The 288,358-nt window shown below is 39.1% G+C and overlaps 10 protein-coding genes across 26 annotated transcripts; 8 read left to right on the plus strand and 2 right to left on the minus strand.

Annotated features, from left to right (window-relative positions):
• Positions 1 to 267: 267 nt before the first annotated feature.
• On the plus strand, positions 268 to 13,177 carry LOC130923466 (cell surface A33 antigen-like). Its single transcript, XM_057849205.1, has 7 exons — positions 268 to 452; positions 805 to 971; positions 8,208 to 8,424; positions 8,500 to 8,664; positions 8,752 to 8,868; positions 8,947 to 9,076; positions 10,442 to 13,177. Exons 1-7 carry the CDS (start codon positions 413 to 415, stop codon positions 11,001 to 11,003), a joined length of 1,398 nt encoding a protein of 465 aa, XP_057705188.1. The 5' UTR covers positions 268 to 412; the 3' UTR covers positions 11,004 to 13,177.
• A 286-nt stretch (positions 13,178 to 13,463) lies between these two features.
• LOC130923441 (immunoglobulin-like domain-containing receptor 2) lies at positions 13,464 to 43,347 on the plus strand. 5 transcript variants are annotated; one of them, XM_057849168.1, is made up of 10 exons: positions 13,464 to 13,674; positions 15,167 to 15,538; positions 21,727 to 21,846; positions 32,516 to 32,572; positions 36,522 to 36,668; positions 36,757 to 36,924; positions 37,121 to 37,249; positions 37,567 to 37,912; positions 40,672 to 41,386; positions 42,610 to 43,347. In XM_057849168.1, the coding sequence occupies exons 1-10, from the start codon at positions 13,560 to 13,562 to the stop codon at positions 42,643 to 42,645; spliced, it is 2,205 nt and encodes a 734-aa protein (XP_057705151.1). In that variant the 5' UTR covers positions 13,464 to 13,559; the 3' UTR covers positions 42,646 to 43,347. The 5 variants fall into 5 exon arrangements, with proteins under 5 accessions (XP_057705151.1, XP_057705160.1, XP_057705144.1 ...); XM_057849177.1 differs by lacking the exon at positions 42,610 to 43,347 and adding an exon at positions 41,931 to 42,559; XM_057849161.1 differs by having other exon boundaries at positions 13,465 to 13,674; positions 42,607 to 43,347.
• An 8,977-nt stretch (positions 43,348 to 52,324) lies between these two features.
• Positions 52,325 to 62,292, plus strand: LOC130919318 (immunoglobulin-like domain-containing receptor 1). Its single transcript, XM_057841912.1, has 9 exons — positions 52,325 to 52,570; positions 53,176 to 53,346; positions 53,423 to 53,572; positions 55,453 to 55,572; positions 55,645 to 55,791; positions 55,860 to 55,985; positions 59,621 to 59,802; positions 60,710 to 61,276; positions 61,404 to 62,292. Exons 1-9 carry the CDS (start codon positions 52,525 to 52,527, stop codon positions 61,440 to 61,442), a joined length of 1,548 nt encoding a protein of 515 aa, XP_057697895.1. The 5' UTR covers positions 52,325 to 52,524; the 3' UTR covers positions 61,443 to 62,292.
• A 672-nt stretch (positions 62,293 to 62,964) lies between these two features.
• Positions 62,965 to 85,912, plus strand: tmem39a (transmembrane protein 39A). 2 transcript variants are annotated; one of them, XM_057821091.1, is made up of 9 exons: positions 62,965 to 63,261; positions 66,460 to 66,652; positions 75,680 to 75,902; positions 75,982 to 76,065; positions 79,084 to 79,238; positions 79,311 to 79,668; positions 79,745 to 79,932; positions 80,005 to 80,125; positions 81,119 to 85,912. In XM_057821091.1, exons 2-9 carry the CDS (start codon positions 66,540 to 66,542, stop codon positions 81,353 to 81,355), a joined length of 1,479 nt encoding a protein of 492 aa, XP_057677074.1. In that variant the 5' UTR covers positions 62,965 to 63,261; positions 66,460 to 66,539; the 3' UTR covers positions 81,356 to 85,912. The 2 variants fall into 2 exon arrangements, with proteins under 2 accessions (XP_057677074.1, XP_057677152.1); XM_057821169.1 differs by having other exon boundaries at positions 62,965 to 63,249.
• On the minus strand, positions 82,816 to 153,004 carry LOC130906696 (serine protease 23-like). The gene is made up of 3 exons (XM_057821281.1): positions 151,692 to 153,004; positions 88,459 to 88,717; positions 82,816 to 85,417 (listed from the first exon to the last, which is right to left on the minus strand). The coding sequence occupies exons 2-3, from the start codon at positions 88,482 to 88,484 to the stop codon at positions 84,247 to 84,249; spliced, it is 1,197 nt and encodes a 398-aa protein (XP_057677264.1). The 5' UTR covers positions 88,485 to 88,717; positions 151,692 to 153,004; the 3' UTR covers positions 82,816 to 84,246.
• On the plus strand, positions 124,986 to 151,953 carry LOC130906259 (NACHT, LRR and PYD domains-containing protein 14-like). 5 transcript variants are annotated; one of them, XM_057820663.1, is made up of 13 exons: positions 124,986 to 125,193; positions 125,266 to 125,854; positions 133,373 to 133,675; positions 135,372 to 137,292; positions 139,971 to 140,141; positions 140,288 to 140,461; positions 140,597 to 140,770; positions 145,880 to 146,050; positions 146,197 to 146,370; positions 146,521 to 146,694; positions 148,060 to 148,230; positions 148,304 to 148,477; positions 148,549 to 151,953. In XM_057820663.1, exons 3-13 carry the CDS (start codon positions 133,420 to 133,422, stop codon positions 148,553 to 148,555), a joined length of 3,567 nt encoding a protein of 1,188 aa, XP_057676646.1. In that variant the 5' UTR covers positions 124,986 to 125,193; positions 125,266 to 125,854; positions 133,373 to 133,419; the 3' UTR covers positions 148,556 to 151,953. The 5 variants fall into 5 exon arrangements, with proteins under 5 accessions (XP_057676646.1, XP_057676564.1, XP_057676401.1 ...); XM_057820581.1 differs by having other exon boundaries at positions 124,986 to 125,854; XM_057820418.1 differs by lacking the exon at positions 125,266 to 125,854.
• A 2,037-nt stretch (positions 153,005 to 155,041) lies between the features above and the next one.
• Positions 155,042 to 174,069, plus strand: LOC130906466 (interleukin-1 receptor-like 1). 2 transcript variants are annotated; one of them, XM_057820882.1, is made up of 10 exons: positions 155,042 to 155,395; positions 157,852 to 158,107; positions 158,196 to 158,382; positions 158,467 to 158,614; positions 163,260 to 163,325; positions 163,456 to 163,579; positions 163,647 to 163,795; positions 166,290 to 166,433; positions 172,894 to 173,046; positions 173,126 to 174,069. In XM_057820882.1, exons 1-10 carry the CDS (start codon positions 155,347 to 155,349, stop codon positions 173,470 to 173,472), a joined length of 1,623 nt encoding a protein of 540 aa, XP_057676865.1. In that variant the 5' UTR covers positions 155,042 to 155,346; the 3' UTR covers positions 173,473 to 174,069. The 2 variants fall into 2 exon arrangements, with proteins under 2 accessions (XP_057676865.1, XP_057676952.1); XM_057820969.1 differs by lacking the exon at positions 163,260 to 163,325.
• Positions 174,070 to 180,760: 6,691 nt separating this feature from the next.
• On the plus strand, positions 180,761 to 198,803 carry LOC130917388 (interleukin-18 receptor accessory protein-like). Of its 3 annotated transcripts, none has more exons than XM_057838939.1 (12): positions 180,761 to 180,930; positions 181,023 to 181,206; positions 188,690 to 188,843; positions 188,913 to 189,081; positions 189,148 to 189,210; positions 191,981 to 192,110; positions 192,192 to 192,346; positions 196,041 to 196,178; positions 196,335 to 196,361; positions 196,437 to 196,550; positions 196,619 to 196,734; positions 196,816 to 198,803. In XM_057838939.1, exons 1-12 carry the CDS (start codon positions 180,828 to 180,830, stop codon positions 197,041 to 197,043), a joined length of 1,581 nt encoding a protein of 526 aa, XP_057694922.1. In that variant the 5' UTR covers positions 180,761 to 180,827; the 3' UTR covers positions 197,044 to 198,803. The 3 variants fall into 3 exon arrangements, with proteins under 3 accessions (XP_057694922.1, XP_057694753.1, XP_057694836.1); XM_057838770.1 differs by having other exon boundaries at positions 196,272 to 196,361; positions 196,816 to 198,802; XM_057838853.1 differs by having other exon boundaries at positions 188,693 to 188,843; positions 196,272 to 196,361; positions 196,816 to 198,802.
• A 2,687-nt stretch (positions 198,804 to 201,490) lies between these two features.
• On the minus strand, positions 201,491 to 214,199 carry LOC130925202 (PEST proteolytic signal-containing nuclear protein-like). Of its 3 annotated transcripts, none has more exons than XM_057851309.1 (5): positions 214,063 to 214,199; positions 213,413 to 213,590; positions 213,227 to 213,301; positions 205,350 to 205,405; positions 201,491 to 205,135 (listed from the first exon to the last, which is right to left on the minus strand). In XM_057851309.1, exons 1-5 carry the CDS (start codon positions 214,182 to 214,184, stop codon positions 205,024 to 205,026), a joined length of 543 nt encoding a protein of 180 aa, XP_057707292.1. In that variant the 5' UTR covers positions 214,185 to 214,199; the 3' UTR covers positions 201,491 to 205,023. The 3 variants fall into 3 exon arrangements, with proteins under 3 accessions (XP_057707292.1, XP_057707294.1, XP_057707293.1); XM_057851311.1 differs by having other exon boundaries at positions 213,413 to 213,639; positions 214,063 to 214,174; XM_057851310.1 differs by having other exon boundaries at positions 213,413 to 213,642; positions 214,063 to 214,123.
• A 670-nt stretch (positions 214,200 to 214,869) lies between these two features.
• Positions 214,870 to 226,883, plus strand: stk16 (serine/threonine kinase 16). 3 transcript variants are annotated; one of them, XR_009064897.1, is made up of 9 exons: positions 214,870 to 214,915; positions 215,524 to 215,643; positions 215,730 to 215,949; positions 216,041 to 216,174; positions 216,309 to 216,396; positions 218,943 to 219,071; positions 220,220 to 220,341; positions 220,458 to 220,725; positions 222,393 to 226,883. XR_009064897.1 is itself a non-coding variant. In XM_057851149.1 (8 exons), the coding sequence occupies exons 2-8, from the start codon at positions 215,558 to 215,560 to the stop codon at positions 220,594 to 220,596; spliced, it is 918 nt and encodes a 305-aa protein (XP_057707132.1). In that variant the 5' UTR covers positions 214,870 to 214,915; positions 215,524 to 215,557; the 3' UTR covers positions 220,597 to 226,883. The 3 variants fall into 3 exon arrangements, 2 of the variants coding, with proteins under 2 accessions (XP_057707132.1, XP_057707141.1); XM_057851149.1 differs by having other exon boundaries at positions 220,458 to 226,883; XM_057851158.1 differs by lacking the exon at positions 214,870 to 214,915 and adding an exon at positions 214,969 to 215,057 and having other exon boundaries at positions 220,458 to 226,883.
• Positions 226,884 to 288,358: the final 61,475 nt, after the last annotated feature.

Genomic DNA, 288,358 nt, shown 5'->3' on the forward strand with positions numbered 1-288,358 from the left:
CCTCTTGTGGTTGAAACATTTGTTTTAACGCACCACCCACTTGCCAGTTTACACATGCCCCACATTCTCAACATTACGATTACCTGAATTTGGTGAATGTTCATTTTTATCAAACATTTGACTTAAACATAATAACTCAAACTATCAAATATAAAGGGAACTTTGTTTCCAAGCCACAGCTCTCAACAATAAAGCCGTAAACAAGTCAAGACAGGTCTGGTGGGTGGGCCAAGAATGTTACCCATAGAGCGAGCGTGACTGTGATTGGCTCAAAAGAGCTGTCTGTTAATAGTGGAGCTCATGCTGAAGTGGCTCGGAGGTTGACAACGACAGGTTTCAACGCGGTTCTTGTGTTACCAATTATAACTAGTACAGAACACAGAAGGTCGCAGTTCAGTTCAAAATCCAGGCCATGGAGATGAGGATTTTCAGCTCCGTTCTTCTCTGTTTAAGTAAGTTATGGCAGAATGGCAGATGCTCTTTCTTTTTTTTTTTCTGGGGGCCACACCTGTTTGCGCTCTTTCTCAAAGGTATCGCTCATGTAATGTGTTTATTGTGTGGTTACTACACTAATCAAATTATCTGGATTTATACAACCTTATATTTTGTTTAAAGTTCAGATTCAATCTGTGTGATTGTCACTCTCAATTTGAAGTTTTAACACATATCTGACAATGAGATGGGGATACGCCCAACAGCTAGACAAAATCACCACCTAATAAGGAATTCACAATTTTGTAGCAGTGCTGTTCAATTCAGTCATTCAAATGACTGAATCTATCGACTCTGTTGGTATCATTGCAGTGATGGTGGGGGTTGGTGCCCTCCAAGTGAGCATTGACAAGGATCTGTACGAGTACGCCAGAGGTGACAACGTAACCTTGCCGTGCTCTTTTCAGTCCACGTTTACCAAGCCGCCACTTGTTGTCGTCACATGGTCTGTGGAAGGACTAGAAACTAACGCTGATGAGGTTTGGTTTTTGTCCAGCTAGATATTTGTTTCTGTTTGTCATAGCAACAAGAAGAGACCATTTCTATCTTTTTCTGCTTTTAACTGTCAGACCTAACTCCATTTTTGTATCCTTTCATTTTGTTCTAAAAACATTGCATGTCATTTTTATAATTTATATTAGTATATAAGTATTTTTACTTTATATATTGTTATTAGACATCAGTTCAAGTCATTCATGTAAAACATCCCGTCTTTATTCTGAACAAGGGCGTAGGTTTGCATAGGGACGGTAGGGACATAACACTACCAATTTTTAAGGATGCTCAAATTGTCCCTACCAACTTTTAAGCAACCTTATTTGCATTATATGAGTTCAGTGATATAGGTACTGTAAATTAGATTGTGTTCTCATTTGTTGTAAGGATAGAACAGACCTTACCATTAGTAAGTGAATCATTTTTTTCATTATGTTCAGACTTACATTTATCCCTTTTCATTTGTTGAATGCCCCCCCCCCCCCCCCCCACAGGAAGAGTAGCTTTGCTTCTAAATAATATTACTCAAGTAAAAGTAGTCATCAAAAAAAATATTCAAATACAAGTAAAAAAAAGTTGAAAATAATACTCAAGTAATGAGTAACATTGTTATTAACTGCTTACAATGTTTGTTTTTTAAATCATGGTATATATTTTTTCCTCAGCACATTTTGATTGATATGAACTGTTGTTATTATTACTATACTATATCATTATTATAACCCATTACATGACTATATTAGGTAGGGGTGTAACGGTACACAAAAATCTCGGCTCGGTACGTACCTCGGTTTTGAGGTCACGGTTCGTTTCATTTTCGGTACAGTAAGAAAACAAAATCAAAATGCAAAATATAAATGTGCTAGTTGTTTATTACACACCTTTGTGCTTTCAACAATAGGAACATTAGACTATACAAAGCTAGAAATCTGCTCATAAAGTAGCGGGTATTTAAAGATAATCCAACAACAATTTGTCTTTCAGACCCCGCGTATTGGTCAGCTTTCTTTCTGAAAGAAAGAAGAAAAAAGAAATCTGTGCTAAAGAGAAAAAGAATCCCAATGACACAGATTTTAACATGTATATTATGGGGAGAGATTTGTCTAAAAAATATTCTCACATATACATCCGCGATTCACACATATTTTTGATTGATGCACAAATATAGCCAAGATTTTCACATGTATTTTCGAGATCCACAAATATATTCGTGAGTTTCGCATGTGTTTTTGTAATCCACAAATATATCCGCGATTCTCACAAATACATTAGTCATTTTCACATGTGTTTTTCAGATCTACAAATACGTCCTCCTTGTTTTCCACATGTATTTTTCAAATCCACAAATACTTCTGCAAATTTCACATGTGTTTTTTAATGATGTGCGTGCAATTACCATAACTTGACATTTTTTAAGTATTCAATTTTGCTTGTGAATTGTTGGAGCTGTGTTTTTAACAGCGAACACGCGCATTTATTTTTGAGACAAACGTCACTCGATATTTGACCAAGATTTTCTCACACACAAGTCGACAATTTTCACGTGTCTCAAAACACCTCCGCTTCCACCCGATAGGTGGCAGTATTTAGCGCATAGACCATAAAGGTATGATTCCCAAACTTCAAGAACTATCAAGACGGTCCGTGTACCTTTTGGCCGTTTGTCAATTTGTTGGAGATATCATTTGGTCCAGGGCCAGCCCAGCCTATACGCAGACTATGCAGCCGCTATGGGCCCCTTGGCGTTATTTTGCTTTGGGCCCCCAAATGGCCTGGGCCGGCCCTGATTTGGTCTAAGGTATGGACTATCCCCAATATGTTTCCATTGACAAGTAAGGTCAAAGAAGTCGCTTTCAAAATTATCCATAGATACTGTCCTGCAAACCACTATATGAAAAAATTCAAGCGGGACATTGAGACAAACTGTTTTTTTTTTCTGTGGAAATCATACAGAGACAGTTCAGCACCTTTTTTGTACCTGCTCTTTTTCCGTTTGCATATGGGAAAATGTCATTTTTTGTTTCTATAAGAATCGCAAGAATTAGTGTTTTTATTATTAATCTTCTCATTTTGCTATCGAAATTCTACCTCCACAAATGTATATTAATTTTTTTATTATCTCGCTTTCATAACGAGAGTGTGTGCTACATAAATCTGTTTTTAAAAAAATCAAATAATTCCCTTTCATAATGAGAGTGTGTGCAACATAAATCTGTTTTTAAAAAAAATCAAATCTAAAAGTGGAAAAAACAATATTTGAAAAACTTTGTGAATAATTGATTACAGCATTATTCATTGTTTTGTTTTTTTTTTGTCTCTGATTTGTAATGTTTGAAATGTTTCTGCCCCCTGCCATATTTGTGTTTGTGTTGTTTTTGGTTTGTATTAAAGATGCACGATAATATCGGTTACCAATAATTATCGGCCGATAATGGCAATTATGACGACACACAGATAATCCAGATTTTTGAAAAATTCAACCGATAATGCAATCCGATAATTATATACTTGATTTAGCCTCCAAATGTGCGCAACCGAAGCAGTTTTGTCCACTTCTGAAAATTATACTATTATGACAATGCAGCGAACAGGAAGGGGTTATGAGGGAACAGAAGAAAAGAAACACAAGAAAGAAACGAAACACAAACAATAACAAGAAATACATTGAATGCCTACACTAACTATGCATATGTTGGTGCTATCGTGAGCTAGATGTATTTCCGGTTGACACCATGTGGGGGGCCTGTTGACCAGGGAAAGAAGGGGAGGGGTGGGGAAGTCTCAAAGCTAAGTGATTGGGAGGGGTAGGGTGTACTCAAATCAACTCTGTGATCTAGAACCCAGTAATCGTGTGAATCCCTTGTGAGTGTAAGGCCTTTGGCAACCGACCCTTGAAGTAAATATTGCCATTTGTTCTTATTAAGCCCATACATCTAAAAAAAATTGGTCATTCTTCACCTAAATCATGAAAAAATTGCTTTCAAATGGTTTGAACCATACCTATTCTTGAATTAAGAACATTTCTGACATGTTTTTTTTTTTTTTAGGATTAAGTCTAATAATTTATTGTTTAAAATAAGGCTGTTAAGATTATTTTCAGCTAGCTATTTTTCTTCAAGAAATCTGAGTGAAATACTCTTGAAGCGTTGGCAGATAATTTCACTTATTTCCAATGGCTTTACACTGAAAACAAGGGAATTTAACTAGTTTGAAGGAGGTGTGTTTTTGCAGTGTTGTAATGTTTTTTGTTAGGAATGGCTTACTTTTTAAGGCATTTTTGTGCAACTTAGGTATTTACTCTGTAAGTAATTGTTGCCAAAAGTTTACCATTACACAATGTCAGACAATCTGTCTTTATTTAGACTATTTGTTCACATTTGATGTTGAAAAAAGAGCAATAAATTATAGTTTTGCACAGTAATGTTTTCCCTTGTGCATACTTTAAAATTTTACATAAATCTTTGAATAGAATTATCGGCTTGACATTATCGGTTATCAGTTGGAACGAGGAGGAAATCATCGGTATCGGTTGAAAAATGTATTATCGTGCATCACTAGTTTGCATTGTTGATTCTTCATATTTCAGTTTTTTTTTTTTTTTTTGTTAATAAAAAAATATTGGATGTATTTTGTTTTTCGACTTCATTAAAAAAAAAAAAAAAAAAAAATGTTATTGGAAAGATGGATTAAGGCTCGTTTCCGTTATTGAATTAGCAGTTTTTAATTGGGAAACGGGAGATGATTCATTTCTCAATTTTTTTGTTAACACACATGAAAACAAAAAATGGAACTGGTCTTGTTTTCCAAAATTAGAAGGAAAAACGAATGGCCAACGGACCCAAGACACCTGTTTATCTGTTGCCCGGTGTAATGTCACCCACTTGGTGTCAGTATGTGATCTCTTTTGATGGGTTTGTGCACGCACAACATAAAAAAACACATGTAAAACTCATGGATATATTTGTGGAATACAAAAACACATTTGAAACTCACAAATATATTTGTGGCTCTCGAAAATACATGTGAAAATCTTGGATATATTTGTGCATCTACAAAAAATATTTCACAGATGTATTTGTGAGAATATTTTTGAAACAAATCTCTCCCCATAGTATTTTACAAATGAAATGCCTCAATGAATCTTTTTTTTTTTTTTCCTTATGAATGGTTTTCAAAAGCTTTATTGGTGGATTTTCTCAAGTTAAAGCGCCACACAGAAATTAATCAATTTAATTGTGTAAGCAGGATCTGTGTATTATTCTTATTATTTAATTACAGGTGTTTTAGCTCATTTCAATTTATTTATATGGGCTATTATTTATTTTATTATGTGTTTATATTTTACAAATGTGATGTAGTATTCATTTATATTGTATATTTTATGTTGTATAACTTTAGTTCCTATGTGAATATTAGTTCCTACTTGTTTTGTTGTGGTAGGAGGGTTTTGTATTGAACACGGGGCCGTGTTGGTTATTATTATAGCAGACAAGACGGCAGTAAATCAACAAAGACAAGTCAACTGTGCCCCGATCTACCACTCAAGAGATCTGATGGACTCAAAAAGTGGGTTACGATTGCATATTAGTTTGAAAATCGACCGGATCCACCGTATTTTTACACGAGTGACTTCCTGTCTGCCCGATCCTAGCTACCAGTAGTAGTATTGACGCAGGAGGGTCTCGTCTCGCCTCAAATAATAAACTCTGCCGTTCTTTTCGCGTGCGTCGTGTTGAGCCGCTTCTGGGATGCATCTAACACGCGGCCGCACTGCGACTGGTGTCCATTGGCTGATTGACTTTAACGCCCGCATTTCACTGCGTTCTCGCGGCAGCCACGTTGTCACGCCGTTGACGTTTCTGGGTAATTACTGTATACTGTCCTACCATGTTGGTCCTCATTATAATAGAGAAGACGGACTAAATATAATCTACACAAAGAAACCCACAATGAAGCCTTGAAAAGTAAGAGTTACATTACGTCAGAAACTCGTTCGGTACGCCTCCGTTCCGAACCGAGCACCACGTACCGAAACGGTTCAATACAAATACATGTACCGTTACACCCTTAATATTAGGCCAAAGTAATGACAAAGAATCCTCCAATTCAGACCAGAACAACAATATGAAACAAAGAGCGCGAGTGCCCTCTCGTGGACAAAAAAAACATTGTTTACTCTGATTGGTATAATGAAGTCATGTGGTTGTTTCGATGTCTCATTGGTGAAAGTGAGACTGCCACTGTTGGCATCTCTGGCAATAATAAAGTCAATATGTAGAATGAAGACGAAAAATGTAACCACTGTAGTGTAGGCCAAAGTAGTGGAATAAGACTAGCGTTTCTTCACAAACCTACTCAAGTAAAAGTAAAAAGTATTGTGTGGTAAAACTACTCTAAGAATTACATTTTTCTAGAAAAAGTTACTCAAGTAAATGTAACTGAGTGAATATAACGCGTTACTACCCACTCCTGGACTTGACTTAACCCACCTCTTCCACCCCCACGAAAAGGAGGGATATTAGAAGTGTTTTTTTCAGCCAGCAGCTAATGTAAAAATATGTCAATGTTGCGGAAGTGGGGGAAATACCACTAATTTTGCTAAAGAAAGTCAGACTAGCATAAGAGTTAGCATAAAGTTAAACTGTTTGGACATACTAACCTGCAGAACTACTGCAGTCAGGCCAGCCTCCACAAAGAAAAACAAAGTCAAGCTAGCCGTCCCTCATTTGGATCTTTGTTTTGCATCATGTGCATTACAGTAATGCAATGCAGTGACTTAAGAGTGCAAGTCCCTTTATTAAAAACAAACCAAAAAAAATGGAGAGCTATCCAAGATTGGGTCCACTTCAGGGGGACACTGACGTGAACATGAACAGACATGGGAAAAAAATCTGTGAAAGAAATCACACGTCAGAATTTCATGAGAGTACTTTGGTTTGGGGTAGTCTCGTGTGCCTCAGATGAAGATCGGTCCTTGGATATCTCAGATTATCACCTGAACAGTTATACATGGAAGTTACTATAAATCAATACATATTTATTTTGCATTATTCATTTAGCGTATCAATTCAAAGGTTCATATTCAAATGTTACACCGTCCCTACCAATGTTGAGACCAAACCTACACCCTTGATTCTGAAATACTACAAATTCCAGTAGAAAACTACAAAATTGTAAAAAGCTGTCACCTTTCAGTGTTGAATTTGATGTTTTAACCCCTTTCAGATCCGCATCACATCAGAACAAAGCGCATTTTTTTTTAGTTCGGGATATTTCATGCTTTTATTGATTACTTTTAATGTTAATGTGTTTTTGATGAGAACTGAGCACTTTACGTTATCCTTCTTGAAGTTGCAATTAGTCAGCCATTTTCAAAGAACCAAAAATAGCAAAGAGGGCGTGCCAAACCTCATGATTTGATTTCGATGGGTAAAGTTTCTTCCAACCAGCTCCTCAGAAGTAGCAATCGCAACTAAATTCACTGTATTTATTGGTTTAGAGACACAAACTCGTCATGTCCTTCAGCAGCATGCTCAGGTCTGAAGGGGTTAAATTGGTAATGTTGACATTATACACTAATAATGTTCAGATACAGTAGAAAATGACAAATTTCACATTTTAATATGCTAAATTTCACATTGTAAGGTAACAAGTTTTACATTTTAATGAGACAAATTTCACATTTTAACCCAACAAATTTCAAATTTTAACGTGACAAATTTCACGTTTTAATGCGACAATTTTAACATTTTAACAGTACAAATTTAATGTTTTAACATGACCAAGTTCACGTAACTTGACAAAATACTTGTTTCCAGGCGTCAAAACTTACACTTTTACGCATCAAAGTTCACATTTTAACATAATAAATTTCACTTTGGCAGTGGATTGGGTAAAAAAACGAAATTGTGATGGAGGTAAATACAATATGTACCTTTTTTAATTGCTGGCTTTATCTCGCTACACAATTGTCGAACTGTAGTGTAGTTGCATAGCTTGTAACTCGGTCAGTGAACACAACTCGTAGGAACTGCATTGTTTTGTTTTGCTAAAGTAAAACCGATCGCATTACGACATAAAACTAATCATGTTTAAACATGAAAATTTATCATGTGACCCCAACACATTCATTTCTAAAACGAAGCAAGGTGGACAGTAGACACATATGTCCAGCACGGAGCAGAGCGCTTTAACCATTCCAATGTTGTTCATTTGAACAGAAAGTCATCGCCACCTATTACTCGGCTGGCGCATTGTCAGACGTCAGAAAAGACTACAAAAACAAAGTGTCCATGGATGTGGACCTGGCAAGTGGAAAGGCAAACCTGAAAATTGCCTCTATCACACTCGCTGACAACAAAGAATTTGAGTGCCGTGTCCAAATTCCGGGTGACACTGAGGGAACGCTATACGACTCTGCCCGCTTGGTGGTTCTAGGTAACATTTCTCACTGGATTGAGCGTTAATTATGGTACATACTGAACATTGATTGCTGTCCTTGTGTTGTTTTAGTGGCTCCTTCTACACCCATTTGTCAAATCCAAGGGAAGGCCGAATATGGGCGGAACATCAACCTGACCTGTCACTCAGAGGAGGGCTCGCCACCTCCTCAGTATGAGTGGAAGAGTCTTAATACGCAAAGAATGCCCCACGTGAAAGATCCTAGGACCACTAGCAGTATGTTTAATATCAAATATAGATGCTTTTCAATTATAGATGCTGTAAATGTATCGCAGAAACTTAATTGTGATTTTTGTCTGTCAGAGGGCGGGATTCTGTCTCTATTCAATATCACTAAAGAGACATCAGGATATTACACCTGCACATCCAGTAACAAGATCCGATCTGCCAGCTGCAACATCACCCTCGCGGTCTTGCCACGTAGGAAATTTCAAATTTCTCCAAACCAATACTTTTTTTGTAATCAATCCATCACTCATTGGTCTCCTGTCTGTGTAGCTTCCATGAACATCGGCTCCACAGCAGGAATAATTGCGGGAGTGGTGGCGGCGTTGATCATACTCGTCGTCGTCATCTATTGTTGCTGTTGCCGCAAGAAGAAGGAGGAGGAGGAGGAATATGCAATGGGGTAAAGTTTTGTTCATGTACACACAGGATGAAACCCAAGGAACTAGAGCAGGGGTCCCCAAACTTTTTTGCACCACGGACCGGTGTGATTTGGGTCTTTTTTTCACGGACCAGTGTACTGTCAAATTTTTCACCCTTATAAAAGTTTGCTCCCGAAGCTTTTGTGGCGATGAAAAAAGCCCTCTTTTATATTCAGTTGGACTCTCAGTGTTATCCAACGGTTCTAAAAAACTATTTATATCATAAACATACATGTGCAACACGAAAATGGCGTAAATTAATGCTTAACGACACAGCGAAGTTGTTAAGTGAGAGAGCTGCGTGCAGTTGTTGTGTGCAGCTAACATGGCAAAAGTAAGTTAAAATTCCTTTCTTTAAAGAAAGTTTGTAGTGTGTACTTTGGAATCTCTGCATTCACGGTAATTTCTAACATTATGTGCATGCCAAATTTGTCAGAACACCGGCAATGTGCGGCAGAAAAATACAGTAAATATAAAATAATATTAGTTTTTAGCCCCGTCGTGTTAGGTGCAGGGAAAATACAACTCACCCGCTGAATCAGTGAACTTGTTTCGTTGAGACAAGATGGTCCCGAGATGGGAGCTTGAGAGAAGCCCGCTTCACAAAGATACGAGGTTGGAAATTGTAGCACAGTTTTTGGTGGTCTTCTAGCGATTTCAGGATATTCCGAAATGACTTTAATCCAGAACCTCGGTAGAGTTATTGTCTCAAATGTATATTTAAGGTTGCCGTCATTTGCGATCTCTACAAGCTCATGTTTCTGTTGCACAGACATGCTCGAATCACTCGGGTTTATTCACATACGGGTCACGAATCCACTCCTTTAGTGATTGGGAAGTAGCATAGATTTTGTTTTCTTTCGAGGTTGTAGGCTCATCTTCTGGCTCGTCAGGTGCCCTTTTCCCCGTAAAAAAAACTGTCCAAAGACATCTGTTTTTCAGTCATTCTAGTGTGGAGGCTAATTATTTCCGGTGACAAATGTGATGGGCGACGACCTACGTCATACGTTATTATTGAGGCCAACGGCACATAGATATACAAAACAAGATGTACTGCTAACACTCCAATCAATGCATTTCTATGACGACCTCCTATCGTGTAGTTGTATATCTAGAGTAGACAGGGATATTGGTGTGTTAAGCGGCACAGGCCAAATTCAATCGGCCAGAATGCAGTCGTTAATAAATTATTTATTATTTCTGCACGGCCCGGTACCAAATGCGGCACGGACCGGTACCGGTCCGTGGTCCGGTCGTTGGGGACCCCTGAACTAGAAGGTGCTTTCATATTTCTGTGTTAACTTTCACGTAGAGTGTAAAGCTGCATTGTTGCTTTCACATTTCAGAGTTCCCGATGAAAGGCCCGACAAAGTATTGGACAGTAATGGACCCGAGAGGTCAGCCGACAGATACATCGACGATGAGGACGAGTACAGAGTGAGGGCCCCTCTTCGAGACGGGGACGAAGAACGGCGCGACCAAAGCCCCCGCAGGGATCCTGACGGCCGCCGTAACGACTATGACGACCGCCGCAGCGACTACAACGACCGGCGCAGCGACTACGATGATCGCCGCAGTGACTACGACGACCGGCGCAGGGACTATGACGACCGCCGCAGTGACTATGACGACCGGCGCAGGGACTACGACGACCGGCGCAGGGACTACGATGACCGTCGTAGCGACTACGATGACCGGCGCAGTGACTATTCAGATGCACATGATAAAAACAGAGACCGCCATGAGCGCTACAACGATGACCGCCACAACCGTACCGATACCCGCGATAAGTACAGAGACCGCTACGATGAGGACAATGAGAGAAGCAGAGAGCGCTACCGTGATGACAATCGCTACGATGAACCTTACGATGCTCGGGAGAGGTCCCCCGACCGAAGAGACGACTGAGACCCCCAAATTATTGATCATCAACTAATTTTTTTTTATACCCCACCACAACCTTTTTTTTTTTTGCGCAGTTTTTTGCGCAGTAGGAACTGCGTACAAACGAGGTCAGGAGATGGCATCGTGGTGTGAAGGTGCTATAACACCTGCAATTTAGCAAAACTGTGCTAGTATCTCTGATTTTGATTTCTAAAAAACAAGCAAACAAACAAAAAATCGACAAAAAAGAGTCTAAAATTTTAAGACACTTGTCATGTAGGGCACTCTTATCCTGCTGCCATTGACAGTTCCTCAATGGGAAGTTCAGAATTTTTGACATTAGGCTTAATCTTCGAGTTAGCGGGTGTTTAATTAGTCGGTTGAGTTGATTTCAACAAATTCTGTGCAGTTAGTTTGTTATTCATTACTTTAAGACAGGGGTGTCCAAACTTTTTGCAAAGGGGGCCAGATTTGGTGTGGTAAAAATGTGGGGGGGCCGACTTTGGCTGACGTCCTTTACGTAGAACAATATTTTTAGGCAAATTTTAGCAAGCCATTTTGTGTGTCACATTTGCTTTATAATTTTTAAAAATAATTTCAACAATCTCGCAACTAGCCTGTGTGGCGTTCTCTTTTGACTCTCGGGCTCTTGCGAGCAAACTTCAAGTTGCTTAAATTTCTCGCTGTGTATCTTCCCTTTAATTTTGTCATACATGTCAGTGTGTCTTGTTTGGTACTATTGCCTCACATTGAACTCTTTAAAAACAGCGACTGTCTCTTTGCAAATGAGGCAGACACAGTTGTTGCATATTTTAGTGAAGAAATAGTCAAATTTCCACCTATCCTTGAAGTGTCGGCCAACGCAGTCAACTTTCTTTTTTTTTTGTGTTGATTATCGCCATTTTAGAAAATTGTAAGTAAAAGGTCACAAGGGGTTAATGTTGCTTAGAGTGCTGCTGCCTTTTAGTGGGTAAATGAGGAGCAGCATTTAGTGTGTAAGCTACTTAATACGCTGGTAGCAGTGCTTCTGACCAATTCATTAAGTCTGTGTGCGGGCCAGACGTTATTGAATTTATGACAGAGACTGGGGGCTGGATGAAATTTGATTACGGGCAGCATTTGGCCCCCGGGCCGGACTTTGGACATGTCTGCTTTAAGGGCTCCGGAGTGGCTAAGCTAATGGGAGTCAATGAGCCCGTCCTAGCATGCTAAAAAAACAACAACATAGGCACGCATGAAAATCACCAATGATGCATGCAATCAATAGTGTTGGCTATGTTTTTAGGATGAAGTTAATCAAACTTACCATTGCATGTCAATAACTGTAGTATGAACAGCAACATTTGTAATAGGTAACAGGCTGCAGAGCGGAATGATTGTTTTTCCACCAGTGTGTTTATGTCGTAAACAGTAGCAAGTATCCACAGTTTATAATGTTCCTCGTTCTTCATATGGAATTTGTGGAAACTCTCATTTGCCCGTTTCTTATGTCTGTCTAAATTTTGTAAATTTCTACTTTAAATTCTAAAAATGTCATCTTGATGTAAATTTTTTATTTTACGTCTTCAAACCCATCTTAATATAAGCAGCTACTCGTGTTTTCTACCTCCACGTGTTTAATATCCTGTCAATGGCTATATAGACATTTCTCTATTGTTCCTGCTTCCATTTTTAACTTTTTCTTTGAAATACTCGAGTCACTTCCAGATAGCTAGTATCAACTAGTAGCTAAAACACAAGAACAAAAGTTTTAAACAATTATGTAATGTATATTTTGTTTTTTGTTTTATTATAACTCTAGGTTGATGTTTTTGTTTGTTTGTTTGTTTTTTTAAGCAATGAATGCTTCTGTCACAAATCTGTCACGAGCGCAGGTTGTTTTATATGTATGTGAGTGTAATTTTATTGCTGTTCACTCAAGTTTGGTAAATGTCCTCCTGCACCGTAATTTTTGATGGGTTTATATTATATTGTACACTGTTTGTTGAGTTACAATTTACAATACGTTGTGTTGTTTATGTACTTTAAACTGTATATGTTACCTTCTGTTAGGGACCCCTGCTACTAGCCCAATATTTTTTGTTATCTGCTTTTAGGTAATCAAATGTCTAATCTCCACATGATGCCGTGATGTGTTGCAGTTTTGTAAAACTAGGTAAATGGCATTCCATCTTCAATTTTATGAAATAAAATTAGGATGAGATTTTTAAAACATGGTTCACTGGACTGTGTAGACAGTAGAGGGCGATGCTGCACCTTAGAGGAAAATAGTACAATTAAAGCAGTAAATTGGTAGTGGAATAACAAAATTAAGAGAATTGTATCATCCCAAAAATGTTTTAGATGTTACCTAATGGAATTATCGATTCCGCAACGGTGTCTGTTTACTATTAGTGACATAAAGCTTTAATTTTATCCTGAAAAGAAGTTGGTGACAGGAAGCATGTCCGTAGCGTTCTTATTGTGAAAATCCTTCGCGGAAAGAAATGTTTACATTGACGCTCTGACCCGTTACGTGCCTCAGTAAAATTCAGACCGCTACGTTCGAACATTGGACAGCAAATTAAAGTTAATTTCAGAATGAAACGAAAGAGAAGAGAGCGCAATGTCCACTTGGACGAACTAAAATTCATCTCTAGTGTCTGGAATATGATTTTCATACCGAAATGGTGGATTTCAGTGGCTTTTTTGGCAGGTAGGTGGACAAAAAAAAAGAGCAGGTTCATGTTCGTGTACCGTTAAGAGGGTTAATGCACTAACTCGTTTTAAAGATGAAATAATACAATCATTTCAGTCCAAATGCTTTTGATGATAAGTGCCATTGAAAAGTGTCATTTTTACTAGCGCTCAGTAATTTGAAAGTTAAGTAGAAGGTGTTGAAAGAAGTTTTTTATGTGCAACAAGTTCTGTAGTTGACTGTTAAAACCAAGTCATGAGTGAATAATCCGAGTTGGGGGGTTGTGGATTAAAAGAGGTTTGCTAGACAATAGCCAGGACCTCATTTTTTTTTTTTTTTTAAGACTTCTAATGAAAAATTTGGAAAGCATCTCTGCTGAAAAATCCATCATTTGCTGTTTTTGTACCAGCAAGATCAATACCAAAAGACAACAAATCCAGCTGGAGTTGATCAATTTAATAAAAAATTGATAAAACTCCTAATAGTATGAAAATGGAAACTCACAAATTTTGTCTACAAACTTGGAATTTGTAGTAAGTAGCTTTAGACATTCCTCCACTCCTCTGCATGATCAAAATAGTGAAAACTGCTAAAACTGAATGATTTTAAAATTTATACCTGTATCTTTACAGTCAATTATTCAAGGATTCGAGTCAAGACAGCAAACGCCACACCCTCTTCTAATATTCCAACAGGAACCCCCCTACTCCCTGTTCTGTTTATATGTTCTCTTCAGGGGGGGATTTTGTTCTAAAAAAGTAATAAAGCGTGGGTTGCCCGAGACTGTCCTTGATCCTAGGAGAATAAGTCCTCTGTCTTTGTTGCTGCACTTCCTAGAAGTCAAGAGAAAACATCAGCGGGATTTCTAACTTGAGCCTGTTTTGTCCCAAAATGTTTCTTCGGTGCTAAAATGTCACTGAAATGGTTTAAGAAAGCGGAAAATACAAGCCCGTTGTCAGGGATATTCTACTCCCATTTTTCACAGTACCACAATGTACCTTGAAAAGTAAAGTGTTGTAACTAGGTTGTTAGGCTCCAATGTACTTCTTTTGTATGCTTGACTTTTATAGTCTGGAATCTCTGGACGAAGTACAAACTGTTGCCTTGGAGTCCAATACAGTGGAACCTCTAATGGAGAACAACATGCATCAGTTTCTGAAATTCTTATGCATGAAAATAATCATAGTAAAGATAAACAAGCCTGTAGAAATTGGCTGAAAAAGCCACAAAGTCAGGAACGCTGAAATGAACCTGCTCAAGATGATATGAACGCAAGTCAGCGGAGACAGGAGAAGCAACTGCATGCACGCCCTCAAACACCTGATCCTTGGACCTCGTGTTTTCACAGATGTTAGCGGGTGTGGATGTGTGGGGGTGGTGTATATCTTCACAGGCTCCTGAACTCATCACGTGAAGCCAATGCCTGCAGCTTCACCGGCTCCAAAACAATAGCAGTGCTGATAAAACTGTTTCTAGAAAAATACTCAACCTTGCTTGTGTTCTTCCACAGGTCTCCTCCCGGAGCAGTGTTGTGGAGTTCATGTGTTAGTAAGAGATGAGAAGAAGTACGCCATGCTGTTTCAGTCGGTGGTGTTGCCCTGCAATTTCAACAGCGTGTCCACCCAAACACCCATAGTGCAGTGGGTCTACAAGTCGTATTGCCGGGACCGCACCCGGGATTCTTTTGGCTTCTCCGAAAGCCTGAGCGCTGGCTTGGGAGGAGCGGGGTTGTTGGGAGGAGGAGGTCACGAGAATGGGAAGAAAGCGAGTTACCTGGACTGCTCTGACAGCAGTCGTACGGTGCGCACAGTGGCCTCCGTTTCGGGATCTTCCATCACGCTGTCTGAGTACTACAAGAACAGAGATGTTTCCATCATCAACAGTAAGGACCCATTTTTTGAAGGAATCATACCAAATGTTAGGTACAAAATCATGTTTCAGTTCCCTTGATGGTGATATATATCAAATCCATTGTGACCGATAGAGCTGGCTGTAACTCTCCCATTCAAAATGTGTTAGACTTCTATCGCTTTCAATGGCACCGATTGTAAAAGTTGTCCTCAGAATTAAAATAGAATAGAATAAAATAGAAAGATTTAAAACTCAAAAGACTATTTTATATCTTTAAGACGAAAGTACAATAAGGCTAATGTAAAAACACAGGTTACAGTGTACACAGATTAGAAATAAAGAGAATAAGAGATATCCTGGGAATAACGTTGGTTGGAGGCTTTCACAGACACCGACTCTGCGCTCCCTGTGCGGGGGGAGGGGGTGGGTTCTGGCGCGATTTTATAACCCGGACATTACGTCTTTTTTGATCGGCATCGGCAACAAAATAAACCACAGATTTCCAAAGATGGACGATGGACCCTCTTCTTCGGCTTTACGATCCAGTAGCAATTTAATTTCGTTATTTTTTTTAAGTTTGATTTTACTATTTCCAGTTTGCCATGTTGATAATTTGCGATGTTTGTTTACTGCTTTTGGGCTTACTGCGAAGAAAGAGGAAATGACAATTGGCCCGCCTTGATATTTACGTCATGAGCCTTCGTGCTGTTACCCGTGAATTTAACCCCTGCCTTCACTCATGCCTCGTCCTGGGAAAGTCCTGGTCGTGATACTAAGACAAGACCTGTAAAATGTCCGCGTAATTTACGTGTCAGTCGACTCGGGGTGGGAACCTCTTGGTACCTCACGATACGATACGATTTGCAATACAAAGCTCACGATAACGATGATCTGACGATATGGCGATACAACGATTATCAATACGTTGGTCAGGAAATCAGTCTTGGATATTCTACAAACAACTAATAAACAGAAAAACAAGCTTCTGCTGTGAATTGGAATGAGTTTATCACTAGTTGACGTTCAATCCATTTGAACTGGGAGGGTGGCAGCGAATGAACGAATGTCCCTCCCACTTCAAACGGATTGAACGTCTATGGCCGGTAGTGGCAGCCAATGCCAGGCAATGAGGTAATTTTGGGCCATTTAAGGTCATTTACCTGTTCATTTTCAGTTACTTCCTGTTGATTTTGGGGTATTTTATGGGTCTCTTCCTGTTTATTTTGAGTTACAGAACAGGAAATGACCTGGGAATCACCCAAATGAATAGGCAGTGACTCAAACTCAACAGAAAATGATCTGTAAATGGCCTAAAACGAACAGCAAGTGACCTGTAAATGCCCTGAAAATCGGACAGAATGACTGTGAATGCACTGGTTTTGAATGAATGAACGTTCCCAGTCTAAATGGATTGGGCGTCGAGCTCCGACAATGTAGCCTCAGAGTTAACTGAGACACTATTATGGTGGAAGATTTAGGTAGCAACTTGTTTGTTCATTAAAATTTTTTTTTTTTTTTTAGACATTGACACCTTTTTAAAACGATATCTCGATTCTTGGCAGGAGCATATCGATAACCTTCTGGGATACAAAGTATCACGATATATCACGATTTCGATATTTTGTCACACCCCTACAGTCGACCCGGGAAATTGCTTTCACACATAAGGGCTACCCGTTTAAATCCTACGATTTAAACGGTGTTCTGCAGCAAGTGGTGATCTAGTTGTAATATAACTGCTATAATGTAACTGTGCAACTGTTGCATATGCAGTACCCAGATTAAGCAGTACCCGGAAAGAAACGGTCTCTTAATCTGTTTTGGCTGTTATGGCCCTGTAGCGCCTGCCAGAGGGCAACAGGTTGAAGAAGTAAAAGATGTTTTCTGTTTAGTCTTTTCTGATACTCTTTTAGGAGCAATACCTGACAAAATGGACATAATGACATCCTTAGATTATACATATCCTCTATTTAAATTTTGTTTTGTTAGAATTGATTACAGAAGTACAATTCTTGAATTAATGTTAAACTAAGTAATTGCTGCCGCGGGCTAGGTTGCTTCACGTGAATGAGCTGTGAGTAGGACTGGACGCTTGCAACATACGCTCTCCATGCCAAAATAGCTCATCTAAACATTCAGCTTTGGCAGTGTGATAGAGTCTATCCTTTGCAGGAACCAGCAAAAACCTGGAGAAGAGCTTTTCAGCATAAATTTGTTGTTGTAAATAAGATACATTTATTGCTAAACCAGAAGTCAACCTGCATTTATTTTCAGTTTCTGATTTGAAATAGCTCAGGTGTGATTGCATTTGACTGAAGATCTGATGGTCATTGGCTTCAGCAGTGTGAGAGATTTGATCCTTTTTTACGAACCAGAGAAAATTTTCCGAAGAACTTCTGAGCGTTTATTTGACATCCAACTTAAGATCCATTTAATAGATCCAGAGGTCCCTAGTTTGATCCTAGGTTTCGAGATTGTCTAGGAAGCTGTCTTTTCCAGAAAGTGAAAAGAACCATAATTTGGAAAACACTTTTTGAGCATTTATTCGATGTTGCACCAAAAATCAATTTACTAGTAAACCATAAGTCAGCCTGTAGTTTCTTGCCCTTTTATGAGATGAAATAGCTGAGCTAGGCGAGCGTTAGACAGACGATCCAAAGCTCCCGGGTTTCGGCATTACAGTTGAGTTGCTGCTTTGTTAGAACGGGCTGAATTTTGTAGAACTTTTGAGAAATTCATTTGAGATTGTAATTAAGGTCTATTTAGTAGTAAACCAGAAGTCAACTTCCAATTTCTTTATCTCCTTATGAGCCGAAATAACTCAGCTGGCGAGCGTTAGACTGAAGGTGTAAAGGTACCTCGTTTAATCCTGGGTTTTGGCATCGTCTGGGAAGGTGTCTTTTCCAGAACTCAACAAAAAATCTGCAACAACTGTTTTTGAGCATTTATTTGATGTTGCACGAATGAACCGTTTACGAAAGAACCATAAGTCCACCTGCGTTTTTTTTTTCTTTTGTTAGCTGAAATAACTGAGCTATAAGATTGTTACATTTACGGCTGTCCCAAACTACTAATTTTCTCCCGATTAGTCAGCCGACTATTTTTACGATTAGTCGACTAATCTATTAATTTAAAAAAAAAAATTTTTTTTTTGTTTTGTTTTCTAATTTAGCAATGAAATTTTTGTTGACGCCTATCAATTCACAAAAAACATATTGGAACACTTAAATTATTTATTAAAGTACAAATAAACACGTAAATAACAATAATAAATCACAAATAAACAATGAGTTGAAATGCTGATAGAATTAACTAGTGTAGCAAGATGGTCTCTTAAACTGATGGTTTACAACTTTTATTCCATCCTTGATGTAATCACACTGTAAAAGCTACGGTGCACACAAATAAAACAACACAATTAGAAATTAACGAAAACTTTTCACCTTTTTCCTTTTAAACCTTATTTATATATCAATGAATTGCCTATATGAATTGCCTTTACCTTAATTTATTACCTTATCATTGACAATCTCTCCCTTAAGTGCAATCACTGTATATACTGTATATATTTATGACCTTTTCACCTTATATAATTTTCTATACTATAAAATAAACCATAACATGAAATAAACCTTTCAGTTAGCATTAAGAACAATACTAATAGCGCTTACAGGCCCATTGTCAATGAAACATTATTATTTAGTAAGGCGACAGCACCCTCTGGTGTACAAAAAATGAAAAAACAAAAAAACAAAATTACAAACTGGGTTACGGCGCTTGAGGTGTTTATTCACGGCCGACGTTTAGCCAAGCCTGGCATTGAAGAGACAGGACGGAAGAGTGTACGCTCCTTTGTTTCTTTGAAATAATGTTTTGGACACTCCGGTGCGGTTTTTTGGCTTTGTGCCGCTTTCCCCGCTTGCATACAGAGCATCCGACATTCTGAACTTTCCGTGCATATATTTTTTTAACCCTTCATTAACCGTCGACGGGATGTTGTGCTCGTCGACGGATTTACGTCATCGATGACGTCGACTATGTCGACTAGTCAGGACAGCTCTAGTTACATTGAAGATCTAAAGGTTGCTCGTTCACTGCACTGGTAAACAACAACTCAACCTGCAGTCTACTGTCCTCCTTTTGAGCCGAAATAGCTCAGCTGGGAGAGCGTTAGACTGAAAAACAGAGTTGGTCCTTTGCAGGAACCAGCTAAATGCTGCAAAACAACCTTTGAGCATTTTTTTGACATCCTACTTCAGCTCCATTCATTAGTAAACAAGACAGTAACCCTGCAGTTTACTGTCCTCCTTCGGAACCGAAATAGCTCAGCTGAGAGAGCGTTAGACTAAAGATCAGAGTTGGTCGCTTGCAGAAACGAGCTAAATGTTGCAGAACAACCTTTGAGCATTTATTTAACATCCTACTTCAGCTCCATTAGTTAGTAGACAAGACATCAACCTGCAGTTTCTGTTTTCTAAACTGAAAATAGCTCAGCTGGGAGAACGTTAGACTGAAAATCTAAAGGTCCTTTGTTTGATATTGGGTTTTGGCATTGTCTAGGAAGGTGTCTTCTCCAGAACCCAGCAAAAAATTTGGAATAACCGTTTTGGACATTTATCCGATGTCGTACGAATGACCCATTTGCGAGAAAATCATAAGTCAAACTGCAGTTTTTTTCCTTTTGAGAGCTGAAATAACTGAGCTGTGACATCGTTAAATTGAAGATCTAAAGGTCGCTTGTTCGATCGCCAATTTAGGCATTACAGTAGAGTTGGTCATTTGCAGGAACTAGAAGGACTATTGAGAGTTAATTTGATATTTTACTTAAGGTCAATTTACTAGTAAACAAGATGTCAACCTGCTGTTTATTTTTCTCTTTACGAGCTGAAATAGGTTAGCTGTTGTTAGAGTGTTAGACTAAAGATGTAAAGGTCCTTGGTTTGATCCCAGGTTTCTGCATTGCAATAGAGTTGGTCTCTTGCAGAACCATCCGGATGTCTTCGAAGAACCTTTGAGCATTTATTCGACACTTTAGAGCCAATAATTAGTAAACAAGAAGTCAACCTGCAGTTTCTGTTTTATGAGCTAAAATAGCTAAGCTGGGAGAGCATTAGATTGTAGATCTAAAAGTCTGTGGTTTGATCCTGGGTTTTGGCTTTGTCTAGGAAGCTGTCTTCACCAGAAACAAACTAAAATCTGAAAAATCAATTCAACGTTGCGCTAAAGATCCATTTACTAGCAAGCCATAAGTCAACTTGCAATTTATTGCCCTTTTGTGATCTGAAATAACTGCGCTGGGAGATCTTTCCACTAAAAATCTAAAGGTCCCAGGTTTGATTCCGGGTTTAGGCATTAGAGTAGAGGTGGTCCTTTGCAGGAACCATCTGAATTTTATAGAAAAACCTTTAAGAATGAATTTGATATTGTTCTTAAGGTCAATCTACTGGTAAACAAGAAGTCAACCATTAGTTTATTTTTCGACTTACGAGCGGAAATAGCTCAGCTGGGAGAGCATTAGACCGGGTTTTGGCATTGTGACAGTCTAACCTCAGAAGGAACCAACCAACATCAGGAGAAGACCTTTTCAGAATGTATTTGATGTCGTACTAAAGATCCCTTTTTTGGTAAACAAGAAGATTTTTTTGTTCAATCCTTGAGCCAAAGTACCTTAGCTAGATGAGATGAGCTAATGTCCCTATTTCTATCCCGCAATTAGGCAGTGTGACACACTCTATCCTTTGCAGGAACCTACCAAAATCTGGAGAAGATTTTTTTTAGCACTTATTTGATATCTTGCTTAGAATTAATGTACCAGTAAACCAGAATTAAATCTTCTTGCTATGGGCCTTTCAAAGGAACTTTGAAAAACATTTGAAGTCTCAAAAGCGCACCTTTTACACAATTCACAACACATCCTTTGATTAGACGTAAAGATGGAAATTCATGTTGAAAGCGAGATTTAACCCACTAAGTAGCGCATATCTTAGCCATTCCGCCTGCTTCCTTGGCAAGCAGGAAGAGGAAATCAAGAATACAACCCATTTCCTGTCTTTTGTTTTTATGTCTGATCACCTACAATGGAGTCAGTTGCCATTGTAGGTGTATTGTCCTGTGTGGATTGTTCTTCAGCCAAAATACACTAGACGTTAAGCGGATTTATGGAATGATAATATGATGAAAATGATTCTTTGTTGAATTCCACGGTGTTGTGTTTTGCAGAGGCAGACCTGCGCATCGCAGAGGTCCAGTGGGGGGATAGTGGAGTGTACACATGCAAAGTGATAATAGCTGATGATGTGGTGGGACAGAATGAAGCCTCAGTGGAGCTCCTGGTGCTGGGTAAGGTGCTTATTGTTTCCTAGAAGTAGATTAAATTCATTAAGAAATCCAGCTGCCACACTGTAACGTTTTACAGCATCACAACAAAGATCTTCATTCGAAATCTCATCACACGCTAATTTACCTCCAGTTTAGGTGGAACTATTGACACGTATGCTCTAGTCTTTGTGAGAAAAAAATGCTGTTGCATAACTTGGCATTTGTAAGTGGAGCTATTCATCACCAATAGAACAATAGAACCTCGTTAATAAGATGATTTATAATGAGCAGTGGTATTTCCCTGGAATTCATGGCAACTCTTTTCACTCATTTTCTATTAGGAGCTTTCAAGTTTTCTTGGATTTGGAAAATTCTTTTCCCCCAGTAAAACAAATGAAAATAATTAATGTAAATGTAAATTAATGTAAATAACAATAACGATTATATGATATATTATACATTTTTAAAAGTTAATAATAATTAATTAATAATAATAACAGTTAATTAATAATAATAATAACAATACATTTTATTTCTAGAGCGCTTTTCAAACCACACAAAGATGCTTCACAAGAGACATGGAATCACAGTACGATAAAAAGGTATTCAAAGGATAAAAAATTAAAAGCACAATAAAAAAAAGTAAAGATATGACAGAGCTAGGGGTTATGGTGGGTAAGAAAGAGTGAACAGGTGTGTTTTCAGTCTGGATTTGAAAAGTGATAGGGTAGATATGCAGCGAAGATCAGGGGGTAGGTAGTTCCAGAGCTGGAGGGCACACTGACTAAAAGCTAAATAATACAAAATAAATCCATACAAATACAAATAAGTTGATGAAACTTTAAATAAAATATGAATAAATCACACATAAAAAAAATAAAAATTAAAAAAAAACAGTTTTCATGGAGTTTAACTGGGCAGAACTGCAGGACTTAAAAATGCAATTGGATGCAAACACTACATAACAAAGAAACAAGTCCCTGTTCAGTGAAGATAAAAATGTCTGCTAACTTTAACATGTCACAAAGAAGTGTTGAACTTCCCCCCCAGAATTACCAAACATACAAATGTCAAAAAACAATGATAATCAGAAAAAATAAATTCCCTCCTCTAATAGCAAGCAAATTATCTTAAAACCTGTGTTATCTCTAAATTCTCTTTTAATATTATGTCATTTCTGTACATTTGTTTAGTATGCATTAGTGCAATCTATTTCTATTGTGTGTAGTTTGTTGCACTTTACACTAGTGACAGTGCACTCAATTTACGAGCAAGTGTAAGTGTTACTATAGCAACAATTGAGGCTAGGCTTGGTCCGAACCTTTTGTCTGTCTGCCACTGCAGGACTTATGTGTTATGGATAAAAACGCAATTAGCAACTCACTGGTAGTGAAAACATTTGAACAAAATCATATGATATTTGGGGCTTGTGGAGCAGAATTGGGTAGAATAACAGAACAAGTAATGCAGATGACAAGATTTCTTTGACTTGACCTATTGTAAACCTGGATGTCGCAAAACCCACCAGCTAAAATGCATCTCCTTCCCCGAGTGTCGCGCATCGGGCATGTGAGGCACTTGTGTTTCCATAACAACTGTTGGGGCCTCTGAAAGCGTTAGAGCTTTCTTTGTTTTATGAGCAAATGGCTTCACTGGCAATAATATAGGGATTATTTCATGACACAGAGAGGGGTATGGCATAGAACAGTGGAATACAATAGATGGAGTGTGACACTTTGTCACCCAGCTCATTTCGTAGCGAGCCACAAGTGATGCAATTGAAAAAAAAAAAACCATGAGCTGACTCAGCAGAGTAAAGAATCTGGATGCTCATACCTTTGTGCTCCACAAGCATTAATGGAAATCAAATGTGTGAAAATGTCATGTAAACCAACATGTAAATCTAGTGGTGATTAAATCCACAAACCCTACATGAAAAGAGAATTCGGTAAAGTCTAAGGAGGATTAAAAAAAAAAAATGTAATATTATAATAATCAGGAATTCGTATGTCATAAAGTATGTTAATGTTTGCTTATTTATTTATGTATTTTTCAATTTACTTAAAGTTCTATTTATTTTTATTTGCATGTATTTATTTAAATATGTATTTATAAATAATAAAAAATAACATTGAAATACATAAAATAAAATTCCAATTAAATAGACATTTAAATAAATAACTTAATTCAAATAAATGTATAAACATTAAATTGTTATAAATACAAATTGAACTATGTACCGTATATAACTGAATGTTTAAATAAATTTTGATACAAACAGCGACACACTTATAATTAATAAGGTTTTTATTTTTTTATTTTATTTTAGCACTCCATAAATTTAAAGTAAAAGAAAATGAGGTAACCCCTCAGAGGGCTAGTTACTTTTTTTGGTAATTTAACTCTTTTTAATGGACAGCGGTCACTCAAGTAGACATCTATATAAGTTTAACATTATGTAACTTATTCACTGGCAGCTCAGGGGTCAAGAGTATGTGTTGTGATAGAATAGAATAGAATAGAATAGAATAGAATAGAATAGAATAGAATAGAATAGAATAGAATAGAATAGAATAGAATAGAATAGAATAGAAAATTGTCATTATACATAGTACAATGAGATCAAAAGTAGCAACTCCCTTTCAGTGCATCGCACAATGAATTAATGTCATATGTAAATAAATAAAATACAATAAAATTTATCTAAAAAATAATATAATAAAAATAAAATGAAACCACTACTGTACGAAGGAGGCAGATTGTTGATGTTGAAATAAATAAATAGATTGATAATCAGGGTTAATTACTAGCAGCAGACCATGATATTAGTAGTAGCAGCGACAATAATGCAACAAGGGCAGTGGTTCCATGTTATCATTAAGAGAATTGATGGCTCTGGGGAAGAAACTGTTCCTCAATCTGTTTCTTCTCGCTGGGATGCACCTGTAACGTCTACCGGACAGAAGCAGTTCAAATAGTTGAGACCCAGGATGATACTGTAAATGTCTCTGAGGATGCTGTGGGCTCCGCTGAGGCAGCGGGAGGAGTAGACTTCAGTCAAGGTGGGTAGAGGGCAGCCAACAATTCTCTGGGCTGCTTTGATTGTCCTCTGGAGTCTGTCTTTGTCCAAACCAGTGCAGCTGCCATACCAGGCAGTGGTGCAGTAGGTAAGCAGACTCTCGATGGTACCATGATAGAAGGAGAGCAGCAGCTTATTGTCTAGGGCATGCTTACTTAGGACCCTCAGGAAGTGAAGTCGTTGCTGGGCTTTCTTAATGGTTCAAGTGATGTTAACTGTCCAGGAGAGGTTATTGCGGATTTGAATGCCGAGGAACTTAAAGGTGTGGACTATCTCTATGCGCGCGCCATTGATGAAAAGCGAAGGACCTTCGGTACGTTTCCTCCTGAAGCCAACAGTAAGCTCCTTTGTCTTTTTGGTGTTCAGTGCCAAGTTGTTAAATGAACAGCAGGAAGTGTGTCTCAGGACCTCCTCCCGGTAACCAGCCTCTTCACCCCTGGAGATCAGTCCAATGACAGTGGTGTCGTCAGCAAACGTGACAATAACGTTGTTCCTGTGGATCGGACTGTTGTCGTAGGTATAAAGGCAGAATAGAACAGGGCTGAGCACGCAGCCTTGTGGTGTGCCGGTGCTCACTGTACGGTTGGAGTGGTGGGGGCCAAGTTGAACAATCTGGGGTCTGTTGGTCAAGAAATTCATAATCCAGGAGCAAGTGCGTGAAGGGAGGCCCAACGTAGTGAGTTTATTGATTTGAATGTCAGGGATAAATGGGTTAAATGCCAAACTATAATCCATAAAGAGCATCCTGGCATAGCTGTGTTGTTGATACAAGTGACTGAGCACAGCATGCAGAGCTATAGTGATTGCATCCTCCGTGGATCTGTTCAGCCGAAAAGCTAACTGGTGAGAGTCTGTGTTTGTGTGTGTGTGTGTGTGTGTGTGTTGGGGGGGGGGGGGGGGGGTAAATGTCCTTGATGTGCCGAAGGACCAGCCTTTCAAAACACTTTATAATTAACTGGGGTGAAGGCGACTGGGCGTTAATCATTGGGTCCGCATTTGGGAGTCTTCTTGGGAACTAGGGTGATAACTGTAGATTTGAGGCAGGGGGGACCACTGCCTGGGATAAGTACAGGTTTAAGATCTTCCAGAAGATGTGGGACAGCTGCTCTGCACAAGCTTGGAGCACTTTGGTGGTATCCAGTTTGAGCCAGCAACCTTCTGCGAGTTCAGTGCCTGGAGAAAATGCCTCACCTCTGTCTCCCTTTGGGTGAGTGGGGGACTGTAGGGTCCCGAAGGTGATGGGGACTGGACTGGGACAGATAAGTGTCGAATGGATGTATCAAAACGAGCAAAGAAGTAGTTCAGTGCCTCAGCTAGTGATTCACTCAGATCTCCTGGTGTAACCTCACCGCCCCTGAAGTTTGTAATGTTTTGTAAGCCCCTCCATCCACCCCGTGGTGTGTTCCTGCTGAAGTGGGACTCGATCCTCCTCTTGTCGTATGCCTTTGCCTTCCTGATTCCCTTACTGAGGTCGGCTTGGGCCGCGCTGTAGAGAGCACGGTCACCTGATCTGAAAACAGTCACGGGCAAAGAGGAGAGAACGAACCTGGCACCTCAACCAAGGTTACCTATTAGGGAAGACCCGTACGGATTTATCCACAGCAATGGTAGTTGGTAAAAGAGGGAGATTGATATTGACAACACCTATTGACGATTATAGAGGTCCAATCCATTAATTGTTAAAATGGATTGGAGGTCTATTGCCTTCAATGGCAGCCTAAGAGTTAAGGTATGTGAGGTCACAAAAGATTTATCAAAAGCTAAACTAAACAAGTAAAGAGCAAAATACACATTAGCACACTTATTTAAATTTATGTCTGTATTTGTATTATTATATTTATAAGCATATTTGAAATAATATCAAGTTGAGTCATCAGCCTCCTGGCAACAGAGTTAGGAGTTTTCTTGGAATTCGAGACTTTGTGAGGAAAGCATACTCAAGATAGCTTACAGTATATCTGGATACATCCCATCATTCTCAGTTATTTTTGTGTTTGTTTCCAACGCCAGCAAGGAGGTCTTGTCATCTCCATGAAAGATGCTGTCTGAGGTACAGTATGTCCCTCATTGTTAGCTGGGACCATGCTGAACACGCTGGTATTATGGCCTTTTACATGTTGTCAGATTTGTACCGGCTCCGAGCAAACACATTTCTATACAAACCTATTTGTTTGCTGACTGCCACTTATATTTGCAACTCTGCATGTAATAATACCCACCAAAACTGTCATAAATCCAGCAGTCGATCTGCTTTGATGACATTTCAATTTCATCCATTTTGAAATGAGAGTGGAATGCAGCATGCTGATTGTCTTTCACTACCTATCTGATACTTATATTCTTTACCTGTGTCTGCAAATGCCAGCTGCATTATTTACACCTGTAGAATCAGATGTGATCCAATACACCAGCTGTTTTTATTATTTTAACAGTCATTTATTTTCATGGACAGTACCAAAAACATTCTTTACATGCTGGGGTAAGACACTTTTAAAACGCACACTAGAGTAAAAATGTTTTTGCTCATATACTTTACTGATGTTCCTTCACACATTATACTGAATGTAATACTGTATTTTCTAGACTATAAGTTGCACTTTTTTCATATGTTGGCTGTTCCTGTGATTTATACTCAGTTGAAACTCATCACATTGGTATGTACGCTTTCACAAATTCTTAATTGAATAGAATAGACAGAACTTTATTTGGCATTGTAACAAGTACAATGAAATTTCAAAAGCCACGCACAGACAGTACACCAGGATGCGGTCTATGGTCAGAGTATCCGCAAGGTCTTAAAAAGTAAAACAAAACACGTAAACGTAACTGCAAAGCGGAACTACCTGTGCTACCCAGTCAGAATTATCGAACAGCACCAGCTATTGCTGCGCTGCAAAAACACACCTCCTTAAAACGAGTAAAATTCCCTTGTTTTCAGCGTAAATTTACTCGAAATAGGTGAAATTACCTTATCAGAAATTATCAGATTTTTTGATATAAGAAAAATAGCTAGCTGAAAATAAGGTCAAGACTTATTTTAAGCAATTTACTATATTTAATCTTTTAATAAAAGCTTTGAAATGTCAGAAATGTTCTCAATTGAAGAATAGATGTTGTTCAAAACATTATTTGAGCGCAAATTTCTCTTAATTTAGGTAAATAAAAGACTTTTAGATATATGGGCTTGATAAGAGAACATATAAAAATACTTAAGGCAAGTGGAATAATCTGACGCATTAATCTGTTAATTTGTCTTTAACACTTAAAAACAAGATGGAGAAAATGATTTGATTATATTTAAGAAAAATAATCTGATTAAGACATAGTAGATTTTAGAGGCGTGCGAAATTTCCGATTCTTAGATTATTCGCGATTCGGCCGTGGAAGATTCGAGAACGATTCACAAATATCCAAATTCCGATTATTGAATTATACCAGGTAAAGCGGAAATAAAACACAGTCAGCGCGGTCTTTGGGACGCAATGAGGAACGGACCGAAAGTAAATATCATGTTCAACGCATGCCGCTAGACAAAAAAAAAAAAAACAATCATACCTGACTGCGGCTGACAGCCGCTACAAACAACGCCCAATTGCTAGTTGCTACAAACATACGGCTACAGTAGATATCATATATATGTAGAACTAGATGCAAATTGACACGACGTCGGTGTTAGAACTTGTATTATTGAACAGAGATGCGAAATGACAGACTTTCCGGCGTAAGTAAACAGCCGACATCTTAAAGCAGTAGACCTCTCTAGAAGGCTTTGTTGTAGCAAACCTAATTAACTTTTTATCTAAAATACTCCTAACTCGGCAGAATCTTGTCTTGAATCTATCTTTAAATGATGAAATAGTTTTAACTTTGACAAAAGTAGACAGAAGGGAAATTATGGAATAACGGGAGCAATTTTAACAACTGTAACAGTTAGAGGTGTGCAAAATTTCCGATTCTTAGATTATTCGCGATTCGGCCGTGGAAGATTAGAGATCGATTCACAAACATCCAAATTCCGATTATTGAAATATGCCAAGTAAAGCGGAAGTACAACACACTCAGCGCGCTGCGCGGTCTTCGGAATGAGGAATGGAGCGAGAGTAGCTAAACATCATGCTTCTCATTACCCGGCCCCTCGGGTAATGCCAATGCTCAACTCACGGCTCTAGCTCAACTCATGCCACGAGATAAAAAAAACCACAACAACATACCTGACTGCTGCTGAAAAGCTGCTACAAAGTACATCCACATAATGTTACGGTAGATATCATTTATATAGGACTAGATGCATTATAGATTCGGTAGCCTTAGCAGCACATCTACAAAAAGCTAGATACGGGCGTTAGTAAACGGCCGCCATCTTAAAGCAGTACACTTCCCTGCAAGGCTGTTGTAGCGAACCTTCCAAGCAAACCTAATTAACTTTTTATCTAAAATACTCCTAAATCTGTAAAATATTGACTTGAATCTATCTTTAAAATAGTTTAAAAATGTTCACATGTCGAAAGAAGACAAAAGGGAAATTATGGAATAACGGGAGCAATTTTAACAACTTTAACGGTTGATTCACAACATTAAATTAATTGAATGTAGTTTAAAGCTGCTGATACAGAATGGGGACTGGAGTTTTTTATTTACTGTTATTTTTGTATATTTGTTTACTGCTATATGTTAACTTGATACTGAAATAGTAGTTTGGTTTAGACTGAGTATTTTTGAACAATTTTGGAACTAATGTACAAAACATTTAAAAAAAAAATTTTTTTTTTTTAAAGGAGGGGGGGTGCATCAATAATCGTTTTATAATCGAATCGGAGCCTCTGAATCGTAATCGTAATCGAATCGTTATGTGCCCAAAGATTCCCAGCTCTAGTAGATTTACAGTGTGTGCACATGCAGTTGTGTGTTGACAGCTTAGTTAGCATAGCAGCGGAGAAAACTTTAAACAGAACCGAATTACAGTACTTCTATCCATGAATAAATGGCCAATGGCCATTGGCTGTAGAGTTTACAAGTCTTGATTCAAAACAGAGAAATAAATTCATGACCTTTGCAAGTAATTCCTCAAATTTTCCTTCAATTCGTTGTACTTTTTTCAGTTATTGATGTAAAAATATAAATTGTATTTATGATGGTCTTGTTGAAACCTGCAGAGAGCGTGATGGCTCACATGTAGAAAGACACCAGCAGTCTCTGGGAGATGTTGTTCTTCCTGAGCACCCTCAGGAGTAAACATTATCCACAGTAATGTGTTAGTGATCCATCATGTAACTGGATAACTATTATATTTTATGCTAACCAGTGTTGATTTTGGCAGCCCTTTTAGTTTGCATCTTAGTCTTAGTCTTTTTGACGATAAAACATATAAGTGTGAGTCATGTTTTCGTCCTCTCAAATTGTGTTTCTCTTCCTGTAGTTTTTGTTGACAAAAACTCAGTCTAATTTCGTCGAGTTTTAATCGACGTTTACTCAAAATGTTTTCTTCTGTAAAACTCAAACGTTGTAGTCCAAAAATGAAAAAAATAAAGGTTTCCAACAATTTCGAATGAATCTTGACAGACGAGCACATATTGTAGCGTCTACAAGGACAACACCAACTTGATGATAATAATTACTTAGCAGGAAAACAGTACATTACCTTCAATGAATTATACTCACCTGGATGCCACGAACTGTATGTAAGAAAAGTTGCCCGATATTTTAAGAGGACACTCGCCATTAGCATTAGCCTAATGCTAACGCGAATGCTACGTTATTGCTACGAGTTACATTTAGTATGTGATGATCACTCAGCACAGACCTTTAAAGGCATTTTGTCTCATTCTCGTCCCGTCAGACAAAAACTGGCATTCGTTTCATGTTTTAGTCTCCAAAAACACGTTTTTAGCTAGTTATCGTCTTGTCATCCTCATAACAAAAAAAAAAGTTTATGAAATATGTTCGTTATCGTCATCATTGACGAAAACAACACTAACATATTCTGCAGTTTTACTATTCAGCTTGTTGTTATTATTATTAGGAGTGGGAACCTCTTGGTACCTCACGATATGATACGATTTGCGATACAAAGCTCACGATAACGATGAACTGATGATATGGCGATGCAACGATTATCGATACATTGGTCAGGAAATCATTCTAGAATATTCTACAGACAACTAATAAACAGAAAAACAAGCTTCTGCTATGAATTGGAATGAGTTTATAACCAGTAGATGTCCAATCCATTTGAACTGGGAGGGTGGCAGCGAATGAACGAATTCGCTGCCATCCCTCCCACTTCAAATGGATTGAACGTCTATGGCCGTCAGCGACAGCCAATGCCAGGCAATGAGGTAATTTTGAGCTATTTAAGGTCATTTACCTGTTGATTTTCAGTTACTTCCTGTTGATTTTGGGGTATTTTACAGGTCACTTCCTGTTCTGTAACTAAAAATAAACAGGAAGTGACCTGATTCTGCCAGGGAATCGCCTAAATGAAAAGGCAGTGACTCAAACTCAACAGGAAATGATCTGTAAATGCCCTAAAAATCGGACAGAATGACTGTGAATGCTCTGGTTTCAAATGAACAAACGTTCCCAATCTAAATGGATTCGGTGTCGCGCACCGTCACTGCAGCCTTAGAGTTAACTGAGAAACTATTATGATGAAAGATTTTGGCAGCAACTTGATAGTTTCTTTTTATTTATTTATTTTTTTAGACATTGACACCTTTTTAAAACGATATCTCGATTCTTGGCAGGAGCAGATCGATAACCTTTTGTGATACAAAGTATCACGATATATCACCATTTCGATATTTTGTTACACCACTAATTATTATTGTCCTTGGTCTCCGTTTTTGAAAATATACATTTACCCTCTAAAACAGGGGTGTCAAACCGATTCCACAAAGGGCCACAGTGGGTCCCGGTCTTTGTTTGAACAGATCCAGCACAGACAGTTCAACCAATGAGGTTTCTGCTAAAACAAGCAGCACATGACTGCGATCAACTGATTACACTTGTTAGACATCAGATTGGTGAAAAGGTATTTATCTCGTTTGGTTGGAATGAAATCCGGCACCCACTTCAGCCCCTTGAAGACCAGTTTGACACCCCTGCTCTAAAATGTGGGGTTTTTTTTCCTTCTTCATCAAGCACTTTTTTACTAGTACGCTTTATACTCCCGTGCCACTGGTAGTCCGAAAAATTTGGTCAAAAGTATTTGTCTGTGTTGTAGTGGAAATAACTGATTGTGAATATTCACTTTACAAGTTGATTTACTTTGCGCGTCACTCAATATTCTAAAATTTCAGGTTATGTACCCATTTAAAAGAGAAATCAAATCAAACATAAACATTAGCAAATTTACAAATACATTGGACAAACTGGAGAAAGTTAAATAAATAACCACAAATACAAACACTCAAGGTTCACTTTCTAAGATCTAACAGCTTTTGTATTGGATCCAAAGTGCTTGCGAAGTGTACTTAAAGTAGCAGGTGATTGTATTCAATTGCTTATTTTTTCATTGTCATAATGCATGCTGCTGCAGCGATAACTTTCTTTGCTGCAGTATTCTTGTTTGCATCCTGCCCATTCTCTTTCCTGTCGTCTGTCTCTCACCAGGATTCTCAGGGCTGCCTGAAGATCTGCTTCCTGGTTTTGAATTGAAGATTATGCCAGGTAGGGGCATAATGTATCTCTGCCTCTCACCTGCTTCCTTTCCTGCTTACTAACACTAACTGAGTGCAAACTGTGCTTAGGCTATTTTTACTTAGCAAAGAACTGTTTCAATCAGTCAGTTCTCAGCAAATGCTAAAATTTGCTGGATTTTTTGTGCCCTACAGCTCTCAAATGAGTTGTGCTGGAAAACGGCTATTCTGGTCATTCAATGTACGTATATTTATGTTTGGGATTTTTATCTAATCTACAAGGGATGTAATGTTTACGTACTCCTTGAATATTGTGTGGTCGTGTAGTGTGCTGTTTGCAGACATTTGTAGTCGACGGCGTGACGTGGAGTGTTTGGGGCAAGCAGAATGCTGACTGGAATCTTATCTTTAAAGTGGAGTGTGTGGTCGTGTTTGGTAATGAGGTGCCATTACAAACGGATTTGTTGAAAAAGCAGCGGGAACTATTCCTTTCCTTCCTGTAGCTAAATCAGGTTTCCTCTCTGTGCATGTGCGTGTTTTAAAAGATATTGTTGGCCTGGATTTCATTTAGCTAGAATGTCCTTATCTGCCTCCTCCTTCCCTTTTTGTCTCCAGAGACTAAAGCGGAGCTTATCTGTTTGTTGAATGAAGGTTTCATCATCAGCAATCAGTACTCCCAAACATTTTGCGTTTTAAAAGTATACTTTGCAATCGCTCTAGCACACTGTATTATTAACCCTTAGATGCTGTTCGCATCAGTTTGAGCTGCTATGACATTTGACTGGTATAAACATATACTCTCAATATAATTAACCACCCTGAAATTTGATCCAAAATACTCTTGTCCCAATCCGATACACATTATTGATATCAACGACCAATACGGCTATTTTTGGAATATCAGATTTGATCAGTTCCGATTCAGTATTTACAGTGCCTTGCAAAAGTATTCGGCCCCCTTGAACCTTGCAACCTTTCGCCACATTTCAGGCTTCAAACATAAAGATATAAAATTTTAATTTTTTGTCAAGAATCAACAACAAGTGGGACACAATAGTGAAGTGGAACAAAATTTATTGGATAATTTAAACTTTTTTAACAAATAAAAAACTGAAAAGTGGGGCGTGCAATATTATTCGGCCCCCTTGCGTTAATACTTTGTAGCGCCACCTTTTGCTCCAGTTACAGCTGCAAGTCGCTTGGGGTATGTTTCTATCAGTTTTGCACATCGAGAGACTGACATTCTTGCCCATTCTTCCTTGCAAAACAGCTCGAGCTCAGTGAGGTTGGATGGAGAGTGTTTGTGAACAGCAGTCTTCAGCTTTTTCCACAGATTCTCGATTGGATTCAGGTCTGGACTTTGACTTGGCCATTCTAACACCTGGATACGTTTATTTTTTAACCATTCCATTGTAGATTTGGCTATATGTTTTGGATCATTGTCCTGTTGGAAGATGAATCTCCGTCCCAGTCTCAGGTCTTGTGCAGATACCAACAGGTTTTCTTCCAGAATGTTCCTGTATTTGGCTGCATCCATCTTCCCGTCAATTTTAACCATCTTCCCTGTCCCTGCTGAAGAAAAGCAGGCCCAAACCATGATGCTGCCACCACCATGTTTGACAGTGGGGATGGTGTGTTCAGGGTGATGAGCTGTGTTGCTTTTACGCCAAACATATCGTTTTGCATTGTGGCCAAAAAGTTCAATTTTGGTTTCATCTGACCAGAGCACCTTCTTCCACATGTTTGGTGTGTCTCCCAGGTGGCTTGTGGCAAACTTTAAACGAGACTTTTTATGGATATCTTAGAGAAATGGCTTTCTTCTTGCCACTCTTCCATAAAGGCCAGATTTGTGCAGTGTACGACTGATTGTTGTCCTATGGACAGACTCTCCCACCTCAGCTGTAGATCTCTGCAGTTCATCCAGAGTGATCATGGGCCTCTTGGCTGCATCTCTGATCAGTTTTCTCCTTGTTTGAGAAGAAAGTTTGGAAGGACGGCCGGGTCTTGGTAGATTTGCAGTGGTCTGATGCTCCTTCCATTTCAATATGATGGCTTGCACAGTGCTCCTTGAGATGTTTAAAGCTTGGGAAATCTTTTTGTATCCAAATCCGGCGTTAAACTTCTCCACAACAGTATCTCGGACCTGCCTGGTGTGTTCCTTGGTTTTCATAATGCTCTCTGCACTTTAAACAGAACCCTGAGACTATCACAGAGCAGGTGCATTTATACGGAGACTTGATTACACACACGTGGATTCTATTTATCATCATCGGTCATTTAGGACAACACTGGATCATTCAGAGATCCTCACTGAACTTCTGGAGTGAGTTTGCTGCACTGAAAGTAAAAGGGCCGAATAATATTGCACGCCCCACTTTTCAGTTTTTTATTTGTTAAAAAAGTTTAAATTATCCAATAAATGTTGTTCCACTTCACGATTGTGTCCCACTTGTTGTTGATTCTTGAAAAAAAAATTAAATTTCATATCTTTATGTTTGAAGCCTGAAATGTGGCGAAAGGTTGCAAGATTCAAGGGGGCCGAATACTTTTGCAAGGCACTGTACTATTTACGTGTGTTTTCAGCACCGTTACACCCCCCCCCCTTTTTTTTTTTTTTTTTCCAAAATCAGTTGTATAGCACAAAATCAGGTTGCAAACAAATTACATTTAAATAAATATACTTTTCCTTAAATTAAGTTATAGACATCAAATCCATTTCAACTGCAAATGCTGTCATTGAGTGATCGTGTTTCACTGCCATTGGTGGTGATAGACGTATTAGACGCCAATGGCAGTCAATGACCTAATACTTAAAGGGCACCATGGTTAGAAAGACATGTAACCCTAAACATTCTTAAAAGATAAATGTTAGTATGAGTAATAATAATTTGATATTAAAACCCCTCGTCTCGTTTTCGTTTGAATAAAATTTGTAAAATTAGTTTAGCTAATAGGTCGCCATTGTTGTTGTCTAAGCAATGCACTCTGGGTGGTGACGTCACTGATAAAAAAAAAACAAACAGTGTCACTCTTTAGCTACACAAACCTGTCGTAGGTTCTGCCCTTCCAATTTGAACCATGGTAGAAAAATGATGAGCCGGACAGCACTCTTGATATTTCACAAGACAAGTAGCAAAAGCAATTAAATGAAGGTCTCCAGCAGGATTTGAATCCGCATTTCCCATACGATAGATGCGGCTGGCTTGACCAAGGAATTAGAAAACACTGCTCACTTCAGGCAGCATGCAAATAACAATAACATAGGGGTTGCGTAAAAGGGTTTATTGAACACACAAAAGAACGCGATCTCGAAAAGGGAGACACAAAAAGCGTCCGCGACAGTAGGTCAGATTAAAAAAAAACACAAAAAAAACCCTGAGGGAAAACCTCGGTGAGAGGCAGAAAAAAAAAAAAAAAAAAAAAAGGCAATGGTGCAACTAGCAATGAAGCAATATACAACCTGTCAAATAGCAGCAAGTCAATTCGCGGCAAGCCGCCTAGGATTGGTTTAAAGACACTGCTGATGAGCTGGAATTGGATGCAGGTACGACGTTGGGAACTCAACCCACAGCTCTGTAACAAATCAATCTGACCAGCAGCAATATGTGACAAAATCATGCATGTGTGCATACTAACTAGCTAGCACAGCTGTTCTCCCAGTCTATCCCAACTGCGTCATAACACATGGCGCCCTCTGTAGGTCAAAACGTACTAAATATTATAGGTTTTTAAATCAATGGCAATAGTACAGTATATGTCTTTCTAATAACATATTTTATTAAAAGAGAACAATTGTGGCTCATTAGAGCCTACAAGTCTTTAAGTCCGAGGTTCCCTTTAAAAATATATCAATAGATTTCAAAAATCTAATTGCGATCCTTTGAAAATTACGTGTTTGGACCCAATTTCCTATCTTGTGATCCCATCTGAGATGTCCCTAGTTCCCAATGCTCATCTCTGTTTTTCATATTTTTTTCCAGAGTGGGTGTTTGTGGCAGCCGTAGCACTGGGCAGCATCTTATTCCTCCTTTTGGTCGGCGTGTGTTGGTGTCAGTGTTGTCCGCATTCCTGTTGCTGCTACGTGAGCTGCTGCTGCTGCCCGGACACATGCTGCTGCCCAAAACATCGTGAGTAGTAACTCATACAAGCGCAAAGCCGTTTGAGCATATCTTGTGTCAGATCCATGAACTGGTACACACTTTGTCTTTCCGCCAGTGTATGACGCTGGTAAGGGGATTAAGACTGGGACGTCCACCCTTCAGACTCCTGCGTACCCACCTTACTTTGTTGCTGGTGTCCCGGCAATGGTGCCCATTGCGCCCCCTTCCCTGGTGGAAAAGATGTCATCTCTCCCCACGTCGGACGGTAGTCTGCTCACAGGAGGTACAGTAAGTCTTACTAATAGGTGAACATAGGGTTAATAGTCCTCACAAAGTGTTGGGGTGTATTGAAATTGTTTAATTGACTGCCATTGAGATCCAGAAAAGCAAAACCATAATAATAATAGTATTTTTTATTTTAAAAAAAAAAAAAAAAGCTGGCACTCCCGGTACTGATCGGGTTCAGTGTTTATGTCCAGTTCCAATGCATGCTGTAGGAGCCCCCTACTGCTTGCCCCCACCTCAGGACAAGGATTCTCTCAGGGTTCTGCAGTATGTAGAAAACCAACTGGCTCACTTCAATCCTGCCAGATCCAACAGCCACCAGTGTAAGATTCAAAAACCAGTCGTGTGATAAAGAGATTGTTTAGCATGCTCATGTAATCGCCAGACTTGCATTCTGGAATACTCATAAACTCTTTGCATGTTTCTCTGGATTCAAAATTTCTGCCTTTTTGATAGTTCTGATATCCAATCTTGAAATTCTGCTTTGATAGCAAAATTGTTCTTAACATTTCTCCCTCAAACACATTTAAGCTGTCACACTTTCGATCTCTGATATCATCAATTAAATTGAATCTAAAGCTAAAATTTTGTAATAATGTGAATCAAACCTTTTTATTCATTTTTTTTCTTACCAATCCAGCCTGTGCCATGTCCGAGCTGAGTTCTCTCCACGAGGGCGAACCCGCTTTTCGCCAAACATTTCGTAATGTCCAGAAAAAAGCACTTCCTCCCATCCCGGATGACCACCCCCAACCCGAACCGCGCAGATACCGGGAAAACCTCAGCCCAGAGCCGCAGCGGTTCCGTGACAATGGTCCTTCATCGCCCCAGCGGTATCGTGAGGACGCTGATTCAGAACCGCGTCGCTGTGTGGAAGAACCTCATAAACCACGTCGCTACAGTGATGACGCTCCTCCGTCTTCTCAGTCTCGTGGGCACGTTCGTGATGCTCGGCAGCTGAACCACACTGAGGAGAACCGTCCCAGGTATGGCGAGTCAAATAGACCTTATTTTCCAGACTAAGTATATATTCTTACTTTTTTCTGCCCTTTTGAATCCTGCATTTTTAATAATAAAGAAGCTAATCTATGGATTTTTATGGGCTCACTAGCGTCATGCTTCATTTAATTCATTCTGGAGCTTCACAGTGATGTTGCCACTTTGGGTGCATTCAGAGTCTCTGCGTTCCATTATCCAACAGCTGAGTTTCCAAGTATACCAACATGCACTCGGAGTTCATTTTTGAACACACTATTAGCTTCGCGGCTCGGCTAGCATTGCTATGTTGGTGACAAGGTTAGTTATTTACAGGGACAAAGAGAGACGACTAATGGTGCTACTACGTGATAAAGATTTAATGCTAAACATATAGAATGATTTAATGATAACCATGGTGATTTGACACATTTCAATTTTACAATAAGCTTCTACCACACTGCTAGCCAACTTAGTTAGGAACTGTAGTAATTTTCACGCCGAAGAAGGCTCCGTCCGATATTTGAGCCATTACAGAAGAACAAGTTAGAGCTAGAGAAGATGCTATGCTAGGGTTAGCACTGAGAGCCTTTAGCCCAGAGTTACAATGGAGATTTTAACTGGTCACTACAGTGGACAACTATTTTAAAGTTGGCACGTGAGACCTTTTAACTTAACAGGACAAGTGACTATTATTGGTAATTTAAAAAATACATATGGTTTTTGTATTTTATTTTTTTACACTAAATACCATTAACCCTCTATAGGGCAAGTGACAATTTTTGTTTATTTAAATATATATATCAGGGGTGTAACGGTACACACAAATCTCGGTTCAGTACGTACCTCGGTTTTGAAGTCACGGTTCGGTTCATTTTCGGTACAGTAAAAAAACAAAATACAAAATATAAATGTGCTAGTTGTTTATTACAAACTTTTGTGCTTTCGACAATAGGAACATTAGCCTATACAAAGCTATAATTCTGCTAAAAAAGTAGCGGGTATTTAAAGATAATCCAACAACAATTTACCTTTCAGACCCCGCGTATTGGTCTTCTTTCTGAAAGAAAGAAGAAAAAAGAAGTCCTGTGCTAAAGAGAAAAGCAATCCCAATGACAAAGATTTGAACATGTATTTTACAAATGAAATGCCTCAATGAAACATTTTTTTTCTTCTTATGAACGGTTTTCAAAAGTATTTTTTGGTGGATTTTCTCAAGTTAAAGCGCCGCACAGAAATTAATAAATTTAATTGTGTAAGCAGGATGTGTTTATTATTCTTATTATTTAATTACAGGTGTTTTAGCTCATTTCAATTTATTTATATGGGCTATTATTTATTTTATTATGTGTTTGTATTTTACAAATGTGATGTAGTATTCATTTATATTGTATATTTTATGTTGTGTAACTTTAGTTCCTATGTTAATATTAGTTCCTACTTGTTTTGTTGTGGTAGGAGCGTTTTGTATTGAACACGGGGCCGTGTTGGTTATTATTATAGCAGAGAAGACAGCCGTAAGTCAACAAAGACAAAACAACTGTGCCCGATCTACCACTCAAGAGATCTGATGGACTCAAAAGTAGGTTACGATTGCATATTAGTTTGAAAATCGACCAGATCCACGTATTTTTACACGAGTGACTTCCGGTCTGGCTGGTGTTCTGCCGAACACCGGTCTGCTAGCTAGTAGTATTGACGCAGGAGGGCCGTGTCATTACTCGTCTCGCGTCAAATAATAAACTCTGCCGTTATTTTCACGTGCGTCGCGTTGAGCCGCTTTTGGGACGTATCTAACACGCGACCCCACTGCGACTGGTGTGCATTGGCTGATTGACTCTTACGCCCGCGTTTCACTGCGTTCTCGCGGCGGCCACGTTGTCGCGCCGTTGACGTTTCTGTACTGTCCTACCGTGTTGGTCCTCATTATAGTAGAGAAGACGGAGTAAATATAATCTACACAAAGAAACTCTAACCCGATCGACTCACAGCCTCGAAAAGTAAGGGTTATATTACGTCAGAAACTCGTTCGGTACGCAACCGTACCGAACCGACTACCACGTACCGAAACGGTTCAATACTATTACTTGTACCGTTACACCCTTAATATATATATATATATATATATATATATAGCAATTATTAGTTGTCCAATGTTATCGGGTAGCCAATAATATTGGCCAATAAAAGCATTATATAATGATATTGGATAATATCGACATCAGCTTTTCATCATCGGTTTAGGGCCAATATGCATGTTGCTTTTGTACAAGGGCTGGTCACAGCTTAGCACTACAGTTATGCTTATTGACCATTAGATGTCTCCAAACTAAGATGCTCGGGATTTGTTATGTGAGCAGACTATTTGCATTCATGGTGCAAAAATTAAATGATTAAAAAAAATCATGAATATCTTAAGTCCACGACCATACATATATATAAATATATAAGTATAAATAGGTATATAAATTTATTGTTCCGTGTATTGTTGTATCCTTACTTGCACACAGTATGATTAAATACGAATGATTACAAACTTCACTGGTTTTTACCAGTAGTAGTTCTTACTAGATGTTTTTACCGCCTCGTGCAGGATAATCTGTGCATTGCCTGGTTGACCAAAGCAAACACTGAACAAAGATGGCAGTGACACTTGGCCCCTGAGGGTTACATGTGGCCTCTTCTTGGCCCATGTTTCAGAAAAATCCTCGAACCGCCACTGTGCCTGTGTATTTTTAAAAAAAAATTTGTTCATATGCGTATTTTCCAGATGGAACCCGCTATCAGAGCATCTGGAAAGAAAAACCTACCACTCAGCAGGACGGACCGGCTCGCTGGATGAGCTGGAAGAGTTTGCTGCAACCTACAGGCAAAGAGGACGCAGACATGTGGAAAAAAGGGACAACGGCGACGATGAGACGAACTTCCAGGTGTTCGGCCGGTCTTCGTACCGGCGCGCTCCGCCACAGCACCTCTACGATGATCGCAATGATCTCGGAGACTGCAGCGACCACGAAGAACGATCCAGAAGAAAAAAAAATGACCATGACATAAGCCCGCTCCCATCACCCAAAAAGAGGCGAGGCACCTGGGGCAACGAGCATTCTACTTCACCCCCTCCCACAGCGAGCCCGCCCTCGACTTCTTCTCAAGAGAAAGACTATGACAGCACATTCCTCAACAGCCTGTTAGAACGTAAAGCAAAGTTACGAGGTGTCAAAAGTGGCGCCCGGGGAGAGGACGATTCGGACACACCCTCAAAGGGAAGCTCAAAGAAGAGCAGTGGGCAGTCTAGCCGGCGCTCTTGCAAATCGCCTAGCAACAGGCCCGAAGCTGATTCACTGGGCCTGCACTCGGATACGGAGCTAAGCAGGAATGAGAGGCCTTCCCCACGGCCGATACCGACACACGCTCGCCCGCCTCTACCACCTGGTCCTTCGCCGCTCAGTCGAAGAGGGGAGACCAGAGAAAAGGCTCGGAAAGTGGTGAGTTATAAAATATTGACCCGCGGTGTAACAATAATTCAATCTGGATCCATACATCGATTGGCTAAGCAACATCCAGTAAAATCAATTGAAACTCAAAATCGTTAATATCATCGATATTCATGTCTGAAATGTTTCAGCAAATCATCAAAAATGTCTAAATTAGTTTGCTTTTTATTACTTTAAAATTTTACTGAACCTGTTATATGTTTACATGATACACATCAAAACCAAAACTGCTGAAAAAAGTGGCCATTCCCTGATAAATTGTTTTGGATAGAATAACTGTAAAATGGTAAAAGACAGCAAGATTTGAGTGCCAAATTTATTTTCTACATGTAAAATTACACTGGTGCAGTCATTTTCAGTCTTGCTTAGTAGGTAGTACTTTTTTTAGGTGTTGTGCTGCGAAATTTAGTTTTTTTAAACGTGTGCCTAGACTTGAGAAACAACCTTTTTTGTTGGGGGAAAAACTCCAGAATGTCTTTTTACTCACTTTTCCCTCCTTCTTCTCAATCTATAATGAATATTTTACCTTTGACAGGTCAGGTTCGCCTGCTCCCTGAATGAAAACTAGGTAGAAGTTTCTGCTGCTCTATCCAACTTCCCCTCCTTCACTAATGTCTCCCATTTTTTTCTTCTTTATTTTGACATCAAAGGTCTTACTCAAAGTGGTATATAGTAATCCGCTCTACATCTTGCAAAAAAAAAAAAAAAAAAAGTGAAATCTGCGATCTAGTAGAACCAAAAATTTGCAATGGAGGCGGGATTACTGTACTTTCCAAGTGTGGATGATTTTAAATGATAACGATACTAGGGATGTCCCGATCAGATATTTTTGCATGTGAGTCCAAATCACCTGATTTTAAAGATCAGCTGAGAAAGAAGCCCGACCGGACGTATCACCGTCAACCTTCCCAGTCAAAATGGATTAGACATCTATCGCCGTCAATGGCAGCCAATGAATTAACACTTAAAATAAATATATAAAAGCACATTTTAAAAACATTATCTTTTTTACCCGATTCCGATCCTCTGAAAATTGCGTAATCGGGCCCGATTTCTGATCACGTAATCAGATCAGGGGCATCCCTAAACGATACAAGTTGAAGTGTATTTCGTCCCAAGTTATGCTTCACTACTATAACCCTGTGTGGCCTAACCTGAGAACATCTATCTATTAATTTATGTCTACTGACTTGCACTGTTCTCATCTTCAGCAGGGGACACTTCTAAGCCGCGATTCTCTCGTCGTGTGATTGGCTGAAAAAGCCCAAGAGCTTCGAAGAGGTCTGACTGTACAGCGGAGTGACTCAATGGGAGCTACAATATGTGAGAACTGATAAAAGCCTCACTGTAACTGGTACACTCAAATAGAGACGTGGATGACACGCAACTGCTGATGTCATGGCTGCTTCGTTGGTGTCACGTATGTCTGGACTAATGCAGGCTTGGGGTGTGACTTGTGACCTGGAACAGCTCTCATGGCAGGGTTCACCTCACTTCCGTTTAAAGGGGGGATGGAAATCAGTGAAAGTAGCTTAATGGCTCAGGCACAATGAGTGCATTCATTTTTGTTTGATGATGCCATACCGGCAAAACACTTTTTTCTATCGCACAGAACCAATTTAAGCCCCCCCATGTCGGCATACAATGGAATTTCTTAAATTTCTACATAAATTGGTCAATGAATTTGACCTGGTTTCCATAAAAATCACAATAAACTATATACTTAAAGGAATACTAAACAACAAATGTTGATATTTTTATATTGAAAATAATAGTGTTGCACCAATAATGATACTAGTATTGGACCGGGCTCCGAGATGGCATTAAATTGAATGGATTGGTATAGGCTGGTACTAAGAAATAATGTGCCAATACCGCTCAATATGTATTCTTACAGTGCCTTGCAAAAGTATTCGGCCCCCTTGAACCTTGCAACCTTTCGCCACATTTCAGGCTTCAAACATAAAGATATAAAATTTTAATTTTTTGTCAAGAATCAACAACAAGTGGGACACAATCGTGAAGTGGAACAAAATTTATTGGATGATTTAAACTTTTTTAACAAATAAAAAACTGAAAAGTGGGGCGTGCAATATTATTCGGCCCCCTTGCGTTAATACTTTGTAGCGCCACCTTTTGGTCCAATTACAGCTGCAAGTCGTTTGGGGTATGTTTCTATCAGTTTTGCACATCGAGAGACTGACATTCTTGCCCATTCTTCCTTGCAAAACAGCTCGAGCTCAGTGAGGTTGGATGGAGAGTGTTTGTGAACAGCAGTCTTCAGCTCTTTCCGCAGATTCTCGATTGGATTCAGGTCTGGACTTTGACTTGGCTATTCTAACACCTGGATACGTTTATTTTTGAACCATTCCATTGTAGATTTGGCTTAATGTTTTGGATCATTGTCCTGTTGGAAGATAAACCTCCGTCCCAGTCTCAGGTCTTGTGCAGATACCAACAGGTTTTCTTCCAGAATGGTCCTGTATTTGGCTGCATCCATCTTCCCGTAAATTTTAACCATCTTCCCTGTCCCTGCTGAAGAAAAGCAGGCCCAAACCATGATGCTGCCACCACCATGTTTGACAGTGGGGATGGTGTGTTCAGGGTGATGAGCTGTGTTGCTTTTACGCCAAACATATCGTTTTGCATTGTGGCCAAAAAGTTCAATTTTGGTTTCATCTGACCAGAGCACCTTCTTCCACATGTTTGGTGTGCCTCCCAGGTGGCTTGTGGCAAACTTTAAACAAGACTTTTTATGGATATCTTTGAGAAATGGCTTTCTTCTTGCCACTCTTCCATAAAGGCAGATTTGTGCTGTGTACGACTGATTGCTGTCCTATGGACAGACTCTCCCACCTCAGCTGTAGATCTCTGCAGTTCATCCAGAGTGATCATGGGCCTCTTGGCTGCATCTCTGATCAGTTTTCTCCTTGTTTGAGAAGAAAGTTTGGAAGGACGGCCGGGTCTTGGTAGATTTGCAGTGGTCTGATGCTCCTTCCATTTCAATATGATGGCTTGCACAGTGCTCCTTGAGATGTTTAAAGCTTGGGAAATCTTTTTGTATCCAAATCCGGCTTTAAACTTCTCCACAACAGTATCTCGGAGCTGCCTGGTGTGTTCCTTGGTTTTCATAATGCTCTCTGCACTTTAAACAGAACCCTGAGACTATCACAGAGCAGGTGCATTTATACGGAGACTTGATTACACACAGGTGGATTCTATTTATCATCATCGGTCATTTAGGACAACATTGGATCATTCAGAGATCCTCTCTGAACTTCTGGAGTGAGTTTGCTGCACTGAAAGTAAAGGGGCCGAATAATATTGCACGCCCCACTTTGCAGGTTTTTATTTGTTAAAAAAGTTTAAATTATCCAATAGATGTTGTTCCAGTTCACGATTGTGTCCCACTTGTTGTTGATTCTTGACAAAAAAAATTAAATTTCATATCTTTATGTTTGAAGCCTGAAATGTGGCGAAAGGTTGCAAGATTCAAGGGGGCTGAATACTTTTGCAAGGCACTGTAAATTTAGTTTCCGACCACAGTTCACCCTTCCCAAGATGGCCGCCAGTTACAAACTCCAAGGAAGAAGAAGAAGGTAAGGAAAAATATTAGTTTTTCTGAGCCTTGGAGAGTTTTTATTCTGGTAAGTGTTTTTGAATGTGCTCATTTCGCAGTCATGTTTTCGATGCATGGGTCTGTATTTTAAATGGTGGAAAAATGTACGTATTAACAGCTAACTTGTGTTCTCTGTAATTCCTCTGTAAGTAATTAGCACATGAGCTAAGATAATGTTCTAATGTGGTATAATGGCACTGACTGTGAACTTAATATGAGCATCAAGCTTGATAGCAAATTTAACAAAATATTTTGTGTGTTTTTTATTTTATTTTATTTTTATTTTATTTTTTTATGTATCTGTACAGTATTGGCCGATACCACACAGCCGGGTAGCGTAATCTGTATTGGAAACCAAAAACTTGTATCGGTGCAACATTAAAAAAAGAATATTTACAGGACAGTGAGTGAACCCTTGAATTTTGGCAGCAATAACCCCAACAAAACACACACAAAAAATAATGGGAATCGTAATAATCTAACATGGAAGTTAATATAAATAGATAGGAAGCTGAATTAACGATACCACTGTAAATAATGTATCAATTTGAGAAATAAAATTTAAAAATGTTTTATTTCAAAGTAGTAATTCACCAATCAGGTCAGTTTAGAAATCTGTCCATGCACCTGCAATATTGCATATCGAATAACGGTTCTTGGACCCAAAATACCAAGATTTAATTCACAATGTACTGTGTAATTCAGTTGTTTTACAGTAAGTCCCTTTTAATCAAACTATAACATGTATTGACTCTCAGTTGAAATGCAGCTTCATTCGCCATTAAACGCAGTGAAAATGTAATTCTTGAGTCATTTTTGTTGTTGTGAAACATAGAAGATACAAAACCTTTTCAAGAACATCGGATGCAATGTCTTCGATAAAATTACAGTAATGACTCAAGTTATTGTAAAGGCAAGTGGCGCAATTGGGAATATGTCATCATATACAGTGTGAATGGCAACAAGGCAAATGGTAACAGTAACATTTTTATAATTTAGACGGAATCTCTTCATGTATGAGGTGCCTTTTTTGGGGGGTAGGTTTTTGCTAAGGAAACTGCCAAGTATGACTCATGTCTTTGTCCATTGTTGCAGTGACAGGCTGCCTTTCTTCAATACACAGCTGGAGTAAAACTAACACAGCAGTTCTGCCTGCTCGGGCTCGGATATCTATGGAAAGATGCTTGAGTGCCCTCACTATTAAGACGATTCAGCAAAAGTAGAATGACTGGATTATTGACCCTTTCCTGCATTTTTTTCTTTTTAAATGTTTTTTATTTACATTCAAATGTGACAGGTCTTAAACTTAGGGACAATATTTTGCGATCCCCATTTGACGTCCAGTTGTAGTATTAGTTTTGCCCCCACATATTTTTGCACTTGGCGATAAAAGATATTTTAGATAAAATGAATTAATTAATTGAAGGATCCATTACGGGAAAAAAATCAATTATTTTAATTGTAATACATTTTTGAAAAAAAAAAACAAAAACATGAGTAATAAAAAAAATTCTAATATATGTATATATGTATATAAACATTAAAATGACAAAAAATAAAGGTAGTCAAATTGTAATAAATTGAAAAAATGAACTAAGACATTATTTAAATACAGTCACCTCAAAAATTATTGGAACAGCAAGTTCAGTTCCTTTGTTTTTGTCATACTGAAAACATTTGGGTTTCAGATAAAAAGAATTCCAGCTTTCAGCTTTATTTATAATATCTAAATAGAAAAAAAATATTTCCCATTCATTACTCTGACGATGTGCATTTATTCAAAACGCCATTTATTTACAAATTAATGTCTACATTTCAGCTTGTAATAACATGTTGCGTGACAACAAATACATATATATACAGTTCTGGCCAAAAATATTGGCACCCCTGCAATTCTGTCAGATAATGCTCAATTTCTCCCAGAAAATGATTGGAATTACAAATGCTTTGGTAGTAATATGTTCATTTATTTTGCTTGCAATTAAAAAAACACAAGAGAATGAAAAAAATAAAATTAAATCATTATCATTTTACACAAAACTCAAAAAATGGGCCAGACAAAAGTATTGGCACCCTCTGAAAAATCATGTGATGCTTCTTTAATTTCTGTAATTAACAGCACCAGTTACTTACCTGTGGCACATCACAGGTGTTGGCAATAACTAAATCACACTTGCCACCAGTTAAAATGGATTAAAGTTGACTCGACCTCTGCCCTGTGTCCTTTTGTGTACCACATTGAGCATGGAGAAAAGAAAGAAGACGAAAGAACTGTCTGAGGGCTTGAGAAGCAAAATTGAGAGGAAGCATGGGCAATCTCAAGGCTACAAGTCCATCTCCAAAGACCTGAATGTTCCTGTGTCTACCGTGCGCAGCAGAGGTGTGCAAAATTTCCGATTCTTGGATTATTCGCGATTCGGCCGTGAAAGATTCGAGAACGATTCACAAACATCCAAATTCCGATTATTGAAATATGCCAAGTAAAGCGGAAGTATAACACTCTCAGCGCGCCGCGCGGTCAATGAGGAACGAAGCGAGAGTAGCTAAACGTCATGTTTCTCATTACCCGGCCCCTCGGGTAATGCCACTGCTCAACTCACGGCTCTAGCTCAACTCATGCCACGAGATAAAAAAACACAACAACATACCTGACCGCTGCCGAAAAGCTGCTACAAAGTACATCCACATAATGTTACGGTAGATATAATTTATATAGGACTAGATGCAATATAGATTAGGTAGCGTTAGCAGCACACCTACAAAAAGATAGATGCGGGCGTTAGTAAACGGCCGCCATCTTAAAGCAGTACACTTCCCTGCAAGGCTGTTGTAGCGAACCTTCCATGCAAACCTAATTAACTTTTTATCTAAAATACTCCTAAATCGGTAAAATATTGACTTGAATCTATCTTTAAAATAGTTTTAAAACTTTCACATGTCGAAAGTAGACAAAAGGGAAATTATGGAATAACGGGAGCAAATTTAACAACTTTAACGGTTGATTCACAACATTAAATTAATTGAATGTAGTTTAAGGCTGCTGATACAGAATGGGGAATTTTTTTATTTACTGTTATTTTTGTACATTTTATTTACTGCTATATGTTAACTTCATACCAAAATAGTATTTTTGAACAATTTTGGAACTAATGTACAAAACATTTATTAAAAAAAAAAAAAAAAAAAAAAGGAGGGGGGGTGCATCAATAATCGTTTTATAATCGAATCGGAGCCTCTGAATCGTAATCGTAATCGAATCGTTAGGTGCCCAAAGATTCCCAGCTCTAGTGCGCAGTGTCATCAATGGGTGTAAAGCCCATGGCCCTGTGGCTACATGTGGACGGAAAAGAAAAATTGATGAGAGATTTCAACGAAAGATTCTGCGGATGGTGGATAAAGAACCTCGACTAACATCCAAACAAGTTCAAGCTGTCCTGCAGTCCGAGGGTACAACAGTGTCAACCCGTACTATCCGTCGCCGTCTGAATGAAAAAGGACTCTATGGTAGGATACCCAGGAAGACCCCAGAAACATAAAAAAGCCAGGCTGGAGTTTGCCAAAACTTACCTGAGAAAGCCAAAAACGTTTTGGAAGAATGTTCTCTGGTCAGATGAGACAAAAGTAGAGCTTTTTAGGGAAGAGGCACCAACATAGAGTTTACAGGGGGAAAAATGAGGCCTTCAAAGAAAAGAACATGGTCCCCACAGTCAAACATGGTGGAGGTTCCCAGATGTTTTGGGTTTGCTTTGCTGCCTCTGGCACTGGACTGCTTGACCGTGTGCATGGCATTATGAAGTCTGAAGACTACCAACAAATTTTGCAGCATAATGTGGGGCCCAGTGTGAGAAAGCTGGGTCTCCCTCATAGGTCTTGGGTCCAGCAGGACAATGACTCAAAACTCACTTCAAAAAGCGCTAGAAAATGGTTTGAGAGAAAGCACTGGAGACTTCTAAAGTGGCCAGCAATGAGTCCAGATCTGAATCCCATTGAACACCTGTGGAGGGATCTGAAAATGGCAGTTTGGAGAAGGCACCCTTCAAATCTGAGACCTGGGGCAGTTGGCCAAAGAAGAATGGTCTAAAATTCCAGTATACCATTGTAAGAAACTCTGATGGATACCGGAAGGGGTTGTTCGCAGTTATTTTTCCTAAAGGTTTGACTACCAAGTATTAGGCTGAGGGTGCCAATACTTTTGTCCAGCCCATTTTTGGAGTTTTTGTAAAATGATAATGATAAAAAAAAATCATAATAAATCATTCTCTTTTGTGTTCATTGCAGGCAAAAATAACAAGATATTACTACAGAAGCATTTGTAATTGCAATGTTTTTCTGGGAGATATAGAGGATTATCCGACAGAATTGCAGGGGTGCCAATACTTTTGGCCAGCACTGTAGTTCAGTTCAGTTTAAGTTTATTGTCCCCTAAGAAGGGGGAACTAGTCTTACAGCAGGTAAGCATACAGAGAACAGATAGTCATAGACAATAGTACATATTTATCGATAACTCAAGAGTTTACTTTGTTTGATACCTTTTCTGCAACTGTCACTTCCCGTTTATTACAAATGCTCTGAGAAATTGTCATCGGCGTTTCAAACCAATTCTGTTAGGCTCGTATTTGTTCCAGCAATCATCAGCAATGAGGACTCCTCTGTTCTCACTACTATGTCTGCTTAAATATTTAACAGGTAAGAGTATAAACCAGGGGTCCCCAAACTACGGGCCGCCTTCACATTTGGTCTGGCTCCATGAACATTTTTTTTTTCCTCTCAATAGTGTTATTTATTTCCTGGCTTTTTTCTGTGAAGAATCCAGAGAGGGTTATTTGGTTATTATCTATTTAATTAATAGTGTTGTTATTATTTATTATAATACATATTATTTTTTAATTTTTTTATTTACTTTTGTTCCATGAAGAATCCAGAAAGGGTTATTTGATTGTGGCTTTCTGAAAAACGATGAATTTTTACATTTAGGCACTCCTGCAATCGTCACACTTTTTCTGTTACAAACTGACCCGGCCCCTCATCAGAGAAGGGAAAAGTTATGTGGCCCTCACAGGAAAAAGTTTGGGGACCCCTGGTATAAACAGTAAAATGATTTAATTATATTAAAAGAAAAATTAAACTACCCACAAAAAAAACAGGGCCTTTGAGAGAATTATAGGTGGATTTAACTTCTTTAATCTTCTCAGCTTGTTCAAATGTTCATTAATTTAGTACTTTTAATAGTTCTCAAACAGTATTGGATGGATTGTTTCACAATTTTTCATTCAGATTGAACGAATACTAAAGTTATCAAAAGTTATTTTGCATCACCAATGTTTTAATTTATTTCCACTGTTCATTGTGTTGCAATTTTTGTTCCAGACTATGATATTGCTAAAAAGCTGAGGTTTTCATAGATGCCCACAAATAAGGATGTGGTTTAAAAAAAAAAAAAAAAAAAAAATCTTAGACTGTCACCTAGGCTGCCAGTGAATATATTAAGATAATGATAACTTTTGAAAAGATGTCCACTGTACTGATAACTGTAACCTGCAAGGGCTAATAAAACTCTTCCCTCAATTGGGTTTATGACGCTCAAAATATCCAGGTGTCATTCTTTTCTTGGATTTGACCAACATACGACGTATATATGAGGAAAAAAGCATAGATGAGTAAAATTAAAACTTGACATGCAGCAGAATCTGTTGTATGTGTCAGACGGGAGGTAAATCCATGCACTGACCACTCATGCTTACAGATTTTGTTAGGAATGCAGTTGAGCAACTCCCTGAATGAGACACTGATGTCATCTTTCATCGTAAAAATGTGAATAGATTTTTGTGGAATATGTCATGGTAACATCTATTTGTAAGATTTCTCAATAGCAACAAATGCTATTTAAACCTTTTAAACTGCATTGTGGGTACATTTTGGTTCCTACTACTGTATCTAAACAAAACACTGTATTGAATCACAAACATTGCTTAGCATGTGTTAAACTGTGTTGTGTGACGGAAAATCTAGCATACATTGATTGGATTGTGATAAACGCCCATGCAATATACTAGTAGAATATTGATGAATATAAACGTTATAATGGAGGGCATCTCGAATAGAACATTTGTTCAAATGACTACTAGTTTCTACTGACACCTAGTGGCTTTGTTGAGAAGTAGATTGTTCAGAGGTGACAAAAATTGCTCATCGCGAATCAATTTCACTACAAAGGTAATTAGGAAATTAGGAAAAAAGAACAATTCTGATGATTTCAGTGACTGGTTTTGGTCATTTAAAATTTCAAGCCTCATAAAGACCTGGCTTCCAGACAGATTTTGAATGCTCATCTTTCAGTGCCATTGATGGCTAAGCCAATAAATTCCATTAGTGCCCGATGAAGGGTTAAGAAGCTTGTTTGGGTTTCTAAAAGAAAATATGAAATCATGAAAAAAATAAAGAAAATTAAGACTCATTCAAATTACAACAAACAAAACCCTAACAACTAAAATTAGAATTTCAAAATTTTAAATTGATCAACCATATTCAACGATAATCCAATCCAGATTGTATGAAACATAAAATATATGCTTAACAAAAGCAACCGACAGAGCACTTAAAAACGAATTTATCATAAAGAATAAAAATGAAAAATAGGTACATATTTAATTATTATTATTATTTTTTTTTTAAGTGTGGGTGGGGGGCTCTAAGCCCCCGCAAAGTCAAACACAAATTCAAATTTGTTCTTAGACATTATTCACTGTAATCCCCTCTTTAGAAAATGTGAAATAATAAAAGACTCACACTTTCAGCTTCTCAGATTCATAGATATCACATACATAAAACTAGATGTCTGGTACGCGCTATGAACCAATAAGGACGTGTGTCGTTACTCATTGGCCATTTTGCATCAGTGCCATGTAATAATTTTTCTTGTAGTTAATTAATTTCAGATTAATTTGACCGATTTTCAAAATACTCACCTTTGCCATAAATGTACAGATGCAGCTGTTTTCCTGCATATTAGAGAAAATTCATATTTTCACAAAATCCAATCCGAATCAGAGCCACGTTAATACAGTTCTTTGTAAACCAAGCCGTTTGTACCTCCGTTCAAAAAAAATCAGCGAGTTAAGAGTATTTTAGAGGAGTTACAAATAACAATAATGCCCGCGAACGAAGTCCACCGAAGCAAGATGGCTGCCTGTTACTTCGTCCACCGATTCCGCCTTCGGCATCTAGACAAGTATGATGTCTATGCCCAGGTGATACAACTTTATTTACGTTTTTTGCAAGTGACGTCACCGCAAAGGAAGCTATACCTGTTTCGGGGCGTGGCCAACTGTCTGCGTAGTTTGACTTCATTTCAGTCAAACAGTCTGACTAGCAGGAGGTCTCCACTAAAAGCTGCTGTGAAATACCTCCCCAAACAACCCATCACAGGTCATTTTCCTCCTTGTTCTCAGTTTTTCCCTTTTGTTTTCAAAATAAATTGTTTTTCAAACCGTCACGGCGGCGTTTTCACACCATGCGGCGATTATTAGCCGCCGCCATCTTTTCGTCACTTCTAAAAGGTACAGTACACTTAATTTTATTCTCTAGCTCCAGCTCGAATTATTTGCTTATTTATTCATTTATTTATTAAGCCTTCCCCTCATTAAATCGGCATAAAAGTGAACGTTCATGGTACTGTCATAGGAAAACATTGGCTTGCATTCTGACATAAATAAAATAATTTTAAAGCGATGGTTATTTATGTTGAATTTTCCAAAGTGTGCTTTTTAACATCACATAATATGCTTGAATTACCGTAATTTACTTTACTTTGGAGCTACGGGTTTCATCCCACCCACCTTGATGTTTGTTGGCTGGTTTCACTTCCTTTGTCTCTGTGTCACCTGTTTTTCAGGTTGGGCAACTTTGAGATGAGCACCTTGTTGTTTTAGTAAAACACTGTGGTATTCTTACCATATTCTTTTATTTTTGTGCAAATATGGGTGCAAAAGTTCAAGTATATTTTGAAAAATTTACAAGGGATTTAAAATGTGTTATGTTTCAATGCCGTTGATGGCGATGGATGGCTAATCTAATAGAACGGAGAGAAACTGGCAGCGATCATTTGCTATTGCTATAAATTAGTCTACATGTAACATGGGTCGTTTTTGACATTCCTTTCCAGTGTCGCTGAGCATTCAGGTGATCGTCTCTCAGCAGGAGCGTAGCACAGCTCTTTTTGCATCAGTCACCCTGCGCTGCGACTTCTCCACGTCCGCAAACCTCCAAGATGTGTTGATCACTTGGAGGTTTAAATCTTTCTGCAAAGACCCTGTGCTGGAGTACTACTCCACATGTAAGAAACTAGATTTGCTCTTTAAACCTGAAAATGATATGTTAAATAAGGGGACTCACCATTTTTTTTTCTATAGCTTACCAGTCGGCACTTCAGTTAGGTCAGGATCCATCGAACGACTGTCCAGATCGCCAGCGCACAATTCGGACGGTGATTCAGAAGAGAGGAAACAATGAGGCCATTCGTGGTGCAGAGTACAGTGATCGTAAGATCTCCATTCAGAATAGTGAGTTGACACTGTAATCTTTGTTATGTAAATTGTCAAGTGCGTCACATTCCCACATTTCCAAATGAAAAGATAAAATTGTACATCTCCGCATTATTGTCCAATTCAAACCCTTCCAACTTTAAGTTTCACTTTCTGCTCTTCAAAAATTCCATTGAATAATTGTGATCCAGAGTTAGATGTCGTGGAGTGTTAGTAGTAGTTAATTAGTAGAGTTTGTTTTTCATTTTATATGTCAACAAAAAACAGGAAATGAATCGACTGGTAATAGAAAAACCTAAAATGAGCCTTTATCCATTTTGAGTTTATTTGAAGTGCGTACCGCAGGATAAAAATAAGTCTTAAATAGCATTATTATGTGAATTAGAATCATATTTTGAGACGATTCGACTATATACAACAAATTGGCAAAGCGTAGATGAGGAGAAATTAGTCTTTTAATCTGCGGTTTAGCCACACCTACCATTATAGGGCACTAGCGTCCCCAACAGGAGGATAACGTTGGCAGGAGAATGGTTTCATCTGATTTAGACTTCAGCCCATTGAGGGGGGATTATTCATAACGAGGAAAATGCGACGAAGACAGCAGCAAAATTTAATTCTTTCAATCTCTCTACTCCAATATTTTTACAGGACATTCTCTTTATCGTAGTATTTTTTTCCCCAATTGCTAAATAAATGGTCTGGTCATGACAAATAACAGTCTTGTCCTAAATGGAATATGAAATATTAAAAATGCATTTATACAGTACGACTTGGCAAAATTACTGCATAATGGTCAAAACTGTTCACTTCTTGCACCTCCCGAACTATATTTTATGCCACCGGCTTTTGTCATTTCTCTGCCCGCCCCGGCTTCCGAGACAGAGGTAAGAGCGTAAACAGCGGCGTGCTGGCAGTGCTCGTCGCCGGGAATAAACGCCGAAAATAGCCCATTCTCGGTGGAAAAAACCGGCCAACATTGGAGCACAGAGCTATGCGTGGCCAAGCCGCGGAAAGCGCATTCTCAGTGGGCACGCAAAGAGGACCGGGGGGGTCAACAGGCCGCCGCCGGCCACAAAATGCAAGCCACTTCTTTATTAAAACGTGTGCCATGATCCCAGTATTTGACATAATACAAAACACAATGTTTACTCATTTCCTCGTAAGTCCAATGCATAATCCCACAGCTGTCAGAATGGTTTACGCCAATCTCTGGGTGAACGGGAACTTTTTAAAACCCAAAAAGGCTCATACACCTCTTCCTTGTGCAGCAAAAATTTTTCTCCAGCACATTTGGCTGGCGTGATGCGAAAAATAAAAGAATTAATCAGCAAAATCTACTGAATCCGGAGTCGTTCTGTATACTGTTACTATTGGATGTATACTGAAGATGACTATCCCGCTGATGTCACATTTGGAATAAATATGTAGATCGCTTCCACACACATCCAAGCGGTCCATTTCATTCAGGTGCATAAAATTCCGCGGAAAATATGAAATAAACATGCTTTATGCTGTCATATGCACTTTAACACAAGTGGGGAAATGGAATACGGCCATTATTTGTTTTCGGTTTCCTGAAGTTCTCATTGCTGTGACCTGTTCTTTTGTTTCTTATTCTGCGTGTGCCAATACTGTATTAGCCTTTCATTAGCACATGTGACAACTTAGTTCATGAGGTGGCACTTTTATATTATAATTGTTTAAAATATTTTACTTGAAAAGGTGATCACTTCTTTATTGCACTTAAAATGTACTATGTACATATGGTATATTTTCATGCGATATCGCCAAACTGGCTCATGAAGCCAAAGTGTTCCACTTCTTGTTAACGTTGATGACAAATATCTTCTACTTAACTGTTTTTCATTTCAAATTTAATTGGTGTTTTTCTGCAGAGGCTGATCTGGTCATCAGTGATGTGATGTGGTGGGACAACGGTGTGTACTTTTGTGCTGTCGACGCAGCCGGCGACACCACTGGAGACTCCGACAAAGAAGTCAAGCTCATCGTTTATCGTAAGAAAACTTTTTCTCAACGTTAAGAGTACTTTGAACGCTCATTTGTGAACATGACTCTTCCTCCCTCAGACTGGCTAACCGTGTTGTTCATCATCATCGGGGCTGTGCTGCTTATCATCTTATTTGGTGTCTGCTGCTGCCAGTGTTGTCCTCAGAGATGTTGCTGCTACGTGCGCTGTCCCTGCTGCCCACAGCAGTGCTGCTGCCCGGAGAAAGGTATCCACTAAGAGTCAAGGATATCCTTCGTTACGTTTTGTAGATGTGAAAATTGTTTTGTTTCTCAGCGGTCATGCAGCATCGTATGATGAAAGAAGCTAAGAAGGCCATGAATCCCTGGATGGGAGGACAGCCGATATACGGACCAATGAGCCAGGTTTCCTCCGCTCAAATGAACCCGCTTCTATACCCAGGTACAATTCACACCACTAGACCTTGAAGAGTTTTTATTTCTTAATTTACAAATTGCGACCAATGTTGTTTTCGTTAACGATAAAAAAATTTTCATGACGATGATGAGCTAAAAACATGTCTTGGGAAACTAAAACATAACGTGACGAATAACAACTTTACTCTGACAAGATGCAAACCAGAAGAAAATGCGCCCCAGTTACTGTCTTATGTTCACAACGTGTGACATTTTCTTATTGTACGTGTAGTTAGTCAGCCTGTATCCTAGCTGTGTTTGGGCTGTGTCACTCATAGGACATGTCCTGCGCCCCACCCTGACCGTTACAGGCAGTGTTGTTAGAGTATAACAGCGTTTCTAACTGTGTTATTTTTTTCAGTAGTGAGTAATCAAATTAATTACTTTTCCCATCTTTGCAACGCCGTTGTCGTTATTGAGGATGTGAAGGGGCGTGTTACTACAATTTGGTTAAATGAAGCACGAGTTGTCTGATTTTGTCACAGCTGCCTGGGAGAGAGCAGAGCTGGGAGGAGGGAAGGTGTTGGTGACGCAGCTGCAAACGTGATGATGGGCTTGGTAGCTCGGAGCGTTAGCACAGCATTTGCATTCTAATTAGTATTTAGCGTGGCGAGCGTAATCGTAAACTCTAGGGCAACTTTTTTTTTTTTTTTTTTCTCATACACTTCGTGGCGTCCAGGTGTGTACAACTAATTGAAAATAATGTACTGGGATGGTTGGGACCTGGTGGGGGGGTGCCTCACGGTTACCTCCTCACGGCAGGCCCTACCATCCCCGCACCCTTTTTTTAACGCACCACACACATCATACTCCACAGGAGAGCTCTGGCAAAGGGCGGTGGGATGGGCAGCTGGGCTGAATTTCCACGCTGCGGTCCCACTGCTCCAAGCCAAGCTCTCCTATTTCAATGCATACATTGCACTACCCTCCCCTCACAATCCCATCACGGTGCTGGGTTATGGCTGCCAACCGGGAACCTGGCAGCCACAGTAATAGGGTGGTAAGTGGGTCCCACACTTTTTTTTTCTATGGCATGGCTCCCGAGGCGTGGCCTCCTCTCTGCCTGGGCTGCCGGCCGCAGGAGTGGGGGGAGGTCGGGGCTCCGGTCTCGCGTCGCCCCACGGCGGCTCCTCGGCGTTCTCCTGCCTCCGCCTTCCCCCCTCTTCTCTAACTGGGTATCCGCCCTGTGCTCCGCCGCAGCTCGCTGGCTGGGCGGCGGTGTATCGGCTGGATGTTGCCTGCTACGGCGGGGGACCCTGCCCTGGGCTTGGTGGGCCGCTTGGGGCCCAGTGGCGTGCCGTGCCGGCTGGGGGGCTGCGGCGGCGGCTCGTGGCCCGGGTGGGCGAACGGGGTGGGGGACTAGCGTGGGGTTGGTGGTGCGTGAAGGCCGGTAGATGGGCGCGCGGGTGGCCCGAGGGACCACCCGAACGGATGGGCTGCGCTACCCCCCCGGCCTCGCCCTCCTTCCCCGGGCTGGTTGGGTGGGGGCCGTGGCCCTGTCGGCGCCCGCGTGGTGTCTACGCGTGGCTGTTGCGTGCCCGGTGGGGCTCGCGTGCGGCTGGATGTGATTGGGCGCGCTCGGGCGGGGGGTCCCGGTGCCGGGATTGGCCATGGGGCGGTGTAGGGTCAGTAGCCAACGGGCTTACACTCACAAGGAATTCACGCGATTACTGGGTTCTAGATCACAGAGATGATTTGTGTACACTCTACCCCTTTCTATCACTTAGCTTATAGACTCCCCCACTTCCTACCCCCTCTTTCCCTGGTCAACAGGCCCCCCACATGGTGTCAACCAGAAATACATTTAGCTGACGATAGCACCAACATATTAGTAGTTAGTGTAGTTAGGCGTTCAATGTATTTCTTCTTGTTCTTTGTGTTTTTCTTTCTTCTCTTGTGTTTCTTTTCTTCTGTTTCCCCATAACCCCGTCCTGTTCGCTGCTTTGTTATAATACACGAGGTATGTTGAATGATCACAATGGGAGTATGTCAGACTCTCAATGTGAAGCATTAAAACTGTTCAGTCTATCCGGGCACTTAGACTTCCATTCTCCGTGTCAAAGAGCTGAGAAAGGACAGGTTTTCAAAAAAAAAAAAAAAAATGAAAATAATGTACTGCTTTCCTGCTGAGTGTGCATTATCATCACAAAATTGCCGTTGTCCTTGTATATGCTACAACAGGGATGGGCTAACCGGTCCTCAAGGGCCGCAGTGGGTCCTGGTCTTTGTTACAACTGATCCAGCACAGACAGTTTAACCAATGAGGGGCCCGGGGAAACATGAAGCACCTGACTGCAATCTACTGATTGCACCTATAAGGCACCAGATTGGTGAAAAAGTGTCATCTTAATGGGTTGCAACAAAAACCCGCACCCACTGCGGCCCTTTATGGAATAGTTTGCCCACCCTTGTGCTACAATATAATAATAATTGTTGTTGTTTTTTTGAATGACCAAAAATAGTCACTGGCCCTACTTTTCTTGAATGACGTATTCATGAACTTTGTGTGATGGTTTTTTTTAATCAAAACAACTAGAGCAAAGACAGGAGAGGGAGGAGATTCAGAGCCTCACCTGCATATTGAAAAATATATATATTTGGGGTGTGACGATACATACAAGTAATGGTTCAGTACGTACGTATGGTATGGGTGTCATGGTTCGGTGCAGGTTCAGTACAACAGGAAAAGCAAAAAGGCATGTGTACTCACAATATTTGATAGTTAAAGTTTGTATACCATTACACTCTTATACTATAGGTGAAAAAAAAAAAGTGTAACCTACGTTGTTTTTTTGTTGTTGTTTTTTTTGAATGACCCGATAACATTTTTTATGTGAAAGATGTTATAGAATCTATAATGTAAGTAGGTGTCGAACATGAAAAGTAACGTCAATTACTTTGCTGAGTAACTAATTACTCTTACAATGAGGTAACTGAGTTACTAACTCAATTAGTTTTTGGGAGAAGTAATTTGTAACTAATTACTTATTAAAAGTGAGATTAACAACACTGGTCACCTGGTCACTGGTGGTTAACTTGTTTAACTTGTAACTTGTTCACTACCAAAAACATAAATTATAATTTTTTTCAAGCCAGGCTGTGCTCCAGACTTGCTGGTTTTGAAACACATGGTCAGATTTATCTTACAAGAGAGAGAATATGCAATGTTGCTTTAGCCTTTAAAGGTCTGTGCTGAGTGATCATCACACAATAACTGTAATTGTTAGCGTTAGCATAGCATTCGTGTTTGCATTAGCAATAACTTTAGCATAGCTAGTGTCCTCTTAAACTGTTGTTTTCGTTTGTAGGCATCGGCTACAGCTTACAGGAGTAGGGCCCCGTGCTTTTGGTTGCAAATAAAACAACTAGAAATCCCTCACAAAGTTGGCGTTGTTCTTATAGACGCTACAATATGTGCTCGTCTGTCAATATTCATTTAAAATTGTTGGAAACCTTAGTTTTTTTAAGATTTATTGTCTGACTAAAACATTTGTATTTTTACAGACAAACACATTTTGAAAAACTAAAATAAGACTAAGACTAATAAGGATTGTGTCGAAAAGACTTAGACGAGAATTATAAGGGCTGCCAATAACAACAGTTTTTATTCATTTGTCTCAGGGTCAGTGTCCGGCAAGAGCGTGCCGATGAAGCCCATGCCACTGCCTCCACCCCAGTCCTCAGCTTACAGCATGCCAGCCCAGAGTGTCCACGGTGCCCACACGCCAGCCAACACCAATCACATGCTTGACTATATGGAGAGTCAAATGAGGGGGATGGATGTGAACAGTCCGATGCTTCAGGTTTGTAGTGTTGCACAGATATAAATATTGTACCGTTGTCCAAACAATGTATGGTATCGTCATTAAATTGGTGAGTTACACCCCAAATATCATTGAATATCTTAATCTTGATATAAAATGGAACATATTGATGTTTTTCCATATTTCTATGGCAATTATTGCCACTTTCAGGGACAGCGGTCACTACAGCGGACATCTAATCAAAAGTTATCATTAGCTTAACTCACTGCCAGTCAGGTCAGAGATATGTTGTGGTAGCTCGTAAAAGAGGGAAATTAATATTGAACGCACCTATTGACAGCCATTGATGTCCAATCCATTTTAACTGGGAGGGGCTGGAAGCGATAGTCTGCGGCTGTCAATAGCAGTAAAGAGCTAAGCTATGTAAGGTCACAAGAGATAAATAAAATGGAACAAACAAAAAAACATCAATGAAATTCCCAGAGCAAAACACACACAGGCCACACCTATTTGAATTTATTTCTAAATTATTTCAATATATTACAATTTTTCATTTATTTTTGAATGTTATTTACATATATATTTTTTTTAATTATTTTTATTACGCATGGCTTTTTTAATTTGCCCTTTAAATTTTTTTTAAAGACTATTTTGCCCATTGCAAAACAAGTGTGTCCAACACCACAATTGGATTTAATGTCAGTGTCCATGGGCCACAATTGGCCCCTGGCCCACAAGTTTGAGACCCCTGCCCTATTTGAATGAAAGTGGGTGAAAAATCATAATTTGTGCATGAAAGGGTTAACTCATTCACTGGCTGAATGATAGCTGTGAACCCTCCCAGTCAAATGGATTGGATGTCTACCACTGTTAGTGGTATACAATATTAAGTTAATCAAATCCAAACTCTCCAGTTTGACTAAAATTTACATTTTTCGTATTTTAGGTTCAGCCACCACCACCACCCCCCCATATGCAACAGATTCCCCCCACTCCCCAGCACATGCCCACCAGCATCCCATTTTCAGCCGGGCCTCCCAGCATGATATCTGGGCTCGGCGACGTTCCATCAGAGCGTCGCGTTATCACTCTCCCGCCCATTCGCGAGCCGGGCCGAGTCCCACCCCCCGCGCCCAAAACTCGCCCTCCGAGCTCCAGCGAGAGCAGCCGCGGTTTCGGATCCGGGACGCCCGCTCGCCGCTATCCCTCGCCTACACGATCCAGGGGAATTCCGAGGAGCTATAGCGAAGAATCGCTGGACGGGCGGTCACGCGGCGGGGCGCGGGGAGGCATGGATCGTCCTCGATCTCGCTCCAGGGATGATCTCTTCGACAGCAGGTCCAGGTCCAACTACCCCCCGCCGGGAGCACGTCGGCCGTCCTGGAGTTCTGATGATGAGGGCGCTAGTCGGAGAGGAGGAAACAGGAGAGGGGGCGGAGGCTGGAGTGAGAAACCTCCCAACTACACAGAGTACGAGCCTGGAAACAAACCAAGGAGGAACGGACACTACTCTGTAAGAAAAACGTTGCTTTAGTGTAGTTGCATTAATCCCCCCGAACAAAAAAAACAACAACAAAAAAACAGCAGAATGATTTCTAGCCTTAATAAAAATGAATCTAAAGTTAGTGTGTCTCTCTCAGGTTAAGAGCTCTCGCAGTGGCACCAGTGTCGTCATCTGAACGGAGCTGCGAAAACGCCCTTTGACCTCTGTTTCTGAGCGCGCACACACCGAAGTGGGAGTTAGCGGCGTTGTTGTCCAACTCCTGGTACTTTTGAAATATGTTACTATAGCCCTCGGGATGAGAAATTTGTGTTTAGAAAAGATAAAAACTACATTTTTGGCACATTTGAGAGCATAGATGTCACTCCTTCCAGGCTAGGAGTATAGAAATGCATTCAGATTGATATCAAATCTATGAACGCCCTCTAGTGGTTCATATATGAAATTAGAATGTTGAAAGTTGCGCTTCTTTATTTATTCAAGCTACTTGATATCCAGTTTAGGGTGCATGTACAAACATGATAAAACGACATTCCGTAGTTATTGAAGTCGGTGGTGATAGTTTTTGTGTTTTTTGTTAATCTTTCCTGAAAGTGATTTTTTTTTATTTTTTTTTTATAAATGCCACCAACGAACAGGAAGGATATTATAGCTCTTAAAGGGCCAGTAGCATGGAATATAAATACATAAAACTGTTACATTATATTTACATTATTGAAATTGCCATGTGTATGATGTCTCCACTCCCCCATGGTTTTGTGCTAAGATGTCTCTGATGCCTTAAATGGTGGTTTTATTTTTAGTGGCATGAAAATGTCACTGTGTAAATGAAGTAATGTGATGTATGTATCATTGTTATGTGGGAAATCAAAGCTGTTACTATTTTTAGGATCGTTACACCTTTTCAAATGTAAACTGTAACTTCAGTAAAACCTGACGTTTGTAAAATACATGAAGTTTGTGTGAGACAAAATGATTTTGTTTTGTTCCTCTAAATTGTTTCTCTTTGAGTAATAAAACATTCACAAATAAACTTTTGACATTTCATTCACTCTGTGACTCTTGTAATTAGACTTCTCTCACCAGAAATTTAAATATTTGAATTTGCAATGTTCCTTATATTTTTTTTTTTACACTTGAAGACTCATCAAACAAGAAGGCTTTAAAAAAAAGTTGGTAAAGTGAGTATTTTAGCAAGGCTTCCTGTTTTGCTGTGAGTCACTCATCATTTGACAATACTGTACAGTTATTTTATAAGTTTTATTTTGAGCAAATTTCTAAGTCTTTTATGTTTGAATTTTACTCTATTCCTCCCTGTTCGGCTACTTAAATATACTTTGATCAACCATGGCCAACATTAGAGTTACCCTAAGTTGACCAAAGTTTTAATTTAAAAAAAAAAAAAAAAGAAAGAAAATAATACTCCTAAAAATGTAATCATCCGACTTTCGCAATATTTCCTAGTCTACTTTTTTGTTTTAGTACTAAAATTAGTACTTCCACCTTTATCTTATTTCCTCCTACACACGTATTTTTACTTACATAAAAGTACAGTAGGGGTAATTTCCCCTCTCTTCGCAATCATAATATATTATTTGTATATTTTAAATCAAATATTATATATATATTATTTCTGAACACAACGTTTTATTTTAAGAAACTGTTTATGATTCCCCGTGTCGCATGCTGATGACGCCATCCAGAGGCGGTGCGGGCTTGCCACGTCGGTCTCTGTGAAATGCATTTACACAGTTGTTCCTCACGGCTTTGGGCATAACTTTTTCAAAAATTCAGCTTTTTCTCTCCAACGCCGAGTCACCGAGGACTGCACCAGCCTGTCCGGAACCACTGTAGCTTATCTCCACGGTGCTGCGTTCGGTCTTATAGGAGTAAAAAGGAGGCGGAGGAATGCTCGGTTCCGTCTGGACTCGTCCGGCTGGAAGCCACACAAGTGACTGATGCATCCTCGTTCACTTCACCCTCCCGTATGTTGTCGTGTGAGTAAAATGGGACTTTGCACAGCGATTTAACCACTCAATACGAATGCTTCAGTCACTCACGCACACACACACACACACACATTGCCCCCATTTTTGAAGCTATTTGCTAAAGTTTCTGACTGAGGCGGCCAAATAAAGCGCCTCATTGCCCTGGTGTCATGTTTGAGAAACGCCAGGTTTAGTGCACGTCACACCTGTGTCATCAGTATGGAAGCAGCAGCATAAGTTTATCTTATTTATTTATTACCCCCCCCCCCCTTCTTTTTTTTTTTTTTTTTACAAGACTGAAAGGGTTAAAGTCTGATGAAGTGACAAAATACTTCTCCTACAGTGTTGGTTCCCCTTTTCTACAGTGACTTTCTACTGAAATGTTGCCACTTTACTGTTTGTTTGTCATTGTTAAATTGACTGATTTGTTTGTTAAATCAGTGGTTCAAAACAGTGTTTACAACAAATACGACCTCAGAAAAGATTTCTCTACAAGTTCAACTGTAATGAATACAGTTTATCGTCATCCGTGGCAGCTAATGATTTTACACGTGAAAATAAATCATTACATTCTTTTTTTATTATTTTTTTTTACCCAATTCCGATCCTGAAAATGACACAATTTGGCCCGATCATTTAATCACTGCCAGGCCCTCCCAGGAAAAATGGATTGGACGAATGTCACCGATAATGGTACTAAAAGATGAGCAATCTTAGCCAGTTTTACCAGTTTAAATGAATAGGACTAGGCCTGCACAATATATCGTTTGAACATCGCCATCGCAACGTGCGTATGCGCAATAGTCCCATCTCAGGACTTGCAATTGTTTTTTAATGTAAACTTTTGTTTTGCTTCATAAGAGCAGCAATTGTGCAGAGACATGGCTTTTATATATACCAAGTCACCTGATTTTGAGATTCAGCCGATACCGAATCTCGATCCCGAAAAAAACACAATGAATGAGTTGCCACTAGGCCTGAACGATATTGGAAAAAACTATTGCTGCGATTTTTGGGGGGTTTGCGATATTATATTGCGATATTTAAAAAATATGTAAATATATTTTTTCAAGAATTTTTCACTAGATGACTTGAATAGCTGTTTGGAAAGACTTTGGATGACTCACCATGACCACAGTGTACAGTGATCCCTCGTTTTTCGCGGTTAATGGGGACCAGAACCCGCCGCGATAAGTGAAAAAAGTTGCGCACCCCGCCCCCCAAATTAAATTTTTTTTGTGTGTGTGCTCAATGTATTTATTCAGATTTAGCATTGGAAAGAGATACATATGAGACATGTTTTTTTCTCACTTTTTCCCAAAGTATGATTTTAAAAAATGTGTGTGCATATATATATATATATATATATATATATATACATATTAATAAATGGTTTTCAGCACTTCAAATATAATAATTATGATCAGTTTTAAACATAACTGTCCAACCAAATCCTTTTCGAACAAGAATAAAGTACTGTAGTAGAAAAATGCTCGGCTGTATTAAGTACTTCTGTTTATCTACCTTAGCTGTGACATGTAGAAATTACAAACTCCTCATGATCACTTCTGGCGTTTATTTTATATGTCTTGAATGTCTCCACACACACACGCATTCATTCCAAAACGGCTTCCTTGCAGAAACTGTTTAACAAGTTAAACGATGATTGACACTTGCTGCGCTGTGATGTCCGCTTCTTTGGCAAGATCAAAGACAACCAGCATCGTTAACTTTAATAAGCAAGTGCTGCAGTGACTGTGAGGTTTAAAGAGCTGGGAGAGGGAGGGTGTGAGGCTGTGCGCAGAGCAGAAAGCAAGGCGTATGTGGATTAAAAATTTTTTTAAAACTATCGCACGTCCTTGCGATGGGACTATCGCGCATGCGCATCACGATGGTGATGTTTAAACAATATATCGTTCAGGCTTAGTTGCCACAGCACAGTTCAGACTGTGTACCAAACTTAACAATGATTAACACATTTGTGCCTTTGATTGTAGAGCTACCAAGGCGCCTCTAGCCAGATCAAGGCTACAAACCTGAAAATCATCGTTAACTTTAAGTACCAAAGGATAGCTGTTCTGGTGACCAGGAAAATCGGTTAGGTCGCACTGCTTAGCAGGATGGAGGGTGAGAGGTTGTACGAGCATAAAGCATAAAAACATTTAAAAAAAAATTTTTTTTAATTAAAAACCTGACCCTTTTCAACCAATTCCGATCCTATGAAAAATGGCGCGATCGGCCCGATTTCCAATTATATGATTGTATTGGGACATCTCTAATGAATACAATGTGGTCATAGTGAGTCAACCAAAGAATTCCCAAACAGACCAATTCAAAATCATCTGGTGAAAATTCTTCTCGTTTTACTCGTTTTCAGTTTTTTTTTTCCAATATCGTTCATTCCTAAATAGGACAGCTAGTCAATGGCAGTCAACGAGTTAACGTACATACAGTATTGCAATGTAGTAGGCTAATGTGTTAATATTACTGAACTGCTATTGTCGATACTTTAACAATTTTTAAGAATAAGAGGCAAATTGCTTGCAATAAGATATTTATCCCTATTTCCAGATGAGGTTTTAGGATCATTTTCATTTCATTGGATCAAAAATGCTAAAAAAAAAAAAAAAAAAAAAACATATGAAACCAGAAAAAAAAAATCTTTCAAATGTCTTTCGTATGGGGTTATGTATTTTTGACAATCTTTTTCACACCCTCAGATAGATTTACCTTCTAAAATATTACGTAATCCATCTGGAATTGTCTGATTTGAAAATATTAATCAAGACTGTTCATATAATACCTGTTGCATGTAAAACTATACAAGTTGTGAGATAACGCTATGCAAATGAGTGTCTTTGTTTTATTTCCTCCATAACACAACGTATGAAGACAAAACTGAGGTCATAAAAAGGCATTAAATTAGCATGTTTATATATTTTTCTTGTTGTTTTTCCCAGTAAAAAATGTCATTACCAGATGTAATATTAAAGGGGAAAAAATGTTTGGTTTAGTAATTATTCTATTATCAGTGTTTGTGTTGTGAAGCTTCAGGTCACATTCGTAAATATTGGATCAGGATTGTATCCATAGTGCAAATCATGAAAGTGCTCATAACCTGATTTAAAGAACAAAATATTTTAATTTACCATGTGAAATGAAAATATTAACCTTGTAGTTAATATTTCCTTCTTCTGTCCTTTGCAGTGGCCTCAGCGTATATGGTCACTCAATAAAGAGCAAGGGGGGAGTCCCGGCATCCGAGGTTGCCACGGTAACCGGCGACCATGCCAGGGGGTCGCAGGGGTCCGAGCAGACAGCAATTGAGCCGCTCTGCCCTGCCCTCCCTGCAAACTCTTGTTGGAGGCAACCTGGGCAATGGTACAGGCCTCAGGAACAGGTATGACAGCTCATTTAATCTTTGTGTCTGTTCCAAAAGCATCTCCAACCTTTCTTGAAAAATGGTAGCCTTAATTAAGAAAAATTCTCCCCAAAAACACCTGTTTTACAACATTCCGCAGGTGAACAGGTTAAATTGAAACAGTGTCATGACAACAGAAAAAGAATATCCCTTAAAGGCTCATTTATCAGTGACCTAAGAGCAACATGTTGTGAGCAACTGCAATAGGAAATAGTCCCAAAAAAATAGTGAATATTTGCACACACAAAAAAAAATTACAGTTTGACTACTAATGAGCTTGTCTTTGTATTATATTCAATTGAAAGTAGGTTGAAAAGCATTTGCAAATCATTGTTTTGTTTTACACTAATAGGGATGTTCCGATTGCATATTTTTGTACCCACGAGTCACCTGATTTTAAGAATCTGACTATAATGAGTCCAGATCTGATACCGGAAAAAAAGTTTTGGGCTTTTTTTGTTTTGTTTTTTGAACAAACGTTCCAAACATGTTACAGTTGTGTACTGTTTACAGTACTTCCTCCTCCTCTTTTTCCGGGAGTGTTGCAGAGGATGAAAGGTTGTATTTCTGGATTATATTGTTAATTTTAGCTCTAAAAATAAAAAATATATACCTGTAATTTCCCGAATATAAGGCGCACCCGTGTATAACGCGCACCCCAAATTTACTTGTAAAATGTAGGGAAAATTATTGTGCTCGTTTATAACGTGCACCCTAATTTTAGCACCAATAAATAGAAGAATACAAGAAAACAGAGCTCGTGTACAGATACAAAAAATGTCATTTTACTGACTGGTGAAACACAGCACAAGCATACCACATTGGTAGTTTAAAACATTACTGTAAACTGACAATATGTACGGTAATAATATGATTTGACAACTTCTCCAACTTACCAGAATCCAGGAGAAAACAAAACAAATGTGACTTTCCTTTTAAAGGCTGCTGTATAACTTGCTCGTTTCATTGTGATGAATACATGTTTCTTCCATGGATTGATACGGTAAAATAAAAGTGAGGACTGAAGTCAGAAATTGGAAAGAGCGCAGCGCTGTAGACTGTAACAAGAGGAACTATTGTTATTTGGGTTTGTTTCCCGAGGGACAGATATAGTTGACGGACACAGGAAGTCTGTGTTGTGTTACGTTTGTTATGGTCCGAGTTGCAATAAACGTTGACTCAAAGGAGTTCAAGAAACTAAATTCGTTAGATTCGGGAAATTACGGTAAGTGTACTGCCCAAAACAGTGTATTTCCTTGTGCACTGCCCACAGCCAGCTAACATTGTCCTCTAGAGCTGGGAAAAAATATCATCTGGCGATTTATTGCGATCCTGCGTGTGACAATCCGAGTATCGATACTTTTTTATGGGTATCCATCCATTGGATACTTCTGATATGCTGCGCCAACGCAGCGCCAGCCATAAGCCAACAAACTAGAGATATCCCGGTCCGATCACTCTCTGTCCTGCTGCTTTTCTTGGTCAGCAATGCGCTCAAGATTGCTTGTTAAAGTTAACGATGAGTGACAGCTGTTAAGGCGTTGATGTTGCCAGAGAAGCCTCGGAGCGCTATACTTGAAAAATGCCGCATCGATGAGTTTGTTTAAACACTTGTGGTAGTGTGAGTGCCAATTCATTGTTTGTGTAAGTGAGCTGCGTGAGCGGATTTAAGTGGACAGACTCAATGAAGCATTTATTAAAGACAAGTATTTTTCTACGTTATTGTTTAAAAATAATTCAGTGGGAGAGTACATGTTTAAAACATATGTATATATTTTGATTTATTTTCTTTGAATATTTTTTTTTGCGGTATCTGATCGGGACCCTGTATAAAATGTGAAGTGTTTTAAATAGTTTTTGTTCTATTTTTTACAGGAACAGTTGCAGCTACAGTTGATGCACTTTTCTATGTAAAAAATAAAATAAATGTCAAATGGCATCTAGTTTAAACGGAGATTCATACCTCTTTGTTTTTGTCAATTTTAAAAGGTAATATGTTGCCATAGTTAAGTATCGCAATACGTATTTGATCGCCACACAGGTATCGGGATGCAGATCAGATCGTGACAAAAGCGGATTTTCCCAGCCCTAATGTCCTCCAATAAAACACAAGGCTTGGTCGTTTCTTGTTTTCATATGAAGTTATTTGTTTAGGTTTCCGAAAGTGTAACAAAGAAACATTGCATTGCAAATACCATGTAGACACCACATTTCACTTGAGCTACAAGCTATAAGTATGCGACCGACAGGCTGTTTGTTTACTACTAGAGTGAATGAGCATGTGTTCCAACCAGTCTATAGGATAGTTTTTTCTTAATTATAGATAGCATTAATTAAAAACACGATCCTTTTCACCTGGTTCCGATCCTCTGAAAAACTGCCTGATCGGCGCAATTTCCAATCAAGTAATGGGTTCGGGACATCCCTAGTTTACATGTTGTCTTAGCTTTATTGCACTTGGGTTTGTAGTGAAGGTTTTTTTTTTCTTCATAGTACTCTCTTCCGTATCAAAGGTTTTGTTTTTCTTCATAGTACTCTCTTCCGTATCAAAGCGTACAAAATAATGGTCTTGGTTTCCTTAATATAACCTAATCAGCGAAGTTCAAAACGTAGCCTAATTTCTGACCTCTGTGACCTTTGGCCTTTTTTCATCATATTGCCTACCCTGCAAATTAGAGTTAGAAAGGCTAATCTGTTATCAGGTTACCACATAAGTCCTTTTCTGACCTTTTGTGACCCCCAAATTTAAACCTATTCCATTTCAAACATACTGCAAGTTTCATAGTAATCCCTTTATTGTTTCTTTTCTTTCTGGAGTTATCTTCAACATATACACTACCCTTCAAAACTTTGGGGTCACCCAGACAATTTTGTGATTTTCTTCAAAAGTCACACTTTTCTTTTTCAAATGAGTTTTGCAAAATGATTATTTTATAGAAGGATTTTTATTTTAAATAATAATTTTCTCCTTCAAACTTGGCTTTTATCAAAGAATGCTTCCATTGCAACAATTACAGCTTTTCAGACCAATGACATACTTGCTGTTAATTTGTTGAGGTAATCTCAGGCATGAAAATCTCTCACCTTTCGGCGAAATTCGCCGTTTTGAAGTAAAAAAAGATGACCTACGTGAATCGTGTAGATCCGATGAGAAAACTTTTAAGGGGGGTGGGGGGTGGGGAGGTCGGGTGTAGGCATGTGCCGGTTACCTTCACGGTTTACCATGCTATGAAAACGTTGCGGTTACAAAACCACTAAAATTTTCCGTCATACAGTACTACGTATTCGTTATTTTTCATGTGTCGAAAATGCAGCCAGAAGTGGCTTGGCGCGGCAGCGCTGACCCCTTCCCCTGTTTGATGCTGCGAGTGTCAGTGACGCTATTCCAGCAAACCCAAAAACAAACTTTCCAAACGCAAGGCGTAAATTCTGCAATGCATTGAGCTCTCAAATCGTGGTAACTGAAATATACCAAATGAATACATTTAAAACGTTGTACAATCGTATTTTTCCACGTGTGAGTCGCTTCAACAGTTTAGCTTCATGAAAAAGTTCGCCAAAAACAAAACACACATTTTCCTTTCAAATTCAGTACACAAAGTTACTAAAACTTACAAAGACGAATGATATGCAAGGCTTAGCTAAGCTAGGAGAGCAACTTCATTGAGGTTAATCACAGCCGCTGAGAGAGAAACAAGTTTGTATGCGGGGAGGAAAAAAAGAGTGTCAAAGATCGCTAATTGCGACAGATGATCTTGTCCTAAGCACAAATTCACGTTCGCTGGACGAGGTGAGGTCTCACTCCCAATTTTTTTTAGATGAATGCATTTGCCAGCATATTGAATTTGGTGAGTAATGGTTTTAATCGTTTTCATATTTTGCGGTATGACAAAGTAACTGCCGTTTGTTGCAGCTTGCGTTGAACACTGCCAGAGCGTCCGGTGAAAAAATGGCTCCCGTTAAGGTAGCTTCAAGCTTGTGTATTTAACGGTAATATAAAAGCAGTGTTGTCAGTAACGCGTTATGTGAGTAATGCGTAACTGTAATCTGATTACTTTCTTTCAGGAAAGAACAATCTAACGCGTTCATTTTTCTAAATCAGTAATCTGAGTAAAATTACTTTCCTTGATGCCTGTACGTTATTATTTTGTTATTGCCCCATAATGTATGTAGAATGAAGAATACTGTAGTCATGGGAGTGACATCACATGTCACATTTTCTAATCGGGGATGGAAAAAAAAAAAGGGTCACGTGTATTACCATGATGCGTGAGCCGTGAGCGCTGGGAGTTTGCGGCCAAAACAACATAGCCTTGCTTCCTCGCCAGGATGCAATGAAATAGGCAGGAGATACAATACAAACGGCTGCATTTGCACACTGGAAACACAGCCATTACTTCACATTTTTGTCCAGTAAAGATGACAAAAATATCTCCATGCGCTGCGAACTTTGCGCTGGCTCAAAAAGACTGTCGACCGCTACAAGCATCCAATTCAAGCACCACTTGGAATTACAGCGCAACAGGTAACACGAAAGCCAGGACGTTTTGATACTGCTCGTGCTCAATCCTGGGTTCAAGCTCAGTTGTTGTTGAAGGTTTTGAAAGCTTAGGTTTAAAGAAATTCTAAATATCCATTTTGCCTCCTCAGCTCTAGTTTTGGCTAAGCAATGCAAACGGCTGTCTCTAAGGTGCTATGGTCACATGATCCGTTCGAAAAATAATTTGGACCCATTATGAAATACAGTAGTTTGAAGGATTCTTGTTCATTTCATTCATTTTTGTTGTTTATTTTATTGCTCTAAAACTTTTATAGACAACATTTTAATGGCCATATTCAATGGTCTTTATTTTAAAGGGGAAGTTCAGAATTTTTTACATTAGGCTTAATCTTTGAGTTAGCCGGGGTTTAATTAGTCATTGGAGTTGATTTGAACAAATTCTGCGCAGTTTGCCAGTTATTTGTTAGTTTCAGGGCTCCGGAGTGGCTAAGCCAGCGCGAGTCAATGGTGGTTAAAATCAACTCCTTCAACTTATTAAAAACCCCCGCTCGAATATTAAGCCTTATGTGAAAAATTAAAATGGTCAAATTCGCCACATGTAGGACGTTTCGCCGACAGAGGACATTTTGGCATAACGCCGGAACATATTTCCTCCACATCTTTCTCACCTTTTTAACCCCTGACCCATTTTCATGCCTGTAATCTGGAGAAACTTCACTCCACGCTTCCAGAAGCACTTCCCACAAGTTGAATTGGCTTGACGGGCACTTCTTGTGTACCATATCGTCAAGCTGCTCCCATAACAGGTCATTGGGTTTGAGATCTGTTGACTGCGTTGGCCACTCTATTACAGATGGAATACCAGCTACCTGCTTCTTTCCTAAATAGTTTTTGCATAATTTGGAGGTGTGCTTTGGGTTATTGTCATGTTGTAGGATGAAATTGACTCCAATCAAGCGTTGTCCACAGGGTATGGCATGACGTTGCAAAATGGAGTGATAGCCTTTCTTATTTAAAATCTCGTTGACCTTGTACAAATCTCCCACTTTACCAGCACCAAAGCAACCCCAGACCATCACATTACCTTCACCATGGTTGACAGATGACATCAGGCACTCTTCCAGCATCTTTTCAGTTGTTCTGCATCTCACAAATGTTCTTCTCTTTGATCCAAAGTCCAAACACCTCAAACTATGATTTGTCTGTCCATAACAGTTTTTTTTCCCAACCTTCCTCCGTCCAATGTCTGTGTTCTTTTGCCCATATTAATCATTTCCTTTTATTAGCCTGTCTCAAAAATGGCTTTTTTTTGTTTTTGTTTGTTTTTTGGCCATGCTGCCCTGAAAGCCAGAATCCTGGAGTCGTCTCTTCACTGTCGACATTGACACTGGCGTTTTACGGGTACTGTTTTATGAAGCTGCTAGATGAGGACCTGTGAGGCATCTATTTCTCAAACATAACACTGTAAAATGCAAACATTTGCTAATTGCCATAGTAAGGTTTATAACTCAGTGATGGAAAAATGTGGCTTCTAGAATAGTAACAAAACTTTGCATACCAGCAAAACAGGAGAGGAAACAAATGCACACGTCCGAATCCACCAACCCCATGCCAAAAATATATATTATCGGGCCTATTAATAATGTTATTGGCTTTATTGGGATGACGTCATAATTCCTATTATCGAACGATAATTATCGTGCACCTCTAATTGTTGTTCCCGTGCCATTCACAGATTCATTAAATTTTTACTCCCATCCCGCAGGAGTCCCTTGGGATCCCGTGACGCTGAAATAATTCATGCTCTAAAGGACAACACTTATACTACAATTGAATGTTAAATGGGGGCCGCAAATATTGTCCTGTGGGCTGCAATTAAGCCCCTTGTTCTCAAATCAAATTTGTGCATGAAAGGTTTTTAAAAAATTCTAAATCCCCACAAATCAAAACTCTCACCAGAACTAACAGTGCTTCTTGATAGTCTTGATAGCTTGTTTGGTTGTGTGTTTTTTGTCATTGTTTCCAAGATGTTGTTTGGTTGCCCTGCAGGTCATTCAGGTTTGGGAGGTTAAGAAATATTTTTATTTCATGCTGCATGGTGTTTTATTGGCAACCGCATTGAACTCGAATCAGTTGAAAATGCAACTCACTGAATCCCACATCTGCAAAAGAACATTTTTAAGGCAAGGAAAACAAAACTTTAACAAAAAGTGTTAGGATTTCAATTGTGAGGAGGAACTGAGTACAGATAGCGGAGATGAACGGCAAGGTTATGATGGAGAGATGTTTCTTCTACGTGTGGAACTGTGGATATTGTTGTGACTGGAGGGAACCAGGTGCAGGTTCCAAACAGGCAGGGAAAAAGATCCAGAGGTTGCATTCAAAGGATGAACAGGACCCAGGCAATAGGCAGCCAGTGAACAGAGTGCAGAACAGACGAGGGTAAGTAGTCTACAATATGGAAAAAAACTAAGAGAGAGGCTTTTCGGACTGTAAAACACTTTTTTTTTTGTACCCCACGGCTTTTATAAGGAAGTGGCTTATTTATGGTTTTTTTGTTGTTTTTTTTGGGGGTTTTTTTCGATGAACGAGCTTCATATTTTCTCATTTTATATATATATATATATATATATATATTTTTTTTTTTTTTAAGTTTTCATTTCATTTCACTCCGTGGCCTGGCACATCATGATTGCATTGCGACTTAGGGTCCTTTCACAACCTCCATCCACCACAGTGAGTTCATTGTCTATTTGGATGAGTAGACATACTTTTTAGGAGAAGTTGCAAGCAATTTTCACTTTTTTGAGCTTTTAATCATGTTATATGGTCATTCCCTGATTAAAAATATAGTCGGAGGGGATTTCTGAACCATTAACCTATGTTTGCGAAATCGTCTAATCTCTCCTGTCTGGCGGTGGGGGCTGCTGAAAGGCTTGATGGTACCTACCTCCCGCCTCGTTCCCTGAACTTCTCCTCTGTTCTGACATGTGCAGCACTGCTCCCCTAAATCAGTTTATTAATGACTAAATTAAAAAGACGTTTTGGTCAATTTATGTATAATATACATATATAATATATAAGTCAACCCAGAGAGTCATTGTTTAAAACAACAAGTCAAGTAGACTGAAGTGGGACAGATTGGTAGCTAAATTAACCACTGAAATGGACAAATGAAATGAGATCCGGCCGAGAAGTAGACGACCCTCTAAAATATCAGCAAAAGGTAGAAGGAAATTAGTAATTCAAGTAAAAGCCAACTTAAACACCACATCGAGGGATTTGTAGACCTCCCTTGCTGCATCTGGGACAGATGTGCGCGAATCAACAAGGCTTTTATGGAATGGTTGCTAGGAACAAGCCTCTGTTCCCAAAAAAAGAACAGAACTGCACATCTCATCACATGCCTGAAACTTGTTCGAAGTCATTCTGCAGACAGATTAGTCCAAAATTGAACTGTTTGGTCACAACTAAAACTGACATGTTCGGCAAAAAGTCAACACTGCAAACAAGCGAAAGAATCCTCTCTTGAAAGTGAAGCAAGGTGGTGGCAATGTTAAGATCTGGGCTTGCTTTTCATCCTCAGGACTAGGACAACTCCACATAGTCCAGGGAATCATGTATTTTGAGGAATTTTGTAAAATCTTAGAACATGACCATAAGTCGTCCATTGCGAAGTCAAAGCTTGGCAGAATATGGATCATGCAACATGATAATGCTTAAAAAAATCCAGCAATACAATCAAGGAAGGGCAAATGAAGGCTAATCATGTTCTGGATTGGCCCAGTCAAAAGTCCTGACTTAAAACCTATCGAAATGCTGTGGCAGAACCTGAAGCGGGCCGTTCATGTGAGACAACTGTCTATTCCGTCTAACCTCTTTCAAATGGCTGCGTTCTGCCCTCAAAGTAGATGTGAAAGACTGATGAGTAACTACAGAAAGCATTTGGTTGAAGTCATCGATGCAAAAGGAGGTGTAACTGTATTTACTGGAGTTCAAATACTTTTGAATCCCATGAAATTTGAGCGTCCATTTTTGTTCAATGTCAACATTGTTGATCAGGTTATAACAAAACATTTAATAAGGCTATTTTAATGTTTTGTTTTTTTGTACAAAATGTCTGACCATCCCTGCAGGGGTCACAAACATTTGGGCTGCACTATATAAACAAATCAGTGCTGTAAGCAGCTAAAACCATGAAGGTTTTTCATTCACCTTTGCACTGTATCCAATTCTTTTATTCTATGACTCACAAATACAATTAGTGATGTGGAATACTTCTCCATGGTTTACAAACCTGAAAGTCCACTTTAGAAGTTTGCGACTTGGCAGCAAATGAAGAAAAGAAAAAAAAAATATTCTTACTACTGCTGATGGAACATTTTAGCTGATGTAGAAGTGTGTTAAAAACTCATGGTTCATTTTTGTTTAGTACCCATTTTTATTGCTGGATATTTGTGTTTTTGTACATATTTTTAATTAATTTATTATTTTATTTTTTTTAGGAACAGCAGCTCCTTGGGTCTCTCCGCACCACCTTTGTCGGCCGTCATAACCCCAGAGCCTGTCCGCCACTCGAAGATTCCCGTGCTGCCTTTGGTCAGCGGCCTGCTGTTTGAGGTCCTGCTTTTTCTTTATCTACTGGTGGCCTTGTTTGTCCAGTACATCAACATCTACAGGACAGTTTGGTGGTACCCGTACAGCCATCCACCCACGTCTACCTCACTGGTAAGAACGCTGACGTTTTTGGATTGGCAAATATAGTAATAATTATTACATTGTTCATAATTAATGTATTTACCTGCAGAGCTTCCATTTAATGGACTATCACCTGGCTATCTTCATTACAGTCATGTGTGCCAGGAGGCTTGTATGGACTATAGTTTCAGAGGTAAGGTGAACTCGAGTCATGCCAGGCAGTGAATAATCATGTTTCAGTGCCATTGATGGCAATAGACATTAGATTTGGGACAAAATATCGTTTAGCAGTATTGCACGATACAAGACCTCATGATGCGCATTGAGTTTTACAAAACTGGATTGTGCTATATAGAATAGATGCAGTGTCACGATATGAGGAAAATGGCCCATAAATAGTAAGGGTGTAACGGTACATGAAATAATATTGGACCGTTTCGGTACGTGGTGCTCCGTTCGGATCAGACGCATACCGAACGAGTTTCTGACGTAATATAACCCTTACTTTTCGAGGCTGTGAGTCGATCGGGTTACAGTTTCTTTGTGTAGATGATATTTACTCCGTCTTCTCTACTATAATTTGAGATTGCCGAACTCATCCGGAAATCCAGTCCATCCACCTGCCATCTGGACCCCGTGCCCACTCAACTAGTTAAACTCTGCTCACCCTCCCTGGTCCCGCTCATCTCTGCTATCATCCATTCATCCCTCACCTCTGGAATTGTACCCGCTTCTTTCAAAACTGCAGCCGTTACGCCAATCCTCAAGAAACCTGGTGCCGACCACTCCGACTTCAATAACTTCCGCCCCATATCCAACCTCCCTTTCATTTTCAAAATCCTCGAAAGAACAGTCGCCTCACAACTCCACTCTCACTTATCCCAGAATAACCTTTATGAACAGTTTCAATCTGGTTTCCGCCCACTACACAGCACTGAAACAACACTCGTTAAAATAACCAACGACCTCCTCATGGCAGCTGATTCTGGCCTGCTGTCCATCCTCATCCTCCTAGACCTATCTGCAGCCTTTGATACAATTAGTCACACCACACTCCTCCACCGGCTTTCCACTATTGGCATCACCTGCACCCCGTTGAACTTTTTTTTCCCTATCTTTCTGAGCGCAGTCAATATATCCAACTAAAGTCATTTAAATCCACACCCTCCCCTGTTACTTCCGGTGTGCCTCAGGGCTCTGTCCTGGGGTCCCTACTCTTCATCATATACCTACTTCCCATTGGCAATATTTTTCGTAAATTCAACATCCACTTTCACTGCTATGCCGACGACACCCGACTCTACCTCACTTCTGAACCCTCCTCCTCTCTCCCGCCCTCATCTCTGACTGACTATATCACTGAAATAAAAATCTGGTTTACCCACAATTTTCTAAAACTTAGCAGTAATAAAACTGAGGTGCTCCTCGTTGGCTCTAAATTCACCATCTCGAAAAACCATAACATATCCATTACCATTGACAACTCCACTGTTTCACCCTACCCCCAAGTCAAGAGCCTAGGAGTAATCCTCGACAACACACTTTCCTTTCAATCGCACATCAATAACATTACCCGGATTGCCCACTTTCACCTACGCACCATTAACGCCTCCGCCCTTCCCTCACACCACATTCTGCTGCAATCCTGGTTCACAGCCTTGTCACTTCCCGTCTGGACTACTGCAACTCCCTCCATCTTCGGCCTCCCTCGTAAAACTCTCCATAAACTCCAACTGGTCCAGAATTCAGCTGCCCGCATCATAACCCGTACCCCGTCCATCCACCACATCACTCCAGTCCTCCAACAGCTTCACTGGCTCCCGGTCCACTTTCAAATACAGTTCAAAGTTCTCCTCACATTCAAGGCCATCCATTGCCTCTCCCCTCCATACCTGTCCGATCTCATTCATGTTACTACTCCCTCCTGTGCCCTTAGATCCTCCTCCTCAAGACAACTGTACACCCCCCCCCCGCTCGCCTTAGCACCATGGGGAGCCGAGAGTTCAGCCGCTCGGCTCCCCGACTTTGGAATTCACTCCCACCCGATCTCAGGAACACAGATTCCCTCCCCCTTTTTCAAACAAAACTCACCTGTTTAGACTAGCCTATACACAATAATCACTTAGTTCTGGTCCTCTTAACTGCCCCTATATCTCTTTTAGTCTTTTAAATTTCCTTATACATTATATACTTTCATTTTCTCACATATTTTTAAATGATTGTACGGCGACCTTGAGTGCCAGAAAGGCGCCTTTAAATAAAATGTATAATTATTATTATTATAATGAGGACCAACACGGTAGGACAGTATAACCCAGAAACGTCAACGGCGCGACAACGTGACCGCCGCGAAGAACGCAGTGAAACGCGGACGTTAGAGTCAATCAGCCAATGCACACCAATCGCAGTGGGGCCGCGTGTTAGATGCGTCCCAGAAAATGAAAATGAACAGAACCGTGACCTCAAAACCGAGGTACGTACCGAACCGAGATTTTTGTGTACCGTTACACCCCTAATAAATAGTTTAGGCATTTCACTTTCCTGACCCAGCAACTTCCCCATGAGTAGCCATTTAGTGGCAAGCATGAGGCAAAGATGACCTGCTGCTTGTGGAAGGACTGACTTCCGCCTACTTCATGAGCAATCACAAGGAATAGCAGGTCATTAAATCTAAGGGAATTCAAACTCAAGGTTTAAAAATTAAACAAAAATATCAAGTAAAAACAAATAGCATAATTGGCCATTAAAGAACAGTAACAGAAGATATAATTAGGCTTCTTTGGAACTGGTACCAAATTGATACAAGGTTTCGGTACCCAACCCTAATTATAATTGACAACTGGCGTCCTCATATGCTGCCATGATATGACCCAAAATGAAATGTCCATTAATGTAGATGCCAGGTTTTTTTCCCCATATACCAATATAGTCACTTGCTCTATTAGGGGTTAAAGCAATTTAGCGCATTTGGTGTACAATTCCTTAGACTCCTGTCAGGGTTGGCAGAGAGAAGAAAAGGGAGATTATATACCAACATGTTTTAGCTGAACATAAGTACCAAAAAAAGTAAATAAGGATAAAAATGACACCCCAATCCTGTAGTTACAAATTTCATTTTTCAATATAAGCATCAGATATTAATTTTAAAAATTCTAAGCAATATTGGAAGTGTTGTATCTCTCCAATAAGATGTCTTTCCTCCTTTTTCCAGCTTTCTCATAGCAGCAATGGGTCACAAATCTGCTATTTGGTTTTGATGGCCGTGCGACTGTGTCTGCTCACCATTTGCTTTTGGGTACTCTGTTGGACGCTGGTCAACCTTTGCAAGAACCACTCAGTTCTCAACCTGCTCTTCTTGGGATACCCGTGAGTGGCTATTAAGCACTCTTTTTGAGGAAGTGATGATGTCACCGAATCTACCATTTCTCCCACCTCTAGGTTTGGCGTGTACGTCCCACTTTGCTGTTTCCACCAGGAAGGACAAAAGAGCCAAACGTTGACAGCCGACTGCGATTACTCTGCCGACCACCAGCAGGCGGAGCTGACGGAAGCCCCTTTCTTTCGTCCGCGGGACTTCCTTTTGTTGTTGCGAGAAAATCTCCGGGAACAGTTTTCAACACCGCCGCACATGCCCACGCACACGTGCCCGCCCGACACGGACTCTCACACGCCTGATCTGATTCGATCGGAGGTGGAGGAGCTGAAGAGCGACTTCAACCGGCGGATTAAGGAAGTGCTCTTCAATTCGCTGTTCAGTGCTTATTATGTCGCCTTCTTGCCTTTATGTTTTGTACGGGTGAGTTCGCCCTTTCCATTTGAATTTGTTTCAACGTTTTTTCGAAATAACTGACGCTTATTTGTTGCCATTTCAGAGCACCCAATACTATGACATGCGGTGGTCATGCGAGCATATGATCATGGTGTGGTTAAACGCCTTCGTAATGCTCATGAGCCAGCTTCTGCCCCCAAACTACTGCGACCTGCTTCATCGCTCTGCGGCTCACTTGGGCCGATGGCAGAAGCTGGAGCACGGCTCGTACAGTAATACGCCACAGCATGTGTAAGTGGCACCCTACATACACTTCTTGGTTATCATTGTCTTCTGAATGCAAATATATTTTGTTTTTCTTAGGTGGTCAGAACAGACAGTTTGGCCTCAAGGGGTGTTGGTACGACATAGCCGCTGCCTATATAAAGCGGTGGGAACGTATAATGTCGCTATGCCCTCTGATGTTTCTCATGCAAGATTTTATGTGAGTAACCACACTCATAAATTGTAGTAACCTGCAAATGATTCACTTGGATGATCAAGGGTTGACTCACAACTAGTAGTGAAACTAACAAGTTCAAGCACAAAAGCCGACAACTGACGGTTAGATAAAAAAAGATTTTCTTGATTTGTCACTCCCCATTGGAGTAAGGGTTAATTTAGTTAAGGGGTTTGTTTTGGTTTACGAAACTGGTTGTAGTACTATAATTATAATACTGACAATTACATTGAACTTGGTCTTGTTTTAACTAAACTTTTAAAGGGCAAGTGCGATCCTCTGAAAATTGGCGTAATCACTAGTCCCTATCCCTAGTTTTAAATTGACTTTTTCATAACAGCCGGTCGGATTTAAAAAAAAAAAAAAAAAAAAAAGGCAGATTCCAATATACGTATAACGGCTGGCCAATTTATCAATCTCCAATAGGCATATATATATTTATATATATATTATGGTTTTAAAAAAATTATGAATAAGTACCATTATAAATTAATAAAAATGTTAATAAAAACCCAATTAAAATGAATAAAAAGTGTTGCGCCCTCTATTGACACCTCCCCTTTCTTTTTCTCTCATAGTATTTACAGTAACTCATTGCCATCCATAGATAAGTGATGGATGTCCAATTCATTTGAACTGGAAGGAATGGCAGCGAATTCTCTTATTTTAATGCCATTAACAGCAATAGACATCGAATCCTTTTGGCCAGGAGGGATCATTCACTGCCAGCCTCTCCCAGTCTAAATGGATTAGACGTCTAGCGTTATCAGTGGCAGCCAATGAGTTGATAAATAAAGTTGCTAAATTCTTCTCTAAATGGTCTTAAGAAGGTCCTGGAAAATCTGAAATTTCACTTGATGAAACCTGTGTGAACACTGTTGATTAGTCATTAATATATCAATAATACACAGTATTACTGTATATTACATTTTCAATCCTTTTTGAAGTGTTTTGACCTTCTGTCTTTTGGTGTTCCAGTTCCTGTTCCACAAGCCATTGCGGATCCTGAACCTGCTGATCTGGATCGAAACTGGTGTGGTTCTGTATCAGTTATACTCTCTGTTGCTCTCCGAGCGCTGGAACCACACTCTCTCTCTGGGCCTTATTCTTTTCTGCAACTACTATGTCCTATACAAGCTGCTCAGAGACCGTATAGTGCTGGGCAAAGCCTACTCGTACCCTCTGTCCGATAATTTGGGCTTAAAGCCTCAGTAACGCAATCCGCAGCGTGTACTGGACACGGGGGACTAACGGTAGCGTTAAATTTGGGAGACCAGAGCGGGTGTTCGGCGCTCACAGTTGGAGGGTAAGGGACAGAGCTCTGAACTCTTAATCGTCTTTTGATACGGTTATATTTTTAATGCATTGTTTATATAAGCCTATTTAAAAGAATATTTTATTTTGTATACCATTTCGAGTTACACCGGGCATTGCCACGCCGATGACGTTAGCATGCTACGTTGTGTAAGAGTTTCACCAAAGATGTCAAAACGTGGCCAACTTTACATTTTTGAATGTCGTTTTCAAATGTTTCATGGCACAGGTGCTGAAGTCATCATTCACAGGCCTGCTCATTACCAGTTCATGTATTCTCGGCAGTACGCTTCTAAAGGTCACCTTGCATGTTGCCTTTGTTTTTTGTTTTTGTTCTGCCTTGTTCCACTTGAATTGTGCCTTCTTTTAATGCACATTCAAATCTGCCGATAAAGCATTTCTAAGGTTGTGTTGTGCTTTTTTGCCATCTTGTTGAGCCAGCATTTCGTCAGTTTCGTGGTTTGCACGTGTTGACTTGAATGTAGCAATTGCCTCCAGAAGGTGGCGTTGTTGACCTTCTATAAAGTCAACACTGGCCTTGATCTGAAAATCCTGATTGATGGTATCTTTGCATTTAATGTAAAAGCTACTATCTGCAATGTATATTTTTTTCCCCAATGGCGTTTTATGAGCGCACTACGCAGCCAAAACCGTTTGACCCACCAACATGGTTCAAACACCAAAATGACCTGAATTCTCGCACGACGCAGGCTGTCTTTCGTTTGACACCAGAAAAATTACAGTTCGCTCTAAAATGTTTTTTTTTTTTTTTTTTTTTTTTAAATGGTGAAATTTCAAAATGCTACTTGTCCTACATTTTTTGTTCAAATCACATCATTTATACACACACACACACAAAAAAAAAACATCAGGACCCTAAGGGGCACAAAAGTTATATACAGTTTTTGCTAAAAATGTATTGTTCAGCCAAAATTATACCCATTCATTTCCAATGGCCAAAATTTCCCATTCATTTCAAATGGCCCCATTTGCCATTCATTTCAATAGCACAAAACTCCCATTCACTTTCATTGACTCAATATCAACAGGAAAGTGACCCCAAATCAATTGGAAGTGCCCCGATAACATAAAGTGACCCTGAAATGCCAAATAAATCAACAGGAAGTGACGCGACGTCAACAGTGGCTGACCTTGAAATGCCTCAAAATCAACAAAAACTGATATAATATACCAACCATCACAACAAAGCCTTTTTAGTTGTTCATCCCGCTAACTGCTTTTTTTTTTATATCTTAAAGCCCCTTCATAATAAAGTTAAGGTTTTGAAATTTGACATGCTTTTCACTTTCATGCGCTCAGGTGTTCCTTTAGTTGAAACAGAAAGGGGTGAGAGTCATATGAATGTAGTGTCGATGAAACTTGAGTTTCTCTTTTGTTCTGTGTAATTTATCAAGCATGAAGTCGTGCATTGCGTCGCTGTTGCAGAAGTTAAAGGAGCTGGTCCTCATTTTTTTCCTTTGTTTTTAATTTTTTTTTTTTTTACAGTATTCATTTCACCCTCAGCATATTGTTTTTGGCATTTGAAATAAAACATGGCATTGAAATGAACACAGTTTATTTGAAAAGCTCTCCAAAGCATTTATTGCATTTATTTACCAGAGTTAATCATTTCTGGAACACATTAAGCAATTAAACAGAGGTTGAAAAGTTGTAGTGTGTCAACTCTCACAAGAGAAAGTCAAGCCAAAAAAAAACAATTGTCCAACAAAAAAGCATGTTTGTACGACTGTATTTCCATTTTGTATTATATTCAAATAATTTGGACATGTTTTTGTTGGACAATGACAATATGAGAGAACCTAACTATTTATACTTTATGCTTTACCCATTGAAGAATATACAATAGACACAATCAAATGGCACCTTTGGTAGCTCACTTGTACATTCATCTACAAAAATTATATCAGTAGAAAAAGTGAGAAACAGTGCAATCAAACTTGGCATTTAAAAAGCAATTCTCCCAGCCATGACATTCATCAATATGTTTTCCTTTTATTGTAATCCATGCCCCAGATTTCCTGATAGGTTGGAGTTACTATGGTTGCCTTGAGGTACGAGTTTAATTTTTTTCTGCACCAGTAACTTAAATCACTTGTATTTCAAATCATCTTTGGTTATTGAAATGAATGGAAATGCTATTAATTCCTGTCTTTTTGAAACATAACTTTTCTCTTTTTTTTTTTTCAGAAGAAAAAGAATATATGCAGGTCAGTATTGGTTTGCCACATGTTTCTAGTTGCTAATTTTTAGCTCATCTATGGTGGTTTGCATTGTTAACAATAACACATTGGTTGCCAACAATAGTGATATCACATCCATTTTGACTTGGCCATTTGCTGCCAGATTTCCCTGTAAAAAATGGATTGGACATCCAGATGTCAATGGCAGCCAGTGAGTTAAAACAAGGAGACCTCAGACAAAGCTATGGGGTTGTTGTAAATAAATGTGTAATTCGGTTTATTTTGGCAGGAAACTTGAGTGGCATTAACAAATACTCGTATGTCAAATTTTTGCTAGCAAATCTTGAAAGTCGAGTCACTCTTATCTCAAGGCAACCCTTTAATTGCACAAGGAAGCAAATGCAATTGGGTCCTCTACTATGTGTTTAGGAAGTAAGTAGACTTTGTTACATATTAAAATGGTAGTACAACTTTATTGGGGCATCAATTCCTAAGAACATGTAGCCGTTTTCAGGTTTTCGCTACTAATTATGTATTTGAAAGTTGACCCTTGGGGAGCTGTGAATGCTTTTGTCAGGCCAACGTCCTCCCTCAACCTTCTCGACAGTCTACAAAGTTGCCTTTTATCCAGTAGCAGATCTGAGCATACTTCAGAGGAGTGATTCTAACAGCGACATTAAATTCCTGGGAAGCCCCTTGCCGCTCCACCCATTGGTGCCCGGAAAACACTCCTATCACCTTCCTCTCCCAGCGCCGACGGCGTATATCCCACATCCGGGCGTAGACCCCTGACCCGCTTGCCCCGGGCTGGGCGTCGCAGTGCTGGTAGAGCAGATCTGACGTCTCTTCTCCGGCCCGGCAGAAACGGTACACCAGCTGTCCCGGACGGTCATTGTCGAACCCGGAGAAATGCACGCGACGCCCGGGCAGCCTCTGAGAAGGAGGGCTCACGCCTAACTTCATGTGACGTCGCTTGTGTGCTTTCTTCAGTTCTAATAGGGCGTAGTCGTAATCCATGCCGATGTCGTTGGCGTTGCCTTTAATCCATCCTTTGGGTACGTGTGTGCGCTTAGCTCGAATCCACTGGAACTTCATTTTCTCAGACACGATCGGGGCCTCGTTTGGACTGCCCTCGACGTAGTTGGTCAAGTTTGAAATGGAAGACTGGGAGTCTCGTTTGGGTTTGAGAAAGCCCACTCTGAGCCTTTGGGCACCTTTGACGTAGTTTTTACCATCGTGAACACAATGAGCGGCCGTTAGAACGTGCCGATCCCCAACCAACGTTCCAGAACACCCAGTGGACAGTTTGACAGCTACTGAGAAAGGATATTTCAGCACAAAGTGCTGCCCCGCAATACTGTAACGTCCATCGTGACCAAAGATCTGACGCTTTCGTCTGACGTGTGACTGTTTGCCTTTCCCAGTAGGCCCAAAGGAGTAAGCGGGGCTCTTGTTGGACCCCAGGTTATAACCGTAGATCCCGATGGCAGTCTCTGTGAGCTGACCGTTGGCGTGAAGAGTCTCATAGGCCAGAAATTCCCGCAGGTCCCAGTAGTTGGGCCGAGGTGCCTTTTTGTGGCATTCCGGGCCACACGGGGAGGTGACGTCAAGGCGTGCTTGAGACAGGAAGCGTGGGGCCGGGCGGCTTTCGCTTTGCTGTGGGAGAACCACTGGGACACGCTGAAGAATCCACTGAGGTCGTGAGAAGGAGGAGACCAGAGGAAGGACTGTAAGGAAGAGAAGAATGTGCATGGAAAGTAACCTGTGGACGAAGCAGAATACAGATCTGTTTGATGGTTGTTTATAAGCATTTGGACTAAAACTGAGGTGTCCAAACTATGCCCTGTGATCCAACAGCGGCCTACTGCCCATTTGTTACATGCCCGCATTAGATGTGCTTCTCAGCTTCAACACTGGTAAAGATGGCCACTTCAACAGCGCTTTTCTCAAAACCTGACATGTTGAATTTAGTTTAAGAAACTTGAATTCCAGCATTTAACATAACTTATTTCTATTTTTTTGTATATATAAATTTTTCATTACTGTCGATGGATTTTATCTTCTTTCTTTTGAAATATTTATTTCAGTGTCTAAATATATAATTTGTTCCCAATATCCTTATACAGTGTGACTAAGAGCGCTTTCACACTAGCACTGTTTGGTCCGTTTTAAATGGTCCAGAGTTCTTTTTCTCAGTCGCTAATGTGAATGCGCATCCGAACTCTAGTTCATACCAAACAACCGAACTCTGGTCCGCTCAAAAATGGTGGGTCTCTGTCTGCTTTAAGCACACCCTGCTTCGCTTGTGAATGCAACCGGAGCAGGGTACGCTTTGCTCCTTTATGTGGAGTGTCGCAGCGTGGAGCTGTGATGCTCTCTGCTGTTACTGTACACGCAGGGCATCCTTGGAAGCTGAAGTTCAGCACGGACGCTATTCAAAATCAACAATGGCAAGATGACAGACGATTATCCATGGCCAAATGTTGTTTTGCTGCGTGAAGCAGTTGCATTTGATACACAATATCGGGTTCTAATGTGGCAGTTGTGTTTTACGTGCTGTTGCCGAACGTAGTGTGTGAGAGTGACTGGCCAATATAGGCGGGGCCTCTCAGGGCAGCTGTTTTGTGTCTCTCGCTCTCCTGGAAGTGGCGACAATTTGGCAGTCTAAAGTCACGAAAGTGAGAGCGATTGCCCGCCTGTGTGACTAAGGGTCCCTTTCGGTGTTTAATTTTTCCATATGCGTTTTTTATATACTCCAGTTGGCTCGGCATTGAGTCAGGAGGGAGCAACCATAGCGACTCTCTATTCAAATTAAACTAGATGACTATCGCTGTCAATGGCAGCCAATTAGTTAGTAATTGAAAAGAATAAGAAATCAATACATTTTAAAACCCCCCCCCCCGTTTCTCTGAAAATGACGTAATCTGGCCCGATTGCCGATCATGTAATCGGATCAGGGACATCCCTAATTGCTTCCTTCGATTTTTCTGAAAGCGGCCCTCGTAGAAAAAAGTTTGGACAACCCTAGAGTAATATAACAAGACCACAGAACATTTTGTTTTATATGAACGATTTGAACAAAGGAGATTCTTTTATTTCATAGATCTTCTTTCACCAGACAAAAAAGTATAGTTCCAAAGTTCCTCATAACACAGAAAACTCGTGTGGACGTTCAAACAGGACTGATTGCTGCCATCTGCTGGTAGCAGTACAACATTAACATTTTAAGCTTGAAATTCGCATTGAAGCTGCGTCAGGCCATCAACTGCCCCACCCCATTAACTAATCAGCTGCCATTGACTGCAATAGATGTGAAATCTATTTCGCTGGATGCAATCATTCACTATCATTCCCTATTAACCATGTGAAACGCAATACAGCACAAGTTCCCTTTAAATCCCAATCAGACCCTGTAACGCTGCATGGAAAACATCCGCGTTCCCAAAAGCGGCTTCATTGCTTTCAAATGAACCTCATGGGAGTCGAGGGCGAGCGTTTCATCTGTGTCGGAATTTAGCAGCTGCAGACGTGTAGTGTATTTAATGAGCAAATATGGCAGACGGGGCAAAGATCAGGCCTTCGAGGCTCACATGGAAAATCCCCAAAGTGTCCTTAAGGGATTGGGTTTAAGCCTACAAGACTGCTTTAATATTTTCTTAGACGGAATATATTTAGGATGCATAGATCAAGGAGGATGTACTAAATACTTGCTCACTCCCTTGACTTTGGGATATACAGTATAAGATATATGTAGCTTTGCCATGGTGACTTGGGTTAAGAAAATAGTGATATCACACTGAATTTACGTTTTACGACTGAACGGGTCCACTTTGTACAGAACTTTGTTAACCCATTCGCTGCCACTGACGGTGAAGCATGTCAAATCCATTTGCACGAATTATGTTGTTTTTTTTTCTTAAATATTTTTGTTTACACTCATGTTTGACGGGACAATTGTGGTACATATTTTGTGATGGGCAATAATAAGGATATAAATAATTTAGAAAAAAAATAATTGAAGGCTTCATTTTGCAAAAAAAAAAAAAAACCTATTACCTAAATAGCAATACATTAAAAAATAAAAACGCAAATTAAAAAAAAATCCATGAGTAATCAAATATATAATCATAAATAGAATAATAAAATATATATATATATATATATATTTTTTAATTTTGAAAAGGAATGACAAAAAGATAAATTCAAATAAGTGTGTACTTTGCTTTGGGTATTTTATATAATTCTCTTGTCACCCCATAGTTTAACTCTTTGGCTGCCATTGACGACAACAGACGTCCAATCCATTTTAACTGGGCGGGGCAGGAAGCATTTGTATGATCTCATGTGCAATGGATTGGACATCAATAAGTTATTTTAAATATCAATTTCTCCCTTGTGCTAACTACAACAACACATACTCTGTGACCTGGGCTGGGAGTGAATGAGTTAATTAAGCTAATGATAACTTTTGAATTTATTTTATATAAATCTCTTGTTGTGTCAATAAGTGATTTCAATTTGAATATGAATTTCTCCCTTGTGCGAACTACACCTACAAATACTGACATGGGTTGGCAGTGAATGGGTTAATTCACCGATAACTTTTGAATGTCCACTGTAGTGACCACTGTCCCTGAAAGGGTTCAAATGCCATCCTTCCCAGTTCAAATAGATTAGATGTCTGAGTCTGTCAGTCAGTGGTAGCTAATTAGTCGTCACCTGTAAACAAAAACTTTTAAACTCCCTTCCTACTTATTAACATTGTATTCACGTGAAAACCCACATTGGACACACATGACATACCGTGAAAATCCAGTGTTGCAGCACATCGTTCATCCAAAATTAATGCAGTCAACCCGAGAGTTTTTCAATGTATTGTAAAGCCGTCCGTTTCTGCGTGAACACGTCGCCTGTGCACTAATCCAAATCCGATGCATCGAGTTGTCCCATGTTAGTGCACCGGATGATGTATTGAGGCTGCAACACGGCGTCGGTGCATCCAGGAGGAGGAGGGGAAAAATCGGAGGAGGTTTCCTGCATGCGTGTGCGGTGCCTGTCACATCTGCAGAAAGGAAATGTGCAGGTCAGTCACGTGACTCGACGTGTCATCGACGCCCTCGTACACAAGCGTGCTGTTGTATAATACATGTGGGGCAATTCACAACTGGAGGAAAAGCACGCATAGGTGTCAGAAAATCCTTTCCCCCCAATACTCACTCTTCAGAGTAGTACATTAAAACTATTATTTTCGGGTTCCTGGGTTGGAGATTTAAGCAGAAAAGTTCAACAAAAAGAAAGTGGAAAATTATTAAATATAGTACTACTATGTCAGTTTTTCAAAGGAATTGTATGCAACTCGCGCAGGTTCTGGACATGTTTGGCTATGTCCAAACTACGGCCCGTGAGCCAACTGCGACCCACTGCCGAGTTTTTATTGGCCACAGCCAGTGTTGTCACTAAAATGCGTTACTGTAATCTGATTACTTTCTTTCAGTAATGAGTAACCTTATCGCGTTCATTTTTCTAAACCAGTAATCTGATTAAAGTTCTTTGTGTCTGTGCGTTACTATTTCGTTATTGCCTCATAATTTATGTAGAATGAAGAATATAGTAGTCTTGTACAAAGAGCATTTTGAATAGAAAATGTAAGAAAGGTTCGCACTACGTTTTTGTTTCCTTGGTAACCGCTCACAGTTACTTCCTGTTTTTTTCTCGAGACCCACGCGCTAAGTGTTTTGGGACTGAGAAAGGCATGTGCCAGCGTAGGCGCACATTCGAGCCGAGTGCAGCCACCTGTTGAGATGTGCGAGGGAATGTTGATCTGTGTGTGTCTATAAATGAACGTATTTTTTCCTCCATGCTGGAGATTTCCAGCGATAGGTTGGAGCTGCTACATGCGCGGCCGTTTTGTAACTTTGCCATTGCAACGGCAGGTAGTCATCGGCGAGCATTGTTTACATCATGTTCGTGTTGCACATTCATGCCGTGAGGTAACGTGTTCGTTTAGCATCTTGGGATGGGATGTGTTGGAATTCCGATTGAATGTATCCTGCTTAGTTGCCTCCACGTTTTGTGGCCAAACTGATAGTGCGTGTGTACGCCACGTTTTGTAGCCAAATTGACCGCATGGTGCGGGTTGTACGCGCGCATCCGCGCCCGCCCCCACCTTTGTGTTTATTGCACTGTGCAATTTGTGTGCTGTTGATCATTATGCAGTCAATTTGCATTGTTTTACATTGGTACATATAGTGGGGCAAATAAGTATTTAGTCAACCACCAATTGTGCAAGTTCTCCTACTTGAAAAGATTAGAGAGGCCTGGAATTGTCAACATGGGTAAACCTCAACCACGAGAGACAGAATGTGGGGGGAAAAAAACACAGAAAATCACATTGTTTGATTTTTAAAGAATTTATTTCCAAATTAGAGTGGAAAATAAGTATTTGGTCACCTACAAACAAGCAAGATTTCTGGCTGTCAAAGAGGTCTAACTTCTTCTAACCAGGCTCCACTCGTTACCTGTATTGATGGCACCTATTTTAACTCATTATCGGTATAAAAGACACCTGCCCACAATCTCAGTCAGTCACACTCCAAACTCCTCTATGGCCAAGACCAAAGAGCTGTCGAAGGACACCAGAGACAAAATTGTAGACCTGTACCAGGCTAGGAAGACTGAATCTGCAATAGGTAAAACGCTTGGTGTAAAGAAATCAACTCTGGGAGCAATTATTAGAAAATGGAAGACATACAAGACCACTAATAATCTCCCTCGATCTGGGGCTCCATGCAAGATCTCACCTCATGGCGTCAAAATGATAACAAGAACGGTGAGCAAAAATCCCAGAACCACACGGGGGGACCTAGTGAATGACCTACAGAGAGCTGGGACCACAGTAACAAAGGCTCCTATCAGTAACACAATGCGCCGCCAGGGACTCAAATCCTGCACTGCCAGACGTGTCCCCCTGCTGAATCCAGTACACGTCCAGGCCCGTCTGCGGTTCGCTAGAGAACCTTTGGATGATCCAGAAAAGGAGAATGTGTTATGGTCGGATGAAACCAAAATATAACTTTTTTGTAGAAACACAGGTTTACGTGTTTGGAGGAGAAAGAATACTGAATCGCATCCGAAGAACACCATACCCACTGTGAAGCATGGGGGTGGAAACATCATGCTTTGGGGCTGTTTTTCTGCAAAGGGACCAGGACAACTGATCTGTGTAAAGGAAAGAATGAATGGGGCCCTGTATTGAGAGATTTTGAGTGAAAATCTCCTTCCATCAGCAAGGGCATTGAAGATTAAACGTGGCAATGATCCCAAACACACAGCCAGGGCAACAAAGGAGTGGCTTCGTAAGAAGCATGTCAAGATCCTGGAGTGGCCTAGCCAGTCTCCACATCTCAACCCCATAGAAAATCTGTGGAGGGAGTTGAAAGTCCGTGTTGCCCAACGACAGCCCCAAAACATTACTGCTCTAGAGAAGATCTGAATGCAGGAATGGCCCAAAATACCAGCAACAGTGTGTTAAAACCTTGTGAAGAGTTACAGAAAACGTTTGGCCTACGTTATTGCCAACGTAAAATTGGTAAAAAGTAACCGATAAATTATTCTTAAAGTATCTTAGTTACTTTAATAATAAAGTAATCAGTAAAGTAACTACATTACTTTTTTTTGAGGCGTAATCAGTAATTAAATTACTTTTTCAAGTTGTCTGTAACAACACTGACCACAGCAAATTATGACAATAGTAAAATACCATAAAATTTTGTCCGCATTAGCACCATGAGCTCAGAGGTCATAATGTGAAACACGTTGAAACCAATGTAAGAAACTGTGGAATTTAAGTATTTTTATTCTTTTTTTCTCTGCAATATCCTTGTACCGCTGGATTATTTTGTTGCTTGTAACCCTAAACTCACTGCCATTGAGAGTTAAGAAACATCAAATCCATTTCAACTTGGAAGGCCAGCATTGAGGAATGTGTTTCACGTACAATGATGGTGATAAACGTCCAATCAAACAATCGCTGCCAGCCCTCTCAGTCAAAATGGGTTGGATGTCTATCATGATCAATGGCAGACACTGAGGGAGCTTTCACACTAGACCAAGAGGACCAGGGTCCGGTTGGAGGGCTATTTCGCAGCAACAGTTGCAAATCAGTTGTTGAAAAAGTTCAGCATTCACCGTGCCAACCGAACTTTCCGAGAAGCATCACCTGGCCAAAAGGTGCACTCATTGATTTGACAAACAGAAGAGGAAATACCTCCATCCTGGTAAGTAGCATGGGGCATCACAGCGTGGTGCTGGGATTTTGCATGTAATGGAGCATAGCATTATTTTTACATGTTAAAGTGTATGTAGTTTGTTTTATTACTCTTATTTTTTTCAAAGCTAATATAAAAGTGCATCAATGTGTCAATTTTTTGTCAACTGACGTTTTTGTGAAGCGGAAGTTTGTATACACCTAAGTTCAAATAAAAAACAAACAAACAAAAAAAACAACTAATGTAGCATAGCAAGTCACTCCCTTCCGACTCAATGACGAACGAACTGTCGTATATAAAACATGCAGAGGGGAAAATTAAACTACGAAAGGGAACCGCGTGCTATCCCAAGTCACACAAGCGCGCCCTCATTTTTGTGACTTTTTGGACTGTCAAATTGTTGCTGCTTCCAGAAGAGCGAGACTAACAAAACGGCCGCTCCGATAGGCTCCGCCTGTCTTAGCCAGTCACTCTCACACGGTAAATTCAGCAACAGCATGCAAAACACAATCGCCACAGTAAAACACGATTCTGTGTCTCAAATTTAATTGCTTAACGCAGCACAACAACTTTTGGCCATGGCTACTAGTCTGTCATGTTGCCATTGTTAATTGAATAGCTTCCGCGCTGTACTACCGCTTCCAAGGATGCCTTGCGCGTACTGTCACAACCTAGAGCATCACAGCTTCACACCGTTACGCTGCACATAAAGTAGCAAAACCTGCTCCGGTTGCATTGACAAGTGAAGGAGCGTGCGTTTATAGCGGACCGAGACCCATGATTTTGAGCTGACGGGTGTTCGGTTGTTTGGTCCAAACTAGAGGTTGGATGCGTGTTCACATTTACAAAACGAAGCGAACTATTTGAAAAAAAGAACTCAGTGCTTGTGATCGAAGCAAACTATTTGAGAAAAAGAACTCAGTGATAGTGTGAAAGCACCCTGAGTTGATGCTTAAAAATAAATACATTTTCAAAACACTATCCTTTTTCCCCGATTCTGTATGAAGATATACTGCATACTGCCGTGTTTAATATATTAAAGCGAAAGTATTCCAAAAATTTGATTTTTCTGAAAGCGTCTCTCAGTGAAAAAATCTGAAGAGGTAGGAGCCCTCCCACTTCAAAAGGATTGGACGTCTAGCATGGTCAATGCCACTTATTGAGTTAAAATAATAAATGTAAAATGTAATTTTAATATTTAAATGGAAAAAAAGATACTATAATGAATTTAGATAGGCCACCTGCAGTGTTCAGATTAAAGTGAATCTTGACATTTCTTATGAAAGATAACATTTTCAATTTTTTGTTTGTATTTCATCCTAGCAAACATCGGGCGAGAAGCACAGCACGTAGATCCCAAAGACATTTTTTGGGGTCATCACAGCTTATGTGGTACTTTCCTGACCTAATTTCTTGCTGAATCAAAAAGCATGTTGTAATGATTTTGTCTTCCAGTCACTTAATGTGTTTTAAGGTAAACATGTCAGTGATCACATCTCCTTTGTAGGGTGGACCAGCTGGCTCAAACACTGTCCTCGATAACCCGCAACCCCTCCCATCCTCCAACATAGTTACAAGTAAAAGTTCTGAAAGCTCCAACTTTCCTATGTTGTCACAAGTGCATCTTTTATTTAGTTATTCAATTTTGAAGTGGAAGGGAAGTTGCTTATCATAAACATGTATCGTCCAATGCTTGTGAGAAAGACGTGAGTGCTAGAAATGGTTATGAAAGACCCCGTGTGTTTGGCTGTGCCCACTGTTGTCACGGAGACCCGCATTCCCTGGACTACTGTCCATGTTAATTGTTAAATTCCACCCACTCTCATGCGTCTGGCCCCTGACACAATCAAACAAGCATGGACACCCTCATGTATTCAATCTGCTCTCTTTAACTGTCTCCACTCCTTTTTGTTTTCCCATTTTTGTGCCTCTCACATTCTCATTTCTTTCTCGTTTTCTCATCCCTCAAGGCCACAAAACAGCTGTTTGGCTCTCGCAAATCACCACAATGGGCCTTTAAGAAGTTTGTTGCCGTGAAATGTTTGGGAACTTGCTCCAAGTCTTAGGGCGAGCCCAAAAGGACCATGCAAAGTCTATTTTATATACAACTTTTAAATCCTCATGAAAAAAGGTAAACACTGTCAGCGGATAATAAACACAACCATGAGAATGCTAATTTATAGCTTTATATGGTAATGTTGGGAACTCGGTGATTTACGTAACTGTGTTTTGGTTACTTCATGACACTTGTATGAGAAACTAATCACACTTTTTTATTTGCAAAATGGTAAAATTACTTTTTTTTTCTTTTCCACACATTGTCCTTGAATGCACAAAATATGTTAGTTTTTTTTTTCTTCGGGGCCAATTGCAGCCCATGAGACAATAATTTGTGGCCTCCACTTGACATCCAATTAGTGCTGCCCATATGTAGCCTATTTAGTGATGGTCAGAAATAATAACAATAATAATTTTAAACATAGACTTCATAATAGACGGAACAGGAGGCGCGGGGCCGATTAATAGGAGGCCTGCATTGTTGGCGTGGCCGTCAAAGCTGACCGACTGGAATGACAAAGAGCTTTTTTCGTTAAGAATTCTTGTGAATTAATGCAATGAATTCTTTATAGATATGGACGTCGATTCTTGGGGAAAAAAAAAAATGTGCAGTTAGCATTTATTTTACATAAATACGTTGAAGTATAATGCTATTCTGTTAGTCAAAGTGGCGGCTGCCATATGTAAACAAAGCTTTTTACGTTGAAAGTTCTCGTGAATAAATGCTTAAATCCCTGAATTCTTTTAAGATATGAACGTAAAACAGTCTCGATTCTTTGTTAAAAGAGCAAAAAAAAAAAAAAAAACAGGCAGTTAGCTTTTATTTCACTTAAATATGTTGAAGAATGTTGCTAGTTTGTTAAACAATGTGGCGGCAGCCTTACAACCAAGAGCTTTTTACGTTGAAAATTCTTGTGAAAATAATGAAAAATAACCTTGAATCTTCGAACAAATCACTCCTGAGACAATCCTTCCTGATTGTATGTGGTACAACCTTCGTACATTTTCAACCTAAATCACTGCCTGTGTCACTGCGACCAACTGAATAACTGAAACGGATTGGTGGATGGCCCCCTACTTGCAGGCGTGGCGCAGAGAAGGCCGAATCTGACCCGACTATATCATTATGAAGTCTATGATTTTAAATTAAATTAAATAATTGAAGGATCCATTTTGGGGGAAAAATTGAAGTAAATAAAAATAATGGTAACACATTATTTGACAATGGGTTAATAAGACTGCCATATGACAGGCATAATTATGACATGACACTGTCATGATCAAAAATGAATGTTTATGACAGATGTCATTAAGTGTCTTCTGGGAAATTGTCACTTTTGAATGGATGCAAAAGATGTGGACTGGACATAAATGGGGTTAGTGACAAAATACCATACAATACAATACAATTAAGACACTGATTGACAAAATCGCAAACTAGCCTAGCGCTCCGTGCTAAGTAGCAATGTGTCATCAAAAAGAGAATACAAACAAAACAATTGGCTTCCTGTACTCACCTCTGACGGGGGCACACTGGATCTAACAACATAAAAGACAATCTAACTCTCCACACTTTGTAAAGTTATTGATTCAGCAACCCAACCTGAGTGTAGGATACTAGCAGTGAACTCTCTCTCTGTTTCTCTAATCACGGGCACGCAAGCACAACCTCACATTACACACAAAGACCCAAACGGGACTCTCACAGTTGCCGGTAAAAATTGATTATTAAAATTTGTTGGCAACTAATTTATTAATCGATTTAATAGATTACTTGTTGCAGCTTTAAGTGTGACCCTTATGTACTTTGCTCTGGGAATTTTATGTATGTTTTATTTTGTTTTATAAATTTCCTGTGACCTCGCATAGCTTAATTATTTGGCCGCCATTGATGGCAATAGACACCCAATCCATTTTAAGTGGGAGTTAAAATCTCCCAGTTGAAATGGATTGGACGTCTATTGCTGTCAATTGGTGTCTTCAATATCAATTTAATACATTCTCTGTGACCTGGGCTGAGAGTGAGTGAGTTAACCTAATAATAACTTCTGTATAGATATCCTCTTTAGTGACCACTGTCCCTGAAAGGGTTACGCAAACATTTCAAGGCCTCATTTTTTTCATTCCATGTTGGTGCTATGCTCATATGTTATGAATGGCATTTGAAGGGCAACATTTGTGCTGTCTCAGGCATATCAATTTGAAAATAATGTAGAGAATTTGCTTGGCAAGTAAGGTTATTCATTCACTAGCAATTGAAGCACTGCTTATTTCGATCTGTTTGTGAGTGTTCCTTCTTCTTGTTGCATTATGGTAGGTTGGTTCTCATATTTCTCATGCTTATCACAAATTTGATTTCAGCAAGAATTCTCGGGGTTTTCCCATAAAGATACGTTGAGTGACGGCTTGTTAATTGAGTGATTTTAACCCTCCCTTGGAACTTGGCCTTTGGACTTGGTGTATGAGTAAAATACTTGGCACGGCTCGACATGTGATTTCCTGCCCTTTTGGAAAATGACTCACGACTGGTGAAAGATGCATGACAATATGGAGTCATTTCAACTTGGAAAATCACAGTTGACATTTTTGTGTGTAGTTCACGGAATATGCATAAGAAATAACAGTTGAATATTGTCTTAAATAATTGATTAACACGGCTTGCACCAGGGGTCTCCAAACTTCTTTTCTCTGAGGGAGCCTTTCAGGAAAAATTCAAGAATGCAAGGGCCAACTTGGGAAAAAAAAAGTTAAACATGACTATGCACATACTGTATATACCGTATATTTTATATATATACAGTATACACTCACCGGCCACTTTATTAGGTACACCATGCTAGTAACGGGTTGGAGCCCCTTTTGCCTTCAGAACTGCCTCAATTCTTCGTGGCATAGATTCAACAAAGTGCTGGAAGCATTCCTCAGAGAGTTTGGTCCATATTGACATGATGGCATCACACAGTTGGTGCAGATTTGTCGGCTGCAAATCCATGATGCGAATCTCCCGTTCCACCACATCCCAAAGATGCTGTATTGGATTGAGATCTGGTGACAGTGGAGGCCATTTGAGTACAGTGAACTCATTGTCATGTTCAAGAAACCAGTCTGAGATGATTCCAGCTTTATGACATGGCGCATTATCCTGCTGAAAGTAGCCATCAGAAGTTGGGTATATTGTGGTCATAAAGGGATGGACATGGTCAGCGACAATACTCAGGTAGGCTGTGGCGTTCCAACGATGATCAATTGGTACCAAGGGGCCCAAAGATTGCCAAGAAAATATTCCCCACACCATTACACCACCACCACCAGCCTGAACCGTTGATACAAGGCAGGATGGATCCATGGTTTCATGTTGTTGATGCCAAATTCTGACCCTACCATCCGAATGTCGCAGTAGAAATCGAGACTCATCAGACCAGGCAACGTTTTTCCAATCTTCTATTGTCCAATTTCGATGAGCTTGTGCAAATTGTAGCCTGTTTCCTGTTCTTAGCTGAAAGGAGTGGCACCCGGCGTGGTCTTCTGCTGCTGTAGCCCATCTGCCTCAAAGTTCGACGTACTGTGTGTTGTTCAGAGATGCTCTTCTGCCTACCTTGGTTGTAATGGGTGGTTATTTGAGTCACTGTTGCCCAGCTCAAACCAGTCTGGCCATTCTCCTCTGAACTGCTGCTCACTGGATATTTTTTCTTTTTCGGACCATTCTCTGTAAACCCTAGAGACGGTTGTGCGTGAAAATCCCAGTAGATCAGCAGTTTCTGAAATACTCAGACCAGCCCTTCTGGCACCAACAACCATGCCACGTTCAAAGTCACTCAAATGACCTTTCTTCCCCATACTGATGCTCGGTTTAAACTGCAGAAGATTGTCTTAAACCATGTCTACATGCCTAAATGCACCGAGTTGCCGGCATATGATTGGCTGATTAGAAATTAAGTGTTAACGAGCAGTTGGACAGGTGTACCTAATAAAGTGGCCGGTGAGTGTATGTGAATATGTAATATACAGTGTTGTCACAGATTACTTGAAAGTAATAAGTAAGTAATTTAATTATTGATTACGCCTCAAAAAAACTAATGTAGTTACCTAACTGATTACTTTATTATTAGAGCTGTCAAACGATTAAAATTTTTAATCGATTTAATTACAGCTTAAAAATTAATTAATCGTAATTAATCGCAATTAATCGCAATTCAAACCATCTCTAAAATATGCCATATTTTTCTGTAAATTATTGTTGGAATGGAAAGATAAGACACACGACGGATATATACATACAACATACTGTGCATAAGTACTGTGTTTGTTGATTGTAACAATAAATCCACAAATGGCATTAACATTCTTTCTGTTAAAGTGATCCAAGGATAGAAAGACTTGTAGTTCTTAAACGATAAATGTTATAGCTACAAGTTATAGTAATTTTATATTAAAACCCCTCTTCATGTTTTCGTTTTAATAAAATTTGTAAAATTTTCAATCAAAAGTAGAGTTAATATAATAATAAGAGGAATAAAAACAACAATAATAAAAATAGAGTGACCAAAGTCTTAAGTTTTACGTGTATTTTGCATAGCTATTTTGATATGGAATGCCAGTTCATTTTTCATTGTTGTTTAACTGTGTGTCAGAATAGGGCCTCATTACTATAGACTGAAGTGCTTTTCTTTTTGTGAACATTATTTTTTTGGGGAGAGATAGGAATATTATTTTTGTTGTGCTTTCGCTAAACGATACTTACAGTGGGGAGAACAAGTATTTGATACACTGCCAATGGGAAAACCCACTGGCAGTGTATCAAATACTTGTTCTCCCCACTGTATGTTTGTTGTGAAGGAGTTGCCAATAAACGGCGCAGTCCAAAGAATGCCTGTGTCCACTCGCCTCTACTGTATAACATATATTTGTACATATCTTACCCAAAATACAACAAGAGACACATAATTGCCACTAAAAGAAAGAAAACTTACCGAAATATGTGTGGAGTACAAATAGCAATTTGCATTGCATTGTGAATACAGCATAAACGTCTCACAACTACTAATTCTCCCACGTTTAGAAGAAATAACATGAGTATGGAACGGCGCTGTCCCCAAGCGGCCAGTGGCATTCTCTTCACTCTTAACGTCCATAAACGGCCTCATATGATGTAATCTGTTTGAGGCGATATGCGAGATGGTCATTCACCCAAGCGCCAGCAGAGGGCGGCAAAACTCCATTACAACAAGTGAGCGTTTCAGTGTATTGTCATTTAAATCTGTCTGAGCGGGACATCTGCGTTAATTGCGTCAAATATTTTAACGTGATTAATTTAAAAAATTAATTAACGCCCGTTAACGCGATAATTTTGACAGCCCTATTTATTATCAAAGTAACTAAGTTGCTTTAAAAGTAATTTATCGGCTTTTTGACTCAACATACGAATGACAACAAATGGCAACAATCAATTACATGTCATCGCATGTAATTGACTTTCCGATCATTGGATTTAAAGAGAACATAACGGGAAACGTGATCCATCAATGCCAACCTTCCCACTCTAAATGGATTTGATGTCTAAATATGTCAATAGCAGTAAATGGGTTAAAGGCTGCAAGCAACAAAATAATCCAGTTACATGAGGACGTTGAGAGGCGGGGGATTGAAGAGAAAAAGTCCAGCAACAGCAGAAAAGTCAAGAAAATCACCACCAACATTAAATTATTTTTCTAATCTAAAACATAATACTTATTCTACAGTTTCCTGCGTTGATTTCAACATGTTTTAGGTTTGTACACCTGAGCTAATGTAGAGGCAGTGTTTAGTTACAAGCTCTGTCTAGTGTTGAGGCTGAGAAGTCCAACAGAATGTAGACTGAACTCAAGATTCTAATACAGAATATATTCAATGATATTGTCATAATTTGCTGTGGGCCATTAAAAACTGGGCAGCAGGCCGCTTTTGGTCCGCAGGCTGTAGTTTGGACATCCGTAGTCTACACCCTGTGTGGCAACGTGATTTATTCATATGCCACTACATGCTGCTTGTACTTTTTTTTTGTCCGTCATAAAGAAAAAAGCATTTGCTTCAGGCTGGTTATGTTTTATTTGACAAGAGGAAATTTGATGTCATATCTAACTCGGTTCCAACTCGATAAAAAGTGTAAGGCTGAACACAATTGTTTACGACCAGTTGGAGCTCGCATAGACCACAGCAAAAAGATGATTTATCCACACAAGTCTACATAGTAATCCAAGTTGAAGCATGTCTCATTTATCATCAGACGTTCTTGAATTTTCTTTTCTATTTTAAAAGGTCTGACTACCGCAATGAGCTCTGACTCAGTGACTGTGGTTGCTTCTGTCTCTCGCTAATCTCATTACCAGCACCAAGCTGAGAAAACACCTCATTGAGTCAAATCTGCCACTATTGATCAACTAATTGATTATAAAATTACTATAGATATACTGTATATACATTTTAGGGCTGAACTATATTGGAAAAAATTGACATTTCGACTTTTTGGGGATTTGTGATATGCGATATTAAAACTAGAAGAATTTTTTACCGGATGACTTGAATAGATCTGTTTGGGAAGACGTTGGTTGACCCAGCATGTCCACATTGTATTCATATAATACTGTTTATCTACCGTTAATTTACGCTTCGTTGTAAATATTCTGTTTCGTATACACTGTATTTAAAAAAAAAAAAAAAAAAAAAAAAAAAGGTGCCTGAAATTGACATTTCAAGTCAACCAATTTCACTTGAATTTTCAAGTTTTGTTGGTAAACTCCAAAAACTCAATATTTTAATTAAACAGGACATCCGTTAGTGTGAACGCAGAATTGTAAGTTTAGAATGTCAACTTGACAAAATGAGTGGGGAACCTTCAAAATAACAAGTCACTTGTGATCGGAAACTAAAAAAAAAAAGAGTTGTTGGTGAAAACTCAATATTTTAACTAAACTGGTAGTAGTTTGACCTCAACATTTTTAGTTAAACTTGTCAAGAACTCACATCAATGTTTACAATATTAACATGTATAATGAGTTTAGGAATACTTTGAATAAGTTAATTAAGAATTTTAAGACTTGACATTGATTGTCTGCTTAAAATCTGAAGCTATTATGACTTATTATAAATATTATTTTCATAGTGTATTTTAATATATGGCGGAAAACACTCAGGTGACTTGAAGTTCCGCTCTTAAAAGTTTAGAATATGCGAGTGAATAATTTTTTAAGTGGTTTTTTTTTCAAAACAAAATATTAGACATCAATTAATGATTCTAAGCTAAAAATGAAAGACATTTTGAAAAATAGAATTAATTACCGTAGTTTTATGGCTGAGTTAAAACAAAAGTGGTTGCGCGACGTCTGTAAACGGGGGTTTTCAGGGTAAAACGGACCAATCAAAAATAGTTAAGGGGCTTAATGCACCATAAATCTGCTATGGCAGCATGTAGACATATTGTTCTATCAAACACAACAGTTGTTTTGGCTTAAAAGACAGCAGTTTCTTTTAAAGAGGAGTGCAAGAGCAAAAACTGCTTTTTCAGTCTTGTCTGTGTTTTCCGCCATGTACATATATTTTTTGTATTCTTTTTAATGAACAAAAAAATACAAAATGGGATTTTAACAAATTTACACGTCTTTGCGTTTTAAAAATATTTTTTTTAAAGGGGAAAAAAAATGTAAATATTCTCTTTAATTTTTTTAATTAAAAAAAAAAAAAAACAGTAACACTTTATTCGACAGAGAATTATAAGACTGTCATAAGATAAGTCCCTCATAATTATGAGATATCCCTGTCATGAGCATTATTGAATGCTTATGACAAAAGTCATTGAGTGTCATCCATCCAATTTTGTCACTAACTCCATGATAATTTGCCTGATGACACTTGATGAAGAAAATAATAGCTGTCTTTTCAATTCTTACTGTTCAAAAAAATAACCTGAAATAATGTTCTAAATATTGCCGCTTCTGTCGAAAATCCAGCTTTAGCAAAAAGCTCTTTTGTCTTTCCAGTGAAATAATGTAAATCAAACCGAAGCCTCACAACTATACTCATTTAACAACAATAACAACAACAGCAAAAACGTAACTTTAGTCTTTAGTTTTTTTAGGGCTGTCAAACGATTAAAATTTTTAATCGAGTTAATTACAACTTAAAAATTAATTAATAGTAAATAATCGCAATTCAAACCATCTATAAAATATGCCATATTTTTCTGTAAATTATTGTTGGAATGGAAAGATAAGACACAAGATGGATATACGTATACATTCAACATACGATACATAGGTACTGTATTTGTTTATCAGAACAATAAACCCAACAAGATGGCATTAACATTATTAACATTCTGTTAAAGCGATCCATGGATAGAAAGACTTGTAGTTCTTAAAAGATAAATGTTAGTACAAGTTATAGAAATTTTATATTAAAACACCTCTTAATGTTTTCGTTTTAATAAAATTTGTAAAATTTTCAATCAAAAAATAAACTAGTAGCCCGCCATTGTTGATGTCAATAATTACACAATGCTCATGGGTGCTTAAGCCCATAAAATCAGTCGCACCCATGCACCAGCAGAGGGCGACAAAACTCCAAAAAACACAAGTAACAAGTTGGCATTGCACTGTGCTGTCATTTTAATCTGTTTCAGCGGGGCATGTGCGTTAATTGCGTCAAATATTTTAACGTGATTAATTTTAAAAAATTAATTACAGCCCGTTAACGCGATATTTTTGACAGCCCTAGGTTTTTTTTTAGCTCTTTGCAGGACGATGGAACCCTGCTTCGACGTTGTCTCTGCTACTGAACACAGCAGAACCAACTACTGGACAGGCTTTCTTGGAACATGCCACAGGTACCCCAGTACCGTAGTATTCTATGTAAAACGTCAGTCAAATTCAACACACATTAATTGGTCCGTGAAAAATGATGAAAACTGGGCATTTTCATGAATTTATTAAAACCCCGCCAGACGCCCCGGACAGGATGTAAAAAGTGGACATGTCTGGGCAAAAGAGGACGCTTGGTCACCATATTATAGCCGTTTTATGACACCACTGTCAAAGTGTTACCAAAAACTAAAGGAAAACACTGTAAATATTCTCTGATATCAGTGGTAATAGTAAAAGTACTGAATAACACTTGATTTATATTGGATATGAGCCAATTAGTTGACTAATGACAATCATCAAAAATTAAAAATTGTGGCACTCCTAGAATCAAGCACAATTTTGGTGGCTGAGATCTTCATTTTTTACAATTAGGGATGCAAGAGGTCAAAAAATGTCTGGTAAATTCTGGAAGGACTCGGGGGCGATTAAGTTCACGTCACCTGAGTTCCCACCACAGTGACATCTTATGATTCACACCGACCAGAACAATGACCTGCCATTTGCCTGCACATTTCCTGTTTTGGAAGGTATTCTTCCATTGCGCTAGTTGTCCTTTGTGTGCTTTTAAAAGCTCAAAGGTCTGACTCTTCCGTCCTGGATGAGATGGTGGCGACATGTTGAACATGAAATGTCAGCATACTTACAAAGATCTCGTCAAGCATTTCGATTTGTCTTGTCAACAACCAATTTTTCTGTTTGTGCGTGGGAGCGCGCTTGTCAGGAATGTGATGAGAGTTGGGCATTTTTTATTCTCACTGAACTGCAAGCAAATCACTCTCATCACTTCTGAGTTAAATAATTGTGGCCCAGTGGTTGTGGAGTAGTTTTTCCCCCAACCCAGAGATTGAGGGTTCGATTCCCTGCCCTTTTGACCTTGTCTTGGTATCCTTGAGCAAGACACTGAAACCCATGTTGCCTCTGATGCTGTGTCATCAGTAGAGATGGGAATCTTTGGGCACCTAACGATTCGATCACGATTCAGTGGCTCTGATTCGATTATAAATCGATTATTGATGCACCCCCAACCCCCGCTTTTAATGTTTTGTACATTAGTTCCAAAATTGTTCAAAAATCCTCTCAGGCTAAACCAAACCACTATTTCAGTATCAAGTTAACAGTTAATAACAGTAAATAAAATACTCAAGTCCCCATTCTGTATCAGCAGCTTTAAACTACATTCAATTAATTTAGTGTTGTGAATCAACCGTTAAAGTTGTTAAAATTGCTCCCGTTATTCCATAATTTCCCTTCTGTCTACTTTCGACATGTTAAAATTTTAAAACTATTTCATCATTTAAAGATGGATTCTTGTCAAGATTTTGCCGATTTAGGAGTATTTTAGATAAAATGTTAATTAGGTTCGCTACAACGGAGCCTTATAGAGAAGTACACTGCTTCAAGATGGCGGCTGTTTATTAACGCTGGCAAGTCTGTCATTTCGCATCTAGGTCTCTAATACATGTTCTAACGCCGCCGTCGTCTGTCAGTTCGCATCTAGTTTTACATACTAGTACATGTGATATCTACCGTAGCCGTATGTGGCTGTGTGTTTGCAGAACTAGCAACTGGGCGTTGTTTGTAGCGGCTGACAGCCGCAGTCGGGTATTATTGTTTTTTTTAATCCAGCGGCATGAATTGAACATATTATTAACTCTCGGTCTGTTTCTCATTGCATCCCGAAGACCGCGCTGACTGTTTTAGTTCCGCTTTACCTTGTATAATTCAATAATCGGAATCTGGATGTTTGTGAATCGTTCTCGAATCTTCCACGGCCGAATCGCGAATAATCTAAGAATCAGAAATTTCGCACGCCTCTAGTCATCAGTAGGTAAAAGACGATATAGTGGAAAGGCGCTATACAAGTGTACGTCCATTAACACACTTCCTATTGCAGCATGGAGCTATGATTGTTTCAATGCCATTGAAAGTAAGGATGGGAACCTCTTGGTACCTCACGATACGATATGGTTTGCGATACAAGGCTAACGATAATCTCACAATATAGTGATATAACAATTATCGATACATTGGTCAGGAAATAATTCTACAGTATTTTAATATACTAGTAATAAACAGACCAACAAGCTCCTTCTGCTGTGAATTGGAATTCATTTGAACTGGGATGGTGGCAGTGAATGAAATTTCGTCCATTCGCTACTATCCCTCCCAGTTCAAACGGATTGGACGTCTATGGCAGTCATTGGCAACCAATGAGTTTAAATTTGGGACATTAAATGGGCATTTGCTGTTGATTTTCAGTCACTTCCTGTTAATTTTGGGTCGTTTATGGGTCACTTTCTGTTGACTTTGGGTTACAGTACAGGAGGTGACTCGGGAATCTCCCCAAATAAATAGGCAGTGACTCAAACGCAACAGGAAGTGACTAGTAAATGCCTAAAAATGAGCGGAAAGTGACCTGTAATTGCCCAGTAAATCTGAAAGACTAACTGCAAATGCTCTGGTTTCGAATGAACGAACCTTAATCCGTCCCTCCCAGTCTAAACTGTTTGGGCATCTAGCGCTATCAATGGCAGCCATTGAGTTAACAGAGACACTATTTTAGTGGAAGATTTTGCAAGCAACTTGTTGGTTCCTCTTTTTTTTTTTTTTTTTTTTTTTAAACCAGTGACACCTTTTTTAAAAGATATATCGATTCTTGGCAGTAACATATTGATAACATATTGGGATACAAAGTATCACGATTTTAGGGCTGTCCCAAAAGATGATTTTTCTCCTGATTAGTCTGCAGACTTTTATGTTTACTTTTATATTTAAATTTTTAATTAACTTTTTGTTTTTTTAAGTGATCTTGCAATTAAATTTTTGCTCCCGATTATTAATTCACAAAAACATTTTGGAACACTTGAATTCTTTATTAAAGTACAAATAAACGCACAAATAACAATAATAAATCACAAATAAACTATGAGGTCAAATGCTGGTTTGATAAGACAACTAGATGATTTTTTTAAATTGTTATTTTTTAACTCACTGAGATTTGAGACACATCTGGTAGTTCTTGACAAGAGGCTCTTCAAATCATTTGTTCCAATTTTCCAATGGATGTAACCTTAGTGACAGTTGTTAACTAGTGCAAAAGAATGGAATGTAAACAGATTCGGAACACTGTGACTTCACTTTTCCAATAGGATTCAAGTTTTTCTTTCTTTTTGTGGTATGTCTATACTTTTCTCAGCATTAGAGTGAGCACCAGCAGAGTAGATAAATGAATGTCACGTATCATTGTAGTGAAGTACGTGAAAAATCGTAATGATGCACGTTGATACGATGCAACGATGGAGTATTGGGGCCAAATAAATAAATTAAAGTAATAAAAAACTAGATTAAACTCGTAATATTGCTAAGTGAAACAAAAGTGGCATTATTATGTAGGGGTAATGTAGCTGTCAGCCTGCTACGCCAGGGATGTCCAAACTTTTTGCAATGGGGGCCAGATTTGGAGTGGTAAAAATGTGGGGGGGCCGACCTTGACTGATGTCCTTTATGTAGAACAGTATATTTAAGCAAATTTTAGCCATTTTGTGTGTCACATTTGCGTTATTATTTTTTTTAGTTAATAATTTCAACAATCTCGCAACTAGTCTTTGTGGCGCTCTTTCATCTCTCGGGCTCTTGCAAAATACTGCTGCTGTAAAATTAAACTAACTTCAAGTTGCTTCATTTTCTCGCTACGTATCTCCCCTGTAATCTTGTCGTACATGTCAGCGTGTCTTGTTTGGTAATATCGCCTCACATTGAACTCTTTAAAAACAGCGACTGTCTCTTTCCAAATGAGGCAGACACAGTTTTTGCGTATTTTAGTGACGAAATATTCCAATTTCCACCTATCCTTGAAGCGTCGGCCGTCGCAGTCAACTTCCTTTTTTTTTGTTGATTCTCGCCAATTTAGAAAATTGGGAGTAAAGGGTCACACGGGGTAATGTTGCTTAGAGTACTGCTGCCTTTTAGTGGGTAAATGAGGAGCAGCATTTAGTGTGGAGGCAACTTCATATGCTGGTAGCAGTACTGCAGACCAATTTATTAGGTCTGTGTGCGGGCCAGACGTTATTGATTTTATGACAGAGGCTGGGGGCCGGATGAAATTTGACCGCGGGCTGCATTTGGCCCCCGGGCCGGACTTTGGACATGTCTGTGCTACGCACTTTATATACAGTACATATACCTTCGCTGGGAGCTACGACGGAGTATTAGTATAGATTCTTCAATTGAATATAATTTGATGTAGACTTATGATCCACCTGCTTGTTGTCTTCCAAAACTATACCTGGGTGACGGCGCGTCAGGTGTTCATTCACGGTCGCCGTGCTGCCATGGTATGCAAGCTTGGCATTGTGGAGACTGCACACGACAGTGTACCCTCCTTTGTTACGTTGAAATACATCCATGCTTTGGGCTCTCTGGAGCACTTTTTTGGCTTTGTGCCACTTTCTCTACTTCTTCTAATGAGGTCTAACGAGGCTCCACTCGTTACCTGTATTAATGGCACCTGTTTTAACTCATTATCGGTATAAAAGACACCTGTCCACAATCTCAGTCAGTCACACTCCAAACTCCACTATGGCCAAATCCAAAGAGCTGTTGAAGGACACCAGAGACAAAATTGTAGTCCTGCACCAGGCTGGGAAGACTGAATCTGCAATAGGTAAAACGCTTGGTGTAAAGAAATCAACTGTGGGAGCAATTATTAGAAAATGGAATACATACAAGACCACTGATAATCTCCCTCGATCTGGGGCTCCATGCAAGCTCATACCCCGTGGCGTCAAAATGACAACAAGAACGGTGAGCATAAATCCCAGAACCACACGGGGGGACCTAGTGAATGACCTACAGAGAGCTGGGACCACAGTAACAAAGGCTACTATCAGTAACACAATGCACCGCCAGGGACTCAAATCCTGCGCTGCTGGACGTGTCCCCCTGCTGAAGCCAGTACACGTCCAGGCCCGTCTGCGGTTCGCGAGAGAGCATTTGGATGATCCAGCAGCGGAGTGGGAGAATGTGTTATGGTCAGATGAAACCAAAATAGAACTTTTTGGAAGAAACACAGGTTGTCGTGTTTGGAGGAGAAAGAATACTGAATTGCATCCGAAGAACACCAGACCCACTGTGAAGCATGGGGGTGGAAACATCATGCTTTGGGGCTGTTTTTCTGCAAAGGGACCAGGACGACTGATCTGTGTAAAGGAAAGAATGAATGGGGCCATGTATCGAGAGATTTTGAGTGAAAATCTCCTTCCATCAGCAAGGGCACTGAAGATGAGACGTGGCTGGGTCTTTCAGCATGACAATGATCCCAAACACACAGCCAGGGCAACAAAGGAGTGGCTTCGTAAGAAGCATTTCAAGGTCCTGGAGTGGCCGAGCCAGTCTCCAGATCTCAACCCCATAGAAAATCTGTGGAGGGAGTTGAAAGTCCATGTTGCCCAACCTCAGCCCCAAAAACATCACTGCTCTAGAAGAGATCTGCATGGAGGAATGGGCCAAAATACCAGCACCAGTGTGTGAAAAGCTTGCGAAGAGTTACAGAAAACGTTTGGCCTCCGTTATTGCCAACAAAGGGTACATAACAAAGTATTGAGATGAACTTTTGGAATTTACCAAATACTTATTTTCCACCATGATTTGCAAATAAATTCTTTAAAAATCAAACAATGTGATTTTCAGTTTTTTTTTTTTCCCCACATTCTGTCTCTCATGGTTGAGGTTTACCCATGTGGACAATTACAGGCCTCTCTAATATTTTCAAGTGGAAGAACTTGCACAATTAGTGGTTGACTAAATACTTATTTACCCCATTGTATAATAAAGGGTATTAATACAGCAAGGTGGGAAATTTGGGATACTCACATTTAAATGGCTAAAATAGCACCAGCATTGATAAAATGTCTGCCCTTAACTAAGGTGGCTATTTCTTGGATTAAACTAAACGACTGATGTGGTTGTGCAAGTGCGCACAGCAATAGACATTAAAATAAAGGTAATTATTATATTTTTTGGTACCATGCATGCATTTTGAAACATTGTGAAAAAAAATCAATGGGAGAAATTAGCTGCTACGGCAGTGACATCATAGTTATGGAGTCACAGGAGTGCCAAAATTAAAAATAAATAAATAAATGAATAAATAAATAAATATAAAGAGAAATAAATATATAAATAAATAAATGAATAGGTAAATAAATGAACGAATAAATAAATATAAAGAGAAATAAATATGAATAGGTAAATAAATGAACGAATAAATAAATATAAAGAGAAATAAATATATAAATAAATAAAAATATAACAGTATACTTTGTCATTGACATTTACTTTTGGTCATTAACAACCACAAACGGAAAAAACAATGACAATATTTTTCATTGACTTTTACTTTCTGTCATTGAACACCACAAACGGAAAAAACAATGACAATTGTATTTTTTGCCTTTGCCTTTTCTGTTTGGCTTTCACATTGTCATTGTCATTTGTCGATCGCCTTTCCTCTTTGGGAATGTAAATGGCAAATGCGCAGAGAAACGGTCTGTCAATCAAATGACGTTGGGAGGGGCTTTCCAACCAGGGATAGTAGTCGATAACTAATTATTCCTGGTTTAACTTTCCGCACATGCGCCGTACGGCTACCCAAGCGCGAGCGCAGCTGTTTTGTGTGACTGCACTACGCCACTTCCTCCAATGTCGTCATGATTATAAACGTGAAGATTCGGACATAGATAATAATTATTCTTTGAATGGTCTGGCATGTGTGTCGAATAATATATTTTTTTACCAGTCTAGAAAAATGTATTTCTATCGTTGAATCTATCACGTAAAAAGTCTATCCATATCCATATCTATCCAGTCTATCGTATCCATAAAAAACGCACGTGCAACTCGATAACCGACGACATTTTCCTTCAGGTAAACTAGGAATAATCAGTTATCGACTACTATTCCTGGTGGGAAAGCCCCGCCCAACGCATTTGATTAACAGACTGTTTCTCTGCGCATTTGCCATTTACATTCCCGAAGAGGAAAGGCGATCGACAAATGACAATGACTATGTAAAAGCCAAACAGAAAAGGCAAAGGCAAAAAAAATACAATTGTCATTGTTTTTTCCGTTTGTGGTGTTCAATGACAGAAAGTAAAAGTCAATGAAAAATATTGTCATTGTTTTTTCCGTTCGTGGTTGTTAATGACCAAAAGTAAATGTCAATGAAAAAGTATACTGTTATATATTTATTTATTTATATATTTATTTCTCTTTATATTTATTTATTCGTTCATTTATTTGCCTATTCATTTATTTATTTATATATTTATATATTTATTTCTCTTTATATTCATTTATTTATTTTATTTTTAATTTTGGCACTCCTGTGACTCCATACATAGCTCGCAATATTTACGTAAAATAAATGCTAACTGTTCAGTTCTTTGCTCTTTTAACAAAGAATCGAGACTGTTTTACGTCCATATCTATAAAGAATTCAGGAATTTAAGCATTTATTCACAAGAATTTCAACGTAAAAAGCTCTTTGTGTATCCACTTGGTCAGCTTTGACGGAGCTAGGCCCCGTGTCCAGTCAATACCATTATGAAGTCTATGGCACAGTTTATTATCTCAATTAAACTCATGTTAAATAAGAATCAGTATTCAGTCTGGCGATCATTTTGCAACAAAGGTGCTTGGAAGTCATAAAGAACAAATACTTTGGAAAAAAGTAATTTTAGATACATTTAGAAGATGACAATTCAGCACATTTGCAACTTTGGCAAAACTACAATTCATTGTTTTGCAAGAATGAATTCTTAAAACCCCTAATCAAGTGATTCCATTTGTACCTCTGTTTGGCTGCCTTACAAAAGCATCTGTTTCCAATTGCTCTCAGGTGACTGTGACGCCTGCGTGAGCTAACGGATCCAATGTACAACCTAATTGAAGACTTCCCGTCGTAGTCTGCCGTTATGTCTGCGATCGTTTCACCTCTCTCACCCACACGCCCTTCCTCATAATTGGAATAACAGTTGCCGTAGTAACCTATAGCAATTGCTGACCAACAGGAAGTACGGGCTTTTTGTGTTAATTAGAGCTTCCGTGTGGGAAATGGAGGGAGACCTGTGCGTCATGCTGACAAAGGGGTTTTCCATGTTGTTTTAACAGTAGGATTGTTGTTCCGCACTTCTGCTGGTTAACTCATTTCAGTCAGATTAGTCTTGCAAATCGGACGACTGTGCTCAACTGTTTTACACATGGTGGTGGATATCGGGGATATCGATTACCAAAATCCTCAAATGGCTATTCCATATACACTGACACAACTGGATGAATATTACCTTGATCCTCTCACAGCTGTATAGCATCGAACCACACTAACAATATAAACAAAAACGCTCTTTACCTTGTATAGAGCGTTTATTGAACTCATTAGCTGCCATTGACGGCACTAGATGTCCAATTCATTTTGACTGGGACCCTCCCAGTCAAAATATATTGGACGCCTACTCCTCCATTATTTGTTGATAGGTACATTTTAAGGATGTCCCCCTCAGAGTGATGCATATACAGCACATCAATTATGTCATTACATCATTGATGACTTTATCACTAGTGGATGTCCAACCCGTTTGAACTGGGAGGGTGGCAGCGAATGAACGAATGTTTATTCGCTGCCATCCCTCCCATTTCAAAGTCAATAGAGAACCACAGACAGCAATTACTGTATTTTATCCAATTTAACACAAAACTGTCAGATTCATCTTTAGATTCATCTTCAGATTCAATTTTAAATCCCAAAATTCACACTATGTTTATATTGTCATTGTTATAATTAGAGATGTCCCGATCGATCGGCGTCCAATCACGTCACTTTCAAAGTATCGGAATCGGCAAAAAAATAATATATTTAATATATATTAATATATATATATATATATATATATATATATATGTTTGTTTTAATTAAATCGTTTTCTAATTGTATTTAACGTTGCAGACATAATATGTTACACTCATCCAGAATCTTTAGTTTAGGCTGAAGGTAGAGTTATCAGAAATATCCCGATAACAGCGGCTATTAATTTATTTAAAAATGTGTCACGTTAAAATAATTAACGCAATTAATGTATGAGCTGCACAACCCTCTCACTCATTGTCGCGCTCAATCTGTAATGACGCCGTTTTACCTATATAGAGAGATAAAAGGCAGCGCTAAATGAGTAGAGTAAATTTTGGCAGCCTTTGGAGCCTTTCTTCAACTGGCTGAAGCCTTGCAATTCCTCTCCCTATGATTAGAAATATCATCGGAAGCAATGTGGGGAAGCAAGGTGGCAATTGATCTTTGTCTTAACACCTTAAGTTATTCCCCAAAGCAGAGAAGATATATCCATTGGTAGCACAACGCACAGTCATGGTTCCACTTCCCATCATGGTTCCACTTCCCATCATGCATTGGGGCATGGCTGCAGTAATATGGCAATATTTAGTCACAATATACAAAGTCACAAGTCTTTCAATCCGTGGATCCCTCTCACAGAAAGAATGTTAATAATGTATATGCCATCTTGAGGATTTATTGTCATAATAAACAAATACAGTACTTATGTACTGTATGTTGAATGTATATATTCGTCCGAGTTTTATTCATTTTTTTCTTAATGCATTGCCAAAATGTATATGATCGGGAAAAATTTTATCGGAAATGATTGGAATTGAATCGGGAGCAAAAAAAAAGCAATCGGATCGGGAAGTATCGGGATCGGCAGATACTCAAACTAAAACGATCGGGATCTGATCGGGAGCAAAAAAACATGATCGGAACAACTCTAGTTATAATCATTCAGGTTCATTAATGAGTCTCACATATACAGTTCGACTAAAGGCAAAGATCACATCTGATTTATTTCCTATTGTTAAGTTGACCTCAGTTTGACCAAGGAGAAATGTTGTTATCCTCCAAGTTCGCGTGTGTGTGTGTGTGTGTGTGTATGTGTGCCTGGGTGGGTCCTCTTTTGGAGATTTCTCATTCCGAAAATATTTGTTTTAGACTTCAACGCCATCGAAGTATTTAGAAAATAATCAAGGTCATGCACACATACACACACTTATACACACAATCTTTTATTTTAATTTTTATTTTTTTGCAGACTAGAATGGTTTAAAAAAAAAAAGCATGAATTTTATGGGTTTCAGGCAGGCAGTTTCGTGAAGATTTGCCCTTCCACTGATTTATGCTGTTTTGTTTTCTTGGCTTCAGCCATTTTTAGCTGCCGGGGGCCCAACTGAGGCCTTCTTGTTTTACATCCGTCCCAATCATGTACTGGGGCACTATCATGTTCCATCATGGTGCGTTAGGGTCATCTATGGGACAATCACCTCAAAGAACATTTTTAAGCTAGCCAATCATGAAGCACATTTGGGTAATGATGACAAAATATTAATACATTGGTCACCCAAAAGAAAGATGTGGACAGGAGTGCAATTTTTTAAAAACCCTTTTATGCACAAATTATGATTGGTTTTTTTTGTTTGTTTGTTCTTAAATTGTTTATAACAATAGTATAGGACAGTGGTCTCACACATGCGGCTCAGGGGCCAACTGCGGTCCGTGTGACAATATTTTGCGGCCCCCATTTGACATCCACTTATTAGTGTTCCCTGCATGTACTTTGCAATGGCCAATAAAAGATACGTAAATCATTTTGAATAAATTGAATGAATTAATTGAAGCAGCACGGTGGAAGAGTGGTTAGCACGTCCACCTCACAGTTTTGAGATCAAGGGTTCACTCCAGGGCTCCGGCCTTCCTGTGTGAGTTTGCATGTTCTCCCTGTGCCTGTGTGGGTTTTCTCCAGGTATTCCAGGTTTCCTTCCAAATCCCAAAAACATGCATGGTAGGCTGATTGAGCACTCTAAATTGTCCCTAGGCATGAGTCTGAGTGCGAATGGTTGTTCGTCTCCTTTTGCCCGGCGATTGGTTGGCAATGAATAATTCTAAATAGAATAAAATTTATTTTGGAAAAATTAAAGCTTATTATCATTATTGAAAAAAAATTAAAATAATAAATTGGGAAAGAAGAAGACAAAACGCATACAGTGGTATGAAAAAGTATCTGAACCTTTTGGAATTTCTCCCATTCCGGCATAAAATCCCCATCAAATGTGATCTAATCTTAGTCAAAATCACACAGATGTAAAAACTAGGGCTGTCAAACGACTAAAATTTTTTAATCGAGTTAATTACAGCTTAAAAATTAATTAATCGTAATTAATCGCAATTCAAACCATCTAAAAAATATGCCACATTTTTCTGCAAATTATTGTTGGAATGGGAAGATAAGACACAAGACGGATATAAACATTCAACATACGCAGGGCCGGTCCAGCCTATACGCAGACTATGCAGCTGTTTAGAATTCAATTCAATTCAATTTTATTTGTATAGCCCTCAATCACAACAGAAGTCTCAAAGGGCTTTACAGAGGCAATATGATACACAATTAGAAATGAAGCAACAAAGATGAATAGATGCAGTTCAAGTCCTGGGTATCCCCTATCCTTAAGACCCTCCATGCCGGCAAGGAAAAACTCCAAAAACTCCAGAGTCAATTGGGAGAAAAATGAGAAACCTTGGGGAGTACCACAGTCAGGAGAGATCCACTCCCAGGACGGATAGACAGGAACCCCAGAACGGCTAATGGGAATTAGCAAGCGAAATTATAGTCCGTAAAAAGACAGTGGAGTGAAGGTGCAAGAAGAAGTCCCTCTAGTCAGATGAGACGGGGGTAGCAGCGAGGACGTCTATCCAGCCAGGGGTCCGGACAGTCAGGAGGCTGCAGCTGAAAAATAGCCCCTCCCCAGAGGGGAGGGGGGAAAGGGGACACCGGGTGACTAGTGATGAAGAGACTAGACAACTAGATATTAACATTGGAAAATAGAAATAAAGTAAGACAAGTGGTAGGTAGAGTAAGAAAAGGAGATAGAACTCAGCGGCTGTACTGCCCCCAGCATTATAGCTTCTAGTGCAGCTTAGACTAAACTGTGAGTCTACTCCGACTTCAACTAGCCTAACCATAAGCTTTGTCGAATAGGAACGTTTTTAATCTAATCTTAAATGTGCAGACTGTCTCGGCTTCTTTAATACTAGCTGGAAGCTGATTCCATAAAACAGGGGCTTGGTGGCTAAAGGCTCTAGCTCCGACAGTACTTTTATTAACCCTGGGAACTACCAGTAGACCTGCATTCTGAGATCGGAGTGTTCTGTTGGGGCGGTATGGAACCAGAGCATCGGTGAGATAAGGTGGCCCCAACCCATTAATGGTCTTAAATGTAAGAAGAATTATTTTAAATTTAATTCTAAACTCGACTGGAAGCCAGTGAAGTGCCTGGAGCACAGGGGTGATGTGCTCTCTTCTATTGGTTCCTGTTAAAAGTCTTGCTGCTGCGTTTTGGACTAGCTGAAGACCTTTTAGAGAGCTTTTGGGACAAGCTGAAAGTAGGGAGTTACAGTAATCCAATCTCGATGTAACGAACGCGTGAATTAATTTTTCTGCATCGCTTTTAGATAAAATATTTCTAATTTTGGCGATGTTGCGCAGGTGAAAGAAAGCCGTTCTACAGGTTTGTTTAATGTGTGCTTTAAACGATAAGTCAGGGTCAAATAAAACTCCTAGGTTTTTAACTGTGGTGCTGGAGGCTACACTTACATTGTCCAGAGTGACTATCTGGGCAGCTAAAGAGTCTCTAACACTTTTCGGGCCTATTATAAGGACTTCTGTCTTTTCAGGGTTAAGCAGAAGATAGTTAGTGCTCATCCAGGTATTTATATCTCGGACGCAGGCGCTCAGTTTTTCTACTTGCCTGACCTGCTCAGGTTTAATTGATAAATACAGTTGTGTGTCGTCAGCGTAACAATGAAAGTTAATGCTATGTTTTCTGATGATATTACCTAGAGGAAGCATATACAGCGTAAACAAGATGGGCCCGAGGACAGATCCTTGCGGCACACCATAACTAATTCTAGAGTACGATGATGATTGTTGGTTTACATTGACAAACTGGTACCTATTAGATAAATATGATTTAAACCAGCAGAGGGCTGCTCCTCTAATGCCTATGTCACATTCTAATCTCTGCAATAAGATATTATGGTCGATTGTGTCAAAGGCTGCGCTGACCACTAGGGGGCCCCCAATCTGACAATTGTTTAATTTATATTCTATTTTGTTTACTACAGTTTGCTTTATTTGGCGTTTGTGAGTTTTGATACTTGATTACAAGCTTTAAAAAAATAAAAGTTCTTCCTTAACTTCTTTCTTTCCTCTTTTAGAAAAAGGTTTGGCGCTATCTACTGTAAGTACTGACAATCATTTGGGGTGAGAAGTTTGAAGTATGCAGTGCAACAAAATCTGATTCATATACAAAATATGGACGTATGGGTTGGATTTCATGCATGGGTTTCACAGTACACTGTTGGTGTTGGTGTTGGTTGGTTGGTGTTGGTGTTACACTTATATAGATGGTGGGCAAAAAATATGGGCCCCTTTGCATTATTTTGCTTAGGGCCCCCAAATGGCCTGGGCCGGCCCTGAACATATGGTACATAAGTACTGTATTTGTTTATTATAACAATAAATCAACAAGATGGCATTAACATTATTAACATTCTCTTAAAGCGACCCATGGATAGAAAGACTTGTAGTTCTTAAAAGATAAATGTTAGTACAAGTTATAGAATTTTTATATTAAAACACCTCTGAATGTTTTCATTTTATTAAAATTCGTAAAATTTTCAATCAAAAAATAAACTAGTAGCTCGCCATTGTTGATGTCAATAATTACACCATGCTCACTCATTGTGCTTAAACCCATAAAATCATTTTTGCCCCAAGCGCCAGCAGAGGGCGCCAAACACCAAAAAACAAGTAACAAGCGGACATTACACTGCTGTCATTTTAATCTGTTTGAGCGGGGCATGTGCGTTAATTGCGTCAAATATTTTAACGGGATTAATTTAAAAAAAAAAATTACCGCCCGTTAACGCGATAATTTTGACAGCCCTAGTAAAAACAGTGTTTACACTAAAACCACCCAAACATCTATAGGTTCTCAATATTTTAATGAGGATAGCATGCAAACAATGACAAAAAGGGGAAAAAAACGGTAAGTGCACCCTCTGCCTAAGGCGACTTAAAGAGCAATTGAAACCAATTTTTACCATACAATTTAAGTCAGGTGTGTGCCCAATCACTGATGAGTGGTTTAAAGCTGCCCTGCCCATTATAAAACACACACCTGGTAAGAATTGTCTTGATGAGAAGCATTGTCTGATGCACATAATGGCTCAGTCAAAAAAGCTGTCTGAAGACCTGCGATCAAGGATTGTTGATTTGTATAAAGCTGGGAAAGGATACAAAACCATCTCTAAAAGTCAAGATGTTCATCAATCGACAGAGACGTTGTCTACAAATGGAGAGAGTTTGGCGCTGTTACTTCTCTCCCAAGGAGTGGCCGTCCACCAAAGATGATGCCAAGGGATCAGCGCAGAATCATCAGAGAGGTAAAAAAAAAAAAAAAAAAAACTACAGTGTCTTCTAAACACTTACAGAATCACTGGCAGTCCAATATCTATGTGCACACATCAACTATATGTAAAACTATGGCCAAGAATGGCGTTCATGGGAGGACTCCACGGAGGAAGCCACTGCTGTCGATATGTATATATATAAAAAAAAACATTGTTGCTTGTTTTATGTTCGCAAAAAGGCCCTTGGACACTCCACAGAAGTTTTGGCAAAATATTTTGTGGACTGATGAAACCAAAGTTGAATTGTTTGGGAGTAACACACAACGTCATGCGTGGAGGACAAACGGAACAGCTCACCGACATCAACACCTCATCGCCACTGTGAAGCATGGTGGAGGGAGCATCATGATTTGGGGCTGTTTTGCTGCCTCAGGGCCTGGACAACTTGCAATTATTAATGGAAGAATGAATTCAAAACTTTATCAGGATGCTTTGCAGGAAAACCTGAGACCGTCTGTCAGACAGTTAAAGCTAAAAAGAGGATGGAGGCTGTAACAAGACAATGATCCAAAACACAGATGTAAATCAACTTCAGCAGGGTTTCAAAAGAACAAAATACACGTTCTGGAGTGGCCAAGTCAAAGTCCAGACTTGAACCCCATTGAGATGCTGTGGCATGACCTATGCGCGGTTCATGCCAGACATCCCAGGAATCTGACTGAACTACAGCAGTTTTGTAGAGAAGAATGGATCAAGATTAGTCCTGATCGATGCGCCACACTGATCTGCAGCTACAGGAAGCGTCTGGTTGAAGTTATTGCTTCCAAAGGGGGGCACAAAATATTTAAACATGATGGTTCACTTAGCCTACTCATTTCCCCCCCTTCTGTCGTTGTTTGCATACTCTCCTCGTTAAAACACGAAAACCTATAACTGTTTGGGTGGTTTTAGTTAAAGCAGACACTACTTTTTCATCAGTGTGATTTTGACAAAGATTAGATCATGTTTGATGGTGATTTTATGCAGAAATGTGAGAAATTCCAAAAGGTTCAGATACTTTTTCATACCACTGAATCAAACAAATAAAGTGAAGAGAGTGTGGAGTCATAATTCATCGAGGTACCCAAGTTACCCGAAGGCAACATTATTTGGGTTTGCTTTGATAGGCTGTCCCTCACAAGTCAACACGGCTCTCGTGGAGGCCGCGCAACCCACGTTAAAACACAGCCAAAAGTTTTCAAACTGAAAAAAAAAAAAAAAGATCTGAAAGAGAAAAAAAGTTCTGAAAGTGAAAAAAAAATTGAATATTGAAAAAAAAAATCAAACTGAAAAAATAAGATCTTAAAGTGGAAAAAAAAAATTTTGAAACTGAAAAAAAATGAGATCTGAAAGTGAAAAAAAAAACTATGAAGCTGAAAATATTAACTATGTAACTGAATAAATAAAACACTTTTTTTCACTTTTAAAATGTTCAAGAATAAACCTTAAAACAATCAGTTTCATTTTTTTTTTTTTTCAATCGTTTTTTTTTTTTTCAGATTACAATACTTTTGGCCTTGATTTAACACCATAGGGCTCACAGGGCGTCTTTCCTTTGAAGTGTGATGCACACATTTAAGCTGATTTTGGTGTGCTATTTCGTCATCCTCTTACAATAATCGATAAACTTATTTTTTGTTTGTTTTTGTACAAAACAAATACTGAACCAAATTGTCATTACACTATATTGATTAATAATTCCATTTCAGGGGCAGAATTGAGTAATCCATTAAGGATGTAGCCAATTTTCTTGAGCAACTCCTTACAATGTCAGATTTTTTTCAACAAGGTTGTACATTTTTCTCAGCACAACGTTATTTAGATGAAGTGTTAATAGTATTATGCTGTACTATAACCTATTACATGACCATATTAGGGCAAACGAATACACAAAAAGAATGAAATTCAGACGAGAAACATCACTTGACCACGATTGCCCTCTAGTGGAGAAAAACACATTTTCCACCAAGAAACTAAAATGATATATTGCCTTTCCCTCGGTCTTTTGGGTGCAAAATTAAAAAAACGGGAGAGAGTTTGAAATCCAGCCGTGTAGACTCTGTCAAATAGTTTTGTTTTTACAGCGCTTTAATGACGCTACACAGTGGTCTAGTGACGGGATAAACAGTTTAAATTTAGTTTTTAGCTGTTTTAGTCAGTGGCGCCTCCAGAAATTTTTCATAGGGGTGGCCAGATGGGGCCAGTTAAAATCTTGGGGTGGTCAAAACTAAAAGCCATAATTTCAGGTTTTCATTATATTATTACAGTAAAAAGGTCAGGGGAAAACTATCAGAAAGACTTAAGGACATGGCTACTGATATACTTTGGTGTATTGTGTAATATTTAATGTTACTATTGATTTAATGTGCCTAGTCCATAACTGTCCAGTCAACATTTTGAGTTCCACAACAATTCTGTTTTATTGTGTTATGTATATATTAGGCATAAAGTGTACATTTAACTAGGGCTGTCAAACGATTAAAAATTTTAATCGAGTTAATCACAGCTTAAAAATGAATTAATAGTAATTAATCGCAATTCAAACCATCTCTAAAATATGCTATATTTTTCTGTAAATTATTGTTGAAATGGAAAGATAAGACAAGACTGATATATACATTCAACATACTGTACATAAGTACTGTATTTGTTTATTATAACAATAAATCCACAAGATGGCATTAACTTTATTAACATTCTTTCTGTGGAAGGGATCCACGGATAGAAAGACTTGTAATTCTTAAAGGATAAATGTGAGTTTGTATATTGTGACTAAATATTGCCATCTAGTGTATTTGTTGAACTTTCAGTAAATGATACTGTAGTGACGTAACTGTTCTGCCCAAATGCATGATGGGAAGTGGTGCAACCATGATTGTGTGTGGTGGCTGCAAATGCTATATCTTCTCTGCGTTGGGTACACTACAGGGTGTTAAGAAAAAGATCAACTCCTGTCATTCTTCCCCACGTCGCTTCCCACAATATTTATAGTTGCTGTGGGAGACATGACAAAGCTTTTGCCAATTAAAAGCACGGCCCCAATGAATGCTTGTATCTACTCCACTCTGCCTCTTATCTCTGTATATAAGTAAAACGGGCCATTGTAGGCTGTTTGCGGCAATGCGTGAATGAGTCGTACCGCGAATGCGTTAATTGCGATAAATATTTTCACGTGATTCATTTTTTAAAAAATAATTAGCGCCCGTTAACGTGATGAATTTGACAGCCCTGCATTTAACAAAACAAAATAAATGCATTCATTTGGGAAGAAATGCATAACTGATGCTACAACAATCTAACGATATACTGGCAAGCGGGGTGGCCAGTGGGGTGGCCAACCAATTTATAGGGGTGGCCGTGGCCGTTTTTCTGTATATTTAATTTTTCCCGCTGTTGTGAAGACTAGTTCCTCTTGTTATTAGTTGGCTCGCCCACCAGAGGGCAGAACAGGATTCCCTTATAATCCCGTGAGGTTTTTTTTGTTTTGTTTTTTTATTTAGGAGAGGGGGGTTGTTCTGTATTTTTGTGAAACCAATAAAAAGACATTTGAAAGAATAATCCCTTGAGAGTAGAGTAACTGAGGTTGTTTTTTTTTTTTTTTAAGAAACGTTATTGCAAAGAGAGGAGGTTGGTCTCTGCTCATTGCTCCGAACTAGCGACAATTCCTTGTTCTTTCCAAAGTTATTGTGTGCGTCCAACAACAAGTGAGTGCCTATTATCATCTTAATACTTATTAACTCATTGTTATACTCAGAGGCGTCACATCCCATTAGGCAAACCAGGCAATTGCCTAGGGCCCCTAGCCAGCAGGGGCCCCCAAGGGGCCAACAGATTTAGCACACGCAGCTTTACTGCACTGTCGCAGCGACAAGTGCGATAGTGCCAGTGAAAGCCTTGTGTCTGAATTCCCTGAAGGGGCCCCTTCACTCGCTCTACACTCCACCCCCCCTCCTTCACGTGACTCAGAGTGAGCGGCTATTTGGCTTTTTTTTTAAATTGGCGTATATCCAAAATGAAGAGAAGTTATCCTTCTGGAAGCGACAAAAGAAAGGGGAAAAAAAGCAGAAGAGGAGAAAAGGAAGAAAGACAGTGGTGAGTGTACTATGTTACTGTAGTTTTATGTCCTAATGTAGTAGAAGCCGGGCACTTTGAGTGTCCGAAAAAGCGCTCCATGAGACCAAGGCGTTATTATACTTTTATTACGTATGTTATTGCTCCAAGTCCAACTGTCCCCCTTACTTGCACACGCTCGAAGGGCCCCATGTTGCTTGTTCCCTGGGGCCCCCGGGGACCCTTGCTACACCTCTGGTTATACTTTAGTTAAGTGAACCTTATTGATGGTACTATTGCCATTCTTATTTTGTCTTTCACTTTGTTGGGTTGTGTTCGCTAGCCCTCTGCTCTAACTCATAATGGCAATGTCTTATGTTCTTCCTTCGGAACCACACACAACATGTGTGTTTAACATAGATGGAATTCAAGTAAACTTGTGATTCGCAACTCTTCTCCTGTCTTCATTTAACCCTGAAGTCTTGGGGAATGCAAGGCTAATATTACTTTCTAATAGATGTAAATTCTGCGATTACCAAATAGGACCGCCAGTAATCATTTCAGAATCCAAAAAAATGGTCCTTCGAGCCGGATATCCATTGTTACATTTCAGTTTCTGGCTCCTCCTCCCCGTGCTGTGATTCTGGATTACTTTCATAATCCCTGGGTGTTTGTTTTAGAAACTTTATTTGCATCAGCCTTTTTATCATCTGGTTCAACTCTCTCCTTTCTCCTAAATATATTAATTAATTTATTAAATTAATGTATTAAATATGCCACTTTTGCTCATTAATATTCATGTTAGCAATTGTGGCTAGGCAGGTCAACCTCCCGTTTGTCCCTAATAGTAAATTAATGGAAATAGTGTTCGATCGAGATGTTTACTGAGCTAAACCTACCAATTCTGTCCGAAAATGATGTTTCTGGTTCCAAATTCACTGGTAACGATGTGGAAGAACATATAAATGTTCAGTTAAAGAGATGGCTTGGGTGTCGAGGGCTGAAAAAGACGAGCCGACCTGATCCAGAGTTAGCTTTTTTATCAAGACCTTTTTCTTGTGTGAATTGCCTTTCACCACTGACAATGACATTCTCCTGTGTCAACAATCTCTTTTACCACCATATGCCCTGTCTTTCTTCTATATTATATCCTCTGGTTGTCTTACGTCTCTGACTGTTCTTGGGGGCAATTTATATTGCTATTTTTGTGTAGCGATCACAAATGCTACTCGGTGACAGCCAACGAACACTTTTATTATTTTTTTTATTAATAAAAAATCTTAATTTTATAATTAAAGGTAACAGTGGCAGTCAGAAACCATTTTTTTTTTGTCACGGCATTCATTGTCAGATAGAAGCAGCACGGCTAAACACCACGCTAAAAAAGTAAGTAAAAATATCAAAATGGCTTACCTCTTCGTCCTCTGAAGGACCATGGCCCTTAACAAAATGTTTATTGCATATGAAATGTGAATGGCTTCACCTCGTTGACGTTAAACTGGTCTTTTTGACGTCCGCACAAGTTGATCCATTCTTCATATTTTTCCCTCCGAGTATTTGGTTTCGGGAAACGTATGAAGAAAACATCCTTTATGTGTCGTAATGTCTAGAGTCGTTTCTACAAGTTCCATAGTAGAAGTGTTTGATCGTCATGTCTTTTTTTGAAAAATTAGAAAATAAGCAGAAATAACATGGTATGTATGCGAGGGCGTGTCGAAAATGTCTTACTTCCGCGTTACGATGGCGACGTCATGGGCTAAAAATAGCATTCGTGCAGTACGCTATTCCATTACAAATGATTCAACAAGTTTGGTCACCTCTCTACCGCTCTCGTTTTTTTTTTGTTTTTACACACATGCGCATTACAACCAATCAGAGCTACCTATCTGATCACATGTCAGTCTATCAGCCAACTGAAGGGACAATTGACTCCAGGGTGTTTTGCTGCACACAGAACTCTGGTTGACGCAATTCGTCAGATGTACTGAGAGAAATGGAGCTTCTGGGGAGAGCTACATGAACAAATACTTAATAACGGTGGAAACGGATTACGTTACACAAGCACTTTATTAGGCCTGTTGTTAACAACTTGTTTATGTTTCTTTTAGGGCTGTCAAAATTATCGTGTTAACGGGCGGTAATTATTTTTTTTAATTAATCACGTTAAAATATTTGACGCAATTAACGCACATGCCCCGCTCAAACAGATTAAAATGACATCAAAGTGCAACTGTCCACTTGTTACTTGTGTTTTTTGGAGTTTTTTTGTTGCCCTCTGCTGGCGCCTTGGTGCGACTGATTTTATTGGCTTCATCACCCATGAACATTGTGTAATTATTGACATCAATAATGGTGGGCTACTAGTTTATTTTTTGATTGAAAATTTCACAAATTTTATTAAAACGAAAACATTAAGAGGTGTTTTAATATAACATTTCTATAACTTGGACTAACATTTATCTTTTAAGAACTACAAGTCTTTCTATCCATGGATCGCTTTAACAGAATGTTAATGTTAATGCCATCTTGTTGATTTGTTATAATAAACAAATACAGTACTTATGTACCGTATGTTGAATGTATATATCCATCTTATCTTTCCATTCCAACAATTTATAGAAAAATATGACATATTTTATTGATTGTTTGAATTGCGATTAATTACGATTGATTAATTTTTAAGCTGTAATTAACTCGATTAAAAATTTTAATCATTTGACAATCCTTTTGGAGATACATGTGTGGCAACTAGCAATTTTTAAATTTTTTTACATGATGTTTTAACAGTTGCCGTCATATTTGCGGGATCCAAGCAGCGTTCCAGGCAGTTCCACCTCAAAAACTCATGGCTGAACTCCGTTCCGGCTCGTTCCGGTGTTGTGCTGAAAAATGCCCCCCCCCGCGTGAAATGTCCCCCCTGACGGGAGCGCTTATTTATGACGGTTTATTGAGGTGAAAACATCAAATGTTTTCTTGGACGCACTACAGTAACGGATTTACGACTGAAAAATCAGTTTTGAATGAATAAATTACACAAAATACTAGTACTGTATTTTGGTAACAAATCGTGGACTGGGCCACATAACCATCTTTGAACTGAAATGTCTACAGGTTTTCACGACCATATCCCAATGACAACCACACAGGTATGACATTAGTTCAAGCAGAGTAAAATAATACATATTCACAGTACAAGATTTATTAATTCAAGCAGAGTAAAATAATACATATTCACAGGACAAGAAAGTCATTTCCGTGTCCATCGATTGGTAAGAAAAAGCTGTTTGTACGAGTGACGTGTGGGTGCTCCCGTCAGGGGGGACATTTCACGGGGGGGGGGGCATTTTTGGGCGCAACACCGGCCCGCTTCCACTCGTAGCCGTCACCGCTCCCTCCCTTGCCTGCGATGAGGCTGGCGTCCGATTGGTCGTGTGCGATGTCAGACACTGCAGCTTGCGTCTCAACTCTCAACGCCCTCCCTCGCAAGACCCAACTTCCTTCAGAATGAGTCCGTGCAGAAAGTGATTACCTCGGTGTCTTTCCTCCAAATGATTCGTTCACGTCCAACACAACACTAGAGCACTGAGACAAGTCATCACTTGCACACTTTGGAAGAGTCGACTCGACAAGGCAAGTTTTCTCTTGAACTGAAAGGAAAGGCGCAAGTCGCTAGTTCCAAAGTTTGCACATAGCTCCTTTGGTAAGTTAGCATTCTGTCGTGTTATTACGATCGTGTGCCCAAATATTCCTTTCCTTTTCATCTTCTTTTTAGAGAGACAAGGTTTCGTTAGCAGTTACACAACTTCCTGTTGTCTTCAGAAGTGTGACTCAACTCACTGACGCTTGCCAAGCAGTGTTAGTAGCGGCGTTTTTTTTTTTCAATAGTGAGTAATCTAATTAATTACTTTTCCCATATTTGCAACGCCGGTACCGTTACTAAGGATGTGAAGGCGCGCGTTACTACAAATTGGGTGAATGACGCGGGAGACACGGCGAGAGCAGAGCAGGAGGGGGGAGGAGAGAAGGAACTTGTGACACCGTTACAAACGCGATGCTAGGTGCCTCAGAGCGTTAGCATAGATTTCGCATTCTCACTAACATTAGCATTTATTGTGGCAAGTGTCATCTTAAACTCTTGGGCAACTTTTTTTTTTTTTTTTAACATATGTAGTGGATGATGTCGGTGAGTCTTCTTGCTCGCTGAATTGAGTTTGTATTGACGTGCTAGGCCACTAGTGTCTCTTGTTCCTCATTAGTCGCTCTGCCGGAAACCCGGAACACAACATGCCCCACATTAGTTCAGTGGGTAAATTATGAACACAGGATGAAGGGTCACCACGCATACAGTTCGTGGCGTTCAGGTAGGTCAATTTAATTGAAAATAATGGGACTGTTTTCCTGTTGAGTATGCATTATCATCACCAAGTGAGTGTTGTCCTTGTAGATGCTTCAATATAATAATAATTTGTTTTTGTTTTTTATTACCAAAAATAGTCACTTGCCCTAAACCAGGGGTCATGAATTAAAAATCCTCTGGGTCCGAAATTAAAAAACTACAACAATCTCGGGTCCGGAAATATTTTTAATGCTTTGTTTTTTTTCCAAAAAATACAAACGTATTTTTACGTAGCCATGCTGATAATTAGGGCTGTCCCAAATGACTAATTTCCTCCCGATTAGTCAGCCGACTATTTTTACAATTAGTCGACTAATCTAATATATATATATATTTTTACTACTTTATTAATGAATTTTTTGTTGAAGCTTATTAATTAAGTAAAAAACATTTTGGAACACCTATATTGTTCATTAACATATAAATAAATAACATAAATATCAATAATAAATCATAAACAATGACGTCAAATGCTGCTGGCATTAACTAGTGCCAAAAAAATGTAAACGGAAACACTGAGACTTCACCTCTTTTAACAGGAATCAAAACAATTCTTACTCTTTTTGTGGTATGTCATTGTCTATATTATTCTAAATGTTCTAAACCGTTTTCAGAATACTTTGTGTGTGAGTTCAGATGCTTTTTCTGGTGCGCATTCCGCATTTTTTTTTGGGGGGGGCGGGGGGGGGGCAGGGGAAAAACTGTTCAACTTTTGTTTTAACCTGAAAATAGATAAAGTAGAGGGCACACTGAAATATTACCACAATTATTTTGAATGAGAGGCACACATACTCACAGTAACAAAAATTAAATATATAGTATTAATTTTATAGCATACTACTATATGTATATACACAATGATACTTTATAATATAAAGTAACTAACATTAGTGCAGTCATGGATTACAGTAACCAGGCCATTGCTGTTTCCATATATATTTTTATTATATTACAGTATGTATATATTAGAGCTGAAACGAGTACTCGAGCAACTCGAGTAACTCGAGTTTAAAGACTGATCCGAGTAATTTTATTCACCTCGAGTAATCGTTTATTTTGACAGCTCTAAGCATCACGTTTTGCTAGGACTACTTTTAATGCGGGACAACGCGCTGTCACGTGCGGAGAGGAAGAAGGGAAAAAAAAAAAAACTTACCGCAGCCGACAGCCGCCACAAACGACGCCGACGTTGCTAAATACTAGCCCGCACAATGCTACATTGGTAACAGGCAGCGTCTGGCGCGTCTCATAGAGATCACATGTATGTTGAACTAGATGCGAAATGACAGACTCGGCCGCGTCTGGGCAGCGTTTGTAAACAGCCGCCATCTTAAAGCAGTACAGCGCTAAGCGCTAATAAAGAGCGCTAATAAAGAGCGCTAAGCGCTAATAAATAAGATTAACGTTACTGTCGCTACTAGCTCACGGAACGTTAGCCCAGCGGAGGGCTAGGTTTCAATTAATTATGACCACTGTCGATGCGTGGCTAACGTGTCTTACATACAGGCTTTAACATAACATAGCATTGTGGAGTGATGAGGGTGTAAAATAAAAACGTAATCATGCTAACTATCAATTTTAGCTCAGTAGTCATTGCTGGATAAAACACCAAGTAGCACTGGTCCCTAATGTGCTCCAATACAGCCTGTATCATACATTTATTTTGAACACTGCAAAAACTCAAAATCCTATCAGGACTTACAGTTTAGACTAACTTAAAACTTAACTAGAATTTAAAAATGGCTTGACACAAAGAGAAATTCAATTGAAACACGTGGGGAAAAAATCCTAACTTTTAAGTGATGTGTGTTATCAAGCGTAACGGCATTTTTAGGTAAGATATATATATATATATTAATAAGATCTAAAAGTTTTTTGAGTGAAAGCAGTGAATTAGTCTTTTTTTTTTTAATTCTAGTTACACCTGAGATGCAATTGTTGGCTGTTTTCAACAATATACAACGAAAATAAAGACATTGATTGACTGAAAATGGTTCAAGATTAGATGAAATGTCTTGTTTTCTCATGTATATGTATAATTGCTCTTCACCTAAAAATATATTTGTTTTATCCAATTACTCGATTAATCGATAGAATTTTCAGTCGATTACTCGATTACTAAAATATTCGATAGCTGCAGCCCTAGTATATATACAGGATTTATGTATATATTTTCCCCAAGTGGGAGCTTCCATGATCCCAATAAATTTAATATTAAAAAAAAATATATATATATATATATATATATATATATATATATATATATATATATATATAAAATTATATAATTATATAATATATACCGGTATATTAATTATTGTACTAAATAAAAATGCACATTGATACTACACACATAAAGGTACATTCCATTTTAAAAAAACATCGTTAGAAAGTTGTTTGGACTTACAATCCGCTAGCTTGTTGTTTCTTGTTGTCTTCAAAAATTATACTTGGGTGACGGCGCTTCAAGTGTTCGTTCATAGCCGACGTGCTACCGTTGTATGCGAGCTCAGCTTAGCAAAGAGTACACACAGTGGCACCCTCCATATTTTCCTTGAAATAATTCCAGGCTCTGGCTATTCTGGTCCGCTTTTTTCGCTTTATGCCACTTTCACGTGTCACCAATTCTGCCCTTTTTAGTAATTGGTGGTGTTTTCAACTCCTCGCCGTACTGAGGAGTGAACCGGCGATTCACTTGGCTCGTTGTCGTCGGTCCGTCCGATTTTTTCCTCAGGAAGGCGGCGGCGTGCATAAAAACATCGAGAGGCGTCGGATGGGTCTTTATGATTACTTTTATTGACCAAAACAAAAACGTGAGGGATGCAGCAACTGAACTCCGTGCTACCCGCATACTTTCCCAACTCACCGATCTCGCTCCCTCTCTCTCTCTCGCCCACTTTCTTCCTCTTTGCTCAATCTGACAATGCCGGTCACATTGAAATAACAGCGGCCCCCTTGGGGGTGCCAGTAACAACTGCTTGCATCGCAAGCGCCCGCCATTCTAAACTTTATCCGCATGTAATTTTTTTTTTAACCCGTCATTACCCGTCGACGGTATGTTTTGCCCGTCAACGCATTTACGTCATCGATGACGTCGACAACGTCAACTAGTCGGGACAGCTCTACTGATAATTACAACATTCAAAAATGTAAATAAAATATAAAGGGTGCATAAAACTAAAAAAGTGCTTTAATTGAATCATTAAATAGCAACATAAGAGCATGTTCAAGACTTCTTTTTTTTTTTTTTTATTGTGGATGCTGACAGGGGGATTTGCTTTATTTTTTGACAGACCTCTTCTTTTTGCTTTCCATCAACAAAGTTTCAGCAACTAAACTCATACAATCTTTGACAATCGGTGCGTCACTGAAAGTTTTTTTGTTTTGATCCAATATCCACGCTATTCCGAGGGAGAATTCATTTGCGCGTTGCTGTGCAGTAAATAAATGAACCATGAGCCTTGAGGTGCAATCATATTGAGCCCTTAATTCCGCTATTTTTTGAGAACAGAGTTCATAGGGAAACTTTGCAAAAAAAGCAGCGTGCTTCGTCTCACAGTGCCTTTTCAAATTGCTGCTTTTTACAAGCGCTACCGTCTCTGAATGAGTCTCAGATGAGGCATAGCGGTCTTGTGCTGCCGCCAGGTAAAATGGACAAAAATGTGTTGGTCCACTCCTCCTTAAACACTGTTTTCTGCATCAATCTTGCGTAGTTTTGAGCACGCCATTTGCCGTACCTTTTCGCCTCTTCCTCCAACTTTATTAGGCTCAGTTTTGGGCTGTCACTCCGCAGAGTCTGGAAAGCGAGTGTGAGACATGCTGTTCTAAAAATAACTTTCAAATGCGTCACTCCCATTGGCTGGCTAACGCGCGTCACCGCTAAGGTTTTTGTTTGTTGCCTGCCTCCACTCTGCTAACCCACAGAAATAATTTTTGTTCTTGCAACGTGTATTAGTCCAGACAGCTTGAGATCCGGTCCAGACGGCTTAGGGGTCCGGAACCGGACCAAGGTCCGCGGTTCCGTGACCTCTGCCCTAAACCATGGACTTCATAATATGCATGGGGCCGATTCATAGGGGGCCTATCTCCGTCAAAGCTGACTGAGTTGAAACACAGTGAAGGAAACTTGGACCTGTTCCTCCGCTTCCTCTTTTTACGTTGAAAATTCTTGTGAATAAATGCTAAAATCCCTAAATTCTTTATAGATATGGACCTAAAATGGTCTCGATTCCTGGTTGAAAGCAAAAAAAAAAAAAACGTGCAGTTAGCTAGTGCTGCAACGATTAATCGATTAACTCGAGTATTCGATTAGAAAAAAAGATTCGAATTAAATTTTGCTGCTTCGAGTATCCGTTTAATTAAAGAGGCATTGTAATGGTTTGTTTTGTGTTTGCAGTTAGTTTTATTGATTTGGGTGGATACACTGCCCTCTAGTCTGCCTCATTTCATGTGGCTGAATCGAGCTGCTCCCGGTTAAGACCAACATAAGCTAAGTTATTGTTTGAGCTAATGTTTTTTTAATGCATTCATAATTTAGTTTATAGGTATATTAAGCCCTTTTTTTGTGGGAATATGTGTCTGAACCATTTGTTAAGAGCATTGTAAAAAAAAAAAAAAATCATAGCATTTAAGCTAGCGAACTTTTGCTATGTAAGTTGGCAAAATTGTTCTTTTGTTGTACATAGATCCTCAATTATTTATTTTTTATACCATTTGAGGCTCAGCTTAGGTATTTACATTATTTATGTTTTTTTAATCCTATTACTCGATTATTCAAACTAACTAGTTCATCGATTAATCGACTACTAAAATAATCGATAGCCGCAGCCCTACAGTTGGCGTATATTTTACATAAATATTGCGAACTATGATGCCAAAGCACAAAAAAAAAAAAAAGGGGGCAATTAGCATTTCTTTTACGTAAATATGTAACACGTGCTGCTAGTCTTTAAGCCACTGTGGTGCTGCCGCCTTATCAACATAGAGCTTTTTACGTTGAAAATTATTGTGAATATATGCTAAAATCCCTGAATACTTTATGGATATGGACGTAAGTCTCGATTCTTGGTTAAAAGCACAAACACAAAAAAAAAAACGGGAAGTTGGCATTTATTTTACGTAAATATGTTGAATGTGCTGCTAGTCTTTAAGCCCCTGTGGCGCCGCCTTATCACAACAAAGAGCTTTTTACGTTGAAAATTCCTGTGAATAAAGGCTTAAATCCCTGAATTCTTTATAGATATGGACCTAAAATGGTCTCGATTCTTGGTTTAAAGCAAAAAAAAAAAAAACTTTACATAAAATAAATGCTAACTACACTTTTTTTTTTGCTTTTAACCAAGAATCGAGACTGATTGCGTCCATATCTATAAAGAATTTGGGGATTTGAGTATTTATTCACAATAATTTTCACCGGCAATGCTGTTTACATCAGCCGGTCGCTAGCTACATTCACTAATAGACTATCATTGTAATTTGACATATTTGCTAGGGCTGTCAAACGATTAAAATTTTTAATCGAGTTAATCACAGCTTAAAAATTAATTAATCGTAATTAATTGCAATTCAAACCATCTATAAAATATGCCATATTTTTCTGTAAATTATTGTTGAAATGGAAAGATAAGACACAAGACGGATATATACATTCAACATACTGTACACAAGTACTGTATTTGTTTATCATAGCAATAAATCAACAAGATGGCATTAACATTCTGTTAAAGCGATCCACGGATAGAAAGACTTGTAGTTCTTAAAAGACAAATGTTAGTACAAGTTATAGAAATGACATTAAAACCCCTCTTAATGTTTTTGTTTTAATAACATTTGTAAAATTTTCAATCAAAAAATAAACTAGTAGCTCGCCATTGTTGATGTCAATAATTACACAATGCTCATGGTGCATAAAATCAGTCGCACCCAAGCGCCAATAGAGGGAGACAAAAAACACAAGTAACAAGTGGACATGACACTGCTGTCATTTTAATCTGTTTGAGCGGGGCATGTGCGTTAATTGCGTCAAATATTTTAACGTGATTAATTAAAAAAATTAATTACCGCCCGTTAACACGATAATTTTGACAGCCCTAGTATTTACGTAAAATAAACGCTAACTGCACGTTTTGTTTTTTTTTTGCTTTAAACCAAGAATCCAGACTGTTTTACGTCCATATCTATAAAGAATTCTGGGATTTAAGCATTTATTCACAAGAATTTTAACGAAAAAAGCTCTGTCTGTGATTCCACTCGGTCAGCTTTGACGGCCTCGCCAACAATGCAAGCCCCCTATTTATCGGCCCCGCGGCCCGTGTCCCGTTAATACATTATAAAGTCTATGCACAGTGTCTGGGGAGGTGTCCCGTCAATATCATTATAAAATCTATGCCTAAACATTTCTTGAATGACATATCTATAAACCTTATGTGATTGTTTTTTTTTTTTAATCAAAACAACTAGAGCAAATTTAGGAGAGGGAAGAGATTCAGAGCCTCACCTGCATATTGAAATGTATAAGGGGTGTGATGGTACACAGAAGTCACGGTTCAATACATACCTCGGTACGGGGGTCATGGTTCGATGCTGGTTCAGCACAACAAGAAAAACAAATAGGCTTTTATTTCTCACAGCATATGAATGTCAACGTTTGTATACCATTACACTCTTACTATATATAGGTGAATTTTTTAAACATGTAAAATGTGTCACCTACAGCATGTTTTTTGGAATGAAAAAGACAGTTCAGTTCACTTCAATCAGTTAATACTGTATATACATACCGTAATTTCCCGAATATAGGGCGCACCTATGTATAACGCGCACCCCAAATCTACTTGTAAAATCTAGGGGAAATTATTGTACCCATGTATAAAGACGTTAAAGAATGGATCATGTAATAACGTGTAGAACATAAAAAGTAACCTCAGTTACTTTGCCTAGTAACTAATTACTCTTATGTCGAGGTAACGGAGTTACTAACTTAATAACTTCTTGGGAGAAGTCATTTGTAACTTTAATTACTTTTTTAAAGTAAGATTAACAACACTGTTGCCCTGCATTTCCTTATTTTTTGAATAAAATACCTGGTTGAGTATTTATGTTCAAGAGTCATTGGAGAATTTGAAAAAGTAGCATATACGACTCATGGGCTGCCAGATGTTCAATCCATTTTGACTGGGAGGTAGGGATGGGCGATACCACACTTTGAAGAGATTCTATATTGGGGTGGGCATTTACAATTTAATTTAAATTTACAATTTACAATGTAAATAGACATGAAAATAAAGAAAACGCACAAATAATGAGGTGTGTCCAAACCTTTGGCCTTTCAATATCAAAACTAGCCATTTTGTGCCACAATTGTAGCGAACAAAGCGACAAGGGAGGAATGAAGAAGATTGACCCGACGTCCCTTTTTTGCGTCACGTCACTCAAACTGTTTACGAGCTCAAGTTAATCACTCAATAATAGTTGTCGTTCGCAGGTACCAGATTGTAAGTCACCTCGCTCACGCGTTTACAAGGAAGAAGGATGGCTCTGCACAGTGGGCTGAAGGAGCTGCTGTGGAAAACGCTGATGGAGCTAGGGGAAGACGACTTCAAGGCCTTCAAGTTCTTCACAGACCTGCCTCAAAGAGTACTTGAAACCCCCAGCCCGGTGGACATTGCCTACGAGCTGGTGAAGAAACACGGCAAGAACGCTTTGGAGAAGACCATCAAGATTCTGGAGAAGATCAATCACAATAACTTGGCCAAAATGTTGCGTAGCAACACGCTGGAAATAACAGGTTCGTCCCAAAAGTAGCTTCTAAGGGTTACAATGCCAATGACTTGAAAAATGTGGAAGACAACAGTGAAACGAGGAAAAATTAGTTGTATGTAGGCATGTGCCGGTTACCGGTTTCAACGTTTACCGTGGTATGAAAACGTCACGGTTTCAAAACCACTAAAATTTTCCGTCATACCGTAGTACGGTATTCGCTATTTTACAAGTCTCAAAAATGCTGCCAGAAGTATCTTGGAGCGGCGGAGCTCACCCCTCCCTCTCCGGTTGTTGATGTGTGTGTTTCAGTAACGCTATTCTGCCAAACACCAAAAATATAAACACTCCAAACAAAAGGCATACTTTTCTTGAATTTATGGAGGTCTCAAATCATGGTAACTGAAATATACAGTTTTAAAACGTTGTACAATAGTATTTTACACGTGTGAGTAGCTTCATTAGCACAAACACAACAGAATGTGAGGAAGTCATCCATGGAAAAAGTTCGCCAAAAACAAAACACACATTTTCCTTTCAAATTCAAAATACAAATTAACTAAACACTTACAAAGACGAATGTTAGCCTAGTCTTAGCTGGGAGAGCAATTTCGTCGAGGTTATAAATCTCACGGCCACTAAGAAACAAGCTTGAATGAAGGAAAAGGGATAACATCAAAGATCGCTAATTGCGACAGATGATCTTGCCCTAAGCACAAATGTACGCTCGCTGGACAAGGCGAGGTCTCACTCCCAGTGTTTTTAGATGAAACCTTTACACAACAACATTCACATTTTAACTAACTTATCCATTTTTAACTTATTAACTAATGAATTCTGCGTCTTTTTAACACAAAGGCATGACATGTAGACTAGAGTTGACACAGTGGCGGAAAATGGCGAAACTTCACTTGAGCTTTTGCCCCCTCAAAAATAAAACAAAAAAAAAAGTACAGTCAATATTTTTCAATTTTATTTAGAAGTGTTTTTACTTTTTTATAGCAATTAATTTAGTTCTTGCTCCAATCTTGAGCAACCTGAGCTGTGGCTGTGGGTAGTCTGTAAGTTCTATGTATTTTAATTGAAAATATTTTTTGTTTATTTATTTATTTAAGCATAATATTCATGTTCCAATTTGCAAATATTTTCTTAAAAATAAAATAAAAAATCCCAGAATTTTTTTTTTTTTTTTTTACCCATACATCTCAAAATAACACATTTTGGAGCTATAATTGCAATACCGTGATACCGTAAAACTGCGGTATTTTTGCTCACGGTTATCGTACCGTCAAAATCTTATACCGGCACATGCCTAGTTGTATGTTTCACCCGTCACCCGCAATTGTAAAAGAAACCCTGGTCCAGTCTTGCTAAAAGTCAAGAGTTGGAACCATTTTGTTGCACCTCTAATATTAAAGACTGCCATATGGTGCACTTTGTACACTGGAAGACAATTGGAGCGTTATCAGTTTTGATTGTATTAAAAGACATTTGAAAAGTTTGTCTTGTAGAGCTGCTGACAAATTTCATCTGTTTCACTTCTTAAGCTTATAATTCACAAAACCAAGTGAACTATAAGCTGATGAAGAGCTTTCCACAAAAAGGCTTCTTGTCTTTCTGCGCGTGACCTTTCCTTATACATGTCTCTGGTGGCTGTGTGCCCTTCAGTTGGCTGCGAGGTTGTTGATTTTTGCCTATAATGGGTCACCGCTGCTTTCTTGCAGGTGCCGTCTTCTCCGTCCATGATGATGACCAAATTGACAGATTGAAGGAAGGACTGCAAGGCAACCTGCAGAGTTTATACAGCTATGTTCCAGAGGGCAACACTGAGCGCTGGCAGCAGCAGCCTCTAGCGGACAGTTACACGGAGCTAGAAGTTACCTACGGGGCTGACGTCAGCCCAGATGAACGGCATGAGGTCCTTCAGATGGAGACGTGTGCCACCGCGGCCAAGGTGTCTATCCTGCCGTGCGACATCTTCAAAAGCCCTGACAAGAAGCCGCGACCGATACGCACGATTCTCACCGTCGGCTTCGCGGGAATCGGAAAAACCTTCCTGGTTCAAAAGTTTGTGTGCGACTGGGCCAGCGGAAATACGAACCAGGACATACACTTCATATTTCCCTTCACCTTCCGCGAATTGAACACGGATGAAGGGAAAAGCTTCACGCTGGCACAGCTCATTCGACGTTACGTTTGCGAGAGCAGGCACATGAGCGAGGAGACGTTGAACAATATATTTGCTGACCTGCAGATGTCCGGGAAGCGGGACTACGAAAGCAGCAGGATCAAGATCTTGTTTGTCTTGGACGGACTGGACGAGTGCAACTTCAAAATGGACTTAAAGAATGAGATGAAAGTAGACTTGGACGTGACGGAGGCCTACCCGCTGGAGGTGCTCCTAGCGCACCTCATCAAGAGGAACTTGCTTCCGTGCGCTCGGGTTTGGATCACCACGCGGCCCGCCACGGCCCGTGATATTCCCTCCGACCTCATCGACAGCAGAACAGAAGTGAGAGGATTCAGTGATTCCCAGAGGCTGGAGTACTTCAGGAAAAGATTCCCAAATGAAGAGCGCGTCACGAAGCACATCCAGAAATCTCGCACCATCTTCATCATGTGCCACATGCCCATCTTCTGCTGGCTCACTGCCACAGTTCTTCAGGATCATTTGGACAAAGGGAAGGACGGAGAGCTTCCCACAACGCTGACCGACATGTACTCAGAGTATGCTTTGAAACACCTCGAAAACTCCAAGGAAAGACAGAAGACAGAGTATGTCAGTGACGTGAAAGCGCTAGCAAAGCTGGCCTTTCACCACACTATGAAGAAGCGTCAGATTTTCTATGAGAAGGACCTGGCGGACAGCGGCTTTGATTACAGCCGAGCTGCAAAACACTGCGGAATATTCACACAGGTGTTTAAGGAGGTACGTCCGCTGCGGAGAAACCAACAGGGCAAGATGTTTCAGTTCATCCATCTGACCATCCAGGAGTATATGGCCGCACTCCACGTGGTGATGAGCCTCTTCCACGACAACAAGAACGTACTGGCTGATTCAGAGCTGCCACCGGAAGGTGTTTTCCAAGAAGAAGAAGAAAAATCAGAAGAGGTAGAAGAAACAGAAGAAGAAACAGAAAAATCAGAAGAAACAGAAGAAGAGGAAACAGAAGATGAAGGTGATTGGAAAATCACTGAGGTCCAAAGGTCAGCTCTCCAGAAAGCCTCGGAGAGTGAAGGAAACTTGGACCTGTTCCTCCGCTTCCTCTGTGGCCTTTCTTTGCCGTGCAACCAGGAACTAGTGGGGGAACTGCTGAAGGGTCCTCAGAACTGCAAGCCAAGCAAGTCAAAGACAGTCAGGTTGATCAAGGAAAGGATCAAACGGAACCCCCCAGAGAAGAACGTCAACTTGTTCTACTGCTTAAATGAGCTGAAGGACGACTCCTTGCTGAAGCAGTTCAAGAAGAAAAAACGTTCAATACGTTTGAGCTGCCAACCCAAGACAAATGACATGTGGTCGGCCCTGGCCTTCTTCTTACTGACGGATGACGAAACCATGGAGTCCTTTAATCTGCGTGAATACGCCCCATCACCTTTGGGGCTCGAGAAGCTGTTGGTGGTGGTCAAGGCTTCTCAAAAATCAGTGTACGTTCTTTAAAGTGTTCCGAAATCCGAAAGCACAATGGCAAATCCAAAAACAAGTGCAACAAGTCGCAAATCAGGACGACTAAACAAAAAACAAAACAACTGCAAATCACAAAACATACACATAAAGTCCAAAAACAATTGTATCACAGAGCACAACAACAAATCCGAAAACAAAATGAAATGAACGCATTCACTCCCAAAGATGTGTTTGTACTTTTTTTGGAACACTTAGGTTCGCAACCAGAGGCGTATAGAAACAGAAATTTCAGATTTTTAACTGTTCATCGCTGAAGAAGGAAAAAAGTAGAAAAACTTAGGATGAAAGATGCGAATCTAGTTGTTTTTCAGCCAAAATCATCGCAAAGGAACAGAAGACGATGTCTTCTGAAAAATGGCAGGGAGTGAATGAGTTTGGAAACCGAAATGGTTGGCACTGGTGCCGCAGTTGACTCGTGGTTGTGTGGACAAGAGGAAAGACTCATTTTTAGAGGCCTCTTAATACCCGCGTCTATTGCTTTGTTTTGATTTGATGATGGCTTAGTGTGATTCATTGCAAGGATTTAACGCTATTCATCGAGATGAACATTTTTCATTGCTGGCCAGCCCTAATTTCAATGTACAGTAGGGCAAATAAGTATTTAATCAACCACTAATTGTGCAAGTTCTCCCACTTGAAAATATTAGAAAGGCCTGTAATTGTCAACATTGGTAAACCTCAACCATGAGAGACAGAATGTGGGAAAAAAAACAGAAAATCACATTGTTTGATTTTTAAAGAATTTATTTCCAAATTAGAGTGGAAAATAAGTATTTGGTCACCTACAAACAAGCAAGATTTCTGGCTGTCAAAGAGGTCCAACTTCTTTTAACGAGGTCTAACGAGGCTCCACTCGTTACCGGTATTAACGGCACCTGTTTTAACTCATCATTGGTATAAAAGACACCTGTCCACAACCTCGTCAATCACACTCCAAACTACACTATGGCCAAGACCAAAGAGCTGTCGAAGGACACCAGAGACAAAACTGTAGACCTGCACCAGGCTGGGAAGAAAGAATCTGCAAAAGGTAAAACGCTTGGTGTAAAGAAATCAACTGTGGGAGCAATTATTAGATAATGGAAGACATACAAGACCACTGATAATCTCCCTTGATCTGGGGCTCCATGCAAGATCTCACCTCGTGGCGTCAAAATGATAACAAGAACGTTGAGCAAAAATCCCAGAACCACACGCGGGGACCAAGTGAATGACCTACAGAGAGCTGGGACCACAGGAACAAAGGCTACTATCAGTAACACGATGCGCCGCCAGTGACTCAAATCCTGCACTGCCAGACATGTCCCCCTGCTGAAGAAAGTACACGTCCAGGCCGTCTGCGGTTTGCTAGCGATTATTTGGATGATCCAGAAGAGGACTGGGAGAATGTGTTATGGTCAGATGAAACCAAAAAAGAACTTTTTTGTAGAAACACAGGTTCTCGTGTTTGGAGGAGAAAGACTACTGAATTGCATCCGAAGAACACCATACCCACTATTAAGCATGGGGGTGGAAACATCCTGCTATGGGGCTGTTTTTCTGCAAAGGGACCAGGACGACTGATCTGTGTAAAGGAAAGAATGAATGGGGCCATGTATCGAGAGGTTTTGAGTGAAAATCTCCTTCCATCAGCAAGGGCATTGAAGATGAGACGTGGCTGGGTCTTTCAGCATGACAATTATCCCAAACACACAGCCAGGGCAACAAAGGAGTGGCTTCGTAAGAAGCATTTCAAGGTCCTGGAGTGGCCTAGCCAGTCTCCACATCTCAACCCCAGAGAAAATCTGTGGAGGGAGTTGAAAGTCCGTGTTGCCCAACAACAGCCCCAAAACATCACTGCTCTAGAGGAGATCTGCATGGAGGCATGGGCCAAAATACCAGCAACAGTGTGTGAAAAGCTTGTGAAGAGTTACAGAAAATGTCTGGCCTCCGTTATTGCCAACAAAGGGTACATAACAAAGTATTGAGATGAACTTTTGGTATTGACCAAATACATATTTTCCACCATGATTTGCAAATAAATTCTTTAAAAATCAAACAAAATTATTATTATATATTTTTTCCACATTCTGTCTCTCATGGTTGAGGTTTACCCATGTTGACAATTACAGGCCTCTCTCATATTTTCAAGTGGGAGAACTTGCACAATTAGTGGTTGACTAAATACTTTTTTTGCCCCACTGTATAATATATTCCAACTAAGTCAATGATATATGTATGCCAGCAGAGAAAATGTTTACTTAAATTTCATTCTGAAACACTGGAAAATTCAGAATCTTGAAGAATGTCAAATGCTTCGAAATTCAAGTAAATTCCAAGTTTCCATCTTAAATGGAAAAACAAAAGGAACGATTCTCTCATCTTGGTCATTCGAGACAAACGGCCTTGTTGACGACAATCAAAACAAATGAAGACTGCGTTACAGCCAGCACGTGAGCGTTCCTGTTGCTGACATCATCAATAGAAAATAGAATGCATAGTATCGATAAATAAAACGATTACGGTAGTTCTCAGATTTGTCATTGGGTTTTGCTCTGTTTTATTTATTAATATCATTATGATTCAGGACAGCATACTAAAATCGGCAGGTGTTATGTTTAGCTCGCCCTCACTTCATCCTCCTGCCTGTGTTCTCTAGTCTATTCGGATGTCGCCTGGACAAACGCAGCTGTCACCTGCTGGCTTCCGTTCTCAGCTCTCCATCCAACCTGAAGCATCTGGACCTGAGATATAACAAACTGTCGGACGAAGGGGTGGAGATCATCTCGAAAGGACTTGCCAGTCCACATTGTATCTTACAAGACCTCAAGTAAGGAGCTCCTCCAGCTCATAATCTTTTGTTCCGGTCGACCAATCAATAGGATCACTGCTTTTACGTGCTTTTAACGTAGACAAAACGTTACTTTCAGTTGAACCTCCATAACTTTAACCAGATAATTAACTCATTTGTTGCAGGCTGAACTACTGCATTATCACCAATAAAGGATGTGTTTTTTTGGCTGAGGCTCTCAAGTTAAGCACCTCCCATCTTCAAGAGCTGGACCTGAGCTCTAACAACTTGTTGGACGAAGGGGTCGAGATCCTCTCGAAAGGACTGGCCAGTCCACACTGCATCTTACAGGTCCTCAAGTAAGGAATTCCTCCTGTGGGTCCGGTCAACCAATCAATAGAATCACTGCTATTATTAGCCAAGGAAACGACAGACAAAACGTTACTTTGAGTACCTTCATAACTTTAACCAGGTAATTAACTCATTTGTTGCAGGCTGGAACACTGCGGAATCACAAAGCGAGGATGCGTGTTTTTGGCCGAGGCTCTCAAGTTAAACCCCTCCCATCTTCAAGGGCTGCACCTGGGCAGGAACGGTCTGTCGGACGAGGGGGTCGAGATCCTCTTGAAAGGACTGGCCAACCCACATTGCATCTTACAATACCTCGCGTAAGGAGCTCCTCCCGTTCATAATCTTTAGTGGTTCTGGTCGACCAGTCAATAAAATCACTGCTGTTGTTAGCAATAGGAACGATTCACTGATCGTGGTCGTACAAGATGAACTGTCAGGATGCGTAGACAAGGTGGACCCAAATGCAGGGGAACGGGGAGCCGAGGCAAGGTGGCGATCAACTCAAAAATGTTTTAATAATCCAAACAAAAACACAAATCTCAAACAAAAGTCCAGGGCATCCAAAACACCAAGGCAAACAAAACTCAGGGTACTAACAAAAGTATCAAAACTTACTTTAAGACGAACAAAGGATGGGATGGTGAAATAGACAATGGGATTGACATGGGGTAACAAGACAATGAAACACAGGTGGATGATAGAAGAGGCAGCGGATTGGTCAAGAGACAATGACATACCTGTCAAGTTGTACGGTTTCGGCGTAATTTGTACAAGTGAGCACTGAGTTTTAAATGTGTACGCCATACATTCAAAATCTGTACGTTTTTCGTGCATTACGTTTTTTTTTTTTTCTCCGTTCGGATTTTGTCACCGTTTCGGCAATGAGACAATGCGCATTATTATACGTTACTACGTTAGTTGGATGACGTGAAAAAAGTCAGAGACAGACAGAGAAGAGCGGGAGTGGGAAAGAGGGAGTTGTGACGCCGTTGCAAACGTGATGCTAGGCTAGGTGGCTCCAATAATACTTGACTGGAGCAGACAGCCTACAATCTACGGCCACAAGATGCTACGCTAGATATCACATATATATATGAACTAGGTGCGAAATGATACACGTGCCGCCGTTGGTAAACAGCCACCATCTTAAAGCAGTAGATGTCTCAGAAAGGTTCTGTTGTAGTGAACCTTCCTAGCAAACCTAAGTAACTTTTTATCTAAAATACTCCTAAATCGGCAAAATCTTGACTTGAATCTATCTTTAAATTAAAGATGTCGGTCCGATCACGTTATTTTCAAAGTATCTGAATCGGCAAAAAAATATCGGACATGCCTTTTTTAAATATATATATATATATATATATATATCAGGGGTCGCGTTAACCGAATATTTTGCGTCGTTGACCGATTTTTTAAAAACGGTGACGGAAAAAACTGAAGTCCATCCTTCATTTTGACAGGTTGCAGTTCACACCCCAGACCACAGGGTGGCGAGTGGGCATATTAATTAGCTATTGTCTCTCTTGATGCATGACATCGTTGGCTTTACTCTGAAAAATGTCAAGGCAACTGAGTGTCCGAAGTTTCTTTAAAAAGCCCCAAAACGACAATTGTGTTGATAAAAGAGGTGAAAAAACGGACTGCACAAGCGGGCATGCAATACAAGTCCATGCGCACCAGGAGGAAGACTGCGTTCAGGCCACAGCAGGTGAACTATTAATTTCATTGTTCCATACCTACCTGGGCCACAGTCGGCTGTTTTTGTCACTGCGGAGAAAAAGTTACATATTCATCTGCTTGATGTGTGATGGCACGGTGTGGATTCTCTGTTAAGATTGTTCGGACAGAATATTCATTTGAATGAAAACTAAATACTAGTGATGGGACGAAATGGGCCGAGGTTCCGAAGCTTGTGTCGAGTAATGGGAGGGGGTGTTTCCACGAAGCTTGTAGCGAGGCGCGCGTCATTTCGGCAGAACCCGGAAATGATGTCGTGAGAAGCCTCGCCGGCCGGCTGAATCTAATGAACACTTCGGAAGTGATCCGACGTTCGGCGCGCATTGCAAACACAGTAGGCTACAGACTGCGGTATACATTTGTTGCAAAACGCAATGGCGATCGCCTGTTATCTCACATTTTGTGCATTTCGGGCTCCTGTACTTGTTACATGATCTGTGCGCAACAGTGCAATCTTTTTTCGAGCCTTGTCCTTTGCTTGCGATGGAAACTGCGCAAAAAAAGCGACCTTCCCCTGTATGGGAACATTTTCATTTGATTGCTTTCAATAAGGTAAGGGAAAAGAACTACATTAATATAAATGTGAGTGTGTGTACCTATCTGAACCAAACATCAACAGAATGAACGATCCATTAGTGTACTGGGAGGCACAAAAGAATACCTACCCAGATTTATATAAACTGGCACTCACATTTATCTGCACCCCAGCTTCATCTGTGCCTTGTGAAAGAATATTTTCTAAAGCTGGTGAAATATTGTCCAAAAAAAGAAACCGTTTAAAGCCAGCCACTGTGGGAAAGCTATTATTTCTCAACAAAAATTTATAACAAATTATCCTTAGCACTTGTTGTATTTTGTTCACATACTAAATTACTAACATAAGCACATTCATATCTTTGTCATAATCAAATAACCATTGAATTCTTAACAATGTTGACCACTTGGGCTTGTAGACCAGGGGTCTCCAACCCAGTCCTCAAGGCCCACTGTGGGTCCTGGTTTTTGTTCCAGCTGATCCAGCAGAGACAGTTGAACCAATGAGGCTTCTGCTAAAACAAGCCACACCTGACTTCAATCAACTGATTGCACTTGTAAAACACCAGATTGGGGAAAAAGTGTTGTCATCTTGTTTGGTAAGAATGAAATCCTGCACCCACAGTGGGCCTTAGTGGAATAGGTTGGGGACCCCTGTTGTAGACCACTTGATGGCACCATAGAGTAAATGAAGCACAATGAAGCTTTGCTACATGTGCAAACCGATTGGCTGCAAAGCTTCATTGCTTCATGAGGCTTCATTTGGCCATCACTACTAAATACTGTTGAAGCGGTATGCAATGTTAAGAGTCTTGTTAGCTCGAATTGCTGTGTCCAACCGCTGTAGCTTTGCTGCTCTCTGTGAACTCTATTCACGCCGGAACGCGCGCGGCTCTTAAATGTCTCTGTCACGTGACTGTGTCGTAGCCGGTAACGCGCTCGGCCAAGTGGACACACAATTACGGAAGGTGAATTATGCCAAACAAAGGGTCACCACAATGTCATTATCATCATTTAAAAAATTTAAGTGACTGGTAAAAATAGATTATGACCGGATTTTTATTACCCTGTCAGTCAAAATGACAGACAACGAAAAAGTCTAGCGCAACCTCTGATATATATATATATATATATATTTTTTTTTAATCGTTTTCTAATTGTATTTAACGTTACAGACAAAATGTCTTACACTCATCCAGAGTAGTTTTGGCTTAAAGTAGGGCTATCAATTTTTTTGCGTTAACGGCGGTAATTAATTTTTTAAATTAATCACGTTAAATAATTATAACGCATGCGCTGCACGACCCACTCACGCATTGTCGCATTCAATCTATAAAGACGCCGTTTTACCTATAGATAGCGCTAAAGGGCAGCGTATAATGAATAGAGAGAATTTTGGCAGCCTTTGGAGCCATTTTTTATGTGGCTAAAGCCTTACAATACCTCTCTCAGCAATTAAAAATAACGTGGGAGACAAGAGAGGTAGAAGTTGATCATTTTCTTAACACCCTATGTTCTTTCCTAACGCTGAGAAGATATATCAATTGGTGCCCCTACGCACAGTCATGGCTGCACTTCCCATCATGCATTTGGGCAGAAGTTAAATGGCTGCAGTATCATTTACTGAAAGCTCAACAAATACACTAGATGGCAATATTTAGTCACAATATACAAAGTCACATTTATCCTTTAAGAATTTCAAGTCTTTCTATCTGTGGATCCCTCACAGAAAGAATGTTAATAATGTAAATGCCATCTTGAGGATTTATTGTCATAATCAAGAAATACAGTACTTGTGTACTGTATGTTGAATGTCTATATTCGTCAGAGTTTCATTCATTTTTTTCTTAATGCATTGCCAAAATGTATATGATCAGGAAAAATTTTCGGGAATGATTGGAATTGAATCGGGAGCAAAAAAAAAAAGCAATCGGATCGGGAAATATCGGGATCGGCAGATACTCAAACTAAAACGATCGGGGTCGGATGGGGAGCAAAAAAACATAATCGGAACAACCCTACTTTAAATGATGAAACAGTTTTAAAACTTTACAATTCACTTGTCGAAAGTAGACAGAAGGGAACTAATGCAAAAACAGGAGCAATTTTAACTACTATAACGGTTGATTCACAACATTAAATGACTTCCAAACATAGCAAAGGTTACTGTTTTTTTTTTGTTTTGTTTTGTTTTTTTTTTAAATGAAGGAAAAAAACATGAAAGGTAACACCAGTTACTTTGCCAAGTAACTAATTACTCTTACATTCAGGTAACTGAGTTACTAACTCAATTACTTTTTGGGAGAAGTAATTTGTAACTGTAATTAATTACTTTTTTAAAGTAAGATTAACAACACTGGTAATAAAGATGAAGTCTGCAGAATGAAAAGCTATGCTGTGACGAAAGAAATGTTCCCTGACTCAAAGATTGCTTCGGTAAGTTAATTTTATCAACTGACCTTTTTTTAATTTACAATTGGACACACTAGCGAACTACCTTCAAGTCAAGCTGAATTGCGAGCCGAAGTGCCATGAAGTGCAGCCATCACAAGACATGATAGAAATTGCCAAAAGTGCTACATACATACAATTATAACAAAAGTCACTGTTAAATTTTAGTAATCATGATGTAGCTGAAGATAATGATCACACCAGGCACTATGTGACCAATATTACCAATAAATTCATAATATTTTAAAAATTGAGTTTTATTTTTGTTTCATATTGCACGCTATTTACAAAGTTGTAAGATTAGTCACCATTTTGTAAGGGCATACGTCACAATTTGTAAGATTGCCAACGGCCTCGGGTTGACAGGTATGCAATGAGCAGGCCACAACTGGCGAAATCAATGGGTATTCACATGGACAAGAAACAATAGGGCAAAAACTTAACGAGACATAACTCAAGCCATGACACGAACGTCCTTGTTGACGACATCCAAAACAAACGAAGACTGTCACAGCCAGCACATGAGCGTTTCTGTTGGTGAAATCATCAGTAGAAAATAAATAATATCGATAAAATGAACAGTTTTCAAATTCGTCATTGGGTGTTGTGATTTGCTCTTATTTATTAATATGGTTCAAGGCAGCATCTTAAAGTCAGCAGGCGTTATGTTTGGCTCACGTCTGCCTCCTGCCTGTGTTCTCCAGTCTTAGTGATTGTCGCCTGGACAAAGGCAGCTGTCGCCTGCTGGCTTCCGTTCTCAGCTCTCCATCCAAAATGAGGCATCTGGACCTGAGTCATAACGAGCTGTCGGATGAGGGGGTTGAGATCCTCTCGAAAGGACTGGCCAGTCCACACTGCATCTTACAAGACCTCAAGTAAGGAGCTCCTCCTATTCATAATCTTATGGGGTCGACCAATCAATAGAATCGCTGTTGGTCTTAGCCAAGGAAAAGGCAGATAAAACGTTACTTTCAATAGAACCTTCACAACGTTAAACAGGTAATTAACTCATTTGTTGCAGGCTGGAACGCTGCGGAATCATGAAGCGAGGATGTGTTTTTTTGGGTGAAGCGCTCAAGTTAAACCCCTCCCATCTTCAAGAGCTGGACCTGAGCAGCAACGTTCTATGTGATCAGGGGGTTGAGATCCTCTCAAAAGAACTAGCCAGCGCAAACTGCATCTTAAAAGTCCTCAAGTAAGAAGCTCCTCCTCTTCATATTCTTCTGTGGTTTCGGTCGACCAATCAACAGAATCACTGCTGTTATTAGCCAAGGAAAAGGCAGACGAAACATTACTTTCAGGAGAATCTTGGTAACTTTTAAAGGTAATTAATTTTTTTTTGCAGGCTGGACAACTGTGGGATCACCAATAAAGGGTGCGTTTTTTTGGCCGAGCCTCTCAAGTTAAACCCCTCCCATCTTCAAGAGCTGGGCCTGAGCTCCAACAATCTGTCGGACGAGGGGTTCGAGATCCTCACCAAAGGACTGGCCAGCCCACACTGCATCTTACAGTTCCTGGGGTAAAGAGCTCCTCCTGTTCATTATCTTCTGTGGTTCCGGTCGACCAATCAAAACAATCACTGCTGTTTAGAGTTGTTCCGATCATGTTTTTTTTTGCTCCCGATCCGATCCCGATCGTTTTAGTTTGAGTATCTGCCGATCCCGATATTTCCTGATCCGATTGCTGTTTTTTTTTTTTTTTTTTTTTCTCCCGATTCAATTCCAATCATTCCCGATAATTTTTCCCGATCATATACATTTTGGCAATGCATTAAGAAAAAAATGAATAAAATTCGGACGAATATATACATTCAACATACAGTACTGTATTTGTTTATTATTACAATAAATCCTCAAGATGGCATTTACATTATTCACATTCTTTCTGTGAGAGGGATCCATGGATAGAAAGACTTGTGACTAAATATTGCCACCTAGTGTATTTGTTGAGCTTTCAGTTAATGATACAGTAGTCATGGCAAAATGCATGATGGGAAGTGGAACCATGACTGTGCGTAGTGCTACCAATTGATATATCTTCTCTGCGTTGGGAAATAACTTAAAGTGTTAAGAAAAAGATCAGTTGTTACCTTGCTTCCCCACATTGCTTCCCATGATGTTTGTACTCGTAGGGGGAGGGATTGTTAAGCTTTAGCCAATTAAAAAAAGGCTCCAGAGGCTGCCAAAATTCACTGTACTCATTATACACGGCCTTTAATCTCTCAATATAGGTAAAACAGCACCATTACAGATTGAGCGCGACACTGCATGAGTGAGTCGTGCAGTGCATGCATTAATTGCGTTAAATATTTAACCTGATACATTTTGTAAAAAAATTAATTACCGCTGTTATTGGGATAAATTTGATAACCCTACCGTAAGCCTAAAGACTCTCGATGAGTGTGACATATTATGTTTTAATGTTAAATACAATTTAAAAAAAATTTAATTAAAAAATATATATATATATTTAAAAAGGCATGGCCGATATTTTTTTGCCGATTCCGATACTTTGAAAATGACGTGATCGGACCATCGGGACATCTCTACTGCTGTTATTAGCAAAAGGAACAATTGACTTATCGGGGTCATATGAGATGATCGTCCTTCTTGACATCCCAAACAAACGAAGACTGCGTCACAGCCAGCACATGAGCCTTCCTGTTGGTGACATCATCACTAGGAAATAAAACGCATAGTATCGATAAAACGAACTGATTTCAAAATTGTCATTGGATTTTGTGATTTCCACTTTTTTGGGGGGGGGTCGTCTAGTCGTGCATCTTGAAATAAAATCTGTTATTATTATTCAAGGGAGCATACTAAAGTCAGCAGGTCTTATGTTTGGCTCACTTTCACGACCTCCTCCTGCTTGTGTGCTCCAGGCTATTCAATTGTAACCTGGAAAAAGGCAGCTGTCACCTACTGGCTTCCGTTCTCAGCTCTTCATCCAAACTGAGGCATCTGGACCTGAGGCATAACAATCTGTGGGACGAGGGGGTTGAGATCCTCTCGAAAGGACTGGCCAGTCCACAGTGCATCTTAAAAGAACTTTGGTAAAGAGCTCCTCCTGTTCGTAATCTTCCAGGTTGCCTTCCTGACCTCAGGCAATTATCTGATTAATTGCAGGCTGAACACCTGCCGGATCACCGATAAAGGATGCATTTTTTTGGCCGAGGCGCTCAAGTTAAACCCCTCCCATCTTCAAGAGCTGGATCTGTGGGGCAATCAAATAGGAGAAAAAGGAAAGAGGGTCTTATTGGACATCCATAAGGATCCCAGCTATCAACTGAAGACTCTCTAGTAAGATCGAAACAATGTTGCTTGTCAGTGTTTATTCACGTTGAATTCCGATTCTTTGTGTCTTTCTTCAGCATTTAATTGTACAGCTAAGAACAACGTTTGGTGCTTGGCGTCAAGAAGGGCGAGTCCTCCCAAATGTTCATTTTTAGAAGACGAGCCCGTTTGGTCTCCTTCAGATTTAGTTCGGTCCTACATACTTTTCGACGACGTCAAGAGCACCGGGTGTCGGCGCTACGGGCAAACTGAATTTGAGGAGGTTCGCCCACTGGTGTTTTGCAGCAACGCCGCTACTGGCCGGTGGAGTTCAAGGGGAAGGTCTAACACTCTGCCACCAAACTGCGACCAGTTGTTTTCTGACATGAATTGAAATATGTTTACCACGAGTAGACGGCTAATCCATTTTGGACTTTGAGGGGTTATGTGTTCCGTCTAGCTTGTCGTACAAGAGCAGATGTAGCAATTTTTGGCCACCTACCTTTGGTAAAGTAACGAAAGACTCTATTGTAGGCCAAAGTAGCAGAGTAAGAGTAGCATTTTTTGGTGGTGAAATGACGCCTAGAAGTACATTTTTCACCAAAAGTTAGTCTAAAAAATTAGTCGAAAAGTAACTGTAACGGAATTAATATCAAGCATTTATACCCACTTCTGGCCCTCAGAGAAAAACAACACTTTGAGGGCGCCGGACGAGCCCCGCCTCCTCTAGCGTCAAGACTGAATGAAGAGGAAAAGAAAACTGGAACGCCCTTAGGCAGGGCTCCCCAAACTTTTTCCTGTAAGGGCCACATAACTTTTTCCTTCTCTGATGAGGGGCCGGGTCAGTTTGTAACAGAAAAAGTGTGACGATTGCAGGAGTGCCTAAATGTAAAAATTCATTGTTTTTCAGAAAGCCACAATCAAATAACCCTTTCTGAATTCTTCACAGAACAAAAGTAAATAAAATTTAAAAAAAATAAAAATAAATAATAATAAAATATATAGGGCTGTCAAAATTATCGCGTGAACGGGCGGTAATTAATTTTTTAGATTGATCACGTTAAAATATTTGATGCGTTTAACGCACATGTCCCGCTCAGATTAAAATGACAGCACAGTGTCATGTCCATTTGTTACTTGTGTTTTTGGTGTTTTGTCACCCTCTGCTGGCGCTTGGGTGCGACTAATTTTATGTGTTTCAGCACCATGAGCATTGTGTAATTATTGTCATCAGCAATGGCGAGCTACTAGTTTATTTTTTGTTTAAAAATTTTACAAATTTTATTAAAATGAAAACATTAAGAGGGGTTTTAATATAAAATTTCTATAATTTGTACTAACATTTATCTTTTAAGAATTACAAGTCTTTCTATCCATGGATCGCTTTAAGAGAATGTTAATAATGTTAATGCCATCTTGTTGATTTATTATTATAATAAACGAATACAGTACTTATGTACCGTATGTTGAATGTACAGTGTCAAGTACAGCGTCAAGTATTTGATACACTGCCAATGGGTTTTCCCATTGGCAGTGTATCAAATACTTGTTCTCCCCACTGTATATATCCGTCTTGTGTCTGATCTTTCCATTCCAACAAAAATTTACAGAAAAATATGGCATTTTTTATAGATGGTTTGAATTGTGATTAATTACGATTAATTAATTTTTAAGCTGTAATTAACTCGATTAACAATTTTAATCGTTTGACAGCCCTAATAATAACCAAAAAACCCTCTCTGGGTTCTTCACAGAAAAAAGGCAGCAAATAAATAACACTATTGAAAAGAAGAAAAAAATCGTTCAGGGGGCCGGACCAAATGTGGTGGCGGGCCGTATCCGGCCCGCGCGCTGTAGTTTGGGGACTCCTGCCCTTAGGGAAAGTGGACATCTATCCAATAATTTCAATAATTTGGATGTCAATGGGCAATGGGTTGCAATTGGCATTTAAAGGCCAAATTATACTGGATGCGTGTCATGGCCAATGAAGCATCTTGTGAAGCTCCGAACCACTTGGCCAAATTGATTCGAAAATACAGTAGGTTCAGTTCATGAAACTTCATTACCAGTGGGGTCATTATCAATATAAAGTGCCTTTTGGTGTCCTCATCAGAAACACCCAGTTATCATGAAAATGTATGCAAATAATTAAACTCTGATGTCTTATTATTGTAGAACAAAGATTTTCACACATCTGTTGAGAGGTCAATGTGTGTGTTTGTGAAAGAGAGTTTTAGTAAGACCAACATACAAGGTAAGCAAACAAGCACAACAGTGGCTCTCAAGATGTACTTAAGAGTCGAGAAACGGCAAAAACATACAGTATGTACACAGTAATCTAGTCAAATTAATTTATTACTTTGTTTCACCAAAGCAGTGTTGAAAGTGCACAGCATAATCTTTTCAGTTGTTTTTTTTTTTTGCTATACAGTGGTAGGAAAAAGTATCTGAAACTTTTGGAATTTCTCACATTTCTGCATAAAATCACCATCAAATGTGAGCTTTTGTCAAAGTCACACAGATGGAAAAAAAAAAACAGTGCTTTAAATAAAACCACCCAAACATTTTCATATTTTAATGAGGATAGCATGCAAACAATGACAGGGGAAAAATAAGTGAACCCTAGTATGCCTAAGGTGACTTAAAGAGCAATAGAAACCAATTTTTACCAAACAATATAAGTCAAGTTAGTGGCCAATCACTGATGAGTGGTTTAAAGCTGCCCTGCCCACTATAAAACCAGCATGACAATGACCCAAAACACACCTCAAAGATGACCACTGCTCAGTGACGTGCGGTGAGGTTCGTGGTTGGTGAGGCACTGACTCCTTAAGTGTCAGATTTACAAATATATAACCAAAAAGGATAGCTTATTCAATTAACTACTGGTTATTTCATATCTCATCAGCATTCTTCACAAAACACACACACACGGTACATATTACAGATACGTAAAGGTAGAAAATAACGTGCATTTGCGCTACACTCTCCATGTGTTGGAATTTCCATCGCAAGTCTTTAGTTCATACAACATAAATGAGTACAGAGTGGTGTACAAAACCACAGATTTCAATTTTGACCTTTTGTGAAATATTCAGTTGTTTTTAAAACTTGAATCTGATACTTAAATCAATTTAATACAGATTGCTCAACAAAAAGCATGAAAAGAAAAAGTATATTTTATTTAAGGCCAAAATTTAGTTTTAAAATATTAAGATTAAAATGAAAACTGTGGTCTTACCTTTATTTGTAGATGAAGTCCATGCGCCTGCCCTTCGCCACAAAAACCTCAGTTACTTTGTTGTAAAAGTCCTCCTTATTTTCCTTTAGTTTTAAAAGTCTCTCCGCCTCAATGGAGATGATCGCCAGGGAGGAAAGTTGTCCTGAATCGGTCCTATTCCGACTGTATCACATCACCGATTGCTTCAATTAGATCGTTCTGTATTCTATTTGACAAGCCAGAAAACACAGTGGATGTGTCCAAATGTCTAGCTAACCTCTCATCTTTCTCAGCAAAAGCGTATAAAAGTTCGACATAATTGCCACGATTAGTAGAGCTTGCCCTCTCATCGTTACCACGAAATGCTAACTCCTGCTTAGCTAAGAAGCAGGTTGCATTAATGAGGTCTTTCAAAATCTCACGGTTCTCCTTTACCCTAGCATTGTGGGTGCTAACGTTGAGCCGCCGCTGTTCGTTCAAAGCCAAATCGATCCTTGAGCTTCCAAAAAATTTTAAAGCAGTCTGGCTTTGAATGTGAGTGTACGATCTCTCATGTTTGCTGAGACTTCGTGGTAAATTTTTCATGTCACAATATCCCGTGTTAGTCCAGACATTGGCACAAGTTGAGAACAAAAGGCATGGGAAGCAGTAAAGGCAGTTTTTCGAAGGACAGCCACACAGCCAGTCTTTTCGGGTGTACCACTCCGTTTGAAAAGAGCGAGTTATCTTAGACTGTCCCGTAGTTTGAAGCAAACCTTTTAGCTCCGGCGTTGGTCTTCCTCTGTTAATCAGGTCCACTTTTGACTGAAAGTCCAGTTTTGAGAATTTTTAAAGTTTGGATATATAATCCTCTTCCATTTTGGGAGTCCGATGTCGACGTAGTAAACAATACAAAACGGCTCGCCGCAGTGCACTTGATTCGCCTGGCGCCATTACCTGTTGGCTCACGTTCGCCCCCTTTCTGTGCGGCAGCGTACTATCTGCCGCAACCTGTGCCTTTTCACTGCGGTTTTATTTCCCATCAGCAAAACTAAATACGTTGCTAACAAACATTAAACTTTAAGGGTTAAAGACATTAGCCAGACTGTGGAAAATCAGGTCAAATAAACGTATCTGGAAACATTATAATGGCGACATGCAGATGTACGGCAACCAGCATGCTCCAATTCCATGTATCAACCCAGTTTGTTATGGATTGCGCAATCAGAGGTGAGGCTTTACTAGTTGCTGCCGCACCTCTCGTTTCATTTCGTTATTTGAACAGGAAATGAGCAAATTCAGCGATTTTGACTATAAAAAAATGTTTGAAATGAGTCATACATTAAGAGCAATGGACAAATATTAATATAAATTTGATGCTATAATTATTTTTTTGTCATGATGACAGGTGAGGCTCTGCCTCACCTGCCTCCCCTGACCGCACGTCACTGCCACTGCTGTACTGAAGAGGCTGAGGGTAAAGGTGATGGACTGGCCAAGCATGTCTCCAGACTTGAACCCAATAGAACATCTTTGGGGGATCCTCAAGCGGAAAGTGGAGGTGCGCAAAGTGTCAAATATCTGGCAGCTCCGCAGCGTCGTCATGGAGGAGTGGAAGAGCATTCCAGTGGCAACCTGTAAAGCTCTGGTCAACTCCATGCCCAGGAGAATAAAGGCAGTTCTGGATAATAGTGGTGGCCACACAAATAATTGACATGTTGTATGTTAATATTGACAAATTTCACTAAGGGGTGTACTCACTTTTGTTGCCAGGGGTTTAAATATTAATGGTTATATTTTGAGGGGGAAAATAAATTAACTCTATTATATAAGCTGCACACAGACTACTTTTCATTGTGTCAAAGTCTCATTTTGTCAGTGTTGTCCCATGAAAAGATATACTTAAATACAAGGGCATAGGTTTGGTCTCAACATTGGTAGGGATGATATAAAAGCATAACCTGCATGTACACTTTTTGCTGGGGACAGGACATTAATAAGACCAAACAGATCGACTGAATGGGGTCAGGGCTACATTTCTTACGAATATAAACCTAATTAATTGAATTAATGCAAAATGCATCTGTATTGATTTATACAGGGAGAAAGGGATAAACCACCGTTCACTACATTTCTCACAGTTTAATTAACAGTAGAAAATACATACAGGAGGACACTTCTCTCTAAGCAGCTCCCTACTCAAGTTTTGCAGGTTAGAAAATTCACACAGTTTAATGTTATGCTAACGGTGATACAGGTCGGACTTTCAATAGCAAAATTAGTGGTGTGTTCCACACCTTCACAACAGTAACATCTTTTTACATTAAATACAGTGGCTGCAGCTGCTGCTGGCTAGGAAAAAAAAAACAAAAAACTTCTAATATCCCTCCTCTTTGAGGGGGGCGGAGGAGGTGGAATGGGGCTGTGAGTGTGTGTGCGGTGTCAAGCATTTGAGGGGGGAAAAATGGACTGGGACACTCAGCAGTGAAAAGGGGTAAATGTAATTCTGAAAATGATGAAAATAATTCACTTAATAATGGTAGGGTCAATTCTATTCTTACAACATATGGGGAGGCAATCTAAATTATATATGTAACTGAAGTCATTATATAATGCAAATAAGGTTGCTTAAAAGTAGGGCTGTCAAAATTATCGCGTTAACGGGCGGTAATTAATTTTTTAAATTAATCACGTTAAAATATTAGGCGCATTTAACGCACATGCCCCGCTCAAACAGATTAAAATGACAGCACAGTGTCATGTCCACTTGTTACTTGTGTTTTTGGGTGTTTTGGCACCCTCTGCTGGCGCTTGGGTGCGACTGATTTTATGGGTTTCAGCACCATACGCATCGTGTAATTATTGACATCAACAATGGCGAGCAACTAGTTTATTTTTTGATGGAAAATTTTCACAAATTTTTTAAAAACGAAAACATTAAGAGGGGTTTTAATGTCGAATTTCTATAACTTGTACTAACATTGATCTTTTAAGAACTACAAGTCTTTTTGTATATGAATCGCTTTAACAGAATGTTTTTAATGTTAATGCCGTCTTGTTGATTTATTGTTATAATAAACAATTACAGTACTTATGTACCGTATGTTGAATGTATATATCCGTCTTGTGTCTTATCTTTCCATTCCAACAATAATTTACAGAAAAATATGGCATATTTATAAATGGCTTGAATTGCGATTACTTACGATTAATTAATTTTTAAGCTGTGATTAACTCGATTAAAAAGTTTTATCGTTTGACAACAATTAATAATTGGTAAAAGTTGGTGGGGACAATTTAAGCATCCTAAAAAGTTGGTAGTGTTATGTCCCTACCGTCCCTATGCAAACCTACGCCCTTGCTTAAATATCTGCAGAAATGCGAGGGGTGTACTCACTTTTGTGATACACTGTATAATCAGTATCTCCCTCTGCCTCTCTCTTATCAAAGAACCTATTTTCAGTTCAGTACTTGACAGTATCCATTTATTCAAAACACCATTTATTCACAAGGAAATGTCTACATTTCAACATGTGAGAACATGCGTGACTTTTTTTTTTTTCCACTGAAACTCAAGTCTCTTCTGATATCTTTTGCGCAAGTTTCACTTTCCGTTTGTGGTAATTGCTCTGAGAAACAGTCATCGGCGTCTCAAAGAAAGTCTGTTTAACTGCCATTTGCTCCACCTATCATCAGCATGAGGACCCTTCTATTTTCACTGCTTTTGCTGCTTACATCTTTAACATGTAAGTGTATAAATCGTAGTTATTGCATCATATATAGTTATTTAAGAAAGAAAAAAAAAAGAGTCAAAACTCACAGAAAATAAGGCCGTTGGGGGATTAATAGGTGGTTTAACGTCTTTAAATTTCTCAGTGAAGGTTTTCAAATGTTCAGTATTTCAGTATTCTTTAGTTATTTTTAATTCAATACAGTTTTCTAAAACTAGTGTGTGTACTGTTTAACAATTTACTGTAAATGGTGAGTACATTTATTCAGATTGAGCCTATACTAAAGTTATTTTTATTTGTCATCCATTGTTTTTATGCAATTATTTATTTATTTAATAATGTTGTTTTTTTGTGCCAAACTATGAAAAATGCTGACGTTGTTTTCTTAAATGCCAAGAAATGAGGATGTGGCTTAAAAGAAAAAAAATATATATCTGAGGAAGCTATTCTAGTTGGTATTAAGGTGCTTGTCGGATTAGACTGGCAGATTTCTCATCAACCCTTTCATGCACGAATCACGGCCAGTCCTCTGATTTTAAACGAATTTAAATACTATGATTAAAAAAAATCTACTTAAGAGTGTTATTACATTGCATTTCTGTTTGCATTAATTTTAATTGATTAGTTTGCTTTTCTTTAGCATTGTATTAATAATTTATATATTTATTTATGATTACATAAAATCCAATGATTAATAATTAAAAAATAAAATATAATAATAATTGCTAAAATATACATACACACATATATGTATATACATCAGGGGTCGCGTTAACCGGATATTTTCTGTCGTTGACCGGTTTTTTAAAACGGTGACGGAAAAAACTGAAATCCGTCCGTCATTTTGACAGGTTGCAATTCACACCCCAGACCACAGGGTGGCGAGTCAGCATATTAGCTATTGTCTCTCTAAATGCATGACGTCGTTGGCTCTTCTGTCAGAATATTGTAGCGTCACCGGGGTCTGGCGGCGGCACTGTGATTGACACATCAACGCGAGGTTCTTATTGGTGCACCCGGTGTGCCAGCGCGTCATCCAATCACCCAATCACATGACGTCACAACTCCGCCCCCTGACCGGAGCCGCCATATTGTTTGTCAGCTCGTCATATTTACACATTACCGCTACGTACATGCCTCCTATTACGCCGTGTTTTTCTGCTCGTTAATATTAATAATCAAAATGGTGAAGATGAGAGCGACATGGACTGCTGTAATTCGACAAGAAGTCTGGGCACCAAACGATCACCACAGACTATATAGTAGTCTTTTTATATCTGGTAAGATGCATTTAATATATATTTAGAAGATTTTGGGCTGACAACCACAATTAAGATCATTGTGTGGGGGCGGAGTTGTTGGTAAGCAGAGTAAAAAGGGAGAAAAATACCACGACTTCCGTGTCTAATTTTTCGCCGCCAAGCAAGTGTTACAATATTAATTAAAAATGAACGAAAACTAAATACTATTGAATATGTCATCATTATCATTTAAAAAATTTAAGTGACGGGTAAAAATAGACTATGACCGGATTTTTATGACCCTGTCAGTCAAAATGACAGACAACGAAAATGTCTAGCGCAACCTCTGATATACATATATATATAAATGGCAGAAAACAGACAAGACTGAAAAAGCAGTTTCTGCTCTTGCACCCCTCTTTAAAATAAACTGCTGTATTTTCAGCCAAAAGTCACCTGAGTGTTTTAATATATATAGATACCCATCTTCAGCTTTCGGACAGAGGGCAACAAATTTTGATTTTAAATGTCCTGGTATTTAAAAGCATTCATGATGCCATGCACCCTAACAAGGTTCTCAGGGCCTTTGGAAGCAAAACAGCCCCACAGCATCACTGACCCACCCCCATACTTCACAGTGGGTATGAGGTGCTTTTCAGCATGCGCATCTTTCGTGGCATGCCAGACCAACTTAGAGTGTTTGTTGCCAAAAAGCTCAATCTTGGTCTCATCTGACCAAAGCACACGGTCCCAGTTGAAGGCTGGGACCATGTGTATTTTTGTGTGATGGGTCGTCACTGGGTCTTTCAGCAAGACAATGACCCTAAACATATGGTCAAATCTACACAGAAATGGTTCACCAGACACAAAATCAAGCTCCTCCCATGGCCATCTCAGTCCCCAGACCTTGTTTTGTTGGCAAAAGGGGGTTGTACAAAGTATTAACACCTGGGATGCTAATAATTGTGACACACATTATTTGATGTCAAATAATTTTTTCTTTTTGTGGGATTTTTTCCCCACTGAATGAATGCACTTGTATTGAAGGTTGGATTTTTCTCTTTTTTTCCATTAAGGTCCCATATTATTTGAATTTAAAAAAAAAAAAGATTTTTAGAAGCTAAAAAACACATTTTTTTCAGGGGTGCCAATAATTATGGAGGGCACTGTAACCCCCTTCTGTAGGTTTAACCTAAGTGCGGATGTAATCAACACATTTGTATTCCACAGGCATGTGCGTGGTGAGTTCCCCTAAGGAAATTTATGTCAAGGCAGGTGAGATGGTGGTGCTTCAGTGTCCTCGGGAGACAGGATACAATCATGATAATGATGCGGTGATATGGATTCGTGAAAATGAGCTGCATGTAAACCTGAGCAGCATGTCAGCGACTGAACAGAAACGGATGATTTTGCTGTGTCTTGATCAGAGTCTTTATATTCTCAATGCTTCAGTAGATCATCAGGGAAACTACTCCTGTTCACAGAGGTAAGCTGGAGTCATAACTCCAACATAACTACGAGTCATGTTCACATTCTGTCTAAAATCAGAATTTCAAACCCTCTTCATATGACAGGAATGTAAGCGGGCAGTCCCAGCTCAGTCTGAAGGTTTACACCACAATGAGCAAAGAGCTGGAGAACATAACTCGCTTCTCACATACATGTTACACACAAGAGTACTGCAAATTGGAGTGTCCTGAAGTCAATATCCCACCCATAAGTAGTTCCATCTTCACCAGGCCTATCCCTACATGGCATAAGGTACCATTTCTGAAAGTTTTTTCACAATGTCAATGAATGAATTAAGATAAGAGTTGCTTTTCATTGTAATTATTTCTTTCAAAGAATGAGTCAGCAGAGGAAGTTAACAGCTATTTCGAAAGGGTGGAAAAGAAAGACGGTGGCGTCTACACCTGTACCATGGCTTATCTGTATGAGGGACAAAATTATAAGAAAAGCTTTACGTTGGTTTTGGACGTCCAGCCTAAACCGAGTAAGTGCAAGAACACTGGTAAATTGTGGTGTTCACAGCCAACCCTCCTAGTTTAACTGTATTGGACATGTATTGTTTTCAAAAGCAGTCAATGAGTTGAATACTATGATTTTTTTTTTTTTTTTTAAATCAGAGTCAATTTGCAAAGCAAAGCTGCTCCACTGACCAGCAGACCAAAGCTTGCAATTTCTCCTGAAATTGCATTCTCTATTCAACTTAGTCTTGTATTTATTCATTGAAAAAATATATTAAAGGGAACCACGGATTGAAAGACTTGTAGTTCTTAAAAGTTAAACGTTATTATGAGTTAAAATAATTTGATTCTAAAACCCCTCTTGATATTTTCGTGTTTATACAATTTGTAAAATTAGTTTAACTTGTAGGCCGCCATTGTCTTTGACGTCACAAGCGGTGACGTCACTGGGTTACGCTGCCGAACTTCCAGTGTATGACTCTAGCAACATAAACATGTCATCTGTTCCGCCCTTTCTATTCGAACCCTAAAGGAACATTAATGAGCATGACAGCAATGTCGATATTTCACAAAACGAGAAGCAAAAGCAAAATGAACAGGAAAGACGGGATTAGACGAGACGAGAGAATGACAAAACCGGTGTTCTGCCAAAATGTGCTACACTAGGGAAACGTCTACGCGAGGCGAATTTGACACCCAAAGTACTACCGTGCGCGACAGTGAGGGCGAGTGGATAGTGTACCTACACCAGGAGATATTAAGGCATGGAAAACCGTTCACAGATGGTGAGTACATGAAGGAGACATTCATTAACATATCAGAACACCTATTTGCAGACTTTAAAAAAACGAGATAATTAAAAAAAAAAAAAAAAAATCTAAGACATGCCCAGATAAGGGGCATGTTATGCACGTTCCATTTTGTTGTTTTTCAAAACCTCAAACTAAAAATGGCATCAAATATCAGATTTCTTTATTGGATTTCTATAATTTCATAAAAGCAATGAAACAAGTCATTAATATTGTAATGAAGTTAAACTTGAGGTTGCGTCATACAACAGAGTAGTCACATGGTGCGTTGGATGCACTGCAGGGAAAATAAACATTAAATCATGAAGGCTCATTATGTATTTTTAGCCAACTTGGTAGTAGGTTAAAATAGCTAATACAGATGCATACAGTGTGTTGCCTTCATTATTAGGCTTATTTAAAGCTTTTAATTTTTGTGGCTCCAGACATATTTGTTGTTTGTTTTTTTGGTTCAATATGGCTCTTTCAACATTTTGAGTTGCCAACCCCTGGGTTAAAATATGTACTAAATATTTTAGATTTTTAAATCAATGGCAACATTTTATGTGTTTCTAATGACATTTTAGTATAATAGAGCAATTGTGGCTTATGAGAGCCAACACGTTTTCAAGTCTGGGATTCCCTTTAAAATAATGATTAATAATGTAATTTACACCTGATGTCCATATTCAGTATGTGGGCATCACATTTTTGTCATTTGTGGCATACGTAGCCCAAAATGTTATGTAAACGTACAGTATGTGGACACCAGGTCCATATGTTTTTTTTTTAATTACCAAAGATAGTCATCTGTCTTACATTTCTGATTACGCAATTAATTTTTGATATGACACAGACAACTGGCATAAACAGAAAATCATTGTTGTTTTCGTCAATGATAACGAAAATATTTCGTCGATGAACAATTTTGGGGGGTGACTTGTATGACTAAAACATAAGATGAATGGCAGTTTTTGTCTCACAAGACGAGAATGAGATGAAAATGCGCCATAGTTTCCGTCATAAGTTTACAGTGTGTGACATTTTCCTATAGTACAGTGGGGCAAATAAATATTTAGTCAGCCACTAATTGTGCAACTTCACCCACTTGAAAATATTAGAGAGGCCTGTAATTGTCAACATGTGTAAACCTCAACTATGAAAGACAGAATGAGAAAAAAAAAACAGAAAATCACATTGTTTGATTATTTGCAAATCATGGTGGAAAATAAGTATTTGGTCAATACCAATATTTCATCTCAATACTTTGTTATACACCCTTTGTTGGCAATAACAGAGGCCAAACGTTTTCTGTAACTCTTCACAAGCTTGTCACACACTGTTGCTGGTATTTTTACCCATTCCTCCATGCAGATCTCCTCTAGACCAGTGATGTTTTGGGGGTGTCGTTGGGCAACACGGACTTTCAACTCTCTCCTCACCCCGTGGCATCAAAATGATAACAAGAACGGTGAGCAAAAATCCCTGAACCACACGGGAGGACCTAGTGAATGACCTACAGAGAGCTGGGACCACAGTAACAAAGGCTACTATCGGTAACACAATGCGCCGCCAGGCACTCAAATCCTGCACTGCCAGACGTGTCCCCCTGCTGAAGAAAGTACACGTCCAGGCCCGTCTGCGGTTCGCTCGAGAGCATTTGGATGATCCAGAAGCGGACTGGGAGAATGTGTTATGGTCAGTTGAAACCAAAATAGAACTTTTTGGTAGAAACACAGGTTCTTGTGTTTGGAGGAGAAATAATACTGAATTGCATCCGAAGAACACCATACCCACTGTGAAGCATGGGGTTGGAAACATCATGCTTTGGGGCTTTTTTTCTGCAAAGGGACCAGGACGACTGATCTGTGTAAAGGAAAGAATGAATGGGGCCATGTATCGAGAGATTTTGAGGGAAAATCTCCTTCCAACAGCAAGGGCATTGAAGATGAGACATTCAGCATGACAATGATCCCAAACACACAGCCAGGGCAACAAAGAAGTGGCTTCGTAAGAAGCATTTCAAGGTCCTGGAGTGGCCTAGCCAGTCTCTAGATCTCAACCCCATAGAAAATCTGTGGAGGGAGTTGAAAGTCCGTCTTGCCCAACGACAGCCCCAAAACATCACTGCTCTAGAGGAGATCTGCATGGAGGAATGGGCCAAAATACCAGCACCAGTGTGTGACAAGCTTGTGAAGAGTTACAGAAAACGCTTGGCCTCAGTTATTGCCAACAAAGGGTACATAACAAAGTATTGAGATGAACTTTTGGTATTGATCAAATACTTATTTTCCACCATGATTTGCAAATAAATTCTTTAAAAATCAAACAATGTGATTTTCTGTTTTTTTTTCCCACATTCTGTCTCTCATGGTTGAGGTTTACCCATGTTAACAATTACAGGCCTCTCTAATATTTTCAAGTGGGAGAACTTGCACAATTAGTGGTCGACTAAATACTTATTTGCCCTGTATGTGTAGTTAGCCTGCATCGTAGCAGTGTTTGTTTGTGTCACTCGTGTGACGTTGTGTGCCTACCGCCCTACACACACAATTACCCAATGGTGTCCTCTCCAGGCACCAGACTTGCTTGTTTTGAAAACACATGGTAAGATTTGTTTTCCTATCTTGGCTAGAGTGAATATGCCATGTTTTTTTAGCCTTTAAAGATCTGTGCTGAGTGATCATCACACTAAATGTAACTTGTAGCGTTAGCATAGCATTTGCATTAGCATTGAGCATAATGAGCGTGGTCTTAAACACTTGGACTTTCTTTTTTTTTTTTTTTTTTTTTTTTTACATACAGTTCATGGCACTCAGGTAGGTTTAGTTAATTGAAAATACTGTTTTCCTGCAGAGTGTGTATTATCATCACGATGATGTCCTTGTAGACCAGGGGTGCCCAATCCCGGTCCTCGAGTGTCCCTATCCAGCTTGTTTTCCATGTCTCCCTCCTTTAACACACCTGAATGAAATGATCAGCTCAACAGCAAGCTCTGCAGCAGCCTGATAACAATCCTGATTAGTTGATTCAGGTGTGTTAGAGGAGGGAGACATGGAAAACAAGCTGGATAGGGGCTCTCGAGGATTGGGCACCCCTGTTGTAGACACTACAATTATGTGCTTGTCTGTCAATGTTCATTTCAAATTGTTGGAAACCTTTATTATGTAATTATTTATTTAATTTTGGACTAAAACTTTGGAATTTTACAGACAAAAACATTTTGAGTAATTCTCGACTAAACCTAGATAACATTTTTCGTTGACCAAAACTAGACGAAGATGAACACATTTTGAAATTTCAAAAACGCAAGTATTTTTGTCCAAAAGACTAAGACTTAATTAAAAAGGCTGCCAAAAACAACACTGCGAGAAAATGTATTTTTAACCAATTCAAACCTGTCTGCCATTTTTGTTTGCACCTGCTAGAAAATGTCAAAAAGAAACACTTTGTATGGCAACCTAAAAAAATTCAAAATTAACTGATAGTAAAAAAATCTAAATATCTATGAAAATATCCTGGGGGGGGAAATGTTTCTAATTTTTCCAAGTAATTCAGACTCTAACAAACCACAGTAAGAGAAGTTTTGCATCAATGATTAAATGAGAGAACAGTGATGAAGCCTATCAAAATCCAGATTAATTTAGAGTGCAATAGTTACTCATGCAGAAGGTCACAAAAATGGAGAACGACATCTTAAGAACTGCAGGCTTCTTTGGCCGCTGAAACGTAAAAAAGACACTGGACAAAATGTATGTATTGGAGAGTTACTTACGGTCTGGGGTGCTTTGCTTCTTCTGCACTTGGACGACCTGTTGTGATGAATGGGAAAAATGAATTTCGTGGGGGTTTTTTTGTTTGTATTTTTTTCATATTTCCAAAGGACGCAACGACAAACTGGATGGAATATTATCGCCAAAACAAAATGAAACATTTTATGTGGACTTGGGTGAGCATCAATTTTTGTATTCCGTCCATCCATTTTTCAATTCAGTTCCTGTTCAGGTTCATCGTTGAGCACAAACTGAAATCTAAATACAGTTTTTACTTTTGTCTTGTTTTCTAACTATATTGTGTAGGTTCACCGTTTGAGATTAAATGCGAAGCTTTGATTAATGACCTCGACGATTCACTGTTTTGGCTGCTGAACACAACCAAGTTTGTGGAGAACAATGACTCCTTCCGGGTATTCTACTACGAAAAGTGGGAAACAATCAACAATGAAAATCAACAAACGTCGACTTTTCTTCTCATTCTTCTTGTTTTTCAGGGAAAATACATCTGAAGGAGGTAAAAACACGGCAAATCTAGTGTTTAAAGAAGTAACAGAGGATGACCTAGCAAATGAGTACAACTGTAAACTGGAATCCATTTCATACGTTGCAACAGATTTTGTCACAATCACTTTGGCTAAAAAAGGTAGGAGTGATAGAATGATGCCACATTAAACCTTTATAGGGCATTCATTTATATACTATGAAATTTTGAGAAATAAGACAACATTACAGTATTTGGTAATTTTATTAACATTGTTTTTTTTATTCATAGTCTAATGGCTAATTTATAAATGTATCCATGCATCGATCCAATATCTACCGCTTAAACCGGGATAGGGAGGGATAGCAGGGAAGCCCCGATTTCCATCTCTGCAGCCACTTTAACCAGCTCTTCCAATGGGATCCCAAGGCATTCCCAAGCGAGAGACATAGCCCTCCCAGCTTGTCCTGGGTTGTCCCCGGGGCCTCCTGCCGGTGGGACATGCCGAGAACACCTCTCCAGGGAGGCGTCCAGGAGGCATCAGAACCAGATGCCCAAGCCACCTCAGCTGGCTCCTCTAAACGGTTAGTGGTAGCGCCTCGACCCCGAGTCCCTCCCAGATGACTGAGCTTGTCGCCACATCTCTAAGGGAGAGCCTGGACACCCTGCAGAGGAAACTCATTTTGGCCACTTGTATCCGGGATCTTGTTCTTTTGGTCACCACCCACAGCTCAGGACCATAGGTGAGGGTAGGAACGTAGTAGAGCTGAAACGAATACTCGAGCAACTCGAGTAACTCGAGTTTGAAAACTGATCCGAGTTATTTTATTCACCTCGAGGAATCGTTTAATTTTGCCAGCTTTAAGCATCACGTTTTGCCCGGACTGCTTTTAATGCGGGACAACGTGCTGATGTCACGTGCGTAGAAGAAGAAGCAATAAAAAAAAAAAAAACCTTACTGCAGCCGACAGCCGTTACAAACTGTGCCAACGTTGCTAAAAACTACTCCCGCATGTTGCTACGGGGGTAGCAGGTAGCGCCTGATGCGTGTCATAGATATCACATGTACGTAGAACTAGATGCGAAATGACCGACTCGGCGACGTTAATAAAACAGCCGCCATCTTAAAGCAGTACAATTCTTAGCACTCATAAATAAGATTAATGTTACTGTCACTCGCTCACGTAACATTATCCCTGCGGAGGGCTAGGTTTCTATTCATTATGACCACTGTCGATGCGTGGCTAGCTCTCACATACAGGCTTTATTTAATCTGGGAAAACAGCGCTGTAGAGTGATTAGGGTGTAAAATAAAAACTTAATAATGCTAACTGTCATTTTTAGCTCACTCGTCATTGCTGGATAAAACACCAAGTAGCACTGGTGCCTAATGTGCTCCAATACAGCACAGCGTTTATTTTGAACATTGCAAAAACTCAAAATCCTATCAGGACTTACAGTTTAGACCAACTTAAAACTTAACTAGAACTTATAGCTTGACACAAGTGGGAATTCAATTGAAAAACGTGGGAAAAACACCAAACTTTTAAGTGATGTCTGTTATCAAGCGTAATGACGTTTTTAGGTAAGAAATAATATATATTTTTTATAAGCTCTAAAAGTTTTTAAGTGAAAGCAGTGAATTAGTCCTTTTTTTTGTCACATTTGAGATGCAATTGTTGGCTGTTTTCAACAATGTACATTGAAAATAAAGACATTGACATAAAATGGTTCAATATTAGATGAAATGTCTTGTTTTCTCATCTATATTGATAACTGTTCTTTACCTAAAAAAAAATGTTTTATCCGATTACTGGATTAATCGATAGAATTTTCAGTCGATTACTCGATTACTAAAATATTCGATAGCTGCAGCCCTAGAACGTAGATTGACTGGTAAATCAAGCGCTTCGCCTTTTGGGTCACTAAAACGGTGCAGAGTCCGCATCACTGCATACGCTGCACCAATCAGTCTGTTGATCTCCCGCTCCCTCCTGCCCTCACTCGTGAACAAGACCCCAAGATACTTGAACTCCTCCACTTGGGACAGGATTTCATCCCCGACCCAAGGCCACGCCACCCTTTTCCGACTGAGGACCGTGGTCTCGGATTTGGAGGTGCTGACCTTCATCCCAACTGCTTCACACTCGGCTACGAACCACTCTAGTGAGAGTTGAAGAAAACGACTTGATGAAACCAACACCACCACATCATCTGCAAAAAGCAGAGATGCAATGCTGATGCCACCAAACCGGTCCTCCTCAACGCAGAATCGGTGACAAAGGGCAACCTTGGCTTGAATTCAACCCTCACTGGGAATGAATTGAATTCAACCCTCACTGGGAATGAATTCAACCTACTGCCGGCAATGCGGACCAAACTGCGAACAGTCCTTACCAAGGGGCTCGGTACCCCGTAATCCCAAAGCACCGCGCACAGGACTCCCCGAGGGACATGGTTGGGCCCCTTCTCCAAATTCAGTTCATTGTCAAGTTAATTCACTCCTCCTAGTCAAAATGGAGTGGGCGTCTGGCTGGCTGGGAAGTTCATTCGCCCCTCCCCATTTTTTTATAAACTACCCATAATAGTCACTTGCCCCATAAAGGTTTTAAAAGCTTACATTCAGCATTATTAAGTGTTTCATTTTTCCTTCCAGTTCGACCATCTTACATTTCTGTAGCACTTTGCTCTCTGGTCATCTTGGCAGTAATGGCTGTAACTGTCATTGTCTACGTGAATTTCAAAATTGAAGTCACTCTTTTCCTGCGGGACACTCTGGGATGCCACAGGAGAACTTCTGGTGAGAGGAAGTTACCTGCTCGCTACTCATGTAACATATTCATTATTACTATTAGTCTTGCACGAAAACATTTTTTTGCTCCTGATACCTATTCCGATACCTGGGTGTTTGGTATCAGCTGATGCGGATATTGTACTGATACAAAAAAAAAAACCTGTACAATCTTTACAAACTGTACATCTTTTAAAAAAAATAAATAAATAACTGCATACTCACTTTAATATAAAATAACTGTTGTCATAACTTGGTCGGTCACTGCTTAAAAATACTAATACAAGCTTTGTGAGTGCATAGTCAATCTCATCATGTCACATTAGTACGTTAGCTTAGTTTATGTGCTACAGTGGTGCCACCAGGGGGTGGCCAGGGGTGGCCACGGCCACCCCTATAAATTGGTTGGCCACCCCGCTTGCCAGTATATCGCTAGATTGTTGTAGCATCAGTTATGCATTTCATCCCAAATGAATGCATTTATTTTGTTTTGTTAAATGTAGGGCTGTCAAATTTATCGCGTTAACGGGCAATTATTAATTTTTTTAAATTAATCACGTGAAAATATTTATCGCAATTAACGCATTTGCGTTACGACTCATTCACGCATTGCCGCAAACAGCCTACAATGGCACCGTTTTACCTATATACAGAGATATGAGGCGGAGTGGAGTAGATACAAGCATTCATTGGGACCGTGCTTTTAATTTGCAAAAGCTTTGTCATCTCTCCCACAGCAACTATAAATTTTGTGGGAAGCGATGTGAGGAAGAATGCCAGGAGTTGATCTTTTTCTTAACAACTTGTAGTGTACCCAACGCAGAGAAGATGTAGCATTTGCAGCCACCACACACAGTCATGGTTGCACCACTTCCCATCATGCATTTGGGCAGAACAGTTAAGTCGCTACAGTATCATTTACTGAAAGATCAACAAATACACTAGATGGCAATATTTAGTCACAATATACAAACTCACATTTATCCTTTAAGAATTACAAGTCTTTCTATCCATGGATCCCTTTCACAGAAAGAATGTTAATAATGTTAATGCCATCTTGTGGATTTATTGTTATAATAAACAAATACAGTACTTATGTACAGTATGTTGAATGTATATATCCGACTTGTCTCATCTTTCCATTCCAACAACAATTTACAGAAAAGTATGGCATATTTTAGAGATGGTTTGAACTGCGATTAATTACGATTAATTAATTTTTAAGCTGTGATTAACTCGATTAAAAATTTTCATTGTTTGACAGCCCTAATTAAATGTACACCTTATGCCTAATATATCCATAACATAATAAAACAGAATTGTTGTGGAACTCAAAATGTTGACTGGACAGTTATGTACTATGCACATTAAATCATTAATAACATCAAATATTACACAATACACCAAAGTATATCAGTAGCCGTGTCCTTAAGTCTTTCTGATAGTTTTCCCCTTGACCTTTTTACTGCAATAATATAATGAAAACCTGAAATTATGGCTTTTAGTTTTGGCCACCCCAAGATTTTAAGTGGCCCCATCTGGCCACCCCTATGAAACATTTCTGGAGGTGCCACTGATGTGCTAATTACTTTTTGCTTGGAGACTACAAGAGTTTGCTAGCCTACTTATCCCTGTTTTACCACCCCCTAACAAAGCTAAAATCTTCATAGATGTTCATGTTAATAGCTACGTTTACATGGACACTTTTAGTTGGAAAAAAAGCCTGATCGGAATAAAAATGCTTAATGTACACACCTCATTCAGATTATTCTAACCCGATCCAGCTCATTCTATTCCGGACAAAAGGGGTGGTTATGTCGATTGGTAGTCCAATTGGTGTAATGAAAACACTTTATTTCAAAATTTCAGAACAGTCTTTACCTCGAATGTCTGTGACACCAGTAAATGTGTTAATGTTATTCCTGGAAGCTAGTAGAAGCAGAATGAGTGGAAGACTGAGTAGGCGCAACAACACTAAACTGGTCTGTTGCCAAAACGAACACGTTGCTGGATATAATAAAAGATCTTAAAATTGTTGAAAGACTTTTAGGTGGAAAAATGGAAAATGGATAGTACGGTGATCCCTCGTTTTTCACTGTTAACCGGGACCAGAACCCACCGCGATGTGAAAAACCGCGAAGTAGCGACCTCCCCCACCCACCCCTTTCGTGTGTTCAATGTATTTATTCGTATTTACAATTGGAAAGAGATATATGTATATAAAAGACATGTTTTTAGACATGTTTTTTAACTTTTTCCCCTCAAAGTATAATTAAAAATAAGTTATGTGTATGTATATATATTAGGGCTGTCAAATGATTACAATTTTTAATCGAGTTAATTGAAGCTTAAAAATTAATTAATCGTAATTAATCGCAATTAATCGCAATTCAAACCATCTATAAAATATGCCATATTTTTCTGTAAATTATATATACATTCTGTAAAATAAATTGTTGGAATGGAAAGATAAGACACAAGATGGATATATACATTCAACATACGGTACATAAGGACTGTAGTGGGCATTTCACTCTCCTGTCATTTAAATCTGTCTATGCTGTCCTCACTCCGAAGTGTCTACTTTTTCCAAAGCTAGACAGCTAGTGAACGACGCCTTAATAATCAGACTTCTTCCTTTTTCATCTGATTTATAAATAAAATGGCCTCAAACCATTGTACTCTTTAGACAGTCGTAAAACTACCAAAAAAAAGTATAGACCCTACCCACGTGACGTCACAACTCCGCTCTCCTGAATGGTACCGCCCACTTGTCCGTCAAAACATAGTGTTAACCTGTTACCGTTACGTACATTCCTCCCATTTACGGCGTGTTTTTCTGCTCCTTAACATTAATAATCAAAATGGTGAAGGCGTGTGTGGCTGTTGGTTGCACTAACAGAGAAGATGGAAGGAGAGACTTGAAGTTTTACCGTATTCCGAGGGATCCAAAGAGGAGAGCGAAATGGACGGCTGCAATTCGACGTGAAAACTGGGCACCAAAAAATCACCACAGACTATGTAGTAGTCATTTTATATCCGGTAAGATGCATTTAAGATATACTTAGAGGGTTTTGGGCTGACAAATAACCACAATTAAGATCACTGCGAGGCTAATCGCCAACAACATACGACGTAGTACGACATAGTTTCAAATTCAAGATGTTTGTGACTTCCCTTTCTTCCACCATCGTTATTTTTTGAATAATATTTAGCTGGTACCAAGTGAAAGAAACTGGCCTCGTCTACGGGGCTGACAAATAACCACAATTAAGATCATTGCTAGGCTAATCGCCGACAACATACACGTATGTATGTAGTGAGAGTGCTATCGCTAAACCATATAAACATTAAAAGCCTTAACTCCATTGACAAACATACATGAAATACATTAGACTTGACAGTGGATGTTAGCAATAACAAAAGATTTTGAATTGAAAATTTCGTAACTCACCTTTCCAAGCACAAGATAGATTCCTGCTGAATTTTCGTGGACGAGGACCTGTTTCACCCAACCAGCAACGAAGTATTTATAAGCCTCCAAGCTCTTGAAGTTTTTCAAATTTTCATGAGAATAGGCTGATTTTGTGTGGACAAGATAATTGTAAATATCAGCGTAGCAGATGTCAGGCAGACAGGGCGAAGACAGTGGGTTGAAAAACATCAATTTGGGCATCAAATATGGATCTGGCGACTATATAGAACGAAGCTTTTCCACATAACGCCTTTTATGCAACACATCCAGTGAGTTTACGGCATCAGAAAGCACCGGGTCTTCCATGAAATGCATTTTAAATTCCTCGATCAATTGAAAATAATGCTAATACAGAGACAAAATGACGGACAAGTGGGCGGAACCACACAGCGAGCACGTGGTTTTGTGACGTCGGTGGGTAGGGTATATACAAGCATTGCATTAGCAGCAACATTAGCTTAGCACGCTATACAGGTTCACTAAACAAACAAAAAGCGTCTCATACAAAAAATATAACATTTCGCTTACTAACATAATATGTACATTCTTTACAACAACCATACTTACGGACAAATCTTGTTCAAGGATCATATAAGCACAACATTACAACGTAGGCGTCAGCCCGAGACGTCGTGCAGCCATAACAATAAAACATGTCGCAAAGCGACGACAAGAGTTCGCTGTTAGACAGCACAAAAAACCTTGCTGTAAAACTTACCAAAAGGCAGAATACTGTCTGAGTGGGACATGTGCGTTAATTGCATCAAATATTTTAACGCGATAATTTTGACAGCCCTAAAATATATATATATATATGTATGTATGTATATGTATGTATATATATATATTTTATATGTATTAGGGCTGTCAAAATTACCACGTTAACGGGCAGTAATTAATTTTTTAAATTAATCACTATAAAATATTTGACGCATTTAACACACATGCCCCGCTCAAACAGATTAAAATGACAGCACATTGTAATGTCCGCTTGTTACTTTTTGGGTCTTTTGTCGCTCTCTGCTGGCGCTTGGGTGCGACTGATTTTACGGGTTTCAGCACCATAAGCATTGTGTTATTTTTGACATCAACAATGGCGAGCTACTAGTTTATTTTTTGATGGAAAATTTTACAAATTTTATTAAAAAGAAAACATTAAGAGGGATTTTAATATAAAATTTCCATAACTTGTGCTTACATTATCTTTTAAGAACTCCAAGTCTTTCTATCCATGGATCGCTTTAACAAAATGTTAATAATGTTATTGCCATCTTGTTGATTTATTGTTATAAACATGTCATCTTTTCCGCCCTTTCAATTCGAACCCGAAAGGAACATTAATGAGCATGACAGCACCGTCGAAATTTCATAAAAAGAGAAGCAAAAGCAAAATGAACAGGAAAGACCAGATTAAAACACCACCAGGTGCTCACGAGTCAATCTGTCCTGACCTTCAAGTTCATACAGTTTATATTTGCCATCTACGCAAACAGTGGGAAAAAAAACAAGCCGCAGCCTAGTGCCGGCCCCTACCTAGATTAAACAATGGGAAAACTTATCAAACTTAACCTAGGGAGAGGAGAAATCCCTTATCACGACGTATAGCAAGAGTCCTTGTCATTTTACCAGATGAACAGCACATAAAGTAAACAAACAACAATATTTATTTGCAACGATATGAAATGAACAGATACTGTGGGGCAAATAAGTATTTAGTCAACCACTAATCGTGCAAGTTTTCCCACTTGAAAATATTAGAGAAGCCTGTAATTGTCAACATGGGTTAACCTCAACCATGAGAGACAGTATGTGGGGGAAAAAAAAAACAGAAAATCCCATTGTTTGATTTTTAAAGAATGTATTTGCAAAACATGGTGGAAAATAAGTATTTGGTCAATACCAAAGTTCATCTCAATACTTTGTGATGTACCCTTTGTTGTCTACACAGATAAGTCGTCCTGATCACTTTGCAGAAAAACAGCCCCAAAGCATGATGTTTCCACCCCCATGCTTCACAGTGGGTATGGTGTTCTTCGGATGCAATTCAATATTCTCTCTGCTCCAAACATGAGAACCTGAGTTTCTACCAAAAAGTGACCATAACACATTCTCCCAGTCCTCTTCTGGGTCATCCAAATGCTCTCTAGCGAACCGCAGACGGGCCTGGACGTGTACTTTCTTCAGCAGGGGGACACATCTGGCAGTGCAGGATTTGAGTCCCTGGCGGCACATTGTGTTACTGATAGTAGCCTTTGTTACTGTGGTCCCAGCTCTCTGTAGGTCATTCACTAGGTCCCTCCGTGTGGTTCTGGGATTTTTGCTTACCGTTCTTGTTATCATTTTGACGCCACGGGGTGAGATCTTGCATGGAGCCCCAGATCGAGGGAGATTATCAGTGGTCTTGTATGTCTTCCATTTTCTAATAATTGCTCCCCCAGTTGATTTCTTTACACCAAGCATTTTACCTATTGCAGATTCAGTCTTCCCAGCCTGCAGGTGTACAATTTTGTCTCTGGTGTCCTTCGACAGCTCTTTGGTCTTGGCCACAGTGGAGTTTGGAGTGTGGCTGACTGAGATTGTGGACAGGTGTCTTTTATACCGATAATGAGTTAAAACGGGTGCCATTAATACAGGTAACGAGTGTAGCCTCGTTAGACCTTGTTAGAAGAAGTTAGATCTCTTTGACAGCCAGAAATCTTATTTTCCACTCTAATTTGGAAATAAATTCTTTAAAAATCAAACAATGTGATTTCCTGCTTTTTTTCCCCACATTCTGTCTGTCACGGTTGGAGTTTACCCATGTTGACAATTACAGGCCGCTCTAATCTTTTCAAGTAGGAGAACTTCCACAATTGGTGGTTGACTAAATACTTATTTGCCCCACTGTATATGTTTAAGTGGATAAAAAAGATACATCTACATAGAATTCATGATGGAGGCCATCATGGGGCGGACAACTGGTGTTTGGACACTAAATCTTTTCTGTTCTGTTAGGTGGAAAGACATACGACGTCTTTCTGATGTATTATAAGAGCGATAATGTCACAGGACTGACAGCATGTGATGCAAAGTGGCTAGAGAATGTTCTGGAGGAGAATTTTGGATATAAACTCTGCCTCTACGATCGTGATGTTCAACCAGGAAAAGGTATTCTATTTCAACTCTAAGAATTCATTTTATTCCAATAACCTCTCAACTAATGCACAATTTGGCTTTTGTGTTGTAGCTGCAGCCGAGGCATTGCTCGACTGCGTAGAACAAAGTCAAACGGTTGTTTTGGTACCGTCCCCTGCAACTCAAAGTCTGGATTCTGGCTTGCTGAGCACCATCCACGCAGCCCTAGTGGAACGCAAGACGAGCTTGGTTGTCGTGAGAACCGAGAGTGAAGAAGAAGCGAAATGGGTATCCGAACCGGAAGTATTTCGACTTCTTGAGAAAACTGGGCACTGTGTAAAGTGGCAGGGCTTGAACTCCTTGTCGCCTTCTTCTACTTTCTGGAAGAAGCTACGCTATCACCTCCCGGCAGGATGTATTGGAAACAAGGCTTTTCCTTTAGATGCGCTTCCACAATAACATGGCTGTCACTAAAGGGACGCGACATGTAATTTTGACTTACACATTGCAAAACTGTAAAAAGCATTTAGTGTGTATGCACCAGAGCATGTAAACCTTTATAGACTCCAATCACCAACGTCACACAATCACGTGATCGCTGTATTGTGCCGCCATATTGTCAATCATTGTGTGTCGGTATTGTCAATGCTCGTAGTTTCTAAAGGGGGGATTCACTTGCAAATTATGGAAGCCCCGGTGCTTTCAGATGCTGTAAACTCATTGGATGAGTTGCATAAAAGCCATTATTTGGAAAAGCTTCGGTCGATTGAATCGCCAGATCCATATTTGATGCCCAAACCGATGTTTCCTCCCGTCCCGTGCGTCAGAGCTCTTCTTGAGACCACAAAATTTCAAATCATACTCCAGTTTATGTCACGATGAGGAGTCGGGTACCCAAAATCGGCACCGGCCCGAATATTAACCGACATTTGGTCAGCTGAGCGTCACCGTTGTCACGATTGTAAAATGAAACTTGATCAACAACGGGCCAGTGTGTGCAGAAAAATAGCTGCCCCGCGTGAAATGTCCCCCCTGACGGGAGCGCTTATTTATAATGTCCACACGGAAACGATTTTCTTGTACCGTGTATAGTACAGTTGTGGTCAAAAGTTTACATACACTTGTGAAGAACATAATGTCATGGCTCTCTTGAGTTTCCAGTTATTTCTACAACTCTGATTTTTCTCCGATAGAGTGATTGGAACAGATACTTCTTTGTCAAAAAAAACATTCATGAAGTTTGGTTCTTTTATGACTTTATTATGGGTTAACAGAAAAAGTGATCAAATCTGCTGGGTCAAAAATATACATACATGGATCTGAAGAAGCAAATCATTGACTTGAACAAGTCAGGAAAGTCACTTGGAGCCATTTCAAAGCAGCTGCAGGTCCCAAGAGCAACAGTGCAAACAATTGTTTGTAAGTATAAAGTGCATGGCACTGTTTTGTCACTGCCACGATCAGGAAGAAAACGCAAGCTATCACCTGCTGCTGAGAGAAAATTGGTCAGGAGGGTGAAGATTCAACCGAGACTCACCAAAAAGCTGATCTGCCAAGAATTAGAAGCTGCTGGAACACAGGTGTCAGTGTCCACAGTCAAGCGTGTTTTGCATCTCCATGGACTGAGAGGCTGCCGTGCAAGAAGGAAGCCCTTGCTCCAAAAGGCTCGACTGAAGTTTGCTGCTGATCACATGGACAAAGATAAGACCTTCTGGAGGAAAGTTCTGTGGTCAGACGAAACAAAAATCGAGCTGTTTGGCCACAATGCCCAGCAATATGTTTGGAGGAGAAAAGGTGAGGCCTTTAACCCCAAGTACACCATGCCTACCGTCAAGCATGGTGGTGGTAGTATTATGCTGTGGGGCTGTTTTGCTGCCAATGGAACTGGTGCTTTACAGAGAGCAAATGGGATAATGAAGAAGGAGGATTACCTTCAAATTCTTCAAGATAACCTAACGTCATCAGCCCGAAGATTGGGTTTTGGGCGCAGTCGGGTGTTCCAACAAGACAATGACCCCAAACACACATCAAAAGTGGTAATGGAATGGCTAAATCAGGCCAGAATAAAGTTTTCGAATGGCCTTCCCAAAGTCCTGACTTAAACCTCATTGAGAACTTGTGGACAATGCTGAAGAAACAAGTCCATGTCAGGAAGCCATCAAATTTAACTGAACTGCACCAATTCTGTCAAGAGGAGTGGTCAAAGATTCAACCAGAAGCTTGCCAGAAGCTTGTGGATGGCTACCAAAAGCGCCTAATTGAAGTGAAAATGGCCAAGGGACATGTTACCAAATATTAGCGCTGCTGTATGTATATTTTTGACCCAGCAGATTTAATCACTTTTTTTCTGTTCACCCATAATAAAGTCATAAAAGAACCAAACTTCATGAATGTTTTTTGTGACAAAGAAGTATCTGTTCCAATCACTCTATCGGAGAAAAATCAGAGTTGTAGAAATAACTGCAAACTCAAGAGAGCCATGACATTATGTTCTTCACAAGTGTATGTAAACTTTTGACCACAACTGTACTATACACGGTACAAGAAAGTCGTTTCCGTGTGGACGCTCCCGTCAGGGGGGGGACATTTCACGCAGGGTGACTATTTTTCGGCACAACACCTGTTGTTGCGCTCACCTTCTTGCTGCGCAACCGTGGCGCCGAGCTTCGTAGTCTCCGTCTGATGATTGATATTTATCAATGTTAACGATTGTCAGGAAGGTTTTTGGGTTCGTTTACCAGGCGGTGATTCCTTAGACAAGCAGAAAAACACTCAGTAATATACCCTACCCACCGACGTCACAAAACCACGTGCTCGCTGTATGGTTCCGCCCACTTGTCCGTCATTTTGTCTCTGTATTAGCATTGGTTTCAATTGATCGAGGAATTTAAAATGCATTTCATGGAAGACCCGGTGCTTTCTGATGCCGTAAACTCACTGGATGTGTTGCATAAAAGGCGTTATGTGGAAAAGCTTCGTTCTATACAGTCGCCAGATCCATATTTGATGCCTAAATCGATGATTTTTGACCGGCTGCCTTCGCCGTCTCTGCCTGACCCTGATATTTACAACTATCTTGTCCACACTAAATCAGCCTATTCTCACGAAAATATGAAAAACTTCAAGAGCTTGGAGGCTTATAAATGCTACGTTGCTGGTTGGGTGAAACAGGTCCTCGTACACGAAAATTCGGCAGGAATCTTGTGCTCGGAAGGTGAGTTACGAAATTTTCAATTCAAAATCTTTTGTTCTTGCTAACATCCACTGTCAAGTCTAATGTATTTCATGTCATTTGTCAATGGAGCTAGGGCTTTTAATGTTTATATGGATTAGCGATAGCACTCTCACTACATACATACGTGTATGTTGTCGGCGATTAGCCTAGCAATGATCTTAATTGTGGTTGTCAGCCCAAAACCCTCTAAATATATATTAAATGCATCTTACCAGATATAAAATGACTACTCCATAATCTGTGGTAATCGTTTGGAGCCCAGTTTTCTCGTCGAATTGCAGCAGCCCATCTCGCTCTCTCCTCTCCGTGTCTCTCGGAATCCGGTAGAACTTCAAGTCTCTCCGTCTATCTTCTCTGTTATTGCAACCGACCGCCACACACGCCTTCACCATTTTGATTATTAATGTTAACGAGCAGAAAAACACGCTGTAAATAGGAGGAATGTACGTAGCCGTAACAGGTCAACACGATGTGTTGACGGACAAGTGGGCGGCACCAGTCAGGAGAGCGGAGTTGTGACGTCACGTGGGTAGGGTCTATAGGAGGAATGTACGTAGCGGTAATATGAAAACACGATGAGCTGGCGGACAATATGGCGGCACCAGTCACGGGGGCGGAGTTGTGACGTCACGTGATTGGGGTCTATCGACAGTACAGGCAAAAGTTTGGACACACCTTCTCATTCGTGCGTTTTCTTTATTTTCATGACTATTTACAATGTAAATTCTCACTGAAGGTAATAAAACTATGAATGAACATGTGTGGAATTATGTATTTAGAAAAAAAAGGTGGAATAACTAAAAACATGGGTAACACTTTATAATAACTATCCGTTTTACTAGTTAGTAGATCATTAGTAAACTGTTGCTAAATGATTTATTGTTGATTTGTGAAGTATTTGTTAACAGTTTGTTAAGCATTTACAGGGTGTTCTTAACCTGAAACAAAGTTTGTGTAGAAACGTTTCAAGTTTTTGTGTGTTACATTTGGCATTTCTATCTTTTCAGGTTAAGAAATGCCGTTCACTTCAAAAGAAAAGGCATTTTGCAGGCAGCGCTCATTTTGCACATTTATGAAAATCTGCCATAGAACCAACAAATATTTGTACTTTTCTTTGTATATTTAACCAATAAAACTTATGACCTTCAACATAAAGTGTATATAGTTTTATTACGATCCATCAACTAGCATGGGCATTTAGAATGGGGTCAACCATATTGGAACACCCTGTAAATGCTAAACAAACTGTTAACAAATACTGTACTTCACAAATCAACAATAAATAATTTATCAACAGTTTACTAATGATCTATTAACTAGTAAAACGGATAGTTATTATAAAGTGTTACCAAAACATGTATAATATTCTAGTACATTCAAAGTAGCCACCGTTTGCGCTGATTACTTTTTGGCATACTCTTGCCATTCATTGCCGATTACCGGTTTCAAGGTATACCGTGGTATGAAAACTCAAGGTTTCAAAACCGCAAAAATCCTTCGTAACACTGTCCTTACGATATTAGCTATTTTTTTTATGTCCCAAACATGTAGGGAGAAATCCCTTGCTTGCAGCTGCAAGGCTCAACCCTCCCCCACCAGTTGTTGCTCAGTGTCTGTGACTCAGCTGTGCTACACGATGGCTGTAGGAGGTGAAACTCCTGAACTTTTTCCCCCATTGAAGAAAACGAAATTGCTGTTATGGGAATACTTCAGCTACAGAAAAGTTGCTGATGGCCATAATGTGTTTTTTTTTCTCTCTGGCAACTGTCTGTGTTGAGAAAGAGTGTGTGTATAATGTAAACATGATACGTGTGATACACATGTGCTTTTTATGGAAAATAATTCAATGATTTTTATTCTGATGGTAATAATGTTGAGCTGTGGCTGTGGATTTAGGCTCATCTAAAGGACTGCATTTATTTTAATTCTATTGAGAATATTTCAATTAATATTATTTTATTTAAATTAAGTATCATGTTGTACATGAAAAACAAAACAAAAAAAAACATTAGCTTTGTCATATGTTTTGAAAAATAAAAATCCAGTTCAACGGAAAAAAAGTTTTTTGTTTGTTTTTTTTTTAAACCCATATATCTCAAACATATGTCTGTAAATTCCTGTTTAAGGTGATGTGGGATTGACTCGTGTCATTGCATTCGCACATGTAGAGATGTCCCGAGAATGACATGAGTTGGACACTTTCACAGACTTGTCCCATGTTGCCCACTACAGTCTCTGTGCAGGGACAGCTGCTGGCGCGATTTTATAACTCAGACATTACGTCATTTTTGCTTGACATCGGCTGTGACAATGTTGTTCAAGTCGTGGTTTGTTCCAGAGCCGGTTGTGGGAGCGTTCCCAAAGTCGTAACTCCAGCCAATTCAAGCTCCTTAAGACCATTTTTAAGCCCAGGCGATACAAGCAAAGGGTGCTGAGATATTAACTTGCCGGGCGCCATTCGACACCTCTGCCGTCTTTGTTTTGAAGTCCCTTACGTTGTGCTGGTATTTGAGTCTACAGTATTTGTTTAGTTTTCTTTTCGGCTCATTGCCTACCGCTTAGGTTAGTATTATTGATCCCCATCGACCGACTGTCACAGACCCATTATGTTATTCCCCCTTTTCCGCAATCGCGTGTATTTTTGTTTGTATTTAACAAACCCTTGAACGCTTCCCTCTTTTGTTTTATGCATTGAGGTACAACCTTGCATCCGCAGTTGCAGATGCTTGCATAACAAAGTCTCAAGTTGTTTGTTTTCTCTTCTAATGTCTCCAGGTCCTTTTATAAATATGAGAGAGCTTATTATTTATTTTGGGAATTTAATTTCAATTAATTATGTTGTAATTCTCTTATGATTTAAATCATTCATATATGGCGGAAAACACTTAGGTGACTTGACGTTCCGCTCTGAGACCCCCATTTTGGCCAACTTTCAAAATTGTCCGATATGCATGTGTGATACATCATTGGAAAGCTTAAAATCTCAATTTTCTTGGGGAAAAAAATTTTGAACAGGAGGGCATTTTTAAAAAAATGTTTTTTAAACAGCAAAACCCTATCTGGAGGTGAGACCATGCGAGAGCAGAATTACACACGCAATGACTTAAACGAGATATTATCGCATACTTACCTTGTTTCGATCCAAAAGCTCCATGTAGCATGTATAGCTGAGTGTCAAGACACAGCAGTGAATGGCCACAGCTGAATTTTGGGGGGATTTTATGGGTGAAACATGGCAATATAACAAGGGTCACAATGCAGAAATCGCAGAAATCAAGGAGTCTTTTTCATATATTTACACTTTGAAATATCTTTTTTTTTTTTCCACATTTTTTTGGATCGCTTATTTATCATCTAGCATATCGGAGAAAATGGACGGTAACAAAAAAAAAAAAATACAATTAAGCGATAGTTATGAGGTAGATATCCGTGACTTTTTTACAGACGCCTTTTTTTTTTATTGTGACATAATTTGTTTAAAAGTTTAATATATGTAGGTGAATAATTTTTTTAAGTCGTTTAAAAAAAAAAAAAAAAAAAAAAAAACGAAATATGAGACATCAATTAATGATTCTAAGCTAAAAACGACAGACATTTTGAATAATAAATATAATTAATTACCTTCGTTTTATGGCTGGGTTGAAACAAAAATGGTTGCGCGACGTCTGTAAACGGGGGTTCTCAGGGTAAAACGGACAAATTGAAAATAGTTCGGACGCTTAATGCGCCATGAATCTGCTATGGCAGCATATAGACATATGGTTCTATCAAACACAAAAGTTGTTTAGGCTTAAAATACAGGAGTTTCTTTTGAAGAGGAGTGCAAGAGCAGAAACTGCTTTTTCAGTCTTGTCTGTGTTTTCCGCCATATATATATATATTTTTTAATTTCCCGTTTCAACTGTCCTTGTTTTTAACTTTGTTTGTGATTTAATGTGATTTTTATGAATGATTTTGTCTGTTTGTGGATCTTCATGTGATGTAAATTGTAAAAAGTGAGTTAGCTTGTGTTGATTTGTGCTATATAAATAGTTTTCCTTGCCTTGCCTAACAAAAGTGTGTTTTTTTTAGTCTCAAGTTACACTTGTGCCTTTTCTTTGAGTTCGAGGCACTTGATATGAAGTGTCACATATCACTATTGTGAAGGTCTTTTGTAATTCACACAATGCGGTTTTCACCAGGGATTTTTTTTTTTTTTTTTTTTAAATGCCATAGTTTTCGGTTAACTCCAAATTTACCATTTATTATTATTATTATTATCATTGTTATTTACCAAAATATTATATTGCAATGATAATCCAACAAGTACTTACATACAGGATATGTATATATTCAAGTCATGTCTCCCATGAAATGTCGCAATCACTGCTGTCAGTTCCACAGAAAAACATTACAGTGCTGCATGTGTTGCAAATGTGTGTGTAGCTCTGCATACGGGAAGTTTGAACAACACAGGAAGCTATCGTATATTGTAACCACCGCCTACAATATTTCACTTTGATAAGAAAAAGTCCAGCTCAAGCACTGAAGAGGCAGTGCACGTGCTGGTTTTGAGAAAAAGGGTTTCATCAGCCATGTGATGGTTTCCACCAACAGGATGCGGGATGGGTATATTCTTCTGTTCTGGGTATTTCCTGTTTTCTTGGAAGGATGCTGTGAGAAACACAAACAGCGTGATAAAGGTATTTGTTTTGGACATTAAAATTCTTAAAAACTGACGGATGCTTGCATAACAAAGTCTCAAGTTGTTTGTTTTCTCTTGTAATGTCTCCAGGTCCTTTTATAAATATGAGAGAGCAGCACTATCGAGTTGTGGAGGGAGAAATGTTTGTAATGCCGTGCACAAATAAGGAGGTGACCAAGTACGAAATGAGAGAAAATGGAGGACTTTACTTTCACTGCGGAAGAGAGTTCTTGACCAAAGTTGAACATTCAGGAAATTACACCTTGGTGAACGGGTAATTCTGTTTTTCCTGTGTGATTATTTGTGGTTATTTAGATCACACCTGCAGGCACAAAATTCATATACAAGCACAGTCTAGTGGAAATAAATTTATACATCTATACACTACCGTTCAAAAGTTTGGGGTCGCTTTGACCCCAAACTTTTGAACCGTAGTGTATCATATGGGATGTTACATTATGTACAATCCGGTTCAAAAGTTTGGGGTCAAGGCGACCCCAAACTTTTCTAACGGTAGTACATTATACATATATATATATATATATATATATATATATATATATGTATATATATATATATATATGTATATATATATATGTATATATATACATATATATATATATACATATATATATATACATATATATGTATATATATATATGTATATATATATGTTAGGGCTGTCAAAATTCGCGTCAACGGGCGGTAATTAATTTTTTAATTAATCACGTGAAAATATTTGACACAATTAACGCACATGCCCCGCTCAAACAGATTAAAATGACAGCACAGAGTAATGTCCGCTTGTTTTTTTGTGTTGGGCGCCCTCTGCTGGCGCTTGGGTCCAACTGATTTTATGGGTTTTCAGCACAATGAGTGAGCATGGTGTAATTATTGACAGCAACAATGGCGAGCTACAAGTTCATTTTTTGATTGAAAATTTTACAAATTTTAAGAAAACGAAAACATTAAGAGGGCTTTTAATATTATATTTCTATAACTTGTACTAACATTTATCTTTTAAGAACTTCAAGTCTTTCTATCCATGGATCGCTTTAAGAGAATGTTAATAATGTTAATGCCATCTTGTTGATTTATTGTTATAATTAACAAATACAGTACTTATGTACTGGTGTAATTAACTCGATTAAAAATTTTAATCGTTTGAGAGCCCTAATATATACAAGTATTTGATACACTGCCAATGGGAAAACCCATTGGCATTGTATCAAATACTTGTTCTCCCCACTGTATGTATATATATATGTATATATATATATATATATATATATATATATATATATATATATATATATATATATATATATATATATATATATATATACAGTGCCTTGCAAAAGTATTCGGCCCCCTTGAATCTTGCAACCTTTCGCCACATTTCAGGCTTCAAACATAAAGATATGAAATTTAATTTTTTTGTCAAGAATCAACAACAAGTGGGACACAATCGTGAAGTGGAACAACATTTATTGGATAATTTAAACTTTTTTAACAAATAAAAAACTGAAAAGTGGGGTGTGCATTATTATTCGGCCCCTTTACTTTCAGTGCAGCAAACTCACTCCAGAAGTTCAGTGAGGATCTCTGAATGATCCAATGTTGTCCTAAATGACCGATTATGATAAAAAGAATCCACCTGTGTGTAATCAAGTCTCCGTATAAATGCACCTGCTCTGTGATAGTCTCAGGGTTCTGTTTAAAGTGCAGAGAGCATTATGAAAACCAAGGAACACACCAGGCAGGTCCGAGATACTGTTGTGGAGAAGTTTAAAGCCGGATTTGGATACAAAAAGATTTCCCAAGCTTTAAACATCTCAAGGAGCACTGTGCAAGTCATCATATTGAAATGGAAGGAGCATCAGACCACTGCAAATCTACCAAGACCCGGCCGTCCTTCCAAACTTTCTTCTCAAACAAGGAGAAAATTGATCAGAGATGCAGCCAAGAGGCCCATGATCGCTCTGGATGAACTGCAGAGATCTACAGCTGAGGTGGGAGAGTCTGTCCATAGGACAACAATCAGTCGTACACTGCACAAATCTGGCCTTTATGGAAGAGTGGCAAGAAGAAAGCCATTTCTCAAAGATATCCATAAAAAGTCTTGTTTAAAGTTTGCCACAAGCCACCTGGGAGACACACCAAACATGTGGAAGAAGGTGCTCTGGTTAGATGAAACCAAAATTGAACTTTTTGGCCACAATGCAAAACGATATGTTTGGCGTAAAAGCAACACAGCTCATCACCCTGAACACACCATCCCCACTGTCAAACATGGTGGTGGCAGCATCATGGTTTGGGCCTGCTTTTCTTCAGCAGGGACAGGGAAGACGGTTAAAATTGACGGGAAGATGGATGCAGCCAAATACAGGAACATTCTGGAAGAAAACCTGTTGGTATCTGCACAAGACCTGAGACTGGGACGGAGATTTATCTTCCAACAGGACAATGATCCAAAACATAAAGCCAAATCTACAATGGAATGGTTCAAAAATAAACGTATCCAGGTGTTAGAATGGCCAAGTCAAAGTCCAGACCTGAATCCAATCGAGAATCTGTGGAAAGAGCTGAAGTCTGCTGTTCACAAACACTCTCCATCCAACCTCACTGAGCTCGAGCTGTTTTGCAAGGAGGAATGGGCAAGAATGTCAGTCTCTTGATGTGCAAAACTGATAGAAACATACCCCAAGTGACTTGCAGCTGTAATTGGAGCAAAAGGTGGCGCTACAAAGTATTAACGCAAGGGGGCCGAATAATATTGCACGCCCCACTTTTCAGTTTTTTATTTGTTAAAAAAGTTTAAATTATCCAATAAATTTTGTTCCACTTCACGATTGTGTCCCACTTGTTGTTGATTCTTGACAAAAAATTAAAATTTTATATCTTTATGTTTGAAGCCTGAAATGTGGCGAAAGGTTGCAAGGTTCAAGGGGATGGGTCCCGATAAGCTTCTGCTTTTTCCCGTCTCCTTTGTCATGTCTATTCTCGTCTTCTTTGGATAAACAACATACGCGATGATTTCCTTCTTCCTTTTCTCTTTCCTTTCTTGTGACATTGATTTTAATGTTGATGATGATGATGATGATGATGACAATGACAATAAATTCAAATTCAAGGTTCAAGGGGGCCGAATACTTTTGCAAGGCACTGTATATATATATATATTATTTTTAAATTATTTTTGGAAAAAAATAAACTCACACATCCTGTCCATAGACATTACATTTTGAGTCACATAGGCCACAATATATTAATATTTGGTCTAAATGTGATGTCTACACAAGGGCGTAAATTTGCATAGGGACGGAGGGACATAACACTACCAACTTTTCAGGACGCTCAAATTGTCCCCACCGAATTTTAAGATACATTTTAAGAGCATTTTATAATGAGTTCAGTTACAGTGCCTTGCAAAAGTATTCGGCCCCCTTGAACCTTGCAACCTTTCGCCACATTTCAGGCTTCAAACATAAAGATGTCAAATTTTCGTCGCTTGGGGTATGTTTCTATCAGTTTTGCACATCGAGAGACTGACATTCTTGCCTATTCTTACTTGCAAAACAGCTCGAGCTCAGTGAGGTTGGATGGAGAGTGTTTGTGAACAGCAGTCTTCAGCTCTTTCCACAGATTCTCGATTGGATTCAGGTCTGGACTTTGACTTGGCCATTCTAACACCTGGGTACGTTTATTTTTTAACCATTCCATTGTAGATTTGGCTTTATGTTTTGGATCATTGTCCTGTCCTCCATCTCAGTCTCAGGTCTTGTGCAGATACCAACAGGTTTTCTTCCCGAATGTTCCTGTATTTGGCCGCATCCATCTTCCTGTCAATTTTAACCATCTTCCCTGTCCCTGCTGAAGAAAAGCAGGCCCAAACCATGATGCTGCCACCACCATGTTTGACAGTGGGGATGGTGTGTTCAGGGTGATGAGCTGTGTTGCTTTTACGCCAAACATATCGTTTTGCATTGTGGCCAAAAAGTTCAATTTTGGTTTCATCTGACCAGAGCATCTTCTTCCACATGTTTGGTGTATGTCTCCCAGGTGGCTTGTGGCAAACTTTAAACGAGACTTTTTATGGATATCTTTGAGAAATGGCTTTCTTCTTGCCACTCTTCCATAAAGGCCAGATTTGTGCAGTGTACGACTGATTGTTGTCCTATGGACAGACGCTCCCACCTCAGCTGTAGATCTCTGCAGTTCATCCAGAGTGATCATGGGCCTCTTGGCTGCATCTCTGATCAGTTTTCTCCTTGTTTGAGAAGAAAGTTTGGAAGGACGGCCGGGTCTTGGTAGATTTACAGTGGTCTGATGCTCCTTCCATTTCAATATGATGGCTTGCACAGTGCTCCTTGAGATGTTTAAAGCTTGGGAAATCTTTTTGTATCCAAATCCGGCTTTAAACTTCTCCACAACAGTATCTCGGACCTGCCTGGTGTGTTCCTTGGTTTTCATAATGCTCTCTGCACTTTAAACAGAACCCTGAGACTATCACAGAGCAGGTGCATTTATACGGAGACTTGTACACACACAGGTGGATTCTATTTATCATCATTGGTCATTTAGGACAACATTGGATCATTCAGAGATCCTCACTGAACTTCTGGAGTGAGTTTGCTGCACTGAAAGTAAAGGGGCCGAATAATATTGCACGCCCCACTTTTCAGTTTTTTATTTGTTAAAAAAGTTTAAATTATCCAATAAATGTTGTTCCACTTCACGATTGTGTCCCACTTGTTGTTGATTCTTGACAAAAAAAATAAATTTCATATCTTAATGTTTGAAGCCTGAAATGTGGCGAAAGGTTGCAAGATTCAAGGGGGCCGAATACTTTTGCAAGGCACTGTGTATATATATATATATATATAAAACACTGTTATTGTGACCAATCAGGTGGAAAGAATAGTTTTCAAACCTTTCAGAGACGGTGGCCAAGTCACAACAGTGGACATACCAGTCGTTCTCAAAAAAATAGCATTTTGTGATTGATGATTTTGGCAAAAAAGTCAAGAAAAACCAAAAATCCCTATTTCAAAAAATTAGCATATCATGAACAGGTACTCTAAAGATGCTACTAACCTAATCATCTGAATCAATGAATTAACTCAAAACCCCTGCAAAAGATTCCTGAGGCTTTTAAAAAGTCCCAGCCTGGTTCATTACTCAAAACCGCAATCATGGGCAAGCTCTGTGCTGTCATTTTAATCTGTTTGAGCGGGGCATGTGCGTTAATTGCGTCAAATATTTTAACGTGATTAATTTAAAAAATTAATTACCGCGCGTTAACGCGATAATTTTGACAGCCCTAATATATCTATATATGTATGTGTATATATATATATATATATTAGGCGCGTTAACGCGATAATTTTGACAGCCCTAATATATCTATATATGTATGTGTATATATATATTAGGGCTGTCAAAATTATCGCGTTAACGGGCGTTAATTAATTTTTTAAATTAATCACGTTAAAATATTTGACGCAATTAACGCAGATGTCGCGCTCAGACAGATTTAAATGACAGTACACAAAAACGCTCACTTGTTGTCATGGAGTTCTGCCACCCTCTGCTGGCGCTTGGGTGAATGACCATCTCGCATATTGCCTCAAAAAGATTACAATGAGGCCGTTTATGGGCATTAAGAGTGAAGAGAATGCCACCGGCCGCTTGGGGGCAGCGCCGTTCCATACTCACGTTATTTTTTCTGAACGTGGGAGAATTAGTAGTTGTGAGACGTTTATGCCGTATTCACAATGCAATGCAAATTGCTATTTGTGCTCCACACATATTTCGGTAAGTTTTCTTTCATTTAGTGGCAATTATGTGTCTCTTGTTGTATTTTGGGTAAAATATGTACAGATATATGTTATACAGTAGAGGCGAGTGGACACAGGCGTTCTTTGGACCACGCCATTTATTGGCAACTCCTTCACAACATACAGTGGGGAGAACAAGTATTTGATACACTGCCAATGGGAAAACCCACTGGCAGTGTATTGAATACTTGTTCTCCCCACTGTAAGTATCGTTTAGTGAAAGCACAACAAAAATAATATTCCTATCTCTCCCCAAAAAAATAATGTTCCCAAAAAGAAAAGCACTTCAGTCTATGGTAATGAGGCCCTATTCTTACACACAGTTAAACAACAATGCAAAATGAACTGACATTCCATATCAAAATAGCTATGCAAAATACACATAAAACTTAGACTTCGGTCACTCTATTTTTATTATTGTTATTTTTATTCTTCTTATTATTATATTAACTCTACTTTTGATTGAAAATTTTTACAAATTTTATTAAAACGAAAACATGAAGAGGGGTTTTAATATAAAATTACTATAACTTGTAACTATAACATTTATCGTTTAAGAACTACAAGTCTTTCTATCCTTGGATCACTTTAACAGAAAGAATGTTAATGCCATTTGTGGATTTATTGTTACAATAAACAAATACAGTACTTATGTACAGTATGTTGATTGTATATATCCGTCGTGTGTCTTATCTTTCCATTCCAACAATAATTTACATAAAAATATGGCATATTTTAGAGATGGTTTGAATTGCGATTAATTGCGATTAATTACGATTAATTAATTTTTAAGCTGTAATTAACTCGATTAAAAATTTTAATCGTTTGACAGCCCTAATATATATATATATATATATAGTGTAGTAAGTATATATGTGTATATACATACCTGTATATATATACACATACATATATATATATGTATATACATATATATACATACATATATATTTATATACAGTACATATATATACACATACTTATATATTAGGGCTGTCAAAATTATCGCGTTAACGAGCGGTAATTAATTTTTTAAATTAATCACGTTAAAATATTTGACGCAATTAACGCACATGCCCCGCTCAAACAGATTAAAATGACAGCACAGAGCTTGCCCATGATTGCGGTTTTTGAGTAATGAACCAGGCTGGGAGTTTTTAAAAGCCTCAGGAATCTTTTGCAGGGGTTTTGAGTTAATCCGTTGATTCAGATGATTAGGTTAGTAGCTTCTTTAGAGTACCTTTTCATGATATGCTAATTTTTTGAGATAGGGATTTTTGGTTTTTCTTGACTTTTTTTCCAAAATCATCAATATTAAAACAATAAAAGGCTTGCACTACTTCAGTTGTGTGTAATGAATCTAAATTATATGAAAGTCTAATGTTTATCAGTACATTACAGAAAATAATGAACTTTATCACAAAATGCTATTTTTTGAGAACGACTAGTATGTCCACTGTAGTGACTTGGCCACCGTCTCTGAAAGGGTTGAAAACTATTTCCACCTCATTGGTCACGATAACAGTGTTGTCTTTCCTTAAAGGGATAATACTACGTAATAACAAATGTAGACAGGTTTTGTCGCAGTACAGGCTTATGTTATTTATCTTCTGCAAAGAACGACTTACTGCAGTTTACTGGGGAATTGCAATATCTTGTTTCCATGTATATCTGTGTGTCGGTATTACACTGCTACCAAGTGGCCAAGGTTTGCCTACCAGAAGGCGCATTGCAATATAAATTGGTTTGAAGCATTTGTTTTAACCCATTCACTGTCATTTGTGACAATTCATGTCTAATCCTTTTGAACTACTAAGTATTGCAGTAATCATTCACTTATATGTTACTACATAGCGCTTCATTTGCCACTGATTTCCTGAGACTTTTTTTGGCGACGTGTGCGCTGTCGAATGGCAGCAGAATGTCTCTCCAGCTCCAGGTACTGGAGAAACAGCGCTATCCATGTTACAATACTAAAGAGGAGAACGTGGAGCTTCTTGCTGGTGCAGGAGGGACAATCCCTTGCCCTGGTTTTAACTGCTCGCTTGGTGCAAGTGTCACCTGGTACAAGGTGAGGCATTGGAAGATATGTAAAACTGTAAGACGAACAGGCATTAAAGTTAACTGTGCTTTGTGTCAGGGTAACAAAAGTGTCTCAGAACAACGTCGAACATCCTGCGTGGAGAACGGCGATTTGCATCTCTGCCCGGTTCGTCATGTTGACACTGGACGATTTTTTTGTGATCAACACTTTACAGAACAAGGAATCCATTGGATTTTGAAAAGGCCTGTGACAGTAATGGCCAAACGTAAGCGTCCTCTGTTTGTTACTAACACTTTTATACTTCACTAAACTAACAAAGTCCTCTTAATAGTCTATGAAAACCCTCCGAGAATTACGAAACCTATTGACAACACAACAGACGAAGTGGAGCTCGGTAAGTACAGCGCATTCAAAATCTAAATCTACTTCAACCCTTTACACATAGGTGGAGTTTGACTTTTGGGGCAGGGGGGGCACAACATTTGATAACCCCGAAACGCAGTGTCAACAACAAAATTAATAATTACAAGAATGTTTATAATAATAAGTTGAAGATGAACGTTTTTTGTTTCCCATCATTCTTGAGGGGAATTCTTAAATCAGGCTGCTGAGGACAGCTATACTTTTCGCCAAGATCATCATCCATTGAATATGGTACTCCTGCCGGTGTCTTGCCAATGTAGTTACTAGGGTTTTTCCTATCATTTTGTTTTTGCTCCCGATCTGATCCCGATCGTTTTAGTTTGAGTATCTGCCGATCCCGATATTTCCCGATCCGATTACTTTTTTTTGCTCCCGATTCAATTCCATTCATTCCCGATAAATTTTCCCGATCATATACATTTTGGCAATGCATTAAGAAAAAAATGAATAAAACTCGGACGAATATATACATTCAACATACAGTACATAAGTACTGTATTTGTTTATTATGACAATAAATCCTCAAGATGGCATTTACATTATTAACATTCTTTCTGTGAGAGGGAGCCACGGATAGAAAGACTTGTGACTTTGTATATTGTGACTTAATATTGCCATCTAGTGTATTTATTGAGCTTTCACTAAATGATACTGAAGGCCATGCCCAAATGCATGATGGGAAGTGCAACCATGACTGTGCGTAGTGCTCCCAATTGATATATCTTCTCTGCATTGGGAAATAACATAAGGTGTTAAGAAAAAGATCAATTGCTACCTTGCTTCCCCACATTGCTTCTCATGATATTTCTAATCAAAGGGAGAGGGATTGTAAGGCTTTAGCCAATTAAAATAAGGCTCCAAAGGCTGCCAAAATTCACTCTACTCATTTTACGCTACCTTTTAGCGCTCTCTATATAGGCAAAACGGCAACACAACAGATGGAGCGCGACAATGCGTGAGTGGGTTGTGCAGCGCATGCATTAATTGCGTTAAATATTTTAACGTGATACATTTTTTTAAAAATTAATTACCGCCGTTATTGGAATAAAGCCTAAACTAAAGACTCTGGATAAGTGTAACATATTATGTCTGTAACGTTAAAAACAATTAGAAAACGATTTAATTAAGAAATATACAGTATATATATTAAAAAAAGGCATGGCCGATATTTTTTTGCCAATTCCGATACTTTGAAAATGACGTGATCGGACCCGATCGATCGGGACATCTCTAGTAGTTACCCCCGTCAAAAATTGTATCCCCTGGGCGGAGAAACTGCGCTATACTGATTTGCTTGATTTCTGTGTTTTGGTGATGTAATTATTTAAGAGGTTTTATAACATGACGCATGCATAAAAAATTTTTTTTTTTAATTTTAAAACACTTTTTTTCTGTCGTATAACGAACGTAAAAAAAGGCAATGTTTCACTGTTTTACTCGTAGGATGACCTATATCTTTTAATACTGTAATTCAAGTCCTGTATGGAGTTTCTCCAGTTTCCTAAACGTCAATGTCCAAAATATATAACTGTGGTTCTTCTCTGGCTTTAATTAATTGTTTAAGTCAACATAACTCATAACTAATGTGTGTGTGTGCGCTCCGGCGGCCAGGGGACACAATTTTTGGGTGTAACTACATTGGCAAGACACCGGTGGTGGCTATGTTGTACAATTAGCGTCTTTTGTGGGGCAAATTGAAACCCCGCTCATCATTTTGACAGTGGTCTCTATCGTTTCATGGTCCATATTTTCAATCCTTGAAAAATTGACGTATATCCATCTTGCCTCTTCGGTCCTTGGGTGTTTTTGGCTAAGCAAAGCAAATGACCGTCTAAGCTGCTAGTCACATGATCTGTTCGAAAAATAAATTTGACCCATGATATTTTTTTTTGTTATTTTCATTGATTTTTGTTGTTTGTTTTATTGCTTTACAACTTTTATAGACAATATTTTACTGGAAAATTGTTCATTTTAAAATCATACAGTATATGGGAAGTCATTTACATGCAATGACACTTTTTGGCCACCAGGGGGGGCCTGCCCCTCCCCTTAAACTCTGCTTTTGCGTTTACAGGGCCCTAAATTAACTCATTGGCTGCCATTAAAGGGGCCAGACGTCCAATCCAATTTGACAAAACTGGACAGCTATTAAAAAGCTGACACTTGAGACTTTTAACCCTTTATAGAGCAAGTGACTATTTTTTGCTCATTTAAAAATATTTTACTATATACAGTGGGGAGAACAAGTATTTGATACACTGCCAATGGGAAAACCCATTGGCAGTGTATCAAATACTTGTTCACCCCACTGTATATTCAATTAAGTTCTTGAAGTGACCTGGTTTTTTCAAAGATATGTGATTTTGTTGTTTCAGACTGTCAGGAAACATACCAGTAGGCCTTTTGATGCTCTTCGGATGCCGTTTGACCGGAATGGCCTATTTAACTCATATTTGAAGGGTAGATGATATGTTGAGGGAAGGGGGCATGAACGAAGGGAATGCCCAATCTATAAAATATGGCAATTCTTTGAATTTGGCTGCTTTGCCAAAATCCTGCTGCGTGCTCCTCTAATGTATAACTTTATAACTAAAAAAGATTAATACAGTAATAGAAATATAATTTGATTATAATCTAGGCCTGGTGTCCAGCAGGTATGTGGACATTTTTTAAAATAGTCACTTGCCCTACGAATCGTTTAAAGCACATGAACGTATTTGTTGTTTTGTTGCACATTTCAGGCAAGCCTCACACGCTGACCTGTGAGGTCCATTTTCCTTTTGAGGTTAAATTTCCTCCACAAGTGCGATGGTATGTGAACCATAGAGAGGATGGGGATAACAGAACTCTGTTTCACAGTGAGAACCCGCAGTGAGTCACTCTTCATAATGAACTCTTTTATCATACGGCTGAATGTTAATTCATGGAACGTCATTGATTTTCTGATTTCAGTGTGGAAAGGGTGGAATATTCAATATGCAAGGTCACGCACAACATCTTCATACAAGAAGTGACGGCTCTACATTTGAAGAACACGTACACTTGCATGGCCAAAAACTCATTTGGAAAGCACAGCGTCACAATCAAGCTGAAGAGAAAAGTTCATGGTATGCTCTTTTTTTTTTTTTTTTTAACAACTGATCGGAAACTGGGTCCTACTAACGTCATTTTCAGAGTATAGGAATCTGGTTAAAAAAAAAAAATAAGAGACTGTTTTTTTAAAATGTAATGCTTTGTTGTTATGTTCAAATATTAACTCATTTGCTGCCATTGACAGTAATCGTAGTCAGATCTATTTTGACAAGCAACGTTTTTGGAGTATGCAATACATTGCGATAAATATTGCAAAATTTGCAGGGTTGAACGATATTGGGTAAAACGGACATTGCGACTTTTTGGGGGTTTGCGAAATACAGTGGGGCAAATAAGTATTTAGTCAACCACCAATTGTGCAAGTTCTCCTACTTGAAAAGATTTAAGAGGCCTGTAACTGTCAACATTGGTAAACCTCAACCATGAGAGACAGAATGTGGGGAAAAAACAAACAAACAGAAAATCACATTGTTTGATTTTTAAAGAATTTATTTCCAAATTAGAGTGGAAAATAAGTATTTGGTCACCTACAAACAAGCAAGATTTCTGGCGGTCAAAGAGGTCTAACTTCTAACGAGGTCTAACAAGGCTCCACTCGTTACCTGTATTAATGGCACCTGTTTTAGCTCATTATAGGTATAAAAGACACCTGTCCACATCCTCAGTCAGTCACACTCCAAACTCCACTATGGCCAAGACCAAAGAGCTGTCGAAGGACACCAAAGACAAAATTGTAGACCTGCACCAGGTTGGGAAGACTGAATCTGCAATAGGTAAAACACTTGGTGTAAAGAAATCAACTGTGGGAGCAATTATTAGAAAATGGAAGACATACAAGACCACTGATAATCTCCCTTGATCTGGGGCTCCATGCAAGATCTCACCCCGTGGCGTCAAAATGATAACAAGAACGGTGAGCAAAAATCCCAGAACCACACGGGGGGACCTAGTGAATACCTACAGAGAGCTGGGACCACAGTAACAAAGGCTACTATCAGTAACACAATGCGCCGCCAGGGACTCAAATCCTGCACTGCCAGACGTGTCCCCCTGCTGAAGAAAGCACATGTCCAGGGGCCTGTCTGCGGTTCGCTAGAGACCATTTGGATGATCCAGAAGAGGACTGGGAGAATGTGTTATGGTCAGATGAAACCAAAATAGAACTTTTTGGTAGAAACGCAGGTTCTCGTGTTTGGAGGAGAAAGAATACTGAATTGCATCCGAAGAACACCATACCCACTGTGAAGCATGGGGGTGGAAACATGATGCTTTGGTGCTGTTTTTCTGCAAAGTGACCAGGACGACTGATCTGTGTAAAGGAAAGAATGAATGGAGCCATGTATCCAGAGATTTTGAGTGAAAATCTCCTTCCATCAGCAAGGGCATTGAAGATGAGACGTGGCTGGGTCTTTCAGCATGACAATCATCCCAAACACACAGCTAGGGCAACAAAGGAGTGGCTTCGTAAGAAGCATTTCAAGGTCCTGGAGTGGCCTAGCCAGTCTCCAGATCTCAACCCCATAGAAAATCTGTGGAGGGAGTTGAAAGTCCGTGTTGCCCAACGACAGCCCCAAAACATCACTGCTCTAGAGGAGATCTGCATGGAGGAATGGGCCAAAATACCAGCAACAGTGTGTGAAAAGCTTGTGAAGAGTTACACAAAACGTTTGGCCTCCGTTATTGCCAACAAAGGGTACATAACAAAGTATTGAGATGAACTTTTGGTATCAACTAAATACTTATTTTCCACCATGATTTGTAAATAAATTCCTTAAGAATCAAACAATGTGATTCTCTGTTTTTTTTTCCACATTCTGTCTCTCATGGTTGAGGTTTACCCATGTTGAGAATTACAGGCCTTTCTAATATTTTCAAGTGGGAGAACTTGCACAATTAGTGGTTGACTAAATACTTATTTGCCCCACTTTATATTGCGATATTAAAAGTAGAAGAATTTTCACCGGATGACTTGAATAGCTCTGTTTGGGAAGACTTTGGTTGACTCACCATGGCCACATTGTATTCATATAATACCATTTAAACCAGGTTAAGGGAGTTCATCTGTGGATGATGAAGATTGCTGTATGTAAAAGGGGTCTAGAGGGCCATGTGTCTGCACAAAATAGATTATATATATACAGTACATAGTATATTTTATACTGTATATTTACACTACTGACACAAACTTTTCAGAACGAAGAAAATGTCTAACGACAGCAAAAACAAAAATCAGGAAAGTCACGACCAAAATATCTCAATTTATCATGTTGGATATACTGTATATATATATTTTTTTTTTTTTAGGGGGGGGCATTAAATTATTTTTTTAAAAACAAAATACTGAAATTCTGCAATGTTTCCGTTATAGATTTCTACATGTTCTCAGGTTTAGACTCCTGAGCTTAACGTTCGTCTTGTGTTAGCTTTCTGGCATTGTAAAATAAGACTGAGTAGTTTTATATTTGACAATTCAACACAAACAGCAGGTATGGTCATTGGCATTTTTGGCCTTTTTCACACACTAAGGTCAAAACATGTTATATACAGTAGACCAACAGTGCAAAATATTGAATAGAGTATCTGTATATGAATCATCATCTCATTTAACACAAAAAGGGTTTGGATAATATCTCTTTGTGAGGTTAGGTATTGCACCCATCAGCTTATCAAAAGTATATACGTACATGCAATCATGTTTCTTGAACACACACATCTATATACAAATTGAAAAGATTGATAGTGAAGAAAAATAACATTTTTAAAGTCTTTTAAAAAAGATTGACAATAAACTAGTTCAGTTCAATAATTTTTTCAGGCATACCACTCATTTCCCCTTGAACAGGACACAGAGCTACATCACACAGCCCAATTTTCCGCCGTTTGCGCTGTCAGCCTGTCACTCTTCCCAACACACCGATTTATCAGAAGAAAACAACGACAAACCTGGTCCATCCTCTTCCTTGAGTTTTTGAAATAATGCATTAGCTTGCGCTAAATTTAGTTTTCGACTCATTCCGCACGTTTCAAAGTCATTCGCTCAATCCAACTGGCCGTTGCTCGCTGCCTCCCTCTCCTTAGGTGGCGCTTTGCTCTGCAATTTACAAAAAATGTTCACATTCCGTCCGTCCTTCTTGACCTCACAATGGCTCCTGGGATATGTAGTCAATAGTGGTGCTTTCGGTTTTGGATAATGGCAAGAAATTATGGAAATATGGACATAAAAATATGGTTTGTGCAGTGTTTAAATGCTTATTTATGAGGGAAATAAAACAATAAAACTCAAATGACATTATCTTCGGCTTCACTAAGTCAACTGACTTCAAGTAAAGACGGGCGTGAACCTCAACTTCCGCACTTTCAAATGAGACCAACCAGCGGCACGTGGGTGACATAATTACAGCGTGACGAGGCTTCAAAGATCATATGCGTAATTTTGTTGCCGCCAACCCGTTCGGTGTTAAAAGGTTAAGTGACTAGCTCCATCTATTGTTGAAACCAAGAAGTGCAACAGAATGCAGGCTGAACTCAAGCTTCATTTGTGGGCTATATCCAAAGATATTTTCATAACTTGCTGCACGCCAGTAAAAACAAGGCATAGGATTAGATACAGTTTGCCCGCGGGCCGTAGTTTGAGACCCATGTTTTATTGTCACTTTTTTTGTGATAACGTAAAATGTCAAAGGCTTTAGCGGAATGTTTCTTTTTCAGAGAAATGGCTACTACTCTTCGTTTATCCAATCGCGTCATTGGCTTTGGTTGCTGGCATGGCCATCGTTTTGCACGTCAAATGGTTGGAGCTAAAACTGATTTACATCACGCGCTTCCAACGTGGAAAAGCTGATGCAGGTTGGAATCAGCACAGACTCACAAAATTGATTGCCATATAAATAGTTGTGTGCCTGTTTTAATCTCAAAACGTGTTTGCATTCATCCAATCAGATGAGAAAGAGTTTGATGTGTTTTTGTCTTATGTGTGGACACGTCCACAGCTCTCATTGTCAGGACAAGGTCCTAGTCAAGAATTATCTGGTAAGAGTTGTTTTTATATAACCGTTGTCAGAAGGGCAAATAAAAAAACAGCAAAAACTTCAAACCATTTTACAGATTATTCATCCATCAGTGATTTGAGGCCACCTGAGGTGATGATTCCCATGGTTTTGGAGGACCTTTGGGGCTATCGTCTGTGTTTACTAGAGAGGGACATGCTTCCCGGTGAAGGTGGGAATCTGAATCTGGCTACACGTGAGCTTGAGTGGTTCCCGTTTAAGATCATTTTTGCTTCCCAGCCTACACAAACGACGTGGTCCGCGCAATCCGTAGAAGTCAAATCCTTATTTGTGTTGTCTCTGCGGAATATTTGGCCAACAGCAATGCTGTGTTTGTTCTGGAGTCGGGAATTAAGGCAAGTCATAATCAATTTCACGAAAATCTGATGACGCAAATAATCTGACTACACAAATAATTTCCTCTGATGTTTTCATAGGTTTTGCTGCAGAGTTCTCCTCTTAGAATTCTGCTAATATGGATGAATAGAACTTCTGCATTCTCTTTGGAGGCTGATTCACCTTTACCTTCGGTCGTCCAAAGGGCCTTGAAGGTGCTGCCTAGCCTGGACTGGAAATCCGGACACAGTGCAAGAGTTAGCAGCAAATTCTGGAGGTCACTGAGGAAGGCCTTACCCAAACCTAGAGTAACATCACAGAACATTTAGATTTACATTTTTGTGCAATGCAAAACTATTGCAAAGCCAATGGATTTGACGTCTCGCACCGTCAATAAAATTATTAAATGAATGCCATTGCAGATTCATGGCGCAATAAGCCCCTGAACTATTTTTAATTTGTGCGTTTTACCCTGAAGACCCGTTTACAGACATCGCTCAACCGCTTTTGTTTCAACCTAGCCATAAAAAGAAGGTAAGTAATCGTATTTATTATTTGAAATGTCTGTCATTTTTAGCTTAGAATCATCAATAGATGTCTAATATTTAGTTTAAAAAAAAAAAAAAAAAAAAAAAACGACTTTAGAAAATTATTCACTCACATATTTTACACTTTTAAACAAATTATGTCACAATGAAAAAATTGGCGTCTGTAAAAAAGTCATGGATATCTACCTCATAACTATCACTTAATTGTATTTTTTCTCATTACTGTCGCATTTTCCTCTGATATTTTAGATGATAAATAATGACCCAAACAAAAAAAATTGAAAAAAAAAAAAAAAAACATTTAAAAAGGTAAATATATGAAAAAGAAAATCTCGACCACTCCTTAATGTCTGCGATTTCTTCACCCATAAAACCCCCAAAAAATCCAGCTGTGGCCATTCACAGCTGTGTCTTGACACTCGGTGATACATGCTACATGGAGTATTTGGGTCGAAACATGGTAAGTACGTGATAATATCTCGTTAAAGTCATGGCGTCTGTATTTCTGCTCTCGCGTGCTCTCACCTCCAGATAGGGTTTTGCTGTTTACATTTTTTTTTAATGCCCTCCAGTTGAAAATGTTTCTTCCCCCAGAAAATTGACATTTTAAGCTTTCCAATGATGTGTCACACGTGCATATCGGACAATTTTGAAATTTGGACAAATTGAGGGTCTCGGAGCGGAACTTCAAGTCACCTAAGTGTTTTCCGCCATATTACGTCAAAAAGTCTGTTTTGTTTAATATGCTTGTCTTATGTGTCCTGTAATTCTCCATGTTAGAGTAAATTTCAACTTAGAGTAGTATCAGTGCAGCAAGGGCGTGGGTTTGCATAGGGACGGTAGGGACATAACGCTACCAACTTTCCAGGATGCACAAAGGCTACGTTCATACTACAGGTCTTAATGCACGAATCCGATTTTTTGTCATATTTGTTTTTTTTGGCGTGCCCATTCAGACTGCCTTTGTCCATTGAGACCATTCAAGTATTACGCATGCGCACTAATTCGCAGTCCAACAAGCGCTGAGCAAGACGACCCGCATGCGCAGAAGCATCAAAACAAATGGCCACCCATGCTGGCTGTCATTCGTCATTCCAGGGATATCATATTTTGCTTTTTAAAAAGAGGACACAAATAAGAGACATAAATAATCCTAGTTTAGGCTTATATTCAAAGTATAAGGATCGATTGCATGCACGCACTGTCCGTGCATGTCTCACACACATACGCGCAGTTTGCCCCGACTCTCGGCCGTGTAAGCAATGTTGAAATATTGCTTACATGGAACAGACAGAAAACAGATCATTCTCAGGCTTATCCTCAACCCATTTTTATTTTTTTTTATGACTGTTGTAAGTCCGACCCTTCCTAAAAAGCCGTGTTAAAGGCAAGCTAGGCGCTAATAACGCACAGCTGCACCGCTACCGTGGCGTCTCTCTCGCTTTTTGATGACGTAATTGCTGCATGAATTTCGATTTGAGAGACTGGACAGTACAGACCGCCGCGACAGTCTGGAAAAATGTGGCCCAGATCGGATTTGAACCACATACGAAAGTGACCCAGATCGGGTTTTAAATGGTCCAGTTCTGTGCGACTTGTCACGTTCAGACAGTCAAGTTAATGCCTCTCTCGAGTCGGAAAAACACGAAAAAATCGGATTCGTGCATTAAGACCTGTAGTATGAACGTAGCCAAATTGTCCACACCAACTTGTAAGCAACCTTGTTTGCATTACAGTCAGGGGTGAAAGTGCCTAGAATTTCTTGCCGGAACTCCCCAACGTGAAGGTCGCCACGGAGCCTGAAATTTTATTTATTTATTCATTTTTTTTTTCTTTCATTTTTTTGGGTTTTTTTTTTTTTTGGGGGGGGGGGGGGGGGGGGGTCAAACCTCTTGAACTACTGAAATGCAAAGAATACTGTTTTAGCACAGTTATGTCTATAACACATACAAAAACTGATTTTCATTCAAAATTGTATTTATTCAATGATTTGCAAAATTAAAGTTAACAAAAACAGCAATAACCCCAACCTCCATCTCCTAATTTTTATTTTCCCTCATTTCCTCACATACTAAATGCTAAATCTCAATTTTAACTGCTTAAGAACATAGGATATATATTAAAATTGAAGTTAATGCAAACATTTATTTTTTTTAATATAATAAAGTTATAAGTAACATAGTCAGAAAAATAAGTACAAATGACTTATATTATGCAGAGTGAAATGGAATATATTTTGAAGATCGCGCAAACATTGACTTTTTTAAATCATAAGGAAATGAATATGTAGCCTAACATACATGAACAAATATAAGTCCAAAGTGCACATTGACAGCTAAGATGTTCTGAACCTCCCCATCAGACCAAATAAAAATAAATATGATAAATAAGCCTCCTCAACACTTTCGTTGCTCTTAGATTTGATCCATTTTATGTTGCATTGCCCTTTTTTTGTCGTATCAATTCAACATTTTTTTTTGCTGTTCCAGAAAACATGCACATTTGAACCAATCAAAACTAACTATCTCTGCTGATCACATGTTAGTACGTCAGCCAATTGAATGGATAAATGAATCCAGGCGTTTTGCTTTGCTGCGTGCATTCGCATTGACGTGACTCATCATCGTCAGACTCAGATAACTGCAGCAGCTGGGGAAACCTCCATACCGTCCGTGGAATAAATCATAAATATTGGTCGAAACGGATTACGCTACACAAGCACTTTATTATGCTTGTTGTTAACACTTGTGTATGTAAATCTGATGTGGGTAAATTGTTTTCCTCTTGGAGATGAAATGCATGTGTGGCAGCTTAGCAATTGTTTTTTTTTTTTTACATTACATTTTGACAGTTGTCGTCATATTTTCGGAATCAAAGCACCATGTACCGGAACAGCATTCCGGCCCTGAATCTTATACCGGAACTGCGTTCTGGCCCTGAATCTAATACTGGAACTGCGTTCCTGACCGTTCTGGCCCACTTTCACCCCTGATTACAGTATATAATGAATTCAGTTATATAATAATAATATTTATATAATAATATGATATATAATATAATAATACAAAGTGAATGATTTTCATTATGTTCAGACTTACATTTATCCCTTTTTACTTGCTAAATGTGCCGGTCCACCCCCCCCCCCCCAAATGCACTTTTAATTGGCTGATGACTTCACCCCCCTCCGCCCCGCCACACAGACACGCAAGCGCACTCACACAGCCCCGACAGATGTAGACAAAATGCCGCCTCCTCTGCCCTCTTCGAAGAGGAGGGATATTAGAAGTTTTTTTTCTCAGCCAGCAGCAGCCACAGTAAGTAATGTAAAAAGAAGTCAGTGTTATGGTGGTGGGGGAAACACCACTACTTTTGCTCCTGAAAGTCTGACCTGCATCAGATTAAGCATTATATTAATCTGTGTGAATTTGTCGTCGTGCAAAACTACTGCGGTCAGGCCAGCCTCCACAAGGAAAAACTAAGTCAAGCTCAAGCTAGCCATCCGTCATTTAGATCATTGTATGGATTATGTGCATTACAGTAATGCAACGCAATGGCTTACAAGTGCAAGTCCCTTTATTAGAAAAAAACGGGAAGCGATTCAAGAATGGGTCCGCTTCAAGGGTGACAATGACATGAACATGAATTTACATGAAAAAAAAAAAATCTGTGAAATGAAATCACGCATCAGAATTTCAGTAGAGTATTTTGGTTCGAGTCTTGTGGTGGTCTAGTATGCCTCAGATCTAGATCAGTCCTAGGTTACCGCAGATATTTTTCCATTAATTTTTTTCCCATATCACTTTTATAATAGAGTCTAGGGGTGCTCCTATCTCCCTCAGAAGCGGACACATTCTTGGATAGCTCCCCGTTTTTTCTTTCTTTTTTTTAAATAAAGGGACTTGCTCTTCAAAATGTTTCTTTGGTGGTTTTTGAAAACAAAGGTTTGAATCGAACATTGTATCACCTGAACCAATATGCATGAAAGTTAGTATAATTAATTTTTTTTTTTTGTATTGATCATGTCGCCTATCAATTATTTAGGTTCGTATTCATGATTCCCTGACTCCCGTTCAATAATCTGTTTGGTCTCATTAATGTCCCAACCCCAGAAAAAAGTGTACATGCAGGTTATGCTGTTATATCGTCCCTACCAACGTTAAGTCCAAACCTACGCCCTCGCGGGGCAGGTATTTGCATTTCTAAAAGCAATCAACTAAACACTCAAAAATATTTTCCAAACTTTATTGAAGTGTCCATTCAAACATGTTTGTTTTGCAAGAAATTGTGACTTTCAAATATTTAACTAAAACTAAAATTGCAGGTGACGGAAAGGATGTAAAAGCACATTTTGCCATAGTGAGCACTAAGCCTAACGCTCGACAGGATTAATTTTGTTCTTCATTGTACGAACAAGCTCGCTAGTACTGTGTTATTTATATACTCAAGTATTTATGGGACAAATATTTGCAAAATGACAGTGAAAATGATTACAGCTTTTGAGCGACCAAAAAAACAAGCTGTTTCATGATTTATTTTCACAAAGCGAGTAAAGGCTAAAATACTAGAGAGGGAGGTGGATGGAAAACTTGGCACACTTGACAAAAAACAAAAATCTTTCAGTCTCATTTGGACTGAAAGTACTGCAGAACCTTGATTTTACCAACGTTTGAGGGCAACTGTGTACTGTATTTTCCGGACTATGCGTCGCATTTTTTTCAGTCTTTGGCTGAGCCTGCGACTTGGAGCATGAAGTAATCATTAACCATAACTAGCCGCGAGAACGCGCGCTTGGCTTGTGATAATGAGGCCAAAAAATGTTCGTGTTCTAACAGTACAGACTATATTTAGATCTAACCAAAGCAGTACAATAATGATTATAAAGGATTATCGTCTCTGAAACCACGTGAAGGGAGATATGTGGCTATAGCAAAGAACGGAAGATACACGGAACGTTTTGGAGGTTACCTGCATGACTTTCAAACACTGGATGGAACTATAATGGAAGCTGAGAGCTAATATAGAGAATTGGAAGCTGCTACAGCTAAGCTCAGCTAACAGGACCGTTGATGAGCTTATTAATAGCCATGAGTTAAAAGCTGTGTGCGTGCTGTAAGAGTTGAAGAAAGCAGACAAAGAAGCCATTGTTGAGCTGACGTAGTAGTTTGCTAAGCTAAAGGGTGGATAAGTTAGCACTAGCAGTAGCACAGTTATGCGTGACCGTGTGCAACGCGATGGCAATACTGTGGTTTTAGCAAGCATTCAATTCATTTAAACTGCCCTTTTGTTGCTGAGGTACAACCAAGCCCGTCGACGGGGGGGGGGGGGTGACCGGGTATGTTGTCCCGGGCCTCAGGACCATAGACCCGATAGACCTGAATGACCCTTAATGTATTTTACATTACATTCACATATTTTTTATTTAAATCATTGTCTGATTAAATATTATGTTCTACTCGAATAATACTTAAGAATTTTAACATATTAAATATTTCAAATATTATTACCCCCCCCCCCCCCGTCTTAGCAGAGAATGGTTTGACCCCGCTCTTGCGCACTCAAGGCTACACTACCTACATGCCCTGAAGCGGGAAATTACAATTTGTCATTGTTATAAACTCTAAACATGGCGAGTCGTCATAAATCGGGTGCACAGAAAAGAAATTAAAAAAAAAAAAAAAGAGATGAAGATCATAGAGGTGAACGAGAAAAAATGATGAAGTTTTAAAAAAGGGGGACAAGAAGCCAGAGAATAAGGGCTAGAAATGGTTGTGGACGTTGATGTTGGTAAGTGAACAAAAGTGTTGTTAGTAACGGCGTTAGCGTGTGACAGCGTTACTAACGGTGTTATTTTTTTTCAGTAGTGAGTAACCTAATTAATTACTTTTCTCATCTTTGCAACACCGTTACTGAGGATGTAAAGGCGTGCGTTACTTTGCGTTCCTACGTTGGTTGAATGATGCGAGAAAAGTTTGCAAGACACAGAGAAGAGCGGGAGTGGGAAAGAGGGAGTTGTGAGACCGTTGCAAACGCGATGCTACGCTAGATATCACATGTATATGAACTAGATGCAACTGTATAAGGAAGTAGATGCTAGATGATACACTTGCTGGCGTTAGTAAACAGCCGCCATCTTAAAGCAGTAGACTTCTCAGAAAGGCTCTGTTGTAGAGAACCTTCCTAGCGAACCTCAGTAACTTTTTATCTAAAACACTCCTAAATCGGCAAAATCTTGACTTCAATCTATCTTTAAGAGATGAAACCATTTTAAAACTTTCACGTGTAGAAAGTAGACAGAAGGGAACTAATGCAATAACGGGAGCAATTTTAAAAACTTCAACAGTTTATTCACAACATTAAAGGATTTCCAAACATAGCAAAGGTTACTATCTAGTTATCGCAATATCCACAATACCCCTATGTCTAGTTAAGTTTAGGCTAAAGAACTGAACTTCCAATAGTGTGACCTATGCTTTTTTTTTTTAATGGGGGAAAACAAAACATGAAATGTAAACCCAGTTACTTTGCCAAGTAACTAATTACTCTTACATTCTAGTAACTGAGTTGCTAACTCAATTACTATTGGGGAGACGTCATTTGTAACTGTAATTAATTACTTTTTGAAAGTAAGATTAACAACACTGGTGAACAACAGCCGCTAAAACTGAACGTTTACATTCGCGATCACCGTGACCAAGGCCCGATTCAAGTCTGTCACCGGCCGCTTGTAGCCCATTGAGCTGCGGTATGACAAGACATGCTGCTCGCGTTGAGCAGTGGAGAGAGAAGGTGATGGGAGATCAGGGATATATGTTAGTTTGTGGGGAGCAGGTGCGCGAAGCTGAACAGACTCTGGTCAGGTGGCTGGATTTATCTTAGGTTTACAACCCACTGTGTATTATAGCAAATGCTCTGTGTTTAGTAATACTGTTTTGTTGCTTAGCAGGCAGACATAGCACTCTCAGTTGTATTGTATTGTGGCCTACATGGGACAATAGATGGAAATTGTTTATATTGTGTCACATCATATTACGGTCTGTTAAATTTAACTGTCCATCTCAAATAATTTGAAAATCTAAACTGTTATTGCTTGCAAAGCGTTAAAAGTACTGCGTATGTTGTCGTGACAAGACGGTGGCAGGGGTGGGCCCTATAATGGTCTTTTGTCCCCGGCCCCCTGCAAGTCTGTTGACAGCCCTGGGTAACACTACATTGCTTTTGAGCTACTTGGTGACAAATGGTGAACAAAATATGCTACATTTTCCTCCCGAAGTTTGATTTACAGTCCGGTGCAATTCATCTATTTTTTTCTTTGTCTGCCTCATTTTTTAAACTAGTTTGATTTATACTCCAGAGCTGATTATAGTCCAGAAAATACAGTATTTATTATGGACGTCTTCTTATGAGTAACAAAACTAAATTTTTACATTGAAGCTTGAATGTGATACATTTTTTCCTCTTTTGAGAGTAATCTGCATACTACAACGGATAAAACAAACTCAATCACACGTCTATATACACACATCTGCGAAGTATGCCTCACTAGCTACACAAATGAAAAAAAAGGAGCAGTGAACCTTTTTTAGTGGCCGTTAAGATATAATGTGCAGCAGGGTTAACACATTTGACAGTACACAGCTGCATGGTTGTTGACAGAGAATCCTAAAAGGCTTCAAGTAAGCTTCACAGATCTTATATTTGAAGACTTTATGGAAGAAGACCGAAGTGGCCCATAAAAATAAACAAAAAAGTTTTGGGTTTGGTTCACTCTTTATCTTCTTGTGTCTTCTGCTTCCTTTCCCAAAGTTTTTGATGATCACAGAAACCCTGCTTGCCCTTGTTAAAGGAATTCGGTCCTGCTGAGGTCGGCGTCTCCCTAAAAAAAAAAAAAAATCACGAAAAATCAATTGTGTTAAATGATAGACGAATGTGATTCAGAGAAGGCACCACAGAAGAGTAGGATATTCACTTTGATGCCAAAAAAATAAGATCATGTTTAGTGCCATTGACAGCGATAGATGTCCAGTCCACTTGAACTAGTAGGGATGGCAGTGGCAGCCATTCAGTTAAGAGTGCGCTCGTAAATGTACCTGCCGATGTTCTTCATCCTCATCTTTGCTTCTGGTGGCATCTCCTCAGGCTCACTCTACAAGGTACAATATGTCATATATCAGCTGTACAGTTAGTTCAAGCATATTTGTGACCTAGCATAGAAAAATATGTCAGACGTCACAAATAGATTTCCTGATACAAGGCAAAGAAGTTACACTACACTGACATTTCCTCAATACGTTCCATAAACACCTCTTTTATAGATTTGAAGTTTCATTATTATGAAATAAACAATGTAAAATGTTCCAAAAATGTATTCTGTAAACAATACTATACTAAAACGTCAGAAATGATCTCAAAATATAGCATAACATTCACCTAGTGCCGACAATGGCAGCCAATGACATATGAAAATGCCTCGAAATGAATAGCAAGTCACCATAAAGAAATTGCTCGTACAGTAGCATGGGATGTGGGGTGCTGCAGCACCTCCTGGTGTTGGGGAGGGGGGAAAAAAAAGTTTTATTCGTTTAAAAAACACATTGAAAAACGAGCTGTTTTATTTGGGGGATTAAATATATGTTGAAAAGCATTATTTTTTTGTTATTAACATGGTCACCACCTGACACCTTGCTTGCTACCGGGTCACGTTGAATAAGGTGCTACTGGAACAGAAAAGTTAACTGTTGACAGGGGAGGCGTTAACATGGCGCAATTTTTTTTTTTTCCCTTTACAAAAAAAAAAGGAAAAATTTCTAAAATTCAAGGTCGAAAATGAAGAAGATTATGATGATAGTTCTATAACAATGCCCAGCGAGGAAAAATTTATCTACAGATTTAGACCGTGGAGTCCAGAAAGAAAATCTGTATTTGGTGTCTTCAAATAGGTACGACAAGCTTGCATTTTAGCAAGGTTTCCCCTACATCTAAAACATTGTGGCGCACTGCCTTGCCAAAACAAAAGCTACCACGCCTTGCAAATGAGATGTTTTCTTTTTTCAAGATTTAAAGATACATTTTAATTTGTAATTTCTATAATTTAACAATATGTCTAAATGAATATACTGTAATAGCTCATTATTTACATATTATTTGCCAGAAGTCGTCTGAAATAGCACGTCAAATACAAATTGTCCCTTTACACGCTATATTTTTAAAATCAAATCAGTTCTCCTGTTGCAAGCTTGTGCCTGACTACGAGTTGGAAATCGGAAGAAAAAGCCACAGAAAGGTATTTCAAGCTAATGAATGTAATTCTGGTTTAAGCCTGTGAAAATGACCTTAATATTGAAATTTACATGACTTTTAAGTTCTTTATGGCATGTGTTTGACCTGAATCGTCGCATCCTAGCATAGCATTTGTTCGTTGTTGATGTCACTTGTTGCAATTTCAGATGGGTATTTTAAATCTTTTTTAAATACTTCAAGTTGTCAACGGTTCAGTTCAAGTTTATTGTCCCCTAAGAAGGTTAGACTTATCTTACAGCAGGTAAGCACACAGCTAACACAAGAACAGATAACTCATACACATAAAATAACACAGACTACAATTTAAAAATGCTATATACAGCTTTGCATCTAGGTGCAAGAATTGTGCAAATTTAGCAGCCTAATCGCACTTGGTATAAAGGACGAGGGTTCGTTAGCAGAAGGACTATTATTGTTCTGGTAATGTAGCACGTATTAGGGCCAAATAAAGAAATTAAAAAAGGAATACAAGATGCAAGTCGTTCTATTGCTACAAGAAAAAAAGTCGCATTATTACGTAGGGGTATTGTAACTTTAATCAGTTACGCATTTTACGTACATGTACCGTAGCTGAGTGCTACGACGAAACATTAGTATGAATCCTTCTGTTAATTATAGTTTGATTTTGATGAGGCAAAATATTAAGGATTTCTTTGTTAAACCGATTCTAAAACACAAGACGCTCTTAATATTGTTGATTTTAACGGAGGCGGCAACGCGCTACGTAAAGTACGTAGCTGCTTATTCAGCTACATTAGCCCTACGTAATACGATTTTTATTCTGGTGCTACTAATTCGACATTCATTCTCGTAGTAGTTTGGTTTTTTTTCTCGTATTACGTTGTGGCTCCCAGCTAAGGTACATGTATGCAAAGTAGAGCTGAAACGAATACTCGAGCAACTCGAGTTTAAAAATTGATCCGAGTAATTTTATTCACCTCGAGTAATCGTTTATTTTGACAGCTCTAAGCATCACGTTTTGCTCGGACTACTTTTCATGCGGGACAACGCGCTGATGTCACGTGCGTAGAGGAAGAAGCAAAAAAAAATAACTTACTGCAACCGAAAGCCGCTACAAACGACGCCGACGTTGCTAAATACTAGCCCGCACATGCTACGTTAGTTGCAGGTAGCGTCTAATGAGTCTCATAGAGATCACACGTATGTTGAACTAGATGCAAAATGACAGACTGGGCCGCGTCTGGGCAGCGTTAGCAAACAGCTGCCATCTTAAAGCAGTATCGCGCTAAGCGCTAATAAAGAGCGCTAAGCGCTAATAAATAAGATTAACGTTACTGTCACTACTAGCTCACGTATCGTTAGCCCTGCGGAGGGCTAGGTTTCTATTAATTAAGACCACTTTCGATGCGTGGCTAACGTGTCTTACATACAGGCTTTAACATAACATAGCGTTGTGGAGTGATGATGGTGTCAAATAAAAACTCAATAATGCTAACTATCAATTTTAGTTCAGTAGTCATTGCTGGATAAAACACCAAGTAGCACTAGTCCCTAATGTGCTCCAATACAGCCTGTATCATCCATTTATTTTGAACACTGCAAAAACTCAAAATCCTATCAGGACTTACAGTTTTGACTAACTTAAAACTTAACTAGAACTTAAAAATGGCTTGACACAAATAGAAATTCAATTGAAAAACGTGGGAAAAAATCCTAACTTTTAAGTGACGTGTGTTATCAAGCGTAAAGGCATTTTTAGGTGTGTGTATATATATGTATATATATATATATATATATATATACACACTTTCTAAAAATAAGATCTAAAGTTTTTTTTGAGTGAAAGCAGTGAATTAGTCTTTTTTTTTTAAATTCTAGTTACATCTGAGATGCAATTGTTGGCTGTTTTCAACAATATACATAAAAAATAAAGACATTGATTGACTGAAAATGATGAAATGTCTTGTTTTCTCATGTATATTTATAATTGCTCTTCACCTAAAAATATATTTGTTTTATCCGATTACTCGATTAATCGATAGAATTTTCAGTCGATTACTCGAATACTAAAATATTCGATAGCTGCAGCCCTAATGCAAAGTGCGTAGCGGCACTACACATACGGACCACCTCAGCTTCAAAAACTTCTAGGAAAAACTCTGTTGAAGCCATGTTATTATTCGTTGTTGCTGTTGAGCTTCGGCCATGCAGAGCGCTGTTGGTTATTCGTGTGCAATTGACCTGTGACTTTTTAGTTTTCAATTGTGTTCGTGAGTCATTGCACAGTCTAGGTGTGGGGATTTGCATTATAATACATGGGCACTTTTATTTCCAACACAAAAACTGCAACACACACTGTAGGTGAAATCGAACTCTTTCTTTGTAGTTGTCTAGTAGTAGTTTGTAAACTATCCAGCATGTGTGTGTACTACCATTGTGCACGCCATCCACAGAGAAAATGCGCGAGCATGACAAATTTGGACCAAAACGACTGTTTTTGGATGGGGAAAAACAAAAAAGATCCTCAGCACCCCCCTGCTGTGAGTGACTTCCAGCACCCCTGTGCTCATTCATTTTATTGTTCTCTTGAACATTTTCCCCATACGTACGTCTAAGGGTGAGACAAAATATCAAAATGATGATGAAAGATCCAACTTTGACTTGCTGCGATAACAAATTTTAGTGTGCGATAATGTATCTCATAAAATATTGCAATATGCGATATTATTGCGCCCCCCCAATTTTTTTTTTTTAAAACCAATTTACAATAACAGTGAGAATACAGTATATATTAATAGATCAAGTAAACCCATTTAAACGTGATAAATATTTACTCTTAAATTCAAAAATGCTTTTTATGAAATCACAACTAAATACAATAGACCATGCCTCTTAAGTAAAAGACAACAATATTAGTACCGCACAGAAACACAGAATAAATTAAATGTTTTTTTTTCAAGAAAAATAAATAAAATTGCACTTAATAACTTGAAAAGTTATTATAAAAGCAAATGAAAACTTTTCCCCTCATGGCTTCTTCTATGGTGTTCCACACAGATGCAACGATACAGTTAAGTCACTGTACGATTTTCGATACGGGGGACACGATTTTCGATTCGATTCAATACATTTAATGCTCTGAAAAGAAAATAACGTTTTTTTTTTTTTTTTTTTTTTTTTGCTAACGAGCAAAAATTAAATTGCCATCATATAAACATGCATTTTAGTGCATAATATTTAAGTACTTACTTCTTACTGATCTGAAGAAATTTTGTATAAAAGTGATGAGAACGATCTTTACTGTTTGTAAAGTGAGGCGGGGCACACTGTTGATTGCTACAGCTCTCTTAGCAGCTAGGTTTACTACATGAGCAAGACATCCTATTTGTGGTCAGAATCCATCTGTGTCACGTACTGAATTAACAATATTTGCAGCATTATCCATAGTCACTGGTATGGACTGATTTGGCCTTCTTAACTTCCATTCAGTCATGGCGGTTTATAATTCATTGATGTAGTATATGGACTACGTGTCCCATATTCACTCTGGGCTCACGTAGCCAATGGAATGGGACGTAGCACATCTAGTTTGCTATTTCATGATATCTAGTGTGTGCGCGCATTAAAAAAGTTAGCAAACGCCACAGAAGTCACGTCTGCTCATTACTGCACAACACCAGCATATGACAATCGACTTTCATAAACAGGACGAGTTTGAAGCACAGCGCTCTTAATTTGCCACTCAATGTTCATCATGTCCATTTTCAAAGCTAGGTTGTTCGTAGCAGCCAAGTCGGTAACAATGTTTTGGCGGACTTCGTTGTAAATATCCGGTGTTGTGCCGAAAAATAGCCGCCCCGCATGAAATGTCACCCCTGACGGGAGCGCCCACACGTCAACAGCACCGGCACACCGGAGATGGTCCGCAGTCAATCCGGAGCTCTGACGCGGCTGGTATACGTTGAACAATTGGATTAGGGCTGCAGCTATCGAATATTTTAGTAACAGAGTAATCGACTGGAAATTCTATCGATTAATCGAGTAATCGGATAAAACAAATATATTTTTAGGTGAAGAGCAATTAAAAATATACATGAGAAAACAAGACATTTCATCTAATCTTGAACCATTTTCAGTCAATCAATGTCTTAATTTTCAATGTAGATTGTTGAAAACATCCAACAATTGCATCTCAGATGTAACTAGAATAAAAGACTAATTCACTGTTTTCACTCAAAAAAACCTTTAGATTAAAAAATATATATATATACATATACCTAAAAATGCCGTTACGCTTGATAACACACATCACTTAAAAGTTAGGATTTTTTCCCACGTGTTTCAATTGAATTTCTCTTTGTATCAAGCCATTTTTAAGTTCTAGTTAAGTTTTAAGTTAGTCTAAACTGTAAGTCCTGATAGGATTTTGAGTTTTTGCAGTGTTCAAAATAAATGTATGATACAGGCTGTATTGGAGCACATTAGGGACCAGTGCTACTTGGTGTTTTATCCAGCAATGACTACTGAGCTAAAATTGATAGTTAGCATTACTGAGTTTTTATTTTACACCCTCATCACTCCACAACGCTATGTTATGTTAAAGCCTGTATGTAAAACATGTTAGCCACGCATCGACAGTGGTTATAAGTAACGTTAATCTTTATTTAATAGCGCTTAGCGCTCTTTATTAGCGCTCTACTGCTTTAAGATGGTGGCTGTTTACTAACGCTGCCCAGACGCGGCCGAGTCTGTCATTGCACATCTAGTTCAACATACATGTGATCTCTATGAGACGCTACCTACCAACGTACCATCGTGCGGGCTAGTATTTAGCAACGTCGGCATTGTTTGGAGTGGCTGTCGGTTGCAGTAAGTTTTTTTTTTCCCTTCTTCCTCTCCACACGTGACAGCGCGTTGTCCCGCATTAAAAGTAGTCCGAGCAAAACGTGATGCTTAGAGCTGTCAAAATAAACGATTACTCGAGGTGAATAAAATTACTCGGATCAGTTTTTAAACTCAAGTTGCTCGAGTACTCGTTTCAGCTCTAAATTGGATATAATGGGAACGATTGGCTCCGGCGCTATTTTTTGCCGCACCTGGAACGAAGATGCATTTTGCGCAGTTGGTAACAAGGAATCCGAACTTTTAACAGCACGTCTGCCGCAGGCGCTCACGCACGTGCACGCGAGGCGATAAATTGCAGCGGAAAAATTACCGCCTTCATTTTTATTTATCGCGCGATAAATTTAATTATTGCATATTGCGACAGGCTTAGCTTGACGGCCAATCCATTTAGACTGGGAATGTTCGTTCATTCGAAACCAGAGCATTCACAGTCATTCTGTCCGATTTTCAGGGCATTTAAAGGTCACTTGCTGTTCATTTTAGGGTATTTAAAGGTAATTTTTTTGTTGAGTTTGAGTCACTGCCAATTTATTTGGGTGATTCCCGGCTCACTTCCTGTTCTGTAACTCAAAATAAACAGGAAGTGACCCATAAAATGCCCCAAAATCAACAGGAAGTACAGTGATACCTCAGCTCACGAACGCTTAAGCTCACGAACTTTTCGCCTCAAGAACATTAAATTCGCGAGCATATAGTCTCTGCTGACGAACTAGTTTTCGGCGGACGAACCAATTCACGCGGTCGAAAAGCGCCACGAGAAGCTGACGCACGCTCACGGCGTCCCAGTTCGTCCCCTCACTTTCGTTTAGTGCGGACGTGGTTTGTGTTTGATAGACATTTTGGACCATATTGAGTGTACTTTTGCTATTATGGGACCGAAAAAGAGTTACCTACAGTCCTTATGGAAGGTGACTCGTGTTACCAATTCGCCCTCGACTGGTAATTGGCGGTGCTTTCAGCTTCCCACCGTAGTGAGAAGTGGACCGGCGAGTCACGTTGGCTCGTTGTCGTCGGTTGTCTTCGGTTCGCCCGATTTCCTCTCCAGAAAGGTGGCGGCGTGCATACAAACACCCAGAGGCGTCGGATGGCTTTTTGTGGGCACTTTTATTAACAACCAAAAGCATGTGGGGGGGCACAGCAGTGGAGTCTACGCTAACTGCGCACTTTGCCGGTAACACTTTCCTTCCAAACAGTAACTCCCTCCCTCCCTCCTCCTCCCACTCCATTCCATCAAGCCATCAACTACCATCACAAAGGTAAATAAAACGACTTTATTATACAGTACAGTTTATTTCTTTAATTATAATACAATACCACATTTATTATACATAAAATAAGGTATATTTTTGTATAGTTTTAAGGCTTATTTAGTAGAAAATTATGTTTTATGGGGACCTGGGAACGGATTATTCTCATTTTAATGGTTTCTTATGGGAAATAAATGTTCGGAAGACGAACTTTTCGCCTTACACACACTTTCTGGGAACCAATTATGTTCGTGAGCTGAGGTATCACTGTAACTGAAAATCAACAGGTAAATGACTTTAAATGGCCCAAAATTACCTCATTACCTGGCATTGGCTGCCACTGACGTTTACTAGTGATAAAAACTCATTCCAATTCACAGCAGAAGCTTGTTTTTCTGTTTTTTTAGTTGTTTGTAGAATATCCTGGAATGATTTCCTGACCAATGTATCGGTAATCGTTGTATCGCCATATCGTCAGATCATCGTTATGGTGAGCTTTGTATCGCAAATCGTATCGTATCGTGAGGTACCAAAAGGTTCCCACTCCTACTTACATCATCATCCTCGTTGAAAACCGAAGCCAGTCCGACCTTTTTTGGAGGCGCCGTTGGCACAGGCTCTTTGGGTTTCTAGGGCAGCACAAGGAAATGATTTTTATATCATAATATGTAGTTACTAAACTGCCTTTACAACAACAACAAAAATATATAACATTACCAAAGGCAAACCCGTGTACTCACGCTCGCTCCAAGCTTGATGGATATAGGATTCGCCTTTTTCTCGGCGTTGCTGCTTACGCCGAAGCCTATTTTGGAGGCTTTGCGGGGCGCTGGAGGGTCTGACGACGTTTCGTCCTCATCCTCGGACGAAAAATGCTGGGATGTGCGTTTGAGTTTGCTCGCTCCTCCGCCCACCGTGCTACAAGAGACAGGCTTAGTTTTCACTCTGCCTCCCTCCTCCAGCGGCCCTGCTTGAGGCGAGACAACTCACCAAGGTGAACAACGGTTTTATTACAACACACAAAGTTGCACGGCTATGTTTGTAGCCACCAAATTTAGTGCATGCGTGCATTACCCAGACTGAGATTCATTAAGAAAAGCTAACTCTCTTTAATAAATTTATACATGTGCTAAAATATCGCGCAAGTGCACAAATACGATGATTAGTAGATGCGTATTTTAAAAAAAACCAAAACAACACGATTTCAACGACTATGCTTTGCAACGACTTTGCTAAATAACACCTGACATGTTAGCAAGAATGGCTCCATAAATGACGTGGTTACATGTTTTCTACCTGAGTTGGGAATGTTGGAAACAATGCAGATAAATTCTATATAAAAAGGCATGTTTGCGTTAGGTTACAGTGGCTAAATTAGCACAGATATCACCTCCGTCGTCGCGGTAGTTTCTCCGATTGCGTTCGTGGTTCGCCATTTTGATTGAAAGGCGCTGCGCTGCTGTTGCTTCTTCTTCGTCGCTTTAGTTTCGATTTGGAGTAATTTAGCGCCATCTATGGTCCTAAGTGGTAGTTATCATCATAGCCTGCCAAAGTTGTTCTGTTAGAGAGCTAAATAGATAAAGGAACTCTTATTAAATTTGAGGAAATTAAATTTAAGTTGTATTGAGTAAGCCTGTCCTAAATTTAGAGTCGAATTGTGTGCTTTACAGTGTTGCATGCAATTACACAATTTGGCCATTTACTTTCACGAAGACGCTCGTTTAGTCATTTCCAATTTACTATAGAAGAAGAACGCTGGTCATGACGTCAGAAAACAAGAACATGGCGATAGATAATACTTATATAAGGTTAGATGTCCAAAAGGCAGAGTCGGCGGCGTATGTAATTGGCAGCCATTATTAATCAGAAGACTTCTATGGCAGCTGGATTTAAAATGAGTTGTCTCCATTAAAATAATATCAACTCGCTCAATAATTGACGGATTTACCAACAATTTCTTACAAACAGTATCTGTGTAGCTATATTTCAGGGTAGATTGGGATAGAAACCTTACAATTATTGTTTTCAGCGTGGCGTTAATTCACTACATCTCTTAGTATGTATGCAAAAACAAGCCATTGAAAATCGGTTTGAAAATGGAGCAATTTATCCCTATTTTAAAGTACATCGGACCCGGTACAAAATGGCCGCCAAAAAACAACATTGTCCTTTTTGGTTCGCAGAGCGCACAAGACATCTACTTATACATTATATCGAGAGTAATAACCCGGTGACGCTAACAGGTAAGCGTTTTTTGCTCCACATTTGCGCATCATTTCATTCTTTCCTTGGGTAACTAATAACTAAAAAAGGACATAATCATGTGATATGCGCGTTTAGACCATCTTGGTCCGTTCTCATGTCACGTTGTTGTGTCGTGCGAAGGTAATTTTGTTCATAGTGGTGTCATTAACATTTTACACCTGTAAATATTTGCCTAGAGAACACATGTTATATTTTCATACAATAATTAGGTACTAAAAACAACATATTCACTTTTGGTTTGATGAAGTGAAGATATTCCAACACTCTATGTGAAGTCAGGTTATGCTTAGTAGAGACTTGCTTCTGTCCTATGGGAAATAATGAAAAAATAACCATGATCATGTATAATTTAATACTTCAGTGGGAAAATGTTGGGGAAACCAGGACTATCAGTAGCACTGGCTTACATTTTCCATCTAAATTCTGGTAGTCTTTTCATTAAATTGATGTCAATTAATTGTATCTAATGAGAAATTGTTTATCTGCGATATACGGATTATGAATAAATACACCTTTATTATCCTTGAGCAAAATGCCGTGATTAAATTGTCCATTTCTTAAAGAGTTTTAATTTTTATTTTTACAGGCTAATTTGTAAATAATATAATGTCCCAGTCAAGATGGGGCAGACTGTGTGCATCTGCTCCCGTGGTTCCATCACCATTGATAACAAAAAGTACTACTTCTTGCAGAAACTAGACGAGGGGTAAGGTATCATGTATTTTATATGTTTTTTTGTTTGTAAATATGTGTGTTTTTCTTGTAACAACATTTGATTAAAATGCTCTCCAGTGGTTTCAGCTACGTGGATCTCGTCGAGGGGGTAAAGGATGGTCGCTTCTATGCCCTGAAGAAGATTCTGTGTCATGACCGCGAAGGTCGCCAGGAGGCCCAGACAGAAGTGGAAATGCATCAGATGTTCAATCACCCTAATATACTGAGCCTTGTAGCGCACACCTTTGTTGAGCGTAATGGAAAGAGTGAAGCATGGCTACTCTTACCTTACATCAGAGTAAGTTGCTTCAACTGATTTTTGTGAAACGATAACCGTATGTCATGTCATATGATGCTATGCGGTCTGTGTTTGTGTTCAAACAAAACAGAAGGGCAGTCTGTGGTCGGTTCTTGAAAGGCTTCGAGAAAAAGGCAGCTACATGCCTGAAAAACACATTTTAAAAATCTTTCGTGGGATTTGTTTGGGACTCAAAGCTATTCATGACAAAGGTTATGCTCACCGGTAAGAATTGTTTTATACAAATATGTCAATAAATACAGCGAAACAAGCCTATAACTCTTAAATAAATTTCTCTTGTATCTAATCAAATAATAATAAAAAGTGTGAATACTAATAGTTACCTTGTGTTTTATCAGGGATCTCAAACCTACAAATGTGCTCCTTAATGAGGACGACAGCCCCGTCCTGATGGACCTTGGGTCTATGAACAGAGCCCGCATTGAGGTGAGACTTTAAGCAACTAGAATACTTTACCAAGGTCTATCAATTACAGTGCAGTAAGATATTCAGGGTTCCAGTGGGATCTTAAAAAGTCTTAAAAGCATTGAACTTATGAATTGGGAAATAATACAGTACCTTAAAAAGTCTTGAAAAAGTATTGAATTTTCATATGTTGGTCTTAAAATTGATGATGTACAACTTCTCCGTGTCTAATTTCTCCTCAAAAGTGTCATTTGTCGTTTTGATTAAATAACGTAGCCTAAATAAATAAACGGGGCAGAGGAGCCAATAATTGAGAACGCAACACAGCTCCGGGTCAAAATCGGCGATTGCAGGTACTGATGGATTATAGGATAGTGTGAAGTTCTTTTGACTGGCTAATAACACGAGTAGTCAAAACAGTGAAAGTTCACTGAAAGATGACTACAAATATGGCTGCTTCTTCAATTTGGTGTGCTGTCAAACCACCTGAAAAAGATCACTATTATCATACAGATCGATGACACTCCCGCTCCTGCACGCTCCCGTTGACTTTTATTCACATGCCATAGCGACTACGGGATTCCTACGTGAATCCCGTGTCACGACGGGAGTCCCGACAAAATGTCATGCTCTACAGTACACAGACGGATTGTTTTTTTACACCTAACCATATATTTCAAATTAGAGCGATGGGGAAAAGTAAATTCAATGAGGCGTGGTTGAGTAAACAATCCTTTCGCCTTTGGCTTAAACCAGTGGATAGCAGTGTGTTCGAGGCTTTTTCCATCGTATGCAAAAAAAAATTCAGCTGGGTACAATGGGCATGAAGGCGCTAGAGTCCCATGCTAAATCGTCCAAGCACATAACCTCCATGAGAGGAAAAAAACAAACTCCCTCCATTGCCGGCGTTTTTCAATCTGCCTGTTTAAGCCAGCCAGCTGCTCACGATCCTTAAGAGACAGAAGCTAAAGCCAGCCAGCAAGCTGATAATGTAAGCGAAGCGACAGCAGCTAGCACTAGCCAGCTAACTGCTAGTGCTGGAGCCCCCCTGCATCCCAGCTCAACAATGATTTCTAGTGGATTTGCGAGAGTGGATCTACACACATCGTTCGGGTCCACAGCAACCATGAAAGCAGAGGTGTTGCGGTTGCCCGAGAGTTTAAGATGCCGCTCGCCACGCTAAATGCTAATGCTCACGAGAACCCGTCTACTTGGCCTGTTGTCAGTGGTCTGTGTCTTCACTTTGGTGGTGTCAGTGAGTAGCCTATTCAATATGCTGCATTCATACATCCTGCACACATTCCACATTTCCACTTTCGAGAATTAAATTAACACAAATTCACAGATTTTGGTTTTCTTGGTCGATATGGCTGTGAAATAGGTATTAAGTATTTTTTTTAAATTGTCTTAAAAAGTCTTAAATTAAACTTGAGGAAACCTGTGGGAACCCTGGATATTGCCGGAAGACTTGTGACGCATCTTGATAGACTGGTTGGGTTAGTAACTTGTTTAATAGTGTTTATTCAGAAATATTGTGTTTTGTATTTTGTAAATGTCTCGGTTTCTTGATTATTTTCTGGTGTTTGAAAAATTTTTACTCGGGCAGAAATTGTCTGCACACTTTATGGTGGGGGGATGTACACTTTCCAGCATTCGTCAACGTGACAAGAACGAGAATATTTCGTCAACGAACTATGTTTTCATGACGATGATGTGACTATGACGAGCTAAAAATGTGGCTTGGGTGACTAGAACCTAATGAGACGAATGCCAGTTTTCGTCTGACGAGATGAAAATGCGACATAATTGCTGTCATATGTTCACAATGTGTGACTTCTTCATAGTCACGTACGTCAGCTTGCATCGTAGCAGTGTTTGGGTTGTGTCACTCATGTGAGATGTGCTGCGCCTCTCCCTCACTCTCCTCACCAGTATTTAGAATGTGTTTTCAAACTAAGCCGTGCTCCATCTTGCTTGTTTGGAAACATGATAAGATTTGTTTTCTTATCTGGCCAAGAGAGAATATGCAATACTGCTTTAGCCGTTAAATGTCTCTGCTGAGTAACCATCACATACTAAATGGAATCGTTGCGTGAGCATAGCATTTGCTTTAGCATTAGCATGACAAGCATCCTCTTTTCCTAACACCTGGACAACTTTTTTTTTTTTTTACGTGCAGTTCTTGGCTTCTCTGTGGGTTTAATAGAAAATAATTTATCTGCTTTTTCTGCTGAGTGTGTATTATCATCACCTAGTTGGCATTGTTGCTACAATACGTGCTCGTCTGTCTATGTTCATTTGAAATTGTTGGAAACCTTTATTTATGTTTGGACTAAAATTTTGAATTATACAGACGAAAACATTTTGAGTTACTGTCAACTAAAACTAGACCAAATTTTTATGAGATTCCGAAGAGGAACACATTTTGAAATGACTAAAATATGACTAAGACGAATAAACACTTTCATCGAAAAGACTAAGATAAAAATTTAAAGGGCTGCCAAAAACAACACTGCTTTTCAAGTGCACAATATACATTTTCTATAACAATTGGGGGTCTTTTTCAGGTGCGGGGATCCAGAGAAGCAATGACTCTACAGGACTGGGCTGCCCAGAGATGCACCATCTCTTATCGTGCCCCTGAGCTCTTCAATGTGGAGAGCTACTGCGTTATTGATGAGCGCACAGATATCTGGGTAAAAGCTTGACTTCAATTGCTGATAGGGTTGTTCCGATTATGTTTTTTTGCTCCCGATCCAATCCCGATTGTTTTAGTTTGAGTATCTGCCAATCCCGATATTTCCCGATCCGATTGCTTTTTTTTTGCTCCCGATTCAATTCCAATCATTCCCGATAATTTTTCCCGATCATATACATTTTGGCAATGCATTAAGAAAAAAATGAAGAAAACTCTGACTAATATATACATTCAACATACAGTACATAAGTACTGTATTTGTTTATTATGACAATAAATCCTCAAGGCAAAGCAAGGCAAATTTATTTATATAGCACAATTCAACACAAGGCAATTCAAAGTGCTTTACAAGATGGCATTTACATTATTAACATTCTTTCTGTGAGAGGGATCCACGGATAGAAAGACTTGTGACTTTGTATATTGTGACTAAATATTGCCATCTAGTGTATTTGTTGAGCTTTCAGTAAATGATACTGTAGCCATGCCTAAATACATGATGGGAAGTGGAACCATGACTGTGCGTAGTGCTACCAATTAATATATCTTCTCTGCGTTGGGAAATAACATAAGGTGCTAAGAATAAGATCAATTGCTACCTTGCTTCCCCACATTGCTTCCCACGATATTTCTAATCGTAGAGATAGGGATTGTAAGGCTTTATCCAATTAAAAAAAGGCTCCAAAGGCTGCCAAAATTCACTCTACTCATTTTACGCTGCCTTTTATCTCTCTATATAGGTAAAACGGCACCGTTACAGATTGAGCGCGACAATGCGTGAGTGGGTCGTGCAGCGCATGCATTCATTACGTTAAATATTTTAACGTGATACATTTTTTAAAAAATTAATTACCGCCCTTATCGGGATAAATTTGATAACCCTACCTTAAGCCTAAACTAAAGACTCTGAATGAGTGTAACATATTATGTCTGTAACGTTGAATACAATTAGAAAACGATTTAATTAAAAAATATATATATATTTAAAAAAGGCATGGCCGATATTTTTTTGCCGATTCCGATACTTTGAAAATGACGTGATCGGACCCGATCGTTCAGGATACCGATCGATCGGGACATCTCTAATTGCTGACATTGGTGAAAACTCATCTAGAAAATTATTTTGCTTTTCGTTTCCTCATCCAGTCACTGGGCTGTGTTTTATACTGCATGATGGTACTGGAGGGACCCTATGACCTCGTGTTTCAAAGAGGCGACAGTGTCGCCTTGGCGGTCCAGAACCCTGTGGTCATCCCGCAGCCTTGCAGGTGTGTTGGTCAAACGTTTGGTGACCCTTACACTTAATACAGTGTTGCTTTGAGATACGAGTTTCATATGTAACATAAAATTCTTCGCTTTATTCACCTTTTGTTTGTCGCCCCAGTTACTCAGAGGGGCTGCAGTTGCTGCTAAGCTCCATAATGGTGTCCAACATCCAGGAGAGGCCCAACATCAGCTGGGTTCTTGAGCAGGTACAAGACCTGCAAAGTTGCAACCCAAACACCCAAACCAATATGGTGTGAAAGGACTTTTGCACACACAGACAACCACGTCTTATTTTAAACTCTGAAATGGAAATCCTTTATTTGACTAGTGTGAAGGCAAAAACACAGATAAGAATTTGCTGCTTCACTCCCACTCATAAAGCGGAGGTAAGTTTATGTTAAGTTATAATAACACAGATGGCCCTTGCTTTTATTTTTCGTCGTCTTTTTGCGTTTTCGAAACTGTTATTACGTGCCTTATGTGCTCTATGTAAAGTGAGAAGTTTTCCACAACGACTGTATGCAGGCACTCAATAGCTCAACAATAATCAACACGATACCTGGCATAGCAAAATGAGTTGGAAGTCGCACAGAGCGATATTGGTTTAAAATGTTTCAATAATTGACATTTCATCATTAAACGTTGCAGAAACACTTCTTTCATCGAACCAAAGTTCCATTAACATAAAATACAAATTGCTATGTGTTCAAAAATCACATTTTGTTAAAGGTACTCCATCAAGACGTCAAAAATTATCTCAAAATACAGCATAACAAACGCTTATTTACAAAACATTTTTGTTATTTGTCACATGGCCAATTCACAGGTATCAGTGTAAAGATAATGCTAATATCTTACACATTTTAATAATTCTTTATCATTATGCGCTAAAAGTAGCCAGTAAAACCATTATGGTTGCTTATGGAGATCACAGCTTCTTAATGGTCTAGTCTTCATGCGCTCTGCATTGTGGGATACAGAGTCTATGCTCGAAATACACAATGCGTGACAGTTTTTTTTTTTTACAAAGAAGTTGCTTACAGTCTAAATCAGCATTCTTATCGCAACTTGCACGGTGCTGCAAATTCATGGCAGTAGTAGTAACTGCCTTCCGCATACAGTACTCGTGTAGGGATAAATTACATAAAGTCGGTGACTGGAAGGAATTGGAGAATGACTTCAAAATTATCGCAAGGGCGTAGGTTTTGTCTCAACATTGGTAGGGATTATATAACAGCATAACCTGTAAAGAAATATTTAGAAGACTTCCAGAATAAATGTCTGGATGTTATTAGCAAATTTAAATTGTAATATTTGAACATAAATTAACATACACAATAAATACAAACTTGTTATCTCTTAACTATCCAGGATTGCAAAAAATAAACTTTGACTTAAGACTCAACATTGTCTTTCTAAATAAAGAAATTAAATTAGGGCTGTCAAAATTATCGCGTTAACGGGCGTTAATTATTTTTTAAAATTAATCACGTTAAAATATTTGACGCAATTAATGCACTAGGCCCGCTCAGACAGATTTAAATGTCAGTACAGTGAAAGGCCAACTTGTTAATTGTGTTTTATGGAGTTTTTCCGCCCTCTGCTGGCGCTTGGGTGTGACTTGCATATGTTATGTGGCTTAATGTCGCCCTCTGCTGGCGATTCAGTGCAGCTGATTATTTGGGTTTCGGCGCGCTTTTCTGACATAATTATATGTCGACGCGAACTCACACTAATAGACAGTGCTATTCAGACCAGCTAACGTCCGCATCCAGTATTCAGTCGCAGTTCTCATAGCCCCATCACTCTGTTTGTGTCTAATACATGCATCGCTTGTGAGTTATATTCCTCCTTTGTTTATATTCATGAGCATTAGATAGTTATTGATGATGTGTATTTGAATTTGTTCACATATATGGTGAAATGCAGTTACATTGTTAGATGCTTGTGAGCTAATTGGCTAGTACTACTGCTCAAATGGACACGTGTGTGTACATTTTATGTTATTTTGTGATTTATGCAAGTTATTGACACATTGCCTTGTTATTTTCAGTTTTACAAAAATACAAGAAACGTGCTCCTGTCAAAAAGAGATGACTTCAGTAAAGCCCATGCAACTTTGCCACATCGTCTGATTTCTTTTTGAAACTTATGTTCGCTATCTGTCAATTTGTGTACTCACACACATTGAGGACAGAATAGGGCTACTAGTTTATTTTTTGATTGAAAATTTTACAAATTTTATTAAAACGAAAACATTAAGAGGCGTTTTAATATAAAATTTCTATAACTTGTACTAATATTCATCTTTTAAGAACTACAAGTCTTTCTATCCATGGATCACTTTAACAGAATGTTAATAATGTTAATGCCATCTTGTTGATTTATTGTTATAATAAACAAATACAGTCCCTATGTACCGTATGTTGAATGTATATATCCATCTTGTCTTATCTTTCCATTCCAACAATAATTTACAGAAAAATATGGCATATTTTATAGATGGTTTGAATTGCGATTAATTGCGATTAATTACGATTAATTAATTTTTAAGCTGTAATTAACTCGATTAAAAATTTTAATCGTTTGACAGCCCTAAATTAAATATAACTGAAAAAAACTCTTGGTCAGGGAATAACAAAAAGAAATAAAAATTGACCCTTCCTTCAGGTAAAGTACTACTGCTTTTGTCCAAAAGCACAGCCAAATTCAGCAAAAAAATGAAAGCTCCTTTGGGCTGCTTTAAAATCACATAAATAAAATAAAAATGAACATTGGGGAGAAGGGGGTAAACCTCGGTTCACTACATATCTCACAGTTTAATTAAGGTTAACAATAGAAAATACATACAGGAGGACACTTCTCTCTAAGCAGCTTCATTCTCGATTTTTGCAGGTTCTCAAATTCACAACGTTTAATGTTATGCTAACTTTGATGCAGGTCCGACTTTCAGTAGCAAAATTAGTGGTGTGTTCCCCCCACCTCCACAACATTTATGTCTTTTTACATTACCATATTGGCCCGAATATAAGACGGTGTTTTTTGCATTGAAATAACACTGAAAAAGAGGGGGTCATCTTATATTTGCGGTCTAGACATTATACCCATTCATGACGCTAGATGGCGCCAGATATCATTGAAGCGGTATTCTGTCATGACAGATCTCAGCTACTCTCCCCATTCACGACACTAGATGGCGCCAGATATTAGTGGTGCAACGGATCATGATTGGTCCGAGATCCGTTCGGATCGACGTCATCGGTTCGGCACACATGTGATCCGCGGATTAATTTCTGAGAAAAAAAAATTGTGCTCCGGGCGCACAAACTTGTGTAGAGCGGAGAAAGAGGGGAGCAGAGTGCACAATGCAGACATGGCAAGTGGAAGAAAGGAAGAGCTTGAACGCCCCTGCTACACTTAAATCCCCTGTATGGGCGCATTTTGGTTTCCCTGTCAAGTATGATGACAAAGGAAAAAGGTCAGTGGACAAAACCGCGACAGTGTGTACGCATTGTGGCATAAGAAGTCATATGACAGCGGAAACACATCCAGTATGTTGACGTATTAGAAGCGACATCACCCTGGTGTTTTACTGACCGAAGAAAACCTGGCAAACAACCGCTCAGCACCGACCATTTAAGCAGCCTCTTCCTGCACAATCCGACCGGTCTAAAGCCGTCACTAAAGCTATCGGTGTGTTTATAACTGCAGACATGAGACCATATTCAGTTGTGCAAAACGAGGGCTTTAAATACATGTTGAAAGTGCTTGAGCCACACTACGACATCCCATCGCGCACACACTTTAGTGAAAAGATTGTGCCAAATCTCTACGAAGGAGGAGAAAAAAACGTTGTGAATGAACTATCCCGGGCGTCAACTGTTGCGCTCACGACGGACAGGTGGACGTCCAGTGGAAGGGAGAGTTTATGTGACGATGACCGCTCACTTTATCACACCAGAGTGGGAGATGAAAAGTCCAGTGCTGCAGACACGCCCCCTCTATGAGAGTCACACAGGCACTCATCTTGCGCAGGTACTGACACAAGCAGTGGAAGAATGGAAGATACCTGAGGCCCAGTACTAATATCCCAGTAACAACTGATAATGCAAAAAAACAAAAAAAAATCAAATAAATGCAGTGAAGGAGGCAGTACTGGGTCCACAAATAGGGTGCTTTGCACATGTAGTGAATTTGGCATCACAAAAGGGAGTCTCAGTCAATAAAATGGACCATCTCCTTCTATTTTACTAGTGGTCATTGGAACCAATATTAAAAGGAGAAGATGTGCATTTCTATGTTGCTGTTGCACTTTAAGTTGTTATAATTTTGTTAAAAAGAAGATATTATGCCTTGTGCACTACTTTTATAAATTCTAATTTAATAATTTTAGTTTTCAATAAACAAACAAAAATTATATTTACTTGTCTTTTTTTTTTTTTTTTTTTTTTTGCTTTTCGCTGATCCGAAAAATGATCCGATCCGTGACTCTTGATCCGAGGAACGATCCGATCCGTGAGTTTTGTGATCCGTTGCACCCCTACCAGATATCATTAAAGCGATGTTCTGTCATGACAGATCCCAGCTATTTTTTTTAGTTTAACCAGTTTGCATTATTTTATTGCAATGTTTTTCCTTATTCAGATTTGTTTCAAGACTACAGTTAGTTAGACTTCACTTTGATGTCTAGATTGGTTTATTTTAGTGCTGTAACGATTAATCGATTAACTGGAGTATTCGATTAGAAAAAAATATTCAAATTAAATTTTGCTCCTTCGAGTATTCGTTTAATTAGAGAGGCGTTGTAATGGTTTGTTTTTGAAAGTGTTTGCATTTATTTTCATTAATTTGGGTGGATACTTTGCCCTCTAGTCTGCCTCATTTTACATGGCCAAATCCAGCTGCTCTCTGTTAAGACCAACATAAGCTAGGTTTTTGTTTGAGCTAATGTATTTTAATGCATTCGTAATTTAGTTTGAAGGTATATTTAGCCAATTTTTGTGGGAATATGTGTCGGAACTATTTGTTGAGAGCATTGTTAAAAAAAAAAAAAGTTAGTATTTTATAGCATTTAAGCTAGTGGACTTTTGCTATGTTAGTTAGCCAATTGTCCTTTTGTTGTCCATATGTAGATCCTTATTTATTTATTTATTTATACCGTTTTAGGCCCAACTCAGGTATTTTAATTTTTTCATCCGATTACTCGATTATTCGAACTAACTAGTTCATCGATTACTCTACTAAAATAATCGATAGCTGCAGCCCTAGTTTATTTACATTTCAAAAACCAGAAGCCATTCATTTACGAATGTGACTGCACTTTAGTTTACATATTTGAATGTTCAGATATTAAGATTTGAGTGAGGCAAAATAACATGCTTTTTCTCTCAAATATATTATTATAATCATTTGTTTCGGATGTACTGTAATTATTTTCTGTGTAAAAATTAATTTAGTGTTCAAAAAGTCTTTTTTTCAAACTTGAGTCTTGAAAAAGAGGGGGTCGTCTTATAATCAGGGTCGTCTATATTCGGGCCAATACGGTACTTACAGTGGCTGCTACTGGCCGAAAAATAGTATCCCTCCTCTTCAAAGGGGGCGGAGGAGGCGGCATTCTTTCGAGATGTTGTATTTCTTTTGCGGCTGTTGAGTGCGCATGTGTGTGTGTGCGGCGGGGGTTGAGGGGAAAAAATGGACAGGCACATTCAGCAAATGGAAAGGGGTAAAAGTCAGTCTGAATGTAATGAAAATAATTCACTTAATTGTGGTAGGCTCAATTCTATCCTTACAACATATGGGAAGACAATCTAAATTACCTATATAACAGGTCATTATATAATGCAAATAAGGTTGCTTAAAAGCTGGTGGGGATAATTTGAGCACCCTGAAAAGTTGTTAGGTTTATGTCCCTACCGTTCCTATGCAAACCTACGCCCTTGCCCTGACGATGGTCAAAACAAAAGGGAAAGAAAACAATGGTTCGGGTTCGGACATAAATCAATTAATCAAGACACTGTAGTTGTTGATGACGCTCAATGACACTCTTTTGGAATTATTTTTATATAAAGGAAATTAACTACATTCAAGTCATCATTTCTTGCCTGAATCATACAATACATTAATTCTCTTTATGTTTTGTTTCTGTGCCAAATATGGTAGTTGTAGAAAATTTGACAAAAATGGGTCACTATGATGCATTTCGCTGTGCCAGGTCACATACAGTATGTGTACCGTTGACATTATTGTGCTTTGTTAAATCCTCCTAAAATCTGATAATACTGGCGAGCAGAAAAGCTAATCACAAAACAGGACCAAATATTATTTCAAATGTGTTTTATTGATGTAAGTTCATCTGTCCTTCCGCGCCAAAAGAAAGACGTTTGATTTGATTGATTTTTTATTTTATTTGTTGTTTTAGTTTGTTTTGGTGTTTGCACATGTATACAAGGTACATATACAACCCCTGGCAAAAATTATGGACTCACCAGCCCTGGTGAATGTTCAATCTGTCGTTTTATTATGTTGAAATAAAGCAAAGCATGGATATGACGCAAACCTAAAATCATTTCAAATGGCAAATTTTTGGCTTTAAGAAACACTAAAAGTAACCAAGTTAAAAAAAGAAAAAGTAGTGTTGCAAGTCCACGCACACAAACGGATTGAACGTCTATGGCCGTCAGTGGCAGCCAATGCCAGGCAATGAGGTAATTTTGGGCTATTTAAGGTCATTTACCTGTTGATTTTCAGTTACTTCCTGTTGGTTTTGGGGTATTTTACGGGTCACTTCCTGTTTATTTTGAGTTACAGACCAGGAAGCGACCTGGGAATCATGCAAATGACTAGGCAGTGACTCAAACTCAACAGGAAAAGACCTGTAAATGCCATGAAAATCGGACAGAATGACTGAATGCTCTGCTTTCGAATGAACGAACGTTTCCCAGTCTAAATGGATTCGGCGACGTGCACCGTCAATGCAGCCATAGAGTTAACTGAGACACTATTATGGTGGAAGTTTTTGGTAGCAACTTGTTGCTTCCTTTTTATTTGTTTTTTTAGACATTGACACCTTTTTAAAACGTTATTTCGTTCTTGGCAGGAGCATATCTGAAACATTTTGTGATTCAAAGTATCACGATATATCACCATTTCGATATTTTGTCACACCCCTAGTCCTGAATCATGGCTTCAACACGGGAAATGTCAACTGAAACAAAGGACAGAATCATCAAACTTCTTAAAGAAGGTAAATAGTCACGCAGTGTTGCAAAAGATGTTGATTCTGCACCAAGTACAAACTCAATGGGAAGGACGCTAAATCCAATCATACTGATTAGTGTTGCACCGATACCGTTTTTTGGCTCTCGATATCAATTCCGCTACCCGCACTGTGTGATATCGGCCGATGTTATCATGTACTGATACCATGTTTTTTTTTAAACTTTTTTTTTTTTTTTTGTTCAGACGCTGCTTAAAATCCTTGTGTATTTGCTTGGTAATCCCGTATTACTCTGCGATTCAAATTTTTTTCCCATTTGAATGGTCTGAAAAAAGTAACTGATACTGACTACTACAATTTTTTCCCCTAGGGTTTTTTGTTTGTTTGTTAACCGTTTCATGCATAAATTATGTTTTTTTTTCTCAAATGTTTTTATTACTTTCATTTAGAACAGGCGTCTCAAACGTGCGGCCCAGGAGTCAATTGCAGCCTGCAGTACAATATTTTGCGGCCCCCATTTGACATCCAATTGTAGTATTAGTATTGTCCGCGCATATTTTGCAGAAATACATACATTTAACTCAAATGAATTTATTCAAGGATCCTCAATTATTTAAATCGGAATAAGTAAAATTAATTATAATGTCAAAAAAATGAATTAAGACAAATTATAATAGACTGAAAAAGCAGAAGAAAGACATCAATTCAAATAAGTGTAGCCCGTGTGTATTTCGCTCTGAGAATTTTATTTTTTGTTTTGTTTTATAAATCTCTTGTGACCTTACATAGCTTAGCTCCTTGCCTGCCATAAGTGGATTTTAAGGGGGGGCCAGGCCCTCCCTGGTGGCAGAAAAGTGTCATTTCATGTAATTGACTTTCCTATGTATGAGAATTTTCCCGTAAAACATTGTCTATAAAAGTTGTAAAGACATAAAACAACAAAAATGAATGAAATGAACAAAAAAAATGATAATGGGTCAAAATTATGTTTCAAACAGATCATGTGACTATTAAGATGATATGAGCAAATCGCATCTACGTGTTCAATTAGTAATATCTGCTTGTCACAGCACACGGAAGTCAGAGATACGCAGCGAGCTCCAGACAGCTTATATAAAGCCCGCCAGTGGACAGTTAATGTTGATGCATCTCTTCTGTTCTTTAATTAAGATCTGTTAGTAAAAAACATCAACTCTTTCAGTAAGTTGTCTTATTCAAGAAACCCACACATACAAAGCAACACAACTAGCACCTTAGACCGTCCTTTACTTTGCTCAGCCAAAACCACCTGAGAAACGAAGAGGCAAGATGGATAGTCATAATTTTTTCAAACCTAAGCTTTCAAAAGCGACAACAACTACTGAGCGAGAACCAAGGACTGAAAATGTGGACCATGAAAAGCCAGAGAGCACTGCCAAAATGGTGAGCGGAGTTTCAATTTGCCTCACAAAAGATGCTAATTGTACAACAGAGCTCCCAAAGCTGTTGTGGCGGTGAATAAGCCCTCTTTCACCTTCAATTGAATTCTCAAAGTTATCTAAAGGTGCTAAATAAATTCAATTCAATTCAATTTTATTTGTATAGCCCTAAATCACAACAAGGTTGTCTCAAAGGGCTTTGCAGAGGCAATATGATACACAATCAGAAACAGCAAATGAAGCAACAAAGATGAATAAATAAAGTTCAAGTCCTGGGCATCCCCCATTCTTAGAACCTCCATGTCGGCAAGGAAAAACTCCAAAAACTGCAGAGTCTTTGGGAGAAAATGAGAAACCTTGGGGAGTACCACAGTCAGGAGAGATCCACTCCCAGGACGGATAGACAGGAAGCATCAGGACAGCCAATGGGAATTAGCAGGCGAAGTTACAGTCCGTAAAGATGCAGTGGAGTAAAGGAACAAGAAGAGGTCCATCTAGCCAGATGAGATGGGGGTAGCAACGAGGACGTCCATCCAGCCAGGGGTCCGGAGAGTCAGGAGGCTGCAGGTGAAAAATAGCCCCTCCCCAGAGGGGAGGGGGGAAAGGGGACACCGGGTGACTAGTGATGAAGAGACTAGACAACTAGATATTAACATTGGAAAATAGAAATAAAGTAAGACAAGTGGTAGGTAGAGTGAGAAAAAGGAGATAGAACTCAGTGGCTGTGCTAAATAAACAAGTAAGATCGTAAACATACATGTTCAACAAGAATATGGCGTAAATTAATGCTTAACGACACGGCGAAGACGTAAACAGCGAGAGGGCGGCGTGCAGTTGTTGTGTGCAGCTAACATGGCAGGATGTGTCTGAGAAGACCTTTTCTACATGTCGGTCCATGATCAAACGTAATTAAATATTCCTTTACTTAAAGAAAGTTTGTAGTGTTTCCTTTGTAACCGCTGTATTCGCGGCCATTTTTAACACAAAGTTGCAATTTCTAATGGGGTGCAAAATTTGACAGAACACCTGCGGGCGTACCATATTCAATGGATGACGATCTTGGCGAAAAAGTATAGCTGTCCTAAGCAGCCTGATTTAGAATTTCCCTCAAAATGATGGGGGGGAAAAAAACGCTTATTATTTAATTTATTATAAATATTCTTGTAAGTTAATTTTATTGCTGACACTGCGTTTTGGGGTCATCAACATGTTGTGCCCCCCCCCTGCCCCAAAAGTCAAACCCCGCCTATGATTGGCTGCAATAGACATCCAATCCATTTTAACTAGTACAGTTGAAATTGATTCGACGTTAATTGCCATTAAAAAGTGTGGTGTGTTCAATATAAATGTTCCTCTTTTAGGTATTACAACACATGCTTTGTAACTTGGGCTGGTGGTCAGTAAGTTAAACTAATGACAGCTTTTTAATACTGTAGATGTCCACTGTAGTGTGCACACTCACAATATTTGCCAGGGGTTGTAGTTGATCACTCAAACATCGCCTGGCCTTACTGCACTGAAGCAGCAGCCCTTTAGTGTATTCCGCATATGTCCACGCAGTGGCGCTGCATCATCACAAGTTCCACATATCAAAATCAAGTTATTTTAATATGTAATTACTTGAACGTTGTAAATGTATTTTTAGATTAGTTGTTGTATACACCACTATAATTTAACATCATCCAAGCTTCTTCTTCAAGCGCTCAACGGTTCTTGTATGAAATGTAGTTAATGTTTGATATTTATACACTTATGTTGTCTCAGGGCTCCTCTCATTGGGTCTCTTAGTCACTTTTAACAGACTTTAATGGTACTTATTTTTTTAATCATTGATTATTTGCAATGACAACCTAACTGTCTGTGAGTGAAAGAACTGTAAATTATTTCAGTGGTAAATAATACTCTGGTTCACTTAATGTTTGAGTGTAAAATATAATGATAAAAATTGGTGTTGTTCGTGAAAAACTATACCATGATTTTCTGTTGTATATTTTCTTGTTTATTATTCAAATTAGTGTGGAAAGACTTGTCGTTTACGCACACAGATAAACAGGAATAAATGGTACAAAAAAGGTCGTTTGCAATTTTTGAACAATTGAGAATGTTTCAATTATTTTAACTTAGTGGCTGCCATTGACGTCAATAAACGCCACTTGAAATGGATTGGACGTCTATGGCGGTCAATGGGAGCTAAGGAATTAAAATAAGGAAAAACAGTTGTTAGTAAGATAACACCATGAGCAGTAGTGGATGAAGTACTCACTTTTTTTTACTTAAGTAAAAGCACAGAAACAGGTGGAAAAGACACTTAACGTATTCACTCCGCGCCATTTTCACCGGAGCAAGGCCCTTCGCTCCCGGCCGTTTTACTGGATTTTGCAAGGCCCACAGAAAATTCTGTTCTATTGCTATATAAACATGGAACCCACCAAAAGAAAGATTAGACTATCTTCTTTCAGCAGGAAATAAAGTTAGTTCATATCTTTGAACAATTTTCCAGAGAAATTGAGCTTTTTGTAAAAGCATAAATTTCAAACATAACTTTGACTTTAACACAGCTATTTTTTTGCTTTTGTTACATCCCAAACATCTGAATAATGTTTTCCTTCTACAAAATAACATAAACAACAAGACAAATAGAGCTTTTGATAGCAAAATAACAATTTATTTACACATAACTAAACTATTGACTTGAGAGATGACACTGTTGTGGCCGCAGCTGTATCGGCAGACGGGGTACATTTTTCCCTCATCACCACCTGTCTCTTCAAGATAGATTTTTTTAAAAATCTTTCTTTTGTAGTGACCACTACCTCATAACAGAATTCACCTAGGGAACTTGTGTGGGGCATGTGCCTTGTGTTTTACATCGTTCTCTACATTTTTTTCACGCTTCTTATTTTTTTCAACTTCCGTTTCCTGACTATTTCACTTCATTCATTTTTCTTTCATGGTCCCATATGAGTTCTTACCAAATGCGCTACTGCCCTCCAGTGGCCAGTTTTATCGCTTTAAAATGGATTTTGAGCGTTGTGCTTTGGAGCGAAGTTGCATCAGAACCAAGAGATGTCTCTTGTAGAAAAAACAAAAACGTAAAAGACGTATAAATACGTTTTTGGGACATTGAAACAATTAAAAATAGAACATATTTATACGTTTTTGGGAGCTAATGAGTTGAGTAAAAGTACAAGTATCTGAGAAAAAAGTTACTCAAGTAAAAGTACAAAAGTACATGCTTTACAATCTACTTTACAAGTAAAAAGTTAGGGTCCGGAAAATTCATTGACTGCTCAGTTTTACTTAAAAAAAAAAAAGTGTAGAATGGAAAAAAACAATAAAATTGACTGCACTGTAAACAGAAGTTTAACAAGCTCACAAACCTTAGTTGCTTGCAATCCGCCATTAAGCTATCCGGGGCATCCTGCCACCTACTGTACAAGTGTGTGGTGGTTTTTATTTGTCAATATCTTGTTCACCTGCCTAATCATGCTTGTTATCGTTTGTGTGCCTCGAGTGCTCAGTTACAGCATAGTTGCATGGAGATTATTGATTGCGACAGAGCCATGAAAACGAAACTATCAATTCACAATGAGAAATAAAGCAAACGCACGAAAGTAACGTGTAATGCAGGCGACAATTTGAAAAGCAGTGGAGTAAAAAGTACAGATACCTGCTGTAAAATGTATTGAAGTAAAAGTAAAAAAGTACCACTTCAAATTTGTATTCGTGTAAAGTATAGATACACAAAAATGTACTTAAGTACAGTAACAAAGTACTTATTTACATTCCACCACTGACCATGAGACTGACAAATGTTGCAATTAGTGTTGCATCTATACAGGTACTCGTATCTGAAGGGGCCCCAATACTGTATTAAAATGCATGCAGTGGTATCGGCTTGTACTAGGGCTGCAGCTATCGAATACTTTTGTAATCGAGTAATCGACGGAAAATTCTATCGATTAATCAAGTAATCGGATAAAACATTTTTTTTTAGGGAAAGAGCAATTATAAATATACATGAGAAAAAAAGACACTTAATCCAATATTGAACCACTTTCAGTCAATCAATGTCTTTATTTTCGATGTACATTGTTGAAAACAGCCAGCAATTGCATCTCAGATGTGACTAGAAAAAAAATAATCACTGCTTTCACTCAAAAAACTTCTAGATCTTATAAAAAAACACAACATATTTCTTACCTAAAAATGTTATTACGCTTGATAACACACATCACTTGAAAGCTACGTGTTTTTCCCGCGTGTTCCAATTTAATTTCCATTTGTGTCAAGCTATTTTTGGGTTCTAGTTAAGTTTTAAGTAAGTACTGATAGGATTTTGAGTTTTTGAAGTGTGCAAAATAAATGTATGATACCTGCTGTATTGGAGCACATTAGGGACCAGTGCTACTTGGTGTTTTATTCAGCAATGACTACTGAGCTAAAACTGACAGTTAGCTTTATTATGTTTTAATTTTACACCCTCATCACTTTACAGCACTGTGTTTTTACAGATTAAATAAAGCCTGTATGTAAGACACGTTAGCCACACATCGACAGTGGTCATAATCAATAGAAACTTAGCCCTCCGAAGGGCTAACGTGATGTGAGCGAGTGACAATAACGTTATATTTATTAGCAATGAGAAGTCTACTGCTTAAAGATGGCGGCTGTTTACTAACGCAGCCCAGACGCGGCCGAGTCTGTCATTTCGCATCTAGTCCTAAATGAATGCGATATCTATGAGACGCATCGGACACTACCTGCTACCACACTAGCATCATGCGCGCGTACTTTTTAGCAATGTTGGTGTAGTTTGTAGCCGCTGTCCGCTGCAGTGTTTTTTTTTTTTGTTTGTTTGTTTGGTTTTTTTTTTTTTTTTTTTTTTTTGCTTCTTCCTCTACGCACGTGACGTCAGCGCGTTGTCCTGCATTAAAAGTAGTCCGGGCAAAAGGTGATGCTTAGAGCTGCCAAAATTAAACGATTCCTCGAGGTGAATAAAATTACTCGGATCAGTTTTTAAACTCGAGTTACTCGAGTTGCTCGAGTATTCGTTTCAGCTCTATAATGCGCCAATGCTGGGCAATATGCACTCTTCGAGATTTTGTTTTCAACCATGGGTCACCCTTGCTAAGATTGCTGCCAGTTACGAACGTCGCCGAAGAAGAAGAAGAAGAGGAAAAATGTTTTGTTTTTTAACCTGGGAGAGTTTCTGGTAAGTGTTGTTGAATGTGCTCATTTAGCAGTCTTTTTGTTTGTTTGTTTGTTTGTTTGTTTTAAATATGTGGGCTTATACCTTAAATCAGGGGTCGGGAACCTTTCTGGCTGAGAGAGCCATAAACAACACATTTTTAAAAAATGTAATCCCGTGAGAGCCATACAATATATTTAAAACTAAAAATATGAGTAATTTGTGCATTTTATGTAATTTCAACATTTTTGAAGTACAATAAGTCGCTGAATTCTTTTTAATAACATCGTTATGCTGTTGCTAATCAACGATGAATATTTCTTACCATTAATGCGACTTCTGGTGCTGCATGGTGTTGCTGATGGTTTTGTATTCTGGTTGATACTTGATGAGGTTAAGCGTGATGCAGGCATTGAGAAACTTGGGATATGTCTCTTTTCATGTTCACCAAGAAGCACATGAATCCTGTTTTTTCCAAGCATACACGGAGCACCATCAGTGCACACCGAAACAAGTTTGTCTATTGGTAGATTCTTTAGCGAACTCAATGAAGGACTTGAATAAATCCTCCCCTCTAGTTGTTCCTTGCATAGCCAAAACTGCCAGACTTTCCTCATGTAGTGTGTCACCGACTACATACCTTGCGATCACGCTGAACTGTGATAAATTGCTTACGTCCGTTGACTCATCCAAAGCGAGTGAAAAAATGGAGCCGAATTTATGTCCTTCACTTGCGTTGCCTCAATTTGATTTGACATCATGACGGTACGATCGTGAACAGTTCTTGCTGACAGGGGCATGTCTTTTATCCGTTTAATATACTTGTCTTTATCCAAAAAGTCAAATAGTTCACTGGCAACATCAAGCATGAATGCTTTGGCATACTCCCCATCTGTGAATGGCTTCCCGTTTCTCACAATTGCTAAAGCGCCAGCAAAGCTAGCCGAATTCCAGTCACCTTGTTTGCTCCAAACACGGAGTTGCTACTGACTAGCTTGCACTCTTGTAAAAAGCTCTTGACATGCTTTCTTCCTGTTGTCCCCCGCCGGATATTTCGAAGCAAATGTAGTATGGCGGGTGTCGAAGTGCCTATTTATATTTGATCTTTTCATAGATGCAATTTTATCATTGCATATTAGACACACCGCAGAACCTGCTCTCTCCACAAAGGCAAACTCCTCTGTCCATGCCTGCTGAAAAGTACGATACTCCTCGTCTTTTTTTCTTTTTGCCATCTTCTCAAAAGGGTTTCTAAAATTAGCGGGGAAAACGAAACTAAAACTAAAATTACTACGCACATGCGCTCATCGGCCGCTCTTTTTGACAGCAAAATACGGCGGCCCCACTCGATCAGTGTCTGCCTCATCTGCGTTGCCAATGCGATTGATAGACAGATAAATAGATAGACGCAACAACATGTATGTTTGCCACTTTCCCACTAAAATAACTGCGAACCGGCTTTCTAGTCGCCAGGGATCGTTGCCGTTTTGCGCAACGTGCAAAGGAGTGTAACGAGGCTTTAAATTTTTAAAAAATATATATATATAATTAAAGATTTGTCTGCGAGCCAGATGCGGCCATCAAAAGACCCAGATATGGCTCGCGAGCCATAGGTTCCTCACCCCTGCCTTAAATGGTGGATAAATATACACATTAATCACTAACACTGCCCAGGATTTGCTTTCAAGTTTTATGGACACTGATATTCTTGTCTATAAAGATGGTAACTTTGTTAGAAGGAGGGAAAACTGGAAAAAGCAGGCTAGCGAACATGTGTCCTCTGCTCGCATAAGTGATCATGGTATATTGGCACTGACTGTGGACTTAATACATTTTTTTAGGCTTGATCCCAAATTTAACAAGCATAACAACAACAAAAAACAATTTGGCCTTTGAGAGCATTTTAATTCACAAGTTTTAGAGTATGTCATTCATTTATTGTTACCCATGCTAAGAATCGGCCCAAAGGTTGTTAAGTAGTGCCTGAACCTGACAAATTCATGATAGCAACTATTTTACATTCATGTGAGTATGCAGTAATTCGTTACAAAAAGGAAAAAAATAATAATTGTATGTTTTCAAAAAACGTATCGCTACAGTATCGGTATCAGCCAATGCAACACAGCTAGGTAAAGGGGATTGGTATTGGGAGCCAACAAATGGTATCGGTGCGACATGAATTATAATGAATAAGCATTAAGTGAAAAAGTAGTTCACAAATAAATAAAACAAAAAATGTGATTTTACCAAATATGAGATTGTTACCGTGTTAGATAAATCTCCCCACCAGCATATTTGTCAAATTGCTTCTATCTTGAATGAATAGTGCCCTTTTATGATTCACCCCGTTTACATTTGTTTTCACCCCCCCCCACATTCCCCGGCAACAAAAATGAAACCGGTCCCCCCCGGCTGGATTTATGACCCCCGCATCCAGCAAGATTAGGCAGGTGTCACACTTCAACTGCTGCCCCGATTACATTCTGAGGCTCAAACGCACAAATGACAAACCATGAAAAAAAAGGCCACAGCGTTTTTTTATTTACACACATTGAAATTGATTCCACTCGAAATAATATCACACATGAAATCGTGAACCCCCCGACCCCCCAGAGGCCTGCTTTATCCCCCGCACACATTGATATTCACAATCAACGACCAGTCGAAATGATGTCATACAACACAAGGTCAAGCTTTATTCGAGTGCCGCTTCCAATTGGATTTTTCACATTATTCGCTTAATCTGAGTTTGTGTTTCATTTCAACTCTCAAGCCATAAACCATCCGCTGGGTTTATTGATTTACCATGAATCAATTAGCGGGGTATTTAATTAGCAAAGCATTATGGGTCAGTGCGGACCCGCTCTCTTTAAATCATGACACGTGTGTTGGGTGTCAGTTTCCCTTAACGTTCAATGCATTTTGTGTTCTTAAAAGTTTCCATTCTATTTATTTAATGGGGTTGTCCCCGAGCCAATCACATGATCGGAAATCGGGCCTGATCATGTCATTTTCAGAGGATCAGAATTGGGTAAAAAAGATCGGATTTTTAAAATTTATGTGGGGGAAAACACTCAGGTGACATGAAGTTCCGTTCTGAGACCCCCAATTTGGCCAACTTTCAAAATTGTCCGATATGCATGTGTGATACATCATTGAAAAACTTAGAATCTCAATTTTCTGGGGGAAGAAAATTTTTGAACAGGAGGGCATTTCTTAAATAAATAAATAGATAAAAATAAACAGCAAAACCCTAACTGGAGGCGAGAGCATGCGAGAGCGGCATTGAAGACCCCACGATTTTAACGAGATATTATTGCGTACCTACTTTGTTTCGATCCAAAAACTCCATGTATCATGTATTACCGAGTGTCAAGACACAGCTGTGAATGGCCACAGCCAGATTCTTGGGAGATTTTATGGGTGAAACATGGTGATATAACAAGGGTCGCGCGATGCAGAAATTGCAGACAACAAGGAGTGGTTGAGATTTTCTTTTTCATATATTTACCGTTTTAAACGTTATTTTTAAATTTTTCTTTGTTTGGATCATTCATTTATCATCTAACATATCGGGGAAAATGCGACAGTAACAAAAAAAAAATACAATTAAGCAATAGTTATGAGGTAGATATCTGTAACTTTTTTTTACAGACGCCAAATTTGTCATTGTGACGTAATTTGTTTAAAAGTTTAAAATATGCGAGTGAATAATTTTTTAAAGTCGTTTTTGTTTTTTTAACTACATATTCGACATCAATGAATGATTCTAAGCTAATAATGACAGACATTTTGAATAATAAATATAATTCTTTTCATGGCTAGGTTGGAACAAAAGCAGTTAGTTGCACGATGTCTGTAAACGGGGGTTTCCAGGGTAAAACGGACAAATTGAAAATAGTTCGGGGGCTTAATGCGCCATGAATCTGCTATGGCAGCATACAGACATATTGTTCTATCAAACACAACAGTTCTTTTGGCTTAAAATACAGCAGTCTATTTGAAAAAGGGGTGCAAGAGCGGAAACTTTTTCAGCATTTTCTGTGTTTTCCGCCATTTGTATTTTTAATCATTAACTCATTCGCTGCCATTGACGACGATAGACCTCCAATCCATATTGACTGGTAGGGCTGGCAGTGGATTGGACGTCAATCGCTGTCAATGGCAGTGTAGCATGATCACTCAATGCCAGCCTTCCCGATTGCAATGGATTTGATGTCTAGAACTGTCAATGGCAGTGAATGAGTTGAGGGCTACAACCAACGAAATATCCCTAAGTTATCACTGTTAAAGGGGACTACAACCACCTGCGTAAGGTAAAAAACTGCAAAGTAGTGTCCCCCCCCCCATTTTTAACAAATTTTGTGTGTGTGTATATATAATAAATTATAATACATTAAGTGTATATAAAACCCTATAAATGCATATGTTATCTTTAGAATATTAAAGAATAGTTTGAAACATGTAAATAGAGTAATAAACATTAAACAATGTATGAGTAATATAATTACTACGTACTGTACATTCAGTCTCTCTCACCCATATGATACAAGTGCTTGTGTGTGTGTAATTGTACATACAGTTACGTAGATGTAAATAAAGTGTACATAAATGTTTTTATCTTTTATATAATATATTTTTGAGCCACGAAGTAGCGAGGGATCTCTGAATCTTGTATCTTGAGCTAGACATGGATGGTGCCATCTTGTACAATATGTGCTCCGAACTTTCGGTTTAGAAAAAACAACATCAATTACGGTTGAAGAAAGCAGTGTGTTGACAAAGTTAAAACTGCAAAATTAAAGCAGAGGAACTCACAGAATCTCCAAAAATGACGTAGATGAGATTATATGATTGTTCTTATTACTTCGTTGTTTATTCATGGACAAAAATATACATAAATTTACATTTGCTGAATGCAGAAGGGCTGACACGGATTTTGTTGTTACAAGGAAATACTACAAGGTATGTACATATAAACAAAAATAGTATGTCATTCTTTTTTATTGCAGATATTGATCGCTATGAAACATTTAGACAACATGATTCTATTTTTTGTTTTATTTAAAACGATTGGTGCGTGTGCAAAACAGGTCAATAAATCACAATTTATAAAATGATTAGAAAAATATTAACGGAGGAGGAGCATACGAGTAATGTGTTATCAGACAGCAGAGCTTAAGGGAGCCTTGCCAAACTTTCACCCGACATTACAAGACCCTCAGCGGCATTCAGACGGGCTTTCTCCCGCTGTCCTCGGTAATTCCAGCTCCAACAGCGTATCTTAAAGTTGCTGCAGTTAAAAAGCTCGCAATTGGATCTAGGGATCGAGCTGACGGTCCGCTGCGAGGGGAGCCACCGTCTGTCCCAACCCCTGCCTCTCTGCCGCCCCCAGGAGTTGAGCCTTCCATCATCAAAGTAGAACGCATGTAGTCTCGATATATGTTCATCAACGTAGAAGTCAAGTTGTCTTCCCTTGCCTAACAGCGTTTTCCAGCTGTAAACAAACGAACAAAAAACTTGTAACACTTGCATTTAGCGTTGACATATTTGTGCCATCTACATGTACTGATTAGCAACAGGCTAGCAGCAGATACAGTAGTTGTTGTAAATAATATTAAAGATCATCATAATTACAATAATCATCGTAATAACAATATCATAGACAACAAGTCATTTCATGCGCAAGATTTTAGCTTTAGTATTTTTTTAGCACAGGACACATGACAATGCAGGGATAGGAAGAACATACAGTACCTTCCATAATACCAGCGGCAACTTGGCTCAGTTGCACATCTGCCCTCATAACCATGTTGTCCTCCCATCCCCGCCTCCAAATTTTCTTTTTTAAGGGATTTTGATGAGTAATGTTACTGCAGCTCCACTGCTGTTTTGAATGGAGAAATTCTAAAACGGAAGTTGCTTGCAGACATAAGGAAGTAAAACGGAAGAACCTCGGAAACTTGTCTATATTATATATTTGTATTCATGCCATTGAAACAAACTGCAGATTAAAAGAAATCTCCAACGACAGCAAAAAGAAGACAGGATTGCTCAATTTTTCACATTGGATGACCAACTTTTTTTTCTTTTATGTAAAACATAACAAAAAAATGAAAAGATATTTGAACATAATGTGTTTTCAACCTTATTTTGTGCTGAATAACTGACTTGCAAAAAAAGTGATTTGTGAAGTTTCTTTTTGCTTCTCCAAAAAAACTCCAAAAATACGATATCGATATCAAACCAATACCGATATGTGTAGTCGTGGACAAAACTATCGTATTGGCTCGAATATAAGACGGCACTGATTATAAGACGACCCCCTCTTTTTCAAGACTCAAGTTTGAAAAAAATACTTTTTGAACACAAAACTTTATTTTATTTAAGGGTGTAACGGTACATGTATTTATACCGAAACGTTTTGGTATGTGGTGCTCGGTTGGGAATGGGGGCGTACCGAACAAGTTTCTGACGTAATGTAACCCTTGCTTTTTGAGGCTGTGAGTCGATCGGATTACAGTTTCTTTGTGTAGATTATATTTAATCCCTCTTCTCTACTATAATGAGGACCAACATGGTAGGACAGGATAACCCAGAAACGTCAACGGCGCGACAACGCAGTGAAACGCGGGCGTTAAAGTCAATCAGCCAATGCACACTGGTCGCAGTGCGGCCGCATGTTAGACGCGTCCCAGAAGCGATTCAACACGACACAAAAAGAACGGCAGTGTTTATTATTTGACGCGAGATGCAACCCTCCTGCGTAAATACTATTACCGGTAGCTAGGATCGGGCAGACCGGAAGTCACTCGTGTAAAGATACGGTGGATCCGGTCGATTTTCAAACTAATATTCAATCGTAACCCACTTTTTGAGTCCATCAGATCTCTTGAGTGGTAGATTGGGGCACAGTTGACTTGTCTTTGTTGATTTACTGCTGTCTTCTCTGCTATAATAATAACCAACACTGCCCCGTGTTCAATACAAAACCCTCCTACCACAACAAAACAAGTAGGAACTAATATTTACATAGAAACTAAAGTTATACAACATAAAATATACAATATAATGCATACTACATCACCTTTGTAAAATATAAACACATAATAAAATAAATAATAGCCCATTTGAATAAAATAAATTAAAATGAGCTGAAACACCTGTAATTAAATAATAAGAATAATACACAGATCCTGCTTACACAATTAAATTTATTAATTTCTGTGTGGCACTTTAACTTGAGAAAATCCACCAATAAAGCTTTTGAAAACCGTTCATAAGAAAAAAAAATCATTCATTGAGGCATTTCGTTCGTAAAATACATGTTAAAATCTTTGTCACTGGGATTGCTTTTCTCTTTAGCCAGGACTTCTTTTTTCTTCTTTCCTTCAGAAAGAAAGATGACCAATACGCGGGGTCTGAAAGGCAAATTGTTGTCTTTAAATACTCGCTACTTTTTGAGCAGAATTCTAGCTTTGTATAGGCTAATGTTCCTATTGTTGAAAGCACAAAGGTGTGTAATAAACAACTAGCACATTTATATTTTGCATTTTGTTTTCTTACTGTACCGAAAATGAACCGAACCGTGACCTCAAAACCGAGGTACATACCGAACAGAGATTTTTGTGTACCGTTGCACCCCTAATTTTTCTACAGAAAATAATTACAGTACATCCGAAATAAATGATTATAACAATATATTTGAGAGGAAAAGCATGTTATTTTGCCTCATTCAAATCTTAATATCTGAACATTTAAATCTGTAAGCTAAAGTGAAATCACATTCGTAAATGAATGGCTTCTGGTTTTGGAATGTAAATAAACCAATCTATTGTGATAAAACAACAAAATTGCAATAACTGCATTAACCATCAAAGTGAAGTCTAAATATAACTGTAGTCTTGAAACAAATCTGAATAAGGAAAAACACTGCAATAAAATAATGCAAACTGGTTAAACTTGAGAGTAGCTGAGATCTGTCATGACAGAATATCGCTTCAATCATATCTGGCGCCATCTAGCGTCGTGATGGGGAGAGTAGCTGAGATCTGTCATGACAACATCGCTTCAATGATATCTGGCGCCATCTAGCGTCGTGAATGGGTGTAAGAATAAGTATAGACCGCGAATATAAGACGATTCCCTCTTTTTCAGTCTTATTTCAACGCAAAAAACACCGTCTTATATTCGGGCCAGTACGGTATTATGATTAATTGTATTGTGATGCCCCACTGGATGTTATAATAATAAATATAATGATAAATGTAACAACTTCAAGGTTTTCCAAATAAACATTCTATGAAAAATAAGAGACCAACTTCAATTGAGGTTATGGGGAAAGTGCCTATATTGCACCACAATATTTATTGTTGAAATCAAACTAGAGCAAACATAATTTTTTTAATCAAGTGCAAGTGCAAAGTGATACAAATATCAAAAATGGGCCACACAGTCATGCCATATTGGCCCAAACCGATGATAAAAAACCGATGTCGATATTATCCGATATCATTTTAAAGTGCTTTTATCAGCCGATATTATTCCAGATAATATCAGACAAGACTACGAATAACCCTTCGATATGGCGATAATGTTGAGATAGCTTTGTTTAAATTGGTGAAAAAAGGCCTTCAGATGAGCTTCCCCCCCATTCCTTTTATCTAACCTTTATTTTTTAAAATATTTTTGCAAATATCCAAAACTTGTGCTGTCACTCAGGTCTATATTACCCTTGGCTGCGGTAGAAAGAGGAAGAAATATAGCCATTACGTCTGCAGCGCTGAGTGCTTGATTTACAGTGGGTTTTTTTGCAGACGTTTCCCCCTCGCTCATTAATTCATGGGTGTGTTTGGGTTAAAATGCATAATGAGTTCATTAAGGGGGATTGGCGTAATCAGGAAAGGTATTGCCTTAATTACTGGCTCTGGGCCAGATCGGAAACCCACCCTGTCCACTGAGCTCACTAATTTAATTAAGTGTACAAAACGCTGCACCCAAACGTCACCCTTGGGGGCAATTATTGCACTCCAGCTTGAAATATCTCCACCGGGGTTATTTTACTTACTGGCAGGAGATTGCCTTTGTCAGTTAGCTGATTGCATTGATTATATTGATTTGTAACAGCTTTTCGGGTAATTTCATCTGGAAAGGTGAGAGCAACACGTTGGCCCGCAGATGCTTTGTTTATTTATTCCTCCTTTCTTTATTTAGACGACAGATTGTTTTGCCAAGTGATTAGACGGAATGGACCTCAACAATAAGTCTTGTAAAGTGTTCATTTGGGTGTGTGGAGCTATTGTTTTTATTTGCTGTGTAGGGTCAGAAGAGGTTGGATGATGGGCATCCTGTAAACTCATTGGCGGCGATTGACGTCAAATCCCTTTGAACTGGCAGAGAATGATCAGTCCCAGTTCAAATGGCTTGCACGTCATTGCCATCAGTGGCAGTGAATGATTTAATAATTTTTATCCTATTGTTAATGTTATTTTGTAGTAGGCCTGTGTGATAAATCGATGTCATGAGTAAATTATTTGTATTTTTTATTTTTTTATTGTGGATGAAAAAAACAAATGATAAATGAGTGTTTTTTTTTGTTGTTGTCGTTTTTGCCCAAAAGGTAATCTAGCAACCAGTTATTACATAGATCAGGGGTGTCAAACACATTTTGGTTCGTGGGCCACATTCACAGCAATTATATCTAATGTGGGCAGAACTGGTTTATATACGTAGCGCTGTCAATGAGCATTGACAGACAGTCCTCCCAGTTTAAGTGACGTCTATAGTTGTCAATGGAAGCCAAATGGTTAATTTTGGGTCACTTCCTGTACATTTCGGGGTATCTCAGGGGTCAGTTCCTGAACATTTTGGATCATTTATTGTTAATTATAGGGCATTTCTGGGCTGCTTCTTGTTCATTGGTCACTTTTTGTTGGTTTTGGGATAATTTTGGGTCACTTTGGCTAGGTTCATACCACAGGTCTTAATGCACAAATCCGATTTTTTTGTCATATCTGTTTTTTTGGCGTGCCCGTTCAGACTGCCTTTGTACATTGAGCCCGTTCAAGTATCAGGCATGCGCACTAATTCGCAGTCCGAGATGCGCTCAGCAAAGTGACCTGCATGTGCAGAAGCATTAAAAAAAATACACATGCTAGCTGTATATCATTCCAGGGTGATCATATTTTGATTTCCAAAACGAGGACACAGATAAGACATTAATCATCCCCGTTTAGTCTTAAATTCAAAGTTTATATGGACTGATAGAACGCATACACGCACACACTTAAGGCTTGACGTGTTTGCGTGAAATGACGTGGGTGTGTCAGTGTGCTCAATCGGCGCACAGAATGAAAATCGAAAATTGTCAGGCTTCGTGCTTAACTCATTCACTCCCAGCCATTTTCATCGGTGCAACCCTCTTCGCTCCCGGCCATTTTACTGGATTTTGACTGATTTTGCAAGGCCCACAGAAAATTCTGTTTTATTGCTATATAAACATGGAACCCACCAAAAGAAAGATTAGACTCTCTTCTTTCAGCAGGAAAAAAGTAAGTTAATATCTTTTTCCATTCTTTAGAAATCGGCATTAGAAAATAGCTTAGTTTGAGCAATTTTCCAATTTCTGATGAAAAAAACAGAGAAATTGAGCTTTTTGTGAAAGCATACATTTCAAACAAAACTTTGACTTTAACACAGCTATTTTTTTCTTTAGTTACATCCCAAACATCTGAATAATGTTTTCCTTTTACAAAATAACATAAACAACAAGACAAATAGAGCTTTTGATTGCAAAGTAACAATTTATTTACAAATAACTAACTGTTGTGGCCGCAAAAGCCGGGTAAACTTTTCCCTCATCACCGCCTGTCTCATAAAGATGGATTTTTTTGAGTGTCTGCGGGTCTGCTTGGCGAGCAGCACAGACCCAATGGCATCGTCCGCTGCACTGGTGGTCCCGGTCGTTCTACTCGGTCGTCCAGCGCCTCGCATCCCGGGCGTTTTCTAGGTTGTTCTCCATTCGGTCGTCTTCCGCCAGCGCCCCCGGCCGTTCGGTGCCGTTGAATCGGGTTGCGGGTCTTACCAAATGTGCTACTGCCCTCCAGTGGCCAGTTTTATTGCTTTAAAATGGATTTTCAGCTTTGTGCTTTGGAACTAGGGTTAGCTAAATTCAATCAGAACCCAGAAATGTCTCTTGTAAAAGAAAAAAAAAAAAGACGTATAGATACGTCTTTGGGACTCTGAAACAATTAAAAATAGTACGTATTTATACGTTTGTGGAAGCAAATGAGTTTGTGCTTAAAAGCAGAGTTCAAGCAAGAAGCTAATGCACAGCTACATCTCTGCCGTCCTGCCTGCCGCTTGCGCTCTTTGCTGACCTCATTGCTGCATGAATTCCGATTATGGGAGACTTGACAGTTCAGACCGCCAGCCACATTCTGGAAAAATGTGGCCCAGATCGGATTTGAACCACATACGAAAGTGACCCAGATCGGATTTGAAATGGTCCACTTCTATGCAACTTGTCACGTTCAGACCGTCAAGTTAATGCCTCACTCGAGTCACAAAACGACCTGCAGTATGTACCTAGCCTTTGTGAATTCATTGGCTGCCATTGACAGCGCTAGATGTCCAATCTATTTTGACTGGGAGGGGGTGAATGAACGAATGTGACTGCAGACACAAAAGTGAGCCAAGTGCAGAACTGCACTATCTTCAGGTTTACAGCACCAATGTCAAAATAAAAACGTGATTTAGTATGTACAGTATGAATGACATACAATATTCCTCTCAGGTAGAACAACCCCAAGATTGTCATCCATTGATTAGGGTATGCCCGCCGGTGTCGTGCCAATGTAGTTACCTCAGTCAAAAATAGTATCCCCTGGGCAGAGCCATTTGGAGGTAGATTTGTGTCTTTATTATTCAATCATAAAATAAGATGCTTCAAAAAATATATATATATTGTCAAAAAGAAAAATCACTTCAATCAAAAAACAAAAAAATTCATATCATTTTCAAATGCGCAAAAATATTTGAGATTGAAAAATTTGCCTTTGAACACTTAATTTTCCATTGAAAAAGTTTTATTTGATTGAAGCCATCCTTTTTGTGTTCGGGCCATATTATGGGTAGGACATTTGTGTCTAAATCATTCAATCCCAAAAAAAGTTGCTTCAATCAAAAAAATATTTTCAATCAAAGAAAAAACTCATTTGAAAAATAAAATTACCCTCTGCTAATTTTTATTTTTATTTGGGAAATTATATGCAAAGCAAATGACCGTCTAAGGTGCTAGTCACATGATCTGTTCGAAAAATAATTTTGACCCATTATAAAAAAATTTTTTTTGTTCATTTCCTTCATTTTTGTTGCAGTTTTATTGCTTTACAACTTTTATATATCGGTATGAACAAGAACCAGGACCCACAGTGGCCCTCGAGGACCGGTTTGGAGACCCCTGCTTTACAACTTTTATATATATAGGAAAGTCAATTTCATGCAATGACACTTTTCGGCCACTGGGGGAAGTGCCCCCCCGGTTGCCGAAAAGTGTCATTGCATGGAATTGACTTTCCTATATATATAAAAGTTGTAAAGCAGGGGTCTCCAAACCGGTCCTCGAGGGCCACTGTGGGTCCTGGTTCTTGTTCATACCGATCAAGCACAGACCTTTTAACCAATGTGGTTTCTACTAAAACAAGCAGCACCTGACTGCAATCAACTGATTACACTTATAAAACACCAGATTGGTGAAAAGGTGTGGTCTTGTTTTGTTGGAGTGAAATATGGCCCAAACACAAAAAGGATTGCTAAAATCAAAGAAAACTTTTTAAATAAAAAAATCAAGTGTTCAAATGCAAATATTTGAGTCACAAATATTTTTTCGTATTCAAAAACTTTTGCCTATGATTGAAATTTTTTCTTTTTTTTAATTAAGTGATTTTTCGGTTTGAAGCAACTTATTTTTAATTGAATAATAAAGACACAAATGTCCTAGCCAAAATTTGGCCCAAACGCGACACAACATTGCTTCAATCAAAAAAGTTGCTTCAATCAAAAAAAAAAAAATCAAAGAAAAATAGCTTTCGAATGCATTTTTTGAGTTTCAAATTTATTTTTGCATTCAAACACATTTTTTTATCGAATAATGAAGACACAAATCTACCTCCATGTGGCTCCGCCCAGGGGATACAGTTTTTGACTGGGGCAACTACTGAAGGGAATAGTTATCTTTCTCGCACACACCATATAACTGTTTGCATTACTCTAACACACAATATAATCAATCAGGGAATAGTACCGTTTCTCATACGTACTGTAGGATTGTTTGTACTACTCTAACACACCTAAAAAAAATAGCACACCATAGTTTAATGAAAAGAAGCAGAATAGATACACAACGCCATCTTATCACAGAAGCCCAACGTGTGCGTCACGAGCGGATTGCAATCAGTTCTCCCAGCCATTCCAAGGACAAGGAGCAGGGCGCTCTGTCCTAAAACAAGTAGCGTCTCGCCCAGCCCAGATAACAAGTTGATAGCGGGCGCTTGGGACGTCAAGACCGGCGTCGGTCGCTGTGGCAAACATGTCCCAGCCACGAAGGAGGACGCACGAACCTAACCACCCAAAACCGGCCACAGAGGGATGACCCCAAAACAACACCCAGCCACACCTTCGGCCCGGCCCACTCCACCGCAGCCTTCAAAAACACTGGACACTGAGATAACAAACAGTACGCTGCTCGGAAACATTTTCTATGTAGCCTTGTTTTGGATCCAGCATTGGTCCCTCCGTCGTCTGTTTTTTACCTTGTTTTTTGACCATTGTCCACGAATAAATTGTCAACCTGTTTTCGGTGAGCCTTCTTCAAACTTTTGGAAGATGGAGTCAGTACAAAGGGTTAACACAAGAGATGAACGTGCGGAATGTCAGCCCTCCAGGTTGACTAGCGCGGAAGTGACATCAGCAGAGCGGCACTTTGTTCGGCTCTCATCGTTTCTGTGCAGCTTGGCCGGGGGGGCGAATTCCTTCACTACATTGGCACGACACCGGCGGGCGTACCATATTCAATGGATGACGATCTTGGTGAAAAGTATACTAGCTGTCCAAAGCAGCCTGATTTAGAATTCCCCTCAAGAATGATAGGAAACAAAAAAATGCTAATTTTCAACTTATTATTATAAATATTCTTGTAAGTTAATTTTATTGCTGACACTACGTTTTTGGGTCATTAACATGTTGTGCCCCCCCTCAGCCCAAAAGTCAAATTCTGCCAATGATGCTACCGAAACTTTGTCCATGTCAAGGTTGTAATGCAAAGTCTTTCCCACTTTGAAGGTTCTTTCGAAACAATACTAGACATTGTCGTCCAATACAAAGAAACGCATGACCCAGCAGATTGTTTTTTAATGTAGGCTTCTAACCTTTGGCCAAACGCCGCAAAGCGAAAGGAGGCTAATAGTTTGATGAGCAGTTCATCAGCACTGATTAAGAGCATCCAATGACAATCTAATCCTGTAGTGGCGCAGTCATTAATGGTGACCAAAGAAGAGTAAATTAGCTGATTAAACATGTCTACCCTCTCCTGACAAGTAGCAGGCAGTCGCTGTAAGGAGGGGCCTGATGAGTGATGGATGAGGAGGCGTGTTTATAGAGCTGGCCAGTAGACTTGTCACTCAATGAGTGAAGTGTCTTCATCAATTTGGATCCATTACCATGTCAAAAAGGGGGACTGGAGGAAAAGTCCCATCTGCATACGACCAGCATTTTCATTCTCGCTGGCGCATTTGGAGCGGCGCCGCCCCTCCCGCAAGCGGCGCGCTGGTTTACCGTAAGGCCGTTTAATTTTCCTGAAATAGGGCTGTGACAGCTGTGTCATGCTGATGACAAGAGCGGCGGGCCTGTCACATCTCATCTATCTCGCCTCCCGTCGGGCCTGAGCTCCTCCCCCTGCCGTCACCTCCACGCGTCTTGAGGTGTCAAACATTTTCTTCAAATAAACAGCACTCGCAGTCTCTTAAAATGATGCGCTGGGGGGGCTTCGGGATTAACGGCAGAGAAGGACAAAAGTAATAACAGGGAGCTGTTTTTTATTTCACCTGCATTGATTATTATGGGTCTCTTTATCATGTGACCCAGCTCAATTATGCCAATTGGATGCGGTGACACTGAGGTTGTGGGGCCAATAAAATGAAACAAGATAAGGTTGAATCATGGAACCGGGGTCTTTAGATGTCATATTTAAATCCTTCTTCAAGTTCATATTTTTAATTTCCATAAATATTTAAATATGAAAACCTATTTTATTATTTACATTTAAGCGGTGTTTCTTTCTTGTTTTAAGTAGATTAAATTCTGTATTGTGAGATGCTGACCCGGGTGATGTCACATTCGCATTCCTCCCAAACCCAAGACTGAAGCCAGAAGTAACTCATTTTAATGGCGTGGAATTCAAAAATTGAATATATAAAACGATCACTTCCACACACATCCAAGTGGCCCATTTCATTCAGGAGCATAAAACACCGCTTGTAATATGAAATAAGCATGCTTTTTGGTGTCATACGCACTTTAAATCTATAATGCAACAATAAAAAAAATAGAGAAACCAAGCTAACATTTTTATAATAAAGAATATTCATTGTTTAGAGAATATAAAATAAAGAAAAAAATTAAGAATTCAAGGACAAATGAGTAAAATGAGGGTGAAACTCAGGAAAAACAATCTAATACTGAATGCACTACACTAAAACAAAAACATGGTGAGTCAACCAAAGTCTTCCCAAACAGGGCGAGTTAAGTAATCTGGTGAAAATGTTTCTAGTTTTAATATTGCAATATACACTCACCGGCCACTTTATTAGGTACACCTGTCCAACTGCTCGTTAACACTTAATTTCAAATGAGCAAGTCACATGGCGGCAACTCAGTGCATTTAGGCATGTAGACATGGTTTAAGACAATCTCCTGCAGTTCAAACCGAACATCAGTCTGGAAAAGAAAGGTGATTTGAGTGACTTTGAACGTGGCGTGGTTATTGATGCCAGAAGGGCTCGTCTGAGTATTTCAGAAACTGCTGATCTCCTGTGATTGTCACGCACAACCATCTCTAGGGTTTACAGAGAATGGTCCGAAAAAGAAATAAATATCCAGTGAGCGGCAGTTCTGTGGGCGGAAATGCCTTGTTGATGCCAGAGGTCAGAGGAGAATGGCCAGACTGGTTGGAGCTGATAGAAAGGCAACAGTGACAAATAACCACCCGTTACAACCAAGGTAGGCAGAAGAGCATCTCTGAACGCACAGTACGTCAAACTTTGAGGCAAATGGGCTACAGCAGCAGAAGACCACGCTGGGTGCCACTCCTTTCAGCTAAGAACAGGAAAATGAGGCTACAATTTGCACAAGCTCATTGAAATTGGACAATTGAAGATTGGAAAAACGTTGCCTGGTCTGATGAGTCTAGATTTCTGATGCGACATTCGGATGGTAGGGTAAGAATTTGGCGTCAACAACATGAAAGCATGGATCCCTCCTGCCTTGTATCAACGGTTCAGGCTGGTGGTGGTGGTGTAATGGTGTGGGGAATATTTTCTTGGCACTCTTTGGACCCCTTGGTACCAATTGAGCATCGTTGGAACGCCACATCCTACCTGAGTATTGTTGCTGACCATGTCCATCCCTTTATGACCACAATGTACCCAACTTCTGATGGCTACTTTCAGCAGGATAATGCGCCATGTCATAAAGATGGAATCATCTCAGACTGGTTTCTTGAACATGACAATGAGTTCACTGTACTCAAATGGCCTCCACAGTCACCAGATCTCAATCCAATAGAGCATCTTTGGGATGTGGTGGAACGGGAGATTCGCATCATGGATGTGCAGCCGACAAATCTGCACCAACTGTGTGATGCCATCATGTCAATATGGACCAAACTCTTTGAGGAATGCTTCCAGCACCTCGTTGAATCTATGCCACTAACAATTGAGGCAGTTCTGAAGGCAAAAGGGGGTCCAACCCGTTACTAGCATGGTGTACCTAATAAAGTGGCCGGTGAGTGTATATATTTTTTTTAAATAACATTTTTTGATAGAAAGTCCAAATTTGTTTACCAGGTGGTAAAATATTTCCAAAATTTGCATCAATAGTAAGATGCAAAATGACATCTCTTTGAGAGTCCAACTGAAAACAGAAAAAAAAGGAAACATTAAATATATACCAGTACACTTGATCGGTTTCGATAAGTGAAAATTTGAGGGTTTTTTTTTTTCAACAAGAATTACCAAAATAATTGGCCTGCAAATCTTTTTTTTTTTTTTTTTGGGGGGGGGGGGGGTCTGTAATTTAATGCACAACTACAACACACTACTTCTTTGTGCAAATTCACTGGAAAATTGTGAACATGAAAAAAGATTCATCCTTGGGTGCAATTTCCAGATGCCTAAAGGTGCCATTGTCAGTTGTTCAACCGTGGGAATTTTCAGAAATTATGACTTGAATTTTGTTCGGTTTGGAAGGAAAAGTGAAAAGTCTTCCAGTCTTCATTGAAAATATACAATACAGTTTTTCAGGTACCTGTGCTAACATGCAAGGTGCTGCATAATCCTCACAGTGAATGAAGTCATTCTGGCTTTTATTGATGAAACAACTGGCTTTGATGATGGCAGAGAGACAAATTGCCCCCCTCTTTAACCCTCTTTTGAACCCGGAGAGCCACTCAAAAAAAAAATCAACCACACGCCTTCGCACCACAGCAAACAATATTCGCATTAATGCCACTTAATTCACTTCAAGCCAGGTGAAGGAATGACCCATTTGTTTTGAGTCAACATTAAGACGGCAAGAGGAATAGTTTGGATTAGCGAAGGTCAACAGCTCAAAGGTTCACTCTTGAACGATAAAAATCATCATCATACTGTATGTTGTTTAGTTAAACAGTCCTGGAAAAGCAAACACTTAGAGCACTATTAACTCAAAGTGAACCCAGTCCAGGAAGGCTGTTACAGGGTTAACAGCTATCTTCTTTAGAACTTGAATTGTTTTATTTGACCCTTCCTCTTACAGTGTCTGTAAGTCAAAGTTCAAATAAATGTGTTCATTTATTTATTTGATCTAGTAAAGGGCGTAGGTTTGCATAGGGACGGTAGGGACGTAAGACTACCAACTTTTCAGGATGCTCAAATTGTCCCCACCAACTTTTAAGCAACCTTATTTGCATTATATATTAAGTTCCGTTATACTGTAGATCATTTTTCCATATGTTGTAAGGATAGAATTGACCCTACCATTATTAAGTGAATTATTTCCATTATGTTCAAACTTACATTTAGCCCTTTTCACTTTCTGAATGTACCGGTCAATTCCCCCCCCAGCCCCGACAAACACACACACACTCACACTAACCCTTCAAAGAGGAGGGATAAAATAAGTTTTTTTTCAACCAGCAGCAGCCACAGTAAGTAATTCAAAAAGACGCCAATGTTGTCGAGGTTGGAAACACACCACCAGGGGCGTTACCACGGAGGGGGGGCAGGGGGGGGCAGTGACCACCCAAGGACACGCTCTGCCCACCCAAAGAAAACTGGATGTAGTACTAACAGCAGTCAGGGCATCGCGTATGGTATCCCATTCATATAGTACTGATGTGTTCTAAGTTTTAACCGTTGCGTTGTTACCTCCTCTTTCACCTTTAAAAAAAAAAAAATGTTGGTTTTGTTCCTAGGGGGTGCTTATGGGGCGCCGATTGTAAAGCAGCAGATGCTCAAAATAACGACATTTTCTCACATTTAGCACCACACAGTGTTTAAAACGTGGTGTGAAATTTTTAGAGTCATCCAGAGTCTTTAGTTTAGGCTTAATGTGGGGCTATCAAAAACATCCCGACAATGGCGGCATTTAATTTATTAAATAATGTGTCATGTTAAAATATTATACGCTATTAATATATACGCTGCACGACCCTCTCACTCATTGTCGCGCTCAATCTGTGATGACGCCGTTTTACCTATATAGAGATATAAAAGGCAGCGTAATATGAGAAGGATGAATTTTGGCATCTTTTGAAGCCGTTCATCATTTGGCTAAAACCTTGCAATCCCTCTCCCTATGATTAGATCAGAGGTTGCGCTAGACTTTTTCGTTGTCTGTCATTTTGACTGACAGGGTCATAAAAATCCGGTCATAATCTATTTTTACCCGTCACTTAAATTTTTAAAATGATGATAATGACATTGTGGTGACCCTTTGTTTGGCATAATTCACCTTCCGTACTTGTGTGTCCATTTGGCCGAGCGCGTTACCGGCTACGACAGTCACGTGACAGAGACACTTAAGGCTCAAACACACCAGCAACGTGAACGTCGCGTCAACGATCCCGCCGCGATAATGCACCAGTGACGCTCGGCGTCAATTTCCATAGGACGCGTTTCACGAGCAGCGCGTCTGTGGAGCGGCTCGATCGGTTCACGCGAGGATTGCAAGATTGCGCGAGAATAGCGGGTATTTAAAGGTAATAAAACAACAACACTTTGCCTATCAGACCCCGCGAATTGGCCAGCTTTCTTTTTGAAACAAGAAAAAAGAAGTCATGTGCTAATGCAAAAAGCAATCCCAATGACAAAGATTTTAACATTTTTTTTCTTATGAACATTTTTCTAAGCTTTATTGATGTTTTTTCTCAAGTTAAAGCACCACGCAGGAATTAATTTAATTGTGTAGCAGGATTTGTGTATTATTCGTATTAATTGCAGGTGTTTTAGCTCATTTCAGTTTATTTTATTTATATAGTGAGTTACGATTGCATATTATTTTGAAAATCGACCGGATCCACCGTATTTTTACACGAGTGACTTCCGGCCTGCCCGATCCTACCTAGTAGTATTGACGCAGGGGGGGCCGCGTCTCGCGTCAAAAAACAAACTGCTGTTCTTTTCGCGTGCGTCGCGTTTAGCGCTTCTGGGACGAGTCTAACACGCGGACGCACTGCGACTGGTGTGCATTGGCTGATTGACTTTAACGGCCGCGTTTCGAAGCATAATCGCGGCGAGATCGTTGACGCGACGTTCACGTTGCTGGTGTGTTTGAGCCTTTAAGAGCCGCGCGCGGTCCCCTCACTATCCACTCGCTCTCGCTATATGATTGGCCGAAGAGTCGAAATGCTCTCCCGTGAAATGCCTGTTTAAAAATGTTCCCGTTGTTACTTCTTGCATTCGCTTATAAGCGCCCATTTAAAAAGGAAAAGCGATGGATGATACTACACACGGAGCGTATTATTAACAAATGTTAAAGTTGTATAATCATATAGCGAGAATAAGGAACGTCACTGACAAGCGCAGGCCCCCGCGAGTGGATGGTGAGGGAAATCAATATTCTGTCCGAACAAGCTTAACAGAGAATCCACACCGTGCCATCACACATCAAGCAGATGAATATGTAACTTTTTCTCCGCAGTGACAAAAACAGCTGACTGTGGCCCCAGTATTAGGTAGCCTACCATATGTAGCATATGGAACAATGAAATTAACAGTTCACCTGCTGTGGCCGGAACGTTGTCTCACACTTTCCTCCTGGTGCGCATGGACTTGAATTGCGTGCCCGCTTGTGCAGTCCCTGTTTTTTCACCTCTTTTATCAACACCATCGTCGTTTTGGGGCTTTTTGAAGAAACTTCGGACACTCAGTTGCCTTGACATTTTTCAGAGTAAGGCCAACGACGTCATGCATCAAGAGAGACAATAGCTAATTAATATGCTCACTCGCAACCCTGTGGTCTGGGGTGTGAATTGCAACCGGTCAAACTGACGGGTGGACTTCAGTTTTTTCCGTCACCGTTTTAAAAAATCGGTCTACGATGGAAAATATTCGGTTAACGTGACCCCTGGATTAGATATACCATGGGAAGCAATGCAGGGAAGCAAGGTGGCAATAGATCTTTGTCTTAACACTTTAACTTATTTTCCAAAGCAGAGAAGATATATCCATTGTTAGCACGACGCACAGTCATGGTTGCACTTCCCAGCATGGTCCCACTTCCCATCATGCATTGGGGCATGCTGCAGTATCATCTACTGAAAGCTCAACAAATACACTAGATGGCAATATTTAGTTAATATACACAAAGTCACAAGTCTTTCTATCCGTGGATCCCTCTCACAGAAAGAATGTTAATAATGTAAATGCCATCTTGAGGATTTATTGTCATAATAAACAAATACAGTACTTATGTACTGTATGTTGAATGTATATATTCGTCCGAGTTGTATCCATTTTTTTCTTAATGCATTGCCAAAATGTATATGATCGGGAAAATTTATCGGGAATGATTGGAATTGAATCGGGAGCAAAAAAAAAGCAATCGGATCGGGAAATATCGGGATGGGCAGATACTTAAACTAAAACGATCGGGATCGGATCGGGAGCAAAAAAACATGATCGGAGCAACCCTAATAATAACAATATATTGTCAGGGAAACGCGGGAAGGCAGGTGGTGTGGACCCAATTGCAGGGAAACAAAAAGCAGCAAGGCAGGTGGAGGAGAACTCAAAACACGTTTTAATAACAACTAACCAAAAGCACAAAGTACAACCAAAAGGACTGGGGATCAAAAAGGCAATGTTCAAACCAAAACTTATTTAAACGGAGGGACTGGTACACGAGGGCTTGGACAGGTCTTGACTTTGACATAGACAATGACGCAACAAGGAGTGACAAGAAACTGGGTCTTTATATACACACACGCAGACAAGGGGTAACGAGACGAGGAACAGCTGGGTAACACAGGTGGATGCAGTTGCAGGATACACTGGGAGAACACACACAGGTGAAAGCAATGGGCAATCGCAGGGACAAGTCACACTAGGAGAAAACAAACACAAAACCTAACATATATAGGTAAAATACTTATCTAGGAAAAATTATTTAAAGAGTATTTTGTGTGCTCCAGCTTTAATTTTGTTACTTCCGGTCTCCAGTCATGTGAATTTGCATATTAAGCTAAATATTTAGTTCCGACCGTTTCCTGATTTAACATTTAGGATATAGGATATAAGTTTAAGATTTAAATTAAATATTTAGTTCTGGATTTAAACAATCAGGTCCAAAACTTCTTATTAAATATTTAAGTTGCTAAATAATGTTGTAAATATGCAAAACAAAAAAGTGATTCTAAAAATTCACACCATTTTAAACACTGTGTGGCGCTAAATGTGAGAAAATGTCGTAATTTTGTGCATCTGCTGCTTTACAAACGGCGCCCCATAGGTGCTGCACACATTTAAGCATATTTTTATTTTATTTTTTAATTTTTTATTTTTTTACATTTCATCCAAGTTTTCACCAGTGTTCACCTGGCTGTTGAGTTTGGTGAGTTATGAAGCATTCTGAGGGGGTCAAAGTAGGGCTCAAAGCGTCGGTGGGACAAAGAATGACTGCTAGGGGGCGCTACATAGTGTATTTGGAATTTGTCTTTACACAGTGTCAAAGATTTCACCTGTCTTGACCTGCCTGCCGATTTTGGTGCATTTTGAAGCATTCTAAGGGGGTCAAATTGAGCTCAAAGGGGGGTGCGGAACAAAGAATAACTATAATAATAATAATAAAACCAAGGAACCACAATAGGTTACCTAAAAAAGAACATTGTCACCTACATATCCATACTGTTCAGTTATGGATGTGTTCTAAGTCAAATAAAATCAAATCAACTTTTATTTGGCTAGACCAAATCACAACAATAGTTATCTCAAGGAGAAAACAAAACATCTTTTAAGGTGCAGTAGCCCTACGCTGGATTTCGAACTACTTGAGCATTGTAGCTTTTTTTTTTTTTTTTTTTTGCCCCCCCAGGTAAGACTAATGCCCACCCATACTGGGCATCCTGGTAACACCACTGCACACCACTAATGTTCCTACTGAAAGTCCGACCTGCATCAGAGTTAGCATAACATAAAACTGTTTGAACTTGCTAACCTGCAAAACTCAAGTAGGAAGCTGCTTAGAGAGAATTTGTGTTTTCTACTGTTAACGTTAATTAAACTGTAAGAAATGCAGTGAACTCTACTAGAAAGTACAGAACCAGAAAAACGTGACCAAAAACCTTAGAGACGGATGCTGCATAACCTCATATGTTGCTCACACAACACAACATACACACAACATAATCATAATTTACTATGTACATAAAAAATATATGTATATTTTTGAATGCTGCAAGCTACCCACTCTATCGTACGATCGACTGGTCGACCGTGATCGACGTAATGAGCACCCCTGATTCCTCATATCAATTAATCAGGTTGATATTTGTGGAAAAAAGTAGCCCTTACCCCCGTTCACCCAATCTGTTTGGTCTTATTAATATCCCATTCCTAGCAAAAAGTGTACATGCAGATTGGGTCTAGTGCACTCAACGTAGGGGTGGGCGATTTTATGATCGAGCTCATAGCTTGAAGAAAATTTTAGATTTCAATGATCAGCCATAAATAATTATTTGATCGGATATGGTCTAAATTCCCCGTAACTACATTTTGGCAGATAACGAAACCCACATACTTAAAATATTAGGCATGCTGTGCACTAAAATAGAAAACACACTATTCCATTCCACTGTTCCATTATTGTCATAAACCTGTTAGCTTAATGCTAATTTAACAATATAAGACGTTGTTCACAAATCACAGGCATATACTTTGTCAAAAACAAGTTAAATCAAGAAACCTTTATTCTAGGGCTGTCAAACGATTAAAAATTTTAATTGAGGTAATCACAGCTTAAAAATCAATTAATCGTAATTAATTGCAATTCAAACCATCTCTAAAATAGGTCATATTTTTCTGTAAATTATTGTTGGAATGGAAAAATAAGACACAAGATGGATATATGCATTCAACATACTGTACATAAGTACTGTATTTGTTTATTATAACAATAAATCCACTCGAAGGCATTAATATTATTAACATTCATTCTGTTAAAGGGATCCACGGATAGACGGACTTGTAGTTCTTAAAAGATTAATGTTAGTACAAGTTATAATAATTTTATATTAAAACATCTCTTAATGTTTTCGTTTTAATAAAATTTGTAAAATGTTCAATCAAAAGTAGAGTTAATATAATAATAATAATAAGAAGAAGAAGAAGAAGAATAGAGTTTGACCCAAGTCTGAATAAGTTTTATATGTATTTTGCATAGCTATTTTGATTGGGAATGCCAGTTCTCTATGCATAGTTGTTTAACTGTGTGAAAATTGGGCCTCATTAATACAGATTGAAGTGCTTTCTTTTTGTGAACATTATTTTTTTTTTTTTTGAGGGATTGGAATATTATTTTTGTTGTGCTTTCACTAAATGATACTTATGTTTTTTGTGAAGGAGTTGCCGAAGCTTATGCCAATAAACGGCGCGGTCCAATGAACGCCTGTGTCCACTCGCCTTTACAACATATATATCTCTGTACATATCTTACCCAAAATACAATAAGAAACACATAATTGCCACTAAAAGAAAGTAAACTTACCGAATTATGTATGGACCACAAATATTCTATAATATATATTAGGAGGAATAACATTAGTTTGGAACGGCGCTGCCCGCAAGCAGCTGGTGGCATTCTCTTCACTCTCAATATGTTAAAAAAAAAAAGGCGTCATTGTAATCTGTTTGAGGAAATGCATGAGCGGGTCATTCCGCGCAAGCGTTAAATATGTCAAATATTTTAACGTGATTCATTTTAAAAATTAATTACCACCCGTTAACGCGATAAATTTGACAGCACTACTTTAATCTGCTTCCACTACATTCTTCTTCTATTTTATGTTACTGTCACTTATTCACTGCGAAGTACAAATGTTTTTTTTTTTTTTTTTTTTTTTTTATCCTTGTCCATTGTTGAGTGAATTTCTTATTCTCCTTAGATTTCATTGTTGTCTTAGTATTGACTTTGTAAGTACCCCTTCAACCCCCCCAGTCCAAGCAATCCATGTGACAAAAGAACCGTTTCGCAAGGACTGTGTGGTTCTGTGCCCGACGAATGGGCCACTGTTTGGCTAGGTGGAGGGGGCAGGGAGATTCAATTAGAGCAAGTGCCTGTATCCCCTCTGGTCACCTGCAGAGGATTACTACTTGCTGCCAGAGGTTAACTGGCCTGATAAATGGGATATGTGACACATAGACAAAGAGCTTGTACAATGCTCCGATGAAGAAACTTAGCTGAAATGTTTCTGTGGTCTAGTTGACGTTTTACCAACAATGTTAATGTCTAGCGGATGGAGGCGAATCCATTACACAGACAATTTGATCAAAGCGTGTTAGTGTTTAGTGACATTCATAAGGTCGCAGCATGCAAGTTTATCTCAATGAAGAAACCACCGCCGCGTGTTTTTACATAAATCTTCCGACTTAATCAAAGCGAAGGCCATGTCCATTAATAACACAGCGTAGTTGGCCTGATGACAAAACACACTGCGTCTAATGGAACGATTTATTTCCATAATTCTGCTTTGTCAGGCTTGTGACACGGGCACGAGTAAATACAAAGGGAGGACAAGGAAGGGCATTAACTGGAACTGGAGGGTTTTTTTCTAAGATTGGCGAATGATCATGTTTCAGAGCCATTGACAGCAATAGATGTCCAATTTATTTGAATTGTGAAGGCTAGCAGCAATCATTTGACCAGGGGTCGCACAACTATCAGTTGTCATTAACAATCAGTTAAATCCAAGCTAATGCTAACATGATCAATTCCCATCCATGCTCCAAAACCATCCCAGCTATGAAATATTGGGGTGACATCCAACGGTGTAGGTTTGCATAGGGACGGTTGGGACAAAACACTACCAACTTTTCAGGATGCTCCAATTGTCCGCACCAACTTTTAACAACCTTATTTGTGTTATTTAATGACTTCAGTTATACAGTGTAGGTCATTTATATTGTCTTCCCATATGTTTTAATTGTTGTAATTGACCCCACCCTTATTAAGTGTATTATTTTCATTATGTTTAGATTTACATGTACATCTTTTCACTTGTTGAATGTGCAGGTCAATTTTCTCCTCCTAAACTCACATTTGATTGGCTGAGGACTTGACCCTCACACACGCGCACATTAGATATTAGAGATATGAGAAGTTTATTTTCAGCCAGCAGCAGCCACTGTAAAAAGACATTGCTTTGGAAGTGGGGAACGCACCATTAATTATGCCACTGTAGGTCCGACATGCATCAGTGTTAGCATAACATTAAACTGTATGAACTTGCTAACCTGCCAAAATCAAGTAGGAAGCTGCTTCGAGAGAAGTGTCCTTCTCTTTGTGCTTTCTACTGTTAACATTAAATAAACTGTGATAAATGTAGTGAACTCTGCTGGAAACTATGGAACTAGAAAAACGTTAGCAAGAAGCTGCAGAGAGAGAGAGAGGGGTGCTGCATAACCTTGTATGGAGCTCACACAGCACAACATACAACAATCATAATAATTACATACATTTTTTTTTTTTTTTTTTAAGTGTTTTGGGGGGATGCCATGAGCTACCCACACTAGCTTTGCGATTGACTGGTCGATCGTGATCGACGTCATGAGCACCCCTGATTTAGCATATCAAATAATTAGGTTCATATTCGTGAGAAATGTAGCCCTGACCTCCATTCACCTAATCTGTTTGGTTTTATTAATTTCTCATCCCGAGCAAAAAGTGTACATGCAGGTTATACTGTAATATCGTCCCTACCAATGTTGAGACCAAACCTACGCCCTTGGTGGCACCTGCATGTTGTGTGGCTGTTTTGTTACCCAGGAGCAAGGGCGTAGGTTTGGTCTCAACATTGGTAGGGATGATATAAGAGCATAAACTGCATGTTCACTTTTTGCTGGGGCAGGACATTAATTAGACCAAACAGATTATTGAATGGGGGTCAGGACTACATTTCTCATGAATATGAACTGAATTAATTGATCAATGCAAAATAAATCTTTATTGACTTGTACTAACTTTCATGTGTATTGGTTCAGGTGATACAACGTTCAAATCAAACATTTGTCTTCAAAATTCAATTCAATATAACTCAATTTTATTTGTATATCCCTATATCACAACAAGGTTGTCTCAAAGGGCTTTGCAGAGGCAATATGATACACAGTCAGAAACAGTAGATGAATTAATAAAGTTCAAGTCCTGGGCATCACCCATCCTTAGACCCTCCATGTTGGCAAGGAAAAACTCCAAAAACCCTTTGGGCAAAATGAGGAATCTTGGGGAGAACCACTTTCAGGAGAGATGCACTCCCAGGACGGACAGGCTATAGACCCTACTCACCAACGTCACAGAATGACGTGTCGCTGTATCCGGCCGCCATATTGTCCGTCTCTGTTTAGCCCTATTCTCAATGGTTTCAATTAGTCGTTCAGTTTATAGAGCAAATCATGGAAGCCCCGGTGCTTTCAGATGCTGTAAACTCATTGGATGCGTTGCATAAAAGGCATTATGTGGTAAAAGCTTCAGTCTATCCATTCGCCAGATCCATATTTGATGCCTAAATCAATATTTTTCGACCCGCTGTCTTCATCCTCTCTGCCTGACATCTGCTACCCTGATATCTACAACTATCTTGTCCACACAAAATCAGCCTATTCTCACGAAAATTTGAAAAACTTTAAGAGCAGCACTCTAAGCAACATTACCCTGTGTGATTTCTAAAATGGCGACAATATAAAAAAAAAAAAAAAAGTTGACTGCGATGGCCGACGCTTCAAGGATAGGTGGATATTGGACAATTTCTTCAATAATACACGCAACAACTGTGTCTGCCTCATTTGCAAAGAGACAGTCGCTGTTTTCAAAGAGTTTGATGTGACGCAATATTACTAAACAAGACACACTGATATGTACGACAACATTACAGGGAATACGCAGCGAGAAATTATAGCAACTTGAAGCTAGTTTATTTTTTCACAGCAGTAGTATTTCGCAAGAGTCCGAGTGTCGAAAGAGAAATTCACAAAGACGAGACTGTTGAAATTATGAATAAAAAAAAAATAATAAAGCAAATGTGACACACAGAAGGGAAATATATTGTTATATGTAAATCAGCCAAGGTAGCCCCCCGCATTTTTACCACACCAAATCTGGCCCCCTTTGCAAAAGGTTTGGACAACCCTGTTTAACTGATGATCCGTAGACGAGGCCAGCTTCTTTCACTTGGTACCAGCTAAATATTATTCAAAATGTAATGATGGTGGAAGAAATAAGCATCTTGAATTTGAAACTGTATGTTGTCGGTGATTAGCCTCGCAATGATCTTCATTGTGGTTGTCAGCACAAAACCCTCTGAATATACAGTGCGTTGCAAAAGTATTCGGCCCCCTTGAATCTTGCAACCTTTCGCCACATTTCAGGCTTCAAACATAAAGATATGAAATTTAATTTTTTTGTCAAGAATCAACAACAAGTGGGACACAATCGTGAAGTGGAACAACATTTATTGGATAATTTAAACTTTTTTAACAAATAAAAAACTGAAAAGTGGGGCGTGCAATATTATTCGGCCCCTTTACTTTCAGTGCAGCAAACTCACTCCAGAAGTTCAGTGAGGATCTCTGAATGATCCAATGTTGTCCTAAATGACCGATGATGATAAATAGAATCCACCTGTGTGTAATCAAGTCTCCGTATAAATGCACCTGCTCTGTGATAGTCTCAGGGTTCTGTTTAAAGTGCAGAGAGCATTATGAAAACCAAGGAACACACCAGGCAGGTCCGAGATACTGTTGTGGAGAAGTTTAAAGCCGGATTTGGATACAAAAAGATTTCCCAAGCTTTAAACATCTCAAGGAGCACTGTGCAAGCCATCATATTGAAATGGAAGGAGCATCAGACCACTGCAAATCTACCAAGACCCGGCCGTCCTTCCAAACTTTCTTCTCAAACAAGGAGAAAACTGATCAGAGATGCAGCCAATAGGCCCATGATCACTCTGGGTGAACTGCAGAGATCTACAGCTGAGGTGGGAGAGTCTGTCCATAGGACAACAATCAGTCGTACACGGCACAAATCTGGCCTTTATGGAAGAGTGGCAAGAAGAAAGCCATTTCTCAAAGATATCCATAAAAAGTCTCGTTTAAAGTTTGCCACAAGCCACCTGGGAGACACACCAAACATGTGGAAGAAGGTGCTCTGGTCAGATGAAACCAAAATTGAACTTTTTGGCCACAATGCAAAACGATATGTTTGGCGTAAAAGCAACACAGCTCATCACCCTGAACACACCATCCCCACTGTCAAACATGGTGGTGGCAGCATCATGGTTTGGGCCTGCTTTTCTTCAGCAGGGACAGGGAAGATGGTTAAAATTGACGGGAAGATGGATGCAGCCAAATACCGGAACATTCTGGAAGAAAACCTGTTGGTATCTGCACAAGACCTGAGACTGGGACGGAGATTTATCTTCCAACAGGACAATGATCCAAAACATAAAGCCAAATCTACAATGGAATGGTTCAAAAATAAACATATCCAGGTGTTAGAATGGCCAAGTCAAAGTCCAGACCAGAATCCAATCGAGAATCTGTGGAAAGAGCTGAAGACTGCTGTTCACAAACACTCTCCATCCAACCTCACTGAGCTCGAGCTGTTTTGCAAGGAAGAATGGGCAAGAATGTCAGTCTCTCGATGTGCAAAACTGATAGAAACATACCCCAAGCGACTTGCAGCTGTAATTGGAGCAAAAGGTGGCGCTACAAAGTATTAACGCAAGGGGGCCGAATAATATTGCACGCCCCACTTTTCAGTTTTTTATTTGTTAAAAAAGTTTAAATTATCCAATAAATGTTGTTCCACTTCACGATTGTGTCCCACTTGTTGTTGATTCTTGACAAAAAAATTAAATTTCATATCTTTATGTTTGAAGCCTGAAATGTGGCGAAAGGTTGCAAGGTTCAAGGGGGCCGAATACTTTTGCAAGGCACTGTATATTAAATGCATCTTACCAGATATAAAATGACTACTACATAATCTGTGGTAATCGTTTGGAGCCCAGTTTTCTCGTCGAATTGCAGCAGTCCATCTCGCTCTCCTCTTCGGGTCTCTCGGAATACGGTAGAACTTCAAGTCTCTCCGTCTATCTTCTCTCGAGGATGTCCATCCAGCCAGGGGTCAGGATAGTCAGGAGGCTGCGGCTGAAAAATAGCCCCTCCCCTCTGGGGAGGGGGGAAAGGGGATACCTGGTGACTAGTGATGAAGAGACTAGTCAACTAGATATTAGAATTAGAAAAGAGAAATAAAGTAAGACAAGTGGTAGGTAGAGTGAGAAAAAGGGGATAGGACTCAGTGGCTGAACGTCCCCCAGTGTCCCCAAACTACAGCCCGCGGGCCGGATAAGGCCCGCCTCCACATTTGGTCCAGCCCCCTGAACAATACCAGAGAGCATTTTGATTCCCCCCACCCCTCCACCCTCAATAGTGTTATTTATTTCCTGACTTTTTTTCTGTGAAGAACCCAGAGAGAGAGGGTTATTTGTTTTTTTATCTATTTAATTAATAGTGTTATTGTAGGAAAGCCCCATTGCATATTTGTGCTTTAGTTTAATTGTTACTACACTAGCCCTTTAAGAAAAGCGACGCGTGCACGAGTCACTTTCTCTCCCCCCTTTATTGGCGCACACGGGTTACTGTCTCTCCTCTCTTCACTGCTGGTGTACATGAGTCACTTTTTCCTCCTTTCACCACCAGCGGTTCGTTCCTCAAGTTGCCGTCCTGTTTAGTGGCAATCCAAGTGTTGTGTGTGAATGAGAGAGGTGGGTATTTTGCAGAAGTGTGCCTTGGCATTGCATAAACACGTTTGGCAGATGAGTTACCTGCTTAGGGCCCCTTGTATTCGTTAGCCGCCACCAGCTAGCCGCTAGCGCTAATCGCTAATGCTAATCGTTTCCCCCTTTGGCTACATGGTGGAGGCTGAATTTGTTTTTTTGCAAATTCACTGATCTAAATTGTTAGTTATTTTCCTGCTTAATGTGTATGGTCATTATTGTGAATGATTAGCATTGTATGCATTATGTAAGCAGTGTATTTCATTTATATTTAATGTTGTTCCTGTTGATTTAGATATGTTTATAATACAGTATATGTTTATAGGTTATATATATTACAGTGCCTTGCAAAAGTATTCGGCCCCCTTGAATCTTGCAACCTTTCGCCACATTTCAGGCTTCAAACATAAAGATATGAAATTTAATTTTTTTGACAAGAATCAACAACAAGTGGGACACAATCGTGAAGTGGAACAACATTTATTGGATAATTTAAACTTTTTTAACAAATAAAAAACTGAAAAGTGGGGCGTGCAATATTATTCGGCCCCTGTACTTTCAGTGCAGCAAACTCACTCCAGAAGTTCAGTGAGGATCTCTGAATGATCCAATGTTGTCCTAAATGACCGATGATGATAAATAGAATCCAAATGTGTGTAATCAAGTCTCCGTATAAATGCAACCGCTCTGTGATAGTCTCAGGGTTCTGTTTAAAGTGCAGAGAGCATTATGAAAACCAAGGAACACACCAGGCAGGTCCGAGATACTGTTGTGGAGAAGTTGAAAGCCGGATTTGGATACAAAAAGATTTGCCAAGCTTTAAACATCTCAAGGAGCACTGTGCAAGCCATCATATTGAAATGGAAGGAGCATCAGACCACTGCAAATCTACCAAGACCCGGCCGTCCTTCCAAAGTTTCTTCTCAAACAAGGAGAAAACTGATCAGAGATGCAGTCAAGAGGCCCATGATCACTCTGGATGAACTGCAGAGATCTACAGCTGAGGTGGGAGAGTCTGTCCATAGGACAACAATCAGTCGTACACTGCACAAATCTGGCCTTTATGGAAGAGTGGCAAGAAGAAAGCCATTTATCAAAGATATCCATAAAAAGTCTCGTTTAAAGTTTGCCACAAGCCACCTGGGAGACACACCAAACATGTGGAAGAAGGTGCTCTGGTCAGATGAAACCAAAATTGAACTTTTTGGCCACAATGCAAAACGATATGTTTGGCGTAAAAGCAACACAGCTCATCACCCTGAACACACCATCCCCACTGTCAAACATGGTGGTGGCAGCATCATGGTTTGGGCCTGCTTTTCTTCAGCAGGGACAGGGAAGATGGTTAAAATTGACGGGAAGATGGATGCAGCCAAATACAGGAACATTCTGGAAGAAAACCTGTTGGTATCTGCACAAGACCTGAGACTGGGACGGAGATTTATTTTCCAACAGGACAATGATCCAAAACATAAAGCCAAATCTACAATGGAATGGTTCAAAAATAAACGTATACAGGTGTTAGAATGGCCAAGTCAAAGTCCAGACCTGAATCCAATCGAGAATCTGTGGAAAGAATTGAAGACTGCTGTTCACAAACACTCTCCATCCAACCTTACTGAGCTCGAGCTGTTTTGCAAGGAAGAATGGGCAAGAATGTCAGTCTCTCAATGTGCAAAACTGATAGAAACATACCCCAAGCGACTTGCAGCTGTAATTGGAGCAAAAGGTGGCGCTACAAAGTATTAACGCAAGGGGGCCGAATAATATTGCACGCCCCACTTTTCAGTTTTTTATTTGTTAAAAAAGTTTAAATTATCCAATAAATTTTGTTCCACTTCACGATTGTGTCCCACTTGTTGTTGATTCTTGACAAAAAATTAAAATTTTATATCTTTATGTTTGAAGCCTGAAATGTGGCGAAAGGTTGCAAGGTTCAAGGGGGCCGAAAACTTTTGCAAGGCACTGTATATTACTAACATGTTATATGGTTATCTTGTATTTACAGAAACCACAATACAACAAAAAAAATCTCATACTCCTTTCATCATCATTAAAGGAAACAAATCCTGAACGTCCCCTGTTGATTCTCTGATCGGAGTCACAACTCTATAGCGTCGCCGGCACATCCACAGAGGAATCCCCAGTCAAATTAACCCTCTTTTTCAGTTATTATTAATTATTATTATTATATATTATTTTATTTTATTTTATTTACTTTTGTTCCGTGAAGAATCCAAAAAGGGTTATTTGATTGTGGCTTTCTGAAAACCAATACATTTTTACATTTAGGCACTCCTGCAATCGTCACACTTTTTCTGTTACAAACTGACCCCGGCCCCTCATCAGAGAAGGGAATAGTTATGTGGCCCCTACAGGAAAAAGTTTGGGGACCCCTGGTCGAGTCCAATTTCAACTAGCCTAACCATAAGCTTCGTCAAATAGGAATGTTTTTAGTGTAATCTTAAATGTCCAGACTGTGTCGGCTTCTTTACTAGCGGGAAGCTGATTCCATTAGACAGGAGCTTGGTAGCTAAAGGCTCTAGCTAGGACTGTACTCTTAGAGACCCTGGGAACTACCAGTAGACCTGCATTCTGAGAACGGAGTGTTCTGTTGGGGCGGTATGGAACCAGAGCATCGGTGAGATAAGATGGCCCCAGACCATTAGTGGTCTTACATAAATATAAGAAGGAGGATTTAAAATTTAATTCTAAACTCGAATGGAAGCCAGTAAAGGGCCTGGAGCACAGGGGAGATGTGCTCTCTTCTATTAGTTCCTGTTAAAAGTCTTGCTGCTGTGTTCCCGACTAGCTGAAGACCTTTTAGAGAACTTTTAGGACAGGCTGCTAGTAAGGAGTTACAGTAATACAATCTAGATGTAACGGACGCGTGAATTAATCTTTCTGCATCGTTTGTAAAATGAACAGCAAGTGACCTTTAAATGCCCTGAAAATCGGACAATGATTGTGAATGCTCTGGTTTCAAATGAACGAACGTTCCCAGTCTAAATACTGTAGATTGGGCGTTGAGCACCGTCAATGCAGCCCTAGAACTGAGACACTATTATGATGGAAGATTTTGGTAGCAACTTATTGGTTCATTTATATATATTTTTTTAGAGATTGACACCTTTTTAAAACGGTACCTCGATTCTTGGCAGGAGCATATCGATAACCTTTTGGGATACAAAGTATCACGATATATCACCATTTCGATATTTTGTCACACCCCTAGTATGGGAAGACAATCAAAATGACCTATATAACTGAACTCATTATATAATGCAACTAAGGTTTCTTAAAAGTTGGTGGGGACAATTTGTGCATTCTGAAAAGTTGGTAGTGTTATCTCCTTACCATCCCTATGCAAACCTACGCCCTTGCTCAGGAGACTGGTGTGCCTCACAAAATAGATTACATATGTGGATGACATGCATTTTTTTTTTTACCTTTTTTATATAATGTATGTAAGTTCTCATCTTAATAATTTCTCTTGGTTCTACAAAACAGGCCGTCTAGAGCTGACCTTAATAACCTTCAAGTGGTTGTTGTTTTTCAGGAGGAGGGGCAGCTTATTCTAACCAATTAACTCACTGACAGAGAGGGATGGCATCCCTGACCTCGCTTACTCTTGTAGCCTTAACAAAGAGTGGGAAAGAAGGTTCTTCTGAAACCAGCACAAACAAAATGATTTCCCCCTCTCTAATGTTAGTATGTATTAAAGTGAAGCGTAAACATTTCTGAATTTCCCTTTTGATTTGTGCCCGCAGCCACTCATTGAAAGTCACAAAATGCAAAGTACTTTTCGCAGATTCCACACAATGTCGCCCAAAACGACAGATTTGTGCAACATTGTGTCATCATCCTGTCGCTCAAATTGGCTAAAGTTGAGTGTTTTGTCACTCTTCCGGTGTAATTTCAAGGACACCCGAGCCACGTCGTCAACGCACTTTGTCACACCCCCGGCGACATTTTGATCAATTGAGAAGCATTAAAATACGCCGCGGGGCTGTGATTTACATCCGTCACAATGTCCTAAATTTACAAATCTAAACAGGCCTCCATCAATCTATTGACAATGTCAAGTGACAAATCCATTCCTACACAGTTTGGGAATATTGACTCCTTCCAAATCGAAATTACGAGATGGCAGGTGGCACTTTGCTCAACATAAAAACAGATTAATTTGCTTAAAAGATTTGCCTTTGACGTAATTGAATTTGTTTCCTCGTCTGCATGGGCCTTCACGTACTTGGCAGAAAACTACTTCTACATAGCCTAGCTATTCATTTAAAGGAAAAAAATCAATTAGATGCCATACTCTTTTCTGATTCAAAGTTACTGAGAGTTTACATACGTTTGTTTTTGGGTAAGTGTGAAAATTTCAATCTTTAATAATAAGTTGCATCTTCCTGATTCATATGCAGCCATACAGTGGTTCAAATCCCACTGGTGTTCTCAAAGTTTGTCTGATACCACAAACGTATCTGACTTTAAAAACAAGATTATTACAATTCTGATGAAAAAAACAAAACAACAATCCAACCCACTTTAACTTGACTAATTAGCTTGCAGGAGAATGATGTTCTCTTAAAATCCCTATAGTGCTTAAAGATTGTAGGGCTTAAGTCTGTTAACATTAACCCTAGCACAGCTGCTTTGTCGTAGTTAGGGGTATGATAAAATATCGAAATGGTGATATATCGTGATACTTTGTATCCCCAAAGGTTATCGATATGCTTCTGCCAAGAATCGAGATATCGTTTTAAAAAGGTGTCAACGTATGAAAAAAATAATAAATAAATAAAAAGGAACCAACAAGTTGCTACCAAAATCTTCCACTATAATAGTGTCTCAGTTAACTCTAATGTTGCATTGACGGTGCTTGACGCCCAGTCCATTGAGACTAGAAACTAGGGTTGTTCCGATCATGTTTTTTTGCTCCCGATCCAATCCCGATCGTTTTAGTTTGACTATCTGCCGATCCCGATATTTCCCGATCCGATTGCTTTTTTTTTTGCTCCCGATTCAATTCCAATCATTCCCGATAATTTTTCCCGATCATATACATTTTGGCAATGCATTAAGAAAAAAATGAATAAAACTCGGACGAATATATACATTCAACATACAGTACATAAGTACTGTATTTGTTTATTATGGCAATAAATCCTCAAGATGGCATTTACATTATTAACATTCTTTCTGTGAGAGGGATCCACGGATAGAAAGACTTGTAATTCTTAAAGGATAAATGTGACTTTGTATATTGTGACTAAATATTGCCATATAGTGTATTTGTTGCTTTCAGTAAATGATACTGTAGCCATTTAAATGTTCTGCCTAAATGCATGATGGGAAGTGCAACCATGACTGTGCGTAGTGGTACCAATTCATATATCTTCTGTGCGTTGGGAAATAACATAGGGTGTTAAGAATAAGATCAATTACTACCTTTCTTCCCCACATTGCTTCCCACGATATTTCTAATCGTAGGGAGAGGGATTGTAAGGCTTTAGCCAATTAAAAAAAGGCTCCAAAGGCTGCCAAAATTCACTCTACTCATTTTACGCTGCCTTTTAGCACCATATATAGGTAAAACAGCGCCATTACAGATTGAACACGACAATGCGTGAGGGGGTCGTCCAGCGCATGCGTTAATTGCGTTAAATATTTTAACGTGATAAATAAATAAAAAAAAAATTAATTACTGCCGTTAACGGGATAAATTTGATAACCCTACCTTAAACTTAAACTAAAGACTCTGGATGAGTGTAACATATTATGTCTGTAACGTTAAATACAATTAGAAAACGATTTAATTAAAAAATATATATATGTATAAAAAAAAAAATAGGCATGTCCGATATTTTTTTGCCGATTCCGATACTATGAAAATGACTTGATCGATCGGCATTATGATCGATCGGGGTACTCTACTAGAAACGTTCGTTCATTCAAAACCAGAGCATTTACAGTCATTCTGTCTCATTTTCAGGGCATTTACAGGTCACTTGCTATTCATTTTAGGGCATTTACGGGTCATTTCCTGTTGAGTTTGAGTCACTGCCTATTCATCTGGGTGATTCACAGGTCAGTTCCTGTTATGTAACTCAAAATAAACAGGAAGTGACCCATAAAATACCCCAAAATCAACAGGAAGTAACAGAAAATCAACAGGTAAATGACCTTAAATGGCCCAAAATGACCTCATTGCTTGGCATTGGCTGCCACTGACGGCCATCGACGTTCAATCCGTTTGAAGTGGGAGGGACGGCAGCGAATGAACATGTTCACTCGCTGCCACCCTTCCAGTTCAATGGATTGGACGTATACTACTGATAAACTCATTCCAATTCACAGCAGAAGCTTGTTTTTATGTTTATTATTCGTTTGTAGAATATCATTGAATTCCTGACCAATGTATCGATAATCGTTGGATTGCCATATTGTCAGATCATCATTATCGTGAGCTTTGTATCGCAAATTGTATCGTATCGTTAGGTACCAAGAGGTTCCCACTCCTAGTCGTAGTATACTATGGACGTACGCTCTTTTTAAATCTGTCAAACGACACGAGTACCCTTAAGTTGTTCTTCTGTAATACCACATAGAATCGGGCGAAGACAGACAACTGGACTCAAGTCACAGGGACTTGGACTCGAGTTAACTCGAGTCGCAAATTTGATAACTCACAACTCAACTTGTACTTGACTTGCTTGTGCTGAGAGGGTCCGAGACTCAACTCAACCTGTCGGGACTCGACTCGTGAGACAATTACTTGAGACTCGACAACCAGACTCGAAAAACTTAGATCGTAGATTGGTTCCCACCTGCGTGATCCGCTTTGTCGCCTTGGCTTCTCTCGCCACGCCCTCACGGAACATCATAGCAATAAAAAATCAATCTAATTCCCTGCAGACAATATGCATTTTTTTTTTTTTAAATTGACGGTATGGTTTCTCTCAAAGATAAACCTGAGTGCTTTTTGGTTGGGCTGGGGAACAATGGTGAAGGCCTTGACTAACCTGTGACTCTACTCGACAACCTTTTGACTTGACACGACTCGTCTTTACAACCTTGTGACTCGGCTCGACTTTGTCGATGAAATCCCCCGAGTGCTCGATGAACACGGCTTGCTATGTGTCGACACTAGCATAACAACCTCGCCGTAACAAACTGTGGGTAAAGATCCTTTTTAAACCTGTCTCCACGCCCATGGTTAGGATGAAATCATTCATCTTTAGTGGCACCAAGCATCAGACAGAGCTCTATTTAGCAATAAAATCGCAATGGATGTTTAACTCATTCACTCCCAGCCATTTTCACCTGTGTAACCACCTTCGTTCCCGGCCATTTTACTGGATTTTGACTGATTTTGCAAGGCCCATAGAAAATTCTGTTCTATTGCTATATAAACATGGAACCCACCAAAAGAACGATTAGACTCTCTTCTATCCACAGGGAAAAAAAGTAAGTTCATATCTTTTTCCATTCTTTAGAAATCAGCATTAGAAAATAGCTTAGTTTGAGCAATTTTCCCATTTCTGATAAAAAAAACAGAGAAATTGAGCTTTTTGTGAAAGCATACATTTCAAAAATAACTTTAACACAGCTATATTTTGCTTTAGTTACATCCCAAACATCTGAATAATGTTTTCCTTTTACAAAATAACATAAGCAACAAGACAAATAGAGCTTTTGATAGTAAAGTAACAATTTATTTACACATAACTAACTGAGAGATGACGCTGTTGTGGCCGTGACAGCCGGGTAAACTTTTCCCTCATCGATGCCTGTCTCATAAAGATGGATTTTTTTGAGTCTCTGAGGGGTCTGCTCGGCGAGCAGCACGGACTCAACAGCATCGTCCGCTGGACTGGTGGTCCCGGTCGTTCTGCTCGGTCGTCCAGCGCCTGGCATCCCGGGCATCATCTAGGTTGTTCTCCATTCGGTCGTCTTCCACCGGCGCTCCGGCCTTGCGGCCCGGCCGTTCATTGCCATTGAATCGGGTTCCGGGTCTTATCTTACCAAATGCGCTACTGCCCTCCAGTGGCCAGTTTTATTGCTTTAAAATCGATTTTCAGCTTTGTGCTTTGTAGATAAATTGAACCAGAAACCAGAGATCTCTTGTAAAAAAAAATTAAAAACGTAAAAGATGTATAAATACGTCTTTGGGACACTGAAACAATTAAAAATAGAACATATTTATACGATTTTGGCAGCAAATGAGTTCATGAAGTCCAACCAAATGGTTGGCTAGCTTTAGCCCATTTCACACACACCTGAATACAGTTTTAATCCCGGGATTTAAACATGTAGCCCATATTTGTGAAAGTAATTTCCCAGGTCGACTGACGCGGAGATGACGCAGACATTTACCGAATCACGTCTTAGTATAATGTCCGGGATTTTCCCGGGAAGCGGTATGTGTGAAAGCAGGCATTAAATCCCCAGGTCACAGGGCGAAGGCTGATGACGTAAATATCATTGAGGGCCGATCGTCATATCATGTTTCTTCAAAGTAAGACGAAAAGCGGTACGCAAACATCACAATAATCAACATGACAAGCTAGAAATAGCTAAATGAAACTGAAAAGAAATTAAATTGCTACTGGATTGTAAAGCTGTGGAAGAGAGTCCATCGTCCATCTTTGGAAATGTGTTGTTTATTTTGTTGCCGATGCGGACCAAAAATGACGGAATGTCCGGGTAATAAAATTGCGCCAGCCGCCCTCCCTGCTCAGAGAGCACCGAGTCGGCATCACGGGACAAGTCTGTGAAAGGGTTCAACCCGCGCTATTCCCGGGTTATCTCCCCATGTCTGAAAGCCATGACACGATCAAATTCTGCATTACCTTACACGGGAATTTACCGGGATATAAGTCTGAAAGGGGCTTTTAACGGCGCTAGCAACCGAGAGCCAGTTCGTAGCATACTGGATATCCATTCTTTTAAAATCTGTCACATCACCCATAACTTTAAATCATTTTTCTATAGTGCAGTGCTTCTCAATTATTTTCTGTTCCGTCCCCCCAAGGAAGACATAAATGTTTCGCGCCCCCCCAAACTCTCTGCCGCCACTGTAAATAGTATCATTTGTCTATAAAATTACTATTATAAATACGCATCTGCCTAACATTGTGTCCTTTTTTTTCTAATAAAGAAAAAAACTAACAGATCAACTTATAATAAAGTATAACTTTATTAACATTGTTTTGTTTGTAACAGAGAAGACTTGACGCGCATCAATTTGCCTGAATTTAAAAAAAGTCACATCCAAACTGTAAAAAATGAACTCAAGGTACATTTTTGACCATTTGATATATAAAAATAAAATGTAATAAAATCAGTAAATAATAACAAATTAAAATTGATTAGAAACATTCACTCATGAGGACAATATGCCAAAAAATTTGACCGAAAAAGCAAAACTGAATAAAAGAAAGGTCACACGCGCCCCTCCAGCATCGCTCTGCGCCCCCCTCAGGGGGGCGCGCCCCACTATTTGAGAAGTACTGCTATAGTGGAACTTGAGAGCAAGTCAGCATTTTACTTCTGAAGAGATCACTTTCTCACAAACTTGGCCTAATGCTTAGTGACAATCATAAGCGGAGTTTAAGAGGGGGCCAGCCCCCCTCCCCGGTGGCCGAAAAGTGTCATTGCATGTAAATGACTTTCCTATATATGTATATGTATATTTGTATAAAAGTTGTAAAGCATTAAAGCAAACAACAAAAATGAATGAAATGAACAAAAAAATGATTTTTATAATGGGTCAAAATTATTTTTCGAACAGATCATGTGACTAGCACCTAAGACGGTCATTTGCTTTGTATATTATGTTTTTTTTTTTTTTTTTAAATTAGGGGTGGGCAATTTTATTTTTCAAATGATTTTGCTCTTTGTTTGAAAATATTTTTTGGGGATTGAAGCAACTTTTTTGGGGATTGAATGATTTAGACACAAATGTCCTATATGGCCCAAAAACAAAAAGGATTGTTAAAATCAAAGAAAACTTTTCATTAAAAATTAAGTGTTCAAATGCAAATATTTGAGTCTCAAATGTTTTTTCGCATTCAAAAACTTTTTTCGATGAAATTTTTTTTTTAATTTTGGAATTAATTTTCATTTGAAAATATATATTTTTTTGTATGAACCAACTTATTTTTTTGATTGAATAATAAAGACACAAATGTCCTATCCACAGATGTGGCCCAAACGCAAAACAACATTACTTCAATCAAAAAACTTGCGTCAATCAAAACAAAAATTCAAAGACAAATAGCTTTCAAATGCATTTTTCTGAGTTTCAAATTTATTTATGCATTCAAACACATATTTTTTTGATCGAATAATGGAGACACAAATCTACCTACATATGGCTCCGCCCAGGGAATACTATTTTTGACTGGGGTAACTACATTGGCACGACACCGGCGGGCGTACCATATTCAATGGATGACGATCTTGGCGAAAAGTATAGCTGTCCTAAGCAGCCTGATTTAGAATTCCCCTCAAAAATGATCGGAAACAAAAAACGCTCATTTTCAACTTATTATTATACATATTCTTGTAAGTCAATTTTATTGCTGACACTGCGTTTTGGGGTCATCAACAGGTTGTGCACCCCCCGGCCCAAAAGTCAAACTCCGCCTATGGTGACAATATACTACAGCCTTGCACAGTTATTAACTTGAAGTCTTGTTGGATAATTAAACAGTCGCACGAGTGTGTAGAGACCCTGCATGATGCTAGTTATCTTACAAAAAATCCATAAATTAGCTTTTTCTTTTTTAAAAGTTCAAAGGTAGGGAAAAGGTCATTTTAAAAGTAGTCCAAAAAATATCAGCAGGGCCGAAAACCAAAAGTGGTTTTTGCCATGTGGCAAAATTTTTTTTTTTTTTGCCATGTGGCAAAAATTTTTTGCCACATGGCAAAAAAAAAAAAGCCTCATGGCAAATATTTTTTTGCCACATGGCAAATACCACTTTTGGTTCTCGCTGTCTCTCAAAAATATGTTTTTTCGAAAACTCACTTTTCTTGTTTTCTTCTGCTGTGATTTTCAGACCCTACGAATGGATCATTCATTTCAAATAAACTGGACATATGGACAGACTGAATGCCAGGCCAATCATTGTGATATTTTCAGAGGTTGAAATCAGCACAGAGTCATTATTTCAGCGGAGACTTTCATGGCGCTTGATGGTACTGAATTTTCTCGTAAGTGGCCGGGTAATGCACTGTAAAGCGATAGCAAGGTGAAAGTAATGATGCTTTGTTGTAACTGATAAGCTATCTCCCACGTCGGCGCACAATGGGGCCCTTGTCAGCATCGCAGTAAAACAGGGCAGTTAGATAGAAGGACCCATTAAATGGTCATAAAACACACACCGTACTAGATGATCTTGAAAGGAAGCTTTTGTCTCCAGAGTGGAAAAAACAAACAGGGTATCTGGGGTTAAAAAAAAACAGGACACATTGTTGGAATTCCCCAATGAGATAAACTCAGAACCTATCCTAATTTGTTTGCTCTGCTTGCTCTTTTCTCACTTTGGATTCTTGCGCTTGTTTGACTGTCTGTTCCGATGTAGTACTGCCACAAACGATTATTTTAATAGTCGATTATTCCCTGATTGACTCTGCAATTAGTTGAATCATCGACTCATATATGTCACATTATTTACAGTCATATTTCTCTGCCCTTAAAGTGTGCATGATAGGATAAAAAAAAAAGTCTTAAATCGCATTATTATGTGAATTACGATCATCCAGTGGGGCAAATAAGTATTTAGTCAACCACCAATTGTGCAAGTTCTCGTACTTGAAAAGATTAGAGAGGGATGTTATTGTCAACATGGGTAAACTTCAACCATGAGAGACAGAATGTGAAACAAAAAACAGAAAATCACATTGTTTGATTTATAAAGAATCTATTTCCAAATTAGAGTGGAAAATAAGTATTTGGTCACCTACAAACAAGCAAGATTTCTGGCTGTCAAAGAGGTCTAACCTCTTCTAACGAGGTCTAACGAGGCTCCACTCGTTACCTTTATTAATGGCACCTGTATTAACTCATTGTCGGTATAATATACACCTGTCCACAATCTCAGTCAGTCACACTCCAAACTCCAATATGGCCAAGACCAAAGAGTTGTCGAAGGACACCAGAGACAAAATTGTAGATCTGCACCAGGCTGGGAAGACTGAATCTGCAATAGATAAAACGCTTGGTGTAAAGAAATCAACTGTGAAAACAATCATTAGAAAATGGAAGACATACAAGACCACTGATAATATCCCTCGATCTGGGGCTCCATGCAAGATCTCACCCCATGGCGTCAAAATAATAACTAGAACAGTGAGCAAAAATCCCAGAACCACACGGGGGATCTAGTGAATGACCTACAGAGAACTGGGACCACAGTAACAAAGGCTACTATCAGTAACACAATGCGCCACCAGGGACTCAAATCCTGCACTGCCAGACGTGTCCCCCTGCTGAAGCCAGTACACGTCCAGGCCCGTCTGCGGTTCGCTAGAGAGCATTTGGATGATCCAGAAGAGGACTGGGAGAATGTGTTATGGTCAGATGAAACCAAAATAGAACTTTTTGGTAGAAACACAGGTTGTAGTGTTTGGAGAAGAAATAATACTGAATTGCATCCGAAGAACACCATACCCACTGTGAAGCATGGGGTTGGAAACATCATGCTTTGGGGCTGTTTTTCTGCAAAGGGACCAGGACGACTGATCTGTGTAAAGGAAAGAATGAATGGGGCCATGTATCGAGACATTTTGAGTGAAAATCTCCTTCCATCAGTAAGGGCGTTGAAGATGAGACGTGGCTGGGTCTTTCAGCATGTCAATGATCCCAAACACAAAGCCAGGGCAACAAAGGAGTGGCTTCGTAAGAAGCATTTCAAGGTCCTGGAGTGGCCTAGCCAGTCTCCAGATCTCAACCCCATAGAAAATCTGTGGAGGGAGTTAAAAGTCCATGTTGCCCAACGACAGCCCCAAAACATCACTGCTCTAGAGGAGATCTGCATGAAGAAATGGGCCAAAATACCAGCAACAGTGTGTGAAAAGCTTGTGAAGAGTTACAGAAAACGTTTGGCCTCCGTTATTGCCAACAAAGAGTACATAACAAAGTATTGAGATGAACTTTTGGTCTTGACCAAATACTTATTTTCCACCATGATTTGCAAATAAATTCTTTAAAAATCAAACAATGTCATTTTCTGTTTTGTTTTTCCACATTCTGTCTCTCATGGTTGAGGTTTACCCATGTTGACAATTACAGGCCTCTCTAATATTTTCAAGTGGGAGAACTTGCTTAATTAGTGGTTGACTAAATACTTATTTGCCCCACTGTATTTTGAGACGATTCGACTATAAACAACAATTTGGCAAAGCTCAGATGACGAGAAATTAGTCTTTTAATCTGCAGTTTAGCCACGCCTGCCATTATAGCACTCTAGCGTCCCCAAATGCAGGATGACGACGGCAGGGTCATGAGTTCATCTGCTTTAGAATTCGGCCCATTCAAGGAGAATTATTCAGAGCGAGGAAAATGTGATGAGACCAGCAAAATGTCATTGTTTCAATCTATCTACTACAATATTTTTACATGATATTCTTTTTATTGAAGTATTTTTCCCCAATAGCTAAATAAATGGTAGGGTCATGACAAATAACAGTCTTGTGTTAACTGGAATATTAAATATTAAAAATGCATTTTTCAGTAGGGCATGGAAAAATTACTCCATAATGGTCAAAACTGTCGACCTCTTGGCACCCCCCACGATATTTTATGCCACCGGCGTTAGTCTGGCTTTTGTAATTTCCCTGCCCCGGCTTCGGAGAGCGTAAACAAACCAGGAGGCGTGACAGCTAGCCGACATGCTAACCCAAACCGGGTGACATCTCAAAGTCTTATTTTCGCTTTTCGAAGCGAAAAATCACACAAAACTACCCCGGATCATCTAACACGGCAGTGGGGTTGTCGATTGTCTTCGCCGATCGGCAACCCGCCTGGCGGCGAGCAAGTTACAGCTTGTCGTTCCCCTGCCGCGGGCTGGAGAGCTCGTCGTTCCCCTGCTGCGGGCAGGAGAGCTCGTTTGCCTGGGAAGCAGCTGGAAAATGACCGCCGAACAACCAGGCCGACGTCAGAGGAGTGCGTAGCTGCTACATGGTCAACACGAATATGGCGTAAATTAATGCTTAAAAACACGGCGAAGACGTAAACAGTGAGAGAGCAGTGTGCAGTTATTGTGTGGAGCTAACAGGGCAGGATGTGTCTGAGAACTTTTCTACATGTATGTCCTGATCAAACGTAATTAAATTAGGGCTGTCAAATGATTACAATTTTTAATCGAGTTAATCACAGCTTAGAAATGAATTAATCGTAATTAATCGCAATTCAAACCATCTATAAAATATGCATTCAACATATGGTACATCAGTACTGTATTTGTTTATCATAACAACAACTCAACAAGATGGCATTAACATTATTAACATTCTGTTAAAGCGATCCATAAACGTTTAAAATGTGGACGTTATAGGATATAAACGTTATAGGATATAAATTTAAGATTTAAATTAAATATTTAGTTCTGGATTTAAACAATCAGGTCCAAAACTTTTTATTTAAAAATAAATATTTAAATTGCTAAATAATGTTGTAAATGTGCAGAAAAAAAAAAAAAAAAGTGACTCTAAATATTTCACACCATTTTAAACACTGTGTGGCACTAAATGTGAGAAAATGTTGTCGTAATTTTGAGCATGTGCTGCTTTACAAATGGCGCCCCACAAAGTACAACATTATTTAACTCGATCTTTTATACTACAAAGCTCAATCTCGGCAAGGGCGTAGTTTTGCATAGGGACGGTGGGAACATAACACTACCAACTTTTTAGGATGCTGAAATTATCTCCATCAACTTTCAAGCAACCTTATTTGCATTATTACTTAACAAAAAAAATATCAGATTAAGAAGTTATAAATTTGCAGCATGAAACTATTCTGTATATTCTGTATAACTAATCTGTATAGGTCAATACAGATTTATTTTGCATTAATCATTTAGCCTATCCATTAAAAAATGTTCATATTGGTGAGAAGTGTAGCCCTGACCCCAATTCACCAAATATGTTTGGTCTTATTAATGTCCCATCCCCAGCAAAAAGTGTACATGCAGGTTATGGTGTTATATTGTCCCCACTAATATTGAGACCAAACCTACGCCCTTGGATCTCGGTTTAATAAATGATAAAAGAAGTATACTACCTTTATCTCCATAATGAGACAACATTCATTTTGAACTCAAGGTCTGACAAAAAGCAAGCTGATTTATTGCCTGCCTTTAACTCGGCTGGAATTAGTCTAATTACCTGCTGCTTGTCGCTGCACAGGAAGCCCATTGTGCACCCGCTTCATTTATCACACCCCAGCTCTAGATGATTGGATGATGTGCTACAGGCCTTGTGGGGGGAAGCGCTTCACTGCTATGTTGAATGTTCCATTTTTTAAACTGGCTTCACTGAGAGAATTTATACGGTTACAGAAAAGCAGCAATTTAAGATAGCATTAGTCCATATTACGTGCACTGACAATATTACCAGACAAGATCAACACTTGGGCAGGTCACGCTATCTCTGCTCTGTGGTAATGATTAAAAAATCAGCCCGTAATTGCTGATAGTCTCTGTAATGTTTCAGTAAACTTATGTTGGCGGCAAAGTTTACCATCACATAACTCTTCGATAAGTGCGTCTTTGTAGGGCCGGCGTGCCTCTTTGAAGCGATGGCATTCTCACGGTGTGAAGGACATGCGCTGTAGACGGAGTTGTGCACAGAGTTCAAGAGGGCACCAGCGAAAGTGGAATGAGAGGATGTAATGAGGGATTTAGGTTGTCAAAAAGAAGCTACTAGTGAAAAGGTGCAACACCGTGTTTGATAATGATGATGAATGTCTCTCACTGCACGGTGGCTGACTGAACTCTGACTGCTAAATCGCTTTACTATCATTGAGAAACGGTCAGACTGAATTATTTCACTCCTTTACTTAAAAAAAGATACAAAGTAGATTTGCAAGTGTATTAAGTATAATGGAACATTTTGTTTTTACAGTTATAGTTCAATCTTAGTATGAAATAGGTCAAAATGTGTCTTTGTGATTTGACTGAAATTGCTTTTGTAAGCCAAACCTGTAATGTCCAATCATAATCAGTACACAATGTGCGTATTTCCTGGTCCGATGAGATCGGGCTGCCTAGCTGTGGCCCAAAAAATTATTGACGTTAAATGTGTATCCCACAGATCTGAACCCTTTCTAGGAAACTAATATAAATGGAACCTCGGACTTAAAGTGCGTACGACAGGAGAAAAAAAGTCTTAAATAGGATTATTATTTGAATTAGAATCATATTTTGAGATGATTCGACTATATACAACAATTTAGCAAAGCGCAGATGACGAAAAATTAAATCTGCCGGTTAGCCACGCCTACCATTGTACGGCTCTAGCGTCCTCAACAGGTGGATAATGTCAGCGGAGTCACGATTTCATCTGATTTAGTATGCAACCCGTTGAGGGGGAATTATTCACAATGAGGAAAACGCGACGAAGAGAGCCGCAAAATGTCATTGTTTCAGTCTCTCTACTCCAATATTTTTACAGGATATTCTTTTTGTCCATATATTTTTCCCCAGTAGCTAAATAAATGGCTTGAGAAGGACCAATCAACCTGTTGAGGGGGAATTATTCAGAACGAGGAAAACGTGACGAAGAGAGCCGCAAAATGTCATTGTTTCAGTCTGTCTACTCCAATATTTTTACAGGATATTGTTTTTATCAAGTATTTTTCCCCAATAGTTAAATTAATGGCATGGTCATGACAAATAACATTCTTGTGCTAAATGGAATATGAAATAATAAAAATGCAGATATTCAAGACGAAATGGCAAAATTACTCCATAATGGTCAAAACTGTCGACTTCGCCTTTACCGTCGCACCTTCTGAACGATATTTTATGCCTCCTAAATCGGGCTTATGTCATTTCCTTTCCCCGGCTTCGGAAAATGTAAACAAACCAAGAGGCGTGACAGCTAGCCGACATGCTAACCCGAACCGAGTGATGTTTCAAAGTCTTCCAAGCGGGAAATCACACATAACTAGCCCGGGTCATTTCACATGACGACTGGGTTGTCAATTGTCTTCGCCGATCTGCAAACCGCCCGGCAGAGAGCAATTTACAGCTCGTTCCCCTGCTACTACGGACAGGAGAGCTTGCCGGGGAAGCAGCAGGACAATGACCACTGAATAAACTGGCCGACGTCGGAGGAGCCTGTAGCTGCCAAATGGTCATCACCCCGAGCGTCCATTGCGCGCCATGTTTTAGGCACGCAATGGACGCTCGGGGTGATGACGTACATTGTCACTGTCACTCGACCAATACTACAATTACTGCATACTAAATACTGCAATTCCTTCTACGCGGTGAGACGTCCAACACATGCACTTATCGGTTAAAAGCGGCAAGTACTTACTATTTGTGTTTTTATTGAGTGTTTTATTACTTTTCCATTGCCACAAAATACTTTTTGCATGTGTTTCCCTTTCATACTTTTAAGCATTGTGTTGTGCTAGCTTTAAAGCAGATTGTTGATCTGTTGACCACATTAGTAACATAGCATATTTAAACCACTCTTATTTAATATACAGTATTACGTTTAAGTATTTTCTTAAGGCTTCTAGTATGTTCTGTCTGTATGCATTTAAACAAAAGAAGCTGAAAGCACACGGTAGTACTTTGTGTGTCGAATTCGCCTCTTGTATATGTTTCGCCGGTATAGCACATTTTGGGAGAACACCGTTTTTTCCCCCTACTCTCGTCTCGTCTCATCCCGTCTTTCCTCTTCATTTTGCTTTTGCTGCTCGTTTTATGTACTATCCACAGCGTTGTCATGGTCATTATTGTTCCTCACAGGTTCAAATTGAAAGGGTTGAAGAGATGACATGTCGCCGATGACATGGAAGCACGGCAGCCTAACCCTGTGACGTCACGAGCCTGCGACATCAACAACAATGGAGACCTACTAGTTAAACAAATTTTATTTAAAAAAATGTATAAAAACGAAAACATCAAGAGGGGTTTCAATATCAAATTATTTTAACTCATAATAAAATGTATCTTTTAAGAACTACAAGTCTTTCTATCAGTGGATCCCTTTGGCTGCCATTAAAAGATGATCATTCACAGTAAGTCCTCTCAGTTTAAATAAATTGGACCTCGATTACTGTCAATGGCAAGCAAGACTATGAAATTTTAAAAATTTGATAACTCATTTTAGAGTGTGATTAAGGCTCATGAGTCCATTTTTGTTTTCATTGATTTTAATGTAATTAATCGCTGTCAATGGCAGGCAATAATATGAAATTTTAAAAATTTGATAACTCATTTTAGAGTGTTGTTAAGGCCCATGAGTCTATTTTTGTTTTCATTGATTTTAATGTAGTTAATTTTATTTTTATTAACATTTTATGAATTTATTTTGTAAGTATTCATAACAAATACAGATTTTTTAAACACTGTAATTATTAAAAATAAAATACATATGCTTATACACACATATAAATATATATATATATAATTATAATTGAGACGTGGCGTCCTTATTTGTGGATGTCACATTTTGTGTCACGTAAACCACCCTTGTATGCCAATATATATTGGTGAGTAATGTCCATGTATATGGACGCCAGGTCTGTAAGGCGTTAAGTTTGTCTTTGTTTGTTTTTTTCTACCATAAGTAGTCACTTGCCCTATAAGGGGTTAATGAGAATCCAACTGTTTGCAGTGGTAAGAGAAAAATGACCAACTAAAACAGCTTGAAGAAGGACATTCTGGGCATTTTCAACACACATTTTCTTGCGAACCTGATAAAATGAACTAAAAAAGTCATAAATTAAATGCTAATAAAAACAATAGTATAACCATCTAGAATTGAAACTTGACGAGCAAATCTTGAGAGGCAAGATTTTTGACCTGAGACCTCGTACATAACAGCTGAACTTGCTCATCCGCTATCTCTAGTCAAGTTCCATGTTTTTGCAGATAAACAATCAGTGAAAAGCCCTTTGAGCATCCATTGCTAGCCATCTTAAGGTTCATGTTCAAGTACTCTCTTTGTTGTCCCGTACGCCTGTGACGCTACTGTATTTTAAATTGGTTATGATGGTGGACACTCACAAATGACCAATGTTTGAGCATGGAGGAGGTCATTTGCTGATAGGGTGATGAGACAGAAGGCTGCAATAGTAAAAAACAGGGGAGAGATAAGGAGGGGGAAGTGGGCGGACCGGCTTAAAACTTCAATTTTCTCGAGGTCGACTCCACTCGTAATTCATGACTTGGATAAACAAAACAAGCCCACAAGTGTTTACTTAACCCATTCAGCGACAGTGATCACTACAGTGGACAGCTATTTGAAAGTTGACACTGAAGAACTTTTAACCCTTTATAGAGCATTTTTTGTCATTTAAAAAATAGCATTTATAAGCTTAAAGCACACGGAATGTCTATCAAATGTACATATATATGTTTATATTAGATTTTATTACATTTAAAGATGCACCGATACCGATGCTAGTATCGGCAGGGGGCGCCGATCCGGCCCGAAATAGTGATATGGGTATCGGCGAGTACCATCAAAGACGGCGCCGATACCATTTACCGGTCCATTATTATAACATTTGACCGCAGCCTTTTTTTTCTCCTGGCGCTCACTACACTCTGTCTCTGTGTTGTGTGATGACACGTGACCACCAAGCAGCTATCGCTATTGGCCTGCTCCAGACCAATGAGAACAGGCCAATAGCCACTCCTGACCAATGACAAGGCCGCTTTTTCATATGAAGGAAAAATAAACCAGGAGAAATGGCGGCGGTCGGGAAATATTTCAAAATAGAAATCCTGTCGATTAAGCTCAATGGCTGCATGCAAGATTTGCGGCCTGAAAGTTTCGAGATGTGGAGTTAAATCGGCCAGTTTCAATACCTCGAACCTGATAAAACATTTGACGACGAAACGTGAACGAACACAACGAGTTTGAGCCTGCAAGAGTAGGACTGCTATCCAGAGGAAGGGCGCTGCACCGGTGCAACAATCTCTGGTCAGTTCACTACGTCAACTTTACTTTGTCTTTTACTTAAAGAAATGCTGCAGTAATTTGGGAACCGTTTCCAAAGTAGGGTTGCCACCTTTAGGAAATAGAAATAAGGGACTCCCCCCTCTCCCGAAAAAAGGAGGCTAATAGAGAGACTGGATGCTGTGGTCAATTATTATTACTTATAATTGTTAGCGTCCGCAAATGCGGAAACAAGGTTGGACCTCGAAGCGGACAACAAGCGGTGGATACGTACAAGGGTTTAATGATTGCAAACAAAAAATAACACGCGATCGCGGGATAGTGGAAATAACAAAAGGAGTCCGTGACAGCAGGTCGACGGAGCTCAATACTACAAACTCGAAGGTTCACTAAGACGATAGGCAGCGAGCCAAAAAGCCACAATAAAAACACTCAAATACCTGCACAGGGTAGAGGTTACAAACAAGTGCAGCACACTAACAGAAAAAAACCAATGCAGGGGCGTAACAAGCAAATGTAGCGAGACTATAGTGCGAGATGTCAAATGGCGATCAGCAAAGCAAATATCTCGGCAGCCTTCTCTGAGATCACCCGTGCTTAAATGCTGCATTCATGACCCTCCATTGGATTCATGTGCGACATCAGGAACGCCCCCACTAACAGCCCAGCAACAAAACACAATCTAACCAGAAGCAGAATGTGACAATAATTTCATGAAAGTTGCACTGTTTGGCCTTTGAGAGGTTTAAAAAAGTTTACTCAGTTCATTCAGAGTTTATTATTATGAATTTATTTTTACTTTCTTACTGTTGGGCTAGTATTATACTTTATACTTAGTATTACCCTTTTTCCTATTTTGCAAAGGTAAGCAACAGCCTGACAAAGCCTTGATAGCAATGATTTCACATCCAATTATGTAGCTCTTTGGGGGAAAAAAAAAAATTATACATATATATAAACGGGGTGGTATCGGTATGGTATCGGTATCGGCGGATACTGCACAGCCAGGTATCGGTATAGGGGCCAAAAAATGGTATCGGTGCAACACTAATTACATTCATAAATTAATACAATTTCAGGAAAAACTAAATTATTGAATTAAAGTAAATAATTACTAGGGCCAAGCAATGATTACTAATTCTAATCGATTGATCCCATTCTGTATAATAATGAATTCAAAAGTAGTAATTAGCACACTTTTATTTTATAAGTACAGCCATATTAATATATATTAATTCATTGGCTTCTATTGATGGCGATAGACATCCAATCCATTTGCATTGGGAGGGATGGCAGAGATCATTTCAGTTCAATGGATCAGACAATTAAAAAAAAAAAAGGAACTGTTAATTCACATGTAAGATAACTCGCCCAGCCTTAATAAAAAAAAAAAAAAATACACACTGATTACAGCCACAAGCAACACTGTAAAATCAACCCCCCCCCACCCCCATAGTATTTAACTCATTGCATGCCATTGACAGTGATAGATGTCTAATTCATTTAAACCAGGAAGAGTGGATGTGAATGCTCATGTTTCAGGGCATTGTCACATTAAACCATGGTTGGAGAGCTACCTCGCAACAACACTTGCAAATGACTTGTTGAAAAGGTTCAGCATTCACACTGCGCCAACTGAACTACCCCCCCTCCATACCTGCCGGGAAAAAAAAAAGGGGGGGGGGGGCAACTGAAAAATTGAGCCTCTGGTGCAGGCGTTTGTTTCCTTAAAGGGCAGAGCTTTTTGGACTTTGGTGTAATTTTACGAATATAAACGTTGGACAAGTTCGTCGAAACAACCATGTCATTTCTAACACGTAACTGCGAGGATAATCTGCGTTTTTAAAGTTTTTTCAGCACTCCATCAATATTGCTTCCTCAAACCCGAAAGTGTGACGTAATTTCCCAAACGCAACAGAAGACTGTCCACAGCGAGCATTGCAGCAGCAAAGATATCAGTGATATTTCCACCGAAAGTAACCATTCAGAATCGCTCTTTGGGGACGCTAACGATGGCAAAGGCTCCAAGGAAAGATTACCTATGATTAATCCCTCCATGTTTGAACGTGAAGCGTCAAATGACGACGATTTACTTGGCACAGCAGTTGTTGGTGATGACGCCAGATGGCAGCTCAGCACTTCACGAAAGTGGAGTCTAACTTCTGTGATTTCTCTCCGAACTTTTCTTTTCCCAGTCAGTCTGTAATATAATTATCAGTACCATATTTTTCGGACTATAAGGCTACGTTCATACTTCAGGTCTTAATGCACGAATCCGATTTTTTCGTGTTTTTTCGACTCGAGTGAGGCATTAACTTGACGGTCTGAACGTGACAAGTCGCATAGTACTGGACCGTTTCAAATCCGATCTGGGTCACTTTCGTATATGGTTCAAATCCGATCTGGCCCACATTTTTCCAGACTGTCGCGGCAGTCTGTACTGTGCAGTCTCTCAAATCGGAATTCATGCAGCAATTATGTCATCAAAAAACGAGAGAGACGCTCTGGTAGCGGTGCAGCTGTGCGTCATTAGCGCCTAGCTTGCCTTGAACATGGCTTTTTAGGAAGGGTCGGACTTGACAACAGTCATAAAAAAAATAAAAATGGGTTGAGGACGAACAGACAGTTGGTTTCGCCCTCCTATATCAACAGAATATCGCATTCTAGAATTAGAAAAGCCAGTCAGGGTCTACTTACGTCCTTGAAAAACCAAGGTTGTATCCTCCTAGGCTTTCAAAGCTGTGCTCACTGCAACATTAAAAACGAAGAAGCGATCGAGGAGAAGTTCTTCTGCTTGACTCTCACAAAAGATGTCCAAATCCTTGCAGAAAAAGTTTTTGGGCCACTGATAGTCTCGAGCCTTCGTGTGAGCGATTCATCGCTACACATTGAGGTGGCACGATGAATTTTGTGAGTAAAACCCAGAAAATGTTTGCAATATATGGTGATGATAGCGTGGTGCAATACTTTCGTATTGGAGTGCTGGCGAGGTAATTGGGGAAATGACGTTATTAGGTTGCGGCCGGCAGCAAAGCGGGTCCCTCGTTGCTAATGTTGCTATGGCAGTAACTCGAAAACTAGAGATGTCCCGATCGATCGAGTCCGAACACGTCATTTTCAAAGTATCGGAATCAGCAAAAAAATATCGGCCATGCCTTTTTTTAATATATATATATATATATTTATTGATTTAATCATTTTCTAATTGTATTTAACGTTACAAACATAATATGTTACA

This window comes from Corythoichthys intestinalis, chromosome 1, assembly GCF_030265065.1.
Source record: "Corythoichthys intestinalis isolate RoL2023-P3 chromosome 1, ASM3026506v1, whole genome shotgun sequence".
NCBI lineage: Eukaryota > Metazoa > Chordata > Actinopteri > Syngnathiformes > Syngnathidae > Corythoichthys > Corythoichthys intestinalis.

Bases quoted from the DNA above. Each gene is read 5' to 3' on its own strand.
- LOC130923466 (XM_057849205.1), top strand. From the start codon at position 413: ATGGAGATGAGGATTTTCAGCTCCGTTCTTCTCTGTTTAA. The intron at 8,869-8,946 runs GTAGGAAATTTC...CTGTCTGTGTAG, and splicing joins CACCCTCGCGGTCTTGCCAC to CTTCCATGAACATCGGCTCC. The intron at 9,077-10,441 runs GTAAAGTTTTGT...TTCACATTTCAG, and splicing joins GAGGAGGAATATGCAATGGG to AGTTCCCGATGAAAGGCCCG.
- LOC130923441 (XM_057849161.1), top strand. From the start codon at position 13,560: ATGAAACGAAAGAGAAGAGAGCGCAATGTCCACTTGGACGAACTAAAA. The intron at 21,847-32,515 runs GTAAGGTGCTTA...GTCTCTCACCAG, and splicing joins AGTGGAGCTCCTGGTGCTGG to GATTCTCAGGGCTGCCTGAA. The intron at 36,925-37,120 runs GTACAGTAAGTC...GTTTATGTCCAG, and splicing joins CGGTAGTCTGCTCACAGGAG to TTCCAATGCATGCTGTAGGA.
- LOC130919318 (XM_057841912.1), top strand. From the start codon at position 52,525: ATGCGGCGATTATTAGCCGCCGCCATCTTTTCGTCACTTCTAAAAG. The intron at 53,573-55,452 runs GTGAGTTGACAC...GTTTTTCTGCAG, and splicing joins TAAGATCTCCATTCAGAATA to AGGCTGATCTGGTCATCAGT. The intron at 59,803-60,709 runs GTTTGTAGTGTT...TTCGTATTTTAG, and splicing joins TGAACAGTCCGATGCTTCAG to GTTCAGCCACCACCACCACC.
- tmem39a (XM_057821091.1), top strand. From the start codon at position 66,540: ATGCCAGGGGGTCGCAGGGGTCCGAGCAGACAGCAATTGAGCCGCTCT. The intron at 66,653-75,679 runs GTATGACAGCTC...TATTTTTTTTAG, and splicing joins GGTACAGGCCTCAGGAACAG to GAACAGCAGCTCCTTGGGTC. The intron at 76,066-79,083 runs GTAAGGTGAACT...TCCTTTTTCCAG, and splicing joins TATGGACTATAGTTTCAGAG to CTTTCTCATAGCAGCAATGG.
- LOC130906696 (XM_057821281.1), bottom strand. From the start codon at position 88,484: ATGTGCTGCAACACTGGATTTTCACG. The intron at 85,418-88,458 runs GTATGTCATGTG...CTTCGTCCACAG, and splicing joins TGCAACACTGGATTTTCACG to GTTACTTTCCATGCACATTC.
- LOC130906259 (XM_057820581.1), top strand. From the start codon at position 133,420: ATGGCTCTGCACAGTGGGCTGAAGGAGCTGCTGTGGAAAACGCTGATG. The intron at 137,293-139,970 runs GTACGTTCTTTA...TGTGTTCTCTAG, and splicing joins AAGGCTTCTCAAAAATCAGT to TCTATTCGGATGTCGCCTGG. The intron at 148,231-148,303 runs GTAAAGAGCTCC...GATTAATTGCAG, and splicing joins TGCATCTTAAAAGAACTTTG to GCTGAACACCTGCCGGATCA.
- LOC130906466 (XM_057820882.1), top strand. From the start codon at position 155,347: ATGAGGACCCTTCTATTTTCACTGCTTTTGCTGCTTACATCTTTAACA. The intron at 163,326-163,455 runs GTGAGCATCAAT...TATATTGTGTAG, and splicing joins AACATTTTATGTGGACTTGG to GTTCACCGTTTGAGATTAAA. The intron at 163,580-163,646 runs GTGGGAAACAAT...CTTGTTTTTCAG, and splicing joins CGGGTATTCTACTACGAAAA to GGAAAATACATCTGAAGGAG.
- LOC130917388 (XM_057838770.1), top strand. From the start codon at position 180,828: ATGGTTTCCACCAACAGGATGCGGGATGGGTATATTCTTCTGTTCTGG. The intron at 192,347-196,040 runs GTATGCTCTTTT...TTTCTTTTTCAG, and splicing joins GCTGAAGAGAAAAGTTCATG to AGAAATGGCTACTACTCTTC. The intron at 196,179-196,271 runs GTTGGAATCAGC...TCATCCAATCAG, and splicing joins ACGTGGAAAAGCTGATGCAG to ATGAGAAAGAGTTTGATGTG.
- LOC130925202 (XM_057851309.1), bottom strand. From the start codon at position 214,184: ATGGCGCTAAATTACTCCAAATCGAAACTAAAGCGACGAAGAAGAAGC. The intron at 213,302-213,412 runs GTGAGTACACGG...GTGCTGCCCTAG, and splicing joins CCATCAAGCTTGGAGCGAGC to AAACCCAAAGAGCCTGTGCC. The intron at 205,406-213,226 runs GTAAGTAGGAGT...TGTACCTTGTAG, and splicing joins TTTTCAACGAGGATGATGAT to AGTGAGCCTGAGGAGATGCC.
- stk16 (XM_057851149.1), top strand. From the start codon at position 215,558: ATGGGGCAGACTGTGTGCATCTGCTCCCGTGGTTCCATCACCATTGAT. The intron at 216,397-218,942 runs GTGAGACTTTAA...GGTCTTTTTCAG, and splicing joins TGAACAGAGCCCGCATTGAG to GTGCGGGGATCCAGAGAAGC. The intron at 219,072-220,219 runs GTAAAAGCTTGA...TTCCTCATCCAG, and splicing joins ATGAGCGCACAGATATCTGG to TCACTGGGCTGTGTTTTATA.